This window comes from Malaclemys terrapin, chromosome 6, assembly GCF_027887155.1.
Source record: "Malaclemys terrapin pileata isolate rMalTer1 chromosome 6, rMalTer1.hap1, whole genome shotgun sequence".
NCBI classification, from domain to species: Eukaryota; Metazoa; Chordata; order Testudines; family Emydidae; genus Malaclemys; species Malaclemys terrapin.
In genome coordinates this window covers 78,975,522-79,263,879 of record NC_071510.1, presented here as the reverse complement: position 1 = coordinate 79,263,879, position 288,358 = coordinate 78,975,522, and the positions used below count along the sequence as shown (strand labels likewise).

Genomic DNA, 288,358 nt, shown 5'->3' with positions numbered 1-288,358 from the left:
GCATCTATTCTATGCCTTTTGTTGGCATGGCTACGTTGGTTAGAATATGATTTTTTTTTAAAACTCCTAACCAACATAGCTATGACAAACAAAACATGAAAGTGTAGACCAGGCCTGAGTAAAGACAAAAAGAACTAAATATGAATAGCTTGGCTAGAGAGAAGTTGATAGCTATTAGAAGGATGCAAACACCAAGGACAGCGGGGAATTGTTTAGGGTGGTATTTTTGAATGGAATGAAAGTATGTAAGAGAAAATATAGGGAGAGAAATTTTTGACAGTGAAATTTATTAGGCTGTGGAGTAATCTTGAGACATTACTTAAGTTCTTTACAATAAGTCTGGACAGAACACTACAAAATATACTGTTGGTGATTTCTGCATTGTGAGAGAGCTACACCTCTCATTTACGTGGGCCATGCCTTGAGGTCTTTAGTCAGTTTTTGTCAATGGGAATTTGCCTGAGTAAAAATTGAGCAAAAATTTTTGAATCTGACCCTAAGAGTTTATGATTTGCCAGCTCTTTATTGAAGATACCTAACATTACGTATTGTTCAGGAGGGTCTCAGACATTCAAAGTGCTGAGCACTCCTGGGTGAGGTACTGCACGCCCTCAGCTCCCATCAAGGGCAGTGGGAATTAATGCTGTTCAGTACCATACAAGCTCAAGCTGTATGGTAGATCATACTGTCCATGCTGCAATAATCATGAACACCAAAATAATGAGTGGGAAATAAAGGAGGAGGAAGAAAAGAGGTTTAATTCTTCTGGCACTTTGTGTAATTATTTCCAGCTGTGCAAAGTGCATGTAAAACTCTGTCATTCTGATTTGTTAGTATTTTATACACTGGAAAAGATTACACAGGATGCAGGGCAGTAGAGAATCAGGCCCTGTATATTTACAATTGCAATAAATGCAACAAATTCCATTTCAAACTTTGTGTAATGGACTTTAAAGGAAAACTATTGCTTTTCTTGGTTTCAGGATTTCTGATTAACAGTATAAGAATAAAACTTACTGCCCAGAAGCTACAGTACATTTCACCCATGCTTATTAAAATCTTATTTCAGTCCACGTTATTGTGCTTTTGCTAGCCCCGTAGCATTTATCTACTTTGTATCTTGTTGCTTTTATTCGATAACTGAGAGTTCCCATGCTGTTAAAAATCCAGAAGAGTTCAGTTAATCTAGGGAAATGTTCCAAAAGCTTACTATTGTTTACTATTTCAAGACTCATGATTAAATAAATTACCTGTTGAAATAGAGGGAAAAATAAGCAATCCTTTTAAGCAAATCTTCTTTTAATAAAATTAAGATAAAATATATACCCAGTGTCCTATTTCTATGCAATAAGTTTTTCATGTTGTACATAGGCCTGATCCAGAGCACATGGATGTCATTGATTGTCTTCCTGTTGCCTTCAGTGGGCTTTTGATCAAGCCATATAATGCCTTTGAAATTTTCATCAGTTGTAAGTTGCCACAAAGAAAAATGTTCTCAATTTGGCCAGGTTCAACATGAAGGCATTATAGGGATCTGTCTCCATTCAAGTAAATAAACTAATATGCTAGGTCACTAATATAGTATCTAATTCTCTGTAGAAACTTTTCAATGGTTGCCTGAAAAACATTGCGCCTGACTGGGAAGATGTTAAAAGAATTTGAATGAATAATGGAGGGAACCCAGTCCTTTAGGCCCTAAATTATACAGGTCTAGGGGAAGGGTGAGATAAGAGAATTACAAACACCATTTTTAAAGTTATCTGAGAGACAATCAGAAAACCACTTAAATTATAAATAACATCAGCAAAGGTCCGTTGACTTTTCTTCTACTGAAAACCCTGTCATCAGCATCTGTTGACAGGGGCACATTTTCAGCTTTGAACTAGTAGACCATGAACTAAACTGTCTCCTACCTATGTATTATCACTGAGGTCCAATTCTGAGAGTAGATTTTGGTCCAGTATTGTAAAGGCTGTTTGCTATCAGCACTAGAAAAAGGCTCTAAATTTAAAATCTGAACATCCCAAATTTGGAAAGTGTTTTGATCCAGATCTCTAGATTCAGATGCATCTTCTAGGTTTTGGATCTAACTTAGATCCCAAATATGTGGGGTTGGATTCAAACTTTTAGGGTTTGCTCATACATTTCCTTGTGCACCCTGCTTTTGCCCACCTCAGACCTTGGTCTCTTCCTTACACCATCTCCAATTCTCTCACCAAGAGCAGTCTTCAGGAAAGGAGTTTTAATGCACCTTGTTTCTTCCAACTCTTTAATGTCAGGCCAGCTGATGGCTGAGGCTCTTTCTAAGTCCTGGCCTTGGCCCTCTCTAGCCATGTGTGCTGTCTGTCTGTCACTACTCCACAGTTCTTCAGTTTCATCTTCTCCCACTGTCCTGAGCCTGTAGCTACCTCATAAACCTGTGTCCCACTGCAACCTGGACTGTTGCCTTTTGCCATTGCTTTTTCTGGCTATTTGATGGTTGGACCCAGACCTGTTCACTTGGGAGTAGTGGCCTCTAGTCTTAAGGCTCCTTTGTTGTAGCGAGCTTCCTGCTTAGGTTTGTGTTCTCTCAACTGCTTCTGCACTCTGTCCATTATTCCTTTGTTGGGCTTCAGTAGACTAGCCCTCATGGGAAGCAGAATCTTGGTTCTCTGACCCACCAGGCTCTATGCTGGGCTACTATCTAGGTTCTGGGAGGGTGTATTGCAATGGTCCAATATTGCCAGGTAGAAAATTCCTTCCATTTTGTCTTTGTTATCTGTCTCTTGGCTGACATTATGGCGAGCTCTGCTTTACTGCTTTGTGGGTATCGAAGGGAAGATATGTGGTGCTTAAATTCCCATTCCGCACTAATTGTTTGGATTCTGCTGCAGTATACTGTCCCTTTGTCCGAGTGTAACTCACACACCTTCTGGGTGTGGTGTTCTGTCCCATCTGAGACCACTTGCACTGAGACCACTTAGAGAAAAAGAGAGAGTTAAATGAATCTGTTCTACAGCTCATGCTTTAAGCCCCAAGTTCGATCCCGCCCGCCAACGACGGGGTCTGTTGGTGTTACAAATGGGGGCTCATCTGGGATTTCAACTGGGAAGTCTTTGAAGCTAAAGATGCGCTTCCTCAGCTGGTCAGTAGGTACACTCTCTGGTTCATCTCAGACATGCCTATATGCACAAGTGTGAAGCATTTATCCATCTCAGGATATAAGCTATTAGATCTGCTGGGAATACTGCTTGGTCCTGCTACTCACAGACTTCCTTCTGAGGCATCACACTGTAGCTTTAGCTGCTCTGTAGGATTGTAGTACTTTAGGACTGGTGCCTTGCTTGTGATTTTTTTTTTCAAATGTGTGTTCTTGGATCTCTGACCAGACTGCATTATCATCTTTTAATGGACAGAACCATAACAGGCTTCCAATAGTGTGCAGAATCTGGAAGGATAGTTGGCAATATCTTTAAATCACGTGATTCCCTTCACATCCTAGTGGTCTGAGGATTTCTCTAATGGCTCTCAGTTTCTCAGGATCCAGCCAGATCTAGCCAGAGTCCTTCAGAAGTCAACAGCTCTCCTCAGCTTCAGCTTTTCTGTATTCAGCCTAATATTCCACTCCTAGCACTTGTTGAGGAGTTGTCATAGTTTGGTATCATAGTCCTGGATTGCCTCTTCCCTGACCTCTCCGTCTTCTATAATAAAAATGTCATCATCTACAGTTTTGATGCCTGGGAGTTCCTCTAGTATCGGATTCAGTTTACACTGAACACCTCTAGGGCCAGGCTGATGCCCAGAAGCATTGGTACCCATGGAACATGCCAAAAAGTGTTGCAAAAGTGGTCAGGTGGCTGGATGGCTCATCTAACACAATATGCTAGAACCCATCCTTGACATCGTTAACAGTGAACACTTTTTCCCTGGATAAATCAGGCAGTATGTCATCAGTCATTGGTAATGGGTAGTGACTTCTTTTCAATGCCCTCTTAAGTGCTTTGGATCAATGCAGATCCTAAGTTTCTCACCTCAGTAGGATTCTGGTCTACTCTTTGCTAGTTTCAACAGGTGTAGTGATATCTCTTTTTTTGCGGGGTTTCCCAGTTCCTTCTTCAGTGGTTCCACCAGGGCTAATAATACTCTGCATTTCAGTCATCTCCTGGGCGGCATATGGGGTGCATGTAGGGGTCTATTTCTAACTTCAGTTTGCCCTCTAGATATCCATCTCCTAGAAAATGCCCTTATATTCTTTTAGAATACTGGACAGTGACTGTTCTGCCTCATCTCTCATGCTGAGGCATTCTGGTGTGTACTGCAACCAAATCCATGGCTTGCACTGCCCTGCTGCCTAGCAATGGATGGTACTGCTGTGTCAACTGCTAGAAACTCCAAGCAGTAATGTCTCTTGTTTTGTGGGTTTCTTATCAACAGCCTGCATGTGTCCTCTGGCCTCAGAATGGTTTCATTGTACATCACTAGCACTTGGTCACCTTTCTCCAGTCTAATGGAGCTATTTATCAGTGTTGCTGGGATTACATTGCAGGTGGCTCTACAATCCAGCTGGAATTGAATTGGTCATTGATCTAAAAGCATAGTTGCAAATATGGCAGTCGAATGGCTGGTAGCCTTCTTCAATGTGTTTATATTAAGATTTTTTGGATCTGCTAAAATCACAGTGCAGATAGAGACTTTCAATGAAGAAGAGGTTAAATCCTCAGTCACTGCATGTACTGCTGCTTTTTTCTTCCTGGGTAGCAGTGACATTGGGAGATAAAATGGTTCTGTTTTTCATATTGTTGCCCATAGGCTGTATTTTTCTTTCTTTCTGTCCTTCATGTTGCTTTCCACAGTATATATGCCTGTGTTTACAGTCTGTCTCTGTCCTGCTTCCTGTGTTCCTTTAGCTCTTTCTGTACTCTTGTTTTGCACTAGTTTCTGGCATTGTTTTGACCTTCTCCTAGACAATTCAGCTGTCCTTGCTATTTAGAGGCATTTCCTTAGGATTAGATCTGTTTCGCTCAACAATCTCCCACATAAAATGGATTCATATGGCCCACAAACACTCCTGTCTGAATTAGAGAATTTTAATATCCCCAAAGTTATATATGGCTACCAGAATTCTCAGCTCTGTGATGTTGGTATCTATTCCCTATTCTGCTTCTTTGTTTCAAGTAAAATAAAACAGTATTTCTCTACAGTCTCATTTTGTTTGGGGTCACAGTACTCTTCAAATACACTTGAACAGCTGATAAAAGTATTGGGCATTATTCCTTGGAAGAGTGTCTCACTTGCTTCTCATCCTTACCCCCCAATGAGATAGTATAAAACAGTGATTCTCAAACTTTTGTTCTGGGGACCCCTTTCACATAGCAAGCCACTGAGTGTGACCCCCCTCATATAAATTAAAAACACTTTTTTATATATTTAACACCATCATAAATGCTGGAGGCAAAGCAGGGTTTGGGGTGGAGACTGACAGGCCACGACTCCCTCCATAATAACCTCACGACCCCCCTGAGGGGTCCCGACCCCCAGTTTGAGAACCCCTGGTATAAAAGCTTTAACTTCATATTTTTATCTTTATCCCTCATGGTCATTTTCATATTCAGAATCAATTTTTGCCCCCACTGGTTCCATGTTTGTGCAAGGTTTTTTGTCTGCAAATCCAGCATTCCTGGTGGAACATATTCCTCTATACTTCCTGCTTGCTCTTTTTTTTATTAAGGTGCTGCTTTGTTTGCCATTTAGTCACACTTTCTTCCTTGCTGTGGGTCTCACTAGATTGACTACTGCCACCATGTTTAATGTACCTCATGTTGGGTATTAAGATGAAAGGGCTCCGTGCTTGTAAAACTAAATGGACTCTTTATTAAGAGAACCATTTACAAAAATGCTGCAATTAGTATTCTAGCCATGTACATACAGACTGACTTCCTGGTGCCTATTCTGAACTCTTCCCTCCTGCAACTTATACTCTTCACTCCAAGTTCCATGCATGCTGCTACACCCTGCAGAGAGGAAGCCAGGGAAGGGCTGCCTGGGAAAAGGTTGTGTGGGAAGGTGGCCCTTGGACAGTAGAGCAAGGTAATCTTGTGTTTAGGTTAGACCACAGGCCCATGATTTACATCCCAAGAACCTTTTAAAAGAAGGTCTACATGGGCCTCCTACAATGCTACCTAGAATGATGGAGCGGTGTTTGAATAATAGTCAGTAACAGATGCTTTGAGGGAATGTACAAGGAATACCATTATAGACAATTATGTAATTACTTCCACATAGGAAGTTTCTTCCAAACCTCAGGAGATAGTTATTTGCTTATGCCATGAAACCTGAGGGTTTATATCCCTTATAAAGCTTTATGGGTATGGATATTCTCAATATCCATATAATTGTTTAATCTGCCTTTGAAGCCTACTAAGTTTTTGGCTTTAATTATGTCTTGCGGCAATAAATTCACCAGCTAATTATGCAATGTGTAAAATTATATTTCCCTTTATCACATTTAAATTTATTGTCTTTCAACTTCACCCAATGTCTCATTGTTATTGTGTAATGAGAGAGTACATAGGAGTGCTCCCATTTACTTTCTCTATACATTAATTATTGTATGTCCCTGTATCATATCTTCTCTCTAAACTAAGCAATCTCTCCTTCTGCCACTAAACATTTTTGTTACCCATCTTTGAACCCCTTTTATTTCTGCCATTCTTTTCTTGAGGGAAATGAGCAGAAATTAAGACACTATTCAAAATGAGCTTACCATTGATATACAGGGTCAGATGAGTTCATGCTATTTGTATGCTACCCATAGTAAGGGCAGTGCATAGACACACTGAACCAGGAGGCATTGTGCCTCAGGCCTGGTCTTCACTTAAAATTTTTGTTTAAGAACATAAGAACATAAGACTGGGTCAGACCAAAGGTCCATCTAGCCCAGTATCCTGTCTACCGACAGTGGTCAATACCAGGTGCCCCAGAGGGAGTGAACCTAACAGGTAATGATCAAGTGATCTCTCTTTTGCCATCCATCTCCACCCTCTGACAAACAGAGTCTAGGGACACCATTTCTTACCCATCCTGGCTAATAGCCATTAATGGATTTAACCTCCATGAATTTATCCAGTTCTCTTTTAAATGCTGTTATAGTCCTAACCTTCACAACCTCCTCAGGTAAGGAGTTCCACAAGTTGCCTGTACGCTGTGTGAAGAAGAACTTCCTTTTATTTGTTTTAAACCTGCTGCCTATTAATTTCATTTGGTAACCCCTAGTTCTTGTATTATGGGAATAAGTAAATAACTTTTCCTTATCTACTTTCTCCACATCACTCATGATTTTATATACCTCTATCATATCCCCCCCTTAGTCTCCTCTTTTCCAAGCTGAAAAATCCTAACCTCTTTAATCTCTCCTCATATGGGACCGGTTCCAAACCCCTAATCATTTTAGTTGCCCTTCTCTGAATCTTTTCTAGTGCCAGTATATCTTTTTTGAGATGAGGAGACCACATCTGTACGCAGTATTCAAGATGTGGGCGTACCATCGATTTATATAAGGGCAATAATATATTCTCAGCTTTATTCTCTATCCCCTTTTTAATGATTCCTAACATCCTGTTTGCTTTTTTGACCGCCTCTGCACACTGCGTGGATGTCTTCAGAGAACTATCCACGACGACGCCAAGATCTTTTTCCTGATTTGTTGTAGCTAAATTAGCCCCCATCATATTGTATGTATAGTTGGGGTTATTTTTTCCAATGTGCATTACTTTACATTTATCCACATTAAATTTCATTTGCCATTTTGTTGCCCAATCACTTAGTTTTGTGAGATCTTTTTGAAGTTCTTCACAGTCTGCTTTGGTCTTAACTATCTTGAGCAGTTTAGTATCATCTGCAAACTTTGCCACCTCACTTTTTACCCCTTTCTCCAGACCATTTATGAATACGTTGAATAGGACATAGCTACAGTGTTCAGTGGTGAAAAAACTTCATCATGAGCACTTTAGTTATGCTGACCTAACCCCTAGTGTAGATGCAGCTAGATCAATGGAAGAATGCTTCAGTCAACCTAGCTACCATTGCTTGGGAGGTGGTGTTCCTACAGCAACAAAAAAATTTCTTCCATTGCTGGAGGCTGCATCTACTCTACAGTTATGTCGTTACAGTCCCCGTAGTCTATATGTGGCCTCAGAATGAAACAAAATAAAAATCTGATACTACTTCTGCTTTCAGAAAGAGAGCAAAGAAAGAGCACTGAAAATCACTTTTCTGTCTATTTCACAGAGGGCCCATGAACTACAGTATCTCCCTCAGAGAAAACCAGTTACAATGGGTTATATAATCCCGCTCGCTATGAGCTAGATTGTGTTTTGTAGGCACAACCCTGCCTGTGCCTCCTATAGCTCTCTGCAATACCTCTTTAAACATGTTTCCCTCAGTGCAGCTTACCAGCTCTGCTGGTTGGTGTTTAGAAAGTGTGTGGCAGAGTGGTGGACAAGGGCACCAACTACTCGCTTGTTCTCCTCTCTCCCTTTAGATTCCTGGCAAGTAATTAGGGAGCAGTCCGTGTGCCCTTTGAACACAGTGACTGCAATTTGACTTTTCCACAGACCATCAAAGTGAGGAGGCACCTTATTCCCTTCCTCCATCCCACCCCTTAGTGAACACACATAAAGACAAGGCAGAATCTAGCTAAAAAGGAGATCAGCTGAGGCAGTCAAGGAACAAGGATCAATTTCATATGAATAATGTGACCAACCACAGCCAACCAAACCAGCTCAGTTTTAATATCTGCTATGCCAGTCATCCAGAGAGAAGAAAATGTGATATCCAACTTTGGTAAAATTTCATGTTGAAAACTTTTTATTCACCTGTTTGTATGAATGGCTAAATAGAAAGTCATTAAAAAGCTATGTACTTCTTCACACGACTCTACATGCAACATAGAAACTAGGGCTTGGTTCTGCTTTTACACCAGTTCCATTCATTTCAAAGGAGTTACTTCTGATTCATACCAGCAGGAATGGGATGAGAATCAAGCCCCTAAGCCTATTATAGTGGCACAGGTATAACAGAACTGATTTTCAGAGGCCGGCTGCCTGTACAACATGACAGTCTGCTATTATAGGATAAACAAATATAAAATCTCAAATAATATTAAGCAGAGGAAAATGCAACAATGCTCTGGGTATATAGACAGGAGGGGTTTAAAAATGCAAAATAGCCTTGAGAAGTGCAGGTCTCTGATGTTCCTCTGTGGCTTGACTGCCTGTGTTCCCTTTGTCAAACTGTAAATAATCAATATCAGTGGGAGTTTTCTGGCTTCTCCAACTTGAATAATTTCCCAGGCATACTACTACTAATAACATTTTCTAGCATGTATTAGTGTGACTAGGGAAAAGAGCACAGGCATGATGTTTTTTCTGACTAGCTCACAATAAGCATCTCAACTGCTATCTTTCCATCAGAGAGAGCGTCAAAATATCTTCTGCCATCCCTCTTGAGCACATGCTCAGACAATCAGAGCCATGCCACATGACAGTAATGATGTGATCAGTCACAACCAAACAAGCTCAATAGTACCTGAAAAGCTGCCACAACATTTCTGCAAGTATCCAGATAGTGGTAATAATTCAACAATAACTTTCAAGTTCAACAATAACTTTGCTTGCCTGAAATTTTTCTCCCACAAAACTTTGCATTTTTTCAGAAGCATCATGAATTCAAAAGGATGCATTTTGTGTGTTCATATTTTTGATAAATATTTTGCTCAGCTCACAAAGCTGTATAACTTGAATACTCTCGTATGGATAACATGAATCTGATACTATTCAACTTTCTAAATGTGAATTCCAAATTGAACTTGGTTCAGGATAACTAAAACAGGTTTGTCCCTAAGTTGCATTTCATGTATTTTTCCTCAGGAGGTGTTCCATAACTTGAGATATAAGACATGCAATGAAAAATAAACATAATGATCCAGATTTATTTCTGGCGTAACTCCATGGAGTCACATCAGGAATGAAATTAGACCTTCGTTTTCTCTGCTTCTAACCCTTAGGAAAATGATTTGTTTACTATTAAAGGTGTAAGCCTAACCCCCCCAAAAAATGTTAACCATTAAAGCTAGTTTTTAAAAAGTGAATTTTGACATTAGAAAAAATAGGAAATTTTGTGATAAAATTTTCATAAAAAATTTGCCCCATTTTTTCAACCACTTCCAGAGCTGGTTGAATTTTTTAATTTCAAATTTTGAAATGTCAAACTGCAAAATAAAATTTAAACTTTTTAAATGCCCTCCCTGTTTTTATGAACCAACTCTATTTACTATCTTTATCCCCAAAACAGATTGTATTGCAGGCATCCAAACTGCTTGTTTCTACCTGGGGAAGGAAAAAGGGGGAACTGCATGTTTAAGACCAGATTTGTCTGTATATATACCAAGGGAAATTTGAGGAGAGTTTTCACTCATGCCTGAACCTTCCTGTTATGCAAATGAGCTCTTGGGGTCTTACTCCAAATTAATTTGTTAAATGATATTTTATGACAGAAATTATATTATTTGTTGTCTATAACATTCCAGTTAATGTATATCTAACTGTAATTGTGTTGTTGGGTTTTTTGAATTGCAAAGAAAAAACAAGTTTAACTGTGTTCAAATTTGGTGATGAAATATCCAAGTGTTTGTAACTTTCTAAGTGAAAATCATCATCTTACAATGCTAACACACATGCGTAACTTATTCATGGGAATAGACCCAGTGCATTTGCAAGATCAGATCCCAATTTTTTTTTAATTAACTAAAGTAGTTCAAGAGACTTTGGATCAGCCCTAAAACCCTCCAAACTAAATTAAGAGTAAAGTAGCCTAATATTTGGAATTCCAGCAGTGAAACTTATAAATTTGTTAATGTGGAACAATAAAATACTGGGTAGTTGGGAGGTGCAATGCATGTTTGTTCAAGTGCACAAATTTATTTGAGCACAGTTTACTAAGTTGTTGTAAAAGTTTTGTATGAAATGTTGTGAAACCTCTGTTCATTTTTTTTAAAGTATATTTGAGTTTTATACATTCCCAGGGATGTTTTGCACCTGTGTTTGAACCTTACTTGTGTGCAGGTTGACAATGATTACTATACTACAGAGTGCCCACTGTGTTGTAAAACAGAACTTATTTTTGAAGCTCCAACTTCAAAGTCCAGAGTGAGAATACCTTAATTTGCTCAGAGGAATACATGATTTCCCATTAAAATGATTCTAACTTTATTATATAAATACTTGGTCTGATCCATTTCACACTTTTTGAAGCTAGTACACAGACATATTCACTGTGATTAAAAATGGAAACCTACACATGTCAGCGCCATAATATTAAGAACTGTGTTTTACAATAAGATGGTTTCAGAGTAGCAGCCGTGTTAGTCTGTATCCGCAAAAAGAACAGGAGTACTTGTGGCACCTTAGAGACTAATAAATTTGTTAGTCTCTAAGGTGCCACAAGTACTCCTGTTCTTTTTACAATAAGATGTTTATCTAGGAATGGAGGGGTAAAAGTAGTTGGGGAAAACAATTTATATAAGTTCTCAATCAGTTTCTGAATAGATGGCTTAACTCCAAAGTCATTAAAACTATTGCTGTCATGCAGAATGACTGAGTCTCTGTGCTTTGGAATGTGCATAAACCTGTGACTTAAAAGTAAATATGCTGGGCCTGATTCTCCTCTCATTTACACCTGCATGACTCCATTGACTTCAAAGGAACTACTCCAATTCACACAAGTGGAAGTGAGAGGAAAATCAGGCCCACATAGCTGAATGCATGGATAGCCCATTCCCAAAGTTCTTTCCACGACTTAACCAATTGGTTAACTTTTTAATTATGTGATCGCTTGGTGAGAGTGAGGTACTACTTATTACCAGAGGTTGCTTTGGAGACCATTTCACAAGCTGCCATTTTTCAAATGGGTCCTAGAAGGGTAGAAGTATCTAGATTAGGTTAGGAGTAGGGCCCTATGTACACCTCTGATGTGGGAAGAGTAAATAAAAGTATGATTTTGTGTAAAAGCCCAAGAATCAAACAAAGGAGGAAGCAAAGCCGAACTGGAATGTCTTCCCTCCTATCCCCAAGCCAGCAGAAACCTGTTCATAGGAATAAAGTCAGGGCTCTGTGAAGCTTCAGGGTGTGTGTTGCAGACAGGACAGGAAAGCAGTTACTCTCAGTGGTATGCTTCCCTCAGCACCAAATAGATATTCATACTGAAGTGTATATTAATGCTATAATCATTAACATTTTCTGTATGCCATCACCATCTTTAGAATGGAAAATATTGGGCAGGTCGGAGCAGAGAAATTAATGACACCCTGGCTCTAAAGGGAGCTTAGAAACCTGGAAGCAGGGTTGGGCAGCATTGCAGAAAGACTGGCAAATCAGCATTGGAGCTTCTTTCCCCCAAAGCTATATGGGGTCTGAAGGCTATTTGTCCTATCTCCTCTGCAATCTTTCCCCCTTCCAATCCCATCTTCTTGAAGGGAGAACTTGTTGGAAACTCCACAAAGTTCACCTCAGGTTTTATCTTATGATATTGTGATATGCTCCATACTGAGAATAAATTTAAACACCATCACAAGTGAAAAGAAAAAGAAAGACAGAAAGAATGAAACATCATCACCATCATCTTCACTTTAAAGTTTGCTACTATGTATTTTTGTTGCTGGGATAGTTAGAGTTAAAAACCATTTAATGTTGCTTAAGTTCCAAATCCACCCATGCAAATCCTAGAAACCAAGAAAATATTGAGTTAAAGGATTATCTTCCTTAATCAGTACTTCACATTGACTGTGTTCAGGACTTGTCTCCTCTGGAAAATTAGGCAAGGTTGGAACATGACGTTGAAGAATCATGCTAGCTAGAATATTAAACATGACTTTGTAGGTAGTGTTTCCAGTAGGGTTTACCCATGACTTGACCTGATGTTGAACACTGCAGTCCTTGTCTATATTGATGCCAAAGTTGTGTTTAGCATCATGTTAGTTAATGTGACTTCTGAAGTTCATTTTCTAACATGACCTGATTTTCTAGTGAAGACAAGATCTCTCGCTTGCAATTCTAACATATAAAGATGCATGTGAGATCACTGTAACAGAAATACTTAACTCTGACCTCAGCAACATTAACACATTTACTATAGATATAAGTGAACTATTTAAGTGTCTGATGTGCTATTTGAATATGGGGACAGTGTGGGCTCAGACACAAAAACTTTAGATACAAATACAATTTTTAATGACCTGTAATCCCAACACAGTTTGATTAACATTCTTTAAACTTCACAAATATATCTATAGCTATCTCTTCAGCCTTCAGAGTTAATGTGAAAACTTTCAGCCCAAACCTATATTGCTAGGCAGTATTATTTAAGAGAGGGTGAGGGAGAAAAAAGAACGAACAAAACGTAAGAAAACTGGCTGCAACCTTAGCTTTGCAGAAAATCTCATAATTCTATTTTAAGTGAAAAAGTTGGAAAATTGGACAATCTTGTTGTCAGCATTGCAGCAAAATTTATATTGCAAAAAGGAATTAATATCCTAAAGTCTGCTATATTCTAAATTCATTACTCAATAGTCATAAATATATTTTACAACATTAAATAAATCATTTCAGAACTTTATGTGGGATCAAAAGAGAAGACTAGGCCTTTTAGTATCCCAAAAGCAAACTCTTGAAACACAATTGATGAAGTGAGCCAAATATGGAGTGATAATATTATGACCTAGCACTAAATAGTGTGCACATTCAGACCAAACTGTAAAACTTCTAGCTGTAGAACCAGACCAACACTTACAATGGGAAGAGGGGCTTAAAGTTAGAAACCTAAAGGCCATATTTAGATTTAAAGGCACCTAAATAAATGTGGCCTGATTTTTCTGAAGTGCTGACCCTTGCAATTCCCTTTAGACATCAGTGGAAGTTGTGGGTACTACTCATCAGCTCTGAAAAACTGGCCATATTTATTTATGTGCCCAGTCTTAAGCCCCCAAGTCTGAAATTTTTGATCCAAATGTCTCCAGCTACTACCCATCAACTTTGCTTTCAGTTCAGTCTTCAATGACAGTGGATACCCTCATTGGTAGTCTTTTCTGTGCACAAGGAAGCTTTGAGTCTCCAAATTGAACTTCTAAATGTGCAGCATATAAATGCTGCAAATTGTCCATGTGAATTAATCCTGAGATTTAAATGGATGGTAGAAAGGATGATTAGATCCAGACAGGTATTTTGGAATTCAGACACTTTATAAATTAATATTGTTTTCCTGGCATTTGGACAGCTGCAAGTGGTATATAATAAAGAGATAAATCAACCATGGAAATATCTATAACTAAGAAATCTGTTTGATCAAATTGTGGGTTTAAATATGCCTAGCCTATCTGAACAACCAGAAATTATTAAAATGTTAATTACCATAGACTTGATATAATGCAAAATTGGGGTTTGTGTGTGTATATAAATATATATACACACACACACACCATAGACTTGATATCATGCAAAATTAGCATTTTAATAATTTAATAATATAGATGAACTGTCAATTCAGCAAAGATGCTTAGAATTGCCTGGCACACAGAATTTAGGGTATATCTACACTGGAGCTGGAAGGTGTAATTTCCAGTTCAAGGAGATTTGCCTGCACTAGCTCTGATGAAGACAGTGCACTAAAAATAATGTAGCTGAGATGGAACAAGTGGCAGGATGGACTATTCGCTCCAAGTTTGATCCCATCCAAAATCCTAGGTATATACTCAGGTGGCTAACCCCTTCTGACACCACAGCTACACTTCAATCAGAGATAGTGTGAGTATGTCTGCATGAGCTGGGTATTACATACAATTTAGAAAGGCTATGGAGGAAAACTTTGCAATCAAGCAGGACTAAATACAGTGAGTTCCACTTTAGAAAATGCTATTGCCAAAGCCAAAAAGAAACGTTTACTGAATCTGTAAAAGAAAATAGTTCAGAGCTATGTAAGCAGGTGCAACACTTTTGAGGAACTCATCCTACATGTGCCGATAATGAATACAGTGAAGGTACATCAGGGATGAGTTTGGTCCATTTACTTCACTGGAGTTCTATCTGCTGACACCAGCTCTTAATTTGACTCCAGATATGTTAAATATAAACTATGTGAAGAACTGAAAGGTTCATGTAAGTTATAGAATTCTCCACTAAAAAATGTGTGTGTAAGTTACAGAACACCTGCTGCAGTGTCAATTATTGTTGGAAATAACAGAAATGACAAATTTAATTAACCGTCTGAAGAAATTTGTTCTCAGTGCTTATTCTGAAAGATTAAAGCAAAAGCATGGCTTTACCTACCACAGAAATGTACTTACCTATTTGGTGAAATACATCAGCTGTTTAACAGTGCACAATGATACTAAACATATTTACGAGTGGAAGTGGGGAAAATACTACTGTATATCCAACTGAAACTATAAGGGGAATTCTGAGGTAGGAAACCCAACTTACCCAAGTTTGAACTTACGCAAGGTACTGGGGTTAACACTTCTGTTTATGTGAAAGGCTCTATAAGAACTTTAATGATCAAAGTAATCAGGACTTAGTTTTACATCTTATCTGAAATGATCACTGTGCTGGTGGAAGTACCATTTAATTACATGCCAGGACATTGATTCAACACCTTGTCAGAGGAGAGAATGGCATCTACTGAAAAATTGAGGCTCTGAGTCTGTCTTACTACTCTGTGTGTATCTCTGCGCTGCAACAGGAGGTGTGAGTGCAGCTCATATAGGCATGCCTAATCTAGCTACCCTGGCTAAAAATAGCAGTGTAGACACAGTGACACAGACCCAGGCATGGGCAAGGAAAGCATGTCGTGTTTTCCCTGCTACTTTTAGCCAAACTAGCTAAATTAAAGCTAGTGCGGGTATGCCAACCTGTGCTGCAATCACCATCAATTGCAATGCAGAAATCCCCTGTGGATCTATAAGGTTTTTGGTTGTGAAGAATCAGATGGTATTCCCTTTGGAGACCATCATGTCACTCCTTAATCTTCCCAACAGTTAGAAGCCTTCTGGAATTCTTATTACTCTCCTGTGTTTGTAATTGGAAGATAGATAGAAATGGCAGAATTCAGAAGCATTAAAAAACAATAAATGCTGTGTACTGTACTTGAAAGCAGTTTATTTATTGGAGCTTTTTAAGTACAACTTGGCAATCACTCCTAGAAGTAGCTGTAATTATTAATTGCACATCAATTAATCACTTTACAATATAGGATGTTTGTTTATTTAATCACAAATTTATGTTCAGTGTAATTCAGGAAAGACAGAAAGATAAACAATTACTAGAGACAGAGCCATCATCATGGGCTACATCAAACTGCTCTCTGATCTTTCATCTAGCAGAAAAAAAGCCATAATGAGAACCAACGGTTGGAAGCTGAAGCTAGACAAATACAAATTAGAAATAAGGCACAAATATTTAACAATGAGCATAATTAACTGGTGGAAAAACCTAAGGATGTGGTGAATTCTCCATTGCTTGAAATCTTTAAATCAAAACTGGTTATCTTTCTAACAGATATGCTATAGCTTCACCTGAAGTTATAGCTTAATGAAGAAATTACTGGGTGAGTTTGTCTGGCCTGTGTTATGCAGGAGGTCAGATTAGATTATCACAATGTCCTTCTGGGCTTAAAATCTATGAATCAGTTGACCCTGTTTTTTTTGATGTCATAAAATGAAACTACTTAGGCTTTGTTTTGTTTGAAATGATGAATTAAGAATAGCAGGGGCTTTGCAATCACTATCATTTAGAAACATTAAATCCCATTAAATATGAAAGTAATCTGCTTTTGTTGGCATTTCTGTTGAATTAACTATATAGTATGATGACAAATAATCTGCAGAACAATTCTGTTCTCTGAACCCTGAAGTTGTTGCTGTGCCTTATATTTACTATTTTTATATCACTGAAGAGAATATTGTTTTGACTTAGTTTTTTGTGTTTCTGATGTACGTACGTTCAGAAGTCTGTGTTGTAAAATGGATGAGCGATCCTGGTAATTACATTTAATTATGCAGTTTAGAAAACTTCTAACTGGACTATTGTGTGTTGTATTTGCAATCAGTTTACTACAGGACAGGTTTGAAAATCTATATGACTCAATTAATCAGCGGCTTATTTCTGCAGACATCCAGAATTGTGGAGGTTGTTGGACATGGCAATAATGAGCTCTGCAAAGTAGAAAGGAATATTTTATAACATATTAATTCAGAAATACATTGCAACAAATAGCCTCTTGAGGATATTATAGCATGGTATAAGCAATCGCATAAGCGCTGCATAATGTGTAGACAAAAGCTACTTTAAAGTACAGGAGATGCATATATAATATGCATAGATCTAGTAGACTTGTAAAACATAAGGAATCACCATGCAGTTTGCAAGCACAGCTATGTCATCTTGAATTGGATTTTGTTTGAATGCAGAAAATGTTTCCCAGTTTAAGTAAAGCCAAAAGTTCTGATGCCTAAAAGATGCCTGCTGTTGTAGTATCTTTCGAGCACAAGGATTTCTTTTTCCAGTTTATGATAGTAAAAGAACTAGTTTTTGTAATACAAAAAGATGCAGCTTTTCAAGTATGTACTGTTTGTGCACTTTTTCCCCCTACCTTCACCAACAGCCTGGAATGTAGATCTCAGGGGTATCATGCAGCAGTACCTGCTGACAAGGATGAGCAATTATATGCTTCCCAAACAACTCTGCCTGCCAGTTCTTATATCTGACTCAGCATGATGTGCTGCTATAGAATCTGGTCTTATTGCCCCAGGATAACTGTTTTGTTCTGCCAAGGAGAGCAATTCCCAAGTCTACAAAACTTAGCTCTGAAATGCTGCCACACTTGCACTCCTACTCTCTGACTCAAAAGGAAACTGGACCCATTGATTATGGGCTCAGTTCTGGGCCATTAAAGTTATTACAGATTTTGCCCTTGATTATTAAATGGAATTCTGCTTGAGCCACAACTGAGCTGAATCATCTTATAAGCAGAGGAACCAGATCCAAATATATGACTGTGATAGAGAAAAGTAGTCTACCTGTGTATTCTGCTTTGATCTGTTTTTTGTGTGTCCTTAAACAGTTAATTATAATAATAATAATAATTAGTACTACCTAGCTCATATGTGGCACCAATAAATATCAAAGTGCTTAACAATGGAGGTCAGTATCATTATGCTTATTTTTTACAGACGTGGAAATGGAAGCACAGAGCTAAGAAGTGGCTTGCCCAAAGTCATGTGCAGGCCAGTGACGAAGACAGGACTGGAACCAGGTCTTCTGAGTCCTACTTCAGAGCACTAGCCATTAGGCAACACTGGTTCCCTTATGGAAATCTTTAGGATGGAATTTCACTATAGGGGAAAAGGCTTTCAAAAATATTATTGGCTTAATATAGATATTGTTACATTCAGATTACCACTTGCCATATGGTACATTCTATCCAGGATGTGATGGGTGGAAACCTATCAAATGCAACAAACCTTTTTTCTTTGGCTGCCCTAGGAAGCCCATAAGGGTCAGATTTTTCAAAACATCTCAGTATCCACAAATGGGCCCTGATTTTCCAATGGACTATGAATCATATGAAATTTTTAGGGACTGCTTTATTCCTATTATGAAGCATTATTAATGAGAGTGCACACACTATTGCAGTGAGACAAGGATGGTGTAGAAGGGCACAGAATTCTAACCTTCTTTACCTTTCTCTGAGAATCTGCACTGGCCTGACATTTCACTTTCTTTGGGTACCAGAGGAAAAGGCTAGTAGTATTCCCTCTGTTTCAAATCAGTGATTCACATGAAATATGCCTGTTGAAACATACTTATCAATTGTAGATCACTTTTAGCAAACTGATTATATCTTTTAGAGACAAGGAATGTTTTATCTTTCATCTGACTGAATTGTTTGGTAATGCCCCAAAGTTTAAAAGAATAGGGTTATATTTGTCACTGGAAAATTCCACTTCCTAAGAACTCTTTATGAGTGCTGTGAAACAAGTTTGCTCCAACCTTGCCTTATAAGTTATAACCTGACAAACCAGATTCCTGGAGCTTAAAAATGTTAGCTATGCCACAATGAATGGAGCATCACATTTCATGTGTTTTTATTTTTTGTTCTTTACAGGTCTTCTGCAGTATCACTGTTGATTTCCTGATGGCACTATAGAATTTTAATAGTTCCAATTTCAGGCACAATTTGTTTTGTGCTGAAGTGTCAGCCCTATTTCAGTGGGGCTAAACTCATGCAACTAGTCAGGTGCAAAACAGCTTAGGGGGAATTTTCAAGAATGGAGACTGCAATGACAGACTATCATTTATTGTGTGGATTTACATATTCAGGTACTTACATTTAATTTTTTAAAAGAATGCAATAAACTGTGAAATATGACCATAGTGATTCTTTCTCATCAAAATGGGTATTTGTTATCAATCACCTTAACTGAGTATACTTGCAATGAAGTTTTGCTAACTTGTGTGTGTGTGCAAACTATTTAATTACATTCTATGGAGTTTGTTTCTTCTATCCATGCCTTACCAAACTGTTCCAGTAACAGCACAGTTGCATTTAGGGATGAATAAATTATGGATTATATAATTATTTATTATCCTCTGTCTTTATTTTAACTGTAATTATAATTAATAATGCCCATTGGATAGAAACTATTATTAGCTAGTGTTTCAGTAGGAACTATTTTCTTGGTTTAATTTTGGGAAAGGCATTGAAAAACAGTAAAAATAATTGCAGTCCTTTTTCAAGGACCTGAGGCTTAAAAACTAACTTTTGGTCTGTGTTAATTATGGCTGTGAAACATGGACATTCAAACAATTGATAATAAAGAAACTACAATCCTTTGATTTATGGTGTTAGAAGAATTCTGAAAATATCATGGATAGGTCATGTAACCAATGAAAAAGTATTGGAGATTACTGAAACTCAGCAAACACTAGTCAGAGATCTTATGAAGAGAGAGATTTGTTTTGCCAGTGGACATTTTAAGCACTCAAAATCATTAGACATTTGAAAATCTTGACCTTTGTCTTCCCATACAGAATTGTTTACAATGTGTGTATTACTGTATTGTGTTCTGTGCTAACTAATATTTCCTGGATGATTGAAAGCTCTATGCTTTTGCTGAAGCATGAGATGAAGAAAAGAGAAGCAAGATCTTGTCCTAGTATTGCCAGGACTTATTGAAATGCTAGAGAACTTTGATAACGATTCTTATGCAAATTGAGTTTGAAAGGCTGATGATGCTACAAACCCTTTTCCACATTGATTCCATCGCAGACAATGCTGAGGAGATAACTTGAACAAGAGATGTGCTAAGCAATCTGAAAATGAGATTGCCATAAGTAAAGCCTCGATTTAGCACATGCCTAACTTTAAATCCATAGTCCCACTGAAGTCAATGGCCTGGATTCACTAAGTCTGCTTTTTTGCTGCAGAATTGTAAGCAGAGCAGGTAGCTAGAGATGGCCAGACAAACTCTCAGTTGACATATAACTGGCAGAGTTGATATAGCCACCTCCTCTAGTAGTTGCTCCCATGACTTCTGGTGTAAAGGGAGGGGAGGAAAGGGTATTCTAGGGATCAGGTTGGGGAAGAGGACATGATGGGATAGAACAGGGCTTCTCTGCAGCTGATCCTTCATGGGTGAGAGGTTCCTGAAGGTTCAGATTAACTTCAGTGAGGTACTCATATGTGTGTAGAGTTAGTCATGTGCTTAAATACCTTTCTGAACCAAGCCCAAAGAGTCAGAAATCCTGTGTTGTCTCTGTTAGTAGATTGTGAGATCTTCAGGACCATGTACATAAAAATATATACATTTATAGTACTTTAAATAAATGCTTCATAACATCAAAAAAGAAAATAATCTATTTTTCTTAGCTCCCATTTCTCAACTCTGGACTTTCTTCCTCACCATACTCATGCAGGTATTCCTTCCCACTCTTTGTGCTTTGAAAAAAATAGTCAGATTCCTTCTTAAAACGCACTGTACCAAGAAGTTCTTTCTATAAGAATCAATACGTTTAAGAAGTGTGTATTTAAAGCAAACAGTTTTTAAAACACCTGTGAATGGCTTTCCAAATGAACCCCATGTATCTGGAATATAGTGTCAGCCTGATTTAGATTGTAAACTTTGAGACGCAGACTAATTCTTCTTTTGTTTTATTCCATGTTGGGGCTCTCAATAAATAATAAAAATTGTAACTTTCCTTGTTTCTTCTTTTTTGTTATGTATATCTTTCTGTATTGGTAAAAGTCAAATGAAGTGCAGCAAGCCATATTCCAGTCAGGGTATAGAGACTATGATGTCAACTTTTGGCTTATCAGGAAGAAAATTTCATTGTGTAAAATATATAACATTACATTTCTTGTGGTGGTAAATCCATATAAAAACAGGCTGGAAGTTTATTTGCAGTCTTTTAAACGGGGCACCAATATTGCTAAATGGTTTGCACCCAGTTCTGCTCTCAAGTACACCAAGGAAAATTGGAAGTAGTTCCATTGAATCCAGTGATGTTACTCCAGATTTACACAAATGAAAGATCAGATACTGAGCTCAGTTACATTTTTCAACTACATGTCCTGGTTTATACAAATTATTCTTACCACGTAAACCCTCACACTGCTAGCCTAAACAAATCTGTTGCCAACTTACTTAAGCCAAACCCCTCCAAGGTGTTTCAGGGTTTTTACACCAAATACCTGGCAATGTAGCGGAATGCAATTGGTGGTAGTGAGTAGTAAAATCCTCAGAATATTTGTGTGCTCTCAAAGGAAATAAAGAAACAGTCTAAAAATATTGGAGGGACTCTCCACTGGGCAATGGCTCTGTATGCTGCTGTGGACTTTAAAAGAACCTAAGCTAGTCTAGGATGGTTGTGGCAGAGCAGAGCTCTGGCATTCACCCTTTGCAGAGAGATGTGTAGGGCATGGAGGCTCATAGTCCTGATCTAGCACATCTGTGCCAGTAGGGAGTTCCCCTCCTGCAGAGGAATTCTTTGCTGACCAGTTGATGCCAGTTTTTCCAGCCTCTCTGTGCCTTCTAAAGTGCACAAAGGGGCCAGAAACTGAGTACAGAATCCAGCCATATATCCCTATAAACTGTAAACTGGTACAATTTGACCTCACTGGTAATGTTTGTGCTTGCGACATATGAGACTGGAATTGCAGTTGTTTGTATAAGTGAAAATTGATGCACAGTTGGCAGAGTTGGGGGAAAGCTTACACACTGTGCAGCAAGTGCCTGTACTATTCCCAGCTCTAGCCAATGCTGTCTGTCAGAAACACCAAATTCAACCAACCGGAAAGCAAGAAGAATGAAGTTGTCCAATTCTTTTCCTATCTCTAGTCAGTTGGCTGGTGGAAAAGGCTAATTCTTTTCAAAGGAATCTAAAACAGAGTTTCTTTAAAAAGAGATTTAATGTGTTGGATATGGCAACAGAAGGGGCAGAAAAACACAATGACAAAGAAACAGTAGCCACCAGACAAGGGAAAGAGCAGCGTGCATGACCAATTGAGTCAGTCAAAGTCTGACCCATTCTCAACAGGTCTCTCACAAAATTCTCAGCACAGTTGCATCAAAAATGCAATCAGTTAGTAGTTCTTATTTCCTGCATTTCTTTGTCATACTTTCTTAGTTAGGATTCTTTTTTTAAAGAAAGATATTTTAAAGGACTTGCTACTGTAAAGGGTATTGTATGGGTGGGCATTTGTCTGTCTTTGTAGGGATCAGCTGGGTGCCTGAGGCATCAGAAATGAAACATCAGAAGAACTCCCAGGAAGCTGACTAGTTTAATAATTTTTGAGCTTTTTTGCTTGCTTGACTTGAAACTATGATCTTTCTTTCTTTCTTTCTTTCTTTCTTTCTTTCTTTCTTTCTTTCTTTCTTTCTTTCTTTCTTAATACATCTATTATTATTTTTGTAAAGAGAACTTCTTGGTGTACACTGGCATGTTCTGTGGAACAATCACAGTACATTTATTCTGGTATGCCCAAAACAGTGCCTTGTTGTTGCAGGTATGTCATTGTTTTATTATAGATTTCCTCCCCTCCCCTCACCACACCCCTTTTGACAGATCTCACTGGACTGTTAATGTCCTCTTCAGATTGAAACTTGTTAACAAGCCAACATTATTTTAAAATAAATTTGATGTACACAACTTAATGTAAATGTTGTTTATGACTAGAGTGAGGCAAAAAAGTGAACTGTAGAGGTTCAGATATTTTTGTGTCATAAGATATTAAAAGCAGCATTATTTTCCAAGCTTTCGGGGGGTCTTTTCTGACAGCGAGATGCATATATATAACTCCCATGTGCATTCCAACAGCAATCAAACAATACAAGAAATACAGCTGGGTCCATAGAAGGAGAACCATTTTGTAGTTACAAAATGTACAGTGAATAATGATCTACATTTTGTGAGTTGAGATCTTGCAATAGGAACCATTCAGTCACATGAAATCAGTGTAAATGTTTTGTTTCAGTATCTGAGGGAACAAGTGTAGTTCATATAAATACAACAGCAATTGAGCACAGAACCCTGTGTGGTTGAACAGTAAAAATGGGTGAAACAATTAGTAAATATTAATACATTGTTTAATCCTTTCCCTCTCAAGTATCCAATGACAGAAATTTGTGAATGATAAGTTTGTGAAATAAAGCCCTTGGTAATGCTACTAGACAAGACACAAGCCTCAGTGTGTGTAACTATAAGTATAAGGTTAGTTTTACTTTGAGCATTGCAGCTAGGTGTCATATTTGAATACACTGAAATGGAGGGAGCTTTGTGATGTCTTCTACACTGATACAATTTTCCCTTTGAGTGACTGGCTTAACATGTATTATTCAATATGACAAGGATTGCAATTAGATCCCTAGCAAATCCTGATCTATGAAATTAACAACTCTTTAGAGTTTAGATAGTCTATATAGCTTCTTTTCAATTTTAGACCAATTCTGCCAAGCTGGAAAAGCAAAAGGATGCCCAGTAAGAAGATCTGGGGAATAAATAACTTTATTGGCTTGTGCAAACAGCAGAGTGAAATTATAAAATCCCCACTTTCCAACATGGAGCTGTATGATTTTAACATGCTATGAGACCCCTTTCTAACCTTCATATGGCAAATTCTATGAAATCGGGAAAAACTAGCGGTGCTTTTGTAGAGATGAGCATACACTTTAAATATATGAAGAAAAATATGAACATAGTCATGTGCATTGTTTTATAATATTTTCTGAGGTATATTGTTGTTTTTTTATTATGTTTTCATAGTTCTAACAGCCTATTATGTTTTTAGTTGTATATGGACCTGACCCCATTTAAGTTAACTGCGAAAATCCCATTGACTTCACTGGGAGTAGGATTGTAGATTATGGGCTACATTCTCTACTTTGCTGAGATTTATTGGGTGAAGGAGAGAGGGAACAGGAAACCATGACTCAGTTCTCAAATCCAGCAATTTTGGCCCCAGTATAAATCAGAGCATCCAGCTAGGCTGCTCTAACTTATGCCAGCTCACTGAGGTCCTGAGGAGGACCCTATGCCAGCTGGGAATTTGCAGATCAAAGCTTTAGTCATCCCCACCCCTGCCTCCTCTACCATACCTCCTCCCATGCAATGTAACCCCTATGCTGGAACTGGGAAGGCAGTTGGTGGAGGAGCCAGCTCTGCCAGCTTTATATCCTTTTACAGTTCTCTGGCCCCTTTGCACCACTTTAAAGGACCAATGTATGCTTTTGCATTTCAAACATTTTGCTTTTATGTATGTTTGGAGGGAGGAAGGGTGGAATTAATTTTCATGTTCTTTCTTGTTTATTTGTAAATTATTGAGATAAAAAGAGAGAAACATTAAAAAGTAATTTTTATTTTCTAAGTCCTGATTCTGACCTTTCATCAGTGTACATTCATGTGAGTCAGTTTACTTATAGGGAGTAACTCTTGATTTATATCTGTATATGTGAGGTCAGAAGCAGGTCCTACATTTCTACAGTTAATTAGTCTACATATGTGTAGTGGGTGAGAGGACATCGCTGGCCCCAGGCTAAATTTAGACTGGCATTAGCCCATTGTCTCTATACATCATTATTAACAGTATAATTATGACAATAATTTAATGTACCTCTTATATACTTTGTCCTGGCTTTCTTCTGCCATTTTCATTCCTGGGCATAGACAGCCCTTTGTGCCTTTATGCCATGATCCAGTGCTCTCACTCTTTGTGGTGCACTTGCTTAGCCACTCTTTCAAGCCAACCAGCCACTGAAACGTGTTGACTCACAGACATTTGAACATGGGGAACACATGCATTTCTGTTTATTATTTGAATGTATGGTATCTTACAACCTCACTCAGCCCTTCCCTCCTGTCCCAGACCCAAAATACGTAAGCTGAAATTTTCCAAACATTTTTAGGGAATCTAACCATACAAAATTGCCTAGAGTGTTTTGAAAAACTCAATGCTGGTGTATTTGTTACCCACTGTGGTAGTGCAGTAGCTGATATGGATATCTTAATCTAATCATGCCACAGCAGATGATATCATACAACACCTGATAAGCTTTAATATGGATAACATGTAACCAAACAGACAACTGGCCAAAATTTTTGGAGCTCATGAGTGGGTTAAAATACTCACATGGAGATTTTTTTACAGTATTTGTTAGCAAAGTGGGCTGAATGATGCTGGCACATCTGTGAGATTAATGGTGTCATGCTTCAGTGCTGATGCACGATAAAATCCTGTCAGCTCTGTCACGGAGTAGGCGAACCAAAAATTACATGAACATAACTACAGGATCATTAAACATAGGCAACACCACTGTACCCAAAGGGTCCTCAGTGATAGCTAAAATCATGACCTGCAGGTAATTTTCACAGAGAGACACTTGAAATTACATGTTGAGACCACAATCTCTACAACTAATTTAATTATCCTCAGGACCACTATGATCTAGTCCAGAAAAAAATATTAGGTTTGACTTTGAAATGTGAATAATGCTGATTTGTCACAGATCAAGCTCAAAGCATATTAATGCTTTCAGCTGCAGTGCAGATGCATCTCTTCCTCTGCCTTTGGCCAGTTTTGTTCCTCTAGCTAAAAACTTTGATTTCTCATCCTCCAATAAATAGCGATATACAGCATACATAGCAGTCTCTCTTCCCTCTCTTTACATTTCACGTTGCTAATGAATAACATTAGCCTTGTTTTCAGGGTGAAGCTAAAGACAGATTTTAGCTGAACAGAGGAACTCTCTTCCTAGTCCCTCCCAGTGCAACCAGCCTAAATTATTTCAGGGATGGTGGAGTGCATTTGTTGGGTGGAGGTGCTGACCTATGGTGATGGCATGTATTGAAATGGAATGGGCAGGAGCTGTGATACCAGGAGGCTATCTGGGGATGTGTGACCAAGTTAACCACTGGCACACCCTGTGGCCGGTTTCCAGTATAGTTAAAAGGTTAAAATGAATGGTTTCCAGAGGTAAAAAACCTGGGATTTTGCTGAGTGTCCTTGCACTCATGAGATAGGGTTAGACCTTGTGGCTCTCAGGGGATGAGGTCTCCACCCTTCTGCACCCTCTGTCCCCCTCATGGGGGATAGGTCTCAGAACAAGCTAAGTCCTGGGGAGTAGGCCAAGCAGAGCCTACCCTGAGCTACAGGTTATATGGCAGGAGCCCTGCAATCCCAGCACTGGAACCAATTAAATGCCTGATATATGAGCATATTGGTGATTGGGAGGTAGTGCCCCTCCCCTGTATTTAAATGTAATAAAAGTTGCAACCTGCTGCTTAAAATCCATCCATGTGTCTTGTCCTCATTTTGCTGCTGAGTCCACATCAAATGCCGTTCACCTTCCTCAATGGGTGGGGGAAACTTGATGGGGACAGTGGTGAAAGGGGTATAGCCTCAGGAGCAACAGAAGGAGACACTTGCTGAGGGACATCAGTCTGTTCCTCTCTCATCTTCGGGGTCTCTGATGCCTGATGGCCAGTTGTGGGGGAGGAGTACAGATTGGCCAGCATTCTCTGGCTTCTAGGTCTTAACCTGGAGCAGGAGCCATTTGGGGCCTCTTCAGGCTCTGTTCCAGCAGCCCCACCATACCCACCCTGAACTAATAAGAGGAATTGGGCCTGACAGGTCTAGGTCTAGCTGATCACCCATTTGGGAGTCAGGAAGGAATTTTTTCTCCCCTGGGTCAATTGGCAGAGAACTGGGGAGTTTTTTTGCCTTCCTTGCAGTACCTTCGAGCCACAGTTCCAGGGCAGTTAAAAGGATAAAATGAACAGTTCCCAGAGGTAAGAGACCTGGGATTTTGCTGAGGGGCCTTATGCTCATGAGATAGGGTGAGCCAGTGTGGGTTCTCATGGACCAAGGTCAGATTTTATGGCCATCCCAGGCCAAAGTCACTACACTTCTGCACCCATTGTCTAGCCTCACTGGAGGTGGAGGTTTGAGGAGTGGCCGTGTTATGAGAGAACTAGACTTGACATAACCACAGGAATTATTTATATGCAACTAAACAAGAAGCACACAGAGTCCTGGTCACTGTCCAGCACTCTACTCATGAGATTAAACAAGTAATTGAGGGGGTTACAAAGATTTGGAACACAAATGATTTGAGTCTTTGCTGGGATGGTCCCCCACAGCAATGGGGATCTTAAATTTGGCCTTACATCCAATTGTGGTGATTCGGATGTTCCAGGTGATGGTAGTTGTTTTAGTCCTGGCCCTAATGTGCTGGGTAGTAAAGAAAATCAACCGATTGCAAGGCTTGTGCTTTTAAAGACCATGGGCCTTTCCCAACAGAGATTATATAAGGTCTGGCTGTTAATGAGGCAAGATGAGGGGCGAAAGCTGAGGGCGGCAGTGAGAAGGTCTTTGCTCAGTCTCAGTCGAGAGCCTTGAGTCTATGCTGGGCTTCACTAGTAACCCACTGAATTTGTTATAAGTGAAGGTCTTAATGTTATGACACCTTCAAGGAGGGGAGGATTATGAGAAAACTGGACTTGACATAACTGCAGCCATTTTTGTGTACTCAGCCACCATTAAGGCTATGGGAGGCCTTAATGGGCACAGGTGTCCCTACCACTCTGCTGGACTTTATTAGAGAGCTGAATAATGGAACCACTGCCCGTGTATGTCTGGGGAATCGGAAGTTGGCACCTTTTTAATCAGTATCTGATATCAGGCAGGACCCTTGCACTCTTTTGTCGGGCAATGGATTTCATAATGCAGCATTCCGTCAGGTCCATAGGCTCTCAGACCTTGAGTATGCTGATGATGCTGTTCTTCTGTACAGATCCCTGACAAGTTTCGTGAGGCACTCCAGCAAATGGAGGAGGAGTCGGCTAAGGTTGGCCTCCACGTTTCATGGTCAAAGACAAAGCTGCAAAATCTGGTGGAGACACTGATGGTCCTAGTGACTCCAATCTCTTTGAATAATGAAATAATGAAACTGTCAGAGCAGTCTCCAGCTTTTGCTATTTGGGTTCTATATTCAGCAGTTCCTCCAACTCTCACACAGAGGTTTTTCATTGGATTGGCATCACAGCATCTACCCTGGGTCATTTACAATGAATATGGAATCAACATCATCTCAACATGACAACCAAGTTCAGGTTCTATTCGAGCTGTATTCTCCCTGTACTGTTCTACTACTGCAAAACATAGCATAAAATGCTAATGTTGTATAAATTGGCATAAAGTGGAATGACTTCATTTGTAATGCAGATGTTTACAGTCAGTACAGTCTACAGACTACCAGGGCCATTGTCTGCAGACAGCATCCTATGCTTTTCAGACATGTCTCGAGAATGCCACAAGACGTTCCAGTGAACGGTATTCTCTGGGTGGCTTGTAAAATCCAGGATAAAATTCCACCAACCGAGGGGCAGAGGCAGCCCAGAGGCAGACGCCCCCATCACATGGGTTCATCAAGTCTGTTCCAATTTTGCACTCTCAGGCTGTCAAACCCTTGCAGTCTCACAGGAACAGACCAAATGGCAAATGATCGCTATGGCCAACTGTTCGGCTAAGCATTGAAGAAGAAGCACCCACCATTAATTGGAAGCAAAGACACCATGTAGTCAGGGATAATTTGGCCTTTGCTTAAGCAGGCAAAACAGCTGCACAGCATCAGTGTTGCTAATAAGGATAGATAAAGTGACAGATTCATGAGAATGGGAGAGAGTGTGAAGAGCTGACCTTGGATCTGGGTGTCTGTGATTATAAATTTTGTTTTTTGCTGGGAATTCCTTTGCTGATAAGTAGAAATTATGAGTTCTCTGCTGTTGCTAGGGAAATTGTCAGCCCATTGGGGTTACTATGAGTTATGTGCTTTGTTTTGCGCAACCTATAAAAGAGATTAGTAAGATTTGGAGAAGTTAGAAGAGGCATTTGACAAGCTAGGAATTTGATATACAACTCAGCTAGGTGGCAGGTTGGCCACAGAAACCTCTTGCTGACAACTCAACACCATCTCAGACTTTGGGTAACTATATCCGGGGTGCTACAAACAATTGTTATTTTAGATGTGTGCTTTAGACTCAATAAAAATGAGGATTTTTGATTGTAAGCACTCTTGTGTGTGCCAATCATTTATCAGATGGAGGAGCTGTGTCCCCATTGATTTATGCCCTGAAATGCTGGGATCAGTTTTGGGTTCAGAAAATCCTAGATAACAGGACTGAAAATGAACTGAGTCCTGGGAGGTAGGCTGAGGAGACCCTACACTAAGTTATAGGTTATATGGTAAGAACCCTGTAACCCCCACATTGGAACTAATTAAATGCCTAGTATAGGAGAGTATGGGTGATGGGCAGGTAGTGCCCCTCTTCTGTATTTAAATGTAATAAAATTGCAGCCAGCCACTTAAAATCCATCCATGTATCTATCCTCATCTTGCTGCTGTGCTGCATCAAGTGATGCCGCCTCTGAACACAGCCAGTGCAACGTAAGTGCATTCACATGCATTGCCCCACTGTGATGAGTATACTGGAGCCTTAAAATAAAGTATCTTATCCATCATTTTAACAGTTGGCAGTACTAGAGTACTGTCAGTTCTTTAGAAACAGCTCCATAAATGTACTCCATTAGACTGTTTGTAGATTAGTTGCCTGAGAACAATGCTGTCATATGTCAAGCATTTGCAAAGTGGACCAAGGTGAACTGTAATTTTGGCTACAAAGCCTTTTCTTTTAATGGGGAACATTTAAAGAGCAAATAGATTCTAAAAAACAAACCCTGAATTAATATGACAACTTGCTTATGTAAGAGATACACAGTGTAGATTAAGCTTGTGGCATGAAACAGATTTTGGGGGGAAATGGTTATTTGAAGGTCCTTTTCTGTAGCTCTATAGAAAATGCTTAGCTTCTTTGTAAAATAAAAATCTTGAGACAAAGCATATTATCACAGTGATCTCTGGGTGCTTGATCACTAAAAAGTATTTTATTCTATGCCACAATTAAGTGCAAACAACCACTGAAGTACATAGGATTATCATAAAAACATTAGCAGCTCTGGCCTATATTCTACCTTTCATCATTATAGAAGAATACTGTCCCTAGGGGATATGGATGAATAGGCCTATTTATTACCTTTTAAAGTGGGTTAAAATAATTCAAAGCAATGATCCTTGAAATTTTATTTGCCCCTCTTTTGACACTTCTGCTACAGTTTAACATTACCATTTGTCCTGCACAGTCTGCCTACTTATTGGACTTTACAGTAGCAGGTAATAAACCAAAACTAGAGGAAAAAGGGACAGTGGAAGGAGTACTGCTCTCTGATGCAAAATCTCCTGTTAAAAAAGAATAAATTACTACATGAGAATAATTAATTCAGTCTTCACCCTGTCAGCAGCAGAAGTAGGTATGTAGTTCCAACCTCTCCAGTAGGGTTAGGTGAACTCAGGGCCACATTTTTGGAGGCCTTTAGGTGCCTACAGATGCAGATAGGGATTTTCAAAAGTACTTAAGCCAGTTAGGTACCTAACTCCCATGGATTTGAGGCCTCGCTACCTAAAGGAGCCAACTCTCCAGCTGCTTCGTGCACAATGCCCATGGAAGCTAAAGAGAATATGAGTACAAAGTGCTGTAGAATCAGGCTTTCAAGCTTATAGAAAATAAACCATACTAATCCATCATTTGTGAGGGGATTCTTGGATTCTAACTCTATCACTCTCTGGTCCAACTAGGAGTTCATCACATATGTCAGGAACTGACACTGACTCCCTCTGTCATTTAGAAGTACTTACTAAGACTAAATCGAGCTTTGAGGCACACAGAAATGCTTGCTAGATGAAAGGGATAAGGATCCCATTTAGGACCCAGAACATGCACCTGTTCCAGGATGCTTAGCTAAGCCTAGCAGAGTGCAGAGAAAAATCTCATCTTACAGCCTCACTCCTATCTAAAACAGACTCCCACGAGAAACTACAGAACTGGAATTAATTTGGAAATTGGACACCATTAAATTAGGCTTGAATAAAGACTGGGAGTGGATGGGTCATTACACAAAGTAAAAACTATTTCCCCGTGCTAATTTTTCCCCTACTGTTACTCACATCTTTTTGTCAACTGTTTGAAATGGGCCATCCTGATTATCACTAAACAATTTTTTTTCCTGCTGATAATAGCCCACCTTAATTGATTAGTCTCGTTAGAGTTGGTATGGCAACATCCATTTTTTTACGTTCTCTATGTATATATATCTTCCTACTGTATTTTCCACTGCATGCATCTGATGAAGTGGGTTTTAGCCCATGAAAGCTTATGCCCAAATAAATTTGTTAGTCTCTAAGGTGCCACAAGTACTCCTCGTTCTTTTTACTGATACAGACTAACACGACTACCACTCTGACTCCTATCTAGATTCACCCACTTGAGAAATCCTAGACACAGATGCCCCAAAATTAGATGTGTCATTGCCTTTGTCCAAAGGGCTCTTATGGAGCTTGTCATCATTCTTGGTATAAGGAAACTAGAGTTCTTGCAGGCTGGAGACCCCTAAGCAATCAATACCCAGGTACAAGGACTGACAAATGGTGCTTACGTGTTTAATGCCACATTCTGTGGAGGTGATCAGACTAAATGATCATAGTTTTCCTTTCTGACCTTAAAATCTATGGTGATAGGTGCCTTAAATGCAGAGGTATTGAGCCAACTGGGAGGAGTGAGATCAGAATAAATGATCAGTCTGATGACCACCAATTTAATTTATGACAGAGAATGTGAAAGCTGATTCCTTGTTGAGGAGCAAAAGTACATAGAGACAAACTATGTTAATTCTAGAGATATTCTCTTTCCCTATTGGGGCACACCATAGATGAATCTCAAAATCTCAGAATTCTTGAGATTCCCATGCAAGAAAGCAGTGGGGAGAGATGATTTCTTGATCCTCTGGTTTCTGTAACTGTTAACTTCAAGAAGTGTTGTGAAAAATAATGAAGAGGCCAGACAGATACTTGCTGATTCTTCCCCGCTCCTGAAGACAATCATTCATTCAATATTGAAATTCCTGATAGATTTACCCATAAACCTGAGGAGGCAGAGCAGTGACCCACAGGAAATGGGAACAGAGGACTTGTTCTGCTGTGAAAGGCATAGCAGCTGTAATGGAAGCTTTCCAATGAGGATACCTTGGTGGATCATGATGTACTGATCTAGGATGTCAAGGAAGACCTTGTTCACAAAGTGCTGGAATGTTGCAAGGGCATTTCTGAGGCCAAACAGATATTCATAGTGGTTTTACTGAATTAGAAAAGCTGTCTTCCATCATTCCCAGCATGGATCTGAAGCATGTTGTAAGCCCCTCTCAGGTTGAGTTTAGTGAATACCTGGCCTGATTGCACTTGATCCAGTAATTCTAGGATAAGTGGAAAGTGGTATTGATTCCTGATGGTAACTTGACTGAGGGCTCAGTAATCCATGCATAGGGGCAGGCTTTCTTTTTAACTACAAAAACCAGGGCCCCAGCAAGGAGAGAGAGATGTCCGTATGAAACCCTTGGACAGATTCTCTGAGAGATAGGAATACAGGGCAGCCGACATCGAGTAAATGCAGCCAAATTACACCTTGGTCTCTGGTTGCAGCTCAATCATGCAGTCATAGTCCCGGGGTGGTGGTAGGGTATCAGCATTTTTCTTCGTGAAGACATAGTGGTAGTCGCTATTCTGTGGCAGCAGTGCTGAAATCAACTCTGGTGGTGGTCCCCACTGACACCCGATGATAGGTGTGAGCTATTTATAGTTTCCACTACATCAGGGACAGTCTTTGGTTGTACCAGAATATCCAGGCCATGGGCCATATTGGCATCTATGAAGTTCTCTGTTGCTTTTGAAAACACGAGTGCCCACAGTGGGGGAATTCGGTAATGCTCCTCTGAAACATGGAGGCAGACTCAGACGTTAGTTGCTGGGAGCACTCACTGTGCCTGGGGCATGCCTCAATAAGGAGTGGGGGGGGGGAATTATCTCAGGGTTTGCCCAGGCCAACCCCCTCTACCATGGTCAGTTATCTTGCTTGAAGGTAATGTGATAAGAATCTTATCTTGAACCGAGGAAGACGCAGAGGGAGATAAAAAAGGGAAAGGAAAGAGGGAAAGAGATGGTAAAAGATGGTGAAAACACAATGGGCATGGAGAGTAAGGTTGGGCAGCTGAAGGGTTGTGGTGATAGAAGAGAGGTGGGATGATGGGGACCAACAACCAATGGGAAAACAGCAAGACAGCAAGACCAAGTTTCAGAGCTGATGATTGATCTGAAGCTTCTCTTGCCTGATATGGTTGCTGTTCTCCATGAGGAGTGGTGAGGAGAGGCTGCTGGGCTCAGTGCCTTGGCTAGATCCTTCTGGGTCTGCAGTGAGGCTTACAAAAAACTTGGTTAAGCAGCTGGTGTGCTGTGACCACTGCCCGTGTTTCCTTGTGTTCCCAGTCTGTCTGTCTGTCTGTCTCTATTCTCCTGTTGTCTTTCATCTTATACTTAGATTGTAAGCTTTTTGGGCCAGGGACTGTCTTTCTTTGTTCTGTATTTGTATAGCACCTAGCACAATGGGATCCTGGTCTGTGACTGGGGCTTCTAGGCACTGAAGTAATGCAAATTAATAATAAATAAATACACAATAATTAATAATATAGTCTGGGTCTATTGGAGCAGGGAGGCTGGAAGGCCCAAATTTACCCCTATGCCTTCAGCTGGAGCTGGTGCTTACTGTTTTGAGGAAGAAATACCAAAGGTCTGGAAACCCCTACAAGCTCCTCCCAGTTGTTATGGTTGTTCTCCAGCTGGGCTCCTGGCAACATCTTTGGGGCTGGTGGATTGAGTGCAGGCGATAAGGGAAGTCTCTATCTTCTCCAAAACAGCCATCATCAGCTGTAGCTTAGGAAACATGGGTTGAGTCAGGGCCTCCCAGCATCCCACCCCACGCTGGTCTGAGGAACTTGCTTGGGGCCCTGGAATTTTATGTGCATATTAATCTTGTGCATTGAGCATATACAGAGGTAAGCATCTCCTGTTTGATATTGGACATGCTTACATATAAATATACATATAAAAAAGAATATATGTTATCTTTCCCAATCTTGTTCCCTCTTGGGAACATTCAAAAATGTCCCCTTTTTGTGTGTATGTGTGGAATTAGTGCAGAATCAGTTCTGTGGGGAGGGTAAAGCCCTGTTTATAGGGGATCACAGGGATAAATGTTTTAGTGCAAAGATCTCTTCCTCCCCAGCTGGCAGCCTCTTAGGATCAGATCCTGTGAAGCTATACTCAAATTAGCAGTCTCATTAACTCTGAAGGTTGGGTTCTTATTTCCTGATGCAAAGTGCTGAGCAACCTTAGCTCCCAGTGAAGTGAATGGGAGTTGAGGCTGCACAGCACCTTACAGGACTGAGCCCATAAATAGTACTGCAAAGTCTGGGCAGAAGGAAAGGTTATAGGCTGCTTCTCCCTCCATATATATCTTTGTACTTCACTGGATCTGGATAGCTTCCAGAAACCACTGGCCATGCACCTTGCCCTCTCCCATCTCAACCCTTTTCCCTTCAATCCCTGCTGCATTCTGACCCTTCCATGGAACTTTTCTGGCTCTCAGGATTTCACACTAAGTTATTTCTAGAACTGGTTAACATTCCATTTCATGGAAATTCCACCATTTTGAAATTTCCTTTGGTCCCAAATCAGACTGAAAAATTGAAATTTCAAAATTTCCCACAAGTTGAATTTCAGAAATATCAAAGTATTTTATTTCAATAAGGTCAAAACACTTTTCTTTGACTTATCTATTCTACTCTATCCTATAACTATTATATAATAATAATGAAAATGACAAAGTCAAAATGAAGTGCTTCCACCTTATCAAAATGAGACATTTTAATAATTTTTCATTGCAAATTTCAATGAAATCTATATGGTGCCACGAAACATTTTGATTTCTTCAAATCAGCATTTTCTGGCATCAAACTGTTCCATCAGAAAATTTTCAATTGGCTCTAATGTCACAGCAAAAATTTGTCTTTGCAGAGATGAATGAGACTGGGCCAGTAAAAAGAATACTTTTGCCATTTTATCAAGCAGTGTTTAAAAAAAAATGATAAAAATTATTTTTGTAAGCTGAGTCATGATAGCAAGATAGCATGATAGCAAAGGCTGATCAGCATGCACAAAATTTCTTGCTACACTATGTTTAAAATTTTTTTCTTAATAATCTTTTTCTTTTATATTGTTATTTACTATTTATATAGTAGAAGTACCCAGTGGCCTTATTTACGACTGGGGGCCCCTGGCTCTAGACACTATACAAACACATGGTCCCTGCTACAATGGAGTTACTTCTTATTTGCTGTAGTGCAACACCAGAATAAGGCTCATGTTTTTTGACTCCACCCAACAAGTCAGATTCATTTGAATTCTATGGCCAACATTTTCAAACCTGGGTGGCTAAACTTTAACAGGAGATATGAGTACTCAGCAGCCCTACAAATCTGGCCTCTTATTAGATGCTTATATGTTGATTTAGATGTCTTGCTTTAAGCATCCTAAAGCCTGATCCCGCAAGTTATTCTGGACAAGCACAGAAGTTCTGCAAAGACACAGAGGTCTACCCGCACAGAATAATTTGAAGGAATTGGTCCCAAGTTGGTAAATTGTGGCATATGCTCTTTTTTTTTGTATTAAAAGACACCCTTTGTTTGTTTAATACTCTGCGCTTTTCTCTTAGTTTTTCTTAAGCAAAGTGAGAAAAAAATAACATTCAAATACAAATTTCAAACTCACAATGTTCAAAATTAAGGATAATAAATTCACTCATCTCTAAGAAAGATGCTGAAGAACTTATAATTTTATGATTGAGTTCTGAGATATGGTAATTATATTTAGCCTGAATTTTCTCAGAAAGACTGAACACATACCTGCAGATGTCAATGGGAATTGCCTTTGCTTAGCACATCTGCAAACTCAGGTCACCATGTTCTTTGGATGTCGGTGCCTATTCTTCTGTTGAACCTTTGTTTGCTTATTGAAAATTTTGCCACTGTGTGTTCATGGGAATGTCACACTTTTGTTCTTTACACTAAGGCAATAAAAACAAGATACTTATTAAATGCTGCCTATAACCTCCTGGGTTGCCAAGTGCCTGGTTACTGGGAACCAGAGTTTAAGAGACCTTCACAGCCACCTAGTTGGGTTATGGTTTCTATTAGCAACAAGATTTTCAAACACTGGTCAAGGATAGTCTATTTAAACAACATACTACTGAACAGCACTTGTTATACAGTGAGGTGTGGAAAAGATGACCTCTGTTTACAAATACCATGTTAGATCTCTTTTGAGATATTACTTTTTCTCAGCCATTTGAGACATACAAATTTCTTTTATGGTTTTTCTACTGTCTCACATGCCTGAAATTCCATTGTACTGTCATCAAAAGCATGTTAATTGCTAAGCATTAGACAGCCTATTTCTGTTTTGTAAGACCTTTTTAAGTAATAATTGCTAGCCTTTGAATATGGTACATTATTATCCATATTTATTAAAATGTATTCATATTGAAATAGTGTAGCGTTATGCATTAACTACACCATTATCTATGCTGTGGTGCAAAATCAAAATATTAGGGTGTGTCACAGTGTGGGCTTGTGCCGGCCCACATGCTGCACGTCCATAGCTCCTCTAGGTCCCCAAATAAAGTTCTTCCCTTGCAGGGTACAAACGGGGACCTTTGCCATCTGAGCTTCTAAATTCTGCTTCTTGGACAGCCTCCTTCCCACTATGGCCACTGGCTGCTTTTTCCTACTTTATTCTAAAGTATTCTAAATAACTCTAAAATATCATTTCATTTTTCTTATTAAAATGTATTACATTAAATAAGCTTATGAGAATATTTCTTGCGTACATCAAAAAATAAAAACACAAATTAGCAAATCTGAAATATTAGGAATTAGTTGCTCTGGTTCATTGTTTGTTATCGTATTTCAAAGTGACTTTTGTGTCCATGAGCTGATGAACAACCAACCAATCTATCTTTCTTTTACTTAGTATAAAGGAAGCCCTTGAGTATGGTGTATAGCAGATACATTGTTGGGTTCACATTATCTCAAAGCAATGAAAAACATGACGGCATAAGACTGACTGTTCCCAGAGGTGCTCTTATTTCTGCTGAAAAGAATGGCTTATGCTTACTACTACCAAGCACATTATATCACATTTGTTTTTTGCATGTCATGTCTTAGTAGGAAAGAACATGCTATGTGTCACTACTGTGTTATTTTATAGAAAAGATCATCTCTAGTGGTATGAACAGATCAGAGTGTGCAAATACTCATGCCACAACCCAAACTTTCCATTTGGTACTTGCTTCTTTTACATACCTTGCCTGCTCTTCTATGACTCTGTAAACTTTGTTGGCATCCCTACAAAGAAAAAAAGATGGATGAAATTTTCCAGTATCTGCACATCCTGCCAATTTTATATTGTCAGTGTTCACTGGTTTCTTTGTATTTGATTTTGAGTTCAGAAGCCTAACTTTTCAGATGTGGAAGACAGGTAGGCAGCAAGCTTTTGACTCCTATTGCTATATAAGACTTATAGTCATTTGATGGGCTCAGAGTGAAGAGTCTTCAGGGGTTATTAATCTTAAGCAAGAACTTTTTTTTGGCATTGTGTCAGGCACTCTGTGAATGAACATCACAACAGAAACAATCCTTTGCTCCTTATCTTCAGGAACAATACAAATCCTTGGGAAACTCTTTACCAATTCCCCAGGCCCTAACTGACTAGGTCAGTCATCCTTAGGCAACAGAGCTGAAGACTACCTGCTATTAGAAGAGTAATAGAAAAAATGCTGAACTTCTTTAATTTTGTATCCCTGCTATGGGATATCTTTTCCACACACTATCCAAAGAAGGAATGGTATAAAATATATATCAGATTAACACTCACTGCTAGCCTTGATTCTTTTCATATCTGGTATGACTCTGGTAATGACTTTTTTTTCGGTTCCTATGAAAATTAACTCTTCCATTGGGGACCTGAGCAGCTACCTAGTTTCCAGACCTTGTAGGACTTTGTTCACAGCACATAATATGTACCTACCTTCATATTACAGAACTGTTTCAGTACTAGAATCTGATAACCTATTCTTTCTTTCTTATTTTTATATATTTATATTTTTCTGAACTGTTTTAGCAATGGTACCGTGTCTTTTATGTTGCTCAATAGAAAGACATTTTTGTTGCCAACTTTCTAATTGCACAAAACCAAACACCCTTGCCCCGCCCCTTCTCCAAGGCCCCACCCTGCTCACTCCATCCCCCACTCCCGCCATCACTTGCTCTCCCCCACCCTCACTCACTCGCTCATTTTTACCGGGATGGGGAGGGTCCCTTTTCAACCAGGTGTTCTGGTTGAAAACCGGACACCTGGCAACCCTACGACCTACAGGTGTATGGATCAGAAAAAAATAGCTCCCAAGACCAAATACTTTTCAAAGCTGGAGTTAGCAGACCTCCTGGAGAACTAGCATATCAAGAAGTTGGAAGCCAGAGGTGATTTTTTACAAAGTAGGAGATTCTCTCTAGTCCAGATTTTTGTTCCAGGCCTGATTCCAAACAAACCTGACTATAAATAGATGGCCAGTGGAAACGGATATGGGTATATCAATATCCCAGATCTTTGATTTCCCATATCCTAGGTAACAGCAGAATGTTTTGAAAAGAAAGCAGACTTTCATGTACAGACATGCAATGATTTTTGAAACTGTGCAAGATCCTTTCACCTGCTGTGCTTAATTTCACAATCCAGTTAAGACATAAAAATAGATGTTTTCTTTTTCATTTGTGCACCATCTTGTACCAGTTTACATAAATCAAAAATCTTTGATTCCAGCTTCAATTTCTCACTTTTCCCCAGTGTAGCAGGTTTACCTTGCAAAATTATTTTTGTATCATCCACGATAATAGAGTAAATTTTCGAAAAGTTTATTTTTTCATGAGACCCCTATCTGGAGGCATTATTTTTTCTCCCCTTATAAGCCAGTATTTTCCCTAGCAACTTTTAATCATAACACTTAAAAAAAAACATCTAGATTCTCATCTTGAGGGGGATAAAAACTTGAAATTTGGCCTGCAGAAAGTGTCTTGGTCATAAATGAATCTTAGGAAATTTTAGGGAAAGTCCATCTTGATTTGGCTATTTTTTAAATGTACTTGGTAGTAGCACTGTATTTTTTGAGTAATGATGTCCCAGTGATCCTTATTGGCCCTGCGTTTGCATGTGACAAAAAGTTGTGTAGATTGATTGGTCATACAAAAATAATTTGGAAACCCCTCTGTTCTTCAGTGTTCAATAGCCCTGTCTCATTCCATATGACCTTTAAGGTCACATGAAATGATGCAGAGCTCCCCACTCATTTTGTGTGTGATAGACAATTCTGGTGTTGTCTATCTGGGCGTTTCAGATACCATCACTTCATATTTGGTTTCTCTAAGAATTTGAAGATTAGAGATAGGATTGTGACCAAAAGAGAGAGAGAGAATCTAAGCAGAGCTATTTTTATGAAGGCTTAGGTGATGCAACAGGTAATTTACCAACTGAATATTGGTTATTGCTCTAACATAGGGACAATGGTTGAGAGGAGGAAGGAGAAAAGATAGAAGAGCATGGGATCAATGTATGAAGAGGTATTTTTGTTTGCTGAAAAGAGGATTGGAGGGAGGAAAAAATTATGAGGGATGGCTGACCAAGGGAGGGAATGATGATTCACTTACTATCATATAAAGAACATTTTTTTATTGGTAATAAATAGAGAAAAAAATGCTATTGTTACGTATTCACCATTGTCTTTTACAAAATATGAGAAATCCTTAGAAAGGAAATCTTAAACAGTTTTGTCATGCTTCCATAGGGATTTTTGGAGGGGATGATAGTAGAGGATAGGGGTTTCCTATTTGTATTGATTTTTTGAAAACTAAGAGATATAACCTATTGTTGTAAGCACATGCACTCATATAGCACTGGTACAGTTTTTTGTCATTTGTTTTTGGAAATGATATCAGGACTACTTGCTTGATATGAGCTTGCCATCAAGCACCTGGTCATTAAAGGAGGGAAGGCAAGAACTATCATGGCAGAACAAAGGCAATGTGATCGTTGTGTGGCGCTGGGTGGTGAGACCCCCATCTCAGAAGGGGGTGACAAATTACACTGGGGAGGAGGTTCCAGCATAGAGTACTAGTTGCAGATGTTATGATGCTATACCAAATCCTCAGGGAAGTACAGTTCCTGATGTTTGCATCAAGGAAAAGTACGACCTGAAGTGTCATAAAAGAATCATCACAGAATATGAGGCGCATGTCTGAAGGGAAACTCAACATTGTGATCAAAGAATTGGGAAGATGCATGATAGATGTATGTGGAATCTCAGAGCTGCAATGGAATAGTAGGGATCATTTCATGAGGATGGGTGGATATACAGTGTACTACTCAGGTCTGATAAAGTGAAAGAATATGGGGTTGCATTTATCTTATCTAAGAAGACATCAAAGTGTGTGCTTGGATATAATCCAGTCAGCAACAGAATCATTACAATTCACCTTTGAGTGAAACCAGCTAACAGGGTGATCATATAGGTTTATGCCCCTACAACAGCAGCTGATGCCGCTGTGATTGATGATTCCTATGAACGGTCTGAAGAGCCACTCATTAAAACACCGAGCAAAGACATCACCCTTGTAATTGGAGATCTGAATGTGAAAGTTGGAGCTCTATGTTCTCATAAAGAAGTAATGAGAAACAATGGTTTGGGTTTACAAAATGCGAGAGGAAGGCGTTTAGTCTAATTCTGTTGCTCTAGTCATCTGATCATTACAAACATGATCTTCACCCAACATTCTAGATGCTGACAGGATGACAAAGAACTATGTTGACTAAATAATGATACAGGGATGCTGGAGACTGAGTGTCTAATGGACAAAGACCTTCCCAAGTTCTGACTGTGGGTCAGGACATCAACTGTTTAGCCTCAAACATAAAATTAAAACTTTAAAGATAAGACACTCTTCAGGTCCACTGAGTCTGGACTTGTCCAGAATCAACAAAAACTACATGACTTCTGTCCAGAACAGGTATGAGGCATTGTCAGAGTTGAAAGAGGAGAACAACCTGAATGAACTTTGGAATAAAATGAAAATAATCATGCTTGAAGCTGCAAAAACACACATTCTGAAAAGTTGGCATTGGATTGCACCATGGAGAAGGTATTTGAGCTGGAGAAAAATGGAGCAGAGTGAAAAAGTGTGGCTTGGAGACTGAAGAATGTAGGTGAGAATAGAAGAAACTGAGCAGACAGATTCAAAGGCATACTAGATGAGACAGAAACAAATACATCAGGACAAAATACAAGGAACTTAAGAATTATGAAGAAAGTAATAATATAAAAGGTATGTTCACAGTGGTCAGACTTCTTACTAAAAAATTTCCCCCCATGACTGAGCATAATAAAAGATCAAGATGACAGAGTTTTATTCAAGATAATGATCAAACATAGGTGGAGAAATTACTCTGCCAATCTGTGTGCCTCATGAAAACCAGTTACAATAGAGGACAACAGAAAAGAGAGTATGGAGTGGGAGCCACCCAAGTGGTGTTTGCTATTATGAAAATGAAGCCTGGGAAAGCACTGAGTAGATAATGTACCAGCAGAATTGCTAAAGCAATTGGTGAGTGCAGTATTGATCTCATGTGGAAAATTTGCTATGATGTATGAATGACTAGAAATTGGCTGAATGACTGGATGAAGGGAATCTTTCTTTCCTTACCAAAAAAAGGGGATATAACAGAGTGCAGTAACTATCATACCATCCCCCTGATATCTCCCATGATTAAATGCTGCTCTACATAATTCAGGATCACACGAAGCAAATGACACATGCAGAACTACCCCCACAACAAGCTGGTTTCAGACCGATACAAAGCACCCAAGATCAAATTGTGAATATCCGTCATATAATTAAAAAATTCAGGGAGTATAATCACCCATTGATTATGTGTTTCATTGACTACTCCAAAGTGTTTGATACTGTCCATCATGGCCATCTCTGGAAGTTACTGGCAGACATGAGGATTCCAAAGCCTCTCCTTGGACTCATCAAGTCTCTATTGTCAACTACAGACCATGATGCGAACAGCAGCAGCTGACAGTGAATGGTTTTCCACTGGGCAGGGTTCGAAACAAGGGTGCATTCTGTCAACACAGAGCCAGACAAGCCCCAGAAGGTTTTGATAAAGTGGAAAATGCTGGGATTGCCTTTCAGATATACTGATGATACAACACTCTGTGCTGCAACCATCAATACAATGCAATGAGTGTTGGAGTCTGTAACAACAGTTAGTGAGGAATATGGACTATCCCTGAATATGGCAAAAATAAAACTCACGTACTATGACATGATAATAACAGGATGCAAGTGGACATCACAATTAACAGTCAAACTGTAGAGATAGTAGATTAGTTTAATTATCTGGGATCATACATATTCAACAAAGGAAGCTGCTCCAAAGAAATCAGAAGAAGACTAGGGATGGCTCACTCAGCATGGGCTCAGTTACAAAACTGGAAAAAGTGTACAAATATTTGACTGGTGAAAATCTTATTTTTTTCCAATTGCAATTTATAGATGTGAATCCTAGGAAACTAATGCTGCTGACAAGAGGAAAAATCAAAGCCTTTGAGAGGGGGTGCTGGCAAAGACTCTTGCGTATCTCCTGGACGCTAAAGAAGGTGGATGCTTATGATAGAAACAGTATTGGAGAGAAGTGGACTCTTCTCTTGAAAATCAACAGGGACAAACTTACGTACTTTGGTCATCATGCATTGAGATATAAATAGCCACAAAAGTTATTACAAAAGGAATAGTGGTGAATCACTCTAGTAGGTGATGACCAGCAAGAAGATGGTGTGCAGCAGATCACTGGGAGATCAGCTGCTGAGTGTGTGAAGTTAACAATAGATTGAGAAGGCTGCTGAAAGTTCTGCTTTGATGTGGACAGTTTTCAGACATGAATAAACGGTGCTGACTTTACTTACTTGAGTAAGCCAACATAACTATCCCTTTTCAGCGGAATGATGAAGAAGCATTGGAATATTGGCCATGGAGAGTCAGGGGGATGCAAACCCACACAAAGTAAATGCTTAGCATTGCTATTAATCCAGAGGCTAGAGGAGGAGTGAAATTCCATGTCATTCCACTTGTAGTATTTTGTTGCAAAAATAAAAATAGATGGGGGAAGAAGAAAGTGGAAAACATTATTACTATGCATTTTCCACTTTGCCATTGCATGCTTTACAATTGCCTAATTGTTCATCAGCGTCACAAAAGAAATGCCTTTTACTTTTTCCAGGCACTTAGAGATGACTTAAGTGTCATTTAGTCAATTGGCAGAACAAAGAATTCAATTTATGGATCCGATTTTCTCTGTTTCTTTATTCTTTAAAATAATTTACGTTATTGGTTTAGTGTTCTTGAAAGTTGAGGGATTGACGGGATTGCAGTGCAGAAATATCATTTCACAGAATCAGGTCATGCACAGACATCTCTGCTAAAGCTGGGGTTGAAAAGGTAAGACTTTGCCAGCCTACACATGTATTTAAACTTAAATTCCCTCAGGAGAAAAAAATCCAGCATTCAATTTAAGGCCAGGACTACACTACAAGTTTTGCCAGCACAGCTGGCAAAAAATCATACCATAGAGCTAACATAGCTATGTCAGCAACCCCCCTTCCCTTCGCCCCATACCAGCAAAAGAGTCCTTATGTTTTTCAGGGAAATGGTTTAACTACACAGGCAAAAGAATTCCTTATAGATTCATAGATTCTAAGGTCAGAAGGGACCACTGTGATCATCTAGTCTGACCTCCTGTATAACACGGGCCATAGACCTTCTCCAAAATAATTCCTAGAGCAGATCTTTTAGAAAAATACCCACTCTTGATTTAAAAATTGCAGGTGATGGAGAATTCAATCATGACACTTGTTAAATTGTTCCAATGGTTAATTACCCTCACTGTTGAAAAATTTTTATTTAGTTGTCGGTGTTTCTACAAAAAATCCAAAAGCAGATAGAATAATTTCAAGTGATGGAGGTAGAATCTTCCTCTAGGCATCTGTAGTTTGAGAAAAGTGTTAAATTCCTGACTTGTGATTTCCAGCAAGTGTTTCGGTGTAAAGTTCTTTTTGAGTTTGTCAGTATACATATTCTCCGATGGGATAGCGCAACGGGGGAGAGATGTAAATGCCTTATTTAAGGCAAGTAGAAACCCATGGAATTAACACTATGCTCTTAGACAAAAAAAATGTGAAATCCTGACCCCCATGAAATCAATGGCAAAACTCCTGTAGGATTTCACTCTACGTGAACATATGCATTTCATCAAACCAGTCTAAACAATAAAAAAGACCAGCAGATGGTACAAACAAACCAGTGAACAGTGTTTATTTGTATCTTTGCTGAATCAATCAATAAAAAAATAAAATATGTAAAAACCTGATAAGTGTTAGCATCAGCCAATAGATATCCATAGAAATTATATGAGACTTAAAAGCTGTGTGTACTCATCGAACCTCAGTTCCAGGTCCTTGATGAAAAACAATCAAAGCTGAATTCTGAGACACATCTAAAACCTTCAATAACAATGACATTATTAATAATTAGTTATCTACAAAGGGGAGCTACTATTGAAAATGTAATCTGTTGTGGACTGAAATAGATGGATAAGGCTAAACTCTAAGAAATTAAATATGAGTGGGGAATGATTTCTATCTTCATACATTTCTTGCTTATCAGAAAAATGACAATGCTGATATACTGAATCATTCTGGTTTTAAAATATATCTCAGTAAAAACATTATTAATAGTACTAATGACTGTATTAAGAACCCACATGAGTACATTTTGTCATGATTATGAGACAGCATATTGTATATACATTTCACATACATTTGGTTTTTAATAATATAAATGCTCATTCTTTTTAAAACCATTTTAGATCTGGAAAATAAAATATGTCTATACAACAAATAAGATTAGCTATGTCATATATAAAACATGGAGGCATCTGAAATGAAGCAGTTATGTATCAAAATTAAGAAACCCCAAAGAGCTAAATTCCATTTCTAGCAGACTCTCACTGACTCACTCTCCTCTTCACCATCATTTTGCTCATGAAGACAGAATCACATGAAAGACCTAATACAGTGTAGCACAAGCTTATGGGTTTTGTTCCTAACGTATTACACTATAATTTTTGTTGTAATTATTTTTTTTCTCCTACTTGATATGCTGAGGGACTCTACTTACATAAATAGTTACAGGATAAATAAAGCTGACAAACACTAGTGACAATATCTCTTGGAAAGATGATAATTACAGATTACCACATGGTAAAAAAATACCTGATAGGCCTAAAATGATATGATTAGATGAAGCTTTTAAAACTGTAATTCACGTAAGACTTTTAATATTTTACTATGCTCCTCTTTGCTGTTTCCAAGCTATGAATTTCACGATTTATTTGTCACTATTCTCTATTTTTCTGCTGTACACCGTGTTTGTGGGCTATGGCAACCAATCCCCTTGGGCTTTCTTTTGCTTTAATTTGCATAAACACAGGCATCATATGAATATTCAGTGAGTGGCTTTGCATTAAGTAAGTGCCCTTAATCAGCTTTTCAGTTCAGTTTTATTGGTTGCACGCACAGTCAGTTATTTCATCCAGAAAATCTGAGGGCCCTACAAAGCTAACCAGGTAAGGATTGTAATTCTTTGATGCATTTAATGAAAGAGCATTATCATTTGATTATATAGGTTCTGGAGAATGCTTAAAGCTTGGTAGTTTTCCTTTTGGTTTTTGTGTGTGTGTGTTTTTATTATTATTATTATTATTATTATTAACCCATGGTGGTCAGGTGGGCACATGCTTCTGTAATTTGCATAAACATCGACTCTTAATGAATAATTCATAAGGGTTATTTTAAACACTAGGCTTCTACTTCGGATGGCTCTATAGCACCGCAGCTTGATTGGCTGTACAGTGTTTTCATCACCAGCAGAATTCCTATAGCATGAAAGCAACTAAAGCTGAATTGAATATACAGTATTTGTTTTTTGAAAAATGTGAGCTATCTTTTCAAAACAAATTGCAGAGATTTCCCCCCCATACACACACCCATTAGTACACCTAGCTTTTCATGAAAAATAAATTACAAGCTTGATTGTGTCTGCCATTTTTAGCCTTGACCAGTATCTGTGATTCCTGGAAAAAGCAGAAGTCTCTGTATTTGTCTTTAACTTGCATAAACACGAGCAACATGTAAATAAGAAACCATTGCATATATATGGAATGTGCTACTGAAGTCTGCACAATTCCACTGCAGTACTGTAGATCTCTCACCATCACGATCTTCTCTTTCAGTAGTGATATGATCTGGAAAAAAAATAATTACTCACTGAATAAGTTATCTATAGTATTTTTTTATTCTGCCTAAAATTACATTTAAAAGGGGACGGGGGAGAGACTTTTTCATTCGCTAAGGAGAGGAGACAGAAGAGAATTAATAAAGGACTAACCAGGACAATGAATTTAGAGAGCAGAGGATAGTTTGCTTATTTAATTTGGTACAAATAAATAGCATCTCTCCTTATTCTTTATCCTCATTTGAGGTGAATTATATGCCTTTAGGACAGCCTTTTTTAGTCACTTCAGGATATGAGAATTACAGCTAACATGTGCTTGTTACAAATGGTTCTGATCCAAAAACCTTACAGATGGACCTGGGGATGGTCAGAATTTATAGCAGAATTGAACATATTTAAGTCTTTTAAAAAGCTGTAATCCAAAAAAGAATAAAACAGAAACATAATGCATAATAACAGCTGATATAAAAGTCATGTGAAATGGTATGTGTAATCAATGTATCTCACATTAAACTATATGAAATGTAACATATAGTATAGGAGAAAATACTGGATTATTATGTGGCTTCAAGCTATACACAGAACCTCTAAATTTTAAATGAATGATTTTAATGATACTAAATTACAAAACGTACACATTACATTGACTCAGTGTAACATACAGTAATGTGATGCAGAGGATGTGAAGCTGATATGTTTTCTTCCACATATAATCTCAAATTATATGATATTGAAACTGAATAAAGAACAGTGTTTCTATTCTGGTACCAACCATGCCTATGAATCCAGTGCAAGACAAAACTTGTGGGAGCAAAGAAAAAGGCAAAAATGACTTGGGTAGTTTGGCTATTAACTTACTTATTTGGGATAATGTTATTTCTTAATTCAAATACTGTTGCTATTTCTTTAAAGAAATTAAAGAAATATTTTGATGATATATGACAGGGGGCACTCCATACCAACAGCATGATTCATTATTTGATCTGTCAGTTTGTTCCACCTTTTTCCCTTAAATCAGCTCTTGATGTGTTAGGTGAGAGTGAGGTGTATTTGGGAGAAACAGGGGAAATGGATTAAATCTTGAAATGTAAAAATAGGAGCAAATCGAAAATCTCTTTTAGGATTAGATGCACCTATTCAAGAAATATTGCATATTATGCAGAATTATTAAAACTAATTTTAATTTTCCATCTCTTGCCAAGTATGTTTAATTAAATCTTGCAGGATTTAATAAGTTCACTGTGCATTTAATCATCAACCATTAAATGTTTACAGCTGTAATAAACACCAATCTTTAATGCACTAAATAGAGATTGTAGGTTTAGTACATTTCAATAAAATAATATGGTGGTACTAGAACTGGAATATTGATAAAAGAAACTCTATAAAGGAGAGCCAGATTAATAAATGTTGTATACAGGATGTACTTGTATATTTTGTGTTTGTGTGAAGTATGTGTTAAATGTCAGCCCTTATTAATAAAAGAGAAAAAATAACTCAATAACATCTTGATTGAAGTATTTCTCTCCTATGAGTCATCCTATTGTATGAACTCCTTCAGTCCTTAGTCAGGCAAAATTCTTGTAGACCTCAATAGGAGCTTTGACTGTGTAAATCTCTAGGGTTGGGCCCTTGATGTTCATATTTATAGAGGCAAAAGAGGGGCCAGATCCTGCCCTTGACACAGCACAAAGAATGAAAGACATTATCTGGTGCATAATGTGGAAAAGAGAGGAGGGAGGTGCCCACAAGGAGGTCTGGCAATGCCTTATGGGACATACTTTGATGTATCTGTGAGCACAACCAATGTGCACATCCAAAATTTGCTGCTTAATGGTTGCTGCTGATGGCAGCTTTCACACTGGCTGGCTAAGCATGGGGGATAAACACATCCCTTCCTGCAAAATAACAAATACCCCAGTGGGGGCATGTTTGGTTGGCTGGTGAGTTAGCCGGCCCTGAGATCCAGTATTTATCTTTACTTTATGGAGCTATTTGATTTGGTATGCTTGTTCTGGAGGAAGAGTCTCTTTAAACCCTCTTCCCCCACCTTGAACACCAATGCAGCAAAGGGTAGCCCTTACCCTTCCATGTGGGTTAATTTATCATCTAAAATATAACTGTCTGCCACATGCTTGCAAACAGTGTAAGGGTTTTCTTTGGTGCTTTGAAATATAATCACAAAATTCCGAAACGAAAAAAGGGTGAGGGGGAGATAAACTTACAGTGTATTCCTGGCATGAATAAGGCCTTTTCTCTTTAGGCCCAGTCCTTTTATACTGGGGAACAGAGATGAATGATTGCCAGTCCTCATGCCTCTGACAGAATATTTTTTTTCATGAAAAGAATTCTTGAGAAATGTCTTTAACAGTAATGGTTGGAGGTTTCAATGTGTATTGTGAGCTCTCTCAGTACTTAATTTGTCAGGGAGCTGGCTCGTTAACAAACATTTTTTCTTCCTACTGTTTAGGTAGCATTTTAGTTAAACAGGTATTAACAAAAACAGAAAAGAGTTTTAAACTGTCTGAATAGAAACTGCTCCCATCTCAGCTTTTGCTAGCTTGGTATCTGGGGTGGCCTATTCCTCTTGCTAGTTCTCCAACTGACCATGGAATCATACAAGAGGAAAGGACTCGATAAGGTTTGGACTTCTGATGTAAAAAAAGTAAAAGTGTGATTGAGCAAGGGAGGGAACAAACAAAGCTTAAGGCTTTATTTACAAATTTTAAAGAAACAAAAAAAGGCATAACCCATTTTCCCCCCTTTGGGGATAACCTTTAACCAGGCACAGCTCCCATTGAGTTCAACTGTGCATGTCTGAGGATTTTAGGATTGGTCCCTAAAAAGAAAATAATGGCTCAGCATAAAGCAGTAAATATAAACATAGGAGCTGATTCTCCCCTCATTCACACTGACTTTGTACCAGTTTAATTCCTTTGACCTCAGTGGAATTACTCCTGATTTACACTGGTGAAAGTGAGAGGGTAATCAACCCTTACATTTTTCTAGCACTTCTAGTGACAAAAAGCAAATATCATGTAGTTACTTTGGACATGTCCTAGAGCCCTTGAGATAACATATAGCCTTATAATATGTGCAGCTTGGGTGTATTTTACTCTTTATGAGTTCCAAAACAAATTCAACCCACTGACACCTACCAAGCATTTTTTCCAACCACTTACACATTACTTTATACTGCCTGCTTTAATGCATTTGTATCCATTTAATCTTGTGCAAAATTTTCTGTTTTCTTCTGACAACATCCAAAATCTTGGTACTTTTGAAGATATTTTGCAGCAAACTGCTGATAATCAGGATATAGAATGAAAGTGCTGACAGATTATTAGCAATAGAAAAATAGCTATAATGGAGGGAAACATTTTAACATAATGAATGAGTTGTTAGCATATCCAGAATTGCATGGCTGATCAGCCCTATAGAATTACTGTTTCTCTAAATATCAACAGCTCACATTTTTTTTAGAGCTTTTCTTCTCAGGAGGAGAGCAGGACGTATTCAAATATATTTGAAGTGTGTATTGACATGATTCTGCAAGAACAAAAGATATAGATTGCTACATTTGTGGAATAAGCATGTTTTCTGCCATGGAAAAAGAGAGAGAAGAGAGAGCAGAGCACTTTAAACCTAGAAAGGGTTTACAATTATTGGTTATTTACAAAACCTGCTTTAAAAAAATAGGGAAATTGTCTTTTAATTTTCATGGGCATTTAAAACATTTATTTGAATCATATTTTTATTTCTCCATGTGGTCAGATATTGACCTACATTTGTAAATCTGGGAGGCTGTGATCTAGAAGAATTTGAATTTAGGAAGTCCAGAGTTTTATTCCTGGCTTGGCCAAGAGCTAGTTGTGAGGTCTTGGACATGTCATTTCAACTCCTTGTATCTGTTTTCCTTGGATGTGCAATGCGGAAAATTATACTTACGTACATTTGGGCCAGATTGCATCCTCTAGATCCATACACAGTGGGGGCTCTCTGTGTGCTAATATTCACCCCTCATTCCTCATGGAACAGGGGCTCAGCTGCCCTCACAGCACTTTTCCCTATCCCCCAGCCACTGCAAATTCTTCCCCATATTGTGTGAAGCCCATGATGGGGGAGGGGACTGGGAAGAAAAGTGGGTGGCACGATAGGGTACACATCATCTTCCCTCCAGTCCTATGGAAATTTAAGATCATACAGCTTCAGGTTGTGTATAACTTTCATACGTAGACCACTACAGAGGTTCTGAGGGGCAGCTGAAGCTGTGGGGAGGTATGGTAGTTCAGCTTCTATGAAGCCATGCTGCCAGGTAGCTGGGGCTTCTGGGGACCCACAGATAGTGTGGATGAAGAGGTGTCCTGCAGACCCCTAGGGAACCACCAGATTTGAGGGGAAGCCAGTGGTGTTTCCCAAATGGGATGGATCAGTCTGTGAGGATGATTTACAGGGAAGGGGATTTCTGTGAGGGGATATTCACTGAGATTTCCTCTACCCAGAAACCTTTTCATGGGTTTCCCAGTTGGAGGAAATCACCTTATTGTTTATTACACAGCACCAGAAGTGTACCCTCACCGGGTGTTGTGAGTAATTAATTAATTAATGTTTGTGCATCACTTTGAAGATGTGAAGTGTTAGACAAATGGTAAGTATTATAATTATTTCAGTATAGGATTTTATGAGTCATTTTTTGCAGTTGTGCTATAATCTTTTGTTTAGTGTAATGTGGTAACATCTCTAGTACAGAGCAGTGACTTACCCCTTAATAGATCATTATGAAGGGCCTGATTCTAGACTCAATTGCAGACAATACTCAATTGACAAAATTCACTTCAATAGCAGTAGGGTTGGGCCCTAATACAGATACATATACTGAGCTCAGCAGAGCTCTATGGTAAGTATGTCATCAAACATGTTTGAATCTGGGCCTATATTTGTGTGTAAAACTAAGCCATCCTCACTGAGCATGAAACAGTCCAAAACCTAGAGACTTTCTCTCCCTCATGAACACCCAGATTTCAAGCTCCATAAAGGATAGAAATCTACTGATCACATAGCAAACTCCACAAGTGCCACACAGCATTGTATTTATTCACAAAAAAGTGCCCTAGAGGGAATCTGATTTTGCATGGGAAGGAGGATAAAGTCACTGAGAAATTAAAGCAGTAGCCCCTTGATGTGTATGGCATAATGTGGTATATTTTCAAAGCCGTGAGGCAAGCTTTTAATAAATTTCATTATTTCTGGGATTTGTGCATGTAATTACCCCCACAGTACTTTCAAAATGTAGTCTAATGTGCCTTTACATGATTACAGAGTATATGACATGATGGGGCATGCAATGAATAAATGTGGAGCCATTTAAATCACATAATTAACAATTCTTCTTGTAGCCATATAAATCTATCTAATCTGTCTATCTTGGTACTTATATGGCACCCTCTTTAAGAAAATGAGGTATATGTCAATATGAGAGACCCTTCACAGGCACTTTGTATATAGTATCACATTACTGGTACACACATATTTTGCATAATTGAAAAGAGGTATGGTACACTTTCTGCCAATCTCTTTCTTCGGTGTGCAACAGATAAATAGGGCCACTGGAAACACATATTACTAAAATTCCCATCTCACCATGAATTTAAGGTTCTCTGTCGATTTCAGTGTGTTTTGAATAATCTAAAGTTTGATTAGGAAAATTTATAATTTCTACTGATACAAATTGAGATTTTATCCCTCTGACAGTGAATGAATGCAGTGTTCTGTTCCCAGCTACAGAGACAAACAAAATGAAACAATAACTCTCAGAGAGGCATGAACCTCCTGCTATTCACCTTGCTGAGGCACTAACTCTGAAATCTGAAAAAATGACAATTTTAAATGTCAGCATTAACTATTTCACAGCTGCTCTCCCTAATAGAAACCCCTAATGCTTTATTCATTGTGTCCATTTGAAAAGTCATTCCATGCACTTAGCATTGGAGGTTAAAAAGATACATGTAACTGAATGTTCTCTGAAAGATTAGAGTTTGCTTCTTCCACATAATCCAGTAGGGAGAAGAACTAAAAAAGATGATTCTAAATTGCCTGGAAGATCTTTGGGGGGTGGGGGGGATAAAGGTAGATTTCTAGGGGGGCCCAGGGAAATGAAAGATTTCATGGAGATGTGGAAGGAGATTTTATATATATAAAAGCGTGACAAGTCAACTTTATGTAAAGATATTAAGTATGGATACAAATCTGTACTAAATAATTTGCTAGTGTTTTCATAGCTGTCTGAGTACATTCACTTTAAAATACTTCCGCAGATTTTCCTACAGATATTCGAAAAATTGCTACACAATATGATGCAGAGTTTGCCAAAATTTTCTTCAGATTTCCAATGGTTTTAATAAAAAAATCTGTCTTCCCTTGATACTCTTAATCATCCAGTGTAATTCTTTAAAAAGCAGGGTAACTTTGAGAAGTATTTCTGCCTTTACTTGGTATATTTATTTCCTCATTATGGACTAAGTTCTGAGAGGTGGTGAATGACCACCTGAAACTGAAGTCAGCACCTTTCAGAATTCAACTCTAAATTACTAGAGCCAGCTGTATGGAAAGTTGATCTTTGATTCTCGAGTGTTAATCTATGCACTCTCTGTATTCCCCACCTGAAATCATAATATGCCCTTTGTGACATTACAATAATTTCAACAGTAGCCAATTGTGATCTTCCAAACAAAGGCATTGAGACAAAGAGGAGAATAATAAATAGGTGCTGGTGAACGCTTAAAAATTGATATGATCTTTCCGTGTACATGTCTCTAAATGGAGGGGGAAATAAACAGGGGAAAACATATGGGCCTAAATTTTCAGAATTGATTACTGATTTGGGATGCCTCAGTTTTGGGTGCCCAGTTTGACACATGTCGAAGGGTCCTCATTTTCAGAAAGTTTTGTGCACCCAGCCTGGTTTACAATGTCATAAATGAGAGAACTACTCAGCCTCTCTATGGGGGCTCTGCTCACTGCAGTGTTCGCTTAACAAAGAGGTTTACAAACTGAAGCTTGAATGCTAATCCTCAGGGACTGGAAGTGAGCTGACACCTGCAGATTCTCTTGGGGGCTTGTGTTTAACTAATGGAAATCTCCATGGGGAAGGCCTACCAGCAGGCATCACCCCACCTAATAGAAAAAGCAGGTGAAACATAGTGTGCCTGGCTGGAGAAAAAAAATTAATCTTTTTGATGGTCTTTGTACCATACTGTCTACAACCCAGGTAGTCCCTCTGCCTTTTACAGGCATTCAACTTCGCTGCAGGCTGTGGGATAGACTTGCAACATCCTTTCAGCAAAGAACCTGCCAGGGGAAAAGTTTTAATCCACTGTCATTCATCTACAGCCTATATATACACTTATCCCAAAAATCATGGGTTATATTTCTGGCAATAAGTTAAGAGACTACATTTGTGGGACAGATAGTGGAAATGTTAAAAAAAAATAGGGTAGGTGAAGTGAAAAGGAAGTTAAAAATCCTGTTTAATTAAATACCAAGAAACCAGGATCCAGACTAGAAGACCAGTGCTCCATAAAGACTGTTGATTACATCCCAAAGCCATCAGTGCTGTCATTCACTATCCAGAGAAGTTAATTGTAGCACAGTACACAGATAAATTAACTTTTAAAAACTACTTTAAAATGTATAAAAATGGGCTGGCTAAGCTGAATATTCTCAATTTTACAATAGGATGCTATTCCTTTCATTTGAGTTATCTAGATATCATCCAAAATGTAGACATACAGAGAGAGAGAGAGGAGCATTTCAGAAAATTGACAGCTTTGTGGGTGAGTTGAAAGCAGAAGCAAAATATATTAAAAATACCAGAGAGAGGGAGTGAAGCACAGAAATGCAGGGAACCTGGTGATTAAGGGTGTTGTCAATAGACTCTGACAGTAGGGATGCTCTGAGAGCTGAGGTATTTCAAATACAGACAGTATCATACTGGAAAGATAAACACATCTCTGTAGTGATTCCCTCATCGGGTTTGACTAATTTTACCCCAGTTGTCCTCAAGTCAATGAAATTAGGTTTTAAAGTGGTATCTGTGATGTATTCTTCAGTTGGTAGCTGTACTATGGCTTTACTTTGGTCAGGACTATCTTAGAGAGTGTGTTCCATCCTTTGTATTTAAATATGCCACTGAAAGAGCTTGAGGATGTCAAGCAGTCCAATTAAGTTCTGAGCTGTGGTGTGATCATGTTATCTCTTCAGAAAGAGCATTTCGCAAAACTAAGTAACATTAAAATCATGAAGCTAATTGTTTCTTGGTCTGTTAAGTGTAGTATCCTGCCTCCAGCAGTGGCCATAATACCTGATGCCTCAGAGAAATGCTGTACCGCACCCACCATAATGCATCTTGCCAATTGAGTAATGATATGGGTATAAAATTCCTGCCTAATGCCTGCAGGCAATCAGCTTATTGCCTGACACATTTGGTCTGATTTCCCTTGTATCATTCTCTTCACCTGCATAAGAGCAAATGTTAAAAGATTATAAAATTATCCAGTCCTTTGAAAAATCCTGTTGAATTATTTTCGTGATGACCTCTCACAGTTTGACTGTAATACGTTGTGAATTCACAGTTTGACTGTAATACATTGCACAAAGAAGATTTCATTTTATTTGTTTTACATTTGCCACCTTTCTTTTTCATTTAGATTACCTTCTTGGACTTGCACTGTGGGAGAGAGCAAAAAGAAGTAGCTGATCAGTTTTCTACTATACCCTTCCTGATTTTACTTTAGTCAGTCATGGCCCTTTCTTTCTTTCTCTTAGCAAGGCTAAGTAAGCCATCTTTGTAGTCTCTCATTGCAGTAAGAATCATCGTGTCTCTAATCATTATTAATGCTCTTCTCTTGGCCTTCTTTGTTGTGCTTAGGTGCAGTGGTTTGTTTGTTTAATTTGAATAAATGATTTCATGGAATTTAAAATAATGAGATAAAAGCATCCTCTGAATAACAATCTATGGGCAAGTAACAAAACATCAGCATTTTCCAAAATCCTGAACTGCTATGCCACTTTGTCCCATTCCTAGGGATCTCACATAACTCTCACTTGCACATCTGTATTTTCCTTTGAAAAAGGAAGATATTCTTCCCAGAACACGTGAAATTCTTCATCTGTCAGTCAGCTTATAAACCTGATGTGCAAATGAAGCACTTTCAGGTATGTCAACATACCAAGCCCATCTCTGAAAACAAAGGAAAAATTGTCAGCTAGTGTATCTGGATAATTTTGAATTAAAAAATAACCATTTTAATTCATTTAGAATTGTAGCTACTGTTCATGTTCATTACTTCTTTTTGACAAAAATGTCATGTTTTTAGCATAGTAGTTTTAGGTGAAGTATGGGTTATTTTGCATAGCAAGAACAAAATATGGTATACCTGGAAGTGTGTAGGAAATGAAGCCCCAAACAAAGAACAGAATACATCCACCACAAAGTTGCTATTTGATCAAAATCAGTTGGGTTTAACATTTGTTGATTCAAGATTTCAATGGGCCCTGGAACACCGTAAATCATTATATAGGAGGCCTTTAAATTTGTCATTAATTTACACCAAATCAATATTTTCTCTTTCTCTCTGTGTGTGTATATAGATATGTACATATATATGTATATAGATATTTGAGTGTATATCCTGCCACTCCATTCTATATGCACAGAGCCCTGACTGCAGTAGAATCAATATCATTCTGCTGTGAAGTGAGGGTAGAAGGTTTTGGGAAGCCCAAACAGGGAGAGGCAGGGGTGGATGTAATGTCCCTGGCAAACCCAGCATGTCATACACCACCGTTCTGTAATGTCCCTAGCTTGCAGCAGGGGCCAATTGATTTGCAGTAGTGCCAGCCCATCATCTATTCCCCTCTGGGAAAAGGGGGCATAACAGTTGCTGAGGCTGCAGTAGTGGTCCCACAATGGCTATACTATTGCTGTTTAGCATGGTGTCAGAGGATTTCCTCCCACAGCTCCATCAGATCTCCCTAGAGCACAGTTCTTATTTAAGTGTTGGGACTGGATTTTCTCCAGAACACATATTTATTTATATTTCAATATATGAAATATTGTATGGGCTCGAATTATGTTCACTGTTACTTACTTCAATAGGATACCAAAAAAAGCTCAGAGTTTGACCATTGCGTTGTCTCTTGCAAATATTTTCCCCAACGATAAACATTATATTGAATATGTTAATACAACCTTAGTCATATTGTTGCAACAGTGACCTTAAGTTGCTTGCCTTCCAGAGCTAGCAGAGCAAGTAAGAAGAGACTTGTATCAGTAACCCCCTGTCTTACTTATGGATGGAAGTCATACTTAAGCAGTGTTTGGCTTCATTTTGGTTCCAGCTCTGCAGCTAAGTCAATACGGATTTCCATAATGGAGAGAAACCCTCTTGTAATGAACTCTGATTCTTTGCTACTCACAGTGCTGACTGTTTACAGTGAAACATTACATAAGCCCCAATCATATAAGTGATAATAATAGTCTCTCCAGTTATAACTCATCTCCAGAAATAATAAAATTGTACTGTAGAAAATGGCTTCATTTAGCATTCCTCCACCATACAGTGCTTAATGTGTGAAGGTTTTTTTGTTTATTTTTAATTTTGTAATATTTCCCACTCTCTTGGTCAGTAATCTCAGTACTATATCTTTTACTTCAATGTAAAAAATGAGTTGATATTTATTTTGTTTGTATTTTTAATGTACCATATGACATAAGAATTGCATCATATTATACAAATGCCATACTAGTCAAAATCAGTAATGTTAGCTATTATTACTATGTAATAGTCTAGAATTTTAACTGTAAGATCTCCATTGTATTGCATTAACACCTTTCTCCTATTAATCTCATATTACTAGGGAGGAACTCAGTAGGGTATTGAGAGTACAATATGCTAACAGTTTCGTATCCTATTGGTGATACTTTTACATTATTATATTATACTGTTCTAGATATCAGAAAAATTGCAGAAGAAATAAGATGGGAATAACCACTTAGAAATATTACCAATGGTAGCAAAAATAATGACAAATCAAGGTGACCCATACATTACCTAGATGATCTCTACATGGTAAACAAATGGCTGGTTAACATCCAGGATGCTTTGTGCTGTAGAATCTCTATAATATGGCATTAGTCTCTGGGTCACATGCATGCAGCTGAGCACACCTGTTTTGGTTCTTGACCTTTTAAAAGAAGGAAGGTGGGTAACATAGTTCACGCAGGCGGTACTGGGTGCCCTCAGATGAAGCACCTGGTCGGAAGGATTACATGATCTGGAAGGGTCATGCGACTAAGGGATCAGGTGGCTGCCTGTGGGGATTATTTACATAGTAGCTTGAACTCACTTGGAGAGGTGAGTAGCTAGGAAATTACTGGTGCGGGTCTTTGCCACAGCAGCTTGCAGAAAGACTACTGAGGTGTGACTGGTAGACCTCCTTGTATGGAAGAAGCTGATGATGCAGAAACCAAGAAGTAAGATTACCAGGATACCAGGGAGACTGTGAAGCTCTGAAAAAGGGCCAGAAAGGATGTGGGGAGCCCAGATACAAAGCCAAAGGGTAAATGCATTTGGATTAATGATATTAAGAAAAAGAAAACAAGGAAAGAAGAAGTGGGACTGCTAAACACTGAGGATAGAGTGGAGATTAAAGATAATCTAGGCATGGCCCAACACCTAAACAATTACTTTGCCTCCGTTTTTAATGAGGCTAATGAAGAATTTAGGGTTAGTGGGAGGATGTTAATGGCAGTGATGATATGGAGGTAGAAATGACCACATCCAAAGTGGAAGTCATATTCAAACAGCTTAATGGGACTAAATCCTGGGGCCTGGATAATTTCCATTCAAGAATATTAAAGGAACTGGCACATGAAATTGCGAGTCCAACAGCAAAGATTTTTAATGATCTGTAAACTTGGGGATTGTATTCTATGACTGGAGAATTGCTAATATAGTTCCTATTTTTAAGAAAGGGAAAAAATGATCCAGGAATCTACAGGCCTGTTAGTTTGACCTCAGTTGTATGCAAGGTATTAGAACAAATTTTGAAAGAGAAAGTAGTTAAGGACCTGGAAGTGAAAGGCAATTAGGATAAAATACAACATGGTTTTACAAACGGTAGATTGTGCCAGACCAACCTGATCTTCTTCGAGAAGATAACTGATTTTTTTAGACAAAGGAAATGCAGTAGATCTAATTTACCTGGATTTCAGGAAGACATTTGATACAGTTCTACATGGGAAATTATTTGTTAAATTAGAAAAGATGGGGATTAATATAAGAATTGAAAGGCGGATAAGGAACTAGTTAAAGAGGAGAGTACAAAAGATCATACTGAAAGGTGAAATGTCAGGCTGGAGGGAGGTTACTAGTGGAGTTCCTCAGGGATTGGTCTTGGGACCAATCTTATTTAACGTTTTTATTACTGACCTTGGCACAAGAAGTAATAGTTGCTAATAAAATCTGTGGGTGACACAAAGGTGAGTAGTATTACCAATACGGAGGAAGACTGGAAATCATACAAGAAGATCTGGAGGACCTTGTAAACTGGAGTAATAGAAATGGGATGAAATTTAATAGTACAAAGTGCAAGGTCATGAATTTAAGGACTAAAAACAAGAATTTTTGCTATAAGCTGGGGATTTATCAGTTGGAAGTGATAGAGGAGGAGAAAGACCTGGGTGTATTGGTTGATCACAGGATGACTATGAACAGCCAATGTGATGCGGCTGTGAAAAAGGCTAATGCAGTCCTAGCATTCATCAGGCGAGGTATTTCCACTAGAGACAGAGAAGTGTTAGTATGATTATACAAGGCACTGGTGAGACCTCATCTGAAATACTGTGTGCAATTCTGGTCTCCCGTGTTTAAGAAAAATGAATTCAAACTGGAACAGGTGCAGAGAAGGGCTATGAGGATGTTCTGAGGAACGGAAAATCTACCTTATGAGAGGAGACTCAAAGAGCTTGGCTTGTTTAGCCTAACCGAAAGAAGTCTGAAGGGAGATATGATTGCTCTCTATACATACATCAGAGGGATAAATACCAGGGATGGAGAGGAGCTATTTAAGTTAAGTACCAATGTGGACACAAAAACAAATGAATATAAACTGCCATCAACAAGTTTAGGCTCAAAATTAGGTGCAGGTTTCTAACCGTCAGAGGAGGAGCAGTGGGGGCAAAAACCTAACTGGCTTAAAGATTGAGCTTGATAAGTTTATGGAGGGGATGGTATGATAGGACTGCCTACAGTGGCGTGTGGCCTGTAGCAAAAATCCCCAGTGACCAGAGATGGAACAGTAGATGGGGAAGGCTCTGAGTTACTATGGGGAATTCTTTCCCAGCTATCTGCCCACATGCTCAGGGTCTAACTGACTGCCATATTTGGGGTTGGGAAGGAATTTTCCTGTAGGTCGAATTGGCAAAGATCCTGGTGGGGGGTTCACTTTCCTCTGCAGCGTGGGGCATGGGTCACTTGCAGGTTTAAACTAGTGTAAGTGGTGAATTCTCTGTAACTTGAAGTCTTTAAACCATGATTTGAGGACTTCAATAACTCAGCCAGAGGTTAGGGGTCTATTACGGGAGTGGGTGGACAAGGTTCTATGGCCTGCAAAGTGCAAAAGGTCAGACTAGATGACCATGATGATTTCTTCTGACCTATTAACAAATCAGACCCTAGAAAGTTTGTCTTTAATTGAAACCGCAGTTGTGGGAGGGGTGAGTACTTCAAGGAGTGCAGAAAAAGGGGAAAGGGGAAACTGAGGCATAGGTGTATACCCAAAGAGGATACAGTGTGTGACAATCACAACCATCGGATTGTACCTATGAGAAAACGCCCAGTGCTGCTAATGATGAAATTGATGTCAAAATTCCCATTGATGTAATTGGGAGCAGGACTGGTCTTCAGTGGAGCTTTGTTGATTTACAATAGTGTTGGATTTGGCCTTAACGTGCCCTAAGTAAACTTATTCATTAACATCCAGTACATCAGGTGAGTATTGCAGGTACATTTTTGCATGCATGTCTGGGGCCTCTTTTTGAAAATATCTCTCTTACTGCTTATCTGCTTTTCAAAAGTTTAGAAAATGTCAGAAAAAATAAACCAATATGTACATTTTTATCATGATAAAGAGTAATTTTAGAATTTTGCTAGTTGGTTTCAATTGTGACATTTTTTAATTGTTTCAAATTGTTTTTTTTTTCTGGAAAAAGACTGTAAAAAGAAGCTTTTAAAAGAAAAATCTAATGGTTAAGACCTGCCATTTTCTCTGTTAGTGGGACTAGGTAGCCTGCTCAATAAGCTTTGCATGTGTCTACACTGCGATAAAAGACCCGCAGCATGGCTGCAGTTGACCTGGGTCAGCTGGCTTGAGCTTGTGAGGTTCAGGTTATTGGCCTAAAAATTGCAGCGTAGACATTTGGGCTTGGACTGTAGCCTGTGCTCTGAAGGCAAGTCTCAGAGCCCAGGCTCTTGCCCTAGTCTGAATGTCCACACTGAAATTTTTAGCCTCGCAGCCCAAGCCCCATGAGGCCGAGTCAATTGACATAGACTCTGATACTCTGTGCCCCAGGTTTTTTATTGCACTGTAGATGTACCCTTTGAGAATAAGGGGAGCAGGGAGGTGAAGCAATAGAGGGCAAAATAGCGATGAGAGAGGATTGACCTGGGAAAAGGGAAACATCCTGCAGCAGAGAAGAAACCAACAGGAAGAAAATTTTTGATGCAAAGAGGAAGGGAAAGAATAAGGGACTTCCTGTAATGCAAGTCTTTGTGAATCCACCACACTTTAACAATGCTGTCTTCACAGAGGATTGATGCTTACAGGTTAAAGAAATGGTGAGATTTGGTTTCTGATCATATACAAGTGAAAATAATTACTTCATAGATATAGTAATAATATTTTAGAGGGTTAGTAGTAAAATTTGCCCACAGCCAATGCCCCTTTGTATCACATGGACTTAGGCCTGGTCCACATGCAGTTTTTGTACCTGTCTTAACTATTTCAGTTTAGTATGTGATTTTTCATCAAACCAGTTAAATTGGAATAACCCCTAGTGTGGATGCAGATATATCAGTATAAAGATGACTAATGCTTATTCCTGTAAATGTATGGGAATAAGCTATACTGACATAAGCATCTTTCAACCTGATATAGTATCAGAGGGGTAGCCGTGTTAGTCTGAATCTGTAAAAAGTAACAGAGGGTCCTGTGGCACCTTTAAGACTAACAGAAGTTTTAAAAGGTGCCACAGGACCCTCTGTTACTTTCAACCTGATATAGTTAAAGCAATACAAAACTGTGTTTAGACAAGCCCTCACATTAAGACACATCATGCAACTTACTATACTTGACAAATCCACATCAGTGGGTAGCCTTGCATTTCTGAACAGGGGACCTTAGCTGCCACAGTCTCATACACATTCTGCATAGGGGGGCCACTCGGTTTGCACCCTGTAGATAAGCAATATTTACTTTACACATACAGTAGTCAGAAATATTCCATCACAACTCTGAAAAGATCAGAATGGGGCTCTTAAAATATGGCTTTTTCAATTCTGTGACAAAGACAAAAGAGCTTTTTATGTACTTTGGAGGATCATTAGTCTATGAAAAGGGGAGACGATGTTGGCCGTGAATCAGAGAGAGCCTCTGGAATATGTGCTTATCTCTAATATACATGGTGTTGCATCACGTTCAGCCTAGTCAAGCTCAGGCTTGTATTAGAGTGAATGGAGTGGATGGATGGTGGACTACTGGGATATTACATTTAGTAGCATCCATTTTAGAGCTGCATTTCAAGTTTCTTTACAGAGCAAACACATTCCTTAAATTGCACACATTCTTTTTCCAAAATTATATGCAGAAATTGTAACTGATGTATTTCTACCGTAAAATTAGCCTTATGTATGCATAACTGTATTACTATTGAGAGTATTAACTAGAGTCCTTCAATATGGAAGCATTTTTAAATATTGCAAATATATATTCTAACCAATCCAAATATATGTTTTAAACAAACCACTTCAAGCACCTTCTCCTAGTTGCTACTCTGGAATGATTATTTATTTGTATTATGGTAACCCTAGTTGCCCCAGGACTCCATTGTTCCAGGCAGCGTACTAAAAACAACGAGAAGAAAAAAAGACAGTCTGTGCCGCAGAGATCTTACAGTATAGGTTGTAAATAAACCTAGGTGGAACAATAAATCAGTAGATACTAAATAAATTATTGATAATAGGTCCAATCCTCTATTCCTTATTCAGTTTTCACTCAAACTCCTGTTGACATCAACAGGAAATGGACTAAGTAAAAACCAGTATTCATGAATTTTCAGTTTTATGGCGCTCATCACTATAGTATCTGAGTACCTCATCGACATTAATGAATTTAGCTTCACATCACCCCTGTGAAGTAGGGAAGTATCATTATCCCATGTTACAGATGATTCAATGATTTCTCCACGTTCGCACAGTAAGCCTGTGCAGAGCTGCGAAAAGAAACCGGATTCATTGACTCCCACTCTTGTACCTCAACCACACTCTTCCTTCTTCCTTTGTTTAAGTAAGGATCTGAGGATTTGGATCATTATACACACACATTGTGTCATTTTTCCACCTCATCTGTGGATATCTACTTGTTTGCCTTAAAAACATACATAAGGTACCTGATGATGTCAGCAAAGTATAAATCTTTTACAGTACTCTGTGCACTTGTTATGTTTAATTGTACAAGAGACAATCCACAATGGGCTGACGCTGAGAATAAAAATTTGTGCCTGTGGATTTTAATTGGCTGTCTCCATTAGGAAAGAATTGTACATGTGGAAATAAATGCCAGATTGTGAGACAAAGTACAAAATCTCAAGATTTGTGATTTACATCCAAAAGCAACAAAGCTACAGCACTGCAGTGCAGATAAACCCCAGGCCCAAAGACATCTCTATTGTATGTACTATATTGTGTACACACCACATTTGTATGTTGCGCACATTGAAATATATATGACTCAGGAATGTGGAAAATTCCAGCAAAGAGGACAGATATTTGGAGAGGTCAAAGAACAACAAGAATTTTGTTTAGTGATTTTGCTCTTTTATATATATATTGGATTTCATTGTAATCATGTATATATTATGCTGATAATGACTGCACATGTCCTATGGCTGGAAGATACAACAGCCAAATTCTGAGAGGGGTGGGCTGGAAATGACAGGTAACACATTTCAGCAGTCTGATTGGGCTACAGTTACAGAGTATTGCTTTTCTTTGGTGAGAGGAATACATTCAGATTTATAAGTAGCAATGAAAGGATGGCCATCATGCTACATACTTTGATAGTCAGGAATGTTCATATAATCCTTTCATAAAAGGGGGTGGGGAGCTGATTTTACTCAATTGAAACTGTCTGTCGTTTTTGGCCCTTCTGGGAACATATTTTCTAGCAAGCAATTACAACATAAATGCACCACTATTACAGAATTGGATAAATGAATGAATAAATACCGTAGTTTAAGTAAGGATGTGGAAATGTACAGAAGAAGATGGTACTGTTTAAAAAAACAACTCAGGTAATGTAGTGTAAAAAAAAGAGGAGCTAATAACATGGGGAAATAATTGTCAGATAGCAGAGAAAGAGAAAGAAGAGAATCGCAAGATGGTATACAGTGCCTCTCTGAATCTGCTGAGAAGAGACTGACCGATGGAAACTAAATAGCATACACTCATCATATTCTCCTGAGGGAGTCTCCCAAATGCAATGGAGGCATCTTGCTGATAGTTTTGTGATAAATTGTCTGGAAAAGGGAGATAATTTAGATCTTCCAAACCACAATGAAACAGTGATAAACTAAAGCATAAGACATATTTAAAAATACTAATAAAGCATTTAATGGATACTCTATTTTTCTATGTGGTTGCAAAACTGAATTATTCAGTATCAATTACAAACCAAATATTAATGCACAGTGAATAATTCACAATGAATATTTTATTCAATTAATGTAACTTCTGCTGCTGCTTCAAGAATACCCTCACATTTAATTTTTCTTCAAATTTGATTTAGTTTGATTTCCTCAGATATATTTGTTATTTAAAAGTATTTTGCAAAAACAAATCGCAGTTTAAAAAAAATTGCACACCATGGCTTGCTCAAAAACAGTTATCTGCGTGTATTCAAGATTTGATGTTCAGATTGTGTAGGTTAGTGGTGATAGGTCAGATAAATCTCATCATATTGCTTTTGTTCCCTGATTAGATTAGTGCACAAGTTCTTGTGGCATGAATACTCACAGCTAAGACTCTGCCATTCATTTTCTCCAAATATTTGTGCATGTTAGTGTGAAAACCACTTTTTGCAAATTCTCATACAAATAAAATTTGATTGTATGAATGTTTTGGAAAAGCAAACACAAAAGTAGGCATCAGTGGCCGAAGCCAATTCATGAAGCCATTTGTATAAATATTCTCCATTTTTTTTTTACAGACCTACCAAATTATCAACCAATTCACACTTTTTACAGTCTTTCAGATCAAAACTCTCCCTGACTGAACGTTCATGGAGATCACCATTCCTGTTTGAGTGTAATTCAACTACAGTACTAGAACTTTTGTTTTCTCAAGTCTGTCAGATTTTTCTAAATTTACTCTTAGCACTAAGCACAGGCACAGATTAAAGAATACTGGGGCCCTGTGCACTAAGGAATTGGGAAACTAGAAACTAGACAGAGCATGTGATATACAAGACAATCACCACCCTTTGTGGTTCAAAGATTCAGTGTGCCACTCCTCCACCCCCACAGAACACCAGACTTTTGGTGTGTGTGGAGGTGACAGATTGGTGGTTATAGTCAAAGTGAGGAGGGGGCAAGCACCAAATCACAGTGCCACTCATGCAGTTTGGCCTGGCCCACCTGCCTCCGCCCCCCATCATAATGGGAGCAGGTAGCCCGACCAAATTTGAGTGAGTGGCGTTGCAACCTGGCATGTGGGGTTGCAGTGCCACTCAGGTTTGGTTGTTGGTGGTGCTGGTTGTACTTTTTTCCCCAGTGGTCCAGGGCTCCCATGAGATGGGAGTCCTGTGCAAGTGCATATTGGTTAATCCAGGCCTGACTAAGCAATTCTACCTCTTCTATTGTTCCTAGACTGGTTAAGTGAGCAGGATTGCCACTGAGACTTTAGCTCTCAGTCTAGAGAAGAGAGAGCAAAATGTATCTCCAAATCAAGTTGCTGGGGTAGTTCTTTAGATAAAAACAAAGGTTCAACATATTAGTCAATCAGAATACCAGTCACCTAAATTGTAATGATCATGGGAAGGGCTCCCTTTGAAAAAGAGTGTAGAATGTACATTCTCATTCTGCTAGTTAGGAAGTCTGCAAAGGGGTGACATTAAAACAATCTACAAATTCTACATGCTTCTTATGTAAACCCTTCTGGCTTACAGTTCCTTTTTGATCTCATGCGATGAGCATCAGAGCAAATCTCCAGAGATTATGCAGCACAGAGCTCTTAAAATCATCTCTCAGAGAAGTGACACTGGTTCATTTCCTAGGAGCTAAAGACAAAAAGATGCACATTTTAATTTATATTTTTTATTACTTTCCTTCTTTCAAGAAGTCATTGATATAATTTAAGGTCCTGTTCCTGCAAGTTGCTTAGTTTCTAACAGGAGCAGGATCATAGCTTCATTTTTCTGGCAGATGACTCCCAAAATTCTGTTTCTGTAAGTACATTGAGTAGTCAGTTATACTTTGACTGGTTTTTTTCATTTCAAAAGTAAAACAACACAACATGAGTCCATTCTGATCTGTCTCAGATGTTCCTCTACTACTTGGGATGCAGTGTGGCCAAGCGGACAGCGCAGTGGACTGGGACTCAGGATAGCTGAGTTCTATTTCTGACTTGGGTGACCTTGGGCCAGTCATTTTTCACCATTCTATGCCTCGGTTTCACCATTTGTAAAATGGGAATAATGATGGTGCTCTCCCTTTGTAAAGCACTATAAGATCTACCAATGAAAACCATTCTGCTAGATATTATATTATTTTAGTGGTAGTGATAGTACACAAGGGAGAGAGTATTTAAGTGTGAACCAAATAGAAATCAGTTTGCCTTAAACTAACTTCCTTTTCTTTAGTGCACATACCACTGTGCAGGGAAGATTGGCAACCAGAGCTGTGAGATACAGTCTGAAAAAAGGGAAAAATTATTTGAATTCAAGGATTGCCCCAGGGTCCCTTTCTGTAGGTTACAAAATTGAAAACAGGCCCATTATGGTGGAAAAATCATTGAGCTTTTTAAAAAAAATTAAGGAAAATTGCCCCTCTTTTCCAGCAAAAAGATGCCAGATGTTGAACAGTGCTTAGTTTGACATTAAAAATATGCAAGCATGTGTAGTTTTTAATTTTTCAATGCAAAAATAGCCATTTTTTTTACAAAAGCAAAAATCTGGGATGCAGTGGTAGTATGTAAAATTGCACAAAACTGAGATTACTCATACTCAATTTGCCAAAATAAAAATGATGAGTTTGGCATTGCTCTTAAAAGTCACCTAATAGCCTAGAATAACCCATAGTCCTAAACTTGAACCTTCTTCCTTCCCTAAGTGTCTATTATCTGTCACAGATGCTTCTAGTGATTCAAAAAATCTTACTACATATGCTAGGTGTCATTACAATAAGTTTTGTAGTCTGTTTAGCTTTGAACTGGAAACAGCACCTTTTACTCCGTTTTTAAAAAAAATACCCTGTTGACCTAATGCATTTTGGACTGAGTAGGGACACCATACTGTATGTGGATCCACACAGCTAATTGCTTCAGTCCAGCAACAGAAGAACAACAGTTTGTAGACATTTTATGATCCATTTCCCATCCAAACATATGGGGAAGCTGGCTCTTCCCAAAACTGATTGGGCCATACCTTCAGTAACACACTGCAGCCCCACTAAAGTTAATAGGGTTATATCAGTGTAACTAAAGGCAGAATTTGGCTCTGTGAAGTATACAAAAATACTGCTGTAGCTTCAGTAATTCCCCAGCTTACGGCGGCCCTATTTCTAGTGCCTGATTATTTTACCACTTACCCTGGTTTTACATCAACATAATTCTACTGACTACAGTGGAGTTACTAGCAAGACCAGAATCAGGATTTATGATACTGTGATAAATGTTAATGGGGCAAATAATCTTCATTTACATGCCAAGTGAAGCCAGTGGTGTAAATGAGAGGAGAATGAGTTGGAGTCAGTGAGGCTCTGGTAAACACAGGTCTGCCCACACCGACCCTGCTGCAGGATCACTGTCTCATCAGGTAGCTCTAGGTCTTATCACACACAATAACTTTAAGCACATGATTGCAGCAACCATGCTTGCAAGGAAATGGGGGGATTTTTTTTTGTTTGGTTTAAATTACTTTAAATTGATAAAGAAAAATGCATGCTCACAGTGTTGTTAAACTTGGGGAGGTGAGGAGAGGAAGCATAATGAGTTAATACTTGCTAGATGCAAGCTTTTCTCTGAAAAGTGGCTGTAAAAATTACTTTGAAAAGAAACATGTTTATTGTGTTTCACTAATTCCATATTAATTTTGTTTGCCAGACAAGTAAAATAATAGTTTTCTAACTACTAAAACCCAATTGGGGATCTGAAAGTCACAAGGGGTTCTCTCCTCATGCCTCATAGTAAAGATGCTGCAGACCAAATTTATACTCTTGGTTACATCCATCTGTGATATTGCAAGGGCCATAATTTGGCCTGGGAAGCATGGACAGACAGAAACCAGTTCTCAGCTTCCTACATTTCATTTGCAAGGTTGGCAATTAGAAAAATTGCTTTTTAACTTGGAAACACAGCACATTGCATGGGCATAGAATATTGGGGTTTGTAGGGCTTTAGCGCTTCTGAAAAATTTAGATTGCTTTAATATATAAAGGAAACACTGAGTTTGAAACAAAAGCTCATTTCTCTCACTTTATTAAAAGTGGATACATTTAGTTATAATACAAAACTATTCATTAAAAGTGACATTATTATTATTATTTTTAACTCCAGCCTCTCCAAATAAAAAGAATTGTCTATGTCCCCGCATGATGGAGCAGCAGTGGCAATTTCCATGGTGAAGGATGAGCAGAGCTAAACATCAGAGTACATCAAAGCTATACAGAAGAGTAACACTATAGAAGTACACCCATTAATAAAGGATGTGGAATGGGAAAATAATGACAGATTCCAAAGTGGCTGAGAAGATGAACTGTTTATATAAAAATGTTTTAACCTAGAAAAATACAAAAAAGAGTTATAGATAATTAAAAAGTAGTGAAGAGCAGGAAAACTTGCAAATAAAACTGTTAACAAAAAGCAGGTAGAAGTCCTAGAAAAATTATAAACAAATCTGCATATTTTACCTAATAAATCATCAAGTGTTGAATTGTCTGTACTCTGGCCGGAGAACTAAGATTGCAGGAGTTAGAAAAGAAACAGAAGACTATGCTAGATGAGAACTCTGAGTAAACTAAATTTATGATTTAGCATGCATAAAGAAAAGAGGAAATAGAGGTATGATTTGTGAACATGTTCAATACTACGTCAGTATCAAGTGTAACACCGACAGACCTCAGTCATTGGCAGGCCCGATCAAACCTGGGATCTCCTGGAGCTTAGTGTATGAGCCTTTACTGCATGAGCAAAAAGCCACATGGCCTTTAGCTAAGGCTGTAGCAGATGCTTTAATCTCTAAGTGGTCTTGGTGGCACTAGAGGGGACAGAGCACCACATCAGGAGGTGTGGGAGTTACACAAGAACTGAAAATATTTAGGATTTAGAGCCCAAAGTAAAATAAGTTATTGGTCACACACTTCTGACAGATTACCGTCACAATGAAAAGGGCTCTTTTGTAATCATGAGAGAGAAAACTGCTGACCTTAGTCATTAAGAGCTACTCTCAAATACAGTAACTTCCCACTTAACGTCCTCTTACTTAACGTTGTTTCCATCTTACGTCTCTGCTCAATTAGAGAACGTGCTCCATTTAAAGTTGTGCAATGCTTCGCTATAACTTTGTTTGGCTGCCTGCTTTGTCCACAGCTGGCAGCCCCCAATCAGCTCCCCTACACCCCTCACCCCCACAGCGCCTCCCGCCCACCGGCAGACCCCACGGATCAGCGCCTTCCCCCTCCTCCCCCCACCTCCTGCCCACGGCAATCAGCTGGCTTGCGGCGTTCAGGAGGGATGGGGGAGGAGCAAGGACTCGGCGGGCAGACTCCCCCGCCCTCCCCTGTCTCCCCAATGCTGCAAACCATCTAACTGCTGCGGGCAGGAGGCAGGGGAGGGAAGGGGGAGGAGCGAGGACGTGGCGTGCGGAGTAAGGGGGGAGGGAGGGGAAGAATAGGCGGGTTAAGGGTGGGGGGTTGGGGGAAGGGGTGGTGTGGGCAGGCCAAGGGTTGAGCCCCCCACTCCTGGTGCTTGCAGAGTAGGGGAAGCTGCCGCTGCTGCTGCACAATTCTCCTAGCCTACAGCACCTTTAGCCTCCTTACCTGCCTCATTGTCTCCACTGCCAGTGGGCTGTGCCAGTGTGGGGTAAGGCGGGGGCACCTCCCAACTATAGTGCTGTACTGTACTGTATGGCAAAAAAAAAAAAAAATTCCCTGGAACCTAATGCCCCCATTTACATTCATTCTTATGGGGAAATTGGATTTGCTTAACATAATTTCACTTAAAGTCACATTTTTCAGGAACATAACTACAACATTAAGTGAGGAGTTACTGTACGTGTTTGATTTGTATAAATACCAAATGGGACACTGAAGAATTATTTTTATCTGTGTCGTAGTTCCAGGGATTTTGTGTCTATAGTTCCAGTTTCTGGCGTAACAGCAGCTATGGTGTGAAATAAATTGATTATTATTATCAGCAGGTATGAGCCTGAACTAATGTAGTTAGCCAAGATTATGCCGATGCTGAAAGATGAAGATGATGCAACAATGATCATTTGTTAGTGTACAAGCTAGACTGGAATGAACTTGCTCTGCGTATAACTAAAGGCACTTGTACTGAGTACTGAGTACAGCTGGTTGGAAAACATTTCCTGTGAAACTTTTGCAAAAAAAGTATTTCTCATCTTTCATCAACATTTCATTGACAATATTTATTTCAGCCTAATAAAGGACTTTATTATTGGGTTTTTGATACTGTACTTGCTCAGAAATAGTGATGGTAAGAAAGTTAGGGGAGAGGGTTGAATTTTGAAAGCATTTACATCAGTTTAAAAACGTTGATTTCATTGCTATTCAGTCTTCCTAAAGAACAGGAATATCATTATTCACATGAAAGACAAATTAATTTGAAAGGTTTGAATGACACAAGATGGAGCTGCTAATGATAGCGTCTAACTTCAATTAAGCAAACAATAAAAGCCATTAATAGCAACTCAAAATATCACTGGTGATTGGAACTCACTTGCCAAACTGAGTGGATTTGTGGTGTGCCATAGATTGAGTTTATTTTGTGTTTGTTTACATATTGCTCATGCTATCTTGTTGTCAATTAATTTGGTATCCAAAATTCTTTAGCTTCCTAATCCAGATCTGATTGCTGCACTTCATACCATATATCAATACTAAGCGAAGAAATATTGACAATGCACACTGACAATATATCCAATGACTACTGAGATCAAGTCTCAACAGTAGTCATAGGAATTGCTTTGCATGTTAATAAACTTCCACAACCATGAAGAAGATGAGTGGTATCATCTAGGATTGCTGACAATATAACTGTGCTACATGTAAAAAGGAACTCAGAATAACTTTATTCTATACTGTAACTGACTATGCAATTTCAAGTATTGACAGATGATTTAAGGGCCAACAAGGCATAATGAAGGAATTTGGCAATTTCCATCCTCCATACACAACACATCCTATTAGTGAACAACACATTTGTTCACTAGCTGAACGATATGATACATTTGACATTGACCCAGATAGCACAGGTGCTCAATTTAGACTGTGTAGGAGAATGACCGATATGACATCTTGCTCAAATATATCAGACGAAACTCACTCAATTCCTTGAGAGCATTAAGACCTTAGAACTTTAAAGCCAATTGCCTTGACTCTGCCTGTTGCATCACCAGAATGTGAACATGTTTTCAGTACACAGTACATTATTAAGAACAGTGATCCACAGTGGGATAAAAAATGATTGAAATCTTTGATGATGAGGAGGATGATTGATGATGATGATGATAGTAGAGCATAACATTGCAACAGGTTTTGATAATAATGCACACATAGGTTCATTGAAAACCAGAACTCTGGCACTAAGTGATGTCTTAATTTATAAAGGGTATAACTCTAGACCACTGATTGATACTTATATAAATATCACCATTTTCACCATCTCCAAATTACATGTCCTTAAAAATATATCATTATTCATTGAATTTCATTTGAAGGAAAATATATTTCCAATATGCTACATGCTATTGTAAAACATAGACTCACCCTAATTTAGAGCCAGCTGTGGGCTTACATTGTGTTTAGCTGCATGCCAGAAAATCCACAGACCAAAGAGAAGCTGTAGGTGGAACTTTTCTGTCCTGATTTTGGCTCCAAATAAAACTTGAGGGGAGGCCACTCCATGTGTAAAGTGGTAGCCATGTTAGTCTGTATCAGCAAAAACAATGAGGAGTCCTTCTGGGACCTTTGTTAGTCTCTAAGGTACCACAAGGACTCCTCGTTGTTTTTTCCATGCGTAAAGGCATTCTAGGGCAGGGCACAAGTGCTAGAGGATGTGGATTGCACCTTAATGAGCACACACTCCCATTCCAGGCAATGGCAAATATACCTCTTCTCATGCAGAATTCATGCTCCTAACAAGGATAATTTGAGCGGTGTCTCTTTAGGGTGTTATTGTTGGTGAGAATATGGATTGCATGTCAGCACCACTTTTGTAGCATATATGCGATTCTCTATTGAGGGTATTTATGCAGTGAGGAAAAATTTGGTCCATAACATTTTCTTTTTATAATTATGGTCCTGGTTTTACAGTGCCTGTTCACACAAAACCACCTCATGCTTTTTACTTTATTTAATCAGATCCACCTTAACGGAAATATAGTACTGAGTCTACCCTCACACAGGTTTTACATCAGTGTAACATCATTGATTTCCATTAAATTATTCTCCATTTAAACTGGGGTCAGTAATATCAAAAACAGGGTCATTATTCCCAGCTTTTATCATTAGAGTTGGTGAAGTCTTTTCTAGTCAACAAATGTCAATTTGTCAAAACAAACTGTTCAGGGGAAAGGGTCAGTTTTAACCAATTTCTTGACTCAAAAATTATGTTGAAAAAAAAAATGAAATAATTGAAAAGTCACATTTTGACATTTTTTAATCAAAATTTTCATTTTCCTGATTCTAAGTGACTACTTTTTGTTTCAAAATGTAATCTAATTATAGTAAAAATTTTTAAAAATTAAACACTGTCAAAATCAAATAGAAACATTTAGAAATGATCAGAACAAAGCATTTTGCTTGACTCAAACTGACATTTATTTATTTATTTTTTTGGTTTCTTGGTTCATGAAAATTTTCAAGATTTTCACCTTTAGTCCTGATTCAAAACAGAATTTTTTTTTCGAATTCTCAAATATTTTCCCAGGATGGGAAAACTGTTCCCCACTCCATTTTAGTTATCATTTTTCAGAATTACACTCTCTACATTTTTCTGCATGCACAATAACAGATATAAATATATTGGGTAGCCGGCCACATCTTTATCTATGCAACATCTGTATGAACAAATATGCCAACATACCTTTTTCATCTAGTATCCTCTCCCAATTTCCAATATTTAAAAGTTTACAAAGTTTACATTCACTGTCCCAAATGAATGTGAAATGTGATCATTTTAAGTGGCATGCATTTGCAATTTTATGCTCACCTTTATACAGACATGTAATATAACAAATTTATAAGAGCCTTTCTCTCCATTTACCTGATCATAGGCTTTTGTTTACCCTAGCCAAATACACCTCTTTTTCTACCATAAGAAAGTTGTTAGGAAGTAATAGCCAATAAATCAAGGATCTAGTAGTGAGATATAGTGATAAGAGTGAAAGCCTGGCTTTAGTGATTAGAATGAAAGTCTGGCTGGAGCTACTTTGAGGATTGTCAGGTGACGAACATAAGAGTAACTGTAGTTGTGTTCAGTGTTCACTCTTTTGATTTGTGTTGATATATCTTTTGAATTAGTGCTGCTCTTTGGTGTGCATTTCACAATGAAACTTTGCAAAAGGACACTATAAAACACTAATGGCAAAAAATATTGCATTATAATGTCCATCAACTCAAGTACCATAAATCCTTTTTCTCTGTGCACCTGGAAAAACTGATTGATTAATACCCCTCACACTCATTCCTTTATGAACCAATGAAGAACCCAACTGCTTTGAAAAGCATTCCACTTCAGCGACCACAACCCACTTTCTGTTTACATGTATTTATATACCCATTAATACCTTTAGTCTTTATGCTTCTTGGGACAAAGATTTTGTTCTGTGTTTGGCATTTTCAACATACAGTAGTGTCAGATTCACAAAAAGACATGGTATTTGTGACTATTAATAATAAATTATATCCCAAAATACTGTGTTAAAGGAATGTTAAAGTTGAAAAGTCAAGTCCTCCAAAATTAGAAAATACCAGTATTAATACCAGAGATTAAAGTTGAAATTTTGAAAAATATCAACTACTTTGGGTGCCCAGCTTGAGATGCTTGGGGTTATATTGTTCAGAGTACTTTGACTCTTATAGCACTTTATATATTTGGAGCAGAGCTCCCAGTGATCTCAGTTGCAGTTGTGAGTACTCAGCACTTCTGCAAATCAAACCCAAGCATCTCAAGTTGGGTATTAGGAACATACCCTGTGGCCATCTGTGAAAATCTGGTTTATGTAACTTACCCAGTATCAGACTCTGTAGCAGAGGCAGCGACAGACTCCAATTCACCAGGGTAACGTTGAGCTACTTTAACCAGGAGACTGTCTTTTCTCTTCCTGCACTTCCCCATCACATTTACTACGTACCTGCCAACTTCTGCAACAAATAAGGCAGACAATAGCTTCCTTCACTATGCAACCCTGATTAACCCCCAGAGCAGATCAATCCTGTGCACTGAGATGAACTGAATGTTGAAAAAAGTAGTATGTGATTGTATAATTAGACTATCATGATGTGTACACACAAGGGGGCAACCTTAACTCTGGAATATCCAAATTTTGGAGAGCTTGAATTTTCAACCTTAATGCTCTTTTAATGTAATGTTTTTTTGTCAGGAATCAGGTCCTTCAGCAGAGCCAGTCTCCAGGCAAGGGGGGCGGGTCTCAAACAGAAATTCCATCCCATCAAAGAATGAAACCCACTGCCTCCCACATGGTTCATCAACAATTTGGAATTTTTAGATGTATAGCACTATCCTTTACCACTTCAGCTAACACAGCAACTGGAAGGAGTGATAGGCTGTTGTTTCCTCTGTGGACTGGCCACTAGAGGGGAATGGAGACACACATATATTACCGATGGATTTCACAGCTGTTAGACAGCAAAGGAACTTTGAGACTGAGGAAGAATTAGTTCAATGCCTGGTTCTGCAGGAGAGTGTTCTCTAGTGGATACAGACTCTTTTGTCCCTGTCCACTCCAGCCTATCTCTTCACCTGCTGCAATCCTCCCCAGCTCCTGGCCATCTACCCCCTCTGTCCTCTAACCCTGCTCCTACACTTGCCCCTGTCCTTTCCTCACACACACACTCTTCTGCATTCAAGTCAGCTTGCTTCCTCCTTCCTCTCTCTGCTACCTGGGTGCCAGCAGTGGGAGCATTGAGAGCACAGGCGGGGTAGTCTCCCTGCTCTTAGTTCATGTGTCTAGTGCCACAGTGGGCTCCATGTGAAGCAATTTCAGAGTGTCCTGCTCAGCCTCTGCAGTCCTGGGATGGAACATGCTCAGTTGCTCTCTAGGGATGGTGCATGCAGAGTCAGGTTGGCCTTGGAACTGTGAGGGGCTGGAGCATGCCCAATGCACACAATCTTCAGAGAATTTAGGTGACATACTCTACTGAGCATATATGGAGTGAGAGTTTTCAAAGGCTTATAATTTGGTCAAATTTGGGTGAAATTTCTCAGGGACAACAAAAACCACAGAGTGAACCTCTGTTAAACTTCAAGTCCCTACTCCAAACCATGGGATGCTAGATCTTCTCAAGAAAATAGTTGTAAGACTGGTTTACCAAGGGGAAAATAACATATTTATATATATTATCATTCTCAGAAATGGCTGATCTGTTTTAACTAAAAATTTTCCAAAATGTTCAAGTTTAGGCAGACAGCCAGTAGAAATTTCGAGCATAAAAAAATTAAGTTTGGCAAAGGTATAAGCAACTGAAAACAAGACATGGAAAGTGTCAGGCAACCTTAACGATAGGCATTGCTTCCTGCCCCACTTATAATAAATATGTAATCCCTGCCTCAAGGGGAGTCCACCCATTTGCCTCTGAGAAGGGCCACTGTCTTCTGGCCAGAAGTCTCAAGCTATCAGCTGAAGACTTAAGCTTTGTGGAGATTCTCCAAGGGTACAAATCCAGCACCAGTTTAAACAATGTGGGTGGTGCCTCCACCTGGGGAAAGAAAATGGACAACCTGTCATCTTCCCAGGAAACTTTACAGGGAAACCCAGTGCTAATGCACTTATATAGTGGGAGCAATTCTTTAACTCAAAGACACCAACAGATTTCATGTGCGTGAACCATAAAAAAAAAAAACAGGAGGTGGGCAGTGCATCCTGAATAGCATTATTAATCAACAAGCTCCCACTGAATAACTCCTCCTTACATAAAGACTAACTCCAAACACATGTTATGTGAGTTTTTAGTTCTTAGTCTTAAATGCACAAAGGTTGGGTAGCTGGTAGCTGGTGGAGCCCATTACCATGAATAAAGGGCTTCAGTAATGGGTTAGAAGAAAGCGTGACAAAGCAGCAATAGGGTGGAGATCTCTCAGGAAGCAATGACACTCTGTGTAAGGGGGAGGTTGTGGAGCATGATCTGAAATGTGGTAGGAGATTATCTAGATCCACTCATAGTTTCCCTCTTCTTGGCTGAGGATAGGGACCCACGTTCTTTTGAGGATCAGGCAATATGTTTATCCTGATCAGGCTCTCACCTCTGTTGGTCTTTGGCCTGGCATTTTCCCCAAAGTCATCAAGACAGAATGTGAGTCCTCAGGTCCCTTTGTCAGCAGCAGGGACTAGAGACTGCAGAACGAAGCTGGCAGCTCAGGTTGAGCCCTCCATTCCCCTCTGAGTTTCACTGTGAGGAAAATTCATAATTGTTCATTCATTGAAAGGTCTTTGGTGACCTATCCTAGCCTCTACCTGGACTTACAAGCAAATGCTGATTCCTTCCCCTAACAATTAATAATATTCTTATGTAGTTACACATTTGTGAAGTGGTACTTTACCCTTCCTTAGTTAATGAATGGCAAGGTGGTACCAGAGGGGAGAAAATAGCTATTTACAGGAACATTTGAATTTTACTTTATGGTCACACTTATTTCTTGAAGCCCTTTTGTTTTCTGTGATTTAATTGGAACGGTTTGAAAAGACAAACCCCTATTGGGGTACATTGTTTGCTTTCTATGAGTGCATTTGGTGAACCCCTTACCATGTATGAATGAATTTTGTGAAAGAAGTCACTTTTTCCTTTTTGATTAGCCAACCACTTCTTCTTTGGGCTTCCTCTTTCTTGTGAGTTGGATTGGAAAACCTCCTGCTAACATGCTAGCACTTCCCTGTCATATACAGGAACAACCAGGAACCATTTAGCATTCACTCTAATGGGCTGGGCCATTTTTTTACAGCAGGAACTAACTGTGGCAGAGATGACAATTTCCTGTAATGTCTTTGGGAGATACTGCTGTATTAAGTTTATGTATCAGTGTGGGTCAGGGATTGTATATAATTCCATGGGGGAGGGGAACCATAGCTTTGACAGCAGAGGTGGGCAACCTGCGGCCACAAGACAGTTTGTTACATTGACCATCCACAGGCACAGCCGCCCACACCTCCCAGTGGCCTGGGTTCTCTGTTCCCGGCCATTGGGAGCTGCAGGAAGTGGCGGCCGGCTTATTATTGTGATATGATGCAATATTGATGCTGTTTTTTTAAGGAAACTAGGCTTGATGGGATAGCTGATTTAGATATAATGCCTGTTGTTGCAGAACATGTGTTGGTAGGTAAGAGTTGTAGATGTAGAGCTACCTCTTCACAGATGGTAATCTTAGAATGGAAACACTAATGTCAGATGGAATTACTTTATGTTGCATATTCACTGTTGGATGTATTTGTTTGCTTGTTTGTTTGTCTGGTCTCAAGAATGAAATTGTTGATTTTTGCTAACTGTAGCGCTGAGTTACATATTTGTTTTATGCAGCCGCTTCACCCTTCTCACAATCCAGTTTATTACAAAGCCTTAGGCTACGGATTATTTTTGCAAACCAGACATAAATACCACCAAAATGTGGGTGGACCAAAAAAAGCTTTTTGTTATTAGTGCAATGTCTTTTGTACAGGAGATTTTCTATTTTACAAAATAACACTGACAAGGTTCTGAGCTCCAGTTCCTCTTTTTCATCTAAAAATAACATTTCTCTTCTATAAAATGATGTACTGTGGTTTCCTGTGACAGAAACTGAACATCTCCTGTATTGCACATCAGGGAATCATACACTGCATAGCCTCATAAGGTGGATCAACAATGGGGTTTGGGGAGGGTGAGTCTCCTGCTGGATCCCAATTCTCTCTGTTTTAACCCTTTTATCATTTGTATATCCAGCAACTCTGCTCCCAGAGCTTACTTTTTCAAGGGGGGAGAGGATGGAGAAGTAATTTGGAGTGAGGATTTGATCCTGAATTAATTAAAATGTAGAGCACAGGCCTAGGATGTTTGATTTTTTTTCTTCTAAGTAGGAAACATTTAGAATTCCTAGAATTCTAGATCCCCATGCAAAAAACTGATGGGTAAATTTGTCATTCAGAATTGATGAAGGATGTTTTGTCCTCACTAACTAAAAAGCACAAATCAAATACTAGCTTTTCAATATCAAAAATTAGTAGGCCCTAGAGAGCCAATTAAACATTATCTTCATATCTTGTTAATGTCCTCCTTTTATTGTATGATCTAACTGTCACAAGCCAGGTAGATGGTGTTATCAGGCTAATTTTGGGACAGTTATCATTATAATGTAGTTTTTGCAATTACGTGGTAGACCAGGTGGCAAGACAGCATGGCTTTGCATTGCCAAGGTGCAAAACAAATTCAGTGTTCAATCAACCTGAGAGAAAAAGGACAATTCTCATTTGCATAAACATGTAGCCACGGAAACTAGATGCACAGAGGTATGAGGAAAAGAGCCCTATTTTACATGATGTGCATAGAATATTTGACAGTTTAGATTGGAGGCGTCATTGATGTGGGTAGGAATGGTGCAGTTGGTTGCCATGGATATGATTTTCCCTACTGGCAGTGCAAAGATTGGCAGGGATGGATGCTGGAGAAAAAAAAAAAGACACACAAAAACGCCCAAACCACTGCAACACTCTGGCAGCCTCATTCTTTTCTTTTGTTGAAAAGCTATGCATCCTTTCTGTGCTAATGACAGCTCATCTAGCATGCAGTGTAATCTAGAAACATTGATATTTCTATAACAAATCATTTATGTACAACATGTATTTATACCCTGCATGCACACATATATAAAATATATATTTATACACAGTTATTTTACATAGTGATATAGATGGATATAAAGGTATAGATATCTAATATGTAAATATATGTATATATTCCAGATTCTTTTTCCTGATCTAAAATATAATCTAAAAAACCCAACCTCAAAACCCAGCATATGTATATATCCACACATGCATGCACATGCTAATTTTAACTGGTAAGAAAAGTATACGACAGTATGAATCTGAATCAACAGAATAAGCAAGCAACAAAGAAAAACAGAGGAATGGCTTGAATGGAGGGTGTATAGTTGACAAACTGGTCACTAGTTCACAAACTAACTGGTTAGAATGTTGTTCACCAATACAAAAATGTGTTTTTATGATTTTACAGCTTTTAATATATGGCTTGAACATGCCAGGTGCTGAGCACTCTGGTTCTGATTTAGCAAAACACTTAAGCATGTGTTTAATTTTAAACCTGTGAATAGTCCCATTAAAGTCATAGGACTATTCACAGGTTTAAAGTTAAGTGCTTTGCTGAATGGCCACCAAACTGCTAAGCAACTGGCAGAATCCAGGCCATATTCCCTTATACATTATCTTACTAAAAATCAAAAATAGACTATTTTTATCTTTTCCTCAAAATAGCTCAATACATTGGGCCAAATGCAACTCTCAGTTACACCGGAGCAACTCCTGGCCCCATGTAAATAAGTGCTCATTCATTCATAATCTTCTAGGCATCTATATAAATGTCTAGATTGTGCTTGTGTTCTAGCAGGTGCCATTTAGAAATAATGTGATTTATTTTTTAGAAAAATACATTAAAAATATAAGGTTGTTTTTGTTTTTTTAACAAGAGCTACAGCTTAGATTTATCCTTTGAACATAGGCATCAAGATTCAACTTTTGGTTCGGCACATGCAAAAGCAGTGAAGCAAAGTGTGGTGGGGATGGGCAGGAAATATCAGCATTAGACAGTGGTCAAGTAAATAGGACAAGGAACTGAATGAGAAGATCTGAGTTCTCTTGCTAGCTCTACCACTGACTTTCTGTGTGACCTTAAGCAAATCATTTAACCTCTCTGTGCTTCTACGTCCCCAGTTGTAAATAAGGATAATTATACTGTGTAAGCTTGGGATCTATAGATGAAAAGGCACTGTGTGAATACAAGGTATTCCTGTTTATTAAATTCATGTTTTTCCTTAGTTGTAGAGATGTAATGAGTAGGATGCCCAAGCGTCCATTTTTTCTGAAGAAGGCCCTCCAACCTCGTATGCTCACTGCTGGTTCCCCCATTAGTCTTGTGGGAAATGCTGAATAGGAAAGAAACCAGCTACCAAACCACCAGCATGTTTCTACCTGGTCAAGGGGAGCCTGATCCAAAGCCTGTTGCAGTCAGTTGAAAGACTGATTTCAATGGGATTTGAATCAGGCCCAGTGTGAGAGCCAGTGGAACTGACAAAAAGTGACATTGGAGTGATTTATAGGGGGGTCTTGTGGGTGTTTGGGCTTCAGCCTCTCAGAATATGTGAGATGTAAAGAGGACGGGGGGGGAAGGAAGAAGTGTAGACAGAGCCCCTTACCAGCAGTAAGGAAACCTTCAGCTTACAAAACATATACAATACAGGAGGCACACATTTCTGCACAATGCTCCACTGACCTTCCTGATCAGAAGGAACCATTTCAAAGTTGTTCGGTCCCTATGCCAGTTCAATCCATGTGCCCTCTGCTGAGGATGCCCTCCAGATGCCAGTTGTGATGGAGGACTGTTTCTGTTGTTGGGATTTTATTCCAGACTTTAGGTCTCTGTGGAAGCAACTCCACAATAATCCATGGTCTAGAGGGAAGATTATTTCCTCTCTTCCCTATCCCCACCATCTCCTAATGTGTCTGCTCAGTACCCAGCCGGGGTATGAGCAGGGCCAGCTCCAGGTTTTTTGCCACCCCACTCAAAAAAAAAAAAGGGCCAGAGTGCCGCCCCTTGAAAAGTGCTGCCCCAAGCACATGCTTGGAACGCTGGTGCCTAGAGCTGGCCCTGGGTATGAGGGCTGGGTAGTAGGCTCTGGATTTGTCCTTTTATTTGTACTGCACACCTGGTTCAAACAAAAAATGGAAAGCAGTTTGTGTCTCCAAATTAAAATTGTCTTTAGTCATGATGTAGGAACATAGGAGAAAGATGTGAATTGTTGCTGTATTGGGTGAACACCTGCAATATTTCAAACTGTGAGCATAATTCTTCTGTGGTCAGAAGCGGAATTCTGCCAACATCTGTTTTCCATGGACAAACATCCACTTGCCTAAACTGCACTCAGAAACTGGTATGTAGTCCCATGCAGTGTGGCTTGTATGTAGGGTGACCAGACAACAAGTGTGAAAAATTGGGACGGGAGTGGAGGGGTAATAGGAGCCTGTATAAGAAAAAGACCCAAAAATCAGGACTGTCCCTATAAAATCGGGACATCTGGTCACCCTACTTGTATGTTTTCATCTTGAATCAGGTACACAAAACAAAGCTTGATCCAAATCTATTCATTTTTAGGTATTAATACAATGGGTCATCATCTAATCTCATTAATGATTGCACTGGTGTAACTGAGATCAGAATCTGGCATAAGAAGCATTTACTGTCAGCGTTTTCAGCTGTGAATCGGTGCTGGTTATAATAATCAATTCAAGTTGTTGTTTATTCTGGTTGATTTAAATGTCCTAATTCCTTTCTCTGCCACACTCTTCTTCTTCTTCCGTGGGTAAACTATTTGCCAGCTTCCCTCCCTAAATAAACTTCAGAAAAAAAATTAGATTTCAGTTTTCAACTAGCATCACCAGTACCACATCAAAAGAGCTTTATAATGACATTTCCATCTTTTGTACAGAACACAAGCCTATTCCTTGTTTTTCTGAATCATTCAAATTAAGGCTCGAGATGAAGGAAAAAAATAAATAGTCAGATGGATGTATTCTGACATTTAATTATATATTAATAATTGCTCACAACAACGTTTCTTTTCATATCAGAGTCCAAAGGAACCAGGAGGCAAAGCCATGCAGTGATTGTCTCACCCAAATTGAGAATGCAGTGTAACTCTGATCTGAAAAGAGATGTCGAGAGAAGTTCTCGTTATCTTATGAAACTAGTCCTATTTTTTCAAATATATTTTACATCTTTGTCATCTGCATTTTAAAAAAAATTAAGCCATTTCCCCCTTGCAATAGTAACAATGGATATATCAATTGAAATTTTCCATTGCCTGCATTATCTTTCTAAAAAGAGGTCTCAGGATGTCCAGCCAACCAAGTGATCCAACTGGCTGAACATTTTTGGATGCTTCTTAATTTTATGATAGTTACTGATCCATGTTGCTACTAGTAAGTTGGCTATAAGATGAAAATGGAGCTCTAACATGTGGAGACTGCAGAGTATCATTGACTGTTATGCTGGAATTCCTTTCCATCCAGTGAAAAATTGTACCAAGTGCTGAAAATAATTCCTTCCACTTTCCCACCCATTAAAGCGAAGATTGTGTTTCTAACTTTCTTTCAGGCTACCTACAGTTGATGGAGAAAGGAGACTTGGCTTATATGATCATTTCAGGGAAACTAATATTTATCTGAGCTCAGAAATGAACATTTCATCCAAGATTAACTGCAGACTTATATTTTTCAGGGCTTCAAAATGTCACGTCACCATATTTACTATGTTACTGCACTATTTCTCCCATGATGAGTCAAACTGTGTGCCACTATGAACTTATTGTTATCCTGTCTGCTCAATACGATGATGCCCTTCACCATTCAAATTAAGTTTGAACTCGATGTCACAACTGCTAAGCCACTATTCATCAATTTTTTCATGGTATAGTTACATGCCATGACTTTTTCTAATGTGTTTATCTCTATCATTAATTTTACCTGCAGATATAGTAATATTGAGTGATATGATTTACAGCTTAATAGAATGACTTTTTAAAACACTAGATAAACTAGTAAATCACTTTTAAGAGCCTGCAGTTTGGCAGATGGACTTAATTTTCTTCCTTTATTTGCAATCCTGAGTGGCTTCCTTGAACTGATCTCATGTGAACTTGATGGGATACTGTATATTTTTGACTATGGTAATGTATAGTAGAAGGGAAATAGCAGCCATCCATGGCTTCTTTTGATGCTTCCCATGCATAGGCTGCTATGTTTCACTGAAAATAAAACAATAATATTTATGTATTTATTTATAAGGCACCTATAGTGGTGGCATAAGGGTGGATATTACAGAAACTAAAATAATAATCCTCCACAGCAATTGAATAGCAGCCAGTAGACCAAGTGTTAGAAGATTTCAAGACCTGTAGTTACTGAAAAGCCAGGCAAATGTGTCTTATATTTTGCTCCAAAAGTTTGGGCTTGGATTTAGATCTAGCAGGAGAGAATCTCAGAAAAGAAAGTCCAGTACGAGAATCCATGAAGCCCAGTCATTGTTTCCCATCAGCTTCACCCTTGGGACAGATAGTCAAAGTGTTTCTTTTGTCCTTTTGAGGTAACTGGGACTTACCCTTTCCTCCTTTAAATCCCTCAAAATCCACTTCTTTCATCTTGCTTTCCGCCATAGACCTCCACTCTGATACTATCTCATTCTCAGTTTGAAAACCTGCGCTCCCTAATGTTTGTAAGATTAGATCACAAAATAATAGATTCCCACTAACTTTATTTATTTTAACTTGTGTCCACTTTGCAGTAGAATAAATGTTTTTTGGGATGGGGCCAGAGTCGTGTCATTTTAAAAATCTCACTACTTGATAAAGCAGGAACACAGGGATTTTCAAAGCTCTCACCAAAGTACTGGCACAGAGGAAATTAAACAATCCAGATAAGGATCTGACAACACCTTTCACAAGTAATATATGCACAGACAATTACTTGCTCTGAATATGATTAATGAAATTTTACCTTTGCACACAGTCAACCAATTCATCTTACAATAGTCTAATTTTCTAGGAATGATGCATGAGGCAGGGGTGTGTGTGGTCCAGAAAGAAAAAGGTTTACAGTTTTCTAAAATTCTGTAATCCTGTTTATTTGCCATCTCTCCCTAAACAGTGACTGCTCCCTGAGAAATTCAGAGATCCAGTGGCTTCTTCAAACCTTCCTTCTGATTGTAAGAGTGTATGTTCATCCAACCAGGGGTCAGAAACAATACCACATGCCATATGTGACCAATCCCAACAAGCCAATGCAACACCAATTTTGAACATAAAGTATCGAGTTCTTATAGCAAAATTTTCCCAGTTCATAGGGGAAAAAATTGTAAAAAAAAATGATAAATAATTTCAAATAAATTCAAAGAACATGTGAACTGCCCAAGGACATTCCATGTGCAAATAAAGAAACTTAATGATTTGCTAAAAATACATTGCTTGGTTTTGATAATAATAATGAATTATAATTAGCACATTCATTTTCAGATGGCAGCCCATGCAGCATAGTGTGCACATACTTTAATTAGTCTGATCTACTTAGAGGTTTTGTTTTGTTCTAGCTGAAGCTTGCAAAGTGGCCTTCTGTGGTATTTCTGGGTAGAGTTCATTTGAGTAGTCTAGATTTGAGATGACAAAGGCATGAATAACTGTGGAGATATCTACATTGTGGAATAATGGGCACAATCACTTGGCCAGAAAAAAAAATAGAAGGATGGCATTTGTAACTGCTCTACTATTTAGAAGAGATCAGTCTAGCAGGTCACCATGATAGTGAACCACTCTGACAACTGGTCTGGGACCTTTAAGCATTACCAGAATATAAATAAATAACAATAGTAACAGGCAGGCAAATGCTGTCTGCTAGAGGTCTGTCGTGTATTGCACAAGCAGGTTTTATAGTCTATCCTTATATACTGAGAAGGAGACATACAGCTGAGTATCATTGGCACTGTCATGATGTTATGGCCCTTTGCTCCTCACAGTGCCCTCCAGTGGCTTCATACTTTATACATGCTGGATATAAGCTTAAATGCAGGTTGTAAGCACTTTATGAGTAGAAGTTACTAGTGCATTCCAGAGGACAGACACCATGGGGACCCTGAAATAAAAGGTTACAAAAGCTTTCTTTATCTTTAGAATTATTCTGATACAGGTTACAGCAAAAGAGGTTTTCAGAGGTATTTGATTTTGATACCATAAACTAGGTCTAATTTCTGATATTTTGTTTCCGGAAGAGACTGTTTTGGTAATTAGGAAAACATCTATTGAGCTATTTAGTCCATCCCCTGTCACTACAGGACTGTTCCCTAGTCCCTACAGTACATTTTTCTAGTGCTTTGTCCATAAATGGCTCATGAACTCATAGATTTTCTGTAACTCATAACACTGGCAACTAGAACAGCAGGTTTGAATTTGTAGGTTTAACCACAATATTATGTCAAGAAAATCATCTCCTGCTCATTTTTTCTGACAAAAGGCTGGCATAGTGGCACATATGTCATATCCTGAGATGCATGGACCCCACTCGGCTGTGCACTATTGTTGTGGTGTGAGCATTACAAACACCATGCACCTTATCCTGCAGTATTTGCAATACATTGCGATGTCCTTCAAGCAGCCCTGCTGGAAGACATAGAAAGAAACAATTCCCAGTTACTGCTGGCAGTCATGCAGCAGCTGAACATGGTGAAGCGCCATTTCTGGTCCCGAGAAACAAGCACTGACTGATGGGATCACATTGTTATGCAGTTATGGGATGATGACCAGTGTTTGCAGAACTTTCATATGCACAAAGCCACTTTCCAGGAACTGTGTGTGGAGCTCTCCCCAACCCTGCAGCACAGCAACATTAAATGAGACCTGGTCTGACAGTGGAGAAGTGAGTGGCAATCGCTGTGTGGAAGCTTGCAATGCCAGACTGCTACCAGTCAGTGGGGAATCAATTTGGAGTTGGTAAATCCACCATGGGGGGCTGTTGTAATCCAAGTATGCAGGGCCATTCATTGCCTTTTGCTAAGAAGGGTTGTGACTATGTGCAATATGCAAAAGATACTGCATGGTTTTGTCATGATGGGGTTCCCTACCTGTGGTGGGGTGATAGATGATACTCATATCCGTATCTTGGTACCATATCACCTTGCCAAAGAGTACATAAACAAAAAGGAATATTTTTCAATGGTGTTACAAGCACTGGTGGATCACTGGGACCATTTTACCGACGTGGGATGGTCAAGGAAGGTGCATGACGTGTGCACCTTTAAGAACACAGGTCTGTTCAGAAAGCTGCAAGCAGGGACTTTCTTTCCAGACTGAAAAATAACCATTGGTGATGTTGAAATGCCAATAGTGATCCTGGGAGACACAGCCTACACCTTACTCCCCTGGCTCATGAAGCGGACACCTGGACAGCAGAAAGGATCAGTTCAACAATAGACTCAGCAAGTGCAGAATGGTAGTAGAATGTGCCTTACCTCTTTAAAGGGTCGCTGGCGCAGTTTGCTTACTAGGTTAGACCTCAGTGAAAGTAATAGCCCCATGGGGGCAAGGGGAGGGATAGCTCAGTGGTTTGAGCATTGGCTTGCTTGCTAAACCCAGGGTTGTGAGGGGGCCATTTAGGGAACTGGGGTAAAAATCTGTCTGGGGATTGGTCCCGCTTTGACCTCCTAAGGTCCCTTCCAACCCTAATATTTTATGATTCTATGGTTATAGCTGCCTGCTGTGTGCTTCATAATATCTGTGAGGCAAAGGGAGAGAAGTTTCTATAGGGGTGGGGCATGGAGGCAGATAGGCTGTCTGCTAATTTTGAGCAGCCAGATATCACAGCTATAAGAAGAGCTCAGTGTGGACCACTGTGTCTCAGGGAGGCTTTGAAAACCCAATTCAGTAATGAGCCATGGTAATGTGTGCAGCATCTCTGTATTGTGCCTTCCAGTAGTGTGAACCTTGCTGTGACTGCTGGGTTTTTATCTCCAGCACGTCCCTTCTGTTGCCTCAGTTTCCCTGTCCCTTCCCTTCTCCTCTCCCCACATTTTAAATTAATAAGATGAATTCATTCTCAAAACATGGAGTTTTATTGAATAAACATACTGAAACTTAAAGATAACAAATAGAATTTAACCTTGGACACATGGTGGAATAAAATTGGGAGGGGAAAAACACATTAATCAGTCTTTAAAAGCACAGTAGCCTTACTTGTCACACATCATCGTATGTGCAGCTTTTATTCTTAGGACCCTCCCCTGGGGTTGAGTGGAAGGGATACTGCATTCCCCGCCTCACCTCCTGGAATGTTTGGGAGAGCAGAAGGGGGAATACGGCGTTGTTGGAATGACATTATGCAGGGGCTGCAGAGTGAATCTAGCCTCAAAGTGTTTCTCCTGAAGGTCAACCGGATGCCTCAAAATGTCTGTTTTTTCCTTCAGAATCCCCAGCTTCTCCTGCTGCCTGCCATGCTCATGCGTCTGGGCTGCTCTCCTGCTTGCTATGTCCATGTCCAGTTTTACAGAGAGATAGAAATCCTCCAGGCTTTCTGCTCAGTGTCTGCTGTCCCAGAAGCATTCATTATTTCATTAAACACGTCATCACGTGATCTCTTTTACCTTCTTCTTATCTGGGAGAGCCTCTCCGTTGGTGTGGAGGAAGAGCTGAAGGCCACACTATCAACTATAAGCCATGGAAAGCACAAAGCAACCATTGTCAGTACAGACCAGTGTCTAGTGCAGAGTTGCTATATAAAAACCACTCCCCTTATTTCAAGGAAGTTTAAGGCAGAACCTTTTCATTTACACAAGGTATTCCTTGAACTGGTTTGCTGTCCCAGCCGTGGTGAATATGGCCTTAGGGCATGGGCACTGGACCATCAGCAGCATTGGATGGGCAACCTATGGCAAGACCAGAGGTGGTCAGGGGGCCATGCAACCTCCTCTTTGTAACATGGACATTATCTGGAGATCAGGAACTAGCGCTCACCCTCCCAAACTGTAAGCCTTGGCAAAGGCTACTCTGGGGGGATGTTTGTGGCAGCGAGTGGGTACCACAGAATTTCCCTTCCCCCCAACCCACCCTGGTGCCTCTGCTGCTAGTCGTTGCCCAAGGCTTGCAGTTACTACAGGTCAACACCGACCCCTGCCACCCAAACTACAGCCATGTTTTGAAAATGGGAGTGAAGGGGCAGAAAATCACAAGGGGGGGGGGAGCACAGGCACTATTATTTGCATAGGCACTATTGTTTGTGGTCCAAGCAGTTGAAATGAAAACTATCACCACCTCCCCTAGGTGATCCTAGCTGATCCTAGCTGATTTCACTCTCCTGAGAGTGACAGAGGGGGCAAGGGAACAGATGCTGTAAGCGTCCAGATACAGACCAGATCTTTATGCTACTATGTTGTGTACTGTGATGATGCCAGCTGAATCATACTGGAGTGCTGTGGGAAAGTGTCCTACCATGGTGGAATAAATAAGGCAGCCCTTCCCAGAAACCTTCTGCAATGAATTGCAGGATACCTTTACAAAAGTTTCTTGGAGATCTCTCTGGAGGATTCCCAGGCCATCCTTGTGCATATAAACAGTCTTTTTCATGGGGCACCCTCTACCTAGCTGGTGCAGCCACTGAGAAGCAGATAGCCATTCTATTTCACCTCGTTAATGTTAATTAAAAATAGAATATAAGAACATGTGACCCCAAAATATTACTTGAAATTGCATACTCACCAGAGGTTCCTTCCCCAGCATCACACTCAGCCACGACGCTGTTCTGTGACTGGTTGGACTGCTCCGGGGTTACAAACAGCTCCTGGCTCTCTGGGAGAATGGATTCCTCGCTTGCCTGTCTCCCATTTTCCTCCTCCTTCTCTTTCTCATCCAAGACCACCTCCTGAGTGTTGCCTGCTCTGGCTTGGGACTCCAACTCTTCAGAGGTATCCAAGCTGCTCTTGGGTGTCGTGGTGGGGTTGCTGCTGAGAATTGCATGCAGCTCCTTGTAGAGATGGCAAATCTGCAGTGCTGCACCAGAGCGACTCTTTGTGTCCCTTGCCTTCTGGTACACCTGCTGCAGTTCCTTGATTTTCACACAGCACTGCTGCATGTCCCTGGTCTAGCCCTTCTCCCCCATGTCCTGCACGATCTGCTAATGGATGTCTGTTTCTATGGCTGGATTAGAGCTGTGCCTGCACAGCCTCTTCTCCCCACAGACCAAGAAGATCCACTGCTTCTTGTGTATTTCAGGCTGGAGTGCATTTGGAGCATGGAGCTGCCATGATCAGCTGGACAGGCGAGCTCTCCATGCCGAAAAAACAGGAAATGGAAATTCAAAAGTTTGTGGTCATTTAACAGGGGAGGGGCTGTTTCCTGTGTACCTGGCTGCTGCCTGCTGTGCAGTGGAGTTGAAAACCTTTACCAGAGCGGTCACAATGGAGCATTGTGAAACACCTCCTGGAGCCCAGTTAGGTCAACATAAGCACACGGTGTCTACCTTGCTTCTACGTCATCCTAACAACATTGAATTAAGCACTACACCTCTCACAGTGGGGGGAGTAATGAAGTCAATATAGCAGGCGAGTTTTGTCAGCGGAAGGGACCTGGTAGCCACATTCATTATTAGGTCGACGTCAGGCTGCTTACATCAACCTGTGTAGTGTAGACCAGGCCTTAGACGTATTTTGCACACTTTTACCCAGTAGCTGAGCCACACTTCAAAGTTTAAATGTTTTGAGTGATCTCACTGGTCCAGTTTGGAAAATCTTCAGTAGCTGGTTGAGGGCAGAAGAAGTCAATAAACTTCTGGGTGGAATAAGTCTCTAATGTGTGTCAGCAAACACTTTTTTTGTGTATGGTGTTAATTCCGTTTCCATTCTATTTGTACACTTTCATGACCACAATTTTCTCCTTGTCAGACTGCTCATTTACTATAGCCCACAGCAGTTAATTTCTCCAACTCTCCCTCCCACTAGTTCAGTCCATTTGTTTAGTTGACTTGCTTTTGATGCACACAGCGCTGTCACTTGCTAAGACTCCTGGACATTTCATGAATTTTTATTGTTACAAGGGATACTGATAGGTTACTAGTGTTTATATTCCATATGCAAATTGTACCAAAGTTTCTACCTCTAGGGAAATGGTCAAATTTGTCTTATGATCACTAAATGTATTTGGTTATTTAAATTATTTTCTATCTTTTGCCATAAGTCAAACTGAAGCAGCTAAAAATCTTACATGACCTATAAATGATCTTCCCATCAGGAAGGATACAACTTAAGCCACTAATGAACAATAATGTAAAAAGAACATCAATAAAAAACAAGGTTATATCTGTTATAAGTTAACTATCGGCCCCATCCTCCCCATCATTCTTAATACACGTTTGATACACATCGTAACACTCTCCCCAGACTATTCTGTTAATTTTTTAGGTAACCTACCACTGATGAGAACTAGAATCCTTCAGAGTTATAACACAAAACTAGTCTTAATCCACTTAATTTTCTACGTTATCTCATTCTACAGCTGTGCATAGCCTTGCAATTCCAGTTCTCACAGCATTCCATGAACTTTCCTTTTGGTTAGTTTCATGCACAAATTGCAAACCATAGATTCATAAATAGTCCATGTTTGCATGAATGCAAAATCTCACATTTACAAATTACTGTCATTTCAGTTCATTGCTAACTTTTAGCCATTGCCTGGGAGTTTGTGTAAGGTCACTTGAGACAGTGGAACATCACTGGTTAGGGATAGGGCCATTTGGGGGTCCTCATTTATGGATAGAGGAGACTGTATAGCAGAGCTGGTTGGAAAACAGATCCCCCCAACCTTTTTTGCCACATTTTGAAATTTCAGTGATGTAGGTAGTTAAAGATACAAAATGCTGCAACCTGTCTAATAAGCAAGACAAATCATTGAGAGCATATTCTCACCAGTGCTTAACACTATACACTTGTTGTCTATGCAGTCCTGAGTTTAATTCAAAGTCACCCATTTACTGTGTTCTAAATAGGCTATTTTAATAACCACTTCTTGCTCCACACCCTGGAGTGGCACCTGCATAGCACTTTTAACTGGGACACTTTGGTTGTCAGAGTCCTGGACTCATCTTGTATGAGCTGAGGACCAATCTTTTCCAGCCCAGGGCTATGGAAGCCATTTCCAGGGAGAGCCTGTCTTAACAACTTAAACTGGTAAGGTGCTCTAACGTACTGCAAGGGACAGGCAGTCTGCTTATGGATAGGGAGGATGCCAAGTCCACTTCGCATTTTAACCTCTTAATAAGAGACTACTAAGGGAGGAAATGAGAGGGAAGAGATGTTCTCCTGTTGAAAAGTGCCCAGATACTACAGTGATGAGTGCTTCCAACATATACTTAGCGTTAATATATATTAAAATTAATAATATTGATAGGTTAGATTGTGCTTTAACTTGCATATGAGATGGGGAATATGGGCTATGGAAGGAGAGGTGGAGTGATGCCCCCAGCTCCAGCAAATTAAGGGGATCCAATGGAACTGTGATTTATGAATCAAGAGGAGAGAAAGGAAGAGATGGCAGTAGCTATGAGAGCTATGCCCCTACAGCCCAGTATTTTGACTAGTCTAGTTTTTTTAGACTGTGAGCCCATTCAAGGGTAAATTTGTATATTAACTTGCATTAAGGGAAGCTTCTGTATTAAATTATTATAGACTCATTCCCAGAAGCATCAAGAGTTTAACAAATGACAGAGGTATTCAGAAGTTGAGACTCCCTGAATGTTACTAAGAAAAACATATAGAAATTACAACAGTAAATTATTCCTGACAGTATGCCATACATTAAAATAAAATATAACCCTGCCTTGCGTAAATGCTCACCAATGTGAATAAGGTTTTACAATCAGATCTAAAGGCATCAAGCATCAGGCTGAGACATGCTGGGAACATCACAGAAAATATGACGCTTTCTCTCCATTTTTGTGCTGTGCTACTGTGCTGAAATTGTTCTACAGAGTGACCTAGGCTGAACTGAAAATTAAATCTGGAGTGGTTTAGGGTAGGTGTAGGAACTTCTTATGGAAGGAAAATAGATCTTTTAAAACAATATTTGTTTGCTGGTTGCTATGAATTATATTTTAACTTGGTCTCCAGCCTTGCTTGCCTTCATTCTGCGTCAGTGACTTTCTTTTGAATCTTACCAATAACAACATGTAAGGTTTCATTTTTATTACTTAAACTCTTTGCCAGCTTTACCTTCAGTAACTGCTTTTGAGTTTCTTTGTCCTCACTAGAGGCAGGAGTTTCCCTCCATAGGATTGTGAGTAGGAAGATGATGCCAATCAGCTGCATGATGGATGTTGATTAACTGCAAACTGCGAAATAGCTTTGTGTCCTATCACCATCTTTTTTTCTGAGGCTTGATAGGGAGGAGAAGGTACAGAGCGGGCAAGTTTAGCCCATATAAGAGCAGAGTTATTGCCAGCTCAGTTTATGTTATGCAGCAGATCCTCTGCTAACTTACTGCCAGTGTCGCATGACTTCCAGTTTTCTTTTAAATGTCATAAGTGATGAGACTTTCAACATTTCTCTTGGAACACTGTTCTGCAGCCCAACAGATCTGACACTCAGGAAGTTTTTCCTGCTACTCATCCTGAATTTTTCCTTTTTAAAATATTCTTCAATGATTCCAAGTTATATTCCTTTGTTCCATCTCAATTCATCTTTATGCTGGATATCTACAACCTTCAAAAATGAGTAGTAGTATGTTCAACCCCAAAAGCCCCAATCAGAATTGGGGCTCCTTTGTGATAGTTGCTATGCAAACATTTGGGTGAGTATATGAGTTGTTAGGCCATAAGCTAAGTCCTGATTCTTTAGCTCAAGCTGTAGCAGCTCATACTTATATCTCTGGAGGTTCCCAGTTGATTTCCCAGTGTGTCTGCCAGATGGCAGCTGTCACATAAGCGGGGGCTCATCCATGAGTCAAACCTTTGAGCAGAGGAAGTATGTAACATACTAGTGTGTCTGGGTGTATGTTAGAGGTAATCCTCTTTGCTGATCCACAAGGTATATGGTTTGTTACAGCCCCTGGCTCCTGGGTTTTATCACAAGCTGTAGCAGATCATGCTTTTAACTCTGAGGGCCCCCTGTTCAATCTTCAACATAGCAGCCATCACATCTACAGTAGGATTTTTGTGTTATTGCCCCCTGTTGAGACAATGACGTCAACTCCATCCATAGATGATGGGGGTGCTAGCATAGATAGGGCTCTAGTCAAATGTCAATGTTTTAAGCACCATGTTGTATAACTCTGCTAAGAGCAGACTTCATTGGCACAGTAGTAAAATTACCGGCAGCTTTTGGCAACTTATCTATTCTAGTCTTCCCACCATTGGCAAAGTAAAGTACCAACCAGTGTGAGTAAGGGTGACAGATTCCTGTGCTAAAGCACTGAGAAAGTGGATAGAAGGTAGCCAATTTAAAAATGACAGGGGAAAGAGGTCCAATTCTGTGCTGAATAATTTCCCTTCCTTTCCACCTACTCAGTATTCTTCAAAAATATTCATCTACAAAGATTTTAAAATCCAAACAAGTTTTTTTTGCAGATCCTTTTCCTATTTCCACAGATATTAACAATAGTTTATCATAGCCATATCTCAAACTTTCCTTCTCCAAAAGAGTTACATGATTAACCCGATTCTCTGTCAGTACTATTAGCACTGTAAAAATGCCATTTGTCTGCACAGGTAGGCCTAGGTTGTGACTTTAGACATAGCGTGGAGCAGAAGGTGGTGCTGTGCCACCCCTGAAGTAACTTTGGGAGCCACTGTAACACCCTGAGTCACAGTTTCTCACCTACTTCCTCCTAGCTCTGTGGGAATATTGACACCCCCATGCCAGTTCAGCTGTGCTAGCCACAGTATAGAGGTGTAGAGAGCAAGGCTCCACATATTTCTTGCTTCTCCTTGTCCACTGTTCCAGGAAAGGAGTAAGCAGTCAAGTAGCTCTACTTACTCCTGTACTCCCAGTCTAAAGGCCTGGGTAGCCCACATAGTGGTTTAAAGTGTAGTGGCGTTTTTCCCCTTTATTGTCTTGCAGGAGTGTACAGTCCAAATCACAGTCTAGCCTCTGGATAAAAGTACAGTCTGCCTTACATGAGGTTTAGACTTCACACTTTCATTTCAAGGTACTTGATGTATTAATCCCTAGTGCCCGCCACACGGTGCTGTTGTTAATCCTGATACTGCACTAGAGCTAATACACAGTAGCAAGAAGAATCTCATTATTCCAGCATTCTTAACTAGTATCACAGGCAAGAGAAAATGTGTATGGAGCAATCCCAGGATACCAGTGCTCAGCGCTAGGTTCACACAGTACTCTGTGATTTTTAACACTGGAGTACTGTGCTTCAGATCACTCCCTTTTAAAACCAGCAGTGAAAACTGATATTAGATATGTTCACAATGCAGTTTGTCCCTCCATAATTTGATTTATGGGAAAAAGAGGGCAAAACTTTAAAAGCTAAGTTCTCTTCAGTAGTACTTAATTCCTCAAAAGTTTAAATCCTTCACTTAAATGTACAGGTTTTACTTACCTCTGCTTTCACCTTTTGATGCAATATGGATAGCTGAACTGCAGGGGGAATTCACCCCCAGTAGATGGCAGAGTGAGTTCCTACACATTTCTATTGCATCTGGGACTCCATAGGAGGACTACTGGCACAGACTGTCCAGGGGATGCTCTGAATTAGCGCATCCCACAATTGCCCATCCCCTCACTGACTAGCACTGTCTACTGTTGAAACTGCTTTAGTGGTGACCTGTGTCCCAGGGTCCCAAGCTCACTGAGCAAAATTTCTGCTTTTAACTGATCTCCTTAAATACTTGTATAGATGGCACATTCCGCCACACTCCCTTAGATTTCTTGTCTCTTTTACGCTTACAATAGAGCTCTTTTGTGCTCTTCAGCAACCCGTTTAAAAACTGTGGGAAAAGTCTCTTAGGTTACCCCAAAAGATCTATAGCTGCCCATTTGGTCTGTACTAGGCTATCTTGATTATCACTTCAAAAGTTTTTTTCTCTTACTTAATTGGCCTCTCAGAGTTGGTAAGACAACTCCCACCTGTTCATGCTCTCTGTATGTGTGTATATATATCTCCTCAATATATGTTCCACTCTATATGCATCCGAAGAAGTGGGCTGCAGTCCACGAAAGCTTATGCTCTAATAAATTTGTTAGTCTCTAAGGTGCCACAAGTACTCTTGTTTCATTTGGTCTGTGTAACTCTGTGGCATCTATTCGAAAATTTAAACCTGTAAATCCAGAGTTTGATCAAGTACATTTTATTTATAGAAGCATTTACCTATACAAAAAACTATAGTTCTTTCTTTTAAGAATACTAGAAAATCATAGAAATAGTAGCACCACATAAGAATAAATCAATCAAACTTCAGATCATCAGTGTAAAAATGACAAAAGCTATTAAGATTTTAGAGACAATAGTCTAACAGAAACGGACAATGTAGAACCAAACAGGATCACAAATAAAACAACAGTACTAAGAAGAGCTGTAGAACAATGAACATATATTATCTTTGAACCCGGTAAAAATAAAATCAATCTAATGAATTCTGGAGTATCCAGCATATGGTAGAGACTTTTTAAAGGAAACTATTAATATTTCATTATTAACAGCTTTAAAAACTAACTGTCTGGACAAGAGAATAATTGCTGACAAATTACCGGTATCTAAATTAAAGAGAATTTAATTAGTCATCTTTCAGTATACTGTCTTCATGCTCCATAGAAATAAAAACCATGATTGAGATGTGTCAGATCAATTGTTCAATGTCAGATGGTTTGGATCTTGAGGTGCAACTGTCTGTTCAAGTGTCTGAACAAGAGTACATGAACTGCCTCCCTCTCTTTTGTAGAGAAACTAAAGTCCTCAAGGTGTTTAGCGTAGGGTAGCATATGGCATTTGGTTGGCTATGTGCAATCCCTATATTCCAGTGGCCAAAAAAGGGGGTTTAGGTGTGTTTCTGGGGGAACTGGGCACTCAACAATAATATGTACCTATAAAGACCATTTTATTCAGAGTTCAAAGCACTTTACAAAGAAGGGTAAGTATTACTATTCCCATTTCACAGATGGGGAGACTGAGGTACTAAGGTTAAACAACTAGCCCCACGTTACACAGAGGTTAAGTGGCAGGCCCATACTACTGGGATATGCGCTCACTGAGAGCTAGAGGGAGAAAGAGAGTTCCATAAACAGAGAGAGAGAGAATAAAGAAAAAGAGTTTATACCAAGGCCAAATAAATTACACAGGAGTCAAATCCTGTTTGAAATCTCTCAGGGATGAAAAAATAAAAATTGTTTTTGTCCCGTAATTTATAAAGTAATTATGAATTCTAAAATTCAATTATGCATAATTTCCAAAAAGAAACAGTATGTTTGCCAGAAGCTGGGAATGGGCGACAGAGCATGGATCACTTGATGATTACCTGTTCTATTCAGGTTTCAGAAATTTGTTAGTCTCTAAGGTGCCACAAGTACTCCTGTTCTATTCATTTACTCTGGGGCATCTGGCATTGGCCACTGTCGGAAGACAGGATACTGGGCTAGATGGACCTTTTGTCTGCCCCAATATGGCCATTCTTATGTTCTTATGTTTTCCATAAAAGAATATTTTAAATTAGATATTAGAATCTAAGGCCTTGTCTATGATGGTGGCACCATGCAGGGTATGTGTAGCCTTTACCTGATGCCTCCCTCCTGCCAGAGCCTTTCCCCATTTCCCTGCAGCATGGATAGGCTCTGGCAGCTCCCTGGGGCAGGGAAAGGCTTTGGCAGCATGGAGACAATGGGACGTTGCACTGTTAAAAATAGCAGTGTAGATGTGGTAGGCACTTCTTGGGTGTGAAAAAAGAACTATGGAGGCCACATACCCTAAGGATTCAGGCATGTCTTTACTGTGCTGGCCTCAGCAGTGCCTCATCATCTATACTGCTATTTATACCTGGGTTAGGGGGACGTGCAGTGTCTGTACTCTACCCATTGCCAGGAAGCGTGGAGATAACCTTAGAGTTCTATTAAGTCCATACCTGTAAGTGTCTTAAAACAAACCAACAACAGAGTTAGGACTCTAAGTCCATTCTTCTTTCTCACAGAGTGCAGGGTGTGCATCTTGAAGGAGACTAAGGCCTGCTTTTCCTCCTAGTGAGGTCAATATAAAAACATCCATTGACTTCAGTGGGATAGGATTGGGCCCTTCACCACTTGGTTCTAGTATAAGCTGTCATTTTGGTTGGGTTTTATAGGATTGTGTTTGTTTTGTTTTGCCTTTGAACACACTAGTCCTTATGGCATGTATGTTGCTCTTATAGGAAGAATAGTACAATGCAGTTTTCCTCTAGGGTCTAAAAATATTGTCTGTAAAATCTATGCCATTCACTATGAAAGAAAGTTTTGGAAGAAACTGTGAGTTACAAATATTTATAATATCAATTTGGTTAAAAACTAGAAATTCTGATTCTCACAGGGAAATTATCCTTGAAAACTAAGGCTCCAATCTCAGGATCATGTAAATAGCCTAATTACTGGTATGAAATGTTACTCATATTGGGCTAGAGACTATTACAACCTTTACTTGGCTGCACAGGGCAGTAAGATTTGTCATACTCCCCTGCTGGGCTCTGCTTAGATTGTGCCAGCTGTGGGAAGTAAAATAGAGGTTACACACCTGATATTCCCTCACTGTGCAAATGGATGAGGAAGGGTGTGGGAGGAGCCACCAGCAGGGCAGATAGCTAGATACACGTGGGAAATGAGCTACTTCACGAAAAGGGTTGAAGTCATTTATTTCTCGGGGTAAGAAAGGGAGGACTTCCTCCTCCAAGTATATGTCAGCACTATAATCACAGGGTGTGATTGCAACTCGAGTAGACATACCTGAGCTAGCTTTAATCTAGCTTGTTTGGGTCTTGGAGCAGCAAAGCGACAGCAGTGCCTGCTTCACTACAGGCTGTACAAGCCCACCCAGAACCCTGGTAATTACACCTGGAGCTAGCCCACACTGAAGCATGTGCTGCTTTGGCTTCACTGCTCCAGTACACCCGAGACAGCTAGATTAAAGTTAGCTTGGATATGTCTACACTAGCTGCAGTCACACAGTTGCAACTCATTCTCTGGCCTGCTCCTGGGGCAGTTAAACATTTCCCCTTGCTTAGGGCAGATTGTAAAATTATAATCCAGACATTATGATAGTGCAGTGTATCGTGATGGTTGCACTTTAGTTGCTTTGTGCACAGTGGTTTGTGTAGCACCATGTATTCTTTGAAGTTCAGGGAAATTTTTAAAGTATTATCTATCGCATTAGCAGAATGGGTGAATGATTTGTAATGGATATATTTTTCAATAAATGTTTACTCTTTTTGTTGCATTTTTTCTGTTCCTTTCAAACTGCTTGAAACCAGGTTGTAATTTTCTCAGATTCATTTTTCGTTTGAAATTATTCACCATGTAATTTCTGTGAATAATTCTTAGTCTGTAGCTCATTTGTGAGCAGTTTGTTGTGTAATTCTGATATTCAAAAATTGAGCTGTTTTGCTTGAACACATGGGTCACCCAGACTGTTTCTGTACCACTTTGTATGAACATAGCTCTTGGAATTAGATTTCTGATGTGAATACTAATTCTAATTAACTATCTGCAAATATTCTGCATTATTCAATTAAAAATGTATTGTTTTGTCAAACATTCCTGCCAAATAAACTCACTTCCTAGATATTTATTAGAACATTTGCTAGAATATTCACAGGAAGCATAAACAAAAGGGAGTAGGAATACAGTCAAATGTATTTGTTTTAAAATGTGAACAAATATTGGTGATTTCATCTCTCCTACCTAGATTTTTACCATGCTAATGATTATTATTACCATCTTATCTAATGGTTTAGAATTGGTAAAAGATTAGAATATTTTTACTGACCAACCAACATTGATACTGGAATTGGTTTTACCCATTCTGTAGGGTTTGGGTTTTTATTTTAGTAATGATAAATATTGTGATAGATGGCAGTTCATCTCAGTTAATTGCACTAAAAGCCAAAAGGCTTATTCCTAAGGAATATTCACAGCTTGTATAAATACAAATCTTTCTCTTTTCAATTTATATAGTAAGCCATTCTTAGTCTAAAGGATCACTCCGTCTACAATCACAGTCCTTGGTAAGCTGCCAAACACAATAGGGCAATAATTAACATGTGCCAGGGATTCATCAACATGCACAGTGGTAGAGGGCAATAGCAGGCACTTTTTTTTCTTCTTTCCACGTCTGTGTAATTCATGAAAGATCTCCAGTATGCAAATCAGTTCCTGCTAAACACCCAGTAATACAATTCCTTTTATTTTCCAGGGCTGTTGTTGCATTTCTTGCACATCCAGGAAAGACATTTACTTGTCTCTTTTTTTCATGTTCAGAATCCATTTGCAGACTGCAGATGGTAAAAATAACATATTTGTTTACTTGCCATACAGACTGCTCTGTAAATAAATCATCTGATAAACTACAAAACAGGAACAGAATGAGATTCATTTCCCCTAATGTTGTACCAGTGGGAATAGTGGAATTACTCTCCCTGTTAGCCCAGGGTGACAGTAAGCTGGCCTGCTAACTTATGTGAATGTAAAGAGAAATACTGTAAGTCATACTGTAGCTAGCTTTTACCACCCAGCAGCAGGTAGTCAAATAAATCAGAGACATAAATTAAATTTCAATTAGTCTTCAGGTAGACCTTCTTTCCCTTTATCTGTAAGGAAACCAGTCCTTCCCATCTCTTTTGTTGTTGTTGTTATTGTTATTAAAATGTATCAGCATTTAAGTGAAATCCCAAGCACTTGCCTTCTGTTATTTACCTTTGACCTTAATGCTAGGGGAGTGTGGAAGCTCTCCAGTTAGGTTACCCATATCATTCACTTGAAGGAAATAACACAGGAATACTGTCAGATGGAAATACAGAGGAGTTCTGTTGCGCAGTTACATCATATAATCCTGCTAAGTAAGATAGCCGGTCTGCCTGCCTGAACATTCTGGGATCTTGATTTTTAACTTCCATCTTTCTCTCTTATTCTCCAATTCATCCTCATTCTGCCTTCCATATGGCCCAACCTGATCCTTCTCTGTCTCCTTGATACACATTTTCTCTTCCCTTGATCTTTCTTCCCCTAATCCAAATATCTCTTTTTGACACCATCAAGTTCACTGCATTTGGAAATATTCCACTGGGGTCTAAGGTCTTTCCCTTATTCCACATTTCTAGCTGTTTTTGATTTCTTGAATTTCCCCAGGAAGAGATGCCTCATAATTTGTCCCCTTTTACCTTGGAGCAAGGGAGATTTGAAGACACAGTGGCCCAAATTCATCCCTAGTGTAACTCCATTAACTTGAATGGAATTACAAGAGGGACAAATCTGGCCCACAAGCTAGACAGATGGATTTTAGCATTGGTACTTCTACTGGGACACAGGAAGAGGAAGGTGTTGTGCCTATTGAATCTAAAAAGACCTTTGAGTCTGTTTCCATCTGAAAATTGGGCTGAACACTGAAAATTGGCACTTGTTTCTTAACTGGTTTGTCCATATTAAGCAGCTGGCTGTATAGAAATGAGCACAAATAAATCTGTACAGTCAACCATTTTAGCTTTGTCATAAAATGAAAACTGTATTTCTATATACGACTTGATTCTGTTAAGGAGCCCTCACCAAGCCATGACATTTAACTCATGATGTGTTATTTTGGCATGATGCCATTGTGTTGCATGGGCCCCAGTGACCAAGACATAAGGCTGTCCAAAGAAAAATTGCAACAGCCCTGCAAAAATGAGGACAGCTAAAAATCCAACTTGCCATGATACTTTCATGCAGCAAGAGGAAAAAAAGATTGATATCATGCCATTGATCTGTAGCCGCACTCGTTAATATTAGTGGGAGCTGTGCATACAGATCCACACATAAAATGATAAAAATTTCCCAGCTGTATAATTAACTAATTATAGCTAACTATAATGTTGAGCTAATAAGTTGAAGAATGATACCCAAAAAGTCCTTTGCAATTGTGCTGTACTGTGTTGTGCTTAACTTCTAGATGGGATCCAGATCCCCTTTTTCTTTCATGTCTATTACAATGGCTACCTTAAAAAGGCAGAATGTGACCTCATTTTATGCAAAGTTATATCTGAGAATGACACCACAGTTTTCCTCAACACTTAGAACAGACAATAACTGTGGTAATTGTATGTTAACAATGACGATTTAATGATGACCACTGAATTTTTTGAGCCTGACAATGTGCTCAACAGAATACAGAATATGGTGAGTACAAAGTGCCTACCCAGAGGGCTTTCAAGCCAAAATATGTAATGCTTTCTATACACTATCTCTAAATATAAATTAAAGGCCTGAGTCTCCTCTAACTTATGGCAGTATTACATAGGGTTACCATACGTCTGGTTTTTCCCGGACATGTCCGGCTTTTCGGCAATCAAACCCCCGTCCGGGGGGAATTGCCAAAAAGCCGAACATGTCCGGGAAAATGCTGGCTGGGCACTTCCCCTCCCGCGGCTGCTCTGCTCCTCCCCTGACTCTTCGGCTCTGTTTAAGAGCCGAGCTGCCCGAGCGCTATGGGCTTCAGGCAGCCCCCTTGCCTCCGGACCCCAGCCGCTGGCCAGGCACTTCCCCTCCCGGGCTCCGGCGGCATAGGGTCCGGAGGCATGGGGGCTGCCCAAAGCCGGTAGCGCTGGGGCAGCTCGGCTCTTAAACAGAGCTGGCCGTGGCGGCTCTGCTCCTCCCCTGACTCTTCGGCTCTGTTTAAGAGCCGGGCTGCCCGAGCGCTACGGGCTTCGGGCAGCCCCCATGCCTCCAGACCCTGCGCCGCCAGAGCCCAGGAGGGGAAGTGCCCGGCTGGGGGCGCAGGGTCCGGAGGCAAGGGGGCTGCCCGAAGCCCAAGTGCTACCGGCTTCACGGTTTGCTGGGCAGCCTCCAGACCCTGCGCCCCCGGCTGGGCACTTCCCCTCCCGGGCTCCAGCTGCGCTGGGGAAGCGCCGGCCGGGGGCGCAGGGTCTGGGGGATGCCCGGCAAACCGTGAAGCCGGTAGTGCTTGGGCAGCCCTTTCCGCGTGGCTGGGAGTGGGACGGAGGAGGGGGCGGAGTTAGGGTGGGGTTGGGGCGGGGAATGGGCGGAGTTGGGGTGGACTGGGGTGGGAAATGGGCGGGGCCAGGACCCCGTGGAGGGTCTTCTTTTTTTATTTGTTAAGTATGGTAACCCTATATTACACCAGTGTTACTTTATTGGCTTTAGGTGAGTCACTCTTGATATACATCAGTGTAACTGAGATCAGAATCAGTACCATTGGAATGACTCTAAAGAATTATAATGTATTCAGGGCAAATCTAGAATCTTCATATTATGCCTCTGGTTTAGCTATTAACAAGTTGCTTCTGAAATACAAAGGATTTTTGAAAAATCATTTTATGTTTTGCTTGTTGTTTTTAATTCTGGTGATATATGCAGTTCTAAGCACTCAGATTCTATGGTGATGAGTTTGGTTTAAATCTGTCTAGCTAGACAGATATGCTTTGATACAACTTTAACAAAGGGGGAAATGAAAAATGAGCAAAAGGTTATCTAGGTTTTTGTTGCCCTATGGTATTTGCTAGTGCTGTCCATTTCCTACAGCTTCTGCCCACTTTTACAACTGATCAGAGTCTGGTATACAATCTGAATAAAAATAATGGGGATTGTTCACCCACTGATGTTTGAGGAATCTATAATACTTATGGAAGTTATGCATTTAGAACATAAGAACATAAGAATGGCCATACTGGGTCAGACCAAAGGTCCATCCAGCCAAGTATCCTGTCTACTGACAGTGGCCAATGCCAGGTGCCCCAGAGGAAGTGAACCTAACAGGTAATGATCAAGTGATCTCTCTCCTGCTATCCATCACCACCCTCTGACAAACAGAGGCTAGAGACACCATTCCTTACCCATCCTGGCTAATAGCCATTAATGGACTTAACGTCCATGAATTTATTTAAGTTCCCTTGCAATACAGTCTGATAGGTTACTTCTGTCTACTCCGATATTGTATATTTAATCATCAGGTGATGACAATGCATTTATTGCTAGCATTTAACATAGTGAAATGTTACATTGTGATATTCTGAAACACTGAATTATAGCAACAAAAGGGAATAAAAAGGCTCCAAAGATGACAGTGGCAGGCATCTTCGTAAACATTCAAGGGCAAATGAAACCAACATAGAAATTCAAAGATATCAGAAAGTATACAAGCACTGAGTCAGACCCCATTTAGAGAAGCAAATCATCTGTGCCGACATTTGACTCTGGCCATGTGACCTGAATATGCACTAGCTCTGAAAACTAACTCTCCCATCACATTATCATTGCATGACAGAGAACAACAACAATACCTAACTTCTGCTGAGGAGCCACACGAGAGTGTTGTGAGGAATCATTTCAACTATACAGTCTGATAGGATATTTTTATTTATTATTATAACTATTATGTGTATGGTGTCAATATTGTACATTTATTAATGTATTAATTTTATTTATACTATATCTTTAGAAATGCACATATCCCAAGATGTAGGTGCTTTTGCCATAAGCTACAAATACAGTCACTTTAAAAAGTGGTATTTCCTCACCCCAAAAGAAAAAGCAATCATTATCATAATATACATGGTCCTGAGCCAAATACTTAGTTTACTGCCCCAACGACCTAGTCTGAGGGACTGTTTCAGCAAGATACTTAAGCCTGTATCTCACTTGATGTGTATGTAGAGCTGGTGGAAATTCCACCTACACACACACCAAAAAACCCAAACCAAAAACAAGACCAAAAAAACACAACAACAAATGTTGCAGGACTTTCTAACAATTTTTAATATTTTTTAACTTAAAGTAGTCAAATTTCATCACAATTTTCAATTGTCAAAACATTTCAAATCACCTGAAATGTTCTGGCTTTTTTTGCCAAATGGAAATTTCATCAAAAAAAGTTTCATTCAAAATTCAAAATCCAAGAAGTTTCAACTAGCTGTAAGCATGTGAATAGTCCCATTGAAATCAATGGGATGACTCACATGCTGAAATTTAGACATGTGCTTATTTGCTTTGCTGGGCTTGGAAGTCGGAGACTAAAGGCACAGTGGATCCAAAACCGAACAGTTTAATGCAGATTATGATTACTGGTAGTATTGTGGTAGCACATGAGAGCCCTAGTCATGAAAGAGGACCCCATTGTGCTAGCTGTTCTACAAATACAGAACAAACAGACTGTGCCCCAGAGGCCTTACAAGCTAAGTAACAGAGCTAATACACTGTTACCTATGGTCATTGGGGCTAGAATGATGCATGGGATGTGAGAGCTTGTAGGGTTGCTTGTTTTGGTTTTATTTTGATTTTAAGAGGTGATGGACGGAGCTTGCTGTATACTGATGAGGCGATTACTCCAAGCTTAAAAAGCAATGTCCATATGTAAGTTGAGATCGATTCATGTGTTCTTTTGTATAACCCACATATATAATAACAAATCAAACTTAGTATTATTAGTATTTTAAAGAAATATTATTTTAAAGAAAAAATTCTGGAAGTCTGAAGTAGGGAAAGGAAATGGAGTGGTCAGGAGAAGAAAGTAGGGTAGGGTGGTCAGGATGTGAAAGTAGGTGGAGGAGGAGATAAGGACAAAGACCTAGGGTAGAGTTATGAGAGCTTTGAAAGTGAAGAGTAGAAGCATAAATAAATGTCAATGACAAAGAAAGGGCAGAGAGAGAAGTAAAATAGGTGCATAGATGTAGACATACAAACTTTGTGCTTGTGAGAGGGCCCTGGACAGAGATCTGGTTTCTGTTCCCAGATCTGTCACTGACTTGCTGTGTGACCTTGGGTAAATGACCTCAATACCTTATTTCCCCTCCCAGTCTTTGTCTGTCTTGCCTAGTTAGACTGTAAGCTCTTTAAGACAGTGACTGTTTCTTATTATTGCAGGTGTACAGTGCCTAGCACAATGGGGCTCTGATCTGAGTTGGAGACTCTAGGCACTACTGAAACACAAATAAATAAATAATCCTTTGTACTAATTATTCAAATTTGTCCCAAAAGTACATAGAAAAAAGACATTTTTTAATATTTGACTTTAGCTACAGCTTTTAAGATTTAAAGCGAACAACTGACAGCAAAATTGGGCCCCAGGACTTAGAGGATAAAGAAGAATCCAGATACTATGATGATGGATCATTTACAGACAGTTTACCTTGAGACTATAGTAACACCTTCTTCAGCCAAGAACTAGTTCTTATGAATAAAAGAATGCCCACACACCATAATGGTGATGCAACAGCAATTACTCACATGACAAAAACAACTTACAAATAAACTGAGAATCTTGAATGTTTAAATAAAGGAAGAAATTCAAAAACTGAAAATAAATTGTAAACTCTCATTACTGAACTTAATATTTTGCAATAGCTGAGGACATGATTTATCTAGCAGACAGTCCCCATCTTACTTTAACTTAATCCTTCTTTTATCCTCCTTCAGTTCCTTGCTATATGAGTTAGACCAATTTAGACTCCCTTACACAGGAGAAGCACAGGTTAAGTGCATATAATGAGGTCTAAATTGCACCTGGGGCAGATCAGTTGATGTAAATTGTCATAGCTCTATTTAAGTCAATGTAACTTGGACAGTTTACACCAGCTGAGGATCTGTCTTCTAGCTTATTGGAGTAGACTATCAGTGCTCAAAATAATAATAGTAGTACAAATATAATGAAAAGTACACTATCAGAAAACACACAGATACTCAGCTGAAGATGATTTCCCTAAATCCCAGAATACCTTCAAACTCTGGGGAAGTTTAGATCCAAACCTGAAATTCAGGCAGGTCCTCATCTCTGTCATGTACTGAACCAAAAACACAGATCTGAACAGCACCTCACTGCAGCAGCTCTTCTTAATAAAGGAAATATTTGCAAGCAACTAGAGTTGTATAACAAAAATTTTGCATATCCTGTAAATTAAAACAAGTGAATACTGGGTTTTCACATATATTTTTCTGAAAAAGAGTAAATAGTTTATGGCAGGACACGTGCACGTGGTTTGCTAAAAATGAAAAACCATTTTCCTCTTTGGAAAGATGAAAGGCATGTATCACAGCAGGGGACGGATCCAGGGTTGCATTCAGCTTATGACATTCTTTGGACTTGTTCTAAATCTTACCCATATGACAAGCAGCCAGCCAGGGGAGAATTTGGTGAGAAAGGAAGCGTGTACCTCTGTCAGAAGAAAAATCTATGGCAATACCTGAATAAATGGGCAAATAGTAAGAAGAAAACTGATGCCACTTTATTTAGTGCTTCATGTCTTAAAAGTACTTTGGTGTGTATATTTCTTTTTTTGCCAGATGAATTATATTGTTTGTTTTTTGTTTTCTGTTAGTGAGCTGCTTCTCTTCTTGACCCTGTCTATCAACTATCATTCACTTTGGGCTTTAAGATGTTGTGTGACAAAAATAAGATCAAGAGCTTAGTGAATGAAACACTTCATATTAGGATCCAAAACAGTATGGATCTGAGAGAAGAATCTTGCCTATTAAATGAACCCCATTAAAAACAGGACATGAATTACCTCAATAATTACATTTATTGCAAAATTTCCCAATCTATGTATAGAGAATAGTATAGATACGATAGTAAAAGTAAATGGAATGGTGTAAACTGATTTACAAGTTACACTGAGTGTTAAAAATATAAGGCTTGATACAAAACCCACTGAAGTCAGTAGAAAAAGTTCTACTGATCTCAGTGAACTTTGGATCAAGCCCTGAATATTTGTCCTAACGTGGAGCTCAGTGGAGTTTGTAAATCAGTTAGTAAGTTTTTGGGATCTACCTGGATGAAAGTAGGAACTATGTTGCTATGCTTTCCTATATATTTGTATAGCACTTACCACATTTTACTGGAATACAAATAATAAGTAATAATTATTGTTTAAGCCAGTGCACACTGGAGCTGCATGAAATGTTACAGTTGTTGTTTGCAGGGGTTTGTGTAAATCTTTTTTCTGATTTTGTTATGCATGATATGCTTAGTTCCACTTTGAGATTCTTGCACAAATGATTAACCCTAAAAACCCAGCCAATGCCACCAGGCAAAGAAACCTATTTCCATATCAAATCACAATCAACCCCAGTTTAGATGAAACACACTCCACATTTGCAAACCTCTCCAAAATACACTAAGGTTTCAGGTGTTTAACACCATAAAACCTGAAATCAACGAGTTTTGCTTGGTTTCATTACAAATTTTTTCACTGCTCTATTAGATATGCAGTGCTCAGCACCTCTATCTCCCATTGGGACTCAGGATGCTAATTCTCTTCCCTAGTTTCCTATGCAGGCACAGATGTAAGCATACAATTAGTCCCACAAATTTGTGAGCAGAGCTTTTACAAACGTTGCCCTGAAATGTTCAAATAGGATGAGAAGATAAAATGAACGGATTGGAGTCAGAATTATGCCAGTAGCTGTGATTATGGAAAATAATCCATTGGGTGAGTGTGGAAACTAAGGTTTTCATAACTTATTTTAATTTGTCTATCATTTACGAGTGAGGTGCCTCAGAATTCCACCTTGACTGAATTTGAGGTAGCTACCAAATGAAGCTAGCAAGCCTAGAGTGGTAAGAGTTGTATAACCTCCATAACTACAGTGTGGTACATCTCAGTTAGCAGTGTTCCTCTGCTGGGACAAATGTGTTCTAATATTTTATATATTCCTGGTCAGTGACATAAAAAACCACCCAGTTGCAGTCTGCCATTCAAAAAGAATATTTCTGTAAAGAAAAAGATGTGAAAATGTAGGCATTCAAGTGAAAATTCAATCCTTCACAGTACAGAGCCTCTGCGAAGTCTTTTAAATGACCCTTTTTATCATGGTGCCATGTCTGTACCTTTCTGAATAGTGAGACCTGGTAAGAAAAATAGATGTATGTATACAAGTGGTTGAGTAATGTATTACTCATGTGCACTTTGTTCTTTTTGGCAAACTGACCTTATCAAAGGGAATAAAGCTATACATTGTGACAAGCTGAGCCTTACGGGAAAGGCTGAATTAGAAGTGAGTGAGATTTCTCTGTTATCTTGTGTTAAATGATGATCAGTGAGAATCATCTTTTTTCTCCTTTGAGAGGTGATGATGCTAAAGTGATGTCATTCACTTTCTCTTTTTTACTTTTTTTTTTTAATCAATAGCTCAAATACCATGTATAGCTTGATTTAAGGATCAGGCACAATTTATGATAACAATAGTAATAGTAAATGTGGACCTTCTGATCACTTGTCATTTTTCATTGATGAACAAATTTAGATTTTTGAATGGCGCCAGGTAAAAGAAAATTACAAGGGAATAAAGAGAACGGCTACTAGGTTTGTCACCATCACATGGTTCACCATACTTGTAAAAGTATCTTTTCATTTGTTGGCTTTAGTGTTGTACTGAAACTGGAAGCCCATAATGGTCACTTATGGAACCACAGTGCAGGGTACTACTAACCAATAGGCCCACAGTTCCTGGGTCTAGAGCACAGAGAGGCTAGGGGCTGCCATTTTGATGAGGCTGTGGGAAGCCAGTTTGTGAAGCTGCCAAGCAGGAACAGCTCAGATGTGAGGTCACTGGCTCCATTTCTTTAGCAGCTGCAGCTCTAGGCCTAGGAGAGGAGTTGTAGCTGCACGATGGCAATGCAGGATTAGGGAACAACATGCATTGCTGATGGCAGTACAGGAGAGGCCTGATGGCAGGACTGGAGAGGCCTGCCTAGAGGAGTAGGATGTGGAGAAGAAATATGAAGATCCAAAGAACAAATGCAGCTGTTTAAAAAGCATATTTCTGGGATGCTGTTAAGGATATGGGGCTAATCTAAAATGTTAGGCCCTGTTGACACTCATTGGGTTGACCAGCACTGGCTCAATGGAAATATTATCTATATATTGTATTAAACATCATAACACTATCAAATCATTATTAAAATCTATTGACTGTATGTGACACTAACTTGCAGTAGAGAATTTGACACATGCAGTGTAAAAATAACTTCCTTTTATTTGATTAAAATTTTCCTGCCATTAACTCCATTGGGTGCTTCCTTTTTCTTGCCCTATGGGAAAACATGAACATGATCATTTACTCTACATAATTTTTAAATACCTCACTTAAGTCTCCTCTGATTCTTCCCCTTTCAAAATTGATTAATCCTAGTTTTTGCAGTCTGATCTTAAGAAAGTTTACCAATACTGTAAAAGAAGGTCTTCTGTCAATGATCTATATCCTCCTGTTATGACTTTACTAACACTTCCTCATCTACGCTAAGATCTTGCAAGTACCTTCATTGCCTGTTTTACCTGCAAAAGTTCCCGAAACCTCCACCTTCCCAGAAACTGACATTCAGTTTGGTTGTAGATATATCAATAAAAACCAAAAATGATAAAAAAATTATCCTTTTCAGAAGGTTTATGCACATATATTGAGTTTATTTTAACTGCATTCATTATAGTCCACTGACGCTGCATAAATGGTTTCCAGAACACTAGATTTTAATAGTCTATAGTTCATAGAGTTCTGGAATGTTATTAGGATCTTCAACTATCATAATCATAATGAGCTTCACCCATTCGAGGACAGAAAAATAAAGCGGTTCTAGACAGTAGGCCCTTGAATGTAATCACAATTTTAAGATCATCAGGGCAGATCCTGGGACTGACTCAAGATTTCACTCATTCCTTGTTCAGGCAAGCGCCTATTGATTTCAATGACTGTGTACAAATTTAGTAAAGATTTTTACTTTTCCACAACTTTTTGATATACCAGGAGCCAATTCTGTGACTGCTAAATAAGAATTACATGACTGACTAATTTTGATCATGGGAGTAGCTTAACCCTGCATTGTAAATCTCTTGAATGGGGTGTATCAAAGCACCACCAAAGGAGGAAGGCTAGTGTGGAAAGCATAACACTGATCAAATTTGTCTTGATCTTGGGCCCTTGAGATGACTGGAGCATCAATGCTTAGAGGGGCAGTTAGGTAGATCATTTATTCAATTTTTCTGTGTACAACTAATTTCACTTGGTGTTTTTTTCCAGTGACTGAGAGGAAATCATTCTGTTCACTTTCACTTTTGACAAAGAAATCAGGAATTGGAGTCAGGTCTCATGAATTTTCTCACAACACCACAAACCTTTTTAATTTAGAGTAGGTTGTGCTGGTGGGGGAGTGGCATTATATGTGAAAGAAAGCATAGTCAAATAGAGTAAAAATCTTAAATGAATAAATTCTACCATAGAATCTCTAGGGATAGAAATTCCATGCTTAAACAATAAGCATACAGCAGTAGGAATATACTACCAACCATCTAGCAAGGATGGTGACAGAGGTGACCCCGTCAATTACAGGCCAGGAAGCCTGACTTTAGTACTGGGCAAACGGGTTGAAACTATAGTAAAGAACAAAATTATCAGACACATAGATGAAAATAATTTGTTGGGGAATAGTCAACATGGTTTTTGTAAAGGGAAATCATGCCTCACCAATCTACTAGAATTCTTTGAGGGGGGTCAACAAGCATGTGGACAAGGGAATCCAGTGGATATAGTGTATTTAGATTTTCAGATTTTGACAAGATCCCTCACCAAAGGCTTTTAAGCAAAGTAAGCAGTCTTGGGATAAGAAGGAAGGTTCTCTCATGGACTGGTAACTGGTTAAAAGATAGGAAACAAAGGGTAGGAATAAATGGTCAGTTTTCAGAATGGAGAGAGGTAAATAGTGGTGTCCCCCAGGAGTTTGTAAGGGGACCAGTCCTATTCAACATATTCATAAATGATCTGGAAAAAAGGGTAAATGCAAAATTTGCAGATGATACTGTGACAGACCCAGACCAGTGGGGTACAGGAGTCTGGTAGAGGGCAAATATACTGGTCATAGGATGAGTAGTTTTCTGTTCCCTGAGTGACCAGACCTATTGGGATCCAGGAAGTGGGCGGGCAAAGCCCGCCTACTGCTAAAGGAGCCCCCCCAGCCTAAGGGGGGGTCCACAGGACCTGGAGACCAAAAAATTACGGGGAAAACTAATAAAAGAACAGGGACAGGAGTGAGGTCAAAGGGTCAAACGAAGCGAACCAGACGGGGACACCAAGCAGAGAACCCCGGACAGCGCCCACTGCTCCTCGAAGGCGTCAAGGGAGCCAGTGAACGCTGCCCAGAGGAACTCTGCCCGGATACGTGAAAGAACGGAGGACCTGAAATACGCCCCACAGTCACAGGAAACTCCATCGGTCAACCTCCTCACTCTGGTTCTATAGATGGCCAGTTTCGCTAGGGCCAGAAGGAGGCTGAACAGGAGGTCCCGCAACTTTGTGGGGCGATGGATAGGGAGTGCATAAATAAAAAGGTGAGGAGAAAAGTGCAACCAAAATCTTAACAAAATATCCGTGAGGAGCCGGAATAGGGGCTGCAGCCTGGCGCACTCCAGGTAAACATGTGCCAGGGTCTCCCTCACGCCGCAAAAGGGGCAGGTGTCTGGGATAGGGGTAAACCACGCCAAGTACACCCCTGTGCTCACGGCTCCATGAAGGAGCCGCCAACTGATGTCCCCGGTGGGCTTCGGGATCAGAGCAGAATAAAGGCTGGCCCACCGGGGCTCCTCACCCTCCAGAGGTGGCAGAAGGTCCCGCCACTTCGTATCGGGGCAGGACGCGAGGGTGAGGACCCTGAGTGACCAGAGCAGGGGCTGCACTAGAGTAATCAGGAACCTGCTAGAACCAGTTAAGGCAGGCAGGCTAATTAGGACACCTGGAGCCAATTAAGAAGAAGCTGCTAGAATCAATTAAGGCAGGCTAATCAGGACACCTGGGTTTTAAAAAGGAGCTCACTTCAGTTGGTGGGGCGAGTGTGAGGAGCTGGGAGCAAGAGGTGCAAGGAGCTGAGAGTGAGAGGGTGTGCTGCTGGAGGACTGAGGAGCATAAGCGTTATCAGACACCAGGAGGATGGTCCTGTGGTGAGAATAAGGAAGGTGTTTGGAGGAGGCCATGGAGAAGTAGCCCAGGGAGTTGTAACTGTCATGCAGCTCTTACAGGAGGCACTATAGACAGCTGCAGTCCACAGGGTCCTGGGCTGGAACCCGGAGTAGAGGGCGGGCCTGGGTTCCCCCCAAACCTCCCAATTGACCTGGACTGTGCCTTCTTCCAGAGGGGAAGGTCTCTGGGCTGTTCCCCAACCCACATGGTAAATCTCTGAGGCAAGAAAATCCACCAATAAGCGCAAGACCCACCAAGATAGAGGAGGAACTTTGTCACACTACAAAACTACTCAAGATAGTTAAGTCCCAGGCAGACTGCGAAGAGCTAGAAAAGGATCTCTCAAAATTGGGTGACTGGGCAACAAAATGGCAGATGACATTCAATATTGATAAATGCAAAGTAATGCACATTGGAAAGCATAGTCCCAACTATACATATAAAATGATGGGGTCTAAATTAGCTGTTACCACTCAAGAAAGAGATCTTGGAGTCATTGTGGATAGTTCCCTGAAAACATCCACTCAATGTGCAGCAGCAGTCAAAAAAGTGAACAGAATGTTGGGAATCATTAAGAAAGGGCTAGAAAATAAGACAGAAAATATCATATTGCCACTATATAAATCCATGGTTCGCCTACATATTGAATACTGTGTGCAGATGTGGTCGCCCCATCTCAAAAAAGAGATATTGGACTTGGAAAAGGTTCAGAAAAGGGCAACAAAAATGATAAGGGTATGGAATGGCTTCCGTATGAGGAGAGATTAATAAGACTGGGACTTTTCAGCTTGGAAAAGAGACGACTAAGGGGGGATATGATAGAGGTCTATAAAATTATGACTGGTGTGGACAAAGTAAATAAGGAAGTGTTATTTACTCCTTCTCATAACACAAGAACTAGGGGCCACCAAATTAAATTAATAGGCAGCAGGTTTAAAACAAAAACAAGGGAGTATTTCTTCACACAATGCACAGTCAACCTGTGGAACTCCTTGCCAGAGGATGTTGTGAAGGCCAAGACTATAACAGGGTTCAAAAAAGAACTAGATAAATTCAGGGATGATAGGTCCATCAATGGCTATTAGCCAGGATGGGCAGCGATGGTGTCCCTAGCCTCTGTTTCCAGAAGCTGGGAATGGGCAACAGGGCATGGATCACTTGATGATTACTTGTTCTGTTCATTCCCTCTGGGGCACCTGGCATTGGCCACTATCAGAAGACCGGATGCTGGGCTAGATGGACCTTTGGTCTGACCCAGTATGTCCATTCCTATGTTCTTATGACAGAGATTATGAAATGCTCAGAGAGATTAGAGAGGCTACAAAGACAGAAAATGCAATAATAGTTGAGGACTTAAACTATCCTGATATTGACTGGTTATACGTCACCTCAGGAAGGGATGCAGAGATAACATTTTAAACACTATAAATGAAAATTTATTGGAGCATCCTGTCCTGGAACCCACAAGGGAAGAGGCAATTCTTAATTTAGTTCTAAGTGGAACACAGGATCTGATCCAAGAGGTGGAATATAGCTGAACTGCTTGGTAATAGCAACTGTAATGTAATTAAATTTAACATCCTTGTAGGGAGGAAACTGCCAAGTGTACCCACCACAGTAGCATTTAACTTCAAAAAGAGGAACTACACAAAATGAGGAAGCTAGTTAAATGGGAATGAAAAGGAACAGTCACAAGGGTAAAATACCTGCAAACTGCATGGAGACTATTTTAAAACACCATGAGAGATGCTCAAACTAAATATGTACCCATGTAAAAAGAGGAAGAGAACAAAAAATGTTGCTATGGCTAAAAAGAACAATAAAAGAGGTGGTTGAAGGCAAAAAGGCATCCTTTAAAACTTGGAAATCAAATCCTAGTGAGGAAAATAGAAAGGAACCTAAACTCTGGCAAGTCAAGTGTAAAGATATAATAAGGCAGGCCAAGAAAGACCAATACAATACAATAATTTTGGCCATCCCATCTCAGAAAGGATATATTAGGTGGAAAAGGTGCAGAGAAGGGCAACAAAAATTATTAGAGTTATGGAACATTTCCAAATGAGGAGAGATTTAAAAAACTGGATCTATTCAGTTAGAAGAGAGACCGCTAAGGGGGGATATAATAGAGGTTTATAAAATCATGAATAGCATGGAGAAAGTGATTAAGGAAGTGTTATTTACCCTTCCACAAGAACTAGAGGTTACCCAATGAAACGGTTGGTTTAAAACAAACAAAAGAAAGAACTTCACACAATCCGCAATTTGTGGAACTCATTGTCATGGGATGTTGTGAAGGCCAAGAGCATAAACTGGTTCAAAAGAAAATTGGATAATTTGATGGCGGATAGATCCATCACTGTCTATAAGACAAGATAATCATGGATGGATCCCCAGGCTCTGAATGTCCCTAAACCTCTAACTGCCAGAAGCTGGGACTGAACGATAGGGAATAGATCACTTGAAATTGCCCTGAAACATCTGGTCCTGGCCACTGCCAGAAGATAGACCCTGGGCTAGATGGGCCATTGGTCTGACCCAGTATGGCCATTCTTATGACACTAGCAAAACTTCAGTTTAACAACTCAAGTTCTTTATTTCACTTAGTTTGGGAATCTTTGATGAATAATCCTATTAGTGAGACATAGAGATGTTGAAAGTCTATATACACAATGTAGTTTTATAATATATTTCATTTTTGTAGCCCCTCTTGTCTTTGTTGTGCAGTTTGGGTCAAATTCAGCAATTCCTATGCAGTCAAAACTATCGTTGACTTCAGTGGAATAATATTTGGCCCTTTGTACCAGATGTGTAGGAAACAAGGGTAAGATTTTTTTTTTAATGGGTGACTAAATAAATGGTCTGATTTTCAAGTTAATAGGTGCTCATGGTTGCTCATCTTTTTTCAAAATCAAGCCATTTATGTTGTACAGTGTGGTCCAGCACAGGCTATCCTACAGCATGGCATCAAAAGCATTCTGGACTCAGTTTCCCTGCTCTGACAAGTGGATGCACACACCCTGTAGCATGTGTGCAAGTGCACGCACACACACATATATGTCGGCATTTCAAATAAAATCCACCCCTCTTGGGGTCTAGTTTTTTAATGCCATAACAGAAAATGAACATACAGTTCCTCAGGCCTTCCTAGTCTCACAGCATCCTCCCCAGGACAGCAGGGGTCTGTGCAGCCCTCCTTCCATGGACTGTACCACTTCTGCCCTCAATGCAAGGTTCTCCTTCTAGGAACTGCACTTTATAGTCTTTTATCCCCTGGCACATGCAGTCCTCCTTCTACAGCCTGGCCTTGAATCCTGTCAAGATTCCCCATTTGCCACTATCTTGTCTGTACTGCCAAAGAACCTGCCTCCCATACAAGTCTCTCCCATTGTGTAAGCAGGCAGTCCGTCTTATACGAAGTACTGCCTTAGGGGTGCTGTTACATGACTCTTAGTCACCTGGCTTAGGAACAAGGTGGAGCAAGGAGGCTTTTGCCCCCTTCAGGCTCAGCTCACTCTGTGATGAGGTGCCTAAGTCCAAATTTTTTTTAAAAAGTCTTAGACTATATGTATCTCTAGCACTTGGTCTCTCTCTGTCCTTAGCAGTGGAGAAGCAAACTGACCGATATGCTTTCAGAAATAAGAATATCAATTGTAAAGAAGCAACAGGGCCTGGAACATATTCAAGGACACAGCTTTGTTCACCCTATCTGAATTTGTGGTGGCATTTTGAAATAGAACAGCACTAGAAATAAATCTTTTGGAATATCTATAAGGAACTCTATGATTAATATAACCACTGAGTGGGTGGTATAATTAATCACCTCACAGCAGCATGGCTGAAACAGTATTTCTTTGAATAGAGAAAAACCTCAAGCTAAAATAAGATGTCTGGATTCTACTTGTAGGAGCAACTTTCCTAAATGTTTTTGAGCAATATCATGAATATAGCAATAGTCAATTGTCTGTCAGTTTACCACATTTATAAAGTTTCCCTCATCATAATACAATGGCTGTCATTAAAAAGTCATCATTTATTAACATTTACTATGCTATGAAAGATTGTAGCTATCGTGCTGGGAAGTATTTGGGTATCTCTGACCACATAGTGTGGTAAGTATTGGCAAATGCTGACTTTTAATGGTGACCACTCTATGTATGTATGTAATCCAAGATTACAAGTCCCTTCATTTTGTCTGGAAGGGACCAGTTCCTCACCTTTCTTATATTCAGGCAACTGTTACTTAATTGGATTGGCACGTCACTCCGTTGTTTGTTTTATTTCTATGTGGTCACAAAACCTGCTCCAAAGCTAATTGAAGTCAATTGGGATTTCCCATTGACTTCATGGGCTTTGGATCAAGTCCATAGTGCACCGTATTGCTCTGAACATGAGGTATTTTATGTTGGAGTCAAGTCCTGTCATGTTTTTAGTGATAGGGTTGTCTGCCCCATAAGGGCAGTACTGCCTACAGGTCATTCCTTCCCATCATGTGACGAGGCCTTTAAGAATTTGGAGTGGTCTTATACACAAGGACTGAAGAGATATGGGGAGAGAGGAAAGAGGTCCTGGGAAGAAGTAGAGTTGGAAGGAATCTTGTTACTGTATCTTTAAGGGCCTGGGACCTGGAGCCTTGCAGAGAGGGTGGGGCAGGGCTCCCCTCTCACCCAACCAATAAAGAATGAGCTGGGATAAGAGGCCAGCATAAATGCTTCCTCCTTCCCCATAGAAGGGTAGATGCCTGTAGATACTGCAGGGAGCAAGGAGGTTCCTGCAGGACCCTGAATTAGCAGCAAGAAAAGAGTAGTAGGGGAAGGTCTACCTGCTGCACCCTCCTAGCCTGAGGGTGGAAAGACTGATTGGTAAAAGGGCCCAACTAGAGGAGAAGCTGGCAAAAATCCTGTAGCTGGCCTGAACCACAGCTCCAGCTCCATGAAGGAGAATTTTGGGAAACTCCTGCCTTACAGAGGGAAACTGTAGGGACAGTTTAGAAGATAGCCCAATATTTCCCAGAAAAGTTGAGAGGGGGATCTACTTGTGTGATCTGCCTTTGGGGTTAACTAAACTAGATCATGAAAGGATGCTGTTCAGTATACTTATTAAAATGTATTAAAGCTCTTACTCAATGAAACTGAGGCAGAGATGCAATAGTGACACTGCACTGTCCTGCCGGGGAGTACGCCGGGGTGAAGGCCACCACTAGAGCCACCTGCTAGGGGCTCAATGTCCTCAGTTTCTACTGAAGTCAAGAGGACGTGAAGGTACGTAGCACCTTTCAGGATTGAGCCATTCAATGAGCTACTATCGGAACAAGTCAAAACTAGAAAAGAAAGAAAAATAAACAGAGAACAATGGTAAATTCCCACAACTTTTTTTCATGCCAACCTGGTTAAGTCATGCTTGACTTCCCTGTATTGTACACTATCCTGGATATCTGAAAGATGTATATTACAGTCACATTATACACACAGATGTGTTGATTTGGAAAGGTTTAATCTAACAGTAATTCGCAACCTGATTATATTTAGCTAGTTCTCACTGAATGTATCTGTCCTCCTGAGTTGTTAGGTTCCCAAGATCTGCCTTAGTGATAGTTCTCTCTCAATAAGGTAAATAATTATAGTGTGAAATTTTGTTACTTTTTTAATTTTGGGTTTATTTTATTTTTCAGAGAATTGATGAGGTGTAAGAGAAGGCAAATGAGTTTTGAAGTAATGCCCCATAAGGCACACTTCTGGAATTTCTGCTCCCACTGTAATCAGCAAACCCCCTATTGAAGGTAATATAGGAGCACTGGGCTCTTAGAATGTTATCAGCCTGACTAGAAGTGAACCAATTTATGCAGCTCTCACATAAAGATTTAAATTTGACCAGCAAGTTCCGTATCCATACTCAAGTGGGCACACACAGACACATAGAGTATACCTGAAAAATATAGGGTTATATTCAAGGGCTCAGCACCCACAGTTGGGTTAGAGATATTTTTCTGTTTTATACAGAAAAAAGTGCCGGTTTTAAAAGCTCTCAATGTGACACTTATACCATGTTTTTCAAAGAGTTCAGCATGCAAAATGTGCTGCTAAGCACTTTTGAAATGATGGCACTGACTGTTATTACTGAGCATTTTTGAAAATCTGGCCCACTGTGACCAGGATCCAATCCTGCTCCCATTGAAGTCACTGGGAGTATTTCTATTAATTTTTATGGGAGTAAGTTTGGCATTATACCATAGTTTGAGCAGCAGTTGTAATGAACATATCACCATGGTAACTGTGTTGACTCACTGTCATAAAAGGAAGGTCACTGAACTATAAATACATAAAAAATACAAAAAAATCAAGTACACAAATTTAATGGTATATAATATATGGTGGAAATGATTTTTTGGACTTAAATAGAACTTTTTCATGTGTGGAGCTCGAACTTTGAAAAGGTGAGTAAGCATTACTATCCTCAATGTACAGGTGGGATAGCTAAGGTACCAAGAGACTAAGTAACTCATTGTCAGAACTGGTATATAGCATTAATCAGATGTTCCTCTGGTTTCTTAGCAATATTAATTTTCATTCTTTGAACTTTGAAGAGTACAGAGGTAGCACATGCAACAAGAGAAAGATGTAAATGAAAATTCTAATAGAACAATATAAATATATTGTCACAAATCTGTGGAAAAATAACTGACAGTTGTTGTCACTTTGCTGTGCAACCTGGACATTAGAATTTTGCTGCAATAGCAATAGATAGAATTCAGATCCTTTTAGTCCAAAAGCATAGACCCTTATTACTTGAGCTGCAGAGGAAAAATCTTTTATTTCTTAGCAGTACAGAGTCTGTGAAACACAGATGACCAATTCTGGTTATGCCCAGTAGAGAGCACTGATTTGCATCTACATTAGCTGGTTTAATACATTATTTTATAATAGGAAACTGTATAGTAACTAGACATTTCATGAATTGACATGTCATTTAACCTGTTTTGATCAATACAGTGTCTCCCTGAACTACTAACTGAATGGAAAGCATGTCTTGTATTGTCCACTGTAGGATGGAAGGTAATTGGGAAGTAAAGTGAGGGACGTGTGATATGAGAGGAGTTGTCAAAAACAAACAAACAAAAAGATATTTTTAAAGACATGAACCAGGGCAAGAAAGAAGCAGGGAGTGAAACAAAGGAATGAGATGAATAGATGCCCTAATGGTGTGAAATACACACAACATATTAGGAGCCACAGAGCCAGGACTCTGCAATTGATAGGATTTATTGTGTACTATTTAAGTGGCAAAGATCAAGGAGCTTTTACTCACATAAGTAATCCCAGGAAGTCAATGGGACTAATCTCTTGAGGAAGGGCAGCAGGCCAAAGCTCCAACATTCAGAAAATAAGCTTTTAAATAAGATTCAGAATTAAGAAAAATACCAGAAGCAGATAACTAGTGGATTTTTTTTTAACCAAAGAGTTAAAATACTAAAATCAATAATATAATACTAGGAAATTTGTTATGGGCATAAATTTGCAGCTCTATGTAAGAAGCTGTTTCCATAATGTGAATATCTGTATCTTCTACACAATAATTATGAAGTTTTTAGCTCCTAATAGGAGGAAATGTAAAAAGGAAACCTGGGAGTCTATTCCATCCAGACTGACATTCAAAATACAGTGTGCAATTTAGATATGAAAGTAGTGGAATATAAGCCTCCTTTCTAGCTTATGCAAAATTCGTATTCAGCTTATCTAGGTTTTGCATCTGTGCTTCAGGTTGTGCATCCAGATTGTGCTTTGAGGATATCAAAGTCCAAAAAGAGCAAAGAATGAGTCACAAGAGGAGAATTTTCACAAAACAGACAGGTTACATCAAATTAGAAAAGCAAGAATTGGGGAACTGCATATGATACTGGGATTTTAACGTGAAGAACCAAAATTGGGATAACTTAGCCTTATTGGGCAGCTACTCTTCTTCGGGAATTCTTCCAGTGTGTAGAACTCATTATGTTTTCCTTAGTTCTTAGGCATAATTCTATACAACTTCTGCCACCTATCTTATTTTTTTTAAAACCCCATTATTATTCTAAAAGTCTCAGTCCTCTGTTTCAGTCAATATTCAGATTGTGATGTAATTCAAGATCTTATTCCAAAGCCAGGTTTATTAGTATCCTAAAGTCTAGTACTTAGAGCAGTTGCTTGTTATAATTCATTATAATTACTATGACTATTTGGTGTTCATTTGATTTGATAGTGCATGGATGGGTTCATGAAGAGCCCCACTGACTTTTAAAAAAGAAATATATGCTAATAAATTAGGCTCTGATCCTGCAGTGGGCTCTGTGTGGATGGACTCAGACACCTGCACAGAGCCCTACTAAGTTCTTTGATACAATGTGAACAGGCTACTTTGGCAGTTACAGGATTGGGGCCTAAGGATCCTTCAATGAGCTCCATGAAGACTGACCTTGTTGTCCTCACAGAGCCCCATTTACTTCAGTGGAGCCCTACGGGGATGCCAAGGTTTGCCCTCAGGGAGCTTGCTGCATGATTAGGCTCTAATGTATCAATATTTATTTTATTTATTTTTCTTTCTTTAGGTGTTTACAGTAATAAAAGAGGGCTCCTATCCAATAGGACTTTAGATATGATCTATACCCACTAGTTATCCATTTGTAGTGTTATACTGGATTTTCCCTATTGTGGCTTATGAATAGCCAAAGTGTGCCCTGGATCCACTGTCCAAGTATTTGCTGCCCTCCCAGTGTGGTTAATAATAATAAAAATTTATATTTATAAAGTCTATCTCTCCTGCAGCCAAGGTCCTTAGTGCAATAAAATTAAGAATATTATAAAAAACAATATACAACCAGATAAAAAGCCAAATAAAATGCTTTGGAAATAGCACATGTATTTGGCAGGGCTTAGAGCTATCTTGCTGTGCAAGGGCTAACAGAGATTTGAAACTGAAAAATACCTCTGATAAAAGGGGGCCTTCAGATAATTTTTAAAAGTGGGGAGAGATGAGCTGAGGAGGAACAAATTTCATATTTTCACAGCAAATCTGATCATCAGCTAATCCAAAGAGCCATGACAGAATTCCCAGGCAGCAGGTTGCGTCAGAGCAGAAATTCCCACCAGGACAAGGATTGAGGAGTAAGTCTTTAACATAGATGCAGAAGATGAATATCTCAGGGCATCCAAAAAAGCCACCTAAGCATCACCAGCACACGGTAAAGTCAGTTATTCTGCATGGCTCTGTGAAACCAATCAATTTCTCTTCATTAAGTGCTGATGGAGGATATTTCTCCAGTTGTTAATGATTATAGCATGAAATCCACATCTGGCATTAAGATTTGTAATGTGGTCAAAACCAGGAATTCCTGTGCCAGCATCTGAGGGAGTGGGGGTGGGAATAAAACACACAAATCTGTATGTATGTGTTAAAAATGCACTAGTGCCAATTAGCTATGACCATTCTTGGTTCAGGAAATCTGTTTCATACTGTTTTAGCTTCCAAACCTCTGAAGACTAGGATCATGTGCAATTATATGACCATGTAAAAATATACACATATTTAATTTACACACTGTAAATCCATTGTGAGTCCAAAACTAAACATGTGTCCATCTTTTCTGCATCAGGATCCTAATTTGCACAAGAAAATTAAGTATTTGTGTTCACAAGTGGCCAGCTGGGTGTCTAACTAGCCATCTTCACTGGTAAAAATTATTCATATCAGAAATAATCATGAAATTGATGCTATAGAAAGTTATTTACACTAAAGGAATGATTCCCACAGCATTTTAAGTTTCTTGCATTTCTTTTTGTGTTCCTCATTTTGAGTATTTGACATATATTTGAGTCTGGATAGGTTAAAAGGTATATTTTGAAAATCAGGCCCTGCATATTCAAAATGGTGTGTGCAGTGCTATTTGGAATGGAATTGCTCCAGAAGGGTAATGTTCCTGAGAGCAGTGGTTTTGGAAGTACAAAAAACCACCAATCAATCAGCATTATCTTATGTTGTGGCCTAATGACTGCAGAATTTTGCCCATTGTTGTTTGAGAAAGTTTTTGCGTGAGTTAGTAGTGCTGGTTCTGGATCTTAGTCTGGAAAAATTTGAACTTAGTGTGAGATTTATAGATGTCCCTTCTTATATGGTGGTTTTGGATGAAGTCCACTAGGTGGCATGAAAGCACCACACTGGGACCTCTGCAGTGGTGAATTATAAAGCATCTGTGTGTTCATTCTATTCATGTGTTTGAACAGTGTTGATTCATGTATGTTGCACTTTCTTTCAGAAGGATCTTGCAGTCACATGCCTTGTTGCAGGACACAAAGGAGGGTTTTATTTCTATCATGAAAAATGGACTTAAATTTGGAATGATAAAAGTTAAAATCTATTTTGTTGCGGGGGGGGGGGGGTGTTGTGAAACTTTACCTTTGGGCACTTTAGGGGACATTCTGATATTTATTATGGACCTTATCTTAATAGGCAGTTTCAGTAAAATTGATGACTTCCTCTAGCATTATTCTAGTACAAAAACAAATCTATATAAAGTTTGTATATTCTTAACCATATCTCTCAATGTCCCCTGATTTTTTTTTTTTTTTAATAAAAAATTCTCTTTGTCTTTCCCCTTTCTGGCAGTATGGTGTTCCTCATTAAGGCCTAGGATAGGAAGAGCAGAATTTAATGCTGGATATCAAAATGATAGCTGAACATTCTTTTAATACCTTTAATATCAAGGCTACAGGAAATGTATAACTTCCCTAATTTTTATTACCATTCTCTTCAAGTACTGTCCCTTATATTTTAGAATGTTTTCTCTGATTTTCAGGATCGAGACTTGAAAGACTCTTCTCAACACTCCCCTAAATTGGTGCATGCTTAGACCTATTGGGTCAAATTCACCCCATAGATGTCATATGGATTCCTAGATGTCAAAGGAATTACATCAGAGATGGATTTGGCTCACTATCTCTATACTTTCACAACATACCTATCAGCTTTATACCACTACCTATCTGCACCTCCACAATATGAAAAATTACCATATTCTTGCACATATTATCACTTCCTCCATCACAAAATGTCCATTTAAAAGCTGTTTTGATCTTTTGGATAAGTGCCTTGATTTAAAATAATAGCAAAAAAGTAAAATTAAGCCTGTATGCTCAGCAGTGCATGAATGACAAATCTGTTGTAGTTTGGAGTATATTTTAAGAAACTCTTTTTAAACCTCTTATAGCAAATTTACATATGCTCAGAAAAGATATTACACACTGAGAAACTGAGCAGCATAATTTATTTCATGTGCTACTGATATAGTTATGTTTATACAGATATAATAGATTTCACGGTCTTTGATTTGCTATCATGTGAGTTCTTATAATCAAAAAGATTTTTAAACGTATTTCTATTTTGGGATTTTCTAAAGCCATGTAAAATGCAGTGGTTTGTTTCACAGGGGCTTGAATTAAGCTTTTCTTTGGTAACTCTCCAAGTTCACATTGGAACGATGTGAAATTGCTGATTTCACATAGCTTTGACAGCAAACCCTAACCTGTCTTGAAGCAGGGCCCAGGTATGCTTGAGGTTTGTGAACCTTTTGATGAACCGGGCTCAAGTTGTTAGTTTGTAACAAAATCTGAAACTGCACAAACTTTCCAGGGTGTTGGGCTTCAGTGTAGACTTTTCACACGTTTCCCCCCCCCTCCTTTGAATAAGGAATTTTGCTATAAAGCACCTAGATCTGATTCATTTTCAGATGACAGAAACCATGCTGCATCCTCCAATCCAATATGGGTCTTGGGGTTGGCCACAAAGAGCTGCTTCTAGTGAGCCTCTGACAGTGGGGTTCAAACTCTTGTGGGTAGATCTGACTGTACAGCCACAGGCCTTAAAAACCTACCAGTATTATCTAAGATAAATAAACATAGTTACTTGAGTAGCTACAGTATTCTCTTTTATTTCCCTATTCTTACAAACCAGAATATTGAAAAGGAAACCTTTTATAAATCTTATAGAATTTAATAGCGTTTAAACCATTAAGGTTCTATAGAAATTTAACCAAGTCTTCTAGAAGATACACTTAAAACTACAGGGCCAGGCCCTCAACTGATATAAATCACAATTGTTCCCTGACTGCAATGAAGCTATGCTGCTTTAGACCAACTGATTTGGCCCACCGAATGAAACACTGTGTCTAGGGTTTTTGATTCTTCCTATAGAATTTTCTATCCAATTCTATAAGATTGTCCAAAAAAATCTTAGCAGGTTTTATTGAATCTTGTAGGACTTTTCCGTAAGTATAGTGAAAAGCAAACATTTAGTTGTCTAATGAAACTGGAGAGATTTTTTAGAGCCACCATTGAATGCAATGCTGCTTGACACAAAATTTCAAGAAGTTAATGGATTTCTAATAGACAGAAGCTAAAACAATAAAGGAAGGCTTAGGTACTTGTAACAGTGTGTCCCTGTAAGGTTGCTATATTTTTGTAACCAGGGTTGGGAGGAACCATCAGTACTACAGGAGATTCTGAAGAAGCAGCTGCCTAGAGATCTGGCCATAAAATACTTATAGATTTGTTCCTCTGAGTGTGCCTGGACTAGTTTTTCGCACAAGGATTAAGGTATTATATGGTGACACCCATCTAACTGTGTTTAGAGTAGGTATTTTATTGCCAACACATCAACTTCTCCCTGCTAAAGAACTAGGCAGTGCATCTATTCACCTGAATCAGCCTTGAGAGAGTTGATCTTAATCCCCGTCAGCGTTCGCACACACAAGGGCCACACAATTTACTGCACTATGCAATTCATAGCCAGAGGGGCATATGGGTTACACATGCATATCGAGGAAGCTGGCCTTTACTCACAAGCTACTTGCTCAGTGAAATAGTCTTGTACAAGAATTTGTAGTAATACCAGCAGCCATTTCAAATGGTCTCTGATTATGATATGGGCAAAATCGTATCTGCAGTGCCAAGAAGCACAACTTAGAAATGACAAAAACTTGTTTAACATTTTTTAACACTGAACTGAAATATTTTGAAAAGCCTGTTTGATATGGTTTCTGTAACTTCTATATTAAAATTTGAGAGACATTAGTGCCATATTTACATTTTTGTAGGGTTGGAGAACAACAGTAGTTTATATCCCTCTCAGCTGTGGGAATATGGAGGGGAGAATACAGATGGGAATAGAAGTACTGGGAGGCTCCAGTTAAATTGATGACTGAAGATTGAGTTGGAAAAGGGAAATAAAAGACACTGTTTTTCCCAAGTATATTTATAATTAGATTTGCAGGGGGGGTTGGTTGTATTAAGTAATATTTTGTTTTCTGTAATATTATTCTAAAATAAAGTCTGTGTATTCAAAAAATAGCCCCCATGGGCACCACTACCTCCTCCCATTCCCTCCCCCTCTTGGATCTGTATTGTTTTCCTTAGGGTTTTTGTGTGGTCTTGTGATTTTTGATCTTGGTTAGCTTATTTTACTGCATTCATGCTGAATATTAATCTGTAACTACAAGGAACACATCACGTACCTCAACAACTTGCACTCTCCCAAAAATTTTCAGTTTGTGGGGTACATCATTTGTAATAATTCAGCCAAGTCAGCACCTAACCTGAACAAAAATAGAAATACCACATAAAAAATGTTGTGCACTCACTTCAATATATCTAACTATACTTTTTTTAAAATTGCTTTTTCATCAGGAAATAAATACAGTTTTTGCTCTCTTAAAATTTAGGGACAATGGGCATGGATTTCATTTTTAATTGCCTTAAAACATCACAAAATATTACAATGGTAAAGTAAGACAAAGTAGAGGAAGGAAAGGAGAATTTTGTTATAAAAGTTCACATCAGCTAGACACCATGGGGCAAATTCATCCTGATGTAACTCTACTGTGGTCTGTGGTGGTGAAACAGAAATGAAGTTAGCCCATTAAGCATAAATTTAATTTCACAGCAACATCACAGGCTTTACAGAGGGCAGAATCTCATGTCCTTAACATACAAAATAAAGAAGAAAGGAAAAAGAAGACACATAATTAATGTTTTTGAACTTCTTTCTAGGCACAGTGGGCACTTATTTCATTTCACAGCACAGCAACCTATCTCAACAGCCAAGCTAATACTGCCCTCAAAACCAACAAGAAGCCACCTTAACAATCTTGTGATTTCATCCTTGCACATATTTTTATGAAGTCCCATCTAGCTAGCAAACTGCCCTAGGCTATTAGTCTACAACAAAGCTCAGCCTCACTCTCAAGAAAAGAGAACACAGACTGCCATCAGTCGCCACTCTCATAAACTGTGGAAGATCTTTTGTTTTTTTAAAGCAGCATGAGTTAGATGACCACATTGCCATCTCTGCTGTATGTGGTGTTACTCTGAAAGGTCTTCTGAAGTACAGTGATGTGTACGGTGCTGGCTCACCAGATGAGTTAAATAGCCCTACAGAAGCACTGGCATTATGTCTCTACCTGTTTGCCCTTAATTTAAAAAGTAAGAAAATAACTATTCCAAAAACAACAAGAACTAAACAAATGGAACCTCCAGAATATCCTGGGAACCAAAACTGGGATTAAGAAATTTGAGAAGAAAACACTAGAAGAGGGATAAATACTGATGCCTTCAAAGGCAGAGAAGAAAAAAATATAACAAATAAAACTTAGAACAACAGGGAGAATGCGAGGCTAATTCTTTCCATCCCTCGTGCTGACAAAAGAAGTCAAAAATCTATATTCAAGGTTATTAACTCTATGTGTAACACAATAGTAATTCTAGAATCTATACTCCATCTCACAAAGGTCCATCCACACCAATAGTAGTACTGATATTGATTATTTCTATGTGTGTCTTGTCAACCAAAGAAAATCAGTGCAGGCTCTACACTGAATGAACTGTTAAGCTATAGATCTCAACTTACAGCAATCAATGTCACCTACACCTTTGAAGGAACCTCCCAACCATTTTTTATGGAAGGTTAGAGAATCTGACAGTGACACAAAGCCTGAGCTGGAAGGGGAGAGAAAGTGAGGCCATAGTGAATCTGGCTCAGCCCTGAAGAAGTATATACAATATTATTTGTATGAATATCAGAGGAGAAGGCTCTTTAAAAAAAAAAAAAAAAAAAAAAAAAAAAAGACCGACTAAAATTTGGAGCCCCTGGACACTACTTTAATACCAAAACTAATATCAGGCTCTGGTATTTGACTTTTGCATGGTATTTGCAGTATTCCTTATATTTAGAATGGAAAACCCCACAAATACTGTGATAAATGTAACTACCAAGGACACTGTTAACTCTGTTTCAGAGTAACAGCCGTGTTAGTCTGTATCCGCAAAAAGAAGAACAGGAGTACTTGTGGCACCTTAGAGACTAACAAATTTATTAGAGCATAAGCTTTCGTGGACTACAGCCCACTTCTTCGGATGCATAAGTGGGCTGTAGTCCACGAAAGCTTATGCTCTAATAAATTTGTTAGTCTCTAAGGTGCCACAAGTACTCCTGTTCTTCTTTTTACTGTTAACTCTACCGTGGAGCCTGCTGTACGAAATAAGTGTGAAGAAATATTCCCACACAGTAAACTCAGGCCACTGGATTTTGTACCAAACCTCAACAGCTGATGCCACTGTTGCTGCCAGTCTTCTTGCATTGCAAATCACAAGCCACTTCCAGGATTTCATCCCCTAAATTAAGTATCCATTAAAGTCAATGGCAAAACTCCCTTTGACTTCAGTGGGGCTAGGATTTCACCAGGATGTTTAAGGAAGAGGAGGAGGAAGGGGAAACGCTGATGATACAATCAAACATTTTATCACATATTGGTGCCAACATTTGATGTCCACTGAAAAATGTTAGGCTAAGCTAATCATGCAGGTCCTGCACTTTGGTTGCCCTTCAATTACATGTTGATATTTTCTGTATGACAGGAAGGATATTAAAACTCTTGTAAGCAGTGCTGTATAGTCTATTTGTATCTGATAAATGTATAGTCATTGTCATGGTATTCTTGTAAACTAACACTGAAACCATGCCATTATCCCACTACTCCTCCTCCCAGATCCACTAGGAAACGGCATTTTTTTCCCTTTATGTCCTCTTCTAGTCCTCATCTTCCCTACACAGACACTTTTTCCTACTGAGTCAGTAGTGCAGGAAGGTTTTAACAGAATACCCAGTCTAATCCAGACAGCCTGTTTTGGATAATCTCTCCCAGAAATCAGACACCCGAACTGCTGTTTTTTAAACACCCAGGGATTGAGTTATCCGACTGCCTAGACCAATTTGGTGATGCCAAAAAGGATCAGGTTCTTCATTCTTAGTCCACCTCTATTTTGCAGGAGAATTACTGTAAAGAGTAATTTATTTTATTTGAGGCCTTGTATTCTGTGGCCTTCATCTAATGAACTGAATGAACATTGGCTTTAGAAAACAATAGAATGAAAAAGCATACAGTTTAACTTTATATAGCAGCCTTCATACGGTATACCACAAAATGCTCAACTGGGGCCAGATCCAAAGCCCAGGGACTTCAATGGGAAGACTCCCATTGACTTCAATAAGCTTTGGTTCCTTTATTTTCTGTGAGACAAGACAACCATTTCTTCAGGGTTGGACACTAGACAGAGCATCTTTTTAAAGTGTATATAAATGTAACCATTTTTACAAATCAAAATTCAGATTCTAGTTTTCTACCATTGAAATCAGTGGAACTCTATGTGTGAAGAAAGGTAGTACTCAGTTTGAGTCAGGGTAACAGAAATGTGCCATACGAGAACTGATACACAAATTGAAAGATCGGGGCTATTTACAATGAGCATTTTTGGCTATCCCTAATCTGGGATTTCCCCCCCCCCCCTTTTCAACATTAGAATAAAGAAATTAAAATAGTTGGTCAGACCCCTGGCTGATATAATCAGTGTAGCTCTATTGAAGCCAAAGGAACTACAGTGATTTGCACCAGCTGAGCCTCAGGTCCAATATTTTATAGCATAAATGGAAGAGAGAATTTCCTTTAAGTTGTTGTATATTATCAATAAAAAAAATAGATGCAAATGTATCCAAAGAGCCCGGAGTATTTTCTATCTCTGATATTTTGTGTTCAATATTTGTCACTGCGCTTTGAACATTGTTTTGTTTGCAAAGTACTCTTTTTAATTATAGCATGAAATGTTCAAAATTCTATGAAAATAGGCAAATGTTTTTAAAATATGCCTAATAATAAAAAGGCACAATTTTAAAGGGGAAAATATATAAGCTGGTTTGATGCAGTAGGTAAATGTTTTTCGGGGAATAATGTTCATGCAACAGAAAGTGGACAAATAATGCAGAGTACAAAATGAATGCATGTCTCTTCAAAATAGTACAAGCTCTCTTTTGACATGCAAGCAATTCAGTAAGGAGGGAAAAGACTTGAAATTGAATTTAGCTGATGCAAATGAAATTAAAGCTAAATTGGTTGTCACATCAAGCTGATGTTAACTATGTAAATGTTGCTGTTTGTTAAACTACCATTTACAGTTTAGAATATGATCAGAAATAAAGTTCTCTTATTATTAATTTAAAATACAAACTGTGCATTTAAAAGAACATAGATCAAGATTATTCCCCCTGCTTACATCTTTAAAATTAAATATAAAATATCCCCTACTTTTTGACAGTATTTTTCAGTAATTAAAGTCCACATATACTGTAGCTCCATGCTACCAAAAAAAAGAGAGAGAGAGAGAGAGAGACACAGAGAGAGAGGCTTTTCTGGCTAAGCAGTATCCCATTACATCATTGCTTCAAATGCATTCATTCTCTACAATATTGTTGTCTGTTTCAGGTTAACTACCAAAATCATTTGCCTGAGAAGCGAGATTTAATTGTCTTACAACTACCTCTGTGAAGTACAATAGGGATTACAAGTACCCATTGATTATACTATTGGGTAGAATAAGGCACTCTTATTCTAGCATTTCTCATTCATTTTGTCATTGCATTCTCTTTGAAAGAGACCAAATGGGTCCCAGCAGGTGAAAGCCAAGAAACCTGAAAGGCCCCCTTTGATGAATGACAATACCACAACTGCCCTCCCCCCATTTTTGGAGATTATAAAACCTTATTAAATCATGCCCTGTGAGATATTGATTGAGAGGGAGCTAAACTAAAACCAACAATAGCAGCATGGATCAGAGAACAGCGCTTTCATCAATGGGCACTAAACACAGCTAAGCTTTCCAGTTCTTTTTGGTGGGTTTTTTTTAACTATTTATTTACTTTTGTTTAAACCATTATACAAGAAAGTCATACAATTATACTAACATTGTCAATCACAAATAGCCAATAGCTGTCCCTGTAGAACTAGCAATTCATCTTTTAGACTGTAGCAGGATATTACACAAACAACATTATACTTAAAGTTAGTAATCTAGATTTTTTTTTAACAATTCTGAGTAATTAACACAACTGTCACTGACTTCAGGACCCCCTTCACAATGACAAGGCTGTTTGGGAATAACTTGCATGAAAAGAACAGATTAAGACATTTGCTAAAGATAGCTGTGAGAAACAGAGAAGGAAACTCGCCCATATTTTAAAGCTATATTTGATTTTAGACTGTTTTTGTTGCTTGGCTGTCATGTCAGCCATCTGCAAACCCCACTGTAAACATTCCCTTTATGACAATCACCTCAGTATTACTTGAATCTGCCTGCTTTGGAGGAGACCTCTATAATAAGATTGTGTGTTAATTAACTGTCAGTAGATTTTTTTTAAAGCATTACTGCATCTCAGACAGTGGAAGAAAATGACAAAACATGAAGAAGTATACATCTAATATTACAAATATCTTCCCTATCATAAGAACCAAAGTTAGGCCTGGCCCTGAAGAATTTTTTTGCTTTAAATACTTTGCTATTGATTTCATTTTCCGCTTTCCTGCCAGATGTCTACAGGTGATCACATTTGTTCCCTGCCATAGGCAGATCATGTGAAAGGAGGAAAGGGGAATAATTTAATGATGAAAACAACCCATTTTGAAACAGCCATTATTGTATCTTGATAATAATTGATTGCTAAAGTCAACACACTATGTTAAAATGTTGCTTTTAAAATTAGCCTTGGTTGAAGAATGAAATCATCATCCAGATTATAATGATACCAATATTAATGTTGTTGTTAATTTGTTATCAAAGATAAGCAGTTTTGCTGTTTATTATTAATAGCCTTATTTGTGGGAGTAGCACATACAGTATGTAAAAGGCCTTCTCTGACAACCATAAGTACAGTTATGGAATTGCTGAAATTAAGCATTGTGGTTATTCACTGAAACAAATAAATTGTGATGTCATCTTTCTGGTAGCTAAAATTTGTTTTGATATCTGATAGTTATAAAACAAAATTAAATGCATTAAAATTATGTGAGTATAATATCAGCATAGGAAATGTAACAGGGCTCTTGTTGATATTTAATATGTTAGTCTCAAAAACATCTGACAGAAGAAAATCCTGGAAAAATATATAATACTGCAAAATAATAGAAATATAATACTTTCAAAAGGGGTACAAAAAAGAGTTAATTATGTTATAATCATATGTTTATGTCCATATTTATTTTTGATTGATTTATAATCTCTTTATCCTAATAGCTGTCTTGCTGCTATTTAATATTTTTCATTTGTTTACCTTCTTCATGTCAAGTCTATCAGTATTATCCTGTGATTTTATACTGCACATTGCATTCATCTAAAGCATTAATAAATACTTATTACAATTCTCATCTGTTTATCTATCTGTATATCCCGATGTGTATAAAATGCAATAGTTAATACATATGTAAATAAAAAATATCAAGTTCTACTTCTGTTTTTATTACTAATTTTGTTAATAACAATACTTTTGATGATAAAATTCATAAAAAAAATATATATAAGAGAAATGGAATTTAAAAGCAGAGAATTTCCAGTCATATTACAGTCATATCTGTGAAATTTACAGATAAGCTTTATAGCACAGTATCTTGAACAGATTTTATAAATATAGCATGCCAATTACAGAGCTTTAAATTTTTATATGCTGCTCAGGATGAATAATTAACTGGCTGAAACCTATTGCTAATTGTATTTTCATTTGATTTGACTTTTCAAGCGAAAATGTTACATGCTAGTTTTATACTAATGATTACCCATTTCTGTGCAGATCCATGTTGCCTGTAAGAAAGTCTACCATAATTCTTTTGGTTCTATGAGAATCTTGTAATTCAACCATCATCTATTGCTTTTCAAACTCTATCTATCCTCTACCTTAAAAAGCTCTGTTAAAATAGAATCTGATGGATCAGGACGTTATTAGACTATTACTTTCTGTATCAGATTTTCGTCCCTCCTTTCCTTTCTCTTGGAAAAGACATGCAGCAATTCTTACATATCTTTCTTCCAAATTACATTATAAATTCTGAGAAATATTATTGTAAACTAAGTGGTGATAAACTAAACGGAACTATTGTACTTCCACTTATCTTCTGCCAATTACCTACAGTGGTTATAATCAGTACTGATATACTTGTAGTTTCTTATGTGCTTTTAGTCATTTGTTTATTTCCTATTCAATTACATACAGTATTGGCAAAGTCTTACAAAAATGGTGAAATTAAAATAGCTTAAGTTTTATGCAGCGGATAAATCAGTGAAACATCCCAATCAAGATTTTTTCAAACTTAAATTTTAAATGATTTACAGTATATCTAACATTACACAGGAACCAGTACTGTGATGTCAAGCACTTACTTTAACATTTCATCAGCATTTAACTTCTCTATGCTCTCAGATCAATTCATGTAAGTGAGCTGAAGTTTATTGCCTAGTTATACAAAACCATGAATCATCAGGCCCTATCACCTTATGATGATATCAATTTCCATTTAATAGAAGGATTTAATAATTGGGTCATAAGGCTGTTTCAACCAATAAGAAATGAGAAGATGTAGTAATGTCCAGGTATTTTACTAATATAACTATGTATGCATAGATATAAAATATGCCCCCCAAATTAGTTATAAAAACATAGAGTATGTTTAAAGATTTAAAATTAAATACATTCACTAAATCATCACAAATGCCTTTCACAGAGAGAACTTGAATTTTAAAGGTCAATTTCCATTAATTTCTTCCTCATATTTACACATTTTTAGTTGCTTAGGTTTGTATTCTGCTCTAGATTCATTAACTCCTACTACAATTAAATTTGCACATGTGAATCAAAAGAAGATTAGTCCTCAGAGGCCAAATATTGTCTCCTTGCAAAGTCTGAGTGAATGGACTTTGATTCAAAGTGGTCTGTGTGTTTGTGAGTGATGGAAATTTTCTTCCAATGCTGCAGAGCACCAGCAGAACTTGATCTGTGGCTGCAGGCTTCTTGTAGCCTCTGGACTTCTGTATCCTCAGACTCAGCTTTGTTTCCCCATCCCTGAAAGGAAATCTGCCTGATGGATCATCATTCTCCCACTCACAAACGTAATGCAGTAGCATGGAGGTAGAGCACAGTTCCAGTGTACAGAAGGCTCCAATGTGGAGATATTTGGTGTACCGATAGTGTACCAAAGGTCTCTGCATCCTAGCCTCCTATGGTGCTCTTTATTCTGGAAAGCACTGAGTACCCTCACCTTCCTTTGAAATCAATGGGAGTAGAGAACTCTAAGTACCTCAGGATTTAGAATTTATACCCCACTTCTCAGGTGGCATCACAAGTAGATTAGCAAGTTTGGCAGTCATTTTACCTGGCCCTATTGCTCTTTTAGGACATGATATGGACAATGCCCATGTTCTCATAGGATGCATTCGACTCTGTGATGTGAACCCCAAAGTGCACAAAATGATCTGGTGGATTCAAATGTGTGTTCATAAATTCGCCTTTTTTTCTTTTATATCAAAATGTTAAATTCAGTTCAAAATCTATGCTAATGTAACAGAAGTTAAACATGCCACAAATATCAGAAAATTAAAAGTGATATTTTCCACATCAGCTTTAACTTACATGACTATATTAAAACATAGATTTAACATAAATACAAGATGTTTTAGATATTAGGAAGCTGTACCTCTGCTCTTTTACATGTATTTTTTTTTGCCAGTGTAATCACCTAGTGAATTAGGCTCTAAAATGGGGCCCATATACAGTTGTATGGGAAGCATAACTTTGAATTTTCCAGCTCTTGTGTTTACATTCTGAACTATGTCATCACGTTAACATAATCTGTGCATTTCTTTTTCTCTTCTCAAAAAAAAGATAAAATAATGTTGATGTCACTTCTATAAACACAACCAAATGTCCATGTTAAATTCTCAGCTATAACTTGGCATTAATATTTTTCACCTTGATATCTCTTATTCACCCTCTAAATTTCTTGCAATCCCCTTTTCATGAATATTTGTGATGATTTAGCATTTATCCACTACTGTTGCTTGCTGCATAGATGGTTATTCTAGTCACGGAACTCAGTTTCCATACATTAGTAACAATCCCAAATAATTGTAATGTATGATAATGTAAGAAAAGTTAGGCTTTCTTGTTCAGTTTCTGGGGAGGAGTCATTTTATATCATTAATTTACAGTTTCATCACTTTGTACCGAAGTCTGTGGATCAGTAAACCTATTGCTGGCTGATTATTCACTCAAAAAAAGAGCAGAAATCTCTCCAGAATGCCTCTAAATGGAATATCTATATCTCTAAAATGCCCCTCACCACAGTATCTAGGCACCAAAATTCTAATAGAGAGTATAATGACTTGACTACAATGTGAAGGTGGTGGAATGTGAAAACTCATCAATGCACTTGATAAGGGCAGTTTTAACCCATTTTTGATTGAATACAGAGAAATGTGCAAATATGACATTGTGGCACACAGAAGAAAAACACTGAACACATACAGTAATTTAACTGTACAAACTATCTAGCCATTCTGAATTAATAATGCTGTTAGAAACGTGTTGCCAGTTAATGTACAAGGATGGTGGTTAGTGATGTGTGAAAAATTTGAAAAGCTTGGAAATGGAGGGTTTTGTATTTTTGTTTTGAAATTTCATTAGATGCTTAATATCACCAAGAACCTCAACCACTGGTGCACAGACCAGCACTGGAACTTCATGCTTCTGTGATTCATACACTAGGCATTTCCATTTTAGCGTAAGGGCCTGAGTCTAAGGTGTTGAGCACTTTCGATCCCTTAATGATGGCTCAAACCACAGTGTAGTTTGGGCTGCTACCTATTCAAGGGAAAGAATAGGTCTGTCTTGAGACTGGGCTGTGGAGCTGCTTAAGAACACACAGATGAAAAGGAAGAGCACAATGCTGCCCATTACAGCCCAAGTCTGAGATATTACAGAAAAGGGAGCCATATAAATGCATAGGTAGCATAGTATGGTATGCATTGATAAAGTTTGCTGTAAAAGCTAGGTAACATAGGCTTATTGTGATATTAACTGGCTCATTCCATCATTTATTTTTATTTAGCTATTTACATACATATAAGATATTTAAAATGCCTGTTCAGGGCTTTAGGTATCTTTTCCAAATATTAAAAATACATTTTTTACAAACAAAGAAAAATACAACAGGTTCCCTGGAATCAAGAAGGGGGGAATATATTCCAGCAACCATTCCCAACTCTTTGTGTAAAAATCCCAGCTCTCAGCACACCCTACCCTGAAAGTCTGGAAAGAAGAGATGGCCTTTTCAGTGTGCCTTGGAGGTCAACCAGCCATTGCTATTTCAGAACGGGGTGAGAATCCCCTCATGAAGAAGCTGCTGCCAGTAGGTTCCTGTTTCAAAGGGGCTCTAATTTTAGACCCTCCATTAGTCATAAGTGCAGCTGCAGCATGGCATTACTATTATATTATTATTTGCTGTTATCTATTTCAGGTATTTATTGAGTGCCAACAGTGTTCTTGGCAGTGTAGATAAAGAAAGGCCTGATTGCTGCTCCAATAAGCATATATTCTAAGGGCCCAGTTCTGCAGACACTTACACATATGCTTAAATTAATTCACTGTGAGCAGTCCCACTGAATGTGGTAGAAAGCGATAGACCTGTAACATCAATTCACTATTGCGTAAAGTTAAGCGTAAGTGCTTGTAGGGCCTAAATAATCAATATTCACACTTATCCCATTCACTTGTTGCATTTTCTCTATATCCATTGTTTAGTTGCCCAAAAACTAATTCTTTGACTATTTTTTCCTTTATATAATGTTTTGACAAGAGACTTCAGAGTATGTTATATGAGGTCCATTAATTTCTAATATTTTTTCTAAGGAATGGGTCTGGTATTTGTGACACTGGGCACCATATTTGTCAAAGTAATATATTATAATATGGTTATGGCATAATTATGATGCATTTTGTACAAGCTAAGTCACGTGAGATGTTATTTGAATAGTAATGATTTGCTGAATATGATTATCCTATTTATATGCATGTATCATTTTTGTTTCTGAAATTATGAATATTGACTGGGGATCTGTATTTCAAATGGGCTTACTCTGGAAAACACCCACAGCCAGCCTTTCAGGTACAACAATGAAGAAGCCAGATGGGGCTGATGGCCCATCAGCAAAGACAATGGATTGTGGAATAGCTTAACCTTTCTTTGGGCATTTTGGCCAGCCTGTAAGCAATGGCTGCTATAACACTGCAAGTTCATGTGACCAAACCACATGTCTCTGGACTCCATCTTGTGATGTCAGTATTTTTCCACAAACTGGTCTGGGAACCAAGTTTTGAAATAAAGGGTTCCCACAATATACTAAAGCTATATAAAGCAGGGAGTGACATCATCTGTTGTTCTTCTCTCCCCACACAAGAAGATTCCTGGAAACACCTGAGGAATAAAGACAGAACTGGGGGAAGTGCTGGACCCAGGCTAAAGGAATTTCTAGCTTATGTATGAAAGACCTGGGGATTTCACGCTGTAAAACAAGTACAGCTTGTCCCTTAAGAATCTGCATCCTGTTTGTATCATCAAGTAGGTTGAGAATTTGCTAATTCATATCCTATCTTTCTAGTATCTTAGGCTTAGTTTGCGTTTTTGTTTATTTGCTAGATAATCTGCTTTGATCTGTTCGCTATCACTTATAATCACTTAAAATCTATCTTTTGTAGCATGGGTGACAGGTGAACCACAGGTTCGGGGAGGCTAGACTCTGGCTGGCTCTGCCACCCCCGAGAACCCACCCCCCTTCCCCTACTGGAGGGCTCCCTCACTTCACCCCCAGAGCACTGGGTGACATGCCCCCCTGACACCCCCCCCCCGCCCGAGCACAGGGCAGGCAGGCAACTCATGACCCCCCAGCTCAGGGCGGGTGGCAAGTGTCCCCCCGACTCCTGAGCTCAGGGCGGCAGCCCCAGTGCCCCCAGCCACCCCAAGTCCCAGCTGCCCCAGCCCCAGCAGGCTTCCCTGAAGAGGAACAGCCTGCCTGAGCTGGAGCCTAGGGGGAAGGGCAAGCAGGAGGGGCTTTCAGGGAGGAGCATGGGTGGGGCCACACCAGACTGTTTGGGGAGACACAGCCTTCCCCAGCCTATGTGTCTCGACACCCATGTTTTGTAGTTAATAAACTTGTTTTTGCTTGATCTAAACCAGTGAGTTGGAGCGAAGTGCATGGGAAATCATAGCTCAAGGGGCAAAGGTTGTTGCATATTCCTCTCCACATTGAGGAGGGGCGAACTCTATGCGCGTACACTGTACAAATCCCTGTGCATTGCAAGATGGTATGATTCTGGGTTTATGCTCCAGTGAGGGGGGGGAGCTGTTTCTAGGCTGGGAAGCTGGTGGTTATTTTGGCTGTAGCCTCTCTATTGTTGGTTTATGCAGTGGCTGGTCAGAGAGCCTGCAGGTAACTGCTGCAGCTGGGTATGTCCCTACCTGTGTGTATGCTAGTGGAAGTGTAAGACTGGGAGTGGGTCTGCAGTTTGTCACAGCAGCATAGTGTGAGAGGGACCCCAGGCTGGTGGGTCAGAGAGCTCAGTGGTACCCCAGTTCCAGGTGGCACCCCAAGGGGAACCCATCACAGTACTGTCTTACTAAAATATCTTCCAGAAATTAAAAACACTGTGAGGTCCTGGTTATTTAGAATTATTAAGCTTAATGAAATATGTGAGCACAAAAAGGAAAAGATATAAATGATTTGTGTGCCAAAAAGGGAACTGTGAGAAGGGCACGTAGCAGGAAAACAGTTTTCTTCTGTTATAATGGAGAGCTAGCTGGCTGTTATCTACTCACGGTCTTCTAGAAGATGAAAAGTCACCTGAGTCACGTTGTTTCCTTCCTGGGTTAAGATTTTCTATCTGTAAAATATAGGAATAGCACTTTCAGTTAATACCTGAGGTAACAGACAGAAGGAAGCTTGCTTTTGAAGAGACCCATTTCTTGACAGAATATGAACAGCATAACCACCAGTTTTGTATTCCATTCAAACTGTCAGTAGGCAGACAACTTATAATTGCTAACAACAACGATAGACGTTATCATTTTCCTTTGGAAACAAAAACAACTCTCGCTGTGATTTTTGTTTCCACGTCTTGCTGTGTGATGAATTTTCCTAACTGCGGTACATAAAGGCTAGTCCTTATCCATATCCCAAGTCTTTCAATTAGACCTTATGCTGGACTCTCAGCAAGAGAACATAGATGTCAGGCATTTAATTTTAGAGCAGAGCTTCTTTTCAAAGCAGTTTTGCTCTCTATTGGGTTGTTCTGCTCACAATGGCTGCTAACACGTGCACTGCTCATGCTAATCGTAACTGACTGAACACTGAGTCCCCTCTGAAGCTGGACTCTCATCTGTCATTGCTCTGCTGAGCACATATGTGGTATGTTATATAAGTTGGTATTAGATTAATTTTAGTGCATTTGTTCCAAAAACAGTCAACTTTCAATGATGTTTAGTTATGTAATCAACTGATCTGATTTTTTTTAAAATCAACTCATTATTGCTTCAAGTGGGTTTAAAAATAAATGTGAAGAAAATGGTTGTGAGGCTGCTTCTTTGTTTAGCTAGTTGACTTTTTTTCTTTGCCAGTTCATTTTGTTTGTTTTGCACCTTTTCCCTCTTTACTCAATAGCATTCCTCTTCCCTCCCACACTTGCCCTTATAGTTTTCTTAGCATCAGGGCTGAAAGTGGCACCAGCTGGTGGCAGCTTCACCAGAGCAATGTCTTACTAATGCTAACTATTGTGTTGATGTGCTAATTCATCAGTGTAATTTCATGTAATTTCCATCTTGGGCAAAAGATCCTTTCCCAGCAATGCTGATATCCAAGACATTGCTGATGAAGACTATTCATGTTTTCTGAGGCCACACTTCAGGATAAGAAAGGACAGAGACAAAAGCCTGCATGAAAACTGCATGTTGTGTCATCAGTATACCTGTCTTCTATATTCAATAAACAATGTGAAGAAAGGAAGAGAAATAGAAGGTAAATTGAAGCAGCTGTAGATTCTACACTGTATTCCCTTTTACCAAGTTGGGCCCTGTAACGGCACGGCACCCACCACTTGCAAACACCCCCTTCTGGTCAAGTGTGTCTGGAGTCTTTAAACAGTCCCAGCCCTGGTATCAAGCTATACCCCCAGAGCTTCCTCCCTGGAGGCAACAGTTTTGCCCTCTTGGTCTGTTCTGGCCCCAGCTCTCCAGCTGGGCCAGTAAGTAGTTCAGATCCCCTTCTGGAGTTTATTACTGTCTGATTGTAGGCCACTTCCACGGTGCCTATGGTGGGAGGAGGAGGGGGGAGGAGACCTGAACCCTCTCACTACTCCAGGTGTCAGCCCAGGCATCCAAAGAATAGCAGCCACACACCGATATGTCCCTTTAATGAAACTGCCTTCAATTCCCTGGGCCACTTCTCCATGGCCCCAGCCTTAATCAATGCTTCCCCCTTAGCTCAGTTCAGGCCCAGCAGCCAGGAGCTCTTCCTTGCTCCCCTGGTCCCTGCCAGCACTGAGCTGTCTGAGGTGCTGCAGTTCCCTTTGGTCAGCCAAGAGCACCATCTGCACTCCTCTGGATCCAACAAGGAACTTATTGTCTATGGCTCTGCAGCTCCTTTTCATATGGCTATCCTGGCCCTTATTGACTGCTCCCTGCAACCTCTCTGATTGGCTAACTATTTTCAGCCTCTCTAGACCACTCAGAAGACTTAGCTTCACTGCTCCTTTCCTGGGATGGGTGTGACAGGACCCTGAGGCCTCCAGCAGAGAGCTTCTGGGCCTAGTCCACCCCATCACAGGCCCCAATCCTGCACTGAAAACTGGTTTATTCAAAGCCCTATTGACTTATTCAGGACCTTAATGGCTCTCTGTGGGCATAGAGAGCATTGCATCCTGTTTTCACTGTAGGAACAGGATATCAAATAGTAACACATTTCAAATCTTAGGCTGGCAGGCACCTGTACATTTGAAGTCCTGGTAAATGATTTCTCCCCAAAAGCTTCCTCAAGAAGCAGAATTACAGTACATTGAAATGATGGGTTAGTTTAAGTCATCCTGTAATATATACATTGAATTCTTCAGCTATGTTGTCTAGTAGTCTGTGCACCAAATAGGAAACAAAGAACATTTGAATTGTAATTCTCTGATGTTGACTCTTTCTGTTCCCTCTGTGGTTCTGTTTCCCCATCTGTAAAATGGGGGGTTGATAATTGTCTACCTCAGAGATGGTGTTTTCAATACTAATAAGTTAATGTTTGTAAAGCACTTTGAATATGAAATTGCTAAGCATTGTTATTATAATTCCTTAAAGATCTGATTATGGAAAAATAGTTATACAGTTGTATTAATTCTGAACAAAATATGCCTGTAATATGATTTTCTCCATTGCTTTCTATTCATAAATTAAATAACTGTCACCAAACTACTTCTTTCTTATTTGCTCACTCTAAACACATGAACACATGAAATGTGAAAAACTAAAGTTTTTTAAAGAAATTCTAATCTGGTGAGAACTGTGGTGTTATTCCTAAGGGTGGGTGAGCTGGTATGGGAAAAACAAATATGATCCAATTTAAACGGAACGAACGCTAAAACTTTTGAGTTTTACAAAAGTTTGTTATATTTTTGTATCTATGAAATTTCTCAATGTGCTTCTGTTCTATTTAGGTTCTTATATCACCCTCATTACCATATAGACTCATAGACTCATAGACTTTAAGGTCAGAAGGGACCATTATGATCATCTGGTCTGACCCCCTGCATGCTGCAGGCCATAAAACCGTCCCTACCCCTTCCCTAGACTCTGCTGTTGAAGTCCCCAATCCTGTTTTAATTGACTTCAATCAGCAGAGACCCTCCTGCTAGAGATCCCTGCCCCATGCTGCGGAGGAAGGCGAAAAAACTCCAGAGGCTCAGCCAATCTGCCCTGGAGGAAAATTCCTTCCCGACCCCAAATATGGCGATCAGTAAGACCCCGAGCATATAGGCAAGAGTCTCCAGCCTGACCCCTGTCAGCCATTATACTATTTACCTACCATTGCTTGGTTTTCCTTGACTACTATGCTTTACCATTAAACCATTCCCTCCATAAATTTATCTAATTTAATCTTAAATCCAGACAGGTCCGTCGCCCCCACCGTTTCCCTCGGAAGGCCGTTCCAATATTTCACCCCTCTGACGGTCAGAAACCTTCGTCTAATTTCAAGCCTGAACTTCCCCACGGCCAGTTTATATCCATTCGTTCTTGTGTCCACATTAGTACTAAGCTGGAATAATTCTTCTCCCTCCCTTGTATTAATCCCTCTAATATATTTAAAGATAGCAATCATATCCCCCCTCAGCCTTCGCTTTGTCAGACTAAACAACCCAAGCTCCTCTAGTCTCTTTTCATACGACAAGGTTTCCATTCCTCTGATCATCCTAGTGGCCCTTCTCTGCACCCGTTCCAGTTTGAGTTCATCTTTTTTAAACATGGGAGACCAGAACTGCACACAGTACTCCAAATGAGGTCTCACCAGCACCTTGTACAACGGAAGCAGGACCTCCTTATCCCTACTAGATATACCTCGCCTAATGCATCCCAAGACAGCATTGGCTTTTTTCACCGCCACGTCGCATTGTCGACTCATAGTCATTCTGCGGTCTACAAGGACCCCTAGGTCCTTCTCCTCTTCCGTTACTTCTAACCAATGCGTCCCCATCTTGTAACTAAAATTGTTATTAGTCATCCCCAAATGCATCACCTTACACTTTTCACTATTAAATTTCATCCTATTTCTGATACTCCAATTCACAAGCTCATTCAAGTCTCCCTGCAGGATATCCCTATCCTCCTCCGAATTTACAACTCCTCCCACCTTCGTATCATCCGCAAACTTTATCAGCCCACTCCTGCAATCGGTTCCGAGGTCAGTTATAAATAGATTAAATAAAATGGGTCCCAAAACCGAACCTTGAGGCACTCCACTAGTAACCTCCCTCCAACCGGACAGTTCACCCTTTAATACTACCCGCTGCATTCTCCCCATTAACCAATTCCTTATCCACCTCTGGATTTTCATATCGATCCCCATGTTTTTCAGTTTAACCAATAATTCCTCATGGGGTACAGTATCAAACGCTTTACTGAAATCCAGGTATATTAGGTCCACCGCATTTCCCTTATCTAATAAATCCGTTACTTTCTCAAAGAAGGAGATCAGATTCGTTTGGCACGATCTGCCCTTCGTAAAACCATGTTGTAATTTATCGCAATTGCCACTAACCTCCAGGTCCTCAACTAGTCTCTCTTTCAGAATTTTCTCTAACACCTTGCACACTACAGATGTTAAACTAACAGGCCTGTAGTTACCCGGATCACTTTTTTTCCCTTTCTTGAAAATAGGAACCACATTAGCTATTCTCCAGTCTAACGGGACCACCCCCGAGTTTACAGATTTATTAAATATTATCGCTAATGGGCCTGCTATTTCCCGTGCCAATTCCTTCAATATTCTTGGATGAAGATCGTCCGGTCCTCCCGACTTAGCCCCATTAAGGCATTCAAGTTTTGTTTCTACCTCGGATATGGTAATCCCCCATCCTGAATGCCCCTCTGTAATGGTGCTAGTATCCCTAATACCTTCATTGGCCTCATTAAACACCAATGCAAAATATTCATTGAGATATTGCGCCATGCCTAGATTGTCTTTAATCTCCTCTCCGGCAATAGTCTTCAGTGGTCCCACCTCTTCTTTCTTTGCTTTATTCCTATTTATGTGGCTATAAAACCTTTTACTATTGCTTTTAATTCCCCTCGCTAGGTCCAACTCTACACGGCCTTTGGCCTTTCTCACTCTATCTCTACATTCTCTGACTTCACTTAGGTACATTTCCTTACTGATCCCTCCCCTCTTCCACTCTTTGTACGCTTTCTGTTTTTTCCTAATCGCCCCTTTGAGTCGGTCGCTCATCCAGCTCAGTCTAAATCTCTTGCTTAGTAATCTTTTTCCCTTTTTTGGAATGCAGGCCTCTGACAGCTCATGCATCTTTAACTTGAAGTAATCCCAGGCTTCTTCTGCCTTTAGATCCATTAATATGTTTGCCCAATCCACTTCCCTTACCAGTCCCCTTAATTTGTTAAAATTGGCCTTTTTAAAGTTATAAACCCTAGTCTTTGACTTAATTCTGTTACTCCTCCCATGTATTTTAAACCGAATTAGCTCATGATCACTGGAGCCCAAATTGTCCCCTACTACCACTTCCTCAACGAGGTCCTCACTACTTACCAGAATCAAATCTAAAATGGCCTCCCCCCTCGTCGGTTCAACTACCACTTGATGGAGGAATTGATCAGCAAGCACATCTAGGAACATCTGAGCCCTATTATTGCTACTAGCGTTTGTTCCCCAATCTATATCCGGGAAGTTAAAGTCCCCCATAATTACACAGTTTCTATTAGTAATTACTTCTCTAAACACATTAAATAGTTCCTTATCCATATCCTGGGTCGATCCCGGCGGTCTATAGCACACTCCAAGCACTATCCCCGGAGAGGCTCTAGTAGTCCTATTACCCAGTGTGAGTATTGCCCAGACAGACTCTGTGTTATCTAATCCATCCACGATTATTTCTTTACAGCTTATTTCACTATTGACATACAATGCCACCCCCCCCACCTTTACCTTTGTTCCGGTCTTTCCTAAACAGCGCATACCGCTCCATACCTGTGTTCCAGTCGTGACTGCCATTCCACCACGTTTCTGTTATTCCTACGATATCTGGTTTCAGCTCTTGGACCAAGAGCTCCAATTCCTCCATTTTATTACCTAGGCTTCTGGCATTGGTGTATAAACACCCCAATGTATGTCGTTTAGCCTGTCTCCCATTAGTAGCAGTATATGTTGCGGGCCTCCTTGCGTCCTTCCCCCCTGTCCTTCCTATCTCCAATCTCATCTCCCCGGCTATTTCTCCTCTCATTTTACTCACCTTTTCCATACTGGAATCTGGCGTGGAGATTAACTGTGCATCTCCCAACCATCTCCCCAAACTTCCTAGTTTAAAGCTCTTTTGATAAGATGAGCCAGCCTCCCTCCCAGAAGTCTATTTCCTTCCCTACTCAGGTGAAGCCCATCCCGCGAGAACAGGTGTCTGTCCCCGAAAGCCTCCCAGTAGCCATACATCCCAAAACCCTCCTTATAGCACCACTCTCTTAGCCAACTATTTATTCTCACTATCCTATCAGCCCTTTGCTGCCCTTCCCTCGGAACGGGCAGAATCCCACTAAAGATAATCTGAGCCTCTATCTCCTTGAGTGTCTTATTATCTTATTGCACTACTGGAAAGTCCTCTGTGATATAACTAACATATGTCACATGTAGTGTGTTCTCTTTCACATCCTCCCCCATGGCTTAAACTGGAAGAAACTAACTTGGAGAAGAAAGGCTATTCTTGTGATATTTCCCACATGGTCATAATTGAGAAGTATTCCACCTAAATCCTTGTGAAGAACACTATCCTCTTGATATTTCCAAAATGTCCCCTGGACAAGTAATGGGGCTTGGTGAATTGGTGAAAAAAAAATCACAAAATATGTCACCAGTTTCTCACAGGCAATTGCTGTACCACCCTCTGGAACAGGGGTGGGCAACTTGCGCCCATCAGGGTAATCTGATTGCAGGCCATGAGACATTTTGCTGATGTTGACTGTCTTGAGGCATGGCCCCCTGCAGCTCCCAGTGATTGCCATTCCTGGCTAATGGGAGCTGTGGGAAGCAGCGGGCCGCGGGGATATGCTAGCTGCCACTTCCTGCAGCTCCCATTGGCCGGGAACGGTGAACCACAGCCACTGGGAGCTGTAGGGGGCCATGCCTACGGACGGTCAACGTCAGCAAAATGTCTCACAGCCTGCAATCCGATTACCCTGATGGGCCGCATGCAGCCCGTGGGCTGCGGGTTGCCCACCACTGCTCTGGAATCTTTGGCTCTACCCTCAGGTGTCAAAGAAACCCATATGCAGAGATGCTGTCCTCTTCAAATTTTGGATAGTCTTCATAGGCCTGTGATAAATACCCCTCTTTTCACTGTACAGCACTATGAGGATAGCTCATTGCAAATGTTCACATTCCCCTCCCCCCAACTTGTCAAAGAGAGCACAACACAATGCAGGCACTCCTGAGTAAATGACTTTTGTTAATGGCTTCTGTTAATGCCCTTAAGCACTGGAGAAATCAAAACCAATGCCATGTGATTTATGTGACCAATCACAACCATCCAATCCAGCTCCACTTTTTTAAAAAGTCATGAAAAAATGTTCCCATTACTTCATATATATAATGTTGATTTTAAAAAATCATAATTTTGTACAATTGGTTCAATCTTGTGCATTTTTAACTCAAAAACAAGCACCTTTTGTTGAAAAAACATTTTGCTATGAATTTTTCACCCAGCTCTAAGTGCAGAAAGATTCAAAGTGAATGAAAAAATCTCTTTAAACAAGTCAGCAGCAAGATGATGGCCTGTAGCATTTAGAAAGATGTATGGCTGAAATTTTCAGATGTTTATTTTCATTGTTGCTAATTTGTAGACACCTCATAATACTCGGGTGAAAGAGGTAACCAGGTCTTCCTTCTTTAGAGAAAAGGTACAGTTAAATTCTTTTCCTCCTTTCTGTTACTAATAGTGCACCTTGCCTCCACATTATTTTCTCTTGCAAGTATTCCTCAGCTTTCAACTCCTATCGTTTTCCCTGTTCTGTTAGCCAATTAAATACATAAACCTGTGAGAAAGCCACACTTAAATCCACCCTGCTAACAAAGAAGATTTCTCAATATGCCTGATGTTGAATATGTTTCAGATGCCTGATGAAACCTCTGAATTTAGCCAAGTTAGTGATTGCCCATAACTCTAAGGCAGAGGTTGATCACTAGCCAAGAGCACCTGAGTGCAAAAAAGTTTTAATGAATGTTCTATGTTTCTAAAAATGTGACACTTGCATACAGACTTTGGTAGAAATAAGAACTTTATGGAGTGGGCACTAACAACATTGTGTCTATTGTTGCTAAATAAACTCATTCCTGTCATTAACAATAAAATGTTATAGAAATGGAAACCCAATCTGTAGATTTTGTCACCCACTGGGGCTTAGATGCCAAGATGATAGTGCATTATAAATACCTTATATAGGTAGATGGATGAAGCCAGAGACAATATGTGCAATCAAAACACTCCTTTACTGTCTTTGTCTGCTTCAAACAGCAAGTGTGTTCACCCCGTACACCAACTTTATTAAACATGCCCTTTGTGTGTTTGCTCTGTAAATGTTTCTGTTTTTGCAGTAAGTAATATAATTATGAACAAGAATATTTACTGCCTGCTGTAAATATAATTAATTAGTCCTGGTGTACATAATTTTTATTTTATTCGGTGTGCTATAAATCATTTTTGATTTCAGCAAGTGGTACAGTAGAAAGCCTAGTAAACTAAATGTTGTTTGACTTAACATTGCTAAATAATTGAACAAAGAAGTTCTGAGTAAATGATGTGGAAAAAATATCTAACATTGCTCTTATCAAAATGAAAGTTGTTTAAAAACTGAACCTCATTTTCAGCATTAGCAGCTAGATCAAGCAACCATTTCCTTACCTTTTTCAAGAAAACATTTTCTCAAACCACAAAATAAATAAATACTATTGCAGAATTTGACATTTTATACCAGTTCTGGCATTAGCATGTTGAGTTACTATCAGCTTCATTGCAGGTGAATCTGCAAATGACCAAACCTACCCTGCTGCAGTGCAAGAACCTTGATGGGTTGGTGGGGAGCTATGGCAACTGGCTCCCTAGGCTTCCATTGTCCAAGAGATTCACCCCTGTCAGCTGCATGTGGTCAAATAACAAAGAATTATTCACAAATAATGTACTGACTCAATTACTTGGTGAATATGGTTAGACTACATCTTTATGTCTAATCAAATAGCGCAGGCAATGAACATGCAAATATTCATTGAATAAATAGAATAAATAAATAATATTAATATTATTCAATCAGCTTTACTAATAAATGTTCTGGTAGTTGACTGATAAACCTCAGGAAATGAAATAACAGGTTGGCCACTGGAGTATGCTTCAGAAGAATCGGGCTCAAGGACAAATAAGGACTCAATAAACTCTGGAAATAGGCATTCTGTTGTGCTATAATGAAGGCAAAGAAGTATTTTACCTGTAATGTAGATTTTGTGAAGAACCTCCTCACAGAGCTGTTCATGATGTTAAAAAGCTTGATTGTTCCGTGGTCTGTGTAGTGTTTGAAATAGACTCATCAAGTGAGTGCTGTGAGCAACTTTCCATCTTCACTGAAAAAATAAGTCATATTAACTGCTGTTTCTTTTACATCAGCCAGACAGTGACAGATGAAGAAGGCACAAATGCAACCGCTAAGCAGGCTGAGTTTATAAGTGTCTGATTTGTGGCATATAGAGACTTTTCCTTGGTTTTGGGAGCTTGTGAAAGTCAATAGTGCAATCCCATTGGATGGGCTGTTGTGTTAATTTTGATGGAATAAATGGACCCAGAGAATCAAAGGAGTTAACATGATCCTGTCACTGTATAACACTGAACAGTCAATATGGTTTGGGCTTTTCAATATAGAGATCTTGGCCTGCTTAGTCCTATGGCAAATACATTAGAAAATTCATGCCAACGTTTGAAAATGTATTGATTAGGATTCACTAGAGAAAAAAGAATCAGAATGAGCCATAAATGTTCTGGAATTGAAATTGAGCAGTTATGCAGAAAAATCTCAATTAAAACCTATTAAAGTCTCTTTTCAGAGAGAGGATATCTGTTAGAGTCTCTAATTGTTTATGGAAATTCTGGATGGTGGAGAAGAAACTGTTAGTTCTGTTGTTCAGTTCTGAGTTTTGAAAGATAGTCATTTCCCCTGTTTTTGAGAAAACAGACAGACACAAGAGGGACTAAATGATAGCATAGTAAAGCTTGGAAAAATATGGCTTTTGTTGATGTTCTCAGGATACCACATGACTGGCCAGTCACGGACGGATGCTCTGGATTGGCAGGTCAGCCACAACAGATGTTGCTCTAACCTCTGTATCCTCTCCCCAGTTTGGAACATCATTTGGCTGGTCTAGTCAGGTCCTTCTCTTTTTTACTTCTCTTTCTCAGGCTGGGCAGAACTGGATGTGGGGTATCATCTCATTGTGCTGGTGTTCTGCAATATGGCTGGTCTCGGGAGCAAGTGAAAATCTAAGAAAGAGAGAAAGAATAAGAGGAAGATAGTGAGTGGATGAAAAGAAACAATGAAGGAAGGGAAGACAGAGCAGTATCTCTTGTTTCAGGCTGAAGTCTCTCTTGGGGCAGTGGTGATGGTCAGGCTGTGACGTTGCACTCCATATGCTATATGAAAATATACTTATGAATATGACATAGCTGAAATATGCTTTACGCTAAATACCCCTTGAATGGTGTCATTAGAAAGCTTGTAATGTACTAAGTGTGTTCATCCTATTTGTTTGCATTTATTATTTCTATATCTGGAGTTAGGAGAATAAGTTATAAACTTGTATCACTGATGTAAACATATTAAGTGGCAGCCATTAAGGGTACTCCAGAAACAATCAGTTGTAAATGGCCTTAGTTACTTGAAAGCCTTCCTGTGTACGTGTGGGCCAGCCCATGGGGAATGGAGACTAGAGGTCTTACAGTAACATGTGACCATATCACTTGATAATGAAATCCATCTCAAATCTGGTACTTTTCCATTTAGAAGGAGGGATGGGGACCCAGAGAGATAAAAGATTCCGGCCTTGTGCCAAAGCTGTACAAGGGAGTGGAGCAGGACAAAAGGGGTAGCCAGTCATGAGAAAACCCCTAGTTACCACCTGAGATGTCTGCTGAAACTAACAAGGACTGTACCGGGGAAAGGACTGAGCCCAAACTAGGAAGGAGTCTAGTCTGTGAAAGAAGCTTATTGGAACACCTCTGAGGGTTAGATATTACCTGTAATCAGTTTCTTAATGTATTAGGCTTAGACTTGCGTATTTTTGCTTTATTTTGCTTGATGACCTACTTTGTTCTGTCTGTTATTACTTGAAACCACTTAAATCCTACTTTCTGTATTTAATAAAATCACTTTTGTTTATTAATAAACCCAGAGTAAGCGATTAATACCTGGGGGAGCAAAGAGCTGTGCATATCTCTCTATCGGTGTTATAGAGGGAGGACAATTTATGAATTTACCCTATATAAGCTTTATACAGAATAAAATGGATTTATTTGGGGTTCAGGCTCCCAAAAAGGCTGAACATTGGGCATTGGGAAAGTCCCTGTTAATTGAGAAGCCCCTGGACTGAGTGAATCTCAGTTTCAGTGAACTGCAGAGAGGCATGGCCCAACCTCTGGGTCTGTGCTGGAGCTGACTGCAGTGTCTAACTCAGCACGACAGGAGTGGAGGGGCACCTGTTCTAGCAGGAGGGTTGTTCTCAGTGGTATCCCAGTTCATCGAGTGACAGTCTCGAGGGGCGTCTCTGTGACTGAACCCATCACACAGGCATACCCAATACTGTGCTGAAGGCTGGGTGTCATGATGATGTGATAGCTTTGAAGGCTCGAGAATTAAGGACAGAGTCTCTAGAGCGAATTGGAGATTTACTGACTTTTCCCCTTCCTCCAGAAATCCCTCAGCACCCCATTCTTTTTTTTAAGGATCCCCAAAAGGGGCAATGCGCAGACTAGCCCATCCTCTCATTGTTTTGTTCACCAATTATACCTAATTTCCAACACACCAATTTTGGTCCATTGATTTCTAGTCCCACACATCTTTTGTTGACCAGATATGATTTTGGCACAGTCTGTGAGTTAAATCAGTAGGCCTTTTTGTTTGGATTAACACAGTTTTTGTCTGTTAAGGAATAAGTAGTCATGGTGTAAAAAGTAAAGTTCTGCAATGGATAAGAAACTGGAGGCATAAAACAACAAGTAGAAATAAATGGTCGATTTTAACTATGGCCAAAGATTAACAGTTGGATGCCCCAGGGTTTGGTACAATGACTGTCTTGTTTAATATATTATACTAATAAACTGAAGGAAGTGTGGGCAGTGAGATGACAAAATTTGCAGGTATCAGAAAATAATTTAGTCACTGAAGACTAGAAAGACTGCAGGACCTCCAGAAGAACCTTAAAAAAAGGTTGGTAATTGGGGAACATAATGGTAGGTGAAATTCAATGTTGAGAAGTGCAAGGTAACATGCATTGGAAGGAATAGTTGAACTATCCAAGCACATTTCCAAGTTCTAAACTAAATACAACTAGTCATGCCCATACAGTGGTCAAAAAAGCCAATAAGGTATCAAAACATGTAAAGATGTGGATAGAAAATGATACTGTAAATATTATTTCAACTCATGGTATTCCATCAAATATATATCGCAGAAATTGAATAAGTCCAGGTATGCACCATGAAAATAATTAAATGCATGGAAAGAATTTTGTTTAAAGAGAGACTGAGACTGTTCTGTTTAGAGAAGAGCCAAATAAGAGGGCATACAATAAAGGCATACAGAATAAATCACATAGAGAAGACAAATCATGCTTTCTTATTTCATAATACAAAAACATGAAGACATTCAATGAAATTGCAAGGCAACAAATGTAAAACAAATACAAGGGAAGCCTGTTTTGTGAACTGCATGATTTATGTGTGGAACTCATCACCACCAGATGTCATTCAGGCCAAGAGCTTAGCAGGGACTCTAAAAAGATGTAGACATTTGTATGAATAATAAGAACATCCATAGTTACATTACACAGGCTGTCTATTCAATGAGAGAAGTAAACCCAAATACTTCTGGAATAAGCCAATCACTAACTGATGGGGTTGGGGAGAAATCCTTTATGGGCAGTTTAATTCATAACTATCTGGACATTCCTGTGAAGTGTCTGATAGTGTCCTCTGTCAGACAGGACACTGCCACCTGGACCCTTGGTAGTTTCTATGCTCCTGTTTTCATATTTAACATCTAGTTAATAGTGGAAAAGTTATTTTCAGTTAAATTCCGTCCCATCTTTAAAATGCAGCAGCTAATTCTTTTTTAGTTTCTTTTTCTAAATCTGTTACAGAGGCTTTGAACAATGAGACTGAAATAACATTTCAAGTACATCACTGTGCCTAATGAATTACAGAGCTCTTGATTAATGGCACTTGTTCAACATCACAGTGACAGTAGTATGAAATGTAAAAAAAATGGTGTTTCTGCCTGGTGTGTTTTCTCCTATGAGACAGACCTGGCACCATCAGAAATGCTTTTTTTTTTTTTATTACCTTTTCTTCTGTTCATCTGCTGTTGTATTTTTCATTCTACAAGTGTGCACTTTAGTCTTGTGCTGGTGCTTGCTATCAGAGTAGTTATCATTCAAGAGGTTTGCTGCAGATTCTGCTGAAGCGTCACTACTGAGTATCAACTCTGCAATCACTAAGCTTCAATCCTGTATCCTAACATGTAGCACACAGGAGGGGGGAAGAGAAGCTGGAGGCATATGCTGGTCAGAACCCTTAGCAAACAACAAGGCTGCAGGAATATCTATCATAATGACACTGGTGAATTGCAATCGACTAGAGGCATACTTCACAGTGCTGGATCAGAGTTTATGTATTTTACTAACCTTATTTCACTGTACAGTTTTATAGGAGCCCCAAAGCTGCACCCATTTGAAATAAATACCTTCTAAGCTGTATATCAGAGAGTGACACTGGTTGTTGGACCATTCCTGTATGTACAGTTGTTGCCTGTATTTCTTCTACTGCTTCTGGACTAAAGAGGTCACTCTCCTGTGTGCTGAGCGGCATGAAGCAGGCCGTGAGACCAAGATACAATAGTCAATTTTGCCTTTTGTTAGCTCCTTACACGTTACTTGGTCCACTGGTGATTGGAATGTTCAACACCATTGTCAGCTATCTCTGCTCTCCAGCTTTCCTCCTTCCTAGTAGAAAGATCCTTGACAAAGATTTTACAAACAGCAAAGACAAGCTACCTTCGTCTTCAGAATTTTTTTGTTCATTATTATGTTCTCGTGGCCAATGAACACAATTGATCTCTACAGGGAAATGTTGCCAACATGAATGGGTCCAATCCTGATCTCTTTATACTCACTCCCTAGTCACATCAAACTCCCATTGAAGGCTGCATTTATGCCTGAGTAAGAAGTGTTGAATAGGACCTTGTATGAATAAAAATAGTATCTGGAGTTATGCTGACTAGGATTTAAAAAATAACCCCAAACATAAGGGCAAGCTGTCTTCATGCTTTGATATATAAGCATCAGGAAGAGATTTCTCCCCCATGGTACAGTAATGTAAAGTTAGGCATATTATTGGAGATTAGTGGCAGGGTACTAAAACGATCACTGGTCTCTTTTACTTTGGTAATGCATTTAGACTTTTAAAAATGGTTTTCAGTATTATAAAGCTCTCTCTATCTGTTAACATGGGGCTAATTAATTTGTAAAATCTGCTCTAGCAATATCTTCAGAGGCTATTTCCTCAATTAAAACACAGAGCATTCTTCTGTAGATACAAAATTTGGGACACAGTTAATAGTTAGATATCTAAATGGTGACATTTATGCCTAACGTTAATTGAGAGTGTGATTTTTGTGCCTGCAAATATAAAGGCATTGCTAAAAAGCAAAGCCATAATGCCCAAGAACATTGAGGAGAGACCTCTTAGAATATAGACCAGAATATTATCTTGTGCCCCTCAGGGCCGGCTCCAAGCACCAGGGAAGGAAGCAGGGGCTTGGAGTGGCCAATGGAAAGGGGTGGCATGTCCGGGTCTTTGGTGACAATTTGGTGGCGGGTCCCCCAGGCCCTCTCGGAGGGAAGGACTGGCCGCCGAATTGCCGCCGAAGAATGAAGTGGCGGCGGTAGAGCTGCTGCCGAAGTGCTGCCGATCGTGGCTTTATCTTTTTTTTTCTTTTCTTCGCCGCTTGGGGTGGCAAAAAAACCTGGAGCTGGCCCTGGTGCTCCTTAGGAAGCAGATGTGGCTTAAATATTAGAGCAGGGAACTGGGGATCAGGAGACCTGAGTTTCTATGCTCAGTTCTGCCAAAAAGTTGTTGTGTGGCTTTTACTGATCATATAACTGCTCCCTGCCTCAGTTTTACAAATGGGAGTCATAGGCTTACTTTCCTCACAGTGATGCTGTGTAGGTTCATTAATGCTTAATATATGGAGATATACCTATCTCATAGAGCTGGAATGGATCTTAAAGGGTCATTTGAGTCCAGTCCCCTGCCTTCCCTAGCAGGACCAAGTACTGTCTCTGACAGTTAGTTGTGGGTTTTGTTTCTTCCTCCTTCTTTCCCAAATGGCCCCCTCAAGGATTGAGCTCAGAATCCTGGGTTTAATAGGTCAATGCACAAACCACCAAGCTATCCCTTTCCCCAATGCTTGTAAAGGCCTTTGAGATCCTTGGGTTAGAGATGCCATACAAATGCAAAGTAGTATTAGAATTGCAATATTTTTAATGAGTGGACCAAGCATATATAAGCTTTGTGGCCAAAGGAGACACAAATGTTTACTATGCTAATCTTTTACAGCCTCCTATGATTTCTCCCTGAGGACAACCTGTCGTATCTGTATAAACTTACCTACCTTTCCATTGACACATATAGCTCACAAATTGAGAGCAAGGTCAGGATTTCATATTTTTTATTAAAAGCTTTGTTCTCCTGGATGTGATGCTGGCAAACCTGGTTCCAGTTTATGCCATGATCCCAATGCCTCACTTGGATACTGACAAACGCATAGCTGGAATTAGTCTGGCTCACCTGTGTATTAGCTTTGTTAAAATAGGTCTTAGAGCTCTAAAAACTGAATGCTTGTAAATTGCTGGATGCATTAATCTCACTTATAATACCTGTATGCCACATTATAAGGTAATATATAAGTGTTTGCTCTGTAACTGGTAAATCACCAGACAGGAGAGAAGCATTAACGAGTGTGAAATACTAGTTTCCAAAAGGAGGTGTTGTGTCCTGCCCTATGAAGAAGGCCCATCAGCACCAGATGAACTATTGTGGAGCATCAGAGGATGAAAGACTTTATATATTGCTCTTCTCCCCTCCCCAAGAGGAGACATGCAAGTGAATTCCTCCCAACACCTGAATTTGCAACTCAAAGCAGAAGGAGGGAAGGAATAAAAGGGAGGAACTGTACCTTTTATGCTGCTTAGATGCTGAGGGTTCAGGATTACTAAACATAAGCAAAAGATTCCCAGTGCTTGGCCTAGGTTAGCCCTAAAGGACATATAGAGCTTGCTTATCATAGAAGCTTCTATTACATTTTGAAATTGAAAATTGGAACTCATTTGTGTGTATATATGTTTACCTGCTTTAACCTTGTGAATAACTCTTTTATTTCCTTTCCCTAATTAATAAATCTTTAGATAATTTAGTATAGGATTAGTTACAAGTGTTGTCTTTGGTGTGAGATCTAAGGTGCAATTGACCTGGAGTAAAAGACTGGTCATAACCTGAATATTGGTGTGATTTTTGGTGTAAGGGACCATCTATCACAAAGGCAAACTTGTCTAGGTAATAAGCTAGGAGTACCCAAGGCGACTGTCTGTGACTCCATGCTTAGGCTATTATAGCATCTGAGGAGTTTACACTTGATACTTGGCTGGTGAAATCTAAGTATAGAACTCAAAGTCGGTTTGGGGTTTGTGCCTTCTTAACAATCTGCCCTGAGGCTGGTACTCATGCTCTTAAGCCACTGCAGGACAGCTTGACTCTGGGTGCCATCAGTTTAATCATCCTGACCCACCATAACATACTTGGGGTGATGCCAGGTGGATGGGCAGACTGAAAGAATCAAACCTTTCCATGTAGAGAGCCCTGAAGAGGAGGACCAAGACTTAGAATTGGATCAATTAAATAAGTAGCAAACTGAACTGATATTGCATGAGGAACCAGTGTAATTCATGAAGCACCTGTGAAATATATTCTCCATTAAAGAGACAGGTCATTGTGGGCTGGGCAAGCTTCAGCTTCTGTATTGTTTGCATTGTCATCCCTAGATAGAAATCATCCCAGTAGTCCTGTCTAGAAGCAGCAAAAGCATGGATCATAATGGCCAGATAGATGTCTGAAAGGAGTGGGAGCATTTGTCCTGCCATCAGAGATAGAAAGAGATGTTTCTGGTTAACCCTGCAACCAAGGCATCCAGTCATAAGTATGAAAGGCTCTGAACCTAGAACATCCCACATGCACTTAACATTTTATTCTTCTTTTCTCTCTAATGCTACAATTGCTACCAACTCTTCTCTGCTTCTGCTGTGTTTTTGGTCTGTCACCAGAGTAACTTTCTAAGCTACTATTGTCATCTTTAGATACTTTTTCAGTTTCTCTTGGAAATTGTTTGTTAATACTACTTCTTGTTAAGAGCTCATCATTGGGTTTTGTTTTTCCAAAGTTATTTCAAGTTCTCGCATTCCAATAATGTCTGATAAGGCATTAATCTGATTTGAAATACTCTAGGCATAGGATACAGTACTCAACATTCACAGCTGTCTTACTGTCTTTGTGAAATCCCATCCATGTAATGCCTTTGGTGATGTAATGGAAGGGTCAGGATGTACAGTGTTATCATCAATAGGGCTTCAGGAGCACCCAAGTTGTAGGATGTCTGCAGTGTGCCCTAAGGCAGTAAAGGAGCTTTCAATAGACTGATGCTTTGATCAAGGGAAAGAAAGATCAAAACACAGAATTTTAACATTGCACACACACATCACACACTTGGTGGTTTTGAGCATTTTGAATATATTTGAACTACCACAGGTTTTGTCATCAGACATTTACAGCAGTGCTTTTCTTTCTGCTGCACTGGATTTTGGCTAATAATCCTTGGATTTTATCAGGTTAAAAAAAGTGCAATGAATTGTGTGGTGATTTACGAACATGGATGAAAATTCACTGGAAACAAGACTAAGACCCAAAACCCCTTCATTTGTGACTTAAGTCAGATGTGAGGCTAGAGGCCAAATCCTGCAGCCCTTACTTCTAGGACAGGCTTAGCATAGAAGCAAAAACCACTTCTCAGGTGAATCTCAGGAAACTGAGAGCTCAAATGAATAAGCAACCTGTGTTCTCAAACTTTGCTACTCCTGACTCATAGAAAACATGTATCCCTGAACTTGGGAGCACATTTACTTCAGGGCTAGGACTGAAGCTACCCCTTTGCATGATCCCAGGATGGCTGGTGGAGATAGCCTATGGCCTATTTGGTTTTTTAAACTTTTTAAAAAATAGGTGTGTGTGAGTGGGTTATGCTGGTGAAATGGGGGGGGTGGGGGAGGGGAGTTTGTTTAGAAGGATCAATGCTTTCTTCCCCATCATCAGAGCCCAAGGAGGACCCCCATGATCTTCTGCACCCTGTGACCTCTTTTTCAATGTTGGTTGAGATGAGTCTTCAGATGCTGATAGATCCTTTCCATCCTGACCTTTCAAATATGGAGCTTGGAGCCACAGAGTACCATACAAATCTGTGACACCAACCCTGTACAATTTTTCAATGGCTGACTGAGATTCAGAGCAGAATCTTCACTAGTACTGAGACATCAGGAGGACACAGAGCATACAGCTGTAGAGGGAATCAGGATCTAATTTTTAGTTCCTTTTTCAGAATCAGTGCAATTTGAGATACAAAGAAGAAATCAATAGCTCCTGTATACACATTTGCTCATTTGTGAAGTGTGATGGCTACCTACAGTAAGTATTAATTGGAGCTAACAGAAAACAAGCTTCATACTTACTGCAGAATGGCAAATTCTATGTTTGTGCTGGATTCACAAAAAGGAAAAAATACCCTCTATTTCTTCTAATCATTTCTGCTTTTCTTTTTTTCCACCATGAGTGATGCACATTTTTCACCAGTGAAGACGCTTTGTGCTCAGCAAAAACTAAAATTTACACATGACACTGGCTAATGACTGCTGAAGTTCAGAGAGCTAATTCCAGTTGCCATGACACTTCTTTGCAGGTTGCTCTTTAGCAGCATACAAGATCAGGAGTATTCAGACAGGAGAGAGCTTGTAGAGGAAGATATGCCTGGCGTTTCTGGAGGAAAAATAGCTCAAGGACACTTCTGATAATCCTACCTAAGAAGCAAAACCAGCTAAATATTTTATACTTTAGAATTAGTTGTATTATTTTTCCTTGGCAAAGGCATAAAGCAGAAGAAATAAATGATGGAGAGGAGGATTATTACATGTGGGAATTTTTCTTAAGTATCATATTTTTCTTTGTTTTACCAAAAAGATTTCTTCAAACTCCAGCCAGAAAATGGCAAAGATGAAGGAGCTGTGGCAGTCCTCACCATCCACTTTTTGTTTTGAAACTTTATTAAGGCCAGGTTGCAATAAAAGTTAACATACTATATCATACATTATTTATTACTTATTTAGGATCAGGTTAATATTCAAAGAACTGGCTAAAGATTCTGGCTTGCTAACTGGGGAACCTTCCAACTCTGAGCATGCAGAAAAAGGTGACCAAAGTTTTAAATACCTATCCTCTTTTTGGCATTTCTTTCCTATACATACTTGGTGCAAAAGCTTTTGAACTGAATGGGTTAGCAAATGGCTAACAAATGCTAAAATGACACATTCCCTCAGGTGAACTTACAGAGGAAAATGATAAAAAGACAAAAACACTATTTCACCTATGGGTGAGCACATTTCACAAAGCAATCCCTCTATAAGCTGACCTATCAGGCCTTGTCCTTGAAGGAAACCTGCACAACACTTTCAAAAGACGAGCCTGAGAGCTTAAATTCATAACTTTTCCCTCTGTGACTGGTGGGATGTTAACAGGCCACTTCACCTGGAATGGTCCCTTGAACTGTGTTAACTACTGATGCTAAACAATCTGTTCCATCTTGTATTTAGCTGTGACACTCTGAGTACCTTTCCCAGAACTGAAGAAGAACTCTGTGGGGCTTGAAAGCTTGTCTCTCTCACTAACAGAAGTTGGTTCAGTCAAACATATTACTTCACCCATCTTGTCTCTCTAGCATTCCCTCCTAATCTATTTCTTTAGTGAAAGAGCTACAAGAAGCATAGTTCAGGAGATAGCTGGAAAGAGTGTGCCACTGGGTCCGACAGAGATAATTCCCTGAAACAAACAAGACTGTAGCGGTTGGCGCAGCTGTGTACTCCTCAGGCTCTATCATCTCTATGACTGACTTTACTAGCAGCACCAGGACCACATGCCTTGGCTCACAATACTTGTGGTGGAGGGGAGAATTAGGCAGTATCTTGTTCCAGTCCTAGGCCCTATCGCACCTTCCCATGTATACAAGAAGCAAAGGCAGCTAGAAAGTAAATCTAAAAGCTGTAGGATCCTTTCTCCTTAGCTATGCCTTTGATACTGTAGCAAAGACAACATTAGGATACAGTGGTCATGGATCAGAGTAACAGCCGTGTTAGTCTGTATCCACAAAAAGAAGAACAGGAGTACTTGTGGCACCTTAGAGACTAACAAATTTATTAGAGCATAAGCTTTCGTGGACTACAGCCCACTTCTTCGGACGCATCCGAAGAAGTGGGCTGTAGTCCACGAAAGCTTATGCTCTAATAAATTTGTTAGTCTCTAAGGTGCCACAAGTACTCCTGTTCTTCTTTTAGTGGTCATGGAGCTTTCTATGGGGTCAGTACTACGGTTGGAGTCTAAAGCTTTACCTCCATTATTGTCCTTCTCTAACAATTGGGTGATTTCTTAAAGCACAGTTGCCAACTCTCATGATTTTGTCATGAGTCTCATGATAATTACTGGTTTCCTTAAAGCCCTAGCTCCTGAAGTCAGGTGGATGTGTGATGATTTCAGCCTTCATTCTTACAGAAAAAGTAAGTTTCTGGCCCTCGAGGCTGTGGAGAAAGCTTCAAAATGTGACCCCAGTGCACCCTAAAGTCTCAAAAAGAAGACGGCAAATAAAAGGAACAAAAAAATTATTGTTTTTACATAATCTCAACATTTTAAAGCCAATCACATGATTTTTGGTGAGTCTGATCCGTGATTTAGGAACATTTGGGGTTGGCAATACTGTCAAAGTTCCAGCATTGCATTTATCTCCCAGAATCTCCTGAGCTGCTTCTTAGGGGGGAGGGATAGCTCAGTGGTTTGAGCATTGGCCTGCTAAACCCAGGGTTGTGAGTTCAATCCTTGAGGGGGCTATTTAGGGATCTGGGGCAAAAATCAGTACTTGGTCCTGCTAGTGAAGGCAGGGGGCTGGACTCAATGACTTTCAAGGTCCCTTCCAGTTCTAAGAGATAGGATATCTCAATTTATGACTCTTTATTAAAAAGAGTGGACTAAGACGTCATCAAGCACTGTAGGTTATTTTAAAGTGTCTGTGAGGTGCTCAGCTACTAGAGTGAATAGTGGCATTTAGAAAAGCCTATAAACAACTAAACAAATCCCAACATAACTCTCACTGCCAAGAAGTTTATCATGATGCTCACACTTTTTTCCATTTCTTGTTTCCTAGTTATGTCCTCTTTCTCCACGGTAGATAATTCCTCTTCCTTTCTGAAGTTTATTAGTATATTGTTGTTATGTCCTCTTAAGTTGTCACTTACCTATTCTATACATAGTTAGCTCTTGTAATCATTCCTTATAAGTCAGTCACTTCCACCCCCAGATAATTTTTGTTGCTCCTCTCTCAACACTGTAAAATGTCAGTTTCTGTCTGGTACTGTGGTTCACAGAACAGAACACACTATTCCAAGTGCAGTCACACACGAGCCATACTAAGAGGAGCTATTGCTTCCCTGCTCTGTGATGTGATGCCTCGGCATATCTCTCTGTCTATTTTTAGCTCATCAATCGCCATGGTACTTAGGCACCAAACACAAGAATTTCAAGGCTCATCCTTGCCAGCTCCACCTTCATTGAGGTTGTATTCCACTGGTGTTCTTCAGGACAGGAAAAACATTCTCCAGCCATTGGGCTATTGCCTCTCTTGGGCTGTTCAAAAAGTTGTGTCGTGCAGTTTTCAAGGAGGCACAATACAACCTCATCTCAGTCTTCTGCCATCAGGATTTCTATGTCCAGGCTCCTTTCACCAAAAATGCCTTGCATCCAGCTCTAAGGAGCTTTGTCCTAGGTACTGTCAGTGGCATCATCCTTCTTGGTCAGCATTGTGGAATGGTGCAAAAGGAGAGGTGATCAGACTTTAACCCATTGAAGTTTCAAAGATGGGGATGAGAGGTGAGATTCTCAGACCCAGGCTAGAGCATTGTACAGGGACTCCAAAAGAATTCTCCCAGTGAGGGGATTGAGAAAGATGGTTGCAGGGTGTTGTCTGAGGACCCCTCACAAGCACTGGCATAGGGGGCATGCCAGAGGTGAGAGGCATGTTGGGTGTGTGGCCACAGCAAGTGGCACTGCAGAGATTTTGGGCAGTGCTGCCTCCAATAGCAAGCTGGGAATAGGCTGCCCCAGGACTGTCTAAATTATGTCAGGGGCCACGCTGGTCCTGGATCAGCCCAGAATTTGGAGGGCATAAATGTGGCTTAAAACCAACTTTGCCCACCCTCCCCTGGGCTGTGAGTTCTGGAGTGCACCTCTTAGACCCAGAACCAGAGCTTTAAATTGGAACGGTGAGTATTCAGTGTAGTGCAGTGAGTGCTGCTTTCATATGGTCTTGCCTAACTGTTCCATTTAGGAGCTGAACTGCTGAGTGTTGCATCAGCTGCAGCTTTTAAAAAGCCAGCACCAATACAATTTTCATGTTTTGTAAAATAGTGGTGAAAATTAGACCAATTCAGCACGAAAATAAATAAATAAATGAATAAATACAATTAAAACCCCTCAACCCTCCAAATGATGTTTGGTTAGGGAGACACTATGAAACTGCACACAAAACATTATATTTGATGATATTACTACAGATTGGCAATATTGCCAGATTTTGTAAAACTCACCGTGCTGGATTCTCCAGTCTTCCAGATTCACTTTACACTAATATCAAGCTTAGACCAATGGCAGATGTTAGAATGGGCCCTCATATGCTCTAACTTCTGCTGGGGCCAGGTAAGCCAGGACTGTTCCCAGGAGCCACCACTGTTCAGTGAAGATTTGGAGCAGAATCTTCACCTTTCTCCACCATGTGAAATTTGTTAGTAACATTAATAGCTGTATTAGTATTTTCCACAAGTCCTCCTGCTGCTGCTGCTAAATGGGCTGTTTTACACAGCAGAGGGAGTTAGCAGGTGTCTCCTCTACAACAGCAATAGCAGCAGCAGTTAGTAGTAGTACAATACCTGACTTTAGAAGGCCCCATCTAAAAATATAACCATGTCAGGGGACCAAGTTATAATATGTTTGTCCCTTGATCCAAACGCAACATAATTCTATTTTGTAGTGTTGATGTGACCATAACTACATTCCACAGCAAGACTTAAAGGTTAAGGTTAGTATCTGTACTATACAATGGAACTATGTGGTCACTGGATCCCCTGACACAGTTACATTTGTAGTATATAAGAGTCTTATATATGCTAGATGCCATAGATGTCTGTCTCTCTCTCTCCCCTCTCTCCCTCCCCCCCCCCCCCCCCCCAGGCACACTCATATACACATGCTTGCTGCCCGCAGGGTATCTCCAGAGAACTATGCTTCTCCATTTACTGTAATAGGAAGTGCTTTGATTTAATGACAGGGTCATTGTCTATCAAAATCAGATCAGAAGATTCACAGTTAACTAGTAACAACAAGGAATCAAAATGCTTTATAGTGCAATTTGAATGACCCAGGTTCATCTCATTAGGCACTGATAAAGAAAACATTTTTTATTGTACCATCCATACATTTAGTTGCTATTTTGATGTTTTTTAGGTTCCTTCATCTCGTGATGCTTAACTCCGTGCAAATACACAAAGTGTCGCCAATTTATCAAAGAATAGCTGAAAATCTGGAAAGAACAAGAAGCGTGACCTTGTTCAATAGCTGTCAATATTTTAATAGATACCTTTCAATCCTTCCCTACTTCCATGCAGAGTAATGACTGTAAGGCAAGGAGCAGAGAGAGAAAGGTGGGAGTTATACTACAAATGATAAATCTCTAGTGATCTGAACTCTGTTAGTATGATCATGTTATAGAAATAAATGCCAATTGAAGCCTTACTGTTTTACATCAATGTAGTTTTTGCACATCATAGTGTGATGTATTTTAAAGAGTGCATTTAAGAAGGAAAGCTACTGTAGAGAGAGAATATTAGAAATCAAAAGTCTATTTAATTTAATGATTAAGGTTCTGTTTCAGGGCATATGCACTTCAGTATCTCTGTGCCTCCTTTGGCATCTATTTTTAGGACCTATAGTATGAATTATCATCCTCATGCCGACAACACCACATCAAGACCCTGTCTGCACCATCAGCTGATCTGGATGGGAAGTTACAGTTCTGCCATCATGCCCCTGAAGTGCAAAGGTGGATGTCAGAGAATTTTTCAAAAATGAATGTTGAAATGTTGAAAATTGGCTCCCCTAATGTATTAAAATCTGCTCTGGACTTTAAAGGAGGGGGTTTTTTTCTTCCTGGGCACTAATCAGATCATCCCTTCCAAAGTTAATTTCTTTAATGTTAAATGATGTACTAGGCATGTGTGGAAAATAGCTTGTCACCTTAGGCACCTGGTGTTTTATAATGTGGTAGTAGAAGTTGCTGCTGAGGAACATGCATGGCCCAACAGCAGTGAAGGGGCTGATCGTGTTGTTTGTTCCTGCTCTTTTTAAATATCTACCTAAGAAATAATGGTGGACTGGGACCATTTTTAACCCAACCAGATGGAAAAGTGATGCTGCATGCTTTCGTGACTTTTCAGAACATTTAACTCTGCCTGCCTCTTTCCATAATAAGATTCTATGGCACCTGCCAATGTTGCAGAATCCCCTTACATGTATACTTCCCACGTCCAGGGCTGATTGATCTCAACACATTACTCCTATGCAGTCCTCAAGAAAGCAAAAAGCAAGGCAACTCTTGCAGTTCTGTAATAGCGAATGAAGTGTTTGTGGAGTAAAAACCAAGAAGCACGCAAGCACGCACACCTGAAACAACTGAGTCTGTGGGAATACAACCTTATAGGGTGCTGACTTTAATTGTTATGTGGTGCTTAAAAATCTTGGTGATAAGTGTGTTAGAAAAATCTTGAAGAAATAGGTAGATGGAGGACAAAATACTTAGGGCCTGATTGAAAGCCTATTAAAGTTAAGTGAGTGCTTAAGTGCTTTGCTGAATGGAGTCTTACAGCTGTATCCATTACAGGGCACTACTGTGGAAAAGTGAAATGAGAAGATAGGAGCATCTAAAAAATCCAGGAAAAATGCTGGAACTCAGTTTCTGCTGGGGAAACAGTACTACCCCTCAGCTCTCCTGACCTCCTGCTCTGCTTTGATTGTTGCTTTCCCTGAGGCGCACCACCAACTGGATTTTCATCTTGGCAGTCCATTTTATCGTGTTGTTTGGTGGCCACATTTAGCAGCAGCAGCAGCACGTGCTCATATCCCTAGCTTCTTGGCTGTGTTTCAGGTTTTCATGTTTCTCAGGGTTTGGGGGTTATGTTTTTAAGGAAGTTCATTAAATTTGCCTCTTTTTAATTATTTTTTTTAAATAACCATATGACAAGCTGCAACAAGATAGGAAATCCTGCCTGCTTCCTCTAGTGCCCTTTCTCTGCTATAATACTAGAACAGGTAGGGCCCCATCATCTGTACAATGCATCACAAAAGAGAGCCAGAGAACAGTGACCAAGCACCTGGTCCTGCATGCTGCCTGCATGGACAGACCCTGGGGTCTACTGCAGAATCCCACTGACTTCAGTGAGGCCCCAGGCAGCTTCAGAGACTCATCCACACAACTTGCAAGATCAATGTTCCAGTCAAATACTTTGGAGGCACTTTTAATAGGCCTGGGCTATTTTTTGAACATTAACAATAGTTGTAGCTAGGTAAACTAAGAAAAAAAGATAATCAAATCTCATGCTTCAGGGCAGGTCCTCTTTGCTCCTAAACACACACACACACACACACACACACACACACATGCACTTCACATAGGATATTAAAGAACTGGAGAGGTGAATTATATATTTTTCATCCTCCTCCGAAGAATGAAGTACTGGCCACCAATAGAATAATAATATTTCACTCTTATGTAGAACTTTTCATCTATAGATCTCAAAGTGCTTTACAAAGGAGATCAGTATAATTATCTCAATTTTACAGATGAGGAAACTAAAGCACAGAGAGGCCACTAGGCCATTGAGAGAGCGGGAATAGAATGCTGGCCTCCGGACGTATGCTCAGGGCTGGCCTTACCATGAGGCAAACTGAGGCGGCCACCTCAGGTGCCAGACTGTGGGAGGGCGCCACTAGGACCCAGACTGTAGAAAATTGTGTCTGCTGCTGGTGCATATGTATTCTCTCTGCTCTAGATGCACAGAGATGGTGGAGTGCTGTGCTGGAGGAAGGAGGGCGCAAGAGACATAACAGGCAGGCAGGAGAAAAGGTGAGAGGGAATAACAGAAAGCATCAGGAGCTGCAGGGAGAGAGAGGAGGAAAAGCCTCTTATGTACCTCTCTAGCACCCCCAGGAGCCTGGACTGATTAACACCAGCTTCTCAGGGAGCTTCCTGTTTCCTGCTGCTTCCCTGAACCCACTTGAGGAGAACAGGCAGTCAACTGAAGTAGTAGGAGCCAGTTAGGCCCTTAAGAGGCTGATATCTTCCCTCACTCAGGCCCTGCTACCAGCCTGCTTATTTGTCCCCCTCAATTGAGTTTTGAGAGCCACTATAGCTGGCATAGAACAGCAGTTGTCAGTGAAAGAAGAAAACGCCCCTCTGGGGCAGCATTCAGAAAAAGAAAGAAAGCAAAGGAAGCTTTTCTATCTAAGCAGAAAGGAGCTCTCCTGAGATACAGAGACACAAATGTTCACGGTGAGCCTTCCAGCCCCAGTGAGGACGTGATGGTGAGGAGATGCCTGATCTTCCAGTTAGTCAGAGTGCAGGTGACCTGGCAGCTACTGCAGCATCCATATCTCCATTTCAAATGGATGTAACCATGCACATTCCTGAAGAAAAGTGTAGATCAGAGAAGAGTGTGGTGGAAGCACAAGAAACAGCTGCTGCTGAGTTTAGTTCCTTAAGTCTAGACGATCCAGGACTGTGGACCCACTTGAGCAGTAGCCTGAGGGACTTCTTTGTACTGCACGGGCCACAGCAAGTGAAAAACTTCATGTTCCCCAAAGATAAGGAAAATAGAAGTTTCCATCCAACACATTACTGGCATGAAATCCCCAATGGTAACAAAGTGGAGAGGCCATAGCTTATGTACTCAAAAACCCAGAATGCTGCATGCTGTTTTTGTTGCAAACTCTTCCAATCTAATGTTCCAGCCACATTGGGTTCTACAGGAACAAAGGACTGGAAAAATCTGGCTAGAAATCTGGCATGCCACGAGAAGGCAACAAATCACCAGAGAGAATTCCATAGGTGGAAAGAGCTTGAGATGTTTCAGGTTAAAGGCCAGCATAGATGATCAGCATCAAGAGAAGATTGCATCAGGGTCTCTTTACTGGCAAAATGTTCTGAAAAGGCTCATTGCCATTGTGAGAATGCTTGCTACCCAAAACCTTGCGTGGCACTTCAGATCAGCTGTATGTGCCAAACAATGGAAACTTCCTTCAAATTGTGGAGCTGATGGCTGAGTTTGATGCTGTATTCCAGAAGCATCTAAGAAGAGTCACCACCCAAGAAATGTACACACACCACTAACTTGGAAAAACATTAAATTCAAAATGAGATCATACAGTTACTGGCAACAAAAGTCAAACAGAAGATTGTGGCAGATCTGAAGTCAGCAAGATATTACTCTGTTATTCTGGACTGCACACCTGACATCAGCCATACGGAACAAATGACTTTAATGGTGCCTTTTGTAACAACAACAGAACCTAGTGAAAATGTCCCTGCAGTGGTGACTGTCAGAGAGCATTTTCTAGAATTTATTGACATTGATGATACTACAGAAGCTAGTATGACAAATCTGCTTCTTAAAAAGCTGGAAGATACGGGAATTGCGATAGCTGACACGAGAGGTCAGGACTACGATAATGGTGCCAACATGAGAGGAAAGAACAGAGGAGTGCAGACACGGATCCAAGAGTTAAACCCTCAAGCTTTTTTTGTCCCGTGCAGTTCTCATTCATTGAACTTGGTGGTCGGTGATGCAGCATCAGCTTCTATGAGGCTACTTTTCAGAGTAGCAGCCGTGTTAGTCTGTATCCGCAAAAAGAACAGGAGTATTTGTGGCACCTTAGAGACTAACAAATTTATTAGAGCATAAGCTTTCGTGGACTACAGCCCACTTCTTCAGATGCATACAGAATGGAACATATATTGAGGAGATATATATACACACATACAGAGAGCATGAACAGGTGGGAGTTGTCTTACCAACTCTGAGAGGCCAATTAAGTAAGAGAAAAAAAACTTTTGAAGTGATAATCAAGCTAGCCCAGTGATAGCCCAGTACAGACAGGCAGAGGGAAATGGAATCACCAGAAACATACATAACTTCAAATTTCTGTGTGGCTTAGTGTTGTGGCATGACATACTGTTTGAAATAAATGTTGTAAGCAAGAGACTCCAAGGTGTTGACCTTGATATATCTGGAGCAATGGAACAACTGGACAAAGCAAAGTCATACCTACAGTCTTACTGGTCAGATGAGGGATTTGAAAATGTTCTGAAAAGTGCACAGAAGTTGGCAGAGGAACTTCACACTGAAGCTATTTTCCCACCCATTCAAGAATACAAGAGTCACCGAAGAAGAAGACATTTTGATTACGAGGCATGGGATAATCCCATAAGAGACCCCAAAGAACAATTCAAAGTTGAATTCTTTAACCAGGTGCTAGATTGTGCAATACAGTCAGTTGAAGAATGTTTCATGCAGCTCAAGGAACACAGCAGTATATTTGGGATGTTGTATGATATTCCAAAACTCCTCACTATACCTGAAGAAGGTCACTCGTGACAGTGTTGACACATGATGACATACGCGATATTGATGCGAGTGATTTAGGTGATGAACTGAAAGCCCTTTCAAGATACATTTCAGCAGGATCAACTGCAAAGGCTGTTCTGGAATATATGTGCACAAATAAGATGACCACCCTCTTTCCAAATGCTTTTGTTGTTCTGCGCATATTTCTAACACTTCCTGTAACAGTTGCCAGTGGAGAATGCAGCTTCTCCAAGCTGAAGTTAATAAAAACACATCTACGCTCCACAATGACATAGGAGAGGCTGGTCGGCCTTGCAAACATCTCAATAGAGCATGAGCTGGCCCAGACTGTGGACCTTCAGAAAGCAGTTCAAATCTTTGCAACCAAGAAGGCACAGAAAGCACCGCTTTGATTATTCAAACAGATAAAAATGCCAGTGTTTACTATGCAGACAAGAAAAGTTACATTTGCTGTTCAAGCGTTTGAAAGTTAAGTGTTATTTAACATTTTTGAACAAGACATTTTAAGTTGTTAGTTCTCCTTTATTGGGCTAGGTAGCAGAGCAGTACATGAGAGGAGTAGAACAGGAAGAAGGCAGAATTGAAACCTTTCAAAGTTTTGGCCCAAGCAAGGGGGGCATGGGGGCGTCATTTGAGCTCCCCGCCTCAGGTGCCAAAATGTTGTGGGTCGGCCCTGAAGATTAGGGTTGAAAGAGTCCTCAGGAGGTCATCTAGTCCAACCCCCTGCTCAAAGCAGGATCAATCCCAACTAAATCATCCCAGCCAGGGCTTTGTCTAAAACTAGGGGCAAAGTCAAAGATAGCTCCTTGAATATATGTGAAAAGAAACTTTCAGCATAGCAACAGTCTATTACTGAGACCAGTGAGCCACTCAGAACTGGGGTGGGATCATCTGGGGTTTCCATTTTTGGAATGACTCTTCTGGCAATTAGTAAATCACTAAGCATAGGCCTCCCTTGCCATTTAGGTAATTTAATAATATTAAATGTTTCTAAAATAAGAAGTGGGTTATAAAGTATATCATTTAACTTAAGAGTAATTTGTTCATTTGCTTAAATTGCCCCAAAGGATTTTATCATGGTACAGTCTTACAGCATAGATATAGTAATAGTGTGCCCATAACACTTGAGTCTTTAATTCTAGAAGATGCCATAACAGTCTCTCGTCTTAATTTTTCCCATTTCTAGCTAATGGATTTATTTTCTCTATGTGTACATAGCAAGTCTTTGTAATATGTAGATTCTGGAGTTCACTTTTATCATCTCTGTAAGTATTACTTGAAGGGGTCTTAGGGTAAGTGTAGACATACCCTAAGACCCTGATCACGAATGGAATTAAAAATCCTATGGCACTATGCATATAAGTAGGTTACTCATGTCCTGGCTAAACTTCCCAGGTAACTGGACTTAATCTACCTAAAATATTCCCTTCGTAGTTCCAGTTGGCAGCTTTTCCCTCATAAAGATAATAGTGGTACTATCTTAGAAGGGCTGACACCCTTTACCATAAAGATGGCTGAACATCAGCCATGACTGCATTGTCCTTGTATATACTTTGGGAGTGGGACCCTTTGACAGAAAAGTGACACATACACATGGGGTGAATTCCTGGCCCTGCTGAAATCGGTGAGTTTTGCCATTGATGGGACCAGGATTTCACCCATGAAGTATTATTACAAGTTGTACTCATTGTATCTGTCATTAAAACATAACAGAATTTAAGATTACAGTATTTTGTGTTAAAATAAAAATTAACTTTTTATGTTTCAGTGCTAATGTTCATCTCATATTGGTAGTGAAGCACCCTGGGATATATTACCTGAAATGCAAAAATAGCAGTATATGTATTTTTTAAATAAACTACTGGCTACATATGCTATACCTAAGGAGATAACTGCAGGAGGTTAAGCCACGCTGTTCTGCTTCCTCCTCTGTGATCTTGAAGGATGGCCCTCCCAGAGGACGCATTCTCTCTCTATACTTTTCTCCACCATATATTCCACCACAACTGCAATAGCTGCACGTTTTAGAGCTACCTACAATACTTCAAACCCTGGGTGTGCCCAAGGAATTAAACAGCCTTCCTGGGATTTTAAAATACTCTGACAAACTACCAGCAGGCAATTAAAATATTCCATTTCCTGCAAGAACTTACTACTTTTGTGCAATGCGGTGCAAAGTAAATCAAATGTTTATTTTGTTGAAAAGCAAAGCTTGTTCTTTCCAGGTTAATATAGCAATGGGTAGCGCTATCACAAAATTCCTGGTTCCAGGAAACATTTTTCCTTTTGCAACACCAACTATCACTATCATCTTCTTCTATCTGTCCATTTCTTCTCTTCTCCATTCTTTCCTAAGTGTATATTATTTTATATCTGTCATCCTCGTCTTTCCTCTTCTCTCCATCCCTATCCTTTCCAGATTAAGATTTTTATTAATTTTTATATTTTTAAGTGTAAGTGTGAGAAGACTAGGGGAAACAACAAGCAATATGTAATACAGTAGACAAATGCCCCACAAATATGTATATATATATATCACATGTGCATGGGGATATCATGTGAAAAATTGAGGAGTCATGTGCTAAATGCATCCCGTTGGAGTCAATGAGACTCAGCACCTCTGAAAATCAGGTCAGTTACACCCTGAATCACCAAAGTACCTAAACCAATGACTAACTTAAAACATATGGCTAGTCCTATTGACTTCAGTGCTAAAAGTTAAGCACATGTTTAAGTGCTCTGCTTTATTGATTAGGGGTTGATTTAAGCATGTACTTAAAGTTAAACATGCTTAAGTGCTATGCTGAGTCAATATGAATTTTAGATACCTAGACACCCAAGTTTCAGAATTTAAGCCCCATTTCACTAGTTCACTATCATCAGCATTTTACAATTAATTGAATGCAGCAGTTTTTTACCAGATCAAAACCAGTAGTTTTGGATAGCAATCCTGAATTAAAAGTCTGCCTAAGTGCAAGCATTCAAAAATCATGAGCAAAGAAAAGAAAAGAAAAGAAAATCAGGAGGGAAAGTGAATAGTACATATTTGGGGGGCTTTTAAAATTAGTTTTGTTGTTGTTCTTTTGACTTCTGGTGTTTGAGCTCTCAGGGGTCATGTTTTCAGGCTTTTCTCTGCAATTCTGAGGGCTACACCCCTTATTTTATTTTGATGAAAGGTGAGACTCTTATATATCACATGACTCCAGGAGCTGAGGCTTTAAGACAAACACCAAATAACATTAGACTCATGATAACATTGTGAGTTGGCAACACTGTTAATCTCTGAATAAAATTAGAACTCTACATTATTCTTATTTATGTCCCATTCCATTGATGAGTTTGGATCATTTTATATTTGTATTATTAAGCTTGTGATACAGTTTTGAGTAGCTCTGTAATCAGATAGTTTTTATTTTGGAATATACTTCTTTGAAACTAGGCTTCTCTAAAAGTATCTAACATCAGTTATTTTTTCAACATATACATTATATGATATGGATTTACCAATATTTGTTCCAATTTATAAAATATGAATAGTTCATTTTATCTATAATATAATTATTATTATAAATATGTGTCACTTCATAACTAATTAGTCACAATTTAATTCATTTCACATTTTAATATAGATGATATTATCATGTGACATCTTGTGGTTACATATTCCTACATGATTTTATGTTAAGCTGAAATTTATCATTTCAGAGTCTCTTGATTCAACATTATTTCCAAAAGGATTTTACTTTTATAGAGTTTTTTACTGGAGACAATATACTTGAGTTTTCTTTATGTTAATTATATTAATTACTGTGTATGCAATAATTATTTTTCTCTATAGAATCTTAAAAATCAAATGTAGTATTAACACAAATTTATATAACAATTAGCTTAGAATTTCTGCTAAAAATAAGATTTCTTTGAAGAGTCAGTGCTTGTCCTTTCAAGTTCCTTTTCATTCATGTAGATTTTAATTTCCTAATAATGCTCTTTTCCTTAAGTTCTCGCTTCTTTTATCCATTGAACTGTAACTTATTATGAGTAATTTTAGCTTTTTATTATGATTATTAGAAACATCCCTTCCATCTACAGCCCAAGAGCAGTTACTTATTCCACAAACTCACTGACAAGTTTGTGGTTACAAAGCTAGTTTTCTGATCTTCTGGTCCCCCATGATTTATTTTGGGGAAATATGCTAAAACTGCTTGTAGTGAGTCGGTGTGGCTCCCCTCCTGCCCAGAAGAGGGAGCCCACGTGCCGGCACCAGAGTGGGTGGGACCACCACCGCCTGTCCCCGCCCCCCGGAAGTCAAGGGGCGGGACAGGAAGTATAAAGGCCGGCCGCCAGAGCTCAGTTGGCGGCCAGCCACCACAGGGAGCAGACGTGCGGCCGGGAGCTCCCGGCCAGGAGACCGTCGAAGACCCTAGCTGGCCTGAGCTACCCCGGGCCCGCTACGAGGAAGAGCCGCCGGAGCCCGTTCACGCCCGCCACTGGGAGAACCCCTGGGAACCGAACCCCGCGAACCCTGAGGGTGAGACTGGACCCGAACCCCTCAGCCCCTGCTGCTATCCAGAGGAGCCGCCTGAGGACCATTGGCCGGACTTCCCGGCAGAGCTACCAGACTTGCCGCCGAGCCCGGGCAGAGAGGAGCCCATGCAGGTGGACTGGCCCGATCCCGGCGCAACGACCGAGGTAGGCTGGGAGGGGGATCACGGAAGTAGCCCGGGGATAGCCGACCCCGGTCCGGCTGCAACTGAGTGTGAGCCTATGTCAGTGTGTTGCGGTCTGGATACCCCACTGACCAGCAGCGGCAGCAACCGCTGTTAGGGCCCCGGGCTGGAACGCAGTGGAGTGGGTGGGCCTGCGTTCCCCCCTGCCACCCTCCGTACGGGTGGCAGGCTTCCCCCTCACCCAACGCTCGGCTACAGAAGCCTGGGCCTTGAACTATTTGCCTGCTCAGCCCCTGCAACAAGGGCCTGAGCTTAACTGTGTTTGCCCCGCCCTGATCCAGGGCCTGGGCTTTGAACTGCTTGCTCGCTCAGCCCCTGCAACAAGGGCCTGAGTTAACTGTGTTTGCCCCGCCCTGATCCAGGGCCTGGGCTTTGAACTATTTGCTCGCTCAGCCCCTGCAACAAGGGCCTGAGCTAACTGTGTTTGCCCCGCCCTGATCCAGGGCCCGGGCGCTGAACTATTTGCTCGCTCAGCCCCTGCAACAAGGGCCTGAGCTAACTGTGTTTGCCCCGCCCTGATCCAGGGCCTGGGCTCTGAACTATTTGCTCGCTCAGCCCCTGCAACAAGGGCCTGAGCTTAACTGTGTTTGCCCCGCCCTGATCCAGGGCCTGGGCTTTGAACTGTTTGCTCGCTCAGCCCCTGCAACAAGGGCCTGAGCCTAACTGTGTTTGCCCCGCCCTGATCCAGGGCCTGGGCTTTGAACTATTTACCCGCTCAGCCCCTGCCATAAGGACCTGAGCCTAACTGTGTTTGCCCCGCCCTGATCCAGGGCCTGGGCTCTGAACTATTTGCCCGCTCAGACCAGCAAGCAAGGGTCTGAGCTAACTGTGTTTGCCCCGCCCTGATCCAGGGCCTGGGCTCCTGAGCTTTAACTGTGGTTGCTCCGACTCTGCACCAAAGAGCCGGAGTTTCAGGACTAACTGACTGCTTATTCCCAGAGTAGTGAGTCGGTGTGGCTCCCCTCCTGCCCGGAAGGGTCGAGCCCCGGCTAGGACCTACTACATTTGGCGCCCAACGTGGGGCACGAGCCCCTGCCCCTGTGAGAAGGGGCTAGAGGGGGAGTGGCCGTTGCCCCCCCCCCGTTCTAAGGATGGATATGGAGCGGCTGTTTCAGCTGCTCACGGAGAGCCAGGAGCGGCAGCAGACGGCCCAGCTGCAGCAGCAACAGCAACAGCAGGCCGCTCAGCTCGCACAGCAACAGCAGCGAGATGCCGCCCAACTCCAGTTGCAGCAGGAGCAGCACACAGCCCAGCTCGAGCAACAGCAACAGCTGGTGCGGCAGTTGGGAGTCCAGCTGCAGCAGCTGCTGGTCACGCTCCCTCGCCCCGCGCCGGGGCCGGCAGGGGAGGCTGCGGAGATGCCGCGGTTAGCTGCCCCCCTTCGCTTGACTAAGATGAGCCCAGACGACGACCCGGAGGCATTCCTGGTCACGTTTGAGCGGGTAGCCCTCGTCGCCGGGTGGCCCAGGGACCAGTGGGCTACCCTCTTAGCCCCCTACCTGACGGGGGCGGCCCAGGTGGCCTATCGGGGATTGGCGGCTGAGGAAGCACGGGACTACGACCTGGTGAAGGCCGCGATATTGGACGCCCTCGACGTCAGTCCCGAGACTTTCCGACAAAGGTTTCGGGGCCAGACTTACCCCACCAGGGCCCGACCGCGGGTAGTGGCCCAAACCTTAAAAGAGGCTTGCCGACGGTGGCTACAGCCCGGCACCCGGACGGCGGAGGAGGTAACCGAGCAGGTGGTGTTGGAACAGTTCATGCACACCCTACCCTCCCGAGGGCGCGCCTGGGTGCTTCGCCACCGGCCGACGACGCTGGCCCAGGCAGTGTCACTAATGGAGGACTTCCTGGCCGCCGAAGATGCAGTAGGGCCCACCTTCCGCCGCCCCGGGCCCGAACCAGCCCGCGGCGAAAAGAAAGGGGAACCCCTGAGCGGACCACGACCCCCCGCACCGAGGCCCGAACCCCGCCGCGAGACCCGGACCCGGCACGCGGACCCGGCTCCTCGGACCGGACCAGTGGCCCCGGGCCAGGGGCCCCCAAGGGCTCGACGAAGCCCCCCCCGGAGCCCAAGCCGGGAAGGCCCCCGGAGCAGACGACCTGAACTTGGACCCTGCTTCAGTTGTGGGAAGATGGGGCACCTCCGGCGAGACTGTCCGGAGATGGATTGCAGCTATGGGCAAGTGTGGGCGGGCCACACTCGAGCCAGGCCAGCCATGAACCCCAAGCTGACCGTCCCGGCAGCCGTCGGAGGACGGACTACGCGGGCCTTGATCGATTCGGGTTGTGGCCAGACGTTGGTCCGGAAGGACCTGGTACCGCCGGGTGATAACCGCCTCGGATGTATTCATCTACAATGCATCCATGGGGATGTCCGACCATACCCCAGCGCCCGGGTCCCCCTAACCATCGCGGGGATCACCCGACACCTGGTGGTTGGGGTAGCTCCCCATCTTGCATACCCTGTGATCCTCGGTCGGGACTGGCCGGCCTTTGAGGAAGTCCTACGGTCCACGCCGGCCCTGGAGGCTGATCGGTTGGGGTCCTCCTCCGAGACCCCCGAGCAGGGTCCAGCGACCGAGATAGACAACACGGACGCAGCGGGACCGCCGCCGGAGCCGGCCCCTCAGCCCCGCTTCGATACCGATTTCTGTCGGGACCAGCGAGAGGATCCCACCCTTAGCCGCTTCTACGAGCAGCTCGCGGCAGTAGACGGGAAGGTTGTGGACCCCCAGCGGGCCACCCTGTGGCCCCATTTTGAGCTACGCCGGGACCGGCTCTACCGCCTGGACCGTGACCCCCGCACCCAGGAACCACAAACCCAACTGTTAGTGCCCCTGTGTCACCGGCGGGCGGTAATGAAGTTGGCCCACGATGTGCCAGCCGCCGGGCACCTGGGGCGAGAGAAGACCCTCGCTCGAATCCTGGCGCGCTTCTTTTGGCCAGGAATCTCTCAGGAGGTGAAAGAATATTGCGCCTCCTGCCCAGAGTGTCAGAGGGTCGCCCCGCCCGGGATCCCCAAGGCACCCCTGGTCCCCATGCCAGTGATGGAGACGCCCTTTGAACGGGTCGCCATGGACCTCGTGGGCCCCCTCCCGAAAAGTGCCGCGGGGTTTCAATACATCCTGGTCTTGGTGGACTATGCCTCTCGGTTCCCCGAAGCCATCCCCCTGCGAAGTATTACCGCCCGGTCTATCGCGGGGGAATTGCTGAAAATCTTCGCCCGAGTAGGACTGCCTAGAGAGATACTGACCGACCAAGGAACGAACTTCACGTCCCAATTGTTGCGACAGGTCTGTGCCCTCTTAGGCATCAAACAACTCCGGACGTCCGTGTACCACCCGCAGACGGACGGGTTGGTGGAGCGGTTTAACCGCACTTTGAAAAGCATGTTGCGGAAATTCCCCGCAGAGGACCTCCGCCACTGGGACCAATTCCTTCCACCCTTGCTGCTAGCCATCCGAGAAGTCCCGCAGACCTCAACAAAATTTTCCCCTTTCGAGCTGCTGTACGGACGCAGACCGCGGGGCCTCTTAGACCTGATGAGAGAGACCTGGGAACAGTCAGCGTCCCCAGCCCAGGGCCTCCTGAAATATGTCATCCAGTTACAGGAGTACCTTGCCCAGGCCGGAGCCCTGGCCCGCGAAAATTTAAAGACGGCGCAGGAACGGCAGAAACGGACCTACGATCAGGGAGCCCAAGTCCGGGAGTTCCAACCAGGAGACCGTGTCCTACTCCTCCTCCCGTCTAGTGAGTCAAAATTGTTAGCCCGGTGGCAGGGACCTTACGAAGTCGTGCGTAAGGTCGGTCCCGTCACCTACGAGGTGCGGCAACCGGACAAGCGGAAGGAAACCCAGCGGTATCACGTCAACCTGCTGAAACGGTGGCAGGACCGGGAGGGCCTCTTAATCAACCCATGCCCGCCCGAGCCGGAATTGGGACCCCAGGTACCCTCGACGGATGACCCCCCGGCACCCCAATTAGGACAATCGCTCACGGAAGAGCAATGTAAACAGACTAACTGCCTGCTGCAAACCTTCAAGCGAACCTTCACGGCCGTACCGGGCCACACGTCCCTGGTCAAACACTCCATCCAGACCGAGCCGGGAAAGGTGGTTCGAGAGACGACCCGGCCCCTGCCCTATCGGATGCGGGGTGCGGTCGAGGAGGAAGTAAGAGCCATGCTGGCTCTGGGCGTCATCGAACCGTCCCAGAGCGAGTGGCGTAGTCCGGTGGTCCTGGTGCCCAAGCCGGACGGTACCCGCCGCTTCTGCATCGACTTTCGGAGGGTAAACGCCATCTCGCGCTTCGATGCCTACCCGATGCCCCGTGTAGACGAGTTACTGGGCCGCCTGGGGGAGGCCCAGTATATCACCACCTTAGATCTTAGCAAAGGCTACTGGCAGATCCCCCTCGAGGAGACCTCAAAAGAGAAGACCGCCTTTGCCACTCCAACGGGGCTGTACCAATTCACACGGATGCCATTCGGTCTCCATGGAGCCCCAGCCACCTTCCAGCGGCTGATGGACCAACTTCTGCAGCCCCATCAGGACTATGCGGCGGCGTACATAGACGACGTGGTCATCTATAGCCGCAGCTGGGAGGATCATCTGCCCCGGGTTGCGGCGGTCCTAAGGTCCCTACGACAGGCGGGCCTGACCGCCAACCCCAAAAAGTGCCGGATTGCCTGGCAAGAGACCAACTATCTCGGCTATACCGTCGGGGGCGGGCAGGTCAAGCCCCTCGTCGGGAAAGTCCAGGCCCTCCTGGACTGTCCCACCCCATCAACCAAACGGCACGTTCGGCAGTTCCTGGGCCTCGTTGGGTATTACAGACGGTTCATCCCCCAGTTCGCGACCATCGCAGCACCCTTAACGGGGCTTCTGACGAAGGACAGCCCCCGGCAGGTACGATGGTCCCCCGAATGTGAAGCGGCCTTCCGGACACTGCAGAAGTGCCTCTGCCAGGAGCCGGTTCTCTATAGCCCAGACTTTAAACGCCCATTCATCCTGCAGACCGACGCCTCCGGCGTAGGATTAGGGGCAGTCCTGTCCCAAGAAGTGGAGGGAAAGGACCACCCCGTGGTATATCTCAGCCGGAAGCTGTTCCCCCGGGAGAGGAATTACGCCGTGGTGGAAAAAGAGGCCCTCGCGGTGAAGTGGGCCTGCGATGCCCTGCGCTTCTACCTCCTCGGGGCCCCGTTCACCCTCGTCACAGACCACGCCCCCCTCCGGTGGCTAATGCGGATGAAAGATAATAATGCCCGCATTATGCGGTGGTACCTCGCCTTACAACCCTACGCATTTACGGTCCAGCATCGAGCAGGTAAGGACCATACGAATGCGGACTTCCTATCCCGCATGGGGGAGATGGCAGGACATGGCCCCGACAGGCGGGAGCCAGTCTTAAGGGGGGGGGTGTGTAGTGAGTCGGTGTGGCTCCCCTCCTGCCCAGAAGAGGGAGCCCACGTGCCGGCACCAGAGTGGGTGGGACCACCACCGCCTGTCCCCGCCCCCCGGAAGTCAAGGGGCGGGACAGGAAGTATAAAGGCCGGCCGCCAGAGCTCAGTTGGCGGCCAGCCACCACAGGGAGCAGACGTGCGGCCGGGAGCTCCCGGCCAGGAGACCGTCGAAGACCCTAGCTGGCCTGAGCTACCCCGGGCCCGCTACGAGGAGGAGCCGCCGGAGCCCGTTCACGCCCGCCACTGGGAGAACCCCTGGGAACCGAACCCCGCGAACCCTGAGGGTGAGACTGGACCCGAACCCCTCAGCCCCTGCTGCTATCCAGAGGAGCCGCCTGAGGACCATTGGCCGGACTTCCCGGCAGAGCTACCAGACTTGCCGCCGAGCCCGGGCAGAGAGGAGCCCATGCAGGTGGACTGGCCCGATCCCGGCGCAACGACCGAGGTAGGCTGGGAGGGGGATCACGGAAGTAGCCCGGGGATAGCCGACCCCGGTCCGGCTGCAACTGAGTGTGAGCCTATGTCAGTGTGTTGCGGTCTGGATACCCCACTGACCAGCAGCGGCAGCAACCGCTGTTAGGGCCCCGGGCTGGAACGCAGTGGAGTGGGTGGGCCTGCGTTCCCCCCTGCCACCCTCCGTACGGGTGGCAGGCTTCCCCCTCACCCAACGCTCGGCTACAGAAGCCTGGGCCTTGAACTATTTGCCTGCTCAGCCCCTGCAACAAGGGCCTGAGCTTAACTGTGTTTGCCCCGCCCTGATCCAGGGCCTGGGCTTTGAACTGCTTGCTCGCTCAGCCCCTGCAACAAGGGCCTGAGTTAACTGTGTTTGCCCCGCCCTGATCCAGGGCCTGGGCTTTGAACTATTTGCTCGCTCAGCCCCTGCAACAAGGGCCTGAGCTAACTGTGTTTGCCCCGCCCTGATCCAGGGCCTGGGCGCTGAACTATTTGCTCGCTCAGCCCCTGCAACAAGGGCCTGAGCTAACTGTGTTTGCCCCGCCCTGATCCAGGGCCCGGGCGCTGAACTATTTGCTCGCTCAGCCCCTGCAACAAGGGCCTGAGCTAACTGTGTTTGCCCCGCCCTGATCCAGGGCCTGGGCTCTGAACTATTTGCTCGCTCAGCCCCTGCAACAAGGGCCTGAGCTTAACTGTGTTTGCCCCGCCCTGATCCAGGGCCTGGGCTTTGAACTGTTTGCTCGCTCAGCCCCTGCAACAAGGGCCTGAGCCTAACTGTGTTTGCCCCGCCCTGATCCAGGGCCTGGGCTTTGAACTATTTACCCGCTCAGCCCCTGCCATAAGGACCTGAGCCTAACTGTGTTTGCCCCGCCCTGATCCAGGGCCTGGGCTCTGAACTATTTGCCCGCTCAGCCCAGCAAGCAAGGGTCTGAGCTAACTGTGTTTGCCCCGCCCTGATCCAGGGCCTGGGCTCCTGAGCTTTAACTGTGGTTGCTCCGACTCTGCACCAAAGAGCCGGAGTTTCAGGACTAACTGACTGCTTATTCCCAGAGTAGTGAGTCGGTGTGGCTCCCCTCCTGCCCGGAAGGGTCGAGCCCCGGCTAGGACCTACTACACTGCTCCTTTGCATTTCTGTATTTAACTTAAACTTTAAATATTCTATCTGTACATCTTATGGGCTTGTTTCTCATCACACATTCTGGTGTAAATCCATAGGGACATCTGTGATGCTACATAAGCATAATACTGATTTGAGAGGAGAATCAGGCCTAATATTTCTAAATAATCTTTAACACATTAGATGGTTATATTGACGGTTTATTTTTACTCCATCAGTGTTCTGTATTCTATAAGTATTTACAAACAGGCTAGAGGTGGTGGAAGCTCCCTTTGAATTGGGGGGTGGGGAGGGGTGAGAGCAGCAAATGTATGCAGCATGGGGAGCTAGGGGCAGAGGGGGGAAGGAAGGGTGTTGAGGGAAGTCAGGATGGCTGCTATGCATGGGGAGCAGAGGGAGTTAGGGCAGACATCAGGATGGGTTCTGTGCATAGGGAGTGGGGGACAGTCAGGGTGTCAGGGATAGGATAGTGAGCAGGGTGGGTGCTCTGTATTGGGTGCAATGGGATCTACTGAGACTTGGCTGGGGGCAGCTGGCTCCAGGCTGGAAAGAGTCTTTCACACGAAGGAGAGTTGCTGACAGTCCCCCAGTTCCTACCTGCTCCTCAACCCAATCCTGGGTGCCAGGGTGACCTCCTCAGCCGCTCTGGGTCCCACTCTCATCTCCATCTCCAGCAGCCACAGAGCCCCTCCTGAGTATGTGAAACACTTAAGAATGACCCATGGTGGGTGGGGGTGGGGCACAGACAAGCCCTGAAAAAATTTCCACTGAAGGGGTGGTAGCCCCTCCCCAACGTGGTTCCACCACCCTTGAAACAGGCATTAATTAATGTCTGTTTAATATTAATATAGTCCACACTTTATGGGCTGCTCCCATCTACTCCACCCTCTTCTCATTCCAACTGCTCCTTAAGATTCAGGGCTGGATTCTCCACTGGGTGTTAATCAGCATAGAAATCTGTCAAAGTCAGTTGCCACCCAGCAGAGAATCTGACCCTCAGTTCTTCAAAAAGATCACAAATATTGATCCATGTGAGTCAAATGATCTCTCAACATTTTATGAAGGGAACTGAAAATAACATTAAAAAAACAGAAATTCTAAATTAATGCCATCTCCTGGGTCTTCCCGTGCACTTTCTCATCTCAGTGTACACCTTAAACTGTGGGGCAAGGACTGCCTTTATTTGTGACTTCTGAAGTGCTGAATATATCAGCAGCATTTAACAGATAATGAGCAGCATCAGGAATAATATTCATACACTTAAAAAGAGGATCCAATTTGTGACATTTTTTGTTGTTTTTATTGGGGTGGAGGGGTGGTGTTAACATATTTGGTGTCCTGCAGTTTCACTCTGAGCTAAAGTATGGTTGTCAGCATCCCTTCTGAGGGGGAATGAGGGATCCCTTACCCAGCTCACTAAATAGCCAAGGGATACATCAGGACTAGAAGAGTTTCTGTTCCAAATATACTACTGGAAGTGGAGGTTAGCATAGTCTGCTTGCCTAGGACACTTTTTAGGATAGAGGAGAAAGGGACCAGATGAAGCGTCTGGTTGAAGAGGCTACCGATTGTCTCTCAGTGACTTGGGAAGGTAGCAGAGGTGTCCCTGTGGCCCCAAGAACAGAATGAGGGGAGAGATGAAGAAGAACCTCAAGGATATCAAAGGTAAAATACGCATGGAGGGAGGGGAGTGGCTAGGGAGTTGGAGAGCTATGAAAAAATGCCCTTGGAGCTTTAGGTTCAACTCCCAGCTGAAGGATCCAATACATCTACTACAGCCTGCACATCAATTTTAATTTCTTTAGCTGATTTCTAGTTTTGTAGAATTAACTTTTTCCCCAATTAGAATAGCCCTTAAAATAAAATGCCCTTGATCTTTGCTAATAGTTGTAATGGAATCCAAATCCCCAAGGATAAAGATAGTAGGATTCAGAGACAAGTCTATGCTCATTTTTTGTATTTACTTTTCTATTACTTTTCATCAGAATTAAAACATGTCTGGGCTGTGATTCACCCCTGGAAGCCCACATGAACCATCCACAGGAGTCACCAGACTGCTGAGAAGGCCACAACCTCTGTTCTAACAGAGGGCCTTAGAGGGGGATGCAGAAGAAGTATGAACAGGGTCTGATTCACCACATCCCCACCACATTGGCTCCTATTGAGCTTCAACACAGAGAAGAGAAGATGCAGTAGAAACTTGTTAATGAACTTGGACAGTTCCAACATATTTCCTGAATTATTTTCCTCAAAATTTACCTTGTCAAATCCTCAAAACAGCACAACAGCACACATTTCACAATTTTATTCTATTCAGGTTCTTATAATGCGATCATCACTGTAGAATCTGAGCGCCTTACAGTAGTGGATGAGGTACCATGACTAAGAGCCGTCATGTGTTACTTGTTCTCTCATTCTCTCCCCGGTGGGCTAAGCACATTCAGTGGAGTGTCTTGTTTTGGTAGGGTTTGGCTTTTTGATGTTTTTCTGAAAGGTGTAATGGCTGTTCTGTGAAGGCGTAATGGCTCACAAATTATGCTGGGAGCTGGGCAGGCACCTGATGAGGAGCAGAATTAAGGAGATAGAAAGGTGGTTTAAGTTGCCTTCGCCTCTACCCCATTTCCAGCACCCAGGATAGAAAAGGATGTCTTTCCATACCTTCTATAGTATTCCTGAGAGAAAGGCACCTACCATGCTCAAGTTGTCCCTAAAAAGTTTTCAACTGCTTTTATTACTAGGGATTAGTCTTTAATAGACTAGAAAAGGGTATTTTTGGGAATGTGTTAGGTAGCACATTCTCACTGACACATCTTAAATTTCTAAGGTACTTAAGATGGGGCTAGCTGATTAAGTTGAAGCCTCTAATCCAGACAAACCCTAGGTGGCTGGAGTCTTTTAACATTTTTTTTACCCTGAATGTCTCTGCCTTTTGGTTTTCTAACAATGTATAAAAATGAATGGGTCTGATTGTACAAGCCCCTTCATTACAATGCTCCTGAGTTGGAACTGAAGGGTGCTCAGTGGGACTCCAGATGTTAAGGTGTCCTTATGCCACTTTTATACTCCCACAATACTTGGGCAGTTTTATAGCCAGGCCATTCCTTCACACAAACCAGAGCAGCATGAAGGTTGTTCTAATTTGCACTAGGATGGTGTTCCATGAAGGAGGCGTGCTAGGCAGAGACGGGCTCCACCTAATGAAGAGAGGGAAGAGCATTTTCGCAAGCAGGCTGGCTAACCTAGTGAGGAGGGCTTTAAACTAGGTTCACCGGGGGAAGGAGACCAAACTCCTGAGGTAAGTGGGGAAATGGGATACCGGGAGGAAGCACGAAGCACGAGCAGGAGAGTGCAAGACGGGAGGACTCCCGTCTCATACTGAGAAAGCAGGACGATCAGTGAGTTATCTTAAGTGCCTATACACAAATGCAAGAAGCCTGGGAAACAAGCAGGGAGAACTGGAAGTTCTGGCACAGTCAAGGAACTATGATGTAATTGGAATAACAGAGACTTGGTGGGATAACTCACATGACTGGAGTACTGTCATGGATGGATATAAACTGTTCAGGAAGGACAGGCAGGGCAGAAAAGGTGGGGGAGTTACATTGTATGTAAGAGAGCAGTATGGCTGCTCAGAGCTCCGGTATGAAACTGCAGAAAAACCTGAGAGTCTCTGGATTAAGTTTACAAGTGTGAGCAACAAGGGTGATGTCGTGGTGGGAGTCTGCTATGCACCACCAGACCAGGGAGATGAGGTGGACGAGGCTTTCTTCCAGCAACTAGCAGAAGTTACTAGATCACAGGCCCTGGTTCTCATGGGAGACTTTAATCACCCTGATATCTGCTGGGAGAGCAATACAGCGGTGCACAGACAATCCAGGAAGTTTTTGGAAAGTGTAGGGGACAATTTCCTGGTGCAAGTGCTGGAGGAACCAACTAGGGACAGGGCTCTTCTTGACCTGCTGCTCACAAACCAGGAAGAATTAGTAGGGGAAGCAAAAGTGGATGGGAACCTGGGAGGCAGTGACCATGAGATGGTTGAGTTCAGGATCCTGACACAAGGAAGAAAGGAGAGCAGCAGAATATGGACCCTGGACTTCAGAAAAGCAGACTTTGACTCCCTCAGGGAACTGATGGGCAGGATCCCCTGGAAGAATAACATGAGGAGGAGGAAAGGAGTCCAGGAGAGCTGGCTGTATTTTAAAGAATCCTAATTGAGGCTGCAGGAACAAACCATCCCAATGTGTGGAAAGAATAGTAAATATGGCAGGCAACCAGCTTGGCTTAACAGTGAAATCCTTGCTGATCTTAAACACAAAAAAGAAGCTTACAAGAAGTGGAAGATTGGACAAATGACCAGGGAGGAGTATAAAAATATTGCTCAGGCATGCAGGAGTGAAATCAAGAAGGTCAAATCACACTTTGAGTTGCAGCTGACAAGAGATCTTAAGAGTAACAAGAAGGGTTTCTTCAGGTATGTTAGCAACAAGAAGAAAGTCAAGGAAAGTGTGGGCCCCTTACTGAATGATGGAGGCAACCTAGTGGCAGAGGATGTGGAAAAAGCTAATGTACTCAATGCTTTTTTTGCCTCTGTCTTCACAAACAAGGGCAGCTCCCAGACTACTGCACTGGGCAGCACAGCATGGGGAGGAGGTGACCAGCCCTCTGTGGAGAAAGAAGTGGTTCAGGACTAGAAAAGCTGGACTAGCACAAGTCTATGGGGCCAGATGCGCTGCATCCGAGGGGGCTAAAGGAGTTGGCGGATGTGATTGCAGAGCCATTGGCTATTATCTTTGAAAACTCATGGCGATCAGGGGAGGTCCCGGGTGACTGGAAAAAGGCTAATGTAGTGCCCATCTTTAAAAAAGGGAAGAAGGAGGATCTGGGGAACTACAGGCCAGTCAGCCTCACCTCAGTCCCTGGAAAAATTATGGAGCAGGTCCTCAAGGAATCAATTCTGAAGCACTTAGAGGAGAGGAAAGTGATTAGGAACAGTCAGCATGGATTCACCAAGGGCAAGTCATGCCTGACTAACCTAATTGCCTTCTATGACAAGAAGCTGGCTCTGTGGATGAGGGGAAAGCAGTGGATGTGTTATTCCTCGACTTTAGCAAAGCTTTTGATACGGTCTCCCACAGTATTCTTGGAAGCAAGTTAAAGAAGTATGGGCTGGATGAATGGACTATAAGGTAGATAGAAAGCTGGCTAGATCGTTGGGCTCAATGGGTACTGATCAATGGCTCCATGTCTAGTTGGCAGCCAGTATCAAGCGTAGGGCCCCAAGGGTCGGTCCTGGGGCCAGTTTTGTTTAATATTTTCATTAATGATCTGGAGGATGGCATGGACTGCACCCTCAGCAAGTTTGCAGATGACACTAAACTGGGAGGAGTGGTAGATACGCTGGAGGATAGGGATAGGATACAAAGGGACCTAGACAAATTAGAGGATTGGGCCAAAAGAAATCTGAATGAGGTTCAACAAGGACAAGCTGCTGTGTGTACAATGCAAGGATCCTTGCAAGCAAGGTGAAGGCCAATATGGAAATACGATCTGTTGCTTCCCTGTCATTGCTGAGGCCACTGGCAATAATTCTCTGCCCTTTCACCTCTGTGTAGTGGTCATATTAATTGGGGACCTGGTTTAATGAGTGGTACTTAGTATGTACACAGGCTTTCTGTCATTCCCTCCTGCCTATCTCCCGCTCTGATTTTTCTCACCAACATCCAGTGCATCAGAGTAGATTTCACAAAAGGTTGCACACATGGCAAGGAAAAGGTAATGATCTGTGTTTGTTTGTGAGAGCATTCACATTTCAAATGCATTTATAATTCTAATAAATTAAAGGAGTGTTAAACCATAACAAAAGTAAAATAAAATGAAAGGCTAAAACTGCAAAACAAATAAAACTGTCATTAGGCATAACCTAAGCAGGCTGTACAAGTTAAATGAAGTTACACATATTGGCCAATAAACAATGAAGTATGGTCAAGTACTTTAACTAAAAGGGTTTCCATGCATGTGCAATGCACTGAAGTCACAGCAAAGTCCCTGATGCTTTGTGTATAATAGAAAGCTCTTGGACAGCACAGTGCCAGAAAATTAGTATTTGTTGCTTTTTCAATTAGCTTGATGAGGCACGTCCCCCTATAACAGCGCATTCAATGGCTCTTTTGACCAGTGACCTTGCACTTGCACCAGTTTATGTGAAAATTTCCACAGTCCATAAATCTGGTATTTTGCCATGGAAATGTAGGATCAGGTCCTCTGTCCCACGGAGGATTTTTGGTGCTTCTCTCATGTAATAAAGCCTTAAGACCATCTCAATTGGCCAGTTGAGGCTTTTCCATGCCCTAGGAAATCCTCAGTGGGCTTAGCCCCAGTGTATAAGCTCCTTTGCTATCCCAAGGAATGGCTGAGGAAAAGTGGGTGTGGCCAGACTGTTTTTGCTGCTGAAATGGCACCTTGAAACTATGGGCAGCCCCTGTTATATAGAATGGCCTTCTGAGATTATGTGAGTTGTTCAACATCACAAAGGAAATCTGTGGCAGACCAGGAACAGACCTCCTGAGTCCCAGTCCAGTGCCTTAAACTCAAAGTCATTCTTCCTCTCCAATAGCATTATAATATTGTTAACAATTATTCTCTACTCCTTTTAATGTCCCCTAGCATTTCACAAGGGTTTTTAAGTGCTGCTGGGAATTGAGCAGATGTCTTCATTGTTGGTTTGGGTTGTCCTTGTGTTTTCCCCCTCACCAGTCTTCTATGTCACATTTACATGACAAGAAAATACTCAATAATTTACCTAAAGTGTGGGAATAAAGTTTGTTTCTCCTCTCCCTATGGGCCATGGCTCAAACTCTTAAAAGTGACTTGTTTTACCCTGGACAACCCTACAACCTGTCTACTCTCTTCCCTGCTTACACAAGGGTTTAACCCATCTTCCTTTTGTCCCTTTGGGCTATGTTTATCTGGGTTGGCCACAGGAGTTACTGTGTGGGAAAAATCTTAGTGCTTACAATTGAAAATTGTTCAAAAAGGAAAAATCTTTCCTAACAGCCTGAATAACTGTACAGTGTATAAAGGAGTCCTGTGGGGAGACAGTGATGCAACAGCCACAGTTCCCGGGGCACTGTAGGGGAAAATGAGAAGTGGATCTAGGAGGTACCCTCAGAAGCAAAAACTTTACTCACTGCCGGCACAGCACTGTACAGACAGCCCCCATAAAGCAGAACTCTACTGCATTCAGGAGCTGCACACCTTCTATGTGGTTCCCTTAATCCTGCCCCCTCCCCAAACGTTGGAACTATACTAGTTCCACTGCATCTGGGGAGCTCAGTGCATCTGGAGGAGAAGGCAGGATTTGTCCTTAAATAGAAAAGCTCAAATATTAGGGGTAAAGCATCCCCCATAGACTAGTCAGTAAGGGCTCTTTATGCAGTATAGTGAAATTCTCCCCATTGCAGAGGGCTAGCACAAGAAAGGTGTACCATTTAAAGCCTTCTTAAGTCTCCAAAATAGGGATTAACTGCTGCATAGGCTTCCTGCTGGCCCACTGCACAAGGGTGAATATCACCCTATGAGAACAAGAATCTGTGAACCTTTCCAAACTATTGCTTAAACTGTTAGGGCAGCAATTAAATATTCCAAATGCATGTAACTGATCTCTTGGTTTGTCAGCCTTCATGTTGCCGATTTTGTAACATATGTCTGTAGGTCCAATTGACCTTCAAGCTAGAGTCTGAATATCCTAGGCTGTATGTCACCTTTTCTAGAGCTTTATCTCCTGTTAGAAAGAGAAATATAATTATTAGCACATTGTTCTGCTCAGCTGACATAGGATCTGATATTTTAGAAATGCTTTTGAGATGCCTAAATTGATTTGGTAGTGTGAACAGAAAGATGCAGCATCTTTAAAGCATTAGCAATTAAAAGGAATAAGAGGTGCAGTTTGATCAGCGTGATGCTAAAGCTGAAAATAAAACACCTTAAGATGATGAAGCTAATACTGAATGAAAGAAATGATGGCACATAAAATGTACACTGAATGATTGGCCAACTCTCTCCCTGACAGAGACAATTTAATTACATTTCATTATGATAGCATCACCACTTGCAAGACTGTAGGGGTCTGTCAGTTTCCATTTTAAAACGTGATTTTTGAGGTTTAAAATGTTGGCCCATTTCAAATCTCAACAGGCTCAGACCTGACATATCATATAAAATGCCTGCTAAGTGAAATAGTTTTTTCTAGGGAAAAATATTGTAATCCTTAGAGCTATTATTAAACTTCAAAGAAAATGCAATATTGCCAACCCCAAACATTCAGAAAATAGTCAGCTCTCCAAAAACTGTGAGATTATCTTAAAAATCATGAGATTTCTAAGACTAATAATTTTGGCGTTCTTTTTATTTGCCATCTTGATTTGTAAGCCTTTTGGGTCCACTCACTACATTTTCAGGCTTTTCCCACAACCACGAGGCTGAGAACATTACATATTTTTCTTCTTTTAGTGCAAGCTGAGATTCTCAGCTCGAAGTTCTTGGGCTTTAAGAAAAATAGTAAATGTGGTGAGTCTCATGATAAAATTCACAGTTGGCAACATGCAACTTTCAAACAGTTTCAGATGCTTTATTGCCAGGCTGAATAGTAGTCAGTAATTATTATAATGTTAACTCCCATGCAGGTGCATAAAAGTAACGCTATTCACTGGAATGACAGACACTCTCATAGCATTTCCAAAAAGGGAAAGCAAGAGACCACTGTCCCTTGAAAGAATTAGAGCACACATGCTCACATGCACACTGAAAAGTACATGCAAAATAACTGGTAAAACAATAGTAATAGTCTGACAAGCTGAGGTTAGAGTCTAGACTGGCAGCCAGGATTCTTAAGTTCTATTCTTCCCCACATAACTGACTTGCTGTGTGATATTGAGCAAGTCTTTTAACCTCCTAGTCTAGCTACTTGAACAAAGATATGACAATACTTGCCTGCTTCACAGGAGTGCTGTGGGGGTTAATTGGTTCACTAATGTTTGTAAAGCACTTTGAGAACCTTGGATGAAAATGACATATGTTGTTAGTGCAATTCACCCATGGTACAGAGGGCCAGGGCAAGACCCTCCACATTCTGCAGGGGCACCCTGGGCACAGCAGGTAAGCAGGTATACCTGAGCACCCATTAGACACTGAATCAAGGGTGTCATGCTGGCCCCACATAGGCTAACATACAAAGGGGACAGGCACATGGAGGATCTCTGGATTCAAATTTATGTAGCTCCAGTTGCTCAAAATCCCTTGCAAATGGAGTAGGGAGACTGAATGTTATTCCAGCCCATACGCTGAAATTCCTTAGGCTGGAACAGAGGCTGTGGGGGAATCTGCCCCACATCTGGCCCAGTTTTCATTTCCCCACCTTCTCTGAAGTGTACCCTTATGTAGCCCAAGTACTCTGGCTTGCCTTATGTCGGTGCATGGTCTTATTCCAAAGGCAAGGAAACTAAGTTAAAGGCTACTGCACTGTATGAAGTCTTCCCTCTGGGACTCTGGAAGCAATTGTTGATCTTGCATAGCTACCACAAGAACAGCAAGATTTGGAAAGAATATCTAAGTTAAAGATGACGGGGCAACCACAGCATTGACTGTACTTCTCTACAGTATATTTTGTGGATATCAGCCCATAACGTGGTGCTAACTGGGAGCAGGGACTTGTATGAGCTCCCATCTATTTTAATCTCAGTTTTAAGGTTTCATGTAGTTATTTAAAATACTGCAATATGAAATGCAATTAGATAATTGTTCTTTTCATGTTCATTGCTAAAGATAAGGGCTTCATGTTTCTCACTTAGATTGGTTGGAAAATTTCCATTAAAATGAAATTTCAAGAAAAAACAACAAAAAATATTTTAGCAAAGATTTCAGTGAACATTTCCCTCCATTTTCTGACCAGCTCTAGTGTCCCTGAAACATGAATTTTATTTTCCCTTGAATAGTTTTAAAAATGATCCTCTTCTATTGAATTCCTACCGCTTGGACATTTTAGTCCTTTAAGCAATGATACAGGTTATTATTGAAGCATAAATTCCAATAAGCATTTGGATCTTTTATTTTGTTCTAATCCACATTCTACAGCTTTCCTCATTTCATAACCCACATTTACTTCAGTCAGGTCTTTAGGAGCAGTATGTGTTGCAGAAGATAACTAACTAAACCAGCTCAAAGACGTCTAGAAAATAATAAGAAAATAAAACACCATAGCAACGATATCTACTTTAAAGCTTGACCACCAATTCTTTATGTACCTGCAGCTGTTGCTACAGCTGTTAATAATGATGGACTTAATAATGACATGTAAATAATTGGTATTATGGTTACAGTTACCTGGGTCACATAAGGAAAGCAAGACAAAACAGAAACTTCAGTATTTCTAACAAGAACAAGACATTAATTTTTTGTCCTGCTCAGGTTTTCTTTTACAATGTTCCTAATGTTTTACACATTCATACTGCAAATCTTATGTGACTGTCAGTATCTACAGGTAACATATTTCTAGGTTTTGGAAAATTCAAGGTCCATTACATAATGAATATATGAACAGACCTAAAGCTATGAGTTGTAAAAAAAGAAACTAAATATGATCTGAGCCAATATAGAGCAAATTCTACTAACAAATTCTGTCTCCAATATAGTGTCTACACTGTTGTTTTATTATTGACTGAATGTTTTTTATTTTCTAGTACAAAGTACAAAAAAAAAAAATCTTGGTAGTAAGATCCTAGTAAATAATAGTGGAATAACTACCTCCTCATTACTGAGTGTTCGTAACAATGCAGTGAGAACATGAAATTTGCCATCTCAAAAGAATACTCTTTTCATGGAATGCTCCCTTAAGCAGCACATTCAGGGGGGCTAAAAATGAATATGCTTAAGATGATGACAGTGGTACTAAGCTTTCATGCCTGCCTATCTGTCTGCCTTCTATCTGACCCTAAATTAGGCCTCAGAAGGTATAGTTTTTAATACAGATACTGGGTACAATGTACCTTCTCACAATTAGTAGAAAGTGCTGTTTTGTAATTAAAGGGTGAAGTGGGGCATGATGAACATATGGAAAAGGAGACCCTTAATAAGCGATGGAGCCTTCAAAAGAAATTGCTAATTAGTATGCATTTGATGTGTACTATCCCAATTTTAAGACTTTGCCTTGAATAAATTGCTATGTTGGGTGTTCGAAGGAGTGGTGAGATTAGCATTTACAAAGGGGGCAATTTTCTGTCTTCTTGACTCTGTTAAATGGAGGAAATAACTTCCAAGACTGAAGCAGTAGTTAGCCCATCAATCATTCTCACAGCTGGAAACTGGGGATCCCAAATGCTGAGATGAGTTAATCCGTCAGTTAATAAGTTCATAGTGGCACCATATGGCGCTGGGCCACTCCACACTGGGACAAGGACAGAACTGTTTACACAGGCATGCTGCTTTCTCAGGTACCTCCCTGCTGACAGAACCCTTTGTTCTGAAGGATCAATTTACTTTGCACAGTAAATTGACTGAATTGATCAGTTCAGAGCATATAATTGTTGGCTAATCCTGTGGAATCATGTCCTATCCATATGGAAGGGACAAAGGGTGCTGACAGTGGTCTAGTTTCTTGCTCCATCTCTGAGGCTATTTTCTCTGGACATGATGGACACTGATTAAAGCTGCCAGTAGGTGGATACACAGCCTGTATTGACTTTAATTGACAGAGGTAATAGGAGGCCCAGCTTCCTCCAGCAAGGCAGTTTTATGTGTCTTTACTCTACTGCTATCATTACTTTTCTTTGGACAAAAAACACATAAAGGTTGATCCCATCAATTTAAATGCTGGATCACTTAACTCATATACCTGTCTTAATCATAAAGGGGCATGCTTTTACAAATCTCCAAATCAAACTAGTCAATCCATAGCTTCTTGTTTTAAATTAAGATACTACAAAAAACACATTAAACTACTTAAGCCCACAAAACCAAGGAAATTTAATATTATGGCAGAAACGTGGCATATGTCCAATAGTTAGGCATCTTACTCAGGTGGTTAAACCTACACCCAGTTGTATCTAGGTATTGCAGAACATATAACTTTTCAGCTTTAATTCTAAATGTCTTCACTTCTGTAAATCCCCCGAAACCCTTATTTTCAATACAGGATGTGTACATGAAGGATGTAGCTCACTTTGATTTGGGTTTCATTATTTTCCTTAGTACCACTTAGTGCAAGTGTAAAAGACATACAATTTAACTATATTATCATCTCTTGAGTCAGTAGTTTCTTTTCCATGACAGTGTGTCTAGAATTATTTCAGTTAAGGTTTTGATAGAAAATGGTACCATGCGTGAGAAAATGCCATTTACTTACCAAAAATGTTAAAATAATTACTTCAAAAGACCAAAAGGTAAGTTGTTTGGAAACTGCTATGGTTCTTTAAATACAACATTGTTGTGGTGCTGTGTCATTCATCAACTTTACAAATTGTATTTGTTACGATATTTTGCCTTGTCTATGTATCTAGGTACTTGTCATTGTATAATCTGAGCATCTTCTCTCAATTATTCCTCATTACAGACCATAGATGCTGGATCCGGCCCCATAAAGGAACATTTCCGCGGGGGGCGGAATTTAACCAGTTTGAGCAAACATGGGTGAATGGTTAGGGAAAAATGACAATTCATTCAAGGCTCATCTTTCAGGCCTTACAATATAATTATGTTGTAAGTATTATTTTAATTATTTTGCATGCCTTTTTGATATGTACCCTATGCTCAATATATAGAAATATAAGATCTCCCTCCATTTTTTATGTTATTCAAGAAACTTTAAAGGTTTAAATGTCTCTGTCCAAATGTTAACTGCCTCAGTAAATGGCTAAAAGCTGCTTTTTATGCAGCCAAAATATTAATTCTTTTGCTTGTATCAGCAACTGATCTCCTCAAACGCAGATGTTCTTCCTTTTTAACTCAGTAGAGGGTTTAACTTCTAGCCCATTAACATTTTCACAAATTCCCAGCACTCTACACATTCTGGAATTGCGGATCCAAAATGGTTTTGTCTCTATATCTGGGTTTTGTTTTGTCCCCTCCCCCAGGAATTGCCATCCTAAGAATTAAATGAAATATGACAAAGTCTGATGCAGAAAAAGAAAGAAAAAACTGTTAGGAGTTTTCTTAATGTGCTCTGACTCCTAAAAAAAAAGAATCAAAAAATGGAGGATCTGAAATTTTTAGCTGCACAATACAAACTTCAGAAACCATGACCAGAGGTGGAATATGGAAGAAGATACTTTGAAAAAAAGGATCCCATTTGGCTGGGCCCTTAGGATTTGGTTGTAATTTGCTTTAATTCCCTTCCACCAGTTACTAGCAGACCATACAGTATTAATGGGAAATTCCTGATAACAAATTCAGCCCCCTCAGCAGAGATGTACTGGAGGGAAATCTTATGGGCTTTCAGTAGCTTTTCATCAAAATTCTCCCAACAAATTGAAGGGAAAATTTAGTTCACCTCCTCTAAGTGTGTAGCTAAATCCCCAGTGTCAGAGATGGATCACCCCTAGAGCTCATAAAAATACTTCTCAGAAGCAATTTAACATGAATGAGAGTGTTCCAAATGGCAGGTATCTTCAAAAAACCAGAGGAGGTACAGTACTCTCGGCTCCCAATTCAAATTGTACAGGTAACAGACTGTCCTACCGATATGCTGCAGTATTTCCCAAAATGGGAAGTGGGCTCCCTTTCGGATCCAGACTAGTTCACTTTGTCTGTTAAATGGCAGCTCCTTCTTTGTTTTAGTTAGAAAGAGTTTTTGTTTTAAACTGGAAATAAATGAAGACATTTCCCAGTCCCACATTGCTCCTCTCTGCAAAATATATTTCAGATTTTTAAGAACCCTAAAAAACTGGCATTTGGTATTTTCATGCCTACATGTTGCAGGCATTCTTATATTTTGATAATAAGAAAGGGTATGTCTGGATTTGCTGTTTTACATCTCATGCCAGCCAATGCCATGCCTGCCACTGCCATCTTCTAGTGTTGCATTTTCTTTGCTATCACATATCCCATGGCGCCACTGTGTTTGGCATCACCAGGATATGGGAGAAATATAGAACTCTGAGAGCTTGTTTTTTGCAAGAAGAGTGTAGCTGATTAATTCACCTTACATGTTTGAAACTTCTAAAAAATTTGAGCAACTAAATAATACTGTGCATTCAAGTGGTATTACCTCCAAGAAAGGAGTTTAATGAGCAGATGAGTATGTTTTAATTTAGACCTACAATAGAGGTCTTTTGAAAGAATTCCCATTTCAAAGATAAACCGAATGTTCTTGGGCTCTAATTTATATGTTTACATTTTAAATGTGCTTAAATCTATTCTTGTTCAAATTTTAAAGTTAAGCAGGTGCTTTAGTGCTTTGCTGAGTCAGATCCTTAGAGGTCTATTCTGCATGGTACTGAACAATCTGGCTTTGATGCCTCAAGGCACTTAAGGATATAGTTAAATTTAAGCAGGAGCTTAAGTCGCATTGTGGTTACTCTTAGCTCTGGTCTACACTGGGGGGGATCGATCTAAGTTATGCAGCTTCAGCTATGTGAATAATGTAGCTGAAGTCGACGTACTTAGATCGACTTACCGTGGTGTCTTCACGGCAGTGAATTGACTGCTGCTGCTCCCCCGTCAACTCTGCCTGCACCTCTCACGGAGCTGGAGTACAGGAGTCGATGGGAGAGCGCACAGGGGTCAATTTATCGTGTCTAGTCTAGACTAGATGCGATAAATTGATCCTCGCTGGATCGATCGCTGCCCGCTGATCCAGCAGGTAGTGAAGACATACTCTTAGTGATTGTTCTTCAGATGAACCCTGAATGTCCAAGTAATGGATCTTGTCCGTGGAGGAAACAAAGGATATTATCCCAAAGTGTATGACTACATCCTTTGAATCATAGTTCTGTAATGAAGTAGATTTCACCCTAACCTTTTACATATTTTGGGAAGGCTAGTTCTGTACACAGTTATTTGCAAAGGACAGAGAAAAATTAGGAAGTTCTTTGTGATTCAGCTCAAGCACCAGTGTGAATGTGCAAGATGCACAGTAAACTTTGACAACGTAGCTAGTAAAATATTATCGTTTTCATCTTCAGAACAGAAGAGTGGATTTAAGAAATGCACCATTGTGTGGCTATGAAATAAGTAAAGAAAAAAATAACGACAAAATTCTACATAACGTGGCTCACAGCCACAGTCCATCTTTATTCATGCCATAAATGCAAAAAGGCTGCCTGGCATGAATGAGATATTCTTGAATTTCCTATTGTTGAGTTGCTTGGTTTTTGGTTTAGTTTTCCCTAAAATCCTAATGTTAAATTTTTGTTTGGATTGTACTTGTTTTATAAGGGTAAACCTACTGGTATAAAAACCTTCAGATGAATTAATATATAAATTGCTCTGAGTGTAAAACATAAAAGGTAGCATTTTAAAAAAAGAATTAATTTATTATGTAGCCAAGAGTTAAGAAAGGCTTTTAGACTAGTGGTAACTATGCTAGTAAGAGCCATGCACTTTGAATGGTTTAAAAAAAATGTGAGCCTGATCTTCATCTGGTACAAATCAGCATTGTTCCATCTACTTCAGTTTACACCAGCTGAGGATCTGGCTGTGTATTAATTATCAGGAGACATGTTGTGAGCACAAGCAGTAATATTTTCTTTTCGACTTTGATATTAGGTATAGATTCATTTTCAAATTGCCAGAAAAAAAGTGGTCCATAATACAGCTCATCTTCACTTGCCCAGTTTTTCACTTTTTAAAATCAAAAGCTTTTGATTTACAAAAGACCCAAAGCATCTTACAATAATAAACACACACCTACACATATATTTTCATTCCTAACTAAAATAAGGCCAAAACAACCCCCCTCCATTAAAACAAACTATAATATTCTACATCCTAGACATTGCAGCAGCATTATTATAAAATGTACTGATTGGACTATTACTTTAGAAAAATGTAGAACATTTGTATATATACGGTATTGGTTGGCTTGAGCTGAGATTCAGCTGAAAGCAAATTTTTATAGGTGAGTTACACAAACCTCTCAAAAGCAGGCTTTCTAATGGAAATGCCGACAAACGCTCATATAGAAGGACATGAAAATCATGGCTGTAACAAAATAATATGAACTTTATTTTTTTTTCTGAAGGATGTGTGGTTTGGAAATTTATGGAGACATCACATGGGAACTACAACTTCTAGTGTATGGACTGGCAACTTGCACTGCTCTTGTTTGACCTAGATACAGCTTAAAAAGAATGTTGGGCTGGGGGGAAATCTGCTGCACACTATTACTCTCGGACCATCAGCACTCCCTGTAACATTGCCAATAACAAATTCTCTGGATAATGTGTTTAATATAGCTCTCCCAAATGCGGAGGGAAAATGTATAAAGCTGTCCCTGGGTTTATTAAACTACACATACAACATGTGATAGGACAATTCTTTCTAAATTCAGAGAGTACTTCTGATGGTAATCTTAACAGCAGCATTAGTGGGTTCGGACAGACGGCAGCAAATCATTGCCTTCGGCGCAGATAAAACACTGATACACATTCTAATGGTTAAAGCAAACAGACTGATTCCACATTCTAGAATTTTTCTTCTTTTACAGTTGCAACTCACTGATCTATTCAAAATACTCTAGAAAGTAGCAGCATATTTTCCCTATCTGGAAGGCATTATTATTTATTATTTACTTGTGTAAATAATACACTGGCCAATTGTATGTGTGTCCACCTTTATCTGATTGATCTACTGCTGCCCCCGCCTAATGGATTTAGGGCTAGATTAATAAAGAAGCTTAGGCATGATGACATTCAGCATCATCACATCTAACTTTTAGGCACCTAGAAAATCATTGGGATTCTCAAAGCCTGAGTTCAGTACCTATGCTCCCTATGCAATGAATGGGGAGAGGCAGGTGCCTCAGAATGGGATTCACAAAGGCCAGCATGATAAGCAACTCCTTGCCTAAAATAGCCAACAGGAGATGCCATGCCAAGTCTGTGTGGTAAGCCCTGCCCCTCTCAGAGATAGGTGCCAAGACCATGCTGCAGTGAAGTGCCTCCCCCTGCTTGGGATTCTTAGCTGCAAACCTCTCTTGGTGCTAGGTGCCTATGTCATATTAGCAATGGGAGGTGCGGGGGAGGGGGTTATGGTGGTGCCCACCTTACAACTTTTAGCTGAGTGGTTAGGGTACTCACCTGGGATATGGGAGATCCTCCCCCCATTCAAGTCCCCCCTCTAGCTGAGGGGGAACAGAGATTTGAAGGCGAAGTTGCCACCTCTCAGATGAGTGCTGTAATCACTGGCCTGAGGTGGTGTTCCCTCAGTACCTCCTTCTGAAGCTATTCCTCTGTGGATTATTACCAATATGTATATATATTGTCTCAGATGAGCTGGAATCCTGGGTCCCCCAGGTGAGTGCTCTGACCACTAGGCTACAGAGTTATGCTCATGTCTGTGCCCAAAGTGCTCTCTGGTCCAGTGATTCTTTCATTATTTATCCACAGTGGAACAACTTCAACAGGCGGTATTGAGGGAGCCCCATACCAGAATATTGCTGAGCCCAGTGGGCAGAGCACACACTGGCAGATTCCAGTTCAAATGCCCTTTTCATCCTCAAGTGGAGGGGGGGCGTGACGCAGGGGTCACTCACATGCTCGGTGAGTGGTCTAGGGCTAAAAGTTTTAAGGTGGGCTATCTTGTGTAAACTCATCTGTAGGGGCCTGATGTCTGAGCACGCTTACTATGATCAGGCCCTGCAAGTGATTTAGGAGGAAGACTACCTGTCTTCCCCTGGTTTGTGCATCATTCTGGGGCTAAGGTGTTCAAATGCCTGGCATGGGGCTGCAGTGTGCATGCTCGGAGACAGAAACATAGGTGCCTAGGCAACTTTTACAGCAAAAATATAGGCATCTGCAAGGGTTTAACAGCTGAGGGCAGGGTGGGGGGGTGTTGTGAATCCCAGTGTGGCCTGATTCTGGGATTTAGTCACCTAAAGAGACAGGCACCTAAGTTCTTTGGCAGATCTAGCACTTAGTGTTCAAATTCAAGTAGTAGAAGATGCTTTAGAGAGAGAAGCCCCCAGGTTTAATCCCTGCTGATGACTGAGTCATATTACTGTAGTACCCAGGGCCACAATCAGAATCTATATTCTTACAAATATTCAGTAAGAGACAGTCCCTGTTTCAAGGAGTTAAATATATATTTTGGTCATAAAACTTTAAAATTTAAAATGTAAAAATGAGAACATAACGAAACATCATCAGAGAGAAAAATAGAGGGACCAATTCTGGGCTGTGCTCCAGCTACTTTGCATGGCTGCTGGTGTAAACCAAACTTAAGCCTGGTGAACCCAACCTCCAAAGTGTTTCTCCTGCATAGACTGTTCCTTGTGTATATTCCTTCACCTCACCCCCAGCTCCTGTCATAAGGGGCATGACCAGTCGAAAGAAGCCCTGGCCAAAGCTCATCTGAGATCCTGGCTGCTAAAGCAGCTTATTTAAATCTGAAAGTCTAAACAATTTAATACTGAGAGAGTTTATGCCAGAAAAAGCCTGTCACGTAATGTCTCATGGCAGACTGCACTCTCAAATCTTCCTTTATAAAATACTGCAATATTTTCTTACCTTTGTTAAAGTCCTTGGAAGAGAATGATCTTGTAGGAAATGTCTGACTTTATTCAAAATATGGTTGTCATGCAAAGTCCAGGACGGCAATGTTGTGAAGGAGCAAAGGGAGCAACATTCTCTGATCGATTCACTCTTTATCTTTGGAAGGTACCTGAATGTCAATTTCCAGCTTAGTATGCATATAATACTTAGAACTGGAATCTATATGCATTCCCCCAATAAAAGGTGACTCTCTTCTTTCTGTACAGCCAAAGGGTCACAGTCGTAAGGAACTAGAGTGGAAGCAGAATGCTTCCTCCAAAACCTGAAGGATATAATTTGTCAGTAAAACTATTAAGAAAATGAGTCTCTTCTGCCCTTTTGTTTGCTCACCCTAATTTTCAAAAGCAGGGCTCTTCTTGTAAGAATAAACTCCATTGATAGCAATACCCCTTATCTGCTGGAGTCTCCGACTCTGAAAAAGCAGAAAGGTTGCATAAACAATAGATCTATATGATCTGTAGTGTCCTCAATGGATTGTCTAATCCAATTTCTCTGTTTCCCATATTTTTAGATTTACAAATGTTTCTTAGGAACCTTCTAAAGCAATGCTCCTATATTAATGCATAATTTACAGACAATAACTCACAGGCTGCTTACTGCAGATCTGTAGGGCAAATTCTGCTCTTACTTATATCAATATAAAATCACAGTAATTCCCATTGACTTCAGTACTTCAATTGCTTTCAGTTGTGCTGATGTGAAATTTGAGGAACTTCAGTGATTGCAATGGAGTTACTCCAGTGTAACTGAGAGCAATGGAAACACTCAGATCAAAGGAGTTACTTCAGTTACACTGGTATAACAGAGCCGCCAGGATATACACCAGCTGAGGATCTGGCCCTATGTGCTTATATGATGTCTGTTATCACCTCTATTGAGGTCACTGAGATTTTTGCCTGAAAACAGAATAGTGCCCTATGTAGGTAAGGTGTTATTTTAATTCTCTGTGTGCTTTTGTCATTGACACACAGACAGACACACTCTGATTATTGCTTGTAAGAACTTCGCTTTCAGAATTGGATCATTCCCACTTTTCCCCGTGGAGATTTGAAAATACAAAATGTATTGTACCATTTTGATAAGCTCCAAGGAACCGTCCAGTTTGCATAGTACATAGCAACAAGTGACCTGTTAAATGATGACAAATCCTTTAGCTTCTGGCTTTAGACCTTTGACCTCTTGACATTAGGCTGTATCCAGGGAGCAGTCTTGAGAGAAGAATGCAATAAACTGCTTGTAATCTAGTGGTCTCAAAAGAAATTACATCAAAACCAGCTGCTACACCTCTAGTCATTAAAGACTGACAACTTGTTAACTAAAATAGGGCCATTATATTATGAAAGGCTTGTTTTTGCAGTAGCTAAAGACCCATCTCTTTCCCCCTTTCAGAAACCCCAGCAAATGCCATTGCAAGTAAACATGTCCATTTACCATTTAAAGGTATGTAAGTGAACTGTGGTTGACTGCAGCATCACCTTTTGATTTTTGATATGTTGAGTTGTGCTAATTAATCTGCTAAGAACTTCGTGATCTCTACAGAAATACTGTGATTACTCACACTGTGTGAGTATTTCCAATTGCATCTGAATTGATATCTAGTACTATTCGCTTGGATTTTGAAGCAATGCAGGATTGCAAGATTTCGATTGTTTTTTCTTTTTCTTTTAAAATCAGTAGAAGTAGATGTGAGGGTTTTATCATGAAATAGAATCTACATTTGCTATTTGGATGCTTCTTTGTGCTAGAACTTGCTAAAGATTTGAACCAGAAGCTGCAGCAGACTGTACCTGACAATGGATATGCCAAAGCTTTGCTGTGGGACACTTAAAATACAACATACATATTTCTAGGGAGTCCATCCATCCACACAAGCATTTGAAATACAGCAAACATCACTACTAGGCTTAAGGGAGGAAGCTGAAAGTAGGTGCATGGAGAGCACATCAATGGTTGAAAAACTTGTGATGAATACATTTTGCTAAGTGCCTCTTAGGAACACAGCCGGTACAAAGGCAACAGTGCTGAGCGCATCCACAGAAGCAACTGGAATTGCCACCAGCTGGGAAATATATCACTTGAGAAAGGAGAGGAAAAGAGCAATGACAACAACCATTAACGTTGCACCAAATTGGGAGTCAATGATATCAGAACTAATTATCTACAGCCCAGCTCACCAATGGCATAGGTAAAAAGGAGGAAAACTGAGGAAAGGCAAGAAGGTTAAGCCTTCATGGTAGTCAATAATAGTTGGCTGGAGGGACCCTTCTATACTCTACTCTTATTAAGGTGTTCCTGAATATGACCACTATCTATATTTTGGTTCCCAGCTATACCAAAGGTAAAATCCTAGCCCCGTTGAAGTCAATGGGAGTTTTGCCATTGACTTTAAGGGGGCTGGGATTTTACCTCAAGTCCTATTAAGATGTAATCATAATAATGATTAATACCTCTTTAGTTCATGCAGATGTTCAGCTTCCAAATGGATGTTGTGAAAAGAGGAAATGTATGTTTCCTGCTGATGCAGGTAAGAAATGTATAAAAACTGAGGGTACCTAATAAGATGAGGCAAAAATATTGAGCTACTATGAAGTCAAACCTGAAAAGCAGGTGAGATTTTCTGGAAGTCTGTTTGCCCCTGTGTATTAAGGAAAATTGGTCTCATGGAAAATGCTTGCAGGGATTGAGTGTGAAAGTCACTAAGCATGTGTGTAGGTGGAAGACATGCAAGACAGGGAAGGTGGCAAAACAGCAGAGAAAATTATCAGCTGTTAAATTGGAGTCCCGGCTGCAAAACACCCAACCACTGGTTGTCAAAAAATAAGGTAGTGTTATTATGCAAGTTAATACTTTAATATTGCACTAGCTCAAAGTGGAGGGAACTTTACAATGACTGTACATAGGAGTAAGAGTTTTTTCAGAGAAGCATTTTTCTGTTGTAGATTTGTTCAGCATTTGTCCTAGGAACTGCTTATGCTTATGTTCATATGCGGCCACTTGAGATCTATTTTACCCTCATGCTACTCTCAAAATTTCCTATGGACCAGTGACATGATGAGCAGTTCAGACCTTCCAATACTCTTATGAGTCACTACTCCAGAGGGGATGGAACAGACGAATAGCCATTGTTTGGTTGTTTAAAGCACACCTCTGCCCCGATATAACACTGTCCTTGGGAGCCAAAAAATCTTACTACATTATAGGTGAAACTGTGTTATATTGAACTTGCTTTGATCCGCCGGAGTGCGCAGCCCCAGAGTGCTGCTTTACCGCGTTATATCTGAATTCAAATTATATCGGGTCGCGTTATATCAGGGTAGAGGTGTATCAAGTTGTTTTTCTCAATATTTTCCCATGTTACTTAGCAAAAGAAAATAAGATAATATGTTCAACTATTCTATAAAAAAACCCTTACTTTCTGAAAAGCTCCATAACGATTCATTTGGATGAGTGTTCATCTGCCAAATAGGCTTTTATTTGGGATACTGCAGAATACTATTTTGTCACACACCCTGTTCAATATGTATGTGACAAGGACAGAGAGGTGGTCTGGTTGTTCATGTCCCTACATGTGGGAGTCTGTTTCATTGCACTTGTTTGGTGCCATTGATCAACTTAGCCAATGACCTGGGTAACACTGAGGTAGCTAAGACTTAAGGCTTGGCTACCTGGGGAAGCTATTGCAAAATAATCAGGGGGTATGAATTTAACAATAGCTATTCTACATTAATTCCCTGTGTGGACACTCTTATTTCTCACTGAATGCCTTTTTGCAATTTAGCTAAATCTACTTCCTATAGCAATAGCTATTTCCCTGTGAAGGCAGGCCCTTAATCACATGAGACTGCTGGTAGATAGGGACAAACAATTGAAGAAATGGCACAGATTGTTTCAATTGAGGGAGCTTGCTCCTTTTTACCTACAGAGATCTGGTTCTTATGTTATATCTTGGGGATTATATTCAGATAGCCAGAAAGTTACAACGGCAAAGTGCTTCTTGACCAGAAAAGTGCTTCACAGAAAGTTGCAACTATTGCTTCTGCTGCAGTCCTCGCCACAGCAATCCACATCCCTGTCACCTCACGAATGGATTGCTGCAAACGTGCACTATGTGGGACTGCACATTAAAAACACTTGGAACTTTAGTGGGTGTAAAACATGGCTGCCCACCTGCTGTGTGATGGTTCTCACAGGGAACCAAGATCTACACTAGATCATATCCATGAGAAACTGAAGGGGCTGGTTTTAACATACAAAGCCTTACATGGTTTAAGCCATGGTTATCTGAGACCACTTCATTCCTTGTGTGATATCATGTCAGTTCAGATCAGCTGAAGTGCTCAAGATAATGCTCCCTGGTGTAGACATGAAGAGGTTGGAGACAGGGCCTTTTCAGGAAGAGGTCCTTGATTTTGAGCTTACTATGCCCAACATGTGGAAAGGAGGACTCTCTATTTTAGTGGAGCAAATCCCTGTGTAGTCCATAAACAAATGATCTGAAAGGAAAGCACTACACTAAGGCTCCCCAATGTCGAGGAATTGTCATCGCAATCCTTGGGCCACTTTGCATGGCGACACACTTCTGTAACCATTTATAAAAGAAACACACTGGCACAGATATCTAATTTATCTATCTATACACAATCACGAACACTTTCTTAAAGTCCTTTTTTCTGTTGGGGAGAGGGAGAAATAAGAGAAACCAAACCGACACAAAGTACAAGGATGGGGGTCATCCGAGAATCTTCTCTTTGTTTGCAGCGTTGCTCCTAGCAGAGAAATATGCTGTCATTCCTTGCCTGTTGCTCCCTGACATTATTACCCATATATGTTACGCCAACCTTCCTTCCCAATTACTCCTAAGCTGCCACTCCCCAAACCATAAAGGCACACATGCTCCTTTGGTTTGGATGGGTTATTCTTTTTACTTTTTTCTTAAAGAGGATAAAAATATTAAGTCACCTACTCTGACAATGTAAATTCACTCTAGACTGAAGTGAATGTGACCCTAAAATTCCTTCAAAATAAAAATTATTTTAAATCAGATTACTTCCTGATGGGAATTTTGTAGGATTTTCTGCCTCATCATGGAGGGGGTGGACTTTCCTTTCCTTACTGTGGAATATTAAATAAAAAAAACTATAAGCAGAGGGTTTTAGTCTCTGGAGCCACATACTGAGGGAGGTACTATCTCCTTAAATGTACAGGAGGCCAAATGTTACGTTCCTTCTTGAAGAAAACCACGATTTGAGGACTTCAGTAACTCAGACATAGGTTAGGGGTTTGTCACAGGAGTGGGTGGGTGAGATTCTGTGGCCTGCATTGTGCAGGAGGTCAGACTAGATGATCATAATGGTCCCTTCTGACCTTAAAGTCTATGAGTCTATAAAAACCAAAGCAGCTTGAAGTCAAGTGGAATTAGGTTCATAAGAGACTTTGTTGGATTGGACTCTTGGGGTTAATCCTTAAAATTACTTTGGAAAAATTTGCTTGTGAAACCCTGTGAACTAAATGATATTCTCACCTCTGATTTTTCTTTTATGTATTAATTTTGTATTTATTAATACCTATGTGCCAGTTTATTTCCTGGGATGAAGGATGCTCTCTAGTTGTCTATGAACATATGTGTATAAAAAAACAGATTTCCGTAGTCTACATGCTATGGACTAATTTTGCACAGCAATGGCAGTAAAGGGAGGTGCATTTCTCATCTTAAAGGAACGGGCACAAAGACTGGCATTGTTAGATGTCATTACTAACTGAAATCCTTGTATTTCAGTGTTGCACTTCAGATTAGAGCAGCCTCATAGATGTCAGTTTACACAGCCACTTAAACCAATTTTACCTAACACCCAGCCAGAGAATAGGCCCTATGTCAATTTTTGCACATTATAATTATACCCCTTTTGGAATTTACACATCAGTTCACAGAGTCAGCCAGCACAGGTGCAACTACATCTGTGCAAGAGAAGAATCATTTCAAGAGTGCAGAGTGGGTGGCGTCCAACTTTACACAGGGGCTGCTGTTTACTATATATTTGATACAACCAGTAGAGAATTGAACCCTCTGTGAGCAAAGCATGACCTAATGCTAGCCAATGCTCTCAGCGTTTTGATTTCACTAATAAATTCATCCTGTGTCTAATGCTCATTTAAACTAAGGGCCCATTACACCACTGTGACAGGATAAAAGAGCCTTAAAGTGTGTACAAATAAGGCCCTTTGCCCGTTCTAGTAGTGTAAATGAGAATCAGGCTTTAAAATATAGAATTTGAATGGAGTTTTAAAATGCTTTCCTTTATATTTCTGAAGTGAGTTGTTTTGTTTTGTTTCAGTTTAGATGGCTACCTTTTATTCGTTAGGATTTCAGCTGCACATGAACTCAGACTCTGGGCAGCTTTTTTACTTACCATATTGTGTTTTGTGAAACCTTGGCATAGCCCTCTGTTGGTCTATGAAGATTTATTTTATAGACTGAAATGTATGTTTTAGGGACCAGTGATGTAGAAACTGACAGCCTTCAGGGTGTAGTCATCTTTGTCTGAGTCACTTGTAAACTGCTGCAACCAAATGACAGTTTACCAGCATGCAAAGCCATTAGAAATGCACAACTGACTGTGAATGTATTGGAACAACATATCTGATCTCATTTGTTGTTTGTTGTACATGCTTAAGTTTATCAATCAAAGCCTACAAGCAGGAAGCAAAATACAGTTATCTGATTGAAATCAGACTTCAGTCCTCTGTCCAATACAACAAATAATAAAGTGTAGATACTATCTCATATAATCTAGATTATAAAGCCTGCACACCAGCTGTTAAAACCTGAGCACTGCACAGTGGTTAGCAGGCTACCTCTCAAGGCAAACTAGAGAGAAATATAACTGCAGCTACATATATATATAGAGAGAGAGAGAAATTTAAATATTATATGTAGATTATATACAGAGGGTCTGACTCTTTTCTCGCTTACATTAGTTTTACACCAGTATAACTTCATTAAAGTCAAAAGAGCTACTATGGATTCACAGGACTGTGAAAGAAGAATCAGACCCTGAATCTACAAACTCTGTACATAATAGGTTTCATTCTTGAGTGAACAGGTTTTGAAAAACCAAGTCTCCTCTGCTCTCCTGTGTCTTTTATTTGAAAGTGCCTCACAATATGCTGGAATATATCCACTAAATAATTTCTTTAACTAAGTAGCTGAGTTCGGGAATATCTGAGAACTTGTTAGAAGTCACAGCTGGGTAAAACCTTCTGATTTTTTTTTTTTATTGGTTCAATCAAAATCTTACTGAAGTCAACAGAAAAACTTCCATTGAGTTTTATGGAGGATGAACTTGGTCCTAAGCAGTTTTAGTATTCTTTTAAAAGAAAGCCTGGAAACCTACAGGTTTGTAAAATAGTTTGTGTTTTGTTTATATTTAATATAGCCATGGTTCATATTTGGCATAAACCATTTCACCTATTATACACTCTCTATTCTGTCTCAATGGTGGTGTTAATATTGACTAATACGATAGTTTCCATTTTCTTGCTGCATTTAATCTACTCATCAATTTTCCATTAAATTTTTAATTCTTTTTATAGCCTGCTTCACACAGCCTTTATACATTTTTTCCATACTAAAATAAACTTGATTTGCCTGCCATAAAGAGTTATCCGCAGTTGCTAAATGATTACTAGGTGGCATGTTTTGTTGCATTTACTTAAAAATAAAAAAGCAAATTTTTAGAAATGCTTTTGTCAGAAATGTGAACACCACCTCCATAGCTTTCATCTACTGTTTTGACAGCTCACTGAATACTCTCACAACTTTTCCTATATGGTAATATCTCCCATTAATTAATACCTTTTCTCTGCTCCCAGTTTTGATAGATTTGCAGGAATCGTTAACACAACACTCACAATGACAATTGTTTGGATATGTTTTGTCCATGTGCGTAAAGATCTTGAATAGTAAATGTTGTCTACATAGGAAATTAATGTGAATATTGGAAGAGAAATGAATGTTGTTAAAGTTTTGTTGTAGAAAGAAACAGTCCTGGTTTACATTTCATTATTATTTCTCCAGCTTTGTAGAAAATTTTGGTGAAACATTTTTTTTCTTTGCATGAATCAGCTAAGATAGTAGAATATTCATGCCTGTAGTTTTTATGAATCCGGAGAAGCAGTTTCACTAATTTGCTTCTCACACTCTTATGTTGGGTTGTCTATGGAAAGAACCCCCACAAACAAATTTCAGGTGTCAGCAGTATTTTTCTAGGAGACATGTACAGTATGTGTGCTTGCAAGATACTGAAAATAAATAGTGAGAGGGAAATCCTACCCCTAGTGATGTCAGTGGAAAAACTTCCATTACCTTCAATGGTCAATGGGAGGTGATGTGGGTCCTATATGCATTTCTGCTTCCCTACTGCCACCTCTGTGATATTTATCAACAGGGGATTGCAAAAGTGCACCAAACTGGCAAAATAATTCAAGGCTGAAATCTGCAGTGAAGCAAGTTGTGGCTAGAGCTTGGAAAGGACAAGCTTCTAACTTTATCATTTCATCTCCAAACAACACATATGTGGGAAGCAGCTACTCATCCATCTTAACGAGGTGTCCAGAACTGAACAAATAATCTTTTCAAATTATCAAATTGTAAATGTAAGTAATATGCATGTTCTCAAACACAATTGGTAATTTGCATATGAAAATCAGTTAATTTCACATCCAAATGTGTGCTTCTGCAGGCAATTACTGATTGATGCGTGTAAACGAGGATTTTGTGCACTAAGGGCTTGTCTACACCGGCAATTTACAGCGCTCAGGGGTGTGAAAAAACACCCTCCTGAGTGCAGAAAGTTTCAGTGCTGTAAAGCACCAGTGTAGACGTTGCACCAGCACTGGGAGCCATGCCCCTCATGGAGGTGGGTTTTTTAGAGTGCTGGGAGAGCTCTCTCCCAGCGCTGCGCCACAACCACACAAGGCACGTTAAAGCGCTTTAGCATTGCCAGTGTAGACTAGCCCTCAGAGGGTGAAGCCCTTAGTTCTGTGGGCACAACTAAGACACACATGAAAATTTTGCCTTAAAATGTTAAGACTGTTCTCTTGCTTCTCTCCAAAATAAACCTGCCCCTTCTGATGTCACCCTCTGAGGTATGTCCCAATTCCTTGCTCCACCACTGATTTCCTGTGTGACCTTGGGAAAATCACTTAGGCCTTGTGTACACAGAGGAAATTCACAGGAATAGCTATTATTATTATTTGGATAATCATTGGGCATACAAGCCCAGTCCTGGACCAGGATCATGTTGTGCTAAGCTATTCTGGAATAATGTAGCTATTGCAGAATAACTGCCCAATATGGACACTCTATTCTGAAACACAAAAGTTATTTTCTACTGATTACCTGAAGTCTGACTATGTGTCAGTTGGCTGGGGAAAGAGAGAGTAAGAGCTATGTCCTGTGTATACTACACATAGAAGATGAGCACTCTGGGCCTGATCCAATGTCCACTAAAGTCAATGGAAAGATTCCTACTGACTTCAATGGGTTCTGGATCAGGTCCTATATGAGGAAACCTAAAAATATAAAGTGATGCAAACAGTGTGAATGTGTGATGTATGGAAGAGAGCATAACTATCCCCTAATGAAAAAAAGTAGAAGACATGCTATTAAATTTGACTTCTAGCATTATTATTTTAAGCAACAAAATGTCGTACCAATAGCCCATGTCTTCTGCCACTCGAACCCAGAGAAGAATGAATCTAGCCAGTAAATATATTACACGCTTACCTAGAAAAAATGAATGGAATGACAAAGAAATAATATGTGCCATAGGGGCATCATGTCAGAGGTACCAAAAGTAACATTTCTAGGAATGATATCATAGCATCAATAAATACTTTCCTTCTCCCATAGATACTGGATAGTGCTTTCTCCCATCCCACCCCTCATGCTTGGGAGAAGCTCCCCATAAACATCTGCAATCTAACAATGTATCCTCCTTTAAAACCCTCCTTTAAACTCTCCTTTGCCTACAAAAATATTGACTATGGTTAGGCTGCTGGTGTGCTGAAACCACTGCCTCTCATGCTGACCAATACGGTCTCATTGAGTACATCTACACTGGAATAAAAGACGCACAGCACAGCTATCACCAGGATCAGCTGACTCAGTCTCACGGTACTCAGGCTGTGTAGACATTCAGGCTCAGACTAGAGGCCAGGCTCTGGGACTCTCTCCCTTCACAGGGTCCCAGAGCTCAGGTCCAGCCCAAACATCTACATAGCAATTTTACAGCCCTGCAATCTGAGCCCTGTAAGCCTGAGTCAGCTGACCCGGGACAGCTGTGGGTGTTTAATTGCTGTGTAGATGTACTGTAAGTTTCCTTGCACTCTCCCATCTGTCTGTATGTATCCATCTGTTTGTATATATCCATCTGTTGTTTCTTGTCTTATACTTACATTGAAACCTCTTTGAAGCAGGGACAATCTTTTTGTTCTGTGTTTGTACCAGACCTAGAACAAGGGGGTCCTAGGTAATGATTAGGACTCCTAGGCACTATGATCATACACATAATAAATAATAAATAATAATAATAATACTGGTGGCTATGCCAATGGAGTATTGCCATTTAGAATAATGTACACGATTTTCAACTAACACCAGGAAATAATGCAGAAGTGAATGTCCCAAGCAGTATTTGCCCATATTTACCTTGCATTTGTCACTGTTTTTCAGCAAAAACTAAGTTGTGCGCAAATAATTCAGACTGATTATGTGTTACCACATTGGAAACCTGCCATTCCTGGTGGGAAACTGTAGGTGTTGCTGAAGCTGCATAGTTGGGAAGGAGAGGCAGGTGACCTAAAGGTCCCTTAAATTTATTGCTTAATATTTTTTAGTCCCGTCTCAGATATCCTCTGTTTTCCTTCTTGGATGATATACTTCAGAATGTATTTGGATTTGATGCATTCCTCAGTTGTTTGGGTTTTTTAAAGTAAATTCCCCAGAAAACCAGCATAAGTGGATTTTAACTTGCTAGTGAAGCATGCCCTAAGAGAAACTGTGTAAGGTAGTGAACAGTCTGCAAGAGCTATGGATTATCTTTAAATTGAGAAAAGAAAGATCTGTAGAAAGTTTATTGTGTTCCAGGGGACTTGAGAGTAAATGAAAGTGAGTCTCTTTATTACACTTTAAAAGGAAGTTGGTTAAAGAGACAATACTCTAAAGACAATACTTGAAGTTTAGCCTTCAAGTTCATCACTTTTTTTTCCTACTGACCAATTCTCTGAGCACAATCTGTTTCCAGTCTTTTTGTCATCAGAGTGAAAAGGTCAGCGCCCTTTGACATGGCATGAGCCGCTGAGTGAATCAAGGGAAATGACACCACCAGAAAGAAAGACAGAGAACAGAACTGTGCTTAAAACAACTTCAGAATTGCATCAACCTCCAAGCAAAGGAAGTTGTTCAGAGGTCCCCAGGAGTAAGGACATTGTTTAGCCCCTTGATTTCCTTTAAACTATTGGATGCCTACTATCTTTAAGAACTTTGTACTGATATGTCCACACACCCTGTTGAGGCATTTCAAGTTAGGATATCATTCTGATGAAGCATCGTTAGAACAGTCTAAAAATAGGGGTGTCAACAATAACACTAAGAGAATGGAAAAGTTCCATCAGTCTAACACAGATGAAAAAAGAGACTTACACTTATCACAATGGGAGAAAACACAGCATGAAACATGAAAAAAGTTGGTATTTTCTAGACATATCTAGTGAAAGAATGACTATAATCTAGCTCCTTTATACTAATATAGCCTTACTCAGGGATTAGCAACCTTTGGCACGCGGCCCGTCAGGGAAATCCGCTGGCAGGTCGGACGATCACAGCTCCCACTGGCCAATAGGGGCTGCGGTGGGCGGCGGCCAACACATCCCTCAGCCCGCGCCGCTTCCCACCGCAACCCCCATTGGCCTGGAACGGCAAACCGCGGCCAGTGGGAGCTGCAATTGGGTGAACCTGTGGCCACTGCACGTAAACAAATCATCCCGGCCCGCCAGCGGATTTCCCTGACGGGCCGCATGCCAAAGGTTGCCGATCCCTGGCCTTACTCATCAAAAAAGACTAAAAGCACTTCCCTCCAAAGCATAGTTTACTATGAGATAACATATTTGTAACTTAGGGCAGATATACACTTAAAATGCTGCACCAGCACAGCTGCACCACTGTAGCGCTTAAGTGAAAATGCTCTTACACCGACAGGAGAGCTTCTCCCATCTCCCAGAGAGGCAGTAGCTATGACAGCGGGAGAAGCTCTCCTGTCAACACAGCACTGTCTACACAGGGGGTTAGGTCGGTATAATAACATCACTCATCAGGGATGTGGACTTTTCATACCCCTAAGCAATGTAGTTACACCGATATAGATCTGTACTGTAGACCTGGCTTTAGATAAGAATTATATTAGCAATATGAAGCAAAATTAGATCTATGCTCTTCCCTAGCTTTCTCCTTTCTGTATGTGAAGTTGCTTATTATAAAAGCTCAATAAAGTAAGAATAGGGTGGGCCAAATTTATTCTACTAGGACACAGGTTATTATAGGGAGGAAGTGAATGGGCTGTTAAGCAAGGGAAAGGCTAAATATTTCAACATGTATCTCTGATAGGAAAACTTGTTGACAATGACCCATTTTTCAGCATCAAGGTTCTCCAAGCAGAGTTGTTGGTTTTTCCATTCAATCAATGCAGTGGGTGAGTTACTGTGCAGCTCATCTCTCCCCTCCAACCCTCCTCATCCCATCCCATTCCCAAAGGATGATGAACTCTGTTGGATTCTAGAAATCTGGAGACTAAAACTGACCTACCATTGTACCACGCCTGGTGTGGCATTACAAACACTTGTGGTGTATGTTCATGGATGCTATGGGCTCTATATGCCACCTCCGCCTGCATTACTCTCCCAGATTACCATTATTTACTAATAGGCTGAAACAAATGCAGTGTGAAGGAAGGAGGACCGGATCTTCCCTGGCCTAAGCAAGTTCAACTCTTATGCCAGGAATGCATCTGGCTAATGGACAAGAGCATCGGTGAGAGAGGTCCAGTGCTAAAGCCTTTGGATTGCATCATAGACAGTTTGCTAAACCAAGGCCTTATCTGCAGTGAAAACTAAAAGGTCATTCTTTTCCTTCACCAAAGTACCTTATCTACAAAGTCACAAGCAGACTATGCCAGGTGGTGAACCATCTGACTAACCCAGAATGATTTCATCATAGTTAAGAAGAGTGGAATGTTTTGTGATACAAGGAGTTGTCAATCAGTTTTGCAACTAAACATTTTGCAAAGGTTTCAGGGTAGTCTCTCTGGTGCTATGGAAGGAGTGTCAAAGCAGGAGGAAGAAAATGCACCATTTTCCCAGATTGAGTTTCATTTATTTACAGAACCAATGCTTCAAAATGCCATAAGAGAGGTCCACTTGACCTTCTGTGAGATGGACCATTGCTCTGGCCTTCATGGGTGGTGGAATTCCTAGGGCCTGAACTGATGGGCACCATTAATGTCTATGTTGGGGGGGGGGGAGGGTAGTTGTTATCAATGCCTAAACATGCTGTGGTCCAGCCCTTGATAACAAAAAAATAATTTAACATTAATGATCTCAATAGTTACCTCCCTTTTCCATGGAAGGTCAGTGAAAAGATGGTTCAACTATAATGCACAGCTCAGAAGAATATTACAATTCTATATCTGCAGAGCTTCACTCTATGTCACCACATGCATCTCTGGATATCTACCTCTGTTGGAGAAATTGTGGGGACAAAGGCAATTCAGCATTTATTAACTGACACTGTCCAGTGGTTCAAGTCCTGACAGAGGTGGTTTGTGATTTATCCACTCTGCCTGTGTCCCAATCACCTTTCAACCCCCCCGATTTAATTCACTTTGAGATTGAGATAAATGAGCTTTTCTAGTTTTTAGGTGTTTAAGTAATTACTACACTGCTTCCTTTTTCACAGTTAAAAACAAAATACAAAACAAATCTCTCATGATGATGCACAAGGCTGCTGGAACTATGACAATGGAGAGAGACGGATTCACCCAAGCTGGATCAGGGAATTGTTTATTATATCTGATTGCACCAGCTGACCCTCTTCTCTAGCAGGGAGGAATCACCTGGAAGGACAGAAGGTTGTACTGCCACCTGACTTTCTGTGGGATACTTCGGGGTGTGGAGAGGGAATCAGCTTCTCGGCTCTCTGTGAGCTGAGGGGTGAAAACATTATCAACTTGTGGCCTCAAATGTCTAGATTTTTCATGGAGAAAAAAGCTTGTTTCACCTTACTTTTTGTTTGTTTCTGAATTTTAAAATACTTTAAATGTTTTTCTTTGGTAGATTACCAGTGAAGAACTTCACAGAAGAAATGTAGTATAAGGAAGAATTTGACTAGAAGATGGCTGACGGGATGAAGTAGGAAACTGTTCCAAGCAAAAGAGGTAGCATGGAAGAAGCATGAAGAAAAGACTGGAGAGGGGTATATGCAGATAATATTCAATGCCTATAATAAGTCTTGATGATTGTATGTCATATTTTAATATTACTTTTATTATCCCTGGTTTATTACAATAAAAAGTGACTTTTAAAAAAAATTAAAAATAGGCAAATGAGAATGTGGAGACTTTTCCTATTTTAATGGCACTGTTACACAATGTCTTGAGTGAGGGGGAGAGTTTCTTGTGAGTATGTTTTTAGTGTAAGAAGAAAGGCTGTAGTGTTGTTGGTTTTCTGAAGTAGCCTCCTTGGGCAGTTATGGCAAGCAGCAAGGATGTTTGTTCTCTGCCTGAATCTCTAACTAGAGTTAATCCTTGAAGCACAGTTGCTCCCTGGGAGCAGGGTGTTGGACTGAGGTTCTTGAAAGAGGGGATTGCCTGCATATTGTTGTGACTGCCTGTGTTCTAGGACTGGTGTATCTATGTAAATAAAACAAGTTGAACTAAGAATACATCAGATTCTATGTCACTGATTTCTCCTTCAAGAGGGAACCATTCTGCAAGACTCCAAAATCTGCTACAGCATGGCAGAGGGGTGACATTATCTGTCCATCTATCTACATATAATGTACTTATCACCATGACATTGGAGTGCCTAGCTGAGTTCTAGCAGATTATAATGGTGTTAGCAGATTTTTTAAGATAGCTCGTGTGTGGGGACTGAAATTTTAGAGTCTAGACACTCCTTTTAAGGCTTTCCAAAGTTTCAACTAAGGCCTGGTCTACACTAGGCGTTTATGTCGAAGTTAGCGCCGTTACATCGAATTAACCCTGCACCCGTCCACACCGCGAAGCTATTTAGTTCGACATAGAGGTCTCTTTAATTCGACTTCTGTACTCCTCCCCGACGAGGGGAGTAGTGCTAAATTCGACATGGCCATGTCGAATTAGGCTAGGTGTGGATGGAAATCGACGCTAATAGCTCCGGGAGCTATCCCACAGTGCACCACTCTGTTGACGCTCTGGACAGCAGTCCGAGCTCGGATGCTCTGACCAGCCACACAGGAAAAGCCCCGGGAAAATTTGAATTTGAATTCCTTTTCCTGTCTGGGCAGTTTGAATCTCATTTCCTGTCTGGACATCGTGGCGAGCTCAGCAGCACTGGCAACGATGCAGAGCTCTCCAGCAGTGATGGCCGTGCAATCTCAGAATAGAAAGAGGGCCCCAGATGGACTGATCGGAAAGTCTTGGATCTGATCGCTGTGTGGGGCGATGAGTCCGTGCTTTCCGAGCTGCGCTCCAAGAAACGGAATGCAAAGATCTACGAGAAGATCTCTAAAGACATGTCAGAGAGAGGATACAGCCGGGATGCAACGCAGTGCCGCATGAAAATCAAGGAGCTGAGACAAGGCTACCAGAAGACCAAAGAGGCAAACGGACGCTCCGGATCCCATCCCCAGACATCCCGTTTCTACGAGGCACTGCATTCCATCCTAGGTGCGGCCGCCACTACTACCCCACCACTGACCGTGGACTCTGAGGATGGGATATTGTCCACGGCCGGTTCCTCGGACATGTTAGCGGACGGGGAAGATGAGGAAGGAGATGAGGAGGACGAGGCAGTCGACAGCGCTTACAATGCTGATTTCCCCGACAGCCAGGATCTCTTCATCACCCTTACAGAGATCCCCTACCAACCGTCCCCAGCCGTTAACCCGGACACAGAATCTGGGGAAGGATCAGCCAGTAAGTGTTTTAAACATCTAAACATTTATTTTTAACAGAACAGGAATATTAAGAATAACAAAAATGGGTTTCTCATGATTAGTTTGCCCTAGGCGCTTAACGTTTCAGTCCTGGGCAGTGCCACTATTGAAAAAAAATCTAACAATGTCTGGTGTAGCATGATTGTTCTGCCCAAGCCGCTCTACTGTTTAGTCCCTACCAGTGCAGCTATAGTAAAATGCGGTCTATATGTCCGGGGATAGAGCAGAAATCCTCCTGGGACATCTCGAGGAAGCTCTCCTGGAGGTAATTGGAAAGCCTTTGCATCAGGTTCCTGGGGAGAGCGGCCTTATTGGGTCCTCCGTAGTAGGAAACATTTCCGCGCCACGAGACAAGCAAGTACTCAGGGATCATTGCCCTGCAGAGCAGGGCGGCATACGGCCCTGGTCTTTGGAGGCTTTCCCGAAGCATTCTTTCTTTTTCGCTGTCTGAGATCCTCATCAGGGTGATGTCACTGATGGTGACCTGCTTTGAATTAGGTAGGGGAATGTTAGTGTTGGGACTGCTTGCCCGTTCCTTTACAGAACTGTAACCGCTGGTTTGCGGCCACGCGGTGGAGGCGTGAGAGGGGCAGCCTACAGGGATCTTTCCCGGGGACAGCCGTGAGGGGGTGGGACAGGGGCAGAGTTCCTGCTTGCCGGATTGCTGGCAGCAGGGACTGACATTGCTTTCAATGTGAAATGAGGCCAGTGCTAATATTAAAGTTTTAAGCTGCCACAAGTCTACGGCTTACCATGTCTGCCTGCTACAGAAATTCCGGTGTCCTGCCCCGCTTCTCAAATCTGCTGTGCAAGACCCCAGGCACTGAATGCAAAGGCCGAGAATTCGACCTTGTGCTGAGTGCGCATGTGATAGGTGCTGTTTATGGTCTTGTTCACAGAGAAAGACTATGTTCTTTGTTCACAACTACATTTATCTTTCTGAGGAATTCACTCCCTTTTTCCCATTCCCACAGCCACATCTGCGACTGTCTCACAACCTAGCCTGGCATCACACTCCCAGAGGCTAGTGCAGATTAGGCGTAGGAAGAAGAGGACACGGGAGGACATGTTCTCGGAGCTTATGGCCTGCTCCCAAGCCCAGGCAGCACAGCAGATCCAGTGGCGGGAGAACTTGTCCCAAATGCACCAAGCAAACATGGATCGGGAGGAGAGGTGGCGGCAGGAAGACCAGCAGGCGACTCAAACGCTGCTTGGACTACTGAGGGAGCAAACGGACACGCTCCGGCGCCTTGTGGATGTTCTGCAGGACCGGAGGCAGGAGGACAGAGCCCCGCTGCAGTCTATCTCTAACCGCCCTCCCCCGCCACCAAGTCCCATACCCCCCTCACCGAAATTGCAAAGAAGGAGGGGCGGCAGAGTCCGTGCTAACTCTCACTCCACCCCTGCAGAGAGCTCTAGTAGTAGAAGGCTCTCATTCCCCAAAATTTGACAAGTTCTTTCCTTCCCGCCTCACACAAGCCCCCGTCCAAGTTTCACCTCCCAGTTCCATGTGTAGTTGATAATAAAAAATACGTTTCTGTTAATTACTTTTTCCATCATGTTCTTTTGGAGGAGGGGGGGAAGGGGGTTGGTAATTGGACAGGACAGTCACCTTTGGCAGGGTACATAGGCGGGGGCAGGTCCAGCAGCAGGGCACATACACAGTGCAGTGACTAGTTACCCTGGTCAGTCTGGGAGGTGGTTTTCATGTTCTGTGGTGGGGGGTGGGTTGCTCTGTGACTTTGTGGCGGGGAAGGGCAGTTACAGATCTTAAGCGGCGGTCCTTATCCTGGATCACAGAGCCACGCAGCAGGGGATCTGTAACCGTCCTCCCCCTGCCACAAAGTCACATCGCCCCCCCATACACACAGTCCCGATCAGGAGGGGTGACAGGCTCCATTGAAACAACCAGTCCACCACAGCGGAGCCTGTCAATCCTGGAGTTTAGAAGCTTCATTTGCATCAGTACACTACACCCGCTCCCCACCACAGTCTACGTCCCAGTTTTAAAACATTCCCGCGAAAACAGTAATAAAGACAATGGTGTTCATTAACAAAGTAGAAGTGATTTTATTTCTAAACGTGTGTTGGAAGGGGGTGAAGGGGGTATGTAACTGGAGAGGATAGTCAACATTAACTGGGTAAAGAAACGGGGGCAGGTTCAGCTTCTCTGTACACTAACTTAAAAGTCACAGGTTACCCTGCTCAGTCAGGAACCTAGCTTTCAAAGCCTCCCGGATGCACAGCGCATCCCGCTGGTCTCTTCTAATCGCCCGGCTGTCTGGCTGGGCGTAATCAGAAGCCAGGCTATTTGCCTCAATCTCCCACCCCTCCATAAAGGTCTCCCCCTTGCTCTCACAGAGATTGTGGAGCACACAGCAAGCTGCTATAACAATGGGGATATTGGTTTCGCTGAGATCACAGCGAGTCAGTAAGCTTCTCCATCTCCCCTTGAGACGGCCAAAAGCACACTCCACCACCATTCTGCACTTGCTCAGCCGGTAGTTGAAGAGTTCTTTTTCACTGTCCAGGGCGCCAGTATAGGGCTTCATGAGCCAGGGCATTAGCGGGTAGGCTGGGTCCCTGAGGATGACTATAGGCATCTCCACATCCCCAACAGTTATTTTGTGGTCCGGGAAGTAAATACCTTGCTGCAGCCGTCTAAACAGACCAGAGTTCCTGAAAACACGAGCGTCATGAACCTTGCCCGGCCATCCGACGTAGATGTTCGTAAAACGTCCCCTGTGGTCCACCAGTGCTTGCAGCACCATGGAAAAGTACCCCTTTCTGTTAATGTACTGGCTGGCCTGGTGGTCCGGTGCCAGGATAGGGATGTGAGTTCCATCTATGGCCCCACCACAGTTTGGGAATCCCATCGCTGCGAAGCCATCTATGATCGCCTCCACGTTTCCCAGGGTCACTACCTTTGACAGCAGTACATCAACGATTGCCTTGGCTACTTGCATCACAACAACCCCCGCGGTAGATTTGCCCACACCAAAGTGGTTCGCGACTGACCGGTAGCTGTCTGGCGTTGCAAGCTTCCAGAGGGCTATGGCCACTCGCTTCTGGACAGTCAGGGCTGCTCGCATCCGGGTGTCCTTGCGCTTCAGGGCAGGGGACAGCAACTCACAAAGTTCAAGGAAAGTTCCCTTCCGCATGCGAAAGTTTCGCAGCCACTGGGATTCATCCCAGACCTGCAGCACTATGCGGTTCCACCACTCAGTGCTTGTTTCCCGGGCCCAGAATCGCCGTTCCACGGCATCAACATGACCCATTGCCACCGTGATGTCCTTGGCGCTGGGTCCCGTGCTTTCTGAGAGGTCTGTGCTACTCTCAGACTTCAGGCCCTCACCGCGGTGCCGTAGCCTCCTCGCCTGACTTATCTGCATCTGCCTCAGGGAAAGGTGGATGATAAGCTGCGAGGCGTTGAGAGCGGCCACAACTGCAGCGATGGTCACAGCGGGCTCCATGCTCACAATGCTGTGGCGTCCGCGCTGTCACTGACTAGAAAAGTACGTGAACTGATTTCCCACCGGCGCTTTCAGGGAGGGAGGGCGGGAGTGATGGACGGATGACGACAGTTACCCAAAAGCACCCTCGAGACAATTTTTTTAACCAGAAGGCATTTGCGGCTCCACCCAGAATTCCAATGGGCAGCGGGGACTGCGGGAACTGTGGGATAGCTGCCCACAGTGCACCGCTTCCAATGTCGATGCTTTCCCCGTTACTGTGGACTCACAAAGTCGAATTACTGTCCTTAGTGTGGACACACGCGTTCGACTTTGCAATATCGATTCCAAAAATTCGATTTAAGTAAAATCGAACTACTCTCGAAGTGTAGACATACTCTAAGAGATTTAATACTTATATTTCTGCTATTCCTAAGAACATACTCTATGTGCAAGTGTGCAAAATTTACCAAAGCGATAATGAGCTATATGAAATATCTGCTATAACACAAACAGGTTAACATCAGCAATTAAAAGGATATGTAACTACATGCAACTATGTGCTGCTCAAAGGCATGAGTTAAATCATGACCTTATGTCTGATTCACATGTAATATAAATGCTTAACAAGGTCCTAATAATGCGTACTGAAGGAACAGTTAATATACAAAGTGATGTACTGCATTGTCAGTGATTTTTGGTATTAAGGATATCATATCAATTTTCTGTGTACATATTTTTATGAATAACAAGGCAATTAATAGTTGTTAAGGTTAGTTCTAGGCTCAAAAGTGACAATGTAAAAATGGCACTTTCTTACTCAACAGATCTGTTTCTAGCCACTGACAGTAATGGCTCACACATTTTTACTTCTTTTTCTTCCTGTTACCCTGCATAGTCAACACAACTAAGACAGTGTGGTGAGCTGAATTGTATTCCTTCATAGGCATCATCAACAGACTTACTAACGCAGTTTAAGTCAGATACACCTGTGTACCCCACTACAGACTGAGGTTGCACCAGTGTAATTTAAGACATTAATTTGGCTTGCAAAACTTTTCTTATTGCAGATAATGCCTCAAAAGGAAAGAACTCAGCTTGACTGTCAGATCCAAGGTGGAGTTTGCAGGGCTGGGAGTTAGAAACACAGTGCGCATAGAATATAGAAATCCATTGACAGATAATATATGTGGAACTCTACAGAGCTATTTTTACTGTTGCTTTTCAGCATAAAGCCACACTTTAGTTATCCTATCTTTTATATTACTATTTATTGTTATGATGAGATCAGAGCATAAAATACACATGAACCTACACCTGCAGCAGTGTCTTCCTCCAAAATGGTATTTTTTATATAGGGCTTAATCACCCGAACAATGCATTCCTACACCTGTTCTCTCCTCGTTTTTCAATGCAGACACTCAAGAGTTGGTTTCCCTCTCCACTTTCCAACAGACAATGGATGTATCCTGCTCCTGAGTCCCTGACAAACATAAAACAAAATCATTGGGTGAGTGAAACATTAGCCCAAAAGAAGACTTCCATGGAAAAGTCAGATGGAATTTAAGAAGTGTTAAGCAACTAAGAGTGTTCTATACAAATTTAACAGAGTTCCTTAGAAAGTACCCTAAAACCCTATAGAATGTAATATAATATTATAGCTTTTTCTATAGGTTTTTTAATCCTATAGAATTCTATAATAGGTATACAATTATCTAAACATTATATAGAAAAATTCAAAATACTTATAAGAAGACTTACAATTTTCTAATATATTTGGTGGGACTTTTCAATAAAGACAGCGATTGATTATAAAATTTTAATAATCTCCCCCTTTTAAAAAAAGTTTGTGAATTAAGTGTCATAAAGAAGGTAGATCACAAATGTCTATTCGCCCTGTCTCATATTACTAGAACAAGAGACTATTAATGAAATTGAATAATTGGCAAATTCAGAAGAGATAAAATACTTATTCACATAAGGCACAGTTAGCCTGTGGAACTCATTTCCACATATACAATTATGGATAAAAGCTACCAGAATTCAAAAAAGTTATTGGACGTTACATGGATAACAAGAATATCCAGTTATAATAGCAAATATTTAAAAAGAAGCATTCTGGGAGGGATAAAAACCCTCGTGTGTCGATGCATAAGTCAATCTTTAGCTATATAGGGTTAGGAGGAAACTTTCCCTTCGGGGCATGCTAGTTCATACCTGCCTCCGGCAGTGTTTCTTCCTTCTGCCCACAAAGCAGTTGGTACTAGCCACTGACAGATACTACAGTACATGAACCACTAGTCTGATCAAAAGTCTGCCGGGATCACCAAACACTTCTGTGACCACACCCTGCTCAACAGAGTTGTGTCCCTTTGACCTCTTCATCAAAGTTCCAAGTATTAATAGGAGCTGGTGGCGGTGAGAGTTTGCTGGACTGAGACAAACAGGTTGAAGAGAGTGACTGGCTGACACCCACTCGGCCACCAGTGAGTCTCAGGGTAGGTCTATACTTATGGCGGCGTGTACATTACAGACACTGTATGCCCAGCTAGCACAGGTATAAATAGCAGTGTAGGCCGCGAGACACTGCTTAGATGAGAAAAGTAGAGACAAGCCAGAACCTTAGGGTATATACCCTAGGTGGCTCGCTACAAACCCAGGCAGAGCCTTCCATGTCCACACTGCTATTTTTAGCAGTGTAATGTCCCTAGGGTTGCCAACTTTCTAATTGCACAAAGCCGAACATCATAGTCCCAACCCTGCCCTGAGGCCCCGCCCCCTACTGCACCACTACATTCCCCCTCCCTCAGTGGCTCATTCTCCCCTACCCTTACTCACTTTCAATGGGCTGGGGCAGGGGGTTGGGGTGAGGGAGGAGGTGAGGGCTCTAACTGAGGGTGCGGGCTCCGGGGTGGGGCCAGTAATGAGGGGATCAGGGTAGGGGCAGGGGCTCTTGGATGGGGTAGGGAGTTGGAGTGCAGGAGGGGGTGAGGGTTCTGGCTGGGGATGTGGGCTCTGTGGTAGGGCTGGGGATGAGGGTTTGGGGTACAGGAGGGGGCTCCAGGCTGGGGGGTGGGTTTGAGGGATTTGGAATGTGGGAGGGGGCAGCGGGTTGAGGCAGGGGTTGGGGCATGGGAAGGAGTACAGGCTCTGGTCTGGGGATTTGGGCTGTGGGGTGGTGCCAGGGATGAAGGGTTTGGGGGTGCAGGATGGGACTCCAGGTTTGGGGGTCTCAGGGCTGGGGCAGGGGGTTGGGATTCGGGGTTGAGGCATGGGCTTACCTTGGGTGGCTCCCGGTCAGCGGCGCAGCGGGGCTAAGGCAGCTCCCTGCCTGTCCTGGCACTGCACTGCGCCCCAGAAGTGGCCAGCAGGTCCAGCTCCTAGGTGGGAGGCAGAGAGGGGCGGAGGCTCCACACACTGCTCTCGCCCCCTAGCACCGCCCCCTCAACTCGCATTGGCCGCGGTGTGGAGCCAGTGCTTGGGGCGGGGGCAGCGTGCGGAGCTCCATGCCTCTCCCCCCACCTAGGAGCCAGACCTGCTGGCTGTTTCCAGGGTGCAGCATGGTGCCAGGATAGGTAAGGACTAGCCTGCCTTAGCCCTGAAGCACCACTGACCAGGCTTTTAACGGCCCAGTCAGCGGAGCTGACCGGAACCACTAGGGTCCCTTTTCGACAGGGTGTTCCAGTCGAAAACTGGACACTTGGCAAGCCTAAGTGTCCCGCTGCCTCCACACTACCAAAGCCTTTCCCTGATGCACAGAAAGACTGCCAGAGCCTTTCCCAACTGGCTCCCCGCTACCAGAGTCTTTCACTGCCATATGTAGCTATACACCACAGTGTGGATACAGCCTGCTTTCACTGAGGCATCTAGCTAAGTGTGCCCTGAAGGCAGCCGCAGGTGTAGACAAGGCCTAATTGGATTAGCAAATGAAGTGTTAGGTGGATGGTGACTGTCTGGTGACTAAGAGCCCTGGGCCTCAGCAAGCCACAGTGTTGTCACTTCTCACAATTGTATCATGCATCTCCTGATATTTGATGTTTTACTTAGAGACCCAGCAGCTGAAGACAAGAGATTACATGAGAACCTCAACTCTGATTCAAAATAAATAAATGTCTAGCCTTCGTGGAGGAAAGCTTGAAAATGTCACCTGAATGCACCCTAAAGTCTCAAAAAACAAAAGGCAAATAAAAAGAACACAAAATATATTTTTTAAAATCTCAAGATTTTTAAATCAATCATGTGATTTTGAGAGCCTAATTCACGTTTTTTTGAACACTTTAGATTGGCAGTGCTGAAGCCAGGCATTTAGTAAATGGGACTCTGGGGTTGGCCATACCCCTCATATGCTGTTTGGGTTTTCCTAATTTATATAAGTATATTTTTATATAAATATATGATGATTGTTTCTCCCAAATTTGTGGTTTCGTTCTCCTAAGAACTTCTGGATGCTAGCAAGTCGGGAACAAATACCTGTGAAACTTGGTTACATTTCTAAAATCTGGAGGTGGATAAGATTTTAGATGGGCACACAAGATAATTATTTTATTTATTTTAAAAGAGGCCCCTAAACATCATTGACTTACTCCTGCTAAAGACACCTGGCAGAAGGGTTACATACTAATATGGAAAATGTCAGTGTGGGGTATACTTATCTTCACACTTCACTCATAATGCTAGGGGCATCATAACTGCTTGAGACTTTATCTCCTGTGTGTTAGGAATCCCCCCATATTCATCCCTGCACTCAGAAGCAGTTAGAATGAATATAGCATCACACTGCTCTCCATCCTCCACATTACATAGACACCCTTAATGTTAAATTAAGTACATAACACACGTTAAACACAAAATAACCCAGAAATTAAATTAAGACATTGACATGCAGTAGAAACACGGAGATAACACACCTTTCAAGTACAGACCTATATTTATATACTCACACGTGAGGCAGAATGCCAAGAATCTCCACAATTCACACAGAAAAACATTTTGGAGCAGCACTTATTTATAGTTAAAATTGATGCCACTGAGGGAAGTAACAATGACTGGCATGTCAGGAGAGAGCCCACAATGCACTCCAAGGGTTTCAAAAGAACCCCATGATCCTTGAGCATCAAAACCCTGCAACGAGGATCAAGAAGAATCAAAACTGATGGTGTGACAGAAGTAATCCACCTTGCAGCATAAGGTCATTACACCCACTGCCCCTATTGAAGTCATCTCAGTTCTGAGGCCTGATCTAAAGCTTTACAGCCTGAAAATGCTTTTAATTAGTGTATTAGCCTGAAGATGAATGAGACCTGAATTTACCCCGACATAACTATTGCCAGGACATTTGCAGAGCAGGTTGTAAGTTCAGAAGTTCCTTGTCACCGGTGCAGTGTCTCAGATTTTCAACAACCCTTAAATTAATTCTCCACTCAAAAAAACTTGCTTAACTGAGAGCCCTGTTCTGGTCTCACACTGTAAGTCAGGTGTAATTTCATTGAATTCAGGGAATTACATCAGCATGAGGTTAGATTTAGGCCCAGAATAGCTAAAGGAAATAATACAGAAAAATATATAACTGTAGAGTAAAAAACAACCTAAGTATCAAAAGACTAGAACTGACCAGTTAAATTAGCTTAGATAAAAACATAAATATTAGTTCATATATTCAGTTAATAACAACGATATTGACATATGAAAATCCACTTTACACTCACCAATAACAGCCTTATCTGGCCTATAAGACACATTTACAAACTCTGCCAACATACACCTGACTAATTTTTGCATATAATTATTGATGTATATGTTGAAACTAGCGCTGTCAAGTGATTAAAAAATTAATTGTGATTAATCGCACTATTAAACAATAATAGAATACCATTTATTTAAATATCATTTGACATTTTCTACATTTTTAATATATTGCTTTCAATTACAACACAGAATGCAAAGTGTACAGTGCTCACTTTATATTTATTTTTATTGCAAATATTTGTGCTGTAAAAAACAAAAGAAATAGTATTTTTCATTCACCCCATACAAGTACTGTAATGCAATCTCTTTATCATGAAAGTTGAACTTACAAATGTAGAATTATGTACAAAAAATAACTGCATTCAAAAATAAAATAATGTAAAACTTTAGAGCCTATAAGTCCACTCAGTCCTACTTATCATTCAGCCAGTCACTCTGACACACGAGTTTGTTTACATTTGCAGGAGATAATAGTGCTAAGGTGACCAGAATTCCTGATTTTATAGGGACAGTCTCGATTTTGGGGGCTTTTTCTTATATAGACACCTATTACCCCCCACACCCTGTCCCGATTTTTAACACTTGCCCTCTGGTCACCCTAAATGGTGCCTGCTTCTTGTTAACAATGTCATGTGAAAGTAAAAACAGATGTTTGCATGGCACTGGTTCAGGTTCTATAGTTTCCACATCAGAGTGTTGCTCTTTTAAGACTTCTGAAAGCATGCTCCACACCTTGTTCTTCTCAGATTTTGGAAGGCACTTCAGATTCTTAAACCTTAGGTCGAGTTCTATAGCTATTTTTAGAAATCTCACATTGGTACCTTCTTTGCATTTTGTCAAATCTGCTGTGAAAGTGTTCTTAAAACGAACAACATGTGCTGGGTCATCATCTGAGACTGCTATAATATGAAATACATGGCAGAATGCAGGTAAACAGAGCAGGAGACATACTATTCTCCACCAAGGAGTTGAGTCAAAATTTAATTAACGCATTATTTTTTAATGAGCATCATCAGCATGGAAGCATGTCCTCTGGAATGGTGGCCGAAGCATGAAGGGCCATACGAATGTTTAGCATATCTGGCACATAAATACCTTGCAATGCCGGCTACAAAAGTGCCATGCAAACGCCTGTTCTCACTTTCAGGTGACACTGTAAATGAGAAGTGAGCAACATTATCTTCTGTAAATGTAAACACACTTGTTTGTCTCAGCAAAGGATGAACACAAAGTAGAACTGAGTGGACTTGTAGGCTCTAAAGTTTTACATTGTTTTGTTTTTGAGTGCAGGTATGTAACAAAAAAAAATCTACATTTCTAAATTGCACTTTCACAATAAAGAGATTGCACTTGTATGAGGTGAATTGAAAAATACTAATTCTTTTGTTTATCATTTTTACAGTGCAAATATTTGTAAGGAAAATAATAATATAAAGTGACCAGTGTACACTTTGTATTCTGTGTTGTAATTTAAATCAATATATTTGAAAATGTAGAAAACCATCTTAAAATAATTAATAAATTTCAATTGGTATTCTATTGTTTAACAGTGTGATTAAAACTGCGATTAATCGTGATAAAGTTTTTTAATCGTGATAAATATTTTTTAGTTAATCGCGTGTGTTAACTACGATTAATCGATAGTCCTAATTGAAAGAAGATAAAATGGCATAGGAGCATTATGCATAGAAGTGTTTTACTTGTTCCACCTTCCTAACCTGAGCACCTGCTAAGTTGCACAAGAAAGGAGCTCCATTGCTGCATACCTCTCAAGGATGCAGCAATGGAGCTCCTTTTCTGTTGCCATGCCAGGCACATAAGAATTCCCTCCCCCAACTACCACAGAACTTTTTTGCACTCTTTAGGAGGTGCCGCAGTGCAAGATGCCTGCTCTATTTTGCTCCTATAGTCTGTTGAAGCAAAGACTGTGCTTTGGCAATGTTTGGCGCTCTTCTGGCCTAGCATCTAGGACAATTTCCCCTCCCCTTCGCCTGCCTCAGTTTGGCAAATGGCTTCCCATATAACGTTCTATGTGCCATCATTTTATCACCACAAATGTAAACTGTTGGCACTTGATGACTAATATTTTCTCTGTTGGTCTCTGTGATGGAGATGGGAAAGGCAACAAGGAATAATGCTAATCACAGCTGGCTAAAAAATGGAAAACATTTTTTGGGGGAAATTTCAAAATCAATTTTATTTTTGCAGATTCAAAAACAATAAATTCAAAATTTTGCAGAAAAAATTGTTTTCAAACTTTTCTCTTCAAAATTTTTCATTTTTTATTTTTCTGTTTTCATCTAATGACAATGAAGGCTACTTAAGAAGAATCATAATTGCTGCAATTTTCAACTATGTAGGAACTCACACAGACATCAATGACTTGATTCTCATTTACAGTAAATCCCCTACACTCCACTCTTGTACTACAAATGGTCTCTACCATAAATGAGAATCAGGCCAGCCCCCAAAGCAGTGCTTATGAGTGGTTAGAAGTGGGTACATTTTTTTTGGCAAATAGTAAATTTGCCACAAAATGCATTTTTATAGGCACTGAAACTGCGAATTTGGAGTGAATTTGGCAAACAGATTTGGCAGGAAAAAAAAAATTGTAAATGTCAAAATGAACTATTTTGAATTGGCATTTCAAATCAACATTTCATTTCAAAACAACATTTTGAAGTGACATTCAAAATATTTTGCTGGACCCAAACAAAATTCTTTCCTTTTTCATTTTGTTGAGAAAAAATGAAAAAAAAAATCAGTTTCAGTTTGAAACAAATCAAATTATTTTATTTTATTTTATTTTTTTGGTTTGCCCTTCAAATTGAAGAATCAATTATTCACTCATTTCTCTGCATGACCACTATGACAGGCCTTATTCTCCAATCCCTTACATTTATTTCACATCAATATAGCTCAACTGAAATCAATGGATTTATACCATTGTAAAACTGGAATTACACAGTAGAATTATATTTAGCAGGCACCAAAATGGCTACTCTGAGAGATTTAAAATGTGAAATACACAAGCAAGAATGAAATGTTGTTGAGTCAGGTCTAGAGAGAACACTATACCAGCAAGAGGTATCTGAGTTCTTTTTTCAGTTTTCTTAACAAAAAAATATTATCATCAAAATGCTGAAGTTCTTCTTCAGTGCCTCTGACAGACATATATAGTAAGATGCAAAATGCTGTAAATGATTCTAAATAAAATTGCTCGGTTTTTTTCCCCTTACCATTTGCAGCTGTATTGGAGAAACACTTGTCCCTAGCTGCTATGTTTGATACACAATTGTATAAGACTTCCACACAATGGTGTGTGTATAAGACAGATAAACTGCTTCAGAAAAAGAGCATTTTGGCCAAAAATTGGTTATTAAGAGGATCCAAACCAAATTCCAATTTTTTTTAAAAAAAGGGTTCAGATAAGTTTGTGCGTGAAAAGAACAAATTATTAATTAAGTTTTAAACACATATTTTTGACTATTCACTCCCCTTTGCAGAGTCAGCTGCCATATGATATATCTGTGATTCCTTTCCTCAGGATGAGTGCTGCGTTTGGAGTAATGTTCTTTAATATCAAAGGCAAATTAGAGATAACAACTGCAGTTAATAAGTAGATGTCATCTAAGCTAATTTAGTGAAGCACAAATGTCTTAGCTAAGGGGAGGGGTCTTAAACTGAGGCTACATCCCCAGTTCAGTTGCAAGGATGCACAAATCACCAAAATCATCTGAACGAGACACGCAAGGGGAGTCAATGGGAGAGTGTCTCCTGTTGACATAGCTTGTGTGGACCCCATGGTAAGTAGATCTAAGAAGGTCAACTTCAGCTACGTTATTCATGTAGCTGAAGTTGCAAAACTTAGATCGATCTCCCCCCATAGTGTAGACAAGACCTGAGAATTCAAGTCCTACTTTATTATAAAATTCCATGCCTTCCCCCCCCTGTAACCACTCTCTGCGATATGACAGTTATTACAACTGCATGCGCTATCTTAGGGAGAACATCTTTTATTAAGTTAAAGTATCACTGAGGACCAGGGAATGTACACATAACTGTTCTATTCCATGGACGAGGGTTATAATAATATATGGAGATATCTGATCTCTTAGAACTGGAAGGGACCCTGAAAGGTCATTGAGTCCAGCCCCCTGCCTTCACTAGCAGGACCAAGTCCTGATTTTTGCCCCAGATCCCTAAGTGGCTGCCTCAAGGATTGAACTCACAACCCTGGGTTTAGCAGGCCAATGCTCAAACCACTGAGCTATCCCTCCCCCACCACAGCTCTTTCAGGAACTAAAGACAGGAAGGGGTGATTAAGGTAAATCACTCACTTTGTAAACCTCTCCAGAGAGGGAACACCTCCTGGGAAGGTTTGCACAGACTGGTTCAAAGTGGGTTTCCAGGGACTAGGAAAACAAAGAAAGGGCTTTGGGTTTAAAAAGGCTGTAGTTAAACTGACTCAGGGTTTTCTTTCTAGCCCAGCAAACAGACAGGACCATCTGTCCAAGGGCTCCAAATCTTGCCCTTGGAGATACTTTAGCTGACTAGGGCCCCATCAGACTGAGGGGTGACCTCTAGTAAGCTTTTAGCATGTGCATCGGAATTTTTAATGTCTTCTCTGTAATGCTTTCACCTTAAGAATAAGGTTCTTGCTTAGAAAGAGTTGTGTGGTAACTTGAAACTGCTGGCAATACACTGACCATAGACTTTGGACAGAAAGCAATGCACGGGTGCTAGCCATTAGGCAGACTGGCTTGCTGATGAATATAAGGTTGCAGACTGGCACTGCACAGTGTGAAGTGGGGAACTGTGCAGCCTTAAAACCCCCTGGTCAGAGGGAGAGAGACGTGGGTCTCCACCCAAAAGCAGGAACAGATGGGAGCTGGAAAACTTAAGTGGGTGCCCTTGAGGGACCTCAGAGTGGGAATATAGTTGCAGTTATCTGAAATCGTGTCCTATTTTATTACAAAATTTCCCTGCCAAACATTCTCAGCAGTGCTTTACATTATCAGAACAAACTGTTACTGACAGGTCTGTTATCTTATGGGATAGACAATGTAGCCTTGTAACTTTTGATGGCTAGCTACTTTTTCATGGAGGTCACAATGTCTGGTCTCATCATGATTCCTTCCCACTTCTCCCCTACATTTTGTCCCATCCAGAGATCTTCCTTTTTCTTTAATCCAGTTACCACAGAATCTAGACACTACTTCTAACAATCAGTGCCTTTGGATAGTGCATAGGCATCCAAATGCGGTAACTCTTCCATACTACAAGGTGTGCCCCATGAGCCTTTACATAGGTTAAGGAAGCAAAAAAGAGCAGAGAATTTCCAAGTAAGGATGATAGGTAGGAGAAGTTGACCAAGGACAGCTGAATTAAAATTAGGGGAGGAGCTTTCTGTATCGGAATGGCAGATGGGTAAAAGGACTGGAACATAATCAGACTGCTAGTAATTGCCTTAGAAATGGAAAGAGAAGTGATTAAGTCAGAAGTAACTACTGTGTATCTGTAGATGGGGAAATGACTTTTGATCTGATGCAAGTAGATATAGCATAAGTTGTAGAAATACAAATAAATAACTCAAATAAGGAACTGAGGGAATCAGAAGTAAGTTCATGCAAAATAAGAAAATGATGTGAAAACCAACAGGCTGAAGAAATAAAATTAGTGAGAGGCCCCCAAAGAAAATCACTAAATAATGCATGCATCTCTTGAAATGTGTTGGTCCTGAAATGTGTTAGAGAGATTGAATCAATGAAAATATGAAAACCTTATATTCATTAGCAAATGCATTTGAAGACATAACATTGTGAATTGAGACATCAACAACTGTTAAAAGCTGGGGAAAATAAATCACTAAGTCAGGCAAGAAATCTCTAATAAAAACATGTGTAAGCTTCGTTGGGCAACATATAATCACCAGAGCAAAAGAGAGACAAGAAGAACAGATCAAAGTATAATTCTCAAATTTCAAAGGTAGGGAAACTGGGTCCCAGTCTCACATGAACGAAAGACGCATACAGTTCCACCACACCTGCATTTATTTCTTTTGATGAAAAAGTGGAATGGGAACTAGTCTCCAACAAAAAGGACACTCAAAATTCTGCCAGCCACATCTCTGAAATCCCATTTATAATTAAATTCCACTCTGATATTAAATAACATTGGAGTGGGTGTGGCTTAGAAATGATAAAATACCTAGACCTTCACAATGCCCATTTAATTTACAGTAATCTTATTCAATAAATAAAATGTATTTATCTTAATACACTTCTTCCATTGGGTGAGATGCTGACAGACACTCAGTGACCTTTTTGCTACAGCCAAACGGTCCATAGTAGGAGTTGTCCATGAGTTATGTAACACATTAGAAGGTGGGTGGGTTTTAATTTCGCATGTCTGCTTCAGTGTTACAAAGTGTTACAAGCAGTGGGTGGGTCTTGAAAATCACCAAAAAATGTGTTATGCCATTTATGAACAGCCTCTCGGAGTGCAAAATTGCCTATACTACGGAAACTCATTTTGGTGATACTATGCTTACTTGAACAGCAATGGGAAAAGGAGAAGAAATCAAGATTGCGGTGCCATTAAAGAATCTACAGCACAAGATATTTATCATAGATTGAGAGACTGAAATGCTGGATTATAAATTTCCTACATTAAAAAAATAAAATAAAAATAATAAAATCATGACATCCTCTCTATTGGAATATGACCTGTTCACACCTGACCACAAACATTTAAATCTGTCTGCTGGCTAACTGAGCAATATCATAGTATAATAAAAGCAAAAAATATTTTAAAGCTAAAGGCCAGATAAAGGCACAGACCAGAATTAGTAGATATTGCTGAGCCAGTTTTGGATAAACCACAATTGGTAGCAATAGGCATCTAAACCCAGATGTTCTCAGTTTTTCTCAAAATTATCCTCCGAGCTGTTGACATTTTTCCTCAGAAGTAGCATCCATGCCTCTAGGACATATGGTAAGGTTCCAACTATTATTAATAATGTTAATGAAAATTGCTGTCTGTTTTCCCCTGTGGACTTCTAATATATAAACCATTTGCCCTAGTAGCTGACAGAGCTTTCTTCAGCTGAAACTCGGTAGAATTCTATATCATGAAGCTTTTTGGTGCACCTTGGATAACCCTTTCCAGACCTTTAGAAAACTTTCCATGCAAATAGCAATTTTCAGGTACTTATAGCACAGACAAATTTGAATGAATTTTCATGAGGATGGCTCAAGTCACACCTTTTCACAAACTAGTCTGGTTTCCTGCCAGCTTGCCTGGAAGGCTGTTGGGGAGTTTGCTTCCAGAATTTGCGACACTGGTGCAATCTCTCTGCTGTGTGGCAGGGAGCCCCACAGAGTAAAGGACAGAGCTGGGTGCAATTATTTCAGCAAACAGTAAATTCACCAAAAAGACATTTTTTAGGACACTGAAATAATTTGTGAATTCCGCGAGTAGTTTCAGCTGAAAAAAACTGAAAAAACATTTTGGAAATGTCAAAATGGTTTGTTTTGAAATGTTTCAACATTTTGTTTTGGAATGACATTTCAAAACAAAACTTCATTTCAAATCACCATTCCAAATGCTTTCTTTGACCTGAACAACATTTTCGCCATTTTTTGTTTAATTGAGTAAAAACAGAAACATTCAGTTTTTGTTTGAAACAAAAACCAAAAATCAATGATTTGCTCAGCTCTAGTCAGAGGTAGCCAGGGGGTTCCCTAGAGTCAAGGCAGCTGGCTGCTCTGTTTTGTTTAGAAAAAAAAAAATCAAACCAAAAACACAGTTTCTGGATTTTCCTTCTGTGGGAAGTTTTGAAATGTCATGTTTTTGTTTCAATTCAAACTGAAAACTTTCTTGAAATATCAGAATTTCCCATGGAATTCCAGGAACTCTGAGTTCCAATCAGTTCTACCAGCAGCCACACTCTGCAGTCGAGTCAGTTACATTATTTCCCCCAACATCTTTCTCAGAAACAGCTGAAATATTTTTTCTGAAACGTTCCAAAAATAGTCCACCTGAGGCAGACACAGAACATAGAAAATTTCATCCCAAATACAGAGACAACCCATACCTGCTAATGGGGGGGGGCACAATTTAAAGGTTCAGCATCTCCCGGAGCAACTCAAGTCACTCCAACCCTCAGTTTCCCCTTTCAGAAAGCAGCAATCCTGCCCTGCAGCAACCAAGGGGCCTGGCTGCACCATGTGACTGAGCTGGGCCAGCAAACTCTGGTAAAAAGCTGGGGGGCACTTGACCCCCGTGTGTCACCTCTGCCCAAATAGTTAAAGTCTGGGAAAGTTATGAGCCAATAGAAAACATGGTCTTATAATAAAAAGTGTCAGGCAAACTAAGCTATGGGCAGCACTGCCATCTCTGCCAGATATCAATAACGGGCCAGAGCTTCAGCTGGAGTAAATCAACATAGCTCCACTGAATTCGATGTAGTTATGCTAATTTGCACCAGGTGAAAATTTGGCCCAGTGGCCCCCAGAAAATTCATGTTTATTTAACATTCCAGAATACAAAGCCCAGGATGTTAAATAGCTACAAGAAAACGGCATCTACTTTGGTCACTACAGTGCTCTGAAAGTTCACATGGTGAGAAGCATTTGTCATCTTGCAGAAGCTGTGAATTGTAGTTGAAAATACATTTTTAATTTAAAACTGGCACTTCTGAGCCTTTTCTGTTATCAGCTACCATCTTGCTGACAATTCACATAATTTGTGACTGTAGCAGTATGAGAGTCCAATATCAGAAATTATAAATGCACTTTCATCCTGTTTTAACTGCTTCACTGCTGGTCCTTCGTTGCACTTGCACTGCCAGAACAGCATGCATTTGCCTCCACTGCACAGCAGGGAGATTGCATATGCTAATGTATCGCTAATTTTGCTGGTAGTTAGTTCCAGATGCTCACCCTGACCTTGAAGTGGAGAAACCTCATGCAGCCTTTGTGGAGGCAGAAATTCACTCAGAAATAACTACAACCTCTTTATCAGTAATATACAATCACCTTTATCAACAACAGTCATCTTTCTCAGCAAACTGACAGTCCCAGTGACCTTCCAGCCCCAATCTCTGAGTCCCAAATCCCAAACAGGGTAACCTTCTGCACCATGCACTCCTCACTGGTACTTGGGCATGGTGCAAGCCTGGAGCGCTAGGCCCTGCTCACTGCTGTGTTCGCTGGCATCCATCCAAATGATCAATGTGCTGATCAGGGCTCCAGGACCAGCTCCCTTTTCTAGCCCATTCCCACATCAATCAGGGCACATGAAGGTACAGCTGACCCTGCCATGCTGTAGCCATTCCACATTACAGCAGCACATCATGACATACTGGTACAGGGATCCACATTGGAAGGTATCTATTGCCTGACATAACTGGTATACACATCAGACACAAGGCAGTCCTGGCATGACTGAGATACTGGAATGGGGTATACACTGGAGAAGAAGGGGTTAAGGAGCAGCTCTAAATCCAGGAGGCCCAGCCTTGCCACAGCTGCAAAAGCTGGAGAAGGAGCTCAAAAAAGGAAGCAGAGCTCTGAAGGTGTTAGACAGTGGAAGGGAGCAGTCTTGGGGAAGTAACACCACTGGAGCTTTTGTTGCCTGAGACCTAGCAGTACTGACCTGCCTAATACTGCAAAGGTCAGAAACTTTATTTTGTGTTTAGTTCTTCAATTTACCCTAGGGAAAAAAGGGACTCAAGTGGGAAGGGATTCAGGGAAGCAGTTGCTTAGCAGCCCAAGGTGTTGAGTGTAGCTGACCACCATTGGGCACTGGATTGGAGCCTGGTAGAGAGAGTGGGAATAGGCTCCTCTACCAACTCCTAAAGAGGGGACAACAATAGGAGTTTATTCCTCGACGGGGAAGGCTCCAAATGTACAAGGGTCCAGACCTTAAGTCCCTTACCTAAGAAAAAGCCCTGAAGCCCTTGCAGGCATCTGAAGACTTTCCCATTATTGGACTCTTTTTGTGTATACTCCTCAAGGGGTGGACTGAAACACGTGACCTGGCTGGAGGGCTGAGTTGCCAATGAAGGGACAGACCACCACAGGGCAGAGCTATGGTAAAAAAGAGGGCACGTACGAGAGGAAGGCAACCTGCTGCACCACTGCCTGACCACTGGGCAGCACTGGTGGTAAGTGTTTCCCTTCAGAGGTCCTCTGTGAAGCAGGATGTATGGGAGTCTCAGGCAGCCTGCCACAAACTATTGCGCAGGAAGGTTTGGAAGCTGAGGGTCAGGAAGGAAATCTCAGGGGAGTTTCATCATCCAGAAGGGAGATCAATTGGCTGTTTGGAGTGGAGTTGGAAAAGCTGGGGGGGGGGGGTGTTGAGTCTGAAGGTTTACAGTCCAAAGTGATGTGGGGGATGATAAGCATGTTCTGGGAGAGAATGGTAGTAAAAGGAGGTCTCCAAAAGTGCAGAGCCCTGTGTAATTGCACATTAGGACATGCCTAGGGCTTGCTCTGGACAACAGTGAATTAGTTAGTACAGGTTTAGAAGACCTTCCTGTTTAATATTTAAATAAATGTTTAAACATTTATGTTCTTCTTCTAGCTGATAGACACATCTTGGATCAGGCTGGAAGATTTACAGCCTCCCTGAAATTGTGCTCTTCCTGCAGTATGATAATAATAATTTGTGCTTTTATAGCATATTTCATTTGAAGATCTCAAAGCACTTTACAATATACAGTAATTAGTAAAGCCTCACAACATCCCCGTGGTGCAGGGGCTAGATTATTATATTCACTTAACAGCTATTAAAAGTGGAGCACAACAATGTTAATTCTGTCCCTAACATTAAATAAAATGGAGTCTGCGGTGTCCCCCCAACCAAGGCCACAATAAAAGGGCCCCACATTATTACACCAACAGAGCCCTATCATCCAGCATCTTAAAATCTACATCATGCAGGGCTGGAGTCAGAGCAGTAAACTACTAATATTTCAGCTTGTGCCTGTCTCCTTCAATTCCAGTGTGGATGGAAAGTGTTTGTGTACTAGTCCCAGTGATGCAGAGTCCTCCCATTTCCATCCTACAGCACACAAGTGAAGGCTTAGTATCTGGTCTAATTTCTGCATGCTACTGCATAGTGAGTCTAGTTTGTTGGAAGCCACTTACCTTTACTAACAGTGTTGCATGTACCATGGAACTCATTCAATGGCTGTTTTGTCAGCTGCATCTTCTTCTCCAGTGATCTAGTTTATTCAGATCAAGCATGTCTCAGAACAATCCTGGCATCCTTTCTTTCAAAAGCACATTGCTCTCTGGTTTTGGGCCCCTTTGCACAAAGATATTTTTGAGCTTTGCCTCCAATAAATAAGCTTAGTTAGTCCAAATGAATATAAGAATATAAGAACATAGGAACGGCCATACTGGGTCACTCTGAAGGTCCATTGAGCCCAGTATCCTGTCTTCCAATAGTGGCCAATTCCAGGTACCCCAGAGGGAATGAACAGAACAGGTAATCATCAAGTGATCCATCCCATCGCCCATTCCCAGCTTCTGGCAAATGAATTGTTCATTGCAGTAATAATTCAGGAACTGCAGCTCTTAATATCTGCCTCTCCCTGAATATTGCCAAAACAACCTCTATACCACTTCAGGAACCTTGTGGCTACTTCTCAAAGCCCCAGCAAAAAGCTTTCGTGCTGCTTTTGAGCTGAACAATCTCCTTGGTCTCTAATCTCTGAAAAGGATTAGAAAATGGCACAAGTTTCCAGTTTCCCAAGGGAATTAAGGAAGTTTATTCTCTTCTCCTACAGCCCCTCCAGACTTCTATAAAGGCCTTTCCAAATTTGCCATAAGCCACTGCTTCAAGGAACTGTGACGGGAACTGTAATAGATACTCAGAAGACAGTGTAACTCCAAGAGTACATTAAAGAGCAAGTGTAGATGCAAGGCAAAGCTGCACCTGAAACAGCCTGGCTAATATAGATATACTGCTCCAATGCTTTTCCACCAGTTCATTTACCAATGCGTCAGTTCTCTGGTGTAAAAACGGACTGGGAAAAAGCTCTGTTTTAATCTTTTTTATATCAATATGGCTGAAGGCAAAAGAATCAGAAACTTAAAAAAGGTATTTGTCTTCCCTTCTTAAATAATTAAATTTCTAAAAGCAATAAAATCTTTTATCTATCAGATAAGGACTTTGCAGTCCATTAAATGCCTTAGGCCCTTAATCTCCCAAATGGGCCCCCGAATCATAGAGTTTGAGAAGTTAAAGTTGGAAAACACCTAGGTCATCTAGTTTATCTCCCTGCCAAATGCAGGATTATTCCCCAGAGTATATTTTGTAGTGCTATTTCCAGGCTAACTTAAAATGTATAAAGTGATAGGCCTTTCACTACTTCGCTGAAAAAATTATTACACAGTCTAAGAGACAGCTCCATTAGGAATTTTTCCTGATATCTATCCTAAATTTAACTTTTCTTCCTTTCATCCCATCACTTCTGGTTATGTCCTCTTGTTCTATCCTAAACAATACTCCTGCCTACAGTTATTTACAGTTATCGCAAGTCTCACCTAAGTCACTTGTTTACCTAAGTGAAAAATAACAGGCTACTTAGTCGGTCATTATTGCTCTTATTGATATTAAAAACTAGGCAATAATGTGCTACTTCTGCATGCACAGTACTGAAAAGTGAGATGAAAATGTTGAAATGGGCAAGAAGAACATTAATGCACAAATAAAATATGAAACATTTTGTCATATTCTATTAGTAGTTTTCATGTTAGCATCATTTTGTATTAGTCTTTGTTTTCATTAATCTGACATGAAAATTGTTGAAATGATTGCATGGTCATATCTTGTTAAGGCAATCAAATGCTAAAATTCTATGATATTAATATAAGATGATAGAAAATCGCTAATACTATAGAAAGTTGCTAATATGTTACGATAGGTCATCCAGGAAAAGTTTATGTTGCTTTAATGTACTTTTTCTGAACTACTTTCACTCCTACTTACAGAGGGAATATAGGATTACATGGAGATGAGACAGAACAGCCTGCTGCTAGCCCTATATTAGATTCTCTTATGACTCTGATGGTTTTGGGTTGCTCTGATCCAAAGTACATTGAATTCAGTAGCAGTCTTTCTGTAGTCTTTCCATTGACTTAAAAATGTCTGCATTTTTCTAGGAAAAATATAACATTAATATATTTTCCCCTGAATACACTGTTATGCTGCTATTGGATCAATCATAATATTAAAAGCTTTTTTCACTTTAACAATACCTTTAAAGACATATGTGCTTTGCTAGAGTTATGGGGTATATATTGGGAAGCAAACAACATAAACATATTAATTCAGCTTTTAAGAACAGGTAATTCTTGTTCTGATTTACAGGAACCTTCAGCAGTGACAGAAAGGTTGGTATACAGTACTTACATTCTCTATCAGTACAACTTTCCATTCTTGCTTTCAAGTCTGACTTGCTTTCGGCATGATAAAACAGAGTAATGTTTCTATCCAACCAAGTTTTGATTTTCTAGTCATCAGAAATTCAGACCCAGTAAAATTTTTCTTAATCCATGATTCATTGATTTTTATAAGAGCTACTTCAGGCCAACTTGGCAAACCAACATTTGCCTAAGACATACATCAATTTTGCAACCAGTGCTCTGGTGCTGCCAAATGAGTTGTCTAATGATGTCAAGTGTTTGGTTGGAATGTTAATTTAATCGGTTTCATTTAGGATGTCTCCCCTGTTAACTGTCAACCTGAAGTTTTTTAGATTGGCCTGTGAAATTATTATGCCCCCCCCATGAAAAGTGTTTTGGGGGTTAAATTTAAAATTGAATGTTAACTGCCCTTGGATTTGGAGATCACAAAAATGGAACTTATCCTTCTGGCATCGCCAATTTTTGCTGGATCTCTAAGGCCCTCAATCTGATGTTTCAGATCATATTCATGTGAATAGTCCAGTGGTTCCCAGACTTGTTCCACCACTTGTGCAGGGAAAGCCCCTGGTGGGCCGGGTCAGTTTGTGTACCTGCCGTGTCCGCAGGTTCAGCTGATCGCGGCTCCCAGTGGCTGCGGTTCGCTGCTCCGGGCCAATGGGAGCTGCTGGAAGCGGCGCTGGCCCAGCTGAATCTGTGGACGTGGCAGCAGGGCTGGCTGCAGGCACCAGCCGACCAAGAACGTGCTTGGGGCGGCACCTTGGGGCAGAGCGGCACTTGATTTTTTATTTTATTTATTTATTTATTTTATTCAGCGGCGCGGCACTCGGAGAGGGGGGCGGGGGCTTCGGGCGGCGTGGTGTTTGGAGGGGGGTCAGGGGCTTCAGGTGGTGTGGTGCTCGGGGGGCGGGGCTTCAGGCGGCGTGGTGCCCGAAGGGGGGGCAGGGGCTTCAGGCGGTGTGGTGCTTGGGGGGCGGGGCTTTGGGCAGCGTGGTGCTCGGGAGGTGGGGGCTGGCGCGGTGCGGCGCTCGGAGTGGGGGCGGGGCTTCGGGTGCCGTGGTGCTGGGGGCAGGGATTTCGGCGGCGCTCGCGGGGGCGGGGGTACAGCAGGGCGGCGCTCTTCTTTTTTGCCTGGGGCAAAAAAGTTGAGCCAGCCCTGCGTGGCAGGTACACAAACCGGCCCAGCCCACCAGGGGCTTTCCCTGCACAAGTGGCAGAACAAGTTTGGGAACCACTGGAATAGTCTGATTAAAATCAAGGGAGTTAATCTGGATTTACACTAATGTAATTAAAATTTAAGAGTTGTATTTCACCCTTGACTCTAGGCCTTCTTGGATTTGCTTCACTGGATTCCTTCTTCTAATATTGTCAGTTTGTCTAAATTTATTTGTGAAAAGAAGATTCTGTAAGTGGACTGGAAGTGAAATACAGGTTGGACATTAGGAAAAACTTCCTAACTGTCAGGGTGATTAAGCACTGGAATGAATTGCCTAGAGAAGTTGTGGAATCTCTGTCACTGGAAATTTTTAAGAGCAGGTTAGAAAAATACCTGACAGGGATGGTCTAGACAGGGGTGAAAGTAAAATTGAACTCTTACCGATATGGGGGCCAGCTCTGCCCCCCGAAGGGGTGGGGTCTTGGACAGAAAGGGCGGGGTTAGGGGTCCGCGTCCTCCAGCCTGCTACCTGGCCCACACTGCCTGGGGCTCCAACAGCAATTTAAAGGGCCCGGGACACCGGAGCCCCGGGCCCTTTTAAATCACCAGCCCTGAGGCAGCTGCTCCTTTTGCCCCGCCCCCCATCGGTGGCCCGGGGAGAGGGGGCAAAAGGGCTGACATTCAATGCTTTAAGCAGGGTCCTTAAAGCGCTGCAGTAGCTGCGCTTTAAAGTCAGCTGTACGGGCTGGTACCGGCGGACACTTTTTACCAGTATGCTGTACTGGCCCATACCGCCTTACTTTCACCCCTGGGTCTAGATAATACTTAGTCCTGCCATAAGTGCTGGGGACTGGACTAGATGACCTCTTGAGATCCCTTCCAGTCCTACGATTCTATGATTCTATGAATGTTAGACTGTCAAAAGTTGAGGCTGATAGGAACAGGCAGGGTGAAGATGAATTATGTACACTGAATACACACAAATGATACTTAGGCACCTAACTCTCATTGCAAGTCAATGGGAATTAGGGACCTAACTGCCATTGTACTTTGAAAATCTCCCCCAGGCACATTTTTATGCAAAATGTCAAGCCTTCACAGCCTATGTACAGATATATCATGAACTATGATCATTTTCCACATAAACTGGAGGATGTGAGGTGTGTGTTTGATAATAGAATTCAAACACCCATAATCCAGAGCCCATTCCTGTTAATGGGAGCTGGGAACTGCGTTCATTAGTTACTTCTCCCAGGCCCTACTTCCCTAATGAACACTGGCAAAAATAGACACATATGTACTGAGAGAGAGGGGGAAAAGGCTTGAAAACCATCAGATTAGCAGGGATGTGGAGGGGTGGGGTATCACCTTCCTCTGCAGGATGGTTTGTCTGCTGGGATTAACACATTTTAAAATGCATAAAATAATTTATTTTTAAAGGTGTTATCTAGATGTCTTTTTTAAAAGATGCTTATTTTAAATCCCTGAAAGATTTTTTTTAAAAGATTCTGTTCAAATTAGGTATGCTAAATTCTAATGTTTATCTTAATGTAACATTTCATAGACTGAAGAAATCTTTTTACTCCGAGATGACATTATCTATCATTTACAAAATGATTATGATGATTGCTTGGAGGGTTTGGCTTAGGAAATCTAGCCCTGACACACTTTACTTTTGTAGAAAACTAAATTTATCTCAATTGGCTCTTAATGTTATCTGAAGAAGGGAGCTATTTAAAATTAGCTGCCAGACAGAAATAATCTTAGTTGAAATTAGAATATATTTCATGAACTGCCTAACCTGACTTTTGGATACTACAAATATTATAATACAATTTACTAGTACCTGAAATATATTTTAGACCGGGATTTAGAGAAACCTATGTGTTCTTTTCATGTATTCAGTACAATGTTCCAATATTCTGAAAACATTTTTAGAAAACAAGATATATGATACGGCTAACTTTTGTAGGGCCCTTTGGAGTGCTTTGCAGGATCAGTAAAACAAATTAACTGGAATAACAGCTGGGCTAATCATGTGCAAGTTTAAAAAGCTGAGACTTGTGTTTAGGTTTTTAAAATGCCAGTGGACTCAGCTAATTACCACATGCTGTCACAGTTAGAGCAGCCAGGTCATGTTATCAAGACCTTTGTTGTCCAACTGCAAAGAAAACAATGGGAGTAAAATACTCAATACCTGAAATAAAGATTTTGGGCAGCAGATGCCAAGTCCAGCCCCTTTCCCTCTTGAGTGCCAATCTGAGTAGAGTTTATTCAGATGTGACAATTAAGCCTCAGGCATTTGGAGAGACTCTCTCATTTTGAATTAATTTTTATGCAGTTTTTAAAGTGTTTCCATCTTAGAGTGAAGATTTTGCAACATGCTTCCATGAGACATTTATAATCCTACTCACTTTACTCCATCATTCAAATTAGAGCATCTGAGCTTCTCTGTAGCAGGATTCCTGGAATTTCAGAATATGTAACTACTAGGCCAAATTCTGCTCAGACCCCGTGAGCTTTTGATTTCTCTATAACTTACACGAGTGTAAATCCAGAGTAACTGTTCTGAAGTCAATGCTGTTACACCAATTTAAGAGCTATCTGAGATCAGAACCACGCCCTGGCCCCTCAGAAAAGTCAAAACGGGTTGCATGGGATGTAAGTGAGAGCAGAATAGGCCCGGTATATTAAGAAGAAATCAATGTCAGAAAATGACAACACTTTTTATTTTTAATTCACTTGATCAATTTATTTAAAATTCCATGCTCTGAACACTTAGGATGAAGTGATGTACCCTGCCTTGGTTTTACCACATTGGGCCTGGTGTACACAAATCACAGGCTTTAAATTTACACAATCACATGCTTCATTATCAACCACAGAGACAGCAAATTCAAAATAAGACTGTTTTGTTCTACCTAGGATCTCGGTAATATCCCTTATAAATCAGTATCATTTATATGGCTTCTTGCTCTCTAGCTCTGCATAAAGCATTGACCATACACACTACTTTCTTGCTGCTTTCTATTTGAAGAGTTATGCTGCTTTTTTTTTTAGAAAGAAAAAATATGGGTTATGAATATTGACACAGAAGCTATTCTTTGTTTATTGAAGTCTTGTTTACATAAAAGCTCTTCACGGGCTACCCCCTAAGTCTAGAGGTCCTAAACTAGTGTCAGGGAGCTGTCTGGGTATTTTTTCCCACGTATTGCACTGCTAGTCTGCCAACAATAGAGGCCCATTAACGTTTGGCCCTTCAAGTTAGAGCAGCCCAAGCCTCAGTGGCAGGACGTCTGCCCAATATGTAAAATAATGGAATGAATGGATTCCTTGGAAACAATGATAACAAGACCTGGCTGAGCTAACTGTGACAGCATGTGGTAATTTTCCAGCCCGCTGACCCTGTAAAAAGAGCTTGAACACAAAGCTTAGACTGCAGGGCGGGTTGGCCTGAATAGCTGCAAACAAGTGCAGAATATCTGATGATGTCATACACACAATTTGACAGATGGGGTAGGATTTTTTTTAACTTGCATTTAACTATTTATTTTCCAGTATGTTCGCACTCCCAGAGTTCAGCCCTGTAATCGTCACCTGCTTTAAAAATACAACAAAACAGTGTTGTCCTGTGTTAGAGTCAAGTAACAGCCCAATTTCATGACAAAAAATTATATCAGTTACTAGTGAGGTGAATGCTTAGGGAATGGCGGGAGAGAATTGCTGTAGACTAATGCATCATCTCTGCATTCAGTCCGGGGGCCAGGTTTTGAATCTAGCTCCTTCTGAATTCTAATACACACTTTGAATAGCATAAAGAAGTATTGTCATTGCCTCAGTCTAGTCATTACATCAGAGAAAACAGACAACCAAAGTTACCTAAACTGATTACTAATTGAGTTTTGGTGTCTGGGAATTAAATAGATTAAAACAAGTTTGTTTGTTTAGTATTTGAAAATTTGTGTCTCTCTGAATATATGAGCGATTGTAAGTACACACCTGTGTCTATCTGCATAACTTAAGTGGACAGGTTCATGATCATGTGTGAAACTGTGAAGTAGAAAGAGGTACTTTTACCATGTCTAAAACTGAGATGGACTTCCTAAGTACACCCACTGTAGCATACTACATATAAAATTTGTACATATTTTGATTACATCTCTCTTTCTCTCCTTCACCCTTCTAGTGCTGTTAATCTTTTAGATTGTGAGCATTTGGGGACCATGCTAGGCATACTGTGAAATAGTAATAATAGAAGTGTATGTGTGTGTGAACATAAACATATATGCTTAAGAAAAATGAAATACATATCATTTATAGCTAATTTTCCCCTAAACTATCCATCATTAGTTGGCCAAACTTAGGACAAATAATGACAAAATTTATAAAAATCAAAGAGAAGGTTGAATTAAAAAAAAAAATCATGGAGCCAAATTCTGAGCCCATTACACAGTTTTGATTTGGTCCTTAATTACATTCAGTATAGCATATCAATCATACAAACTATTGGTGTCAACATTTTTCTCAAAACAACAGCTCTGTTAAGCCCCATACATCCAGTGTAACAGAAAAGCATGAATGATTGCTTTTATTTTTTAAGGACCAGTGAAAGGAGCTAGATTGCTCTATGCATATCTTAAAATGTTAGGCAATTTTATTGCCTTTTCTCTTTCCAGTTCAATGCATCCCATTAGAAATATAAACTTGCATTTTTTGCCATCTACATGCCAATTGACAGGGAAAGAAGACCGCCTTCTCTTACACATCCATTTTGGTTGATCCATTGAATGGTCACTTAAAGGTGATCTGCAAATGAAAAATATATTGGACCTTTGCCCTTTTTTGCTTCTTACTGATGCATAAAGAAGGTTTGAATATTGGTGGGGGAAAGGTCAAAAGGTTTTTATGAGTTGTTTTTAAAAATACCATAGAAATTTGGGTCTTTTCTGCCCATGAAGACCTTATGGTGACTGGAGAACTTGTAAAATGATGATATCATAAAACAAGAGTCAAAGGAATTAACACTGAGCAGCTGAAAGGTGGAGGGATTTCTAATCCACTTATTTAATACCCTTTGTTTTCTGTTTGGTTTTGTTAACACCAATTAACTTCAATGACCAAATTAACATTTTGGAGAAAAGAAGTCTGTGTTATAGATTCAACAACTTCGCCCAATCAATTTAGGGTATAAACCTATGTGTATAAGAGCACATAATATACACATTTCTGACTCCCAAACAGTCCTGTACCAAAAACATACTTGGCATTCTTGATATTGCTGAAGAATATGCTGCAGAATAGGTTGGGAATAATTCTTTTGTCTGGTAAAGAACTCTGATAACCATCTTGTAATGAAAATGAGCCAACAAAATGGAACTATGGAAACAGATGACTCAGAACTTCTAATTTTGGTTACTATAAAGGAGACCTGACAGGGAGTTCAGTCTGCCTGCAATTTTGCTGAGCAAAACACATTGCACTTTGACTTATGGGACATTGATTGCATCCTACAATTAATCAAGAAAACATTTGCAATGGGGCAGAAAATGGTCTGTCAAACCATGGTTGATGACTTTTTAATTTAAAAAAAAACAATGTTAAAAGTCTACATTTTTAAAATGAGTAAATGCATCAAGTGTATAATTTTTAATTAAATAAATGAATTGTTCGCATCATTATTATTATGAATTAAGGCCCACTAAGTAACTTTTTAATGCAAATAATTAAGTAAAAGATCACATATTGTACAATTAAATAATGCAAATGGTTTCTTTTTTTAAAAAAAGTGGTGAAAAATGAAGTAAAGAATTGCATATTGTAATATAAGGTATAATTTGGAATTAATGTACATTTCAATGTGATACAGTGTTACAGATGTGTATCCATGTTAAATGTTCAAATAAAATATGTCTAAGTACATATGACCTGGATTTTTCTAAAATAATTTTATACAATGGGTCATTGTTTGTTTTGGGTTTTCCCCAGCATAGCACATAGTGATTCCTATTCATGACTATTTATTTGTATGTACTTTTGAATAAGGAAACTTAGATTACTATTAAGATAATAGGCTAAGACAAGTTACTCACATGGGTAAGGATCAAGTATAAAGTGTGTGTGTACTATGTAAAGTACACAGTATTCTTAAAATATTTCAGCTGTGTATGTTGAAATGTCTCTCTCTCTCTGTATGTGTATTTATATCTATATCTCTTTGGGTGTGTACTAGTAAAAGTACTGTACATATTTCTTTATCTTAAACAGTAGCTTTTTTCTCCCTCTCCCCTGCGATTGCCAGTCCTCAGAAGCCAGTGCTATAGGAGACTGTAGTTCTGTGCTATGAACATGATTAAACCATTAGACCTGACAAGTTGATTGTGTTTACAGAAGGTCAGGATCTGCTGTAGTTACACTTTATCTTCATCATGTGTCACAGGTTGGGGTCCTTTCCATAGTCAGTCACTTTGTTATCAGCATCTGTACTCTTCAAATTTAAGGAGGGGAGTCAAATTCCAACATACATTTTAGGAATCCCTGTTTTTCATTCTCTTAATAAAATATTCTTTTCCCACCAAACTCTGATTTCAAGAAGAAAAAAAAAGATTTATAATACTGACAATGGGGTTTGCATATGCCCATGGGAACATATTCATTTTTATTTATTTTTTGCTGTCATAGTTCCATGGACAAAACCTCCACTAGCAGAAAGTATCTGGAGGGAGAGGGAAGGGTAGAAGTAAAGCAGGGTGCACATGCACACACAGCTTCTCTCCTCCAGGTAGCCAAGATGGCTGTAAAACTGATTGAAGATGTCACTGAGGTGGGTGGGAGCCTGGGGAGGGTTTCTAAGAGATGCACTGATGCATGGGGCATCTGTAATGGAAAGACAGCATGTTCCTCCTGGGAGTGCATCTTCCCCACCCCACACCCTTCAGAGTTCTACAGACCTCAGTGAAGAAGTGGAGAAAATCTTTCCTAGTGGCTATGTAAGAGTGCATATTAGAGATGTCATGGACATAAACTCAAAGATTTTCATGCTTACAAATATAAAATACTTCTTACCAGAGTAACAGATAACCTTCGTAGAAGTGATGGCCACGTGGGTGACTTACTAGGAAACCAAAGTCAGGCCTAATTTGCATATATATATATATATATATATATATATACACAGGGATTATATGTATATATATATATATATATATATATATATATATATACAGGGATTTTAATCAGAGAGAAAAGCACCAATAATTTTTTTTATTTGTAGAGGACTGTACATATGTTAAGTGATTTAAAAATGCAAATAATACTTTGCATTTCTGTAGGATTCAACATTCTCAAAGCTCTTTATTTATAAGTCTCTCCAAATTAAACCTAACAGCTTCTGAGCAAGGTAAGTAATTACTATTATCCCCATTTTACAGAGTAGAAAAATACAGCAGAGATATAAAGTGACCTGTCCAACATCACACAAAGATGCTGCTGGAATAGGGATAAAAGTAAGGTATCTCAATGTTGTTCTTTAACCATCTTTCAAAATCTACTAATTTAGTAATAAAAAAATAAGATTATGCTTAGATTATCCTTATGCTTACTTTAAAAAAAATCCTAGCACTTGCTTGATATGGGTATCCTATTCTACAATATAGAGATATGGACTCAGGAAACTGTGTTCTGCTTTAATAAGACTATATTGATGTGGTTTTGATTCTGCAAAACCAAACCAGGGATAGTTTGGGTCTGGATTCAATTGCAACTCACTATTTGTGGGATTTAGATAAAAAAAGTTTTGATTTGGAATATATATTTAGACGTACATAATTTATAATAACAGTTAAAATAACCATGCATTGCTATATAAGCCAAAAAAGTTTTTAATTTAGTGTTACCAAATTCCAAGTTAGAATGAGTGCTTAAGTTTCAGTCTACAAAGAAAGAGGGAGGGGAGAGGGAAAGAAAGCATAGATGGCCTTATCTATACACAGAATTAGTTTTAAATCAGCTAAATTAAATCGATGCAATCCCCTATGTGGACATTCTTAAACTGATTTGCACTTGGCTTTATGCTAATTTTGCTTCATTCAGTTTTCATTAAAGCAATGCAAAACTGACTCTTGATCTTTCAGAACAATACTTTTTCATAGTTTACAAAGAAGAGATGTTTTCATTGTCTGGAATTCCAAAGAAGGCTTTGAGGCAACATTTTTACTATTACCATTATTAATATATCTTTTGATTATTTAAGCACTGCTTCTAAGTGCTAAATAGTCAAAAATGACAGTGCAGAGTCCAAAGGGACCAGGTGCAAGATAACCACAAAAGTGAAGCTTGTTATATTTTATAAACTCCTAGAATAGAGGGGTTAAACTGGACTCATAGTAGGTCACCCAGTCGTTTTTAGTGGGAATTTTTTTCTTTTCTTTTTTTTTAAGGATTCTAATTTCTCTATATTATCTGCAATTGTTTACTAAGTAGTTTTGATTTGTCCTTTTTCACAAATTGGGTCCATTTCCTAGTTCCATAGAATTAGCCTTTTCCCCCCTGCTGTTTAAAACAAGTATTTCAATGTAAATTCTTGATTTCTTGCCTTATCTGTGCTAATTAATGATGCCAACAGAAGAACCCTGAGATGTTTACATAGCTTTATTCACCTTGTATTCACTTCCCTGTGTGGTGCATTATCTATATTTGGGGATGGATCCTAGAAAGTGCTAAATACCCTAGTTGAAGATACTCGGCTTTGTCAGCTCCTGTTAAAGAAAATGGATGTCAAGTGCACTCAGCAACTCCAGCAGGTGCTCAGCACTTCACAGTACTGAGCAATGGTGCTTATTGCATGCTCTTAAAAAGAAAAAAATAAATAACATGACAGATTGCACACAATTTCTTACTATTCTGAACCCTCCTGCATGCTTATTTTCTGTAATGCTCTGTTCCTTAGAGAAACAGAGGAACCAAAAGAGAAATACTTTTACAACATTTAAAAAAAAAAAAACCTTAAAGGTTTCAGGCCAATGAAGGCCTGCATGAAATGTGAGGTCTTGTGAGCTTCACAAACTTTTAGAAATGTTTTACAACTTTGCAAAACACATTCAAGTTTTGTGAAAACATTTTCTATAAATCATACTAAGGAGAGATTCAGCATAATAAACTATCTTTTTCCAGTCTGGAATACCTTATGCAACGAGTGAAGAAAATCATGAAAGTGTGCTGTTATTATTTCTATCCAGAAATGAAAATAACTGGACCAGTGACCAGTTGCCTTTGCCATGGAATACTTTGGCCTTGTCTAGATGAATAGTTAGACATGGTAAGCTGGGGTATATATCTACAGCACGCTAGCATGCCACACACTGATTGCCTGTGTAGACCTACACTACACTAAAACTCTCTAATGCACATTGGCCTGCTGCTCCAAAGCAGAGTAGATCAGTGCTCATGAAGGAACTTCTAGTGCACAGCAGTGGAATCCACACAGACATTTAGTGCTCAGCACACTAGAGCGCTGTTGATTTAAACTCCAGCTTGCCGGGTACTAATTGTTCATCTACACAAGCCTTTAGATGGTAAACTCTTTGTGGCAGGGAAGATCTTTTTGTTCTGTGTTTATATAGCATCTAGCACAATGGGGTTCTGGTCTATGACTAGAACCCCACTAATACACATTAATAATAATAGTAATGACTGTAGAAATTAATAGGCCACGCATAGGATATATTGAAACATGCAACAATTTACATAATATTCAGAGCCATGATTGAAGCCACTTATCCACTGTACCATATAGTTGGCCTCATTCACAAACTGGGCCTAACAACTCACAAGAAAGGGTGAACATAGACTCATGGGGGAGAGTGTGTATGTTTCTGTTGCTTTGCCTAAAGATGTGTATCTCTTGTATGCTTTGAGAGTAGAAGTTACATAGTTTTAGATATTCCTGTGCATGAAGAGTTCAACAGAGGTATTGAACTCCTGTATTCCATACAGGAAATGGAAGGAGGGGCATGTTACCAAGGAAGTATACATGGTAATAGCATGAGTGTGTAGGGACAAAATCAGGAAAGCCAAGGCAAAGTATGAGTTACTGCTGGCAAGGAATGTTAGAGAGAACAAGAAGGGGTTCTTTAAATATGAAAGACAAAAAAGAAAGATCAAAAATGGTGGGGGTCCACTACTCAATGGGGAAGTTGAGCTGCTAATGGGAGATGATAGGAAGGCAGAGCTGCTCAATTGCTTCATCTTCTCACAAAAGATAACATGTGATCGGATGACTAGCAAAGTTACCACACACAAAGGGGAAGAAATGCAGATCGGGATAAGTAAAGAACATGTCAGAGATCTTCTGATCAATTTGAATGAATTCAGATCAGTGGGACCTGATGCTATTCACCTGAGGTTACTGAAGGAATTATCTGAAGAAATCACAGATAATATTTGCAAACTCATGGACAGGAAAGACTGGAGAAGGGCTACCGTGGTAGCATTTTTAAAAAGGGGGGGAAAGGAGGAGATGGGAAACTATAGACCAGTCAGTCTGACTTCTATATCTGGGCAGCTAGTCGCGCAATATACAAAACATTTGATTTGTGAATACCTGAAGGATGGGGTGATAACTAGCAGCCTGCATGGATTTACCAAGAACAAATCATGCCAAACAAGCTTGATTTCCTCCTTTGACAAGGTAACTGGTTTGGTCGATAGGGGAAATGGGGTGGACATAATATACCTGGACTTCAGCAAGCCTTTTGACACAGTCCCACATGCCATTATCATAAGTAATCTGGAGAAATGCGGGCTTGGCGGAACTACCATTGAGCGGATATATAATTGGTTAAATTGCAAACACAGAGTAACTATTCATGGAATGAGGTCAGATTGGAGGGAGGTCTTGAGTGGGGTTCCACAGGGATCTGTTCTGGGTCCGGTGTTGTTTAACTTCTTTATTAATGACCTAGATGTAGGAATAGAGTGTGTATTGATCAAATCCGCAGATGACACAAAGCTGGAGGTGTGGCCAACACTTTGGAGGATAGAGCTAAGATTCAGAGGAATCTTGATAAATTGGAGAACTGGGCTATAGACAACAAAATAAAATTAAACAAAGACAATGTAAGGTGCTATACCTAGGGAAGAAAAATCAAATTCACAAATACAGAATGGGGGATAATGGGCTTGGCAGCAGCATTGCTGAGAAGGATCTGGGAGTTGTGGTGGATCACAACCTCAGTATGAGTTAGCAATATGCTGCTGTTGCAAAAAATGCAAGTGCAATTTAGGTTGCATTAATAAAGGCATAGTATGCAAGTCACGGGAGGTGATAGTACTGCTTTACTTGGCGCTGGTTAGGTCTCAGATGAAGTATTGTGTCCAATTTTGGTCACCAATGTATAAAAGGGATGTAGATAAACTGGAAAAGATCCAGAGGTGAGCAATAAAGATAATCAAACAGATGGAATGCAAACCATATGAGCCAGGCTGAAGGAACTGGATATGTTTTGTTTAGAAAAGAGGAGATAAGGGGGGGACATGATAGCGATCTTCAAATACTTGAAAGGCTACCATAAAAAAGATGGAGAAAAGTTGTTTGCTCTCTTGCAAGAGGACAGGACAAGAGGCAATGGGTTCAAACTACAGCATAGCAGATTTAGATTAAATCTCAGGAAAAACTTCCTAACTGTAAGAACAGTAGGACAATGAAACAGATGCCTCGGGAGACTGTGGAAGCTCTTTCACTGGAGTTTTCAAAAGGAGGCTGGATAGCCATCACTCTTGGATGTTTAGTCACAACAAATCCTGCATCTTGGATTAGACTAGATGACCCTTGCAGTCTCTTCTAACCCTATGATTCTATGATTGTTTTGCAGCCAATGCCAACCACAGTCTTCCTGACTATATGATTTATAGAATTTAAGAAAATAAGAACGGCCATACTGGGTCACACCAAAGGTCCATCTAGCCCAGTATCCTGTCTTTCAACAGTGGCCAATGCCAGGTGCCCCAGAGGGAATGAACAGAGCATGTAATCATCAAGTGATCCATTCCCTGTCGCCCATTCCCAGCTTCTGGCAAACAGAGGCTAGGGACACAAACCCTGCCCATCCAGGCTAATAGCCATTGATGGACCTATCCTCCATGATTTTATCTAGTTCTTTTTTGAACCCTGTTATTATCTTGGCCTTCACAACATCCTCTGGCAAGGAGTTCCATAGGTGGTGTGTGAAAAAAAATGCATTTTTCTCCTCCAGAGTTCATCCATGTATTTCTGCCTGGGAAATGTCAAAATCAAATTCCTATCTCCACCACTAAAAATACTCTCCATTGCCAGTATTGAATAGCGATGCTCTTTACATAAGCATTTATATTTGTACAGCCAGGTGTAATAGTTGTATGTTAAATATATACTAGGTTCTACGACACAATGTGGGATTATACTTATGAAATAAAAAACTTATAGAAAATAAATAATAACTTCAATACATTTAAAGCGTGTTATTTAACTAATCTTAACTCTGTTTTACCATAACTTTCTGTTTCTGTATTACACAGACTAAAAGCAAATGTAGCAGCGGGAGGCTGCTCTTACTCTTATAATAAGATTTTGCCAAAATGATTTTTGTCAAATGCAACATTTTCACTAGCCCACATTCCACATTCTAGGCTGAAGATCCAAAAAATAAATCTGATATGAACAGTATACAACAACTTGATGACCTCTCTATATGCTAAATGTAAGATCAATGTTGGTTTATCTTTCAGAATTATGAGATTATTTTCTGATATGTCTTACAACACTGCTGTCAGCAAAGGATAATGTGACTATGTGACAGCTCTTTGAAATTTTATCCAAGCCACATTAAAAGCTATAGTATTCAAACTTTCTCTCTCTTCTTTTATGATCAAATTTAAACTGGGTAACACTTATGCCTTCTTGTTGGCTGAATAAAGAGTGACATCTCCTTCTTCAAAGAGAGAATGGCAAAAATAGATGAAAAAACTACTAATTTTGTAGGTATGAAAACCATTTTACTGGAACCCTGAGTCTTTAGAGAAGGTATAATCGTCACAGATGGCCCACTTAAGGCTGTTAATGTATAAAATATTGCCTGCTGTGCATTACAAGGTTGTAATTTTCATCTGGGGGTTCCTCTGACTAAACAGCTCAATTGAGCTCTTTTGGTTTATGACATCAGAGGAATCCTCAGTGAAATTATAACCTTGGGAATTCCCTGCAGATGCTTTTATTTCTACTGCAGACTCTGGAATGACTTACATATCACTGCAGAGGAAGTTAACAGTAAGCAATAATATAGTGTAATGTTTAATTAATGTACAAGATCTGCTGCTTTGGGTTATATCATGTGGGTATCAAAACAATAGTTTTAAAAAGAATATATTTTTTATTTGTGCGCGTGTGTGTGTTATTTATAGTGGGTTGAGCAATTTCTTTAGAAAAACATTCATTATGGGCTAGATTGTAGGACTATAGTTTGCCCCAAGGAAGGGATACTATCACATGTGTCTGACGAAGTGGGTATTCACCCACGAAAGCTTATGCTCCAATACGTCTGTTAGTCTTAAAGGTGCCACGGGACTCTCTGTTGCTTTTTAAGGAAGGGATAGTGTGCAGTTGTGCAGCCACAGGAGCAGACCAGGCACTAAGTAATGGGTTTGATGCTCTTCTGTGCTAAAGCTGATCTTGGCTCAAGGAATAAGGGACCATCAGGTGGCCAGTTACAGCTACCTGATGGCTCCCTAACCTCAACAATGCTTAAAGTTGCTGCTGGGCAGCTTTAGTTCTGCCATTGTCTTGGAGCCTTAATAGACTATGCCAATGGAAGGAAGGTGTGACAGAGCTCAACTACCCCTGCTTCCTGCCAACCCCGTTGGCTCAGACACCCTCCTATGACATGGAAATTCTGGCTGAACTGTAGCCCTGGAGAGAATCTGACCTGGTGACACAATGAGTCATAATTCAGCCCCTGGTTCCCCCCTTGCTTAAGGGGGGAATTAATCTGTGCCAGTCTTTTACATGGTGCAGGTTACTGCTCCCTCCGCAGCTGCACCGATTTACGTGTGGAACATGGAAGAGTCCAAGACACCACCCTTCCCTGTCCACAATTCCTGTCTACTCACACCTGCACAGGAGGAGGAACAGCTGACCGATGAAGGCTGCTCCTTCCACCCCCACCAACACACACACACACACACAGCATAAGGGAGAGTAAAGCAAATCACAATCTTGCTCTAGAATTTAGCTTCTTTTTTGGTTACCAAATCATTTGTGAACCAAGTCTAACTTCCATTAATACATGCAGTATTTGCAACTATTCACTGAATAGTTTTGAAGCATAGTGTTCAATATATGGGTTCTTTGGAACCTGTTGCTGTTGACTATTTGGCAAAGAGTCCTGTGGCATCTTATAGACTAACAGATGTATTGGAGCATAAGCTTTCATGGGTGAATACTCACTTCGTCAGACGCATGCTAGTCTATAAGGTGCCACAGGACTCTTTGTCGCTTTTTACAGATCCAGACTAACACGGCTACCCCTCTGATACTTGACTATTTGGCAGTCATTTTTGTTGAGTGATTTGCCACCTCAGTCACATGATATGTTATATAATTGGATGACTGATACTTTTTAAACAGAACAATGGATAATGCACTTTTAGTACAAATGTTCTCATGAATGCACATTTTGTGTGAAAAATCATTAAATATTCAGGATTCCCAAACATATTCACGAAAACACTGTTGTATTCCACAGTATACATGTACAACAAATAATAATACCCATAAATCACAGGGATTGGAACTCAGCCCTTTTATCTTTACAAATTTTATTGAATCAGGTTTGTGTGTGTGTTTACCATCTGACCTGCTCTAATAATTTTGGGTGCTTGGTATGCTTATGACCATTAATGAGTGAGAGAAAAGAAAAAGGTATACAACTGTGACAGTCCTAAAATCCCAACAGGCGACAACATTTTGGGTCATTACTTTCATTGTCTGGATAAAATATTGTTTTTTAGCAGATATCACTATGTTACATGACTATAAAGTTCCTGAGTGTACCCCAACCAATCAACACTTTTAAAACTTGACATGACTGTTTAAAATCATTTAGTTAAAATGTGTTTGTGTTCACTTTTTAAAGCACATCCATATTTCCTACCCTACCAACCTCTAAGGTGAGTTCTTAGTCATTTTAAAGGGCAACGCGCACAGAGAAAACAAAAGGCAGTTTCATATCTAGCCATAGCACACTTATCACTGGTGGTCATTGAAAATCCCAGAGCATTTTTCATAAGAGAAGGGATGTTAACCCAGTGTTCTGCAGAAATTGCAATTCAGGTAATTCTGCATGGCTAAGGATTAATTTATTCTTCACTTTGTCTTAAAATTATTGTGCACGTTGCTAGGCATTTTTCATAAGCTGCTGTGCTTCACCCCAGAAGTGGCAGCATTTTAATGGTGGAACCAACCATGAAGATGGAATCAGATACCATGTTGATGAGCATAGTATAAAACTTGAACTGAACATAATAGGATATATTTCTTGCATACTGTATCACAAGGGTATTATGAAGCATATTAGGTATAAAATATTTTGAGATCATCTTTTTATGAGGCAGTATAGAAGTATATATTATTTATTATTATTAGAAAACTCCGTTCCATTTTCTTCAGCTATTTCAAGAACATTCTTCTATATAGATTTTATTACAGCTCCAAATGATGTTGTTGATGTCATCATTACTGTTATTATGCTTTAAATTATAAATATTTTTGCTAACTTTATATTATCTTTCATAGTGATGCAGGAATTGATTTGGATAAAATGGAAAGCTATATGATTGTTCCCTCTAAAGCTCAGCCAAACTTTTTTAAAAAGTCTTTGAAGCCATTTAGCTCACTTTGCTTTCAGTTTTGCTTCTGCACGTCCCAATTCCTGCTTCTACAAGTAGAGTATCAAAATTTAAAAGGCTGTACATGGAGCATTTCTTACTGGCAACCAATACTTAACAGAAATCTCACAGAAAAGCCTGATTTCTAAGTGAAAGAGGTTCCAAATACTCATCAAATAAGCCTGAAAACTTTTGGATGCCAATCTGAATCAAATCTCCAAACCTTTGGAAGTTCACCCATCACTTATTATTAGCATTTGCCTTATTTTAGTTCCATTTTAGCTCTAGCCCAAACCCACTGTGTTATTCAAGCTAAACTCTCCTGGACTTCAACAGCAATTGTGGTTTAGGCAGAGGCCCATGAAGAGGCCCTTTAGTGTTATTTGATATTAAAACAAATTCAAACGGTTTGTATTCTACAGTAGTGCTTTATTTTTCTTTATTAGTTTTCTTTTATCTCAGTGTTCGCATATATCAGTATTTTGTAACGCTGTTGCTCACACCAAACAGCCTTGTCACTGTTTCATTCATCATATCATTCATAAATTATGATTTTCAGGGGTTAATATTTCAACAGTTGTAAATCACATCTTGCTGAAATGAAACAGCCTGGATTTGACTCTATTCTTTTTCCTCCAAAATTGGCTTTAACCCAGTAAATGCTTTTTGAATGATAAGACACCATAACGGCCAGTCAGTTCTTCAGAAAGTTGTTCTCAGGAATAATTCAAATAACTTCACTGCCCAAGGAAGTAGAGAAAGAGGAAATTGTGTTATAATTAAAATATTATCAATTCTGATGGTGCTAGAGAGACAAGGTTGGTATTGTCAGCAAGATTAGAAATTCCATTGCTCCAGAGTAGAAGCAAAAATGTTTAATTCTCTAATTGTAAAAAGCCTTCCCCATTAATAATTTCTCTTTGTTTTTAAAATCCTAAATGGACTTTCTCTGGCCTACCTCACTCTATTCTATTCAGGTTCTCATACCACACTCATTGTCATAGTACCTGAGTGCCTCATTGACATGGTCCTGCTCTATTCCCTTTCTCTTCCTTCCACTCATCCAGCAATGACCTCTTACACAACCTTACTCAACTGCCAACACTGTTAGTTTGAGAATCTTCTTCTCTGTAACTTGAGCCATCAGGGGAACCTTTACTGTATCACTAAGTCTCATCAGTGCTGCAGTCTGATTTCAAATCTCAGCTGAGAGCATATATTTTGCACTTTATAAATCTGCATTTCTCTCCTTCTGGTATTATTTAATTCTGTAAATTATTTTGTGACACCATTTTTCTGAAAGACACTCTACACAAAAGACACCCACTCCTGCTGTGCTCATGAAGGCCTCAAGCAGGCACCGTGCCTTCTGTTGTGCAGGTGGAGCCAAGCTGCAGTTCAGCCCATGACAAGTAGCCTCGATTTCCTACACATGGAGTCAGATCTATTGACAGGTATAGCAAGTGGAGAAAATCTCCTCCAATTTTGGGCAGCATAAGACTCAGGAAATTCTGGTCCCATTGAAATCAATGGCAAAACTGTCACTGAGTTCAATAAGGCCAGGATGGCAACCATGGAGTCTGGCATTGCAAAGAGCTCAAGTTCTGCATTTGTGCCTTAACTCCCACACCCACCCCATTTTACCTTGTCCCAGTTTGGTAGAGATGGGCATAATCTGGCCCTGATTAGCTGCTTAGTTAATGCACTTCAAAAATATATGTGTTAAGTATTAATAATAATTAATAGAGCTAGTCAGAAAATTTCCCTGGATTTTATTTTTACAAAAAAGATTTTTTGAGAAAAATTTCTGGGGAGCAAATTACAGTTTTTCAACCTGCTCTAATAAGAAATTGCAAACAATTGTCTATGTTGTTAACAGATTGTACATAGGATATGTCAGATCATCTGTGCAGGAATGGAATCTGAAGAAATGAATCCCTTCTCAGAACCCTTTAATGTAACAGGCCGCAATTTGAATAAAAGTATTTTTTGTCTCAAGACTTTTTCTTTGGTTATTTTTCATCATGAAAAGTTTTTAAATGTTTTACCAAGACAACAGTCTACTCTCTCTTTCCCCTATAGTAACGTTTTGTGTAGGAATCCCAAATAGACCTTATAAATGCACCTCATGAACCACTTTATGACCCCTCATATAACACTTCGCATGACTGTTTAATTTCCTATTTAAAACAAATTAACTGTTGCATAGTCTAATCAGGACACAAAAGAACCCAGACCTTGTCTGGAAGTATGTGGGGGTTACTCAGAGGTTGTCCAGATTGATGATTCCACTGGGTGCATGACCTTAAGTTGAACTTTGACTAAACTTTGCTCTTTGTGCACTTGGCAGTCTGTATTTGGAAAGTGTCAATTGTCTACAGTCTGCATGTTAAATGTAAGGCATATGTTTGTATGGGTTTGGAGCTTATTTGTTTTTACACAAACCAAAAGCTTCCCCAACCTCATTTATATAAGTTTTATCAATAATTCCATAGCTATTTCAGTCTCCTTTATTATGCACTTATTTAATTAAAGAATATGTCAATCAGCTCTGATTTTCTTACCATTTCCTTTCCTTCTAAGTTGTGTATCATCATCATCAAGGCAAGTATGTTGAGCAGCAATTGTGCCTTGACTGGTAAATTTCCATGACAGTTTTTGCAAGGTTGCTTTATGACTAATGCTCTATTTTAATCATAGCTGTCAGGGGAGTCAGGAATTCCATTTTATGGGGTTTTTTAAAATCATTTTGAGATTTTTGGATTTGAACCAGTTTCAAGGAGAACATTCAGTTCTGCCAAGCTAAACAATGCTGTTTGCAGTGTTGTTGTAACCATGTTGATCACAGGATGTGAGAGAGACAAGATGGGGGAGGTAATATCTTTTACTGGATCAACTTCTGTTGGTGAAAGAGACAAGCTTTTGAGCTACCCAAAGCTCTTGTTCAGGTCACAGACAAGCTCTGTGTAGCTCGAAAGCTTGTCTCTTTCACCAACAGAAATTGATCCAACAAAAAATACTACCTCACCCACCTTGTCTCTTTCAAGCTAAACAATGGACAGTATGGCAGGTCAAGGGAGAGCTAGAATTCAGCAACCACTCTTGCAATACACAAGAGGATCAGTGAGAACTTTAATTTCTCCATGGTTTAACAATGGCCATAATGATTGACTTTTCCTGAACATTGCCATGAGGAAATCACAGACATTTTTATTAAAGAATGTGGCATCACCATTGATTTATATGCCAATATGTGTGATGTCAGAACAGAGAAATGCAACAAATTCACTAAAGTAGACCTAAGAAGAAGTAATCAAATTTATTTCATCAAAATATTTTTTTCAAACAAAAATGGCTTTTCGACCAAAATGAAAACTTTTGCTTTGGTCAACATTTTCTGTTTTCCCCCAAAAAAAAACTTTTACTAAACATTAAAATGTTTACCGAAATATTTTTTGAAATCAGAAAATGTTTTCATTTTCAGTTTATTTTCTTGTGTAAATTTTCACAGGAAGTTTTTTAAAAATTCAATATTTCCCATGAAAAATAATTGGCATTTTAAAATCTGCTGTAACTTGAACTCACATAAGTAATTCCCAAAAATATTGTTCCTGTAAAGATTATTCACATAATTCTATTTGAGACTCTACTGACATGAAGGGGGGAAAAAGGACTTTTCTAATCTTTGGGCCTGATTGTCACTATTGTGTACCTCATGTAGTCAATAAATGACAAATTGAATGCAAAGTGCCTATCAAAGACTGAAGTTCTGATTTGGACTACACAAAGTGCCAGGCAGAGGAAAATCAGATTCACTGAGAGTTTACTCTGCTCCCAAAAGGAAGAACATAAAAATGGCCATACTGGGTCAGACTAATGATCCATCTAGTCCAGTATCCTATCTTCTGACAGTAGCCAATGCCAGATGCTTCAAAGGGAATAAACAGAATAGGGCAATTATCAAGTGATCCATCTCTTGTCATCGAGTCCCTGCATCTGGCAGTGAGAGGCTTAGGGATACCCAGAGAATGGGGTTCCATCCCTGACCATCTTGGCTAATTGCCATTGATGGACCTATCCTCCATGAACTTATCTAATTCTTTTTTTAACCCAGTTATAATTTTGGCCTTCACAATACCCCACGGCCATAAGTTCCATGGGTTGACTGTGCATTGTGTGAAAAAGTACTTTCTCTTGTTTATTTTAAACCTGTTCTGTGTTAATTTCATTGGGTGACCCCTGGGTCTTGTGTTATGTGAAGGAGTAAATAAACTTCCCTATTCATTTTCTCCACACCTTTCATGATTTTATAGACGTCTATCATATCCCCCTTAGTCATCTTTTTTCCAAGCTGAACAGTGCCAGTCTTTTTAATCTCTCCTCATATGGAAGCTGTTCCATACCCTTAATCATTTTTGTTGCCATTCTCTGTACTTTTTCCAATTCCAATATATCTTTTTTGAGATGGGGCGACCACAACTGCACACAGTATTCAAGGCGTGGCCGTACCATAGATTTATATAGTGGCATTATGATATTCACTGTCTTATTATCTATCCCTTTCCTACTGGTTCCTAACATTGTTTGCTTTTTTGACTGCTGCTGGATAGTGAGCGGATGTTTTCAGAGAACCATCCACAATGACTCCAAGATCTCTTTGTTGAGTGGTAACAGCTAATTTTTGCCCCCATAATTTTGTAGGTATAATTGGGATTATGCTTTCCAATCTGCATCACTTTGCATTCATCAACATTGAATTTAGGCATTACAGGATCTGCCCTATGCCTTCAGATGGGGCGTAAGCAGCAGAAGCAGATAATAACTTAAGAAGCCATAATTTTTGTATAAATATCTGGAGAAATAAAAGATAAGAGGACAGAATTTAAAAAAAAACCCACATCTATGATATATAAGTAGGAATGTTTCCAAGCACAACGTCTGCCACCGTTTTTTGTATGAGATGTCACAACTCTTTAAGGGTCATTTCAAATCACACCAGGAGTCCGTAACTTGGCACCATAGGCTGTAAATCTGGAAGTAATTTTCAAAGAGTTGTTATGAGCTATTTGCCATAGCTATGAACTCTGGTTAAAAAATAAAAGAAAGAAAGAAAGAAAAGTAAAGAAAATAAAGCATCTTAACATACAAGCTTCAACTCACAAATTTGCTGCCCTCTGCCTGGTAGCCTCACTCTTTATTGCAGATCTGAATATCTAGGCTTGCCTCGCTTAACTCTGAAGAATGAGTCCAATTAAAAACATTTTGAAGAATGAATCCAATTAAAAACAAAGAAATATTTAAAGCTCCAGCACCACCACAATAAAATCCTGAAGAGATTATAGTGACTTCTCAGAGGCTGTATCCATGTTAGGAAACTGTATACCAATTTTTCAGTCACATTGCAACTAACAATGATGCTAAGAACAATGTATATGCAAGTTTAAGTAGGACCAGATATTTTTGACAAATTCCTGAGCCCTTCTCTGCCTTGCCACTTACACAAAGTGTTCGCAAAGGTGTAGTTGCACCATTGTTGGAAAACAGATACACAGAAAAAGCCAGAGAGAACTGAGAAACTTCTGAAACTGATAGCACTCTTTTCTAGTCTGCAACAATCAAAAGAACCAAAGGGAGATAGGCTTAGAGCCTCAAAGGATCCGTCTAAACTGCAATAAAACACCCACGGCTGGCCTATGTCAGATGACTTGGGCTGCAGGGCTCAGGCAGCGAGGCTATCAAATTGTAATGTTCAGGCTTGAGCTGGAGCCCAGGCTCTTGGATACTCTAGGGTAAGCCGTGTCAGTTCTGAACCCAAGCTCCAGCCCAAGCCCGACCACCTACACTGCAATGTTATAGCCCCACAGCCTGAACCCCACAAGCACAAGTCAGCTGACAGAGGCCAACTGCAAGTGTTTTATTGACATGGATATACCCAAAGGTATTTAGAAAGTCAATAGGAGTTATAGCATTAGCTGTGGCTATCTAGAGCCACTGTGTAGATGGACCATTAGGGGAGAAATATAAAAGCTCTAGGCTGGCATTTGACAGGACTTGGGAGCCTAACTCCTGTAGGTGCTTTTGCAAATCCCAGCCTTTAATCTTCCTTACTGTATACACCATACCATGCCTCTGTGGTATATGGAATATACAGCATTTTGTGTCCCACCATTACATGTCTTCAGGGCATGCCATCTTATTTACTGTTAAGATAGCTTAGGAGGGAGATCCATCATAATGAGAAAGTTCACAGAACAATTGGGAAACACTTTATCATGTAAAAAAGCATGTGCATTAGGAAATCAAAGTCCCAAAAAGAGAGGCATAAAAATACTTACAGGAAGCTGGAATTCATAGTTTTTAGCACAGAGACATTTTCTGCAACCTGTTTCAAGATACTATATTTTTTATTAAAAACAGTTTTAATACAAATATATTAAACATATAGAAATTGGCAATAGTCTATCAAGCATAGGGCTTCTTTAACCTTTATTAATCACTTTTCAAATATTATCTGTTAGCCATAGAATTCAGCTTTACTAATAAGTTTTTGTATTTAAATCTCAATAGCTACATTATGCTCCATAGCTCCACTATACTGGTTTGCTTAATCTGTGTCTATGTGCCCAGGCAGGAATTGTCATCCAGACATGACATCCACCTTTTCCAGTTTCCAAACATAGAACATTCTCCCAGTGAAGTCAGTGGTCAAACACCCAGAAACTCTCAGACTTCAGTAGAAGCAGGATTGGACTCCCAGAATAGCTCATATTTGGTTAAATGCCCTATCCATATGTGTAAACAAATGAAACAAAATGGGGATTTAGTATTCCCACTGCATGAGAAATTCTCTTATCAATCATTTGCTTCCCCATTGACTAGATAATCAGGCCAATAGATGTCAAGCAAGCCTCAAAGTCTGGGATATTATTTCAGAAATGTGACATCCATGTAATTATTTTGCTTTAGCTAGGCAACCCTTGAGGAATTTCTCTTATCTTCCCTGATATTCTAGGCACCTCCTTTATAATGTACATCCCTGTCCTGATGAAGTTCTTAGTTTCTTTACCAGCCCTAGCACATTCTTTGAGCGCCCCGCATTTAACGTTATACTTGAGTTCTGAGGTCAATTCAGTTCAGTTTTGCACACTTACTGAATAGCAATTCTTTCTCCCCTTCCCAATACACTTCCCTATTCATATTTGAATACACTTCAAAGATTTCTATACTAAAACTTTAACCCAATGTTGAAAACATTTATTTCCATTGCACTTCTTCCAGATAGAGAAGCATCCAAATGACACCAAAGTCAATATATAATGATCCCTCAGCCCTTGTCTACACTACGAGTTTAGGTCAACTTTAGCAGGGTTAAATCGAATTAAGCCTGGACACGTCCACACGACAAAACCCTTTCTTTCAACTTAAAGGGCCCTTTAAACCAATTTCTTTACTCCACCTCCGACGAGGGGATTAGCACTAAAATCGGCCTTTGCGGGTCGGATTTGGGGTAGTGTGGATGGAATTTGACGTTATTGGCCTCCGGGAGCTATACCACAGTGCTTCATTGTGACCGCTCTGGACAGCACTCTCAACTCAGATGCACTGACCAGGTAGACAGGAAAAGCCCCGCAAACTTTTGAATTTCATTTCCTGTTTGCCCAGCGTGGAAAGCACAGGTGACCACGGAGGGAGGGGGAAGCAAATGAATACAGAACAAATCTGGTCCATCTATTTTTTACATCTTAAGCTGGCAGCAGACGGTGCAGCATGACTGATAGCTCTCGGCATCTTCTTGGTGCTTGACAGAAGATACTGTACTATGACTGCTAGCCATCATCGTCAAGACGGTTCAATAGGACTGCTGGCAGGACTGAGATTCCAGGAGACAAAGCATGTCAGCCCAGGTGCCTATGATTGAACTGGAGTATGACGACAACGGATACCAGTCATAATACACTATCTACTGCCAAAAGGCAAGGGGCTGCTGCTGTGTAGCAATGCAACCCCACGTCTGCCAGCACCCAGATAGCCGATGAAGGCTACCAGTCATATTGCACCGTCTACTGCCAAAAGGCAATTAGCTGCTGCTGTGTAGCAATGCAGTACCACGTCTGCCGGCACCCAGATGACATATGGTGACGGTGAGCTGAGCGGGCTCCATACTTGCCGTGGTATGTTGTCTGCACAGGTAACCCAGGTAAAAAGGCGCGAATTGATTGCTCTGATGGAGGGGGAGGGGCCTGACGGCATGTACCCAGAACCCCCCGTGACACTGATTTGCATCATCAGGCATTGGGATCTCAACCCAGAATTCCAATGGGTGGCGGAGACTGCGTGAACTGTGGGATAGCTACCCACAGTGCAACACTCCGGAAGTCAACGCTAGCCTCAGTACTGTGGACGTGGTCCGCCGGCTTCATGCACTTAGAGCATTTTATTGGGGACACTCACAATCGACTGTATAAAACCAATATCTATAAAACCGGCTTCTATAAATTCGACCTAATTTCGTAGTGTAGACATACCCTGAGACTTTTCATCAATAATAAAAGCTGAACTTTCCTTGGCCTTCTTTCTAAATTCTTCTGGTGGAGTAGCAAAATTCTCTGTGACTGGGTCTACCAAGTTTTCACCAGGAGTCTGGTTAACAATATTATCTCATTAGAATCCTTGAATTTCTAAAGATTCACTCTGTGATACCATTCTTGCAAGAAGATCCACTCATGGAGAGTGTCTTTTTCCTCACAAATAAAGATGAAGTGCATTTCCAGGTCCATATTATTATAACTTTCCACATCTTATAATTCTATCATCTTTTACTTGCTGGGGAGAGGGATTTCTCTTGAAGAATCTTAGGCCTCGTTTCAAACCAAGGTAAGTTGCACCACTACAAATCGTGCTGCATCACTAGAAGGGGTTGCAGCTACACCAATAGATGAAATCCCAGTGCAAACAAGGCCTAAGATAACTCTCCCTATCCAACTACTTTCTAGAATATACATTCTTCTCATGCCAATATAACAAGTAGGGGTATGTCTACACTACAGCAGCTACAGCAGCATAGCCACAGTGCTGTAGTTGTGCCACTGTAGCACCGTAGTGTAGACACTTCCTACAATAACAGAAGGGTTTTTCCATTGATGTACCACCTCCAAGAGGTGGTAGCTAGGTCAATGGAAGAATTTTTCTTTCTATAGTGGGCTTAGATTGACCTAACTACGTCACATATGGTGAGAAATTTTTCACAACCCTGGGTGATATAGCTAGGTGATCTAATTTTTAGGCATAGACCAGGCTAGATAAGAAGCGTTCTAGTTTGTGGCCAGTGATGAAACCTAATTTAACTTCTAAAATGATTTGGCAAGATAGCAATGACAAGTAAAAGCTTCAAATGGGTATTTGTTTAAAATGTAATAAGATACAATTATTTGCCATTTCATTAGCATATAAAAAGTAAGAAATAAGAACATGTTTGAAGTTTAAAAAATAAATGAGAAAACTCCCCAGTCTATCTAATACATAGATTCACTGTAAATCTATTCACCACTCATTTTCTAGTAAGCCTTTTTTGGAGGATGGGAGGAGTGATTCCACAGTGTCTACTCAAAGGTACTGTATTTAGGGGAGAGGATTGTTCACTCTCTTTACCTAAAATGTTCTTTTTCCCCACCCCCATAAAAGAACAGTCAGTTATTCATCTGCAGGCATAAGAGCAACCTGTTATTTTAGCACTCAGACTTTGACTTGCTGGGACTGACGCGCTAGAATTTCGGAGTATGATTATTTAGTGCTCTCATACAATTGTAATATTGGTACATTAGAGTTCTGTAAGACAGCTGATGCATAGTACTGCACCCCTCTGAATCAGCAATGCTGTAGCTCTATTTCTTAGTTGCAAGTGCCTGAGTGTAGGGAAGAAACTTTCATGGACCTTAGACAACATGTTATTGAATTTCAAAAGATTTAGAACGTACTCCATAGTAGAGGGCCTGATCCAAAACTCATTGATTTTAATGGGAATCTTTTCACTAGTGTTACTGATATTGGATCAGGCCCTAAGTCTGTAATTCAGTAAATGCTTATGGAACTCATGCTCCCATTCTGAGTTTTCAATCATTTTTATAGAATATTTTCAGTCAAGTGCTAAAAAAATTATAATTAATAAATATACTGGAGTAATACCCTAAATGCTATCAAATTTTAAGTTTGTGTCTTCCCTCACCTTACCCGCAAGGCTGAACATAGGAGATGAGACCACTATGTTGCCTTAAACAGCATTGCTTGCAGTGGTTCTCAAATGAAATTTTGCTGTGGATGCATGTGCAACCACTGCAAATTTGCAGTAGCCGCACTTTTGACCGTTAAAATATTATACTAGTGATAGTCTAGTCATACGGCTGTTTGGAAGTGTCATGTAAATAAAATAATAAATCTTGTCAAGGTAAAGAATAATAGGTACTATTAATAATACTACAAACGTTACATGGTTATTACTCACTATTATCAATTTTTTAAAAGTTTGTTGTAACAAAATTTCTAAGATTTTTTTGTAGCCAAATAGTTGTAAATTTGAATAATTTTTTTAAAATATTTCAAAAGGGTCTTGAAAGGGAACTGTTCAACACTTCAACTTCCAGTGCAGGCTGTGGTGGTTGCATGCCCCTCAAAATTCATGGTGACTACAAATGAAATCCCCTGGTGGCCACATGCAGTCACAATGAATGTACCTGAGAATCACTGGAGAGCCTGAACTGCAAGCCTGTCACTGACAGACTAGCTACTGCCCCAGATAAGTGTAGTATCTCGTGCTCTTGAATGAGAATGCTATTTGGTATATTACCTCTAAAACGTTACTGTGATTTATTCATTCAGCCTCCAGTGTCATGGTTTGTTAGGGTTAGGTTGTAATTCTTTTAAATAAATTATATCAATGATCTTGGGTATAAACATTTTCCTGAAGTTAATACAAAATGTATTATATAAATGTTTTTTGCACCAAGAAGAACTAGCAACATGAACTTGAGAGAAGGAAGAGGTTCTCCAGTATGACGGAGAGATAATGGGGATCACATAAGGATATTCCTGGTCTTGGAAAATCACTGTAGAATAAGACACTTTGAACAAACTCAGAGGCCATGTAAATGATGATTAACACATCGGTAAGTGGGTGTGAGTGTGAGTAAGCATAAGTACTGTAGGTGTATCTTACAAGCCAAGAGGATTCATACTCATTTTAACGTTTTTATGAGAATAAGGTCAAAAGGAACTGTTCTAATCAAGCTAGCCCAATGATTTGTGGTTGAACTAGAGCATACATTTTAGAAAGACATCTAATTTTGACTTATAGGCTCAAAGCAGAAAGTATCCCTCCCCAATTTTTTGTTTGTTTGTTTCGTCCTCAGGTTGGTTGCTTTTCCTGCTATGTTAACTTAAAGCCTACCCAGCCCCAACAACTAATTTTACATTGTTAAGGCCTTGCAATATGTAAACATAAAAGATGCAATCTGTCTTTGATTTGAGCCATGATACTGCTTTGCTTTGAAATCATGGCTGTATTACAAAACTGACAGTTTTAATGGAAAAAGTGGGTTTCAAAAGCTGCTGTCGAAAACACACTGAATAATTCTCCAAATCGTTAATATTTTATTTCCCCAATATTCAGGATGGCAGTAAGAAACACAGCATTAATTTATTCTCCATGTTTTGGGAGAGAGAGAAAAATTCAGTAGTGATCAAATATGCATTTGTTATAAGTAAAACCTATGCCTGAGAAGCTGTCTCTTGTAATCTCTTGTTTTAAGAGACCACTCCAAGATAGTTGATTATTTGGTCTCTTTAGAGGTTTCTTAAGGGGGTCCTGAAGGTTGTATCCTCTTTTTCCTTCTTTCTGATATATAACAAAGACATATAAGGTCTTGGGGGGGGGGGGCGGGGAAAGCAGTTAGTATTTTTTCTTCCTCACCAACCCCTTAAAAATATGATGGGTTCCAAGTCTGGCCTTCTTATTTTTCCAGGAGGTCTCAGAGGGTACGTCTATACTGCAGCTGGGAATGAATTTCCTTGTGGGTAGGCAGACACACTCTAGCTATGTTTGAACTAGCGTGTTAAAAATAGCAGTGTAGCAGGGGTAGGATGGGCAGCAACTCAAGCTAGCTATCAAGTACATAGTGAAAGGGTCCAGGCAGGTTTGTGTTCATGCTGCTAGGCCATGCTGCTGCCCATGCTATCTGGCTACACTGGCTATTTTTTGCACACTAGCTCAAGCAGAGCTAGCACATGTCCACCTACCACAGAAAAGTAGGTGCCTTTCCATTTTCAGTGGGTAGAAACAGATTCATTAGTGAGTAATTCATTTGTGAAACATCTCTAACAGGTTGTGTGCTTACAGTGTTGAAAACGAGCCAAGATGTACCACCATAATTTGCAACAGCATGTTTTTTTAAGTCAAATGCAAAATGTTTAGGTAGTGAAACATTAGATTCACCTATAAGCAGGCAGCAAATTACTGAAAGCCCCATTGTGGTTTTACATAAATTGGGGTGTATTATAGCTTAGCTTGCCAAATTGACTGCACACAGTGCATGCAGCCTGCAAGCATGCATGAGGTCAGAAACAGGCTCTTTATGGCCCAATTTTATCCGCAGCACTCCAGTATTGCATTAAATGTAAAATCTTTCTAATAAGGGATTGGTTTCTGCTAGGACAAATTAAGGAGGTGGAAGAAGGAAGATGGGACAACCTTATGGTATGAGAACCCTTCCTTGGTTCCACAATGATAGTGAAAGGCAGCCAATACTAAAGAAGTTAATTTTTCCATTGACTAGGAGGATCCTAGTATCAAAGCATTGTCTTCACATTCCTCTCATAAGTATCTCTTGATGCCAACTCCCTGTCAGCTCTGAAACTTCCAAACTTCTTACAGATCAATCTAGGAACAGATCAAACTAGTGGTCCAGCTAATCTGATATCCTGCCTCAGACAGTAGCCCTAAGAAATGCTTCACAGGAGAAACAAGAAACCCTGTAATGGAATAACCTGCCTTGAGGGAAGTATTTTCCTCACTTCCATTAGTTAATGGTTGGTTGAATGGGGAAGCTGGCACTGGTGGAGTACTAGCCCAAGAGGTGCTCTCCCTCAGGCACTAAATAGGGATAAGTGACAAACATCTTCTGCAAAAGGGATATTGTGACCCTAAGAACTCCTCAGTGCCAACTGGCAAAGGGTTCACTGTTCTGTAACGGTAACACCTGACAGGACTTACAAACTCACTATACCCCACACATTGATTTCATAGTATTTATTGAAAAGGGTCAAGTGAAGTATCTAATAAAAACTTACATCACACTGAGTCTCATAATCATTGCAAGATATGTGTACAAATAATATTTAAGAAATTGTGTATGTATACTGAAAATATGTTTTGAAATCTGTGTCCAAGGCAGAGTGGGCAAACAGGTTTTGGATCAGACAAAGGATGTTGATTCACCTGTCTCTCTGTCAGCCATGTAGATTAAGCACTGTAGGCCAACATAATGGAAGTCCCATTTATATACAAGTCAACAGGGGAAAGGGAAATCAACAAGAGACGAGACACCAGAGAATAAACCCCAAGGGGCCATCCTGATTCTGGGGACATAACCATGAACTTGGGAGGTATGAGAAGAAGGCAAAAAGACACCATTCTATCTTTCACAGAGGATGCAAAAATGGACAGCGCTTTTTGTATTCATGAAAGGAGGATCCTAGCCATGTTGGTTGGAGATACTGGAAGATTGCTTTAGGTGAGGTAAGCTACTTTAGACAAAAGTTTTTAGCCTGTTAAAGTTACGTTTTGATTCTAAGAAGTGTGTTATACTTTGTTTTATATGTAATCATTTCTGTTTCCATCATTATCCTTATTCACTATCTCTTAATCTTCTATAATAAATTTATGATTGTTTTCACTGTAAATATATCTCAGTGCTGTGATGTTATATTGAACTGAGCCTCAATTGAACTAAATAAACTGGTGTGTGCACTGTTTCTTTGGGAACAGTTTACCTGGTAATTTCTGTGAGTGTCCAGGGGTTAAGGGCTGAACATTGCAGGGGAGTGTTCCAAGGACTCAGGGCTCGGTGTGTGTGTATCACTAGACTACACAGAGAGGGCAAATTCTGCCTGGACCTGGAAGGCAGTGCTTCTGTGACCGATGGCTGTTGGTTTCAGGTTGCTGAGCTACAGCAGGCAACAGAGAAGATTGCTTCATGCTAATAGCAGGTAGTGGTGAGGAGGCTCACAACCCTTGGTATCCCTGTAGAGTGTCACAGATACCGTTGAACTCAGTCTTTTTACCAGATCCTACCAGAGTCCCAAGATATTGATTTATATGGGGACACAGAACATAACCAAAAGCCATTTGGACCAAGGGTGCCAATGGAATTGCAAACATTATGCAGTGAATGATCAAGTTATTAAATGTTTTAAAATAACATTTAGTACCTCTGATTACAGCCATCTAAATGTGCTGAGTTTTGAGCTTAATCCATGGTGAGATATAGAAGCAGTTCTACCATCAATTTGGTAGAGCAAGGAAATGAAGAGACTTTGGGCCATGGCACCTTATATAACCTCAAATTGAATGCTCGTTGCCATGAGAGAGAGATTGGGAGGCCCCCCCAAATAGAAGCTACTTTATTTGAGGGCTCCAAGTTCAATACAAAAGGTGCATGAACACCCAATAATTGGAACCTATACTGACCACAGTTGAAGGACCTTTGGTTTACATTTCATCAACCTCATCTACATCAAAGTAGAAACAGGTCTATGTTGAAATACTGGCAAGTTAAATTCTCCTTTTGCCAAGAGCAAGTCTACCCCAACATCAGCAGCTATCCCATTAAAACCACATCAAACCATCAGCTTGCATGTGAAGGCTTTCCTGAAGTGCTTAAAACCTGAAGTTGGCTTGAGAATCCAGACATGGTCTAATCCAGAACTGGGCACTTCCTACATCCCCTCAGTTACACTGACATACCCAGCTAGTGAACTGTTTTCATTTTGTCTATCCACATGAGAACAATCCCAACTTGATATAATGCTTGACAGATGGGATGGCATGTTCATAAGGCACACACACACAAGCCAATGCTGCCACAGTATTTGGTGGTGTCAATTCAGATGATAAATTTGTGATAGCAAATTGCCAGCATACCTGCAGCCTGACTCCAAAGCATGTTTTAATAGGATTGGGTAATAATCCTTTGTCCAAAGAAAAAGGAGATTGATGATTAATAAATAAGATGCAGCATCATGCTCCGAAATAGTAGGGTGAAAGTGTATCTTACTGTTGGGGGTAGAAAAGCACTAGTATTCCTTTCGCTCTTTTCCATGTATCCTGAGACCAGGTCCCCTACCTCTGAAGCTTAGTCTTCAGAAACACAAGTAAGTTAATCACATAATCATCTAGTTTTATCTATAAATCTGTGTGTCCCAATAGTATTGATTAATAGCTTGAAGTGAAAAATTTTTGGAACTAAGTGGCAGGTGGTACAATCTGCTTCTACACACCATCTCCCTGCAGGGAAAGTGATTCTTACAAACAACAGATGGGTGGTACAATGGAGATAGTCCTGTGACTGAAGCTGCACTACAATCAGAGGGGTTTTTTTGTTTTAATTTAATAGCAGTGAGATAGGTTAATGAAATCAGTGGGGAAAATCCTGTGGTGGCATTGGTGGGAGAGTTACAGCATGTCATTCAATCTGGCAGTCACTGTAAACTGGAACTTTAGTCAGCGTGGTATATTAACACAGAATGAGGCAGAACAAATGTTCTGTGGTTAATTCAGATACCCCTTGAAGTGGGCATATTTTGCTAGAGTCAGACACAGACAAATATATCATGTGACCCTCAGAACTGAACTATTGAATCAATGCATTAGAGAAGGGTGGTAACTATTCAAATATATTTGTAGACTACAGATTGATGGAAAGTCATGGGAAGACAGGAAAAATGATTGGGTTTTGTGTTTTTCTGAGAAACATTTGCCTGGCATTTGTCTGCCTGCGTCATCAACTGTGGTATCTCATTCTGCTGCCACCCAGATTCCCATTCACTGGTTTGTTTAACCTCGAAGTGGGAAAGTAACTAACACAAATACATTCATTGTCCATGCTCTGGTAGAATTAAGATTCAGAATACACTCTCTGCATTTTAATGAGATTTGTTATGCACTGTGTTGTATGGCTGTCCTATTTCTCCTGCAGCCCTTCCTAAGAATGGTAAAAGTGCAAGATGAGAATTATTAAGCCCATATATACAATGTGCACTGTGTTTAAATAATGTTAGGGTTGTGACAGAAATGGACAAATCCCTGGAAAAAAATCACAGTTCAAACTGACACTCCATCCTCACTGATGCTATTGTGAATAAAAAGGAAAAAAATGGGACATCATGTTTCTGAATTGTGTACTCTACCCAACAGACTGGAGAAGCTGTGTGTATTGAGCCAATATGGTACATGTTTTAACAACACAAAGCATTTACCCAGGAGACAGAAAAGTGGAACTATTCTGCTTTACAATGGGTAGATTTTTAAAAATGGGTAATTTTATAACTACTTTGTTTTAAAATGAATGACATTAACTTGATTGCACACAACAGCTTTGAATCACAAACATTTATGTACTGTATCATACTGCTATCTGCCATGGATTGCTAGGATGTATTTTTTAAAAAACAGATATGAAAGACATCACAGTGCAATAGAAAATTGTATGCTCAAAGGCAATAGCAGGAATTCCTGGCTCTTCCTTATGGTGTGCTGTCTAGCTTTTGTTTTCTTACAATTCCTATTGCTCAAGAAAGAACAGATATTAGATAATGTTTTCACCCCTCAGCCAAATAGTGCATACTGATACTTTAGCAAATTGTTCAGGGAAGATGATTAGGATACCAAGGGTGCAATTCTGGCCCCATTGAAGACAATGCACTATTCTGGGATTCAACTTCTTGCTCCACCATAGAATTCCTGTGTGACCTTGGCCAAATCACTTAGGGCCTATCCATATGCTACCAGCAAAGCACACAAGAGGTAAGTGATTTGTAAAGTGCTCTAACATGTTGCACTCTAATTGCCCTAAGACCTTGCTGGCATGTTCTAAAAGGCACCTAGTTCACATTAATGCCGTTCTTCGGGCTCCGTTAATGTGACACAGGTACCTTTTAGAGCACACCGGCATGATTTACACAGCACAGTCAGAAAGCAGACCATTAGTGAGTTTTACAAATCACACTCCACACTATGCAGACGAGACCTTGAATTCTCTATGCCTCAGTTCCCCATCTGTAAAATGGGGATAACAGAACTCCCAACCTCACAGGCGTGTTGTGAGGATAAATACATTAAAGATTGTGAAGTGCTCAGATGCTATGGTTATCGGGGCATATAAGTACCATATTAGATAGATAAAGGTAGCTACTGTCTGTGAAATGCCATGGGAGGAAAACAATTTTAAATCACTGTGGATTTGTCTGAAATACAACCAATAAAAGTAGAGTCCTCTGTACTTAACCACCAACTCCCCTGAGAGATCCAATCCCAACCTTTGTAACTTGAAAGCTTTGCAGGCCTGTCCAGAAAAGACCATGTGGTTCTACCAAATTCAGGCTATTTATACAGGCAATCACATGAAAGAATTGTAGCTCAAATCACAATTTGTTTACTACAAACCTGAAGTCTCTAAATAAATCTGAAAGTGCTTATAATCCTTATCTTTTATTTGGAAGCTGTCAAGCATATGGCATGCCAAGTTGGCACCCAACGTGATGGGCTGATATCCCAGCCTAAAGCAGTTTAATGTAAGATGTACTATTAGACTCTTGATGATGATGTAGTTAATATTAGTTGTATTTTTCATGATGTCTGGGCACATAGCCATAAATTGGCAACCTGAGACTATTTAATTTTCATGCAAGTACTTAAATGTTTACTAAAGATTAGCATTTTAATTAGTCTATATTTTTCCCTAGGACAATTGGCATTTACTGTTGCCTGATTGAAAAGACATAGGGGCAAATCCTGCTCATTTACTTCACTAGAATTAACTCATATGGATAGAGTGAGCAGGATATGCTCCACAAAGTAAAATAATTTGGGATTGTGAAATTGCATTAAGCAAAATGAGTCAGTCAACTCTTCAATTTAAAGTAAGGGGAAGCAGTGTTTAGCCCCTTTTTAAATCTCAAGAGCTAGTAAATAAAGCCCTTACAACCTCTGCCTTATCCATTGGGATACATGCTTATTTTAGTTGTACCTGGTATATTAAGGAATCCATCATGCTGACTCTTTTATACTATGTATATTGATTTCTGAATGCGATCAAAAGAAATAAAGCAAGAACTGTAAAACAGTTCAGACGCTTGTATTTGTAGTTTCGTAACACAGTGATTATAAACTCTTTATAAGTAATCTCTCTCTCTCTCACACACACACACACACACACACACACACTTCAAATATACCTCAACCCAGCCTCAGAAGTTGCACCTGCAATTTTGTATCTACAATTATTGTTGCCTGCAATTTTGCAAATGACAAATAATGGAATGAAGACATCTACTTCATTAGCAGGAATAATTGGGTAATTCTATCTACATTCTATTATTTGCATTCATAATTGATTGCACTTGCAACATTATGAGTGCAAATAATTGCTGGTGCAAAATTCTGGGTTCAGTTTTAAAGGCTGTTTTTTTGAAAATTTGGCAAGATTATGACAAAAACATACTAATCAGTGCAAGGATAAAATGATGGCTGGCATGCTGGCATTAACTCTTCTAGAGAAACTCATAATAGATACTGTGCTGATCTAAGAACCCAACAATGCCTTACACTCAGAATATTGAAATTAATGGCACTGAGCCTATGTAGATCGCTTCTTTTCAGGAGCTCTGATATTACAGTGATATGCAGGAGTAAACCCCCTGAATATAGGAATTGGACCTTAGTTATGAATGGAAACAATTATTAAAATTGTTTTTATACTCAAGTAGAAGATGGTTGAATTGATTGTGAATACCCTTATACTTAGGTTTAGGACAAATTTCAGCCTAAAGTGGGTTTTTATGAATGAGTTCTAAATCCCTGAAAACTGAGAGGTATTGTGATGAGAAAGATCAAAAATATAAAGTGTATTATTCATCTACTTTCACATAATAGACCCTTTAATTCTATTAGAATCTGTTGTTCAGTAAAGAGAAGCTGACACAACCTTAATTATAATGGCACTAGCAAGTATTGGTATAATAAATCTGCTATAGACCAATGTAGACTTTGATACCCTGGAATGGGGAAAGATAGATCATGACCTGGCTGGAAGGTCAAGTCATGAAGAGGAGGCTGCAGTGCCTGGAGTGAGAGAAGGGCCACAAAGAAAGAAAGTGGCAGCAGGGCATGCAACGAGCAGCAGAGGAGGGGCTCAGACCTGGAAAGAGCTAACCCCCAGACCGGCCAGGAGAAGGTGCCACCTGCAGTGAGTGGACTCTGTGACAGAGGGTCATATGAATTGGCCTATGAAGGGACTTTGGTTTGATGGATATTATTTTTGCTTTACTGTATTTAGGTAGAGTTTTATTCCATATTCTCCTAACTCATCCTATGACATATCACCAAGTGGCCACCAAAAGATTCAGTGACATGTCTTCAGCTTATTGGAAGATAAGAACTATAGCCCAGACTCTCAATGGTATTCAAACACCTAATTCTCATATTTTAATGGGAGTTAAGCACCTTAATACCTTTGAAGATCTGGATCCATTTCTCCTTATGCCTTCCAGATGGGAGGATTTGGCTCCTCTGGAAATATCCGATTTGTTTAGAAGGAACACTAGGGATGTATTAAAAGGCTGGATGAGATCTGGACTGTAGAAACATCAACTGATACAGAGCTTTGATCAAGATTCAGCAGGCTGAGAAGCAAATCAAAGACCTAGGTCAAGATTTTCAAATACACAAGATAATGTTAGCTTCTGAATCCATAGCATCTGAATAAGTGGCCTGATTTTCAACAGTGCTGAGCACCCAAAGAATCCAATGGGAATTGCTGGGCCATTACCTCTTTGAAACAGAGGGTGAACTCTTGGTTCCATTGAAGTCAATGGCAAAACTCTTCATGGCTTCAGTGGGGCCAGGATTTCACCCTAGGTCACTTAACTAGCAGCAAAATATGGCCTTAGACTACTAACTTTAGGCACCCATCTTTTGAAAATCTTGGAGGTAACACTTGATTACAATTGTAAATTATAAGGTTCTGTTTTATATAACTGGATTATGGGTCTTAAATTATGACCGGCATAGATTCATTGTTGTCCCATTAAGGTATGTAATAATAAATTGAAGTGGAAGCCTAGTTGGGTAATCTAATTGAGAATGCTCAACTCAGTGAAAAAATAAAAACTTGATGTTGACACAAATCTAAACTGTTTTTTCAAGGTTTGAAAATCTTATTCTTTGTGAGTTACAGCCCTGCCATACTTTGGCTTTGGAAGGCATTCCTTACTGCTGTCAAGGCAAAGATGAAATTGATGCATCTAGACTTGGTGTTGCTTTAGCCTGCTATGCTGAAGTTTTACTGTTGAGGTTATTATTAGTGTTTTGTTTTCCTGTGCAGGTTATAGTGTTTTAGGATATAAAAAGGGACTGGATCCAAAATCAGAGCTGACTTACAATCCACACAGTCCCTTGGATTTCAAAAGGATTGGACAGGATATAAAATTAGAGCCATATTTAGCCCTGAGAATGAAAGAAATTATTAAGATTGGGGAAACTGAATAGCAACCATTCTGAATCTCAGTCCAGTCCCTGATCTTAAGCAACCCAGAGCCCATTTTAAGGTTCAGATTGGTCCAGGAAAGGGGAAATTTACTAAATTTTCAGTTCTTCTGTGAAGATACCATCTAGTAGGATTCTTACTGCCAGATTTTAGCTCCTGAGCACAAGAGTGGCAGAACTCCTCTAGCTCTTTAGCTGTTAAAAGTTTCACAACCCTTAAGGACAAGGAGGGAAGGTAGGATGTGAGCCACACCTACTGCTGGCTGTTGTGACACACCACAGTCAGATGAGAAATGCTGTCCCTGAACATTCCAATCTGTTACATCAGTTGAATTGTAAGAGAAGCTTCCAGAAAGAAAGGCAATTCAAGATGATCAACATCAGCTCCAAAACTGTGCCACTGAGCAAAATGAAAAACAGGGTGCCAGAGGAAAGCACCTCAAAAAGAAGAGAGAAATAATTGAGACTCCTGCAAATAACATGCTTAGAAAAGCAGAATTACAGGTAAGTAATTTTCCCATCTCTTAAGATTCCATCTATGCAGGATTCTCACTCCTGGGGAGTAAGAAGCTTGAAGAATGACAAAAAAGGAAAGCACTGCTATAATGAGCAGCAACAACATGGCAATGTCAACAGTGTGAACAAGAAGGTTTGGGTTTCTTTGTTTCTCTCCATCATATACAGATATCACTAGAACTCAAACTCAATATCAGGTGCAACACAAAGTCTGTAGAGTAAGCTCACAGCTATAGGAGGGAGAAATTGGCCGCTGAAAATAAAGACCATCCCAAAATAAAACAAAACTGCATTGTGTGGTTGGGAGAGTTTACCTCCCTTACCTTGGAAATAAGTTTTAGAGCACAGAAAGTTTGAGACTGGATTCTATCACAAAGGCTGAACCAAAGCAATAATAATGCCTCATAAACTTATGGAGAGAGACCCATGTAGTTGCTTTTCAGATTTCTGTGATGGAAACATCTTGAGGCATGCAGAAATAGCAGCCTTGCCTTAAATGAGCCTTGATGTGGCTTGCTAGTTTAGTAGGCCAGATCATAACAATGTGAAATGCTATTAGAGATCCAGTGAGATATGACCTTGTTGGAAACAGCATTGCCCAGTGCATTGGCATCAAAGAAACAAAGTTGTGTGGACAGTCTAAGGGCTTGTGTGCTTGCAAAGTAAAATCCCAGAGACACTTTATCTAGAGCTGGTTAAAATGTTTCAAATTTTGAAAAATTTCAGGTATGATAAACCAGTAAAAAAAAAAAAGACAACATTAAAAAAAAAGTGGCAACATTGTTACTGTTTTTTGACCAGCTCCCCTTGAATAGCAAATGTATACAGCAGGATCTCACCAGGATGGGCATGACACAGGAAAAATATTGACAGGTTAAAAGTTCATGAAGGTGTTTCTCTGCACCTAACTTCTGGAGAGAAATTTGAAACAAAGCTGCTGCACCACCTTATCCTTGTAAAATCAGGCATAGGGGGAATCAAGCATTACCATTTGAAGTTCACTCACTCCGAGCTAATATCACTGCCACCAAGACCTTCTCTTAACTAAAGGTCGCAAGAATGAGTGATTCAAAGGAGCTGTTATCTAAATGGTTATTGATATTTTCATTTACAACATTTCAGTTTTGATGATGTAATCAATAAAAATTGGGGTGGGGGGCAGGCAGAGAAATCACCAACAAAAGTTAAAATAAAATAATAGAATCATAGAAATCTAGTTCAAAATCATTCCTCCTCTTCCCCCATGCACCGAGGTGGGATTAAGTATACCTAGGCCATCCTTGGCAGGTTTTTGTCTAACCCATTCTTAAAAATCTCAATGATGAGGATTCCAGAACCTCCCTAGTCATTTGTTCCAAGTCTTAATTATGTTTATAGTTAGAAAGTTTTTTTTCCTAATATCTAATCTAAATATCCCTTGCTGTAAAGTAAGCCAATTACTTCATATTGCCCTCTCTGGACATGAAGAACAATTGATCACTGTCATCTTTATATACAGCCTTTTTCATTTTGGAAGACCGTAATGTCTCACTTCAGTCTTCTCTTTTCTGAACTAAAAGTGTCCAATTCTTTCAACCTTTCCTTATAGGTCTTGTTTTCTAAACCTCCTATTTCTGTTGCTCTCCTCTGGACTCTCCCCAGTTTGTCCACATCTTTCTGAAAATGGGTCTGTTTCAAACATCTTGAAATGAAAATAGCTTTGAAATATTTTGCAAAAACAGATATTTGATCAGTGCTAATCACCAACCACTTATATTTGAGAGAGGACAACCAAATGGTCCCTTACTCCCATGCCAAATCATCTTAATGAGGTCACTTATTCTTTATACTGTAATTTATAACTACTTTGTTATGGAAGGGCTCTGTATTACAGTTGTACCTTTGGTACAAAACTGTGTATTCTGGTTCTTAGATCATCTGAAGTCTACTTTAAGTGCTGATAGTTATTATATATATATAAAAATTTGTGCCTCCCAAGAAAAACCTTATTAGAATGGAAACAATGTATACTGCATGTTTAGGTGTGGAGTAGAAAGACTTAAGGTGGCATGTGGGAATCATGGCAAGAAATCAGATTGCTGCAGTTTACTATGCTATTTTTTTTTTATTTAAATTCTGTAGCTACCCAATGCTGATGTTAAAATGAACATGGAAGAGCATGTGGCATTCTTCATTATAGATTTTGGCTTCATGAAGATAGAGCTAGTCAGCAATCTACTTTATTACCAAAATCCATGGTGGATAAGTAAGAGGACAAACTATAACTGAGAAAAGATATGGGCCTTGATAATGGGAGTGATAATGACAGGATTACGACATTATTTCTTTGGAAAGGTCACTATAAGCATTTGCAAGCCTGCACAGACTGCGAGAGCCTAAGGAACTTAGAGAGCTGCAAAGTTCGCTTGAGATTTAGGCCAATTTTATTCATATAATGAAAAAAAATCTTGGTCTTTACTCATTCACGCTTCTGTGTCATTCCAGATTAGTTTATGTCACACATACAAGCTGACAATCAGATCTCACAGATGAAAATCTGTGGGGATGTGGTATACTACTGCAGATGTTCACAAACCAGATTTCATGAAATTTTCATGCAAGATATTGAAATAATTATTTGGTAACAGAAGTAAAGAATATATCAGTACAGGAAGTGACAGTGTACTGACAAAAGTTATCACATGGGAAACTGATGATTTTGGGGGTGATCTGTAGCTTGCCAGAGGCTATACATGGGGTGGCTGCTAGCTTGTATAGGGAAAGAGCTATTTAAGCTGCCCTTAAAATACCCCTCCTGCCTAGTGCATCCTAATTATTTTGGTGGGTTGTGGGAGATGTCAATATATTTGTGAAACTATAACCTTAGTAACATTTTATCACTCAATAGCCTTGGAATAGGCCCTATTGATATAAAATATCAGAAGTGTTTTGTCTTGGTGGGTTTTTCGGGGTGGGGATGGGGTGTGTTTTGCTTGGAGTTGCTCCTCAATGCTCTGTTTCATTCTGAGCCCAGGCAGGAAGGGAAACTTACTGGATTCATGATCTCTCAAGATCTGCTCACTGCCCACATTTAGGAGAGAACATATCAGAATGGAGTAGTGAGGGATGGACACTACAGAGTGGCTGGGAAGTATGGGTGAGGGGAACCAATAAAAACCAGGATGATGAAAAGCAAAGAATAAGCAGCAGGGGAACACCACAAGGTAGGAGAAGAACTCTGGGCCAGATTCTGTTATTCTTTACAACCATATAATCCCATTAAAGTGTGTTGGTAATTTTGGTGGGAGTGCTTTCCCCAGAAAGGTGAGAGGGAGAATGTTATATCAATTGGAGTTGAAGAACGAACTCCAACTGGAGAGTTAGGGAGAAAGAGGTAAATCAGACTAGAGCCTCCACTAATTCTCCATCTCATGACAGGCTGGTTGTGACTATTAATTAATGTTTGTAAAGAACTATATACATATACAAACTCAGCAGAGTATGCACAGTTCTCCAGAGATTAGAGGTCTAATGCTCCCCACATCCTTCTCACTCATTTGGACAATGGTTGCTTGCAAAATGTTAAATAACGTTGGTAAATCTGCAGAAGAACCAGCACAAGATGCTGAGTTCCTCTAGTGCAGCATGAATCTGCAGAGTTGGGGGTAGCACCTCAAGAGCTTCCACTGTTTGTGTTTGAGAATCTCCAAAGCATTCATCTCAGTAAGAGGCTGGCTTTTTGCCCATGGTGCAGTCATGATGGTCAGGAGTTGGTTGCCTTTTGGTGGATTGGCAAAATTTTTTGCTGCCGGTCCATCCAGAAACACTAAGGCTATGTCTACACTACAAAGTTACGTTGAACTAAGCCCTGGTCTACACTGTGGGGGAGGGAAAATCTCTCTAAGTTAGCTGAAGTCAACATACTTAGATCAACTTACCGTGGTGTCTTCACTGCAGTGAGTCAACTGCTGCCACTTCCCCATCGACTCTGCCTGTGCCTCTGGCGGCGCAGGAGTACAGAAGTCGACAGGAGAGCGCTCGGGGGTTGATTTATCGCATCTAGACTAGACGCAATAAATCGATACCCTCTGGATCGATCGCTGCCCGCCGATCTGGCAGGTAGTGAAGACATACCCCCAAGTTACATTGGCATACAGCTGCCACAGTTGTTACATCCCTTGTACATGTGCACGCTGCACTCCTGGTGTCGGCGGTGCATGTCCTCAGCAGGAGTGCTTGTATCAATGCAGGGGTCAGTGTGGGGTATTGTGGGACAGCTCCTGGAGGCCAGTAACAGTTGACTTAAGTAATGCAGTGTCTACACTGACACTGCATTGACTTATCTACATCATCTGTGACTCTATGCCAATCAGGGAGGTGATGGTATTAGTTTGACAGAGTAGGACAGTTACATTGATGGGACCAAAATTTAAGTGTAGACGCATCCATAGCTAAATTGATGTAAGCTGCCTTGAGTCAACTTAACTGGGTAGTGTAAACCAGGCTTAAGACCAGCTGTGCCCCCATGATGAGGAATTTGCATGGAGGAAGAGAGGGAATGGGAAAATGGAAAAGGGAGAAGAGGAGAGAGATAAGGAAGGAGCCATCAACGGAGTAGAAAAATAGGAAAAGGATAGAGAGATGGGCAGAGGAAGAAGTAATCAAAGATAAATAAGAACAATTGGAGATAGTGAAAATGAGGGGGAGGAGGAGCTATTTAGCAAGAAAACAGGAGAGTCAGAAATTATGAAAGTGGAGGGTAGAGAGAGGGCCTGGGAAAGATGAGACTGAAAGAGAACATGGGGAAGGAGGAGGTAGGGAAGAAAGTGGGTGAGAAAAGAAGAAATACAGGACTGGAGGAAGGAAGAGTTAACAGATGGGAGAAGTTAAAAGGAAGAAAGAACAAATACACAGAAAAGAAAAAAATTGTGTTGAAGAAAGAAAGATGAAAACAGAAAGTACAGAATTAACATTTTAAAAACTATCTAAGTGTATATGAAAAATCAGGCTAAGGAGAAACAGATAGCAGAAAAAGGAAAGTAAAAGGGATACACACACCATTATACTAAGAAGAAAAAGGAGGAGTGCTAGAAGGGGGAAAAAAATTAAATCACACTATAGAAAACTTGGTACCAAAATTTGATAAAATATGCTTATTGCATATATTTGCACATTTTCAAGGTGTACCTACAAAATCTCACCCACCTACCTTCAATCTCAAACCCTGAAGCTTCACTGTAAAATCCTAAGTCCACAACTGGGTATATTTATCTCCTGGGAAAGGCTACTGGTAGGCAGCATTGTATATATCTACCCTTCATTAGACTGATTCCTATAGGCATTTGTCACTGCTAGTTATGCACAAGAATCCCATACAGCACAATCTGGATTGGATAGAAGATAATTCTACATAAAGTGAGCATAATCTGGAGTTTACATAAAGGCAGAAACATGCATGTAGAGATATTGTAGAGCTAACAGTGTTTTGTTCCCATACTTCATTCAGGCCCAGGGAACAAGTGGCTCAGTGTCCATAGGTATGGTAGCTGTATGTGAGATGATTTAATGAGACAGGAAAAGAAAGCATAAAAGGAGACAATACTTACTGATTTTTAAATGGTATGAAATCTGAAAACTGTACCAGAGCTGCTGGTATACCAAACCATGAAGTGTTATACTTACCCTTTCACTCTTGAGAAATGAATATTTACCAGGCTACCAGGCAAATAAATGTTTTAGGAGGATCTGCAGAATAAATACGTGTCCCTTACCTAAAAAAGGTGAGTATAAAAACAATTTTGCTGTAGCCCATACTTTTGTTGCAATTGTTTTTTTATTACTCTCTTAAATGTCTAAAATATAAGATTTCATGACAGACAGACACCTTCACGATGAGATACCTGCCTCATGTCCACACAAAGCATAAGAGAGTTTCAGTGTTATATAGCAGAGAGCTTTAATAAGTTTTAGGACTGGCCTACATACGAACTTGCTCTGAATTTCAGTTTGTGTGCTTCAGTTCAATTTTGTAAATACAAGTTTTCAGAATAAGAGCGTTCACACAGACTCACACCAATGTGAATTACAATGGTTACTGTTATTTCACTGCAATTTTGTGTGTAGGCCAGCCCTTTGTGTTAGAAAAATCAGCTCTTTCCGAATCACACTACCTGTCCAAATGTATGAGACAGGGGAAACTGTAACTGTATCATTGACTAACTACCTTCAGAACTTAGACATGTGCAGCTGCATAAGTGTGCATGTACCCATTACACCAGTAAAACTCATGAGTATCTGTCTTATAGTTATCCGGTTCTCAAACACAGAGGTAGGATCTTTTGTGTATACTGGGCACTTGTGCATTTTTGCAGGACCACTCACTGAAGTGGACATTTTAAAATGTCATTCCTAACATAAACTTCCCATTTTCTCTAACCAGCGTGTTCCAAGTTAGACAGCCACAGTGCAAAAAGAAACTGTATTTTTCAGTATTTTTCTTGTGTAACATACTGCCTAGAGTTTGCTTAGGCCTAGAATAGAGAATATCAGACATGTTCATGTGTGTATGATCATGTCCCCCTACAGTGGATGCTCTAGGGAGGATCTAAGAAGATATTACTAGAGCCTTTCATGGAGAGTTATCTTTATTTCAACTGATAGAAGTCTGTTTGTCTCTCCTCCCCGCTTCACTCCAGCATTTTAAATCTGTTGATTAAATTGTTATATGGCCCTCAGTGAGCCTCTCCCAGAACTATGGAGTATTCACCCAAAATATTTGTCTCTCCCTCCCTCATCTTTAGTGAGCAGAGACTGAATCTTTCTGTTGCTGGTGGCGCTTTCCATTGGTGTTATTGTAGCTACATCAACAAGTGGTGCTCATATTTTGCTCCAAGGACTAAGATTTGTGGCCATCCTGATCTCTTCCAGGATGGAACTCCAAATTTGTAGGCCAGTTGCTGAGAAAGTGGTGTCTCCTTCAAATAAAAGTTTCACTCTTGAGGTTGACAGTTGCATGGTAAAGTGGAATATAACAGTCATGGAGGGTCATGACCACACAGTGTGAGGCAGCCCCTCGATTTACTTGAGCCAGTCCCATGGAGATGAAGGCTGAAAACTGAATTTGACAGAGAGCCAGTGAGAAGAGCTGGGCACTTTGGTGATGTGGTCTCAACAGTATGTGTTGATGAGCAGACAGGCTGCTGAGTTCTGAACTGGTTGTAATGGTTTTGAGGTCAGTGGTTTCATACCTAGGTACAGAGAATTACAACAAGAAAGACTAGGTCATGAATACACGGATCACCATGGCTAAACCTGACTCTAGCAGAAAGAAGATCCTTCATTCTGTCTTTGCTGTTGATTGAAAGCCATGGTGTGTAGAGTAGCTAAAGGCGGTGAAGTCTGTATTATCATGGATCATTATACACATGGTAGAGAAATTACTGTCCAAATTTGGGGGCAGAGAAAGACAGATCAGGTTCATCTCCTCCTTAGATTAAGTCAATTAACAGGTTCAAAAAGATATAACTGCCTGGAATTATACATGCAGATTTTATTAGCTGACTTACTGCAGCCATTTTGTGCAGGAAAAGATTTTTTTAATCCAGTTGAAATAGGTCCCACTTGCTGTTACCATATTTTGCTGTTTCATTAAAGAAATATTAAAAGAAACAGTCTTCCCTCATTGGAAATTTGAGCTTTCCTTTCAAGGAACATCTTTCTCTTCCTTCTTAAAGTAACACTGAATCATAAACAAAATTCTGGGTAGTTGCAAACAAAGCTCTTTATGGACCATAATTAAATAGGTATTTATTGAGTCTTGGGGTAATGACAGGAGACAGACTAATTATTCTATGCAAATTGTTAAATGAATTTCCTCCTGGCCCATATCATCCCCTGCTTTGGAAAAACACATGGGAAAAGAAAGCTTTGTGAAAGAAATCTCCATGAGGATTCCCCCAAGGAGGTTTCACTACATTGTCCTGGCAGGAGGGGAAGATTCACCTTCAACCCTTTCACCCCTACCTGCAAAAGCTCTGAAACACCAGGGGCCAAGGACATCCATCGTGACAACCAACTCCTCCACACTGACACTGGCCTCTGGTGGACCTCTCATCGGCTTGCTGGCAAAGACTCACCGCCCACCTATAATTGCCCCTGGGACATACAAAGGGGAATTCACAGAAAATCAGTACACATCTAGGCTGCGTTATCTTAAGTAGCTTACCTTCTCTTCACCAGGTGCCACTTCTCATACGTTGAAACGTCAACCCCTTCTGGAGTAACAAAAGTCCAAACCAAATACCACACCACTCCATCACTCTCCCTAAGCTTCAGCCTCTCTAGGGTCTAGTTCACCTTCTCAGGTATTGAGGTTCACAAAGTCCTTTGTCTCTCTAGGACTCTCATCTCTAGGATCTGTGCAACGTTCTCCTCTTGGTTGCAGGGGTTCATTCCTTTTGAATGACTATACAACCTTTACGTGACACCTGAGTGCCAAAGGGGAGCTCATGCCCTCCTTCTATCCACAGACCCCTCTTCACAGTTCTGGATTGGTTCTCCAGACTCCTCATTGGAGAGACTGAGACCCCTGCCCTGCTGACAACAAGGGCTATTCCCCTTCCCATCAGGCCTGTCCCTTAGCCTACTGTTCCCATCTGTCCCTTTGAAAATTACAACACCATGATGCTCTGGTTCTGAGTCCAGACAGTAACAGATAATGCTGAGCCTGAGTCTGCCCTTAAGGGGCCAGTATACCTTGTTACGTTGACTGATTTCGACAGGGTGTGAATGGTGGTAGCTATAGTGGAAGGGAATGATGATTCACATCTTCTTGGTCTCCGTTTCCATCCAGCCCACTCTTTTCCAATGCCCGCCCAGGCCCTACCCGTCCTCCAGCATGGACCCTAAACTATGTAGGCAAGTCTTCACAGTGTACAGAGCTGGGGCAAAGTGGAGGCTGCTGAGCGACCTTGGTGGATGAAGGAGGAGATCTACATGTGACGGTTTCCCTTTATATGAAGATCTGTCCCCCTAGGTCTAGTGACTCTAACAGTGCACTAATGGGGATACTAGCTCTTGGAAACAGATTCCAAGGGGAAATGTTTAATTCCATTTGGGTTAATATGCCTGAACTATATAGCATTGAACTGTAATTAGAGTCAGGTGAAACTTTGCCATTTCACTTCACAGATGGTTTCACAAATTCTTTTTGTGGGTTTAGAACCCCAGCCCCAAAATGGCAAGTTCTCTATGCTCCAAACACCAATTGGGGCCCTGAATTTTGTTCTGAGTTTCCAGTCCAAACTGGAAATTGAATTGGCTCAAAAGGTTTATAAATATGGCAAACATTTCAGTAAACCTGGATGTGTCTGGGTTCCTAGGAACATGAAAACTGATAAGATTTGCCTGTTGTGGGGTGTGTTCTGAAAGGTTCACTCAATTACCTGTAGTTGTAACTCTATTAGAGGTGCACAAGAAGGTATCAATTATTCATTTCAGGTCAAATTTAGCCCAATGTTGAAATTGTTCATTTTGCCTGTTTTTCCTCATATCCATCTTTCACCTGCCTGAATTTCCAATACAATCATATTTCAGAGATGTTCCCACTGGGAGCCCAAATCATAGTTGTCCTGTGGCCCCTTTCCTTCAAAGGGCATGGGCCACCAGAGAAAAATTACACAGTGCAGAAGGCCCTTCCCCATAGAGGCAGAACCAGCATCGCCAGTGCTGCACTTCCCTGACAGCACCCACAGAGGGTGTGTGTGTGGTTCAGGTGGGGAAGGAGGTGGCATACTGGGGCATTTTGGTGGGAGGGGGCCCACTGTGAATGGGAGGGTGTGTGTGTGTGCGGGTCAGGATGGTTTGTGCACCTCAACTATTCCTTAGCTCCACAGGGCTCGTATAGGCTTTGGGCAACAGGGCGCAACTCAAAACAGTCTTGTATGCTGCTCCTAAGTAATAGAAGGGGCTGAACTGGTCCCCAGCAGCTACAGGACAAGGGGAATGTAAGCCACCCCTTCCATCTCTTTGCTGAGCCGTGCACTCGTGCAGGGATGAATTCAGATCGGCATGTCTTTAGTGAACACTAATTCAAGTGTTACAGCTAGATACATCATTTTTATTTCAAATGTGCACTTTTTTTAAAATCCATATTCAAAACTAGCAAATGTTGTCTAAAGCCAAAATTTGTTATTTGAAGAGTATCTCAGATCTACTATCTATTTCATACCTCCCAATGCATTTCACAGGCAGTCATGTTTCTATGACTAGGCTGTGCCATGCCTGCCCTCCCAAAGAGCCTTTGTAACATCAGAAACTATTGATATGTTAGTTAGATGTCTTATAGATCAGCAGCTTAGAAGTGGATACTTTGGTAAAGCTGTGCACTAAACATCATCTCCATTATGTTCTTTTATTTGTCTTACATAATTCAAAATCCTTGATTTTTATATCAATTTCATAAAAAAACTTCAATCAAGACTATTTTTTCCCAAAAAGAAAGCAATATGTGTTTTACAAACTACTGCCCACAAGGATACTCAGAAATTCAGAATGCGATAGTTTAGTTCAAACCTACATCCCATAGCCTCAGCAACAGAAACTCTCTGGTGCACAGGTCAGTTGACGGTAGCTTTAATGAGAACACCCTCCCTGGGTGGTCTAGGTTTTACTCCTATTTGTACTTTTGTGATGCTTTGATACAAAAACCACAAATGTTTCTTTTCTTGTCCTGTGCTACTTTAGATTTCAAACTTGCCTGAAAGACTCTGCACACAGGACCCCTGCTTTCTAAAATACTCAGATTCTTGTAAAGCCAAATGTATTCTGCTGCTGGTTCTTTTTAGAATACAGTTGATTCCAGGGGTAAGATCACCCTTTGGTCATTTACCAGGCAGACTGTACATTGTATTAATGCTTTTCAGCTTTGTCACCTTCGTACTATCACCATGGCATTCTGCACTAGCAATATTTACCATCTTGTCAGACAGTGAGTGGCAATAGGATTCATGAAATGGTTTGTTATTCAGTACAAACCATAGTCATGAAGATATCAACCTGAGAGATGCTTATTTATTGCACTTTTATTATCAAACTGTATAAATGCTTAAAAAACCTGTAGAACAGATGAGTCTGAACAGTGACTATTAGATGGGGGGGAAATACTGTGCATAACTCATATTTACACTAAAGCTCTTTACACCATTCTGGCTGTGTAAAGAGGTCTTGAAGTGGGAGTAAATGTAATTAGTTTACTCTCACTTTAAGGCCCCTTTATACTACTAGAGTGGTGTAAATGGGCCATACTGTAAATAAGAATCAGCCCCAAGCATGTTTACCAGCTGCCTTCATATTGGTAGTGATAAAATTAGATTAATTCAGTATGGATTAGACAGCGAACATAATTTCACACTATTGCTGTTGCAAATCTAAAATGGATTTGAGTGCCAAGATTTCTAGAAATAGCACTGGCAACAAATGCAATCAGGAGGGTAAACTGCTTTGTTCTCTTGTTGAATACTAACATCTAGAAGGACCTATCTAAAATGAGATACCCTCTTCTGCCACTACCTCCCAGTTCTTTTTCTGGATTGCATGAGATGCCGTTGATAAGCACAGCAAGACTTTTCAAACGATTCTCTCCAGCTTCTATGTTCTAAAGAGCTGGAGGAATTCAATGAAAGTTCTAATGTTTCACAAAACAACTGTTTGAGGGTTTGTTTTTCAAGAGAAATCAGTCAAAAGGAGAGGAGAAAAAGTTAGTTACTTTACAACTTCTAGAATGAGAACAGATACAGTGACAAATACAAATATACAGTAGCTTTACTAGCTACTGCATTCTGTGTCTTTAAAAAAAAAAAAAAAAAAAAAGTTGACTAAAACATTCTTGCCCCCACCCCTGACTACTTTGTACTGCTCCCTGAAGCTAGCTTAATGATCCTTTCCCCTGGCATAGAGGAATCACAGAAATGACATATCAGCTTCTATACCATCACCCCTCCTGTTCAATAGGGTATGGCCAGGGGTTCCCCTGCACTGGGGTGTTCCCTGGCTGCAGGAAAGATCCTTTGGGCCCAGCTAAAGTTAAAG

General features: G+C 40.5%; 2 long non-coding RNA genes across 2 annotated transcripts; both read left to right on the top strand.

Moving 5' to 3' along the window:
• Positions 1-46,189: 46,189 nt before the first annotated feature.
• Positions 46,190-214,009, top strand: LOC128838864 (uncharacterized). The gene is made up of 3 exons (XR_008445294.1): positions 46,190-46,366; positions 192,861-193,006; positions 213,403-214,009. It is a non-coding gene; the product is annotated as an uncharacterized LOC128838864 (long non-coding RNA).
• A 1,109-nt stretch (positions 214,010-215,118) lies between these two features.
• Positions 215,119-216,807, top strand: LOC128838865 (uncharacterized). The gene is made up of 2 exons (XR_008445295.1): positions 215,119-215,243; positions 216,238-216,807. It is a non-coding gene; the product is annotated as an uncharacterized LOC128838865 (long non-coding RNA).
• Positions 216,808-288,358: the final 71,551 nt, after the last annotated feature.